This window comes from Leiobunum rupestre, chromosome 2, assembly GCF_980474605.1.
Source record: "Leiobunum rupestre chromosome 2, qqLeiRupe1.1.hap1, whole genome shotgun sequence".
Lineage (NCBI taxonomy): Eukaryota > Metazoa > Arthropoda > Arachnida > Opiliones > Sclerosomatidae > Leiobunum > Leiobunum rupestre.
Genome location: NC_143385.1, coordinates 46,039,667 through 46,328,024, shown reverse-complemented (window position 1 = coordinate 46,328,024; position 288,358 = coordinate 46,039,667). Strand labels below are relative to the sequence as shown.

The window sequence follows — 288,358 nt, the reverse complement described above, 5'->3', positions numbered from 1 at the left end:
TGTGCTAGCTAGGAGCAACAAACACAAGGAGAACGCAGCTAGCGTTTAAACACGCTAACGAAGGGTTGTGTACGAATTTCATTGGACGAGCATCACGAGCCTTTACGCTGAACGTTTTACGGGCAGGGGGAAGACAATTTCCGAATTTTCCCCTTCCGACGGCAGCAGGCGCTAAAGCATCTAGCCAATGAAAAATGTACACAAGAAAATCCACGACTTTTGACGCGTTGCGTTCTCCTTGTGTGGGGTGTTGTGTTTGTTGCTCCTAGGTGCTAGTGTGTCCTACCTTTGAGCCATCTCAAAAGAAAGAAGTTGTCGTGACACGGCCTGAGGGCATCCTTGACCGCCAGTCGCAACTGAAAAGACAATTATAATTAAAAACTATTATTATCCATGGAAGCGAGAAGACATACGCTTGAAAGTGTGTTTCTAATTTTAATAATTTTTTTTCCAAATCTTTTAAAATATTTTACAGTAGCTTTCGGGCTTGAAGCTCTTTATCAACTTTATCTTTATTGATAAAGGGCTTTGAGCTCGAAAGCTACTGTAAAATATTTTAAAAGTTTTGTAAAAAAAATTTTAAATTAGAAACAGACTTTTACTATTTAAATGTAGTAACAGTTTTGAAACCAAATTAATAATTTAATCAGCTAGACTATTGCCCAAGCCACCACTTTTGACCCAAGTCTGCTAGCGTTTATTGAGGCCGTTTTACATTTCGTTAGAATGTTAATGCCACGGGAGCTCCATACACTTACTATAAACAAAAAGGAACTTCCTCTATGCTATAACCGCTTTTATGATCAGGGGAATGCGGAAAACTCGGGGAAAACCCGGGAGATAACTTATAAACTCAACGAAGTAGGAGTTGTTTCGAGTTTTTACCTTTCCGAGGGGACTTTGTACCCTAGGAGGGGTTATACAACCATAGTGTCAGTCTGTCTGTGGGTCTGTCTAAGTCCAAAGGATTTATTGTTTGGTCTCTTTTAACTCTTTATCTTTGAAAATTACGCCTATTATCGATTTCTAAGGCTATATTTAACAATACAAGCCGAGCTATAGCAAGCGCCATTACTTTTTACCTCTCCGCATTTTCGGGGCAAAGGGTAATCATTGCGTACGCAGTTTCTTGGCTCACTGCGTTCGCAGTTTCTCGAAGGGTTGGCAAAACCACCGTGTGACGGTGAGCGTTAACGGATTGCTTTGCGGTTGGATTGGATTTGGATGGTCTTTTTTCGTCAATGCTCACCGTCGCGACAGTTTTAACTCAGTTTGATTGGATATTTCATTATTGTAATGTTGTGAATGTTGAGTTCGTGTTGTGATGGTTGTGGGTGATGAGTTTGTTGTGAATGTTGTGGGTGTGGAGTTGGTTGTGTTATGGAGGTTGTGGATGTTGGGTCTGTTGTGTTTGTATGGGCGTTTTCTCTCCAACTTCTTCTTGATGACTTTGTGACCGACCGAGTGCTGAGTGTTATGCAACCTCTCAACGTCCAATGGCAGGGTTTCCACCAGTTGTACACGGTATTCGTCTTAGTATCAAATTGCGATTTTTTGGCGCCGGCCGGGAATCGAATCCGGGTCTGCCTCGTGCAAGAGATGTACTCTAACCACTCAGCCACCAACGCTTGTTAATTTACGGTGTTTTTCTAAAAACAGCTTTGGCGAATGTCCTTTACAAAGTTATAACGTTAGGTACTATAATTTATTCGACATCATTTTAAATATTTATAAATTAAATTAATCTTATATTTAATTAAATATTTATAGATTATATTAATCTTATATTTAATTAAATATTTATAGATTATATTAATCTTATATTTAATTAAATATTTATAGATTATATTAATCTTATATTTAATTAAATATTTTAGTATTTTAAAATTTTAATGTAAAATTTGATCGTGATCAGGATTTGAACTCGGGTCGCATTGAAACAATGCGGATAGTTCACCGGCGAGCCATTGTCCTCCTTAGGGAACAATTATGATAAGGCGGGTTTTTTTACTAAATGGATTAATACGGTTTTTGGTTTTGTTTTAAATTTTTGTTAAATTCTTAACAAAATTTCGGTAAAACACAAAACGTAGTTCATTGTTACCTTTTAATATCGCTTAGAAAAAGGATAATTATTCAAAACTCCCGCGGAAACTATATCAAAGTAATAATATAGCGCCACCGTGTTTAGAACTATCAATCAAACCGGGTAAAAAATATAATCTCTTTAATTTTTCGAACTTTAGTCAAATCCCGACGGGTAAAAAAAACACAAAATAACAGCATATAAGGCCGTCAATATAGAAGATTTAGTCTTTCTTAGTTCTTGGCTGTCAGACAAACTACTTCAGGATGGGGTCCTGGTGTCGGTCAAAAGTTATGAGGTAACTTTGCGGTTTTAATTAGTTTGTTTGGTCTTCGGTCAAGAAAAGAGATAAATTGTGTTTCGCGTTTGGAACGTGAGTGAATGGACTTCAGTGTAAGAACAGTGCGTGTTTAAGACTGAAAGTGTTAAAGTAATTGTGAACTAACTCAAGTCAGCTGTAAGATAAAATTGATTGTTATTATTTTTTGAATTGGAATAACCTAATTATACCCTTGAAATTATCAATTCAACCTGTGAGGGTAATTAAGTAGATTGGAAGTAATTAGTAGCGAACAGCTCGCAGCTGTTAATTAAGACAGAGTTTATAGTTAGGTAGTTTGAATTTAGTTAAAATTACTCAGTATAATTTATGATATTTACTTAAGTGTAAGTGTGTTTTGGTTTATTTTTCAATCACGATGAACTAAGACAAATCTAGTCTTAGACACTTTAGTACCAGTTCTGTACAATTACGTAGAAGGGATATATATTGTTGGGTTATTGATGAAAGTTAAATCTAGAACGTTCCATAGACTGTTCTGAATAAAATAAACATTTATAATTTTGCATAATTCTGGTTGCCATTTTATTTTCTAATCACTCGCCCACAACATTACAGTTCTGGCAATCCCGAATCAAATAAATTTTCGATATAACGGCGACGGGAAATTATTCTCGTAAATTTATCGCGCGGCCTTATCGAATATTCTTTTAACAAAATTTTGATAAACTATCGTTTAATTAAAATCGGACGGATTCCGTTAAAATTATAAACCAAAAAGCGAACGGTCGTTATAATACCCTCTGTAGATATTTCTTTCATTAAAATTTGCTTCGTATTATATTTAACTGATAAACTTGTTCTGTAAAAAGGGTTTAATTCAATTGTGCATTGTTATGGTACGTCTAACTCACTGTTGTAACTACTTAACTTATGATATTCTGAATAAATTAAATTTGGTCGTTTCGTCTCAATTATTTTAAATGAAATAAAATTTTATACCGGGCGGGATTGAACCGGGATTAAGTTTTTAGTAAATAACTTTGAAATGCGGAAATATCTTTAAGGGTCGTCTCGAGAAATTAATACCACTAGGGACAATTCTTCCGAGGAGAGGTATATTTTGGCTTGCCAACTTGTTAATCAGTGAAATCATATAAATATATATGAATTATTATATTAACGGGTTAGTTACCACAAAAAGCGTGGATCTTAACCGCCAAAGTGTCAATTTCCAATATACTAGTTTTTTTGGAAAAACGTGCGCGTTTCAAAAATAACAAAGCGCCACTTTAATTTAATATTTAAATTTAAATGTGAAATCGCCTTATCTTAGGTAGAATTGTGTAAGCGTAAACGTATTATAAAAAAGGTATAAATAATGAAGTGTAAGAATATATTTTTTGTAAATATTATTTTAATGTAAAAATAGGATAAGTAATTTTTTAGTTCGTAAAATTTATTTTCAAATATAACGTTCAGCAAACCCTTAAATAAAATTTAAACTTTAAATATTAACAGTGAAAACTCTTTCCATCGCTACAAGAACCAACCAAGTGCTACAAGAAATTCAGTTAAGGTTAGGTTAGGTTTAAAAGTCGCCAAATCCCTTTTGAACCAAAAGAGAGATTAGGCACCGTGCAATAAAACGATGTTTCAACCGAACGAAGCGAGGTTTATTTCGAGATTAGAACGACTTTAAGTGTCATTAATTCGATTATGGAACAAAATCCCCCCGGACAAAATCCCCTTTCAAAAACCCCCCGGACAAAATCCCCCCAAAACTAAGAAAACAATAATACATGAAACCTAACCTAACCCAACCTAACCCAACCCAACCCAACCCAACCCAACCTAACCTAACCGTTGCGCGCTCCGCACGCTAGCCTTGATATAACTACCTCTATATAAAATCGTTTTCCCTATGAGAATTCGAGTATTTTGTCCTGCAACGGGGTGATTTTGTCCGGCCACGGGGTGATTTTGTCCGGCAATGGGTGGATTTTGTCCGGCAATGGGTGGATTTTGTCCGGCAACGGGTGGATTTTGTCCGGCAACGGGGGGATTTTGTCCGGGGGGATTGTGTCCGGGGGGGATTGTGTCCGGGGGGATTGTGTCCCGGGGGATTTTGTCCGGGGGGATTGTATCCCGGGGGGATTGTGTCCGGGGGGATTTTGTCTCATTACCCATTAATTCAGCTGGCCGGGTTACAATGCGCAGGAATGTGGTGACAAGTGCTTCATGCCACGCGAGCCTACAGCTCCCTACACACACTATTACTATTAACCTCGACATCATTTAAATTTCGTTCGGCAGAAATATTTAATGCGCGCTGACTGATGATTTTGTACACGGTTGCAGGCTCTCACAGACTCGCGTGTAAAACATAATCTCATGTAAGAATTCTAACATCCGGCTTTGGCAAGACACGGGTCTTGGGTTGGTCTAGCTATAGTCAAAATGTCCTTTAAATCAGTAAACGTTTACTATGTATACGGTGATTACTAATGAACAAGTCATATAAGCAGCAACTATTACCGTTAAGGGGGAAGACTACAGTGGCCATTGTCTAGTTTCGCACTATTTCAAGCTGAACTGTTTAATTTTTGTGTTTTAACTTATAAAATTAATATTGATGTGTAGAACAGCCTCTTGTTTAGTGCTTAAAATAATTTTGACAATTTTAAATTTCAAAGTAATTTAATTATTACGTTTTAATTCGGAGCCTTGGAGCTAAACAAGTTGGGCAAGCGCCCAAACTACCCTTTAGTTAGGACCTTATACCTCGTTAACTATTAATATTATAATTATCAAAATTATTTTAAGCACTAGAGGAAGGTTCAGCCTATTATATAAAAATATAATTCGATTGTGTAATAGTTAAAACTAAAACGTTCAGCTTGAACGAAAAAGAGGTTTTTACTGTAGTCTTCCCCCTTAACCTCAAGAAGGATTTATGGAAGAGGAAACCGAAGAACCTTGAGAAACCCCCAAGATAGCCAAAGGGTGAAGAACTTGCAAACTCAACGCGGAAGGAGTGGTTTCGGGTTTTCATCCAATGCCACAAGCTGGGATCAATTACGGCTTCTCTTGCCGATAATACTAACCACTTCGCCACCCCACAGTAAGTGAGACGACAGACAAATTTTGGCAATTTCAAAATCATCAAGATCCACCGGCATGTATAAATTATAAGTATTGGCGGCACCCCTGTTTTCATGGATTTGGGTACATTTGTTCGAATTTCATTCGTCCGAATGCCGGAAAACAGGATCGTATGTCCGAAAACGTATTTCCTTTGCCCCTAAAATTTATCACAACTTTTGTTGGTGATTTAGTCGTTCAATTTATGTTAACTTTACTGGCGAATTTCATTTGTTAGAATAATCGTTTGTCCGCTTTTTCGAACATTAGGAATTGGTTGTTTTTTTTTAAAATATAATTAATATAAGAAAATAGTAACATTAACGTGAACCTAACCTAACCTTACTTGAAATATCCACAACAAAGGAAAATTACTTAATTCTTGCACTAAAAAAAATCCGGACCAAAAAAACAGCAATAAGAAATACTAATTTAGCGACAGAATTCGGACAAGTGATATGATACCGATTCGGACGAATGAAACAAACAAGTTGTCAAATACGAACAATTGAAACATTTGTTATTTCGGCGGTTCGGACGAATGAAATTCGAACAATTGTTCCACCGTTCGGACGATTGAAATTCGAACAAATGTACCTACCCCTTTTCATGTTTTGGGGCCCCTAAAAGATTTTTGGGGAACTTAAAGCCAGGAAAACATGGTGTTTCATCTTCAAACCGGTAATGAACTTTAAAGAATTTTAAAGCAAGTATAGGCTCGACGTCAAGTAGCTCTTTTTTTCCACAGATGTCGCTAGTGTCGAAATCAAAACAAGGTATATCAGTACTTATTACTAGAGTGTTACTAACCCTAGCATTAAAATACTAAATAAAAATAAAAACCACTTTTGCATAGTAAAACTTTTTTAAACATTTTAACATATGAATTTTCGCGCCGATAAATACGTAAAGTGGTCAACAATTTTAATAAAAGGTTTTAAAAAGTTTTACTATGCAAAAGTGGTTTTTATTTTTATTTTTATTTAGTAGGTATATCAGTACTCCCTGGATATATAACCTACATTTTAAAAGGGTGGATATAAACGTATCCCTCGCGTTAATTGGTTCGTTTGTAAATTTGACAATTATAGTAATTTTTAACAATAACTTCAATTATAGTAATTCTTTACAATATATTTTATATGGGATATATAATTTAGTTTCATATCCACTAAGTAGAGTATAAGTTGTCTAATAATAATACTCTGCAAAGGTTCACTGACAACGTTATTGTTTCGCTATTTTGAACTTCCTTTGTCATTAATAGATGGCACCACGCTCTCCAGTAAAGTCGTTTTTTCGAAGAATCGGATAGATTCATTGCCATCTTTAATAACAAGGGCCTAATCATATTACAGGTGGCAATGATAGAGCCGACTGTTGCTATAATACATCGTGATGGCTCTTTTCCTGTATAATATATTAATCTTGAATATAAATTATATACAGGGTGTTTCAAAAGGTTATGCAAAAATTTTAAGGAGTTGTGGGGGGTTAGTTGAGAAGTATGCTGGTTTTTTACCATTCTCCTACGATGAGTTAAAAGAGCGCCAGAGAGTTTCAAAGTGTGGCCTACTAGCCCCTGGAAGTAGGCTGCAACAAGCGCAAAGCTAAGCAGCGGGGACTTTAAATACTTTTTAAGTTTACTTTTTTACGCTGGTTACCTAGATTTTTTTACCAAGTCCTTTTTTACCTATCACACGAACCCAAACCTTAATGTTCGCATTTCCCTGTTGCTTGTTTTTGGGCTTGTTGCAGCCTACTTTCAGGGGCTAGTAGGCCACACTTTGAAGCTCTCTGGCGCTCGTTTGACTCATCGTAGGAAAATAAGAATAAAACCGGCATTCTTCTCAACACACCACCTACAACCCCTTAACATTTTTGCATAACCTTTTGAAGCACCCTGTATATCAGTTTGCTCAGATTTTCGATGTATTTTAAATTTTTAAGAACCTATTTTTTATATTTATTATTCCTCCATTGAAATACATTGTGTGATTTAAATTAATGATTTAAAAAACACTTGATTTAAACTAGCGGACCCTGTATCTTAGACATGGTAGGCCCCCAATAATTTTGATAAGTTACATTTACAATCCATTGGACGAGTTTCTCACAACGTCGTCCATGAGAGAAGCTATATTCCCTTTTCAAGTAGGCATTTAAAACCAGGTTTAGTAAACCAAGTTTTTTCATATAAATTTTAAAATAAATTTTTTAATTGGATTGCTAAACCATGGTTAAAAAGAGCCTAGTACGCCTATATTAAAACGCGGGTAAAAATGGCTACCAAATTTTCAATTTAAATGAAAAACGAATAACCATCTTCTATATTTTTTTGGTTCTACGTCCTCTAAAACAAGAATCTGTGCGAAACAGGAAATTGGTCTTCATGTGAATTAAAATTTTGCATGGTTGGTCGGCATTTTTACCCACCTTTTAATATAGGCGAATACGGGTTTCATAAGCTTCGTCTTATAAAGCGCTTACGAGCCACGTCAAAACATAACGTGTAGCTACTTCAAAACCATACTATTCCTAACGACAACAATTTTAATAAATAATAGGTTTGAGGTCGAGTTAAGTACATTATCGGTTTGCCCATCTTGTGTAGTGTTATTTCAGTTTCAAAGCAAAATCCTTTATCTTATACTATTAGGATTAGCTAATCAGAGTTTCCAGTACATTTACTTTATCAGTTTTATTTATAGTAAAATGCAGAGTTGGGCAAAACTCGGAGTGAAAAGAAAGAAAGTATAGTCGAGGTCAGCTCTTTTACTCTTATTGATTTCTAAGACTATTAAAAGATGGCGGGAAATTTTAATTTAAATTTAATTATATGACTTTACTGGAGAGCATGGTGCCATCTATTAACGGCAAAGGAGGCTAACACATCATTTTTGGACCGAATACAAATTTCCCGCCTTAAATTTCAGGTTCTCGCCAAGAACAAGAGTGAAAGCAGGGACCTTTACTAATCTCACTCTTTGGGGACGAGTGCACTCGGTGAGTGACGAAAAATCAGAGTGGAAAAGAGTGAAGCCTTTAATTTCGTTCAATTCTGACCCTTGAGTGAGAGTGAATCATAAAAAATCACTAGAAATTTGGCCCCCATGTCTGATAAAATGACCTTTTTATCCCAAAACGACGTTTAAATATGATTGGTAGGATCTGCTATCACCAGGTACGGAAAAGGAGGATTTAATTAGGTCGGTCTTAAATTGTAAGACTAATAATTTTTGTAATAGGATATTTAAAGTTTAGTTTTTAGTTATTAATATATCCATTAACAATTTATTAAAATATAATAAGATATTTTCAATATGATAGTTAACAGTTACAAAAATAAAGTTATTTTAGTAATTCAACAATTTGCTATAGAGTTATATCGGCGTGACGTTTGTCGACGTCACCCATACTTTTCCTGTAGATAAAAAACTGTCCTCAAAATGGTGACCATAACTTAAAGGTACGGAGTGATAAGTACTACACTATAAGAGCAATTTATTGTATTAAGAATTTTTTTTTGATATTTACGGAATTGGGTGGGTTTTTTGTTTAATAATTTAGTGCAAGTTCCTATTTAGCCATCAAGAGAGAGAGAGAATTTGCACATTCCAGAGTCTTTCAAAAACATTTATCCAGCTACAATACTTAATTTAGATTGTACCGAACTGTTCATTGAAATCACATCTGACTGCAGGGTGCAAAGTAACACATATGCATCATACAAGTCCAACAACACAGACAAAGGATTGGATTGGTTGGATTTCGTTTGTTTACAATTTATCACCTAGAAGAGTATCAGACAAAGTTATAACAATTAAAAGTGGCATTTACGATTGGCTTTTACCCGGAGACAGTGTTATCGCTTGAAGAAAAGGGTGCTACTTTAAATATACCACCATTTCTAATAGAAAAAACACAACTTAATAAGAACGAAGAGAAGCTAACTCGAGAAATTGCAAGTGTCCGAATTCATGTAATCAGACAAGGAAATAATTAAAGTATTTTAAAATATACACCTCCCAATGTAATGAATGATAAAATCAACTAGATATGGAAAATTTGTTGCTATTGATGTCATCTCTAAGGAGAGCATTTGTTAGGAAGGTAAATATTTTTGTAAAAAGGAACTTTATTAGCAGACCTCGAGACGGACGTAATTTAAGATGAAAAAATTGCAATTCATACCGATATTTAACGATTTATAAAACATATATTCCTTATCTATTAAATTAAAAAGGAAATAATAATATGTACTGTGCCACAAACTAAGTTCCGCCGGAAAGTGTTTTCAAGGCTGGTCTAATAATTAATTTAAATTAACGGGTTCACGTTTCGCTACCTTATTTCGAAAACCAGGTAACTCGAAAAATTTGGTTTCTCTAAAAATTAATTTAAATTAACGTGTTCTCGTTTCATTACGTTATTTCCTAAAAAAATCATTTTCGATCAAATATTAAGTTAATGTACAAGATGATCAGGCTTAAAATGAAAATGTATTATTAATTTCAAATATTTAACTACTTACAAAATCTGTGATGTTATCATAGTAAATGTAATATTACTATGCCACCAAAGTTCCTTTAAAAGCATTTGATTTATCTTTATTAAAATGATTCCTATAATTTCCTATAAACTCACCTGAACGTTTCTATAATTTCCTATTTTTCCTATAAAAAATTGGAGGGTTTACTGTGGTTGCTCTTATTAAAAAAATAATAAAATTAGTAATACGTTATTTGCATATATACGCAATTTGTCTTTTACTTAATAGATATTTTTAATGGTAAACCATTTTTATTTATTAGTTAGTGATAATCTTATTTAGTTAATTTGTAATAACATTAAATAGTTAAATAGTAATATCCTTAACTATTTAGTTATTATTACTATTATTAAATAGTTAAATAGTAATATCCTTAACTATTTGGTTATTATTATTATTAAATAGTTAATTAGAAATATCCTTAACTATTTAATTAGTAATATCATAAAATAGTTAATAAGTAATATCATAAAATAGTTAATTAGTAATATCATAAAATAGTTAATTAATAATATTCTTAACTAGTTTATTAGTAATAACATTAAATAGTTAAATAGTAATATCCTTAACTATTTAGTTATTGTTATTAAATAGTTAATTAGTAATATCCTTAACTATTTAGTAATTTTTATTATTATGAAATAGTGAATTAGAAATATCATTAACTATTTAGTTTTTTTTATTATTAAATAGTTAATTAGAAATATCCTTAACTATTTATTTAGTAATATCATAAACTAGTTAATAAGTAATATCATAAAATAGTTAATTAGTAATATCATAATATAGTTAATTAATAATATTATTAACTAGTTTATTAGTAATATAGTTAACTATATAATTAGTAATATCCTTACCTAGATAATTAGTAGTATCCTTACTAGATAATTAGTAATATTCTAAATTATTAATTTTCTCAATTCATAAAATTAAAATTTACTTAATTAGTAAATTTATAATTTACTTAATTAGTAAAGTTATAATTTACTTAATTAGTAAATTTATAATTTACTTAATTAGTAAATTTATAATTTACTTAATTAGTAAATTTATAATTTACTTAATTAGTAAATTTATAATTTACTTAATTAGTAAATTTATAATTTACTTAATTAGTAAATTTACTACATTCTAAGTCTTTATCTCACTACGTGAAACGTTACGCAATAGTTATCTCTCACCTGTTCGAGTTTAGCCTTGTGTTTGGGTTTCAATTCGTCAACAACCTTTTGTTGCATTCGCAGCACCGAAGTCGCCGTTTCGGCATTCCACGTTTTGGCGTCGTCTAAAAAGTTCATGTCTTTTTCCGCTACGATATGACCAAGTAGAGGAATGCGCGAAACTGAGCTCACTCTGAAAATTAGTCCTTCTCGACAAGCGAAGAGTCGCGCACTGGAGAAACAAGACCTTCATATTTTGTTTTATCGACGCCAAGGACGTAGTAGCTTAGATAACGCGACCTGAAGACAAAAACCACGTAACATTTTAATTTTATTTTCTTGGCACTATGTTCTTGATTACGAGATAGAGTGTGATGATGAAAAAGTCGATTTTTCGACTTACGTAATTTCAAATGACTCATGTGATACACCACCGCTGTTTCATCCACTGGTATTAGAATTGATCATACAATTTGAATATCTTCAAAAACCAAAATCACGTAATTTTCAATACGTGGTTTTAAAATTAACGGTAACGAGGAGGAAACGCTTGGCAGACCTTGGGAAAGATAAAAATGTAGAAGAATATTAAAATCGAAATGAAAGCTATCATTTGGAAAGCAATTTATTTTCGAGTTTGAATACAATGTTACAGAGATTAAAATAAATGTGCATCACGGAAAAAAACTTGTATTACTCCGCCTGTGTATGTAAAATGCAAATTATTGGCGGGCACTACTTTTGGAAAAGTGTAAATGATAATTTTTTTTAAAGATTTAATTCAAGAGTAGTAGCTCCAGAAACCATGTTCGAAGGCTAACAGAAGAACGGAAAATATGAGAGTGCACTTACAATTGTTAGTGAATAAGCATCCAGACAAAGTTCCACCTACCTTTGTTTCCAAGCCAGTTAACCACACCACAGACGTCGCAACCACGAAATACTCGCTAACATCTGCAGACGTGAGAGCGTCTACTTATCTGTCCTTACTTACTCCGCACCGAGAAGGTCATAAGTGTGTAAAATTATTTATTTGTTGTCCTAAGAGTGAGGCAATAAACCACAAGTGGCTACTGCTCCGTTTTGTGGTCTTATCAGACCAGGCTTTTCAAATCGTAGAAGCCAAGAGTCTCAGAGATCTGGTGTTCACATTAAATCCCGCTATGTTTCTGAAACACTTAAAAATGTCCGATGCCTCCGTGAAAAATAATATTATGATAGAATACCATTCCGAAATTAAAACTATAACCAAAATCGTTAAGGTAAGTAGTTAAATCGTTACAGGCAACGTGTTTGATATCGTCATTTAATCTATGTAACGTCATCAAAATATATTTTAATATATTAGAAAGTCTAATATTATACGCTGAAACCAATTATAGCCATGACCTTATATCGACAAGAGTAAATTACTTAGAGTAGAGACACCCACGAACCTATTGTTCTTAATGCGCTTCCTTCCTCTAAAGAATTGACTCTGGTTTTAATATCGTAGAATGCACCTGGCCAATCGTCCTACACGCATGACTGTTGGAGGTCTGCAAATATGCTACCGATCATTGCTGTAACGGTTCACTGGGTGGATGAGCTTTGGAATGAACATGATGCCTTGTTAGGTTTATGTATTTGCCCGAAAACTATATAGGGTTAAATAATGTAATGATTTTTTGAAACTACTTAACGAACGTGAAATAAAAAAAAATTTCATAAAAAAACATTTCACTTACAAAGTGAGTAGGTACGTTATATTAATGGCTTATTTCAACTTAAAGTAATCTCGAATTTTTTCATTCTATGTCGCTTTTTCGACTTCCTATTAATTCTTCAATGATGACAAAGACTTGAAATTTTGAAAGAATGGTACGAATTTTTGTATGGTTATCATTTTATTTTTCAAACATTTTTATATCAATGTTTATAAGGAATACATAACTTATTGATTTAAGGATTTAATGACCGAGCCAAAAGATTATAATTAAAAGTTTTATAAAAGACTGATACTTCATGGAATTAAAAACATTTTATTTACAATTTGAAGCTTTCGGACCGCGGTCCTTCCTCAGCTAGTCAATAATACATTTTAAAGTTCAATTACATTTTTAACGTTACAATGTTACCCCTGGTGTCCAACGTAAATGCGATGAAAATTACATTGGTCAAACGAAAAGAGAAGCAAAAAAACGAAGGAATGAACATAAATACAGTGTCAAGAAAGGAGATCAAAAAAACGGATTAGCGGTACATGTAACCAACAAAAAAACGCATGAAATAGATTGGGACTCAACAAGGGTTTTGTGTCAAGAGGTGGGTTGGTATAAAAGATGTTTTAAAGGGGCGGTATACATTAGGGATAGATAGGGCTCGGAATCGGATATCCATTATCTTTTGTTATACATATTTTAGTTGATAATTTGTTAACAAATGTTTGGTTTTAAAAAACCAATCCGCTATCTTTAACTTAGATTAAACGAATTTCGGATAAAGACTGAATAATGTTATATTTTAGGGTTCTTATTCGTAAATATTATCTTTCGAATAAACGCTAAATCCTTTATATTATCTATAGATACGACGTTTTTACGTTTTATCAAGAGATACAATTTATAGATAAACAAATAAATCGTATAATTTATTCATTTATCCGAATTAACGCCCGTCAAAATAAAATCGTATCTAGAAGACAAGTCTATTTCCTTGTGTAGTAAAATTTTACACGTTTGAACATTGTACTTCAAAATAACGACGCAGCGATATCTATTTGAAAAGTTTTTACTTTTTAGGCGTGTTCGTGAATAGAATCCGAAGTTATATATATACAATCTCACTTGAAATACCGTTGGGAATACTGTAACCGTAAACACTTCACGAATTATAGGCCTGTAATGCTGCCTAGGGTATTAGCCTAGCTAATTTTATTATTATTATTATTATTATTATTATTATTATTATTATTATTATTATTATTATTATTATTATTATTATTATTATTGTTATTATTATTATTATTACTATTATTATTACTTAAGATTACCTGAGACCAGGTAAGCATTTATTTATTTCTTTTTTATTATTATTATTATTATTATTATTATTATTATTATTATTATTTATTATTATTATTATTATTATTTCAAATTGTTGTAAGAGCCGACCAAAACGGAGTTGACCTGTCAATGGCGTAGGCAAGATGGTCTTGAAACTGATTTGCAGACAGCTTTGACCGTACTAAATTTTTGACACATTTCACTTCCTATCCCACAAATTTAACAAATAAAAACAGCTTTGGTTTAATTAAGTTCACTTGTTACGGGTTTTTGACCAACAAAGTAGCGTATTCGTGATTTATTTTCGAAGGAATTGTTCCACGAAATCGTTCTACGTTACTTTGCATTCATTTACGGACTTAAAAGCATTTAAATCGAAAGACTTATCAGTACCCTCACCCACAAAATTTAAAATCCGTCGTGGACCCGTCATTTAAAAAAAAGCTACACCCAACTCGGGAAGATGCCAAGCTCACATGACGATTACCCAAGCAGGGCCGTAGCTAGACAGGGCCGTCGTCTCGACTGTCACTAGCGTGTTAGGGTCTAGGGACGCCAAAATTTATATAGGCGTCGCCAAATTTTGCCTCGCCCCGAGCACAATTTTTGCTAGTTGCGGCCTTATACTCAAGGGTAATATCGAATATGGTTATAGAATAAGTCATCTCTCAAACAAGTTTTGGAATATATAAAGGTCAGTAAATTTAAATACAGTACAGAAAATTAATTGACAATTAGCTCAGTGCAATGTAATGCGAATTTAAGCCGCATTCACACGAGCCCTCGGAAACGTCGCGAGCGGTCCGGGAACGTTTTGAACACGCCGTGTGAACAGTCACCGCTTTGCGCGCAAACGTTTCAGATCCCATCCGCTAAACCGCTTCGTCGAGCAGTTTGGCAACGCTTCGTGACGTCATCGTGCGGGCTTTCGCGTACCACGTGACCATCAAATCGCACTCAAAACAGAACTCGTAAACAACGCGTTTATAAAACGGTTCAAATCGCTGTGAATTTGACACGATGCTAAACGTTTTTGAGGGTACGTATGAACGCGGCTTTAGTCACTGGGTAAATTAGTTTGAGGCATACTTCTTAGTTTGACAATTGTTCGCTTCTGGTAGTTTTTTTTTGTAATTCAATTTACCCGTATCCCATGCTAGGGGCAAAACTAAGGTCAGCCATTTGAACCCAATTCGGTTGTGGTGACGTTCAACTTTGGTGATTGGATCCCAAATCGACCGGTTCGTAGGAACCTTGCCAGAAATATTAATTTTAAGTGAGATTCTAAGCTATTTTTGACCGTATATAATTATTTGGCTCCAAAATTATTAAAAAGTCAGACTCAAAATGTTTATATATTTAGATCAAGAAGAGGACTAGAATTTCCACAGCACCAAGATTTTTAAACTGCGCTCCCTAGCGGTGAAGTTAGCTTACCATAATTAGCACCGGACTTTATTTGGTACCCTTCAATAGCCTCTAAAGACGTCATTAAAAAGGGAAAAAAATACATGTATACATTCTTGGGTCTATAATTTCTTTTAGGGTCCACTAAGATAATATTTTAGAACGCAGTTTATTTCACAACAAGCGAGTGGGAAATCAATAGTTTTTCGAGCGTTTCTCAGATCATATTCCCTTTTCCCCAATGATGAGGAAACCCATGAATGTTGATTTTTTTCCATGTGTTAACGTTGCTATGGATTATTCCTGTATTTTATCCCATTCCGTGAAATTAATTTTTATTTAAAATTATATAAAGTATGTTTAAAAAGAACCTCGCATCGTAGCCAAGGATGTATCCTGACGGAGGTCTTACTTATTTTACTTAGACACGCCCTCCCCCGGCTATCAGAATTTTACAGTGGGTTTCAACCCACAAAGTCGCACCCCTCTTAAACCTGCGTTTGATCTTAGCTGAATTACAGATGTAAATTTACCATATACCGCGAGAAAAAAGAAAAAAATTCAATATTTCAGATTTATTCTTGAAAGATTTTTTTACAATAGCTCGATTATTTTGCCTCCACCATGATTTTAAACACATACAAGCTGAAATCGTCTCAGGTTTCATTGAGGCTCGCTTGTTGGAAACTAAGTTTGCACCACCAGAAAATATTCTCTCTGAAGCAACAGATGACCCTTGAATACAAAGGTAATCCTTCGCCATTTGGCTGACAACCGGATAATGGGCTTGGTTGTCCTATAACGATGCTAAATGGTTTACTATTATTCCAAAAGGGAGCACTCGCAAAAAAAAAAAAATATTACCTTCCACCATTGAAGTTTATTTGTATCGGGGGGTAGTAAATCGATCTTTTAAATATTTTATAATTTCCGCACCTTTTACTAATTTTCTGGATCTCTTAGGGTAAATGGTATGTAATTCGTCCGATTCATCGGGCTGCATTGTTATTGTTGCTTCGTCTCTATTGTCGTAATATTCATTGAATACGTTGAGCACCGTTTCTTTTATATTTTTCAATTCTGCTTTTTTACAGTGCTCTTTGAAATAATCCATCTTTAATGTGGGATCTAAAACTGTAAATACGCGTTAAGAAAATCTCATTACATTAATTGATTATTATTGAAATTGCAAATATATTTTTATATCCAAACATTTGGCTATGAATTATTCCAATTTCGAATCCAAAAACCAGGGAAAACCTTTCCTCGAATAAATTTTAAAAATTGACCAGATATGCGCATATTTGCCTAGCTCTGAAAACACACTAAATAACTCTTACCTACAGCAATCCAGTTTGCTTCCGTATCGGGCAACTCTTTATATTCTTGCAATTTCTGATGGGCTAGAACGCAAGCTTCTTTGATAGGCCCGTCGTTGCTATCAATTGCCAATTGAAGCTTTAGTAAAAGCCAATGATATATTGGCATTACTAATGAAATTGTTGGATACGATACGGAAGATATCTTCGTAGTGGCGAGATTGAAGTCCTTGAAAACCATTTCGTAACTTTTTAGTTTAGATTTACGAATAAAAAGGTGCGTAAAAATGCTCCGACTAGGCATTTATATCGAAAACTATTTTGGATAGTGCTTTGACATTTTCAAGGTATAATAATTTATTTGGAAACGTTTGAAATCCTAAAATTCAAAATTAAAATAACAATATTTCAGTTATAAAACTCGTCTTTTTAGTCAATACCGCATTTCTATGTTGGAGAGTTTAATAAGGAGACGGGTTGTTGAAATTGAAAAGTAACCGCTATTGCGTTATTCAATGTAATTTTTTAAGTACCGCCATATACGCTACAATATAAAAAAAAGAGCTGATGCTACAACGCCGATATTAAGGATTTGTTGTTTCGTCGCTCGACAAAGAGACTAAAACCGCGTTCACACGTATACCTCGAAACCGCTTTGAATCACTTTAAAAAGGTTTCTGGAAAGTGTGAACGCGTGAAAATCCAGTAATAAAGCGCACCAAAGCGCTTTGAAGTGATTTCGAGGTGTATACGTGACCGATACTTAATATTTATAAAAGGGCGTAAAATTCAAAGCGGCTCGAGGAGGGATGCGACCAACGAAAGCTACGCCACTGTTTAAAAATATTTTTTGGATCGAACACACTATTTGTACGTCTTCAAGTATTCTCTACATTTTACCTATTGTCATTTTCGGTCCAATATATATCAGTAATAAATTAAATGTTTCTAAATCATGAAATATTTTCATTTTATATCTGAAATTTAGGAATTAAATATTTCCCAACTAAATATTTATAACCTGATAACTTTAAAAAGTTGCATCTAAATACCTTTTGGATAAAAACCTTTGGTCAGAGCAATTTTGGAAAACAACCCTACCTTTAACACAGCCACCAAACCCGTTTCGCTTTCCCAAGTTGTAGTTTTGCAAATCATTTTCAGATTTCAATAGAGCTTGAAGTGGCTATAGTATAAAAAACAAATTCTATTTGTCAAGCCGTACAAGGAAACTGATTCCTTTAAGTGACTAAAAAAATTACGGTTACTGCAAAGATAAAAACGTGTACAATAAATTTGTAATTGTGTTGAGGTTACAACGTTGCCTTTCCATGTACCATCAACAAGCCTACACATTTTTGTCTTATTTACTTTCACAAATTATCGTACAAAATCGGCGGAGCGTTAGTTTTTCAGTGCGTTCACCCATTATGACTACTATTGGACCACAGAGGCGGAAACGGGACGACAAATTACTTATCCCTTTATTTGAGTAGAACGTAAGTTGTATAAATTCAATATACTCGCCTGTTTTAAACGAAGAGCTCTTTCGAGCATCATGTACGTCGAGTTCCAACGGGTCTTTACATCTAAAATCAAGCTGACGTCTCCCAACCCAAATGAATCAACCAACCGCCTAAAAGCCTCTTCTTTTACATTTGAGAAGCGTACCTTTACAATCGCTGCCCTTATCTGTAAACATTAAGATTTTAGAACTTTCATAGTTCGAGACAACTACGCTACTTAAAACCTTAAATGATGAGATAAGTATTTAAAAAAATAGGTCGTTAAAGGTGGCGAAATATACTTATTATATATTTGTGGTTTTGGTATTTCAAGATGAAGCCGATAGTTGTTATATGGATAATATTGCCACCAAAGTTAATTACTACAAGAGATTGAGTACTAAATGTGTGCTTTAAACAAAAGACTTTTACGTCAGCCTAACTCAAAGTGTCCAACAGCTTATTGAAGTACTTTACCTTAGCTACCGTGTTACCAATGTCGGAGTCAGTTTTTTGCACCTCGAAATCGTCAGGTCCATATTCGTCATCGTTATTTGGCTTCGGTTTGGATTTAAGGTGCTCTAGTATTGCCGTTACAGAAAGATGAAGCACGTGTGCAATGCAACGAATTTGATTTTGCGTTCGATATCGAAAACCTAGGTTTTCGCTTCTTTTGTTAAGGTCTTTCAAAAAAGTCTCATTATTAGAAACGTTATCCATTGTGATTGCTAACACCTGCGAATGACCAAAGCAATCGTATGACCATAAGCGAAATAATATAATAAGTATTGCTTTAATGCTTTTTTCTAACCAAACGCCTTTGCGACACTGATACTCTCTTCAAGGTGCGACTTGAACTTTGATTATACCGTCCATAGTGAATGATTTTGTTAAGCACTTTAAGCCAAATATCGTAGAGCACGTCCTGGAGTCGCGACGGACTACGGCAGTGGGGCTTAGGAAGGCTGGAACCCCGGGGCGGAAATGTCTCGTAACACCCCCATCCCATATTAATTTAAATTTTCAATTTAATATTAAACTTTTTACGTAAAGCTAATAGCACCCCCAGCTACCCTGGAATCCGGGACGGACCACCTTCTCGTCCCTCCTTACGCCGCCACTGGACTGTCTTTATTTTAGAGCACACGTGCCAAAAAAACATACATGTAAGTTCATGCCGCCGAGAAATACCCTCTTTTTTAATATTTTTATCATTTCAGCCTAATATTCCCCGTGCTTATCAAAGAAGGAAATTAAGGGGATGGAATGGATACTTTACCTTCCCCTGTACTAGCCATGATGTCACGGGGGGAATATGAAACGTGAAGAATGTTGTTTCAGTCGTACGCCTATTGTCAAATGGTACCATGGGCGTTTTAAATAATTTGCTCCAGCCTAGTTATCGGCGGCTTCAAAATTCTCAGTATCTACTCCTTCCCTTAATCTTCTTTGCTATTGTAAACATGATATTTTGGCTTAGGCGGAATGCTCGCATTTCTAGACACTAGGGGGATCTGTGCTGATAAACCATCTTGATTGCGAAATAACTATTAAAAATCATTTTCGTTGTTAATATTGTTAATTATAAAACTTAAGAGTCGCGATGTTACTTCTGGTGGTAGGCTTAACGCGGTAAATGTACAAAAGCACTAAATTGTTTAATAAAACCTAGGAATTGTCACAAAATAGTGATTTTAAAAACTTCCAAACTAAATATAAAAATGCACTTGTAAGGAAATTTATATTCAGTAGAATTAAACCAACTAAAGTTTTGGACGCGCTATTTGTTATGCATAAATGCGACCGAAACCAGTCTGGTAATAATATTTTAATTTAAAGAACCCAGTTTGAAGACATTTTAAAAATCACGGTTATTTCTTTAAATAAGGAACTATTGTAGAACTTAATTAAAAACTTCTATTCAGAGTATAAATTGATTTATGTACAAAGCCAAGGAGAGTGCTTTGTAATTTCCATTCCTCACATATCCAATGAGCCGTTACGCCTATAAATGGAAAACGATTTGGCGATGTCCAGCCGTCCAACGTAAATGATATTTGACTAGAAACGCTCTACACCAAGGAAATAAAGTAATTACCAAAAATTAAGTAGTACATTTAACTATCAACCTATATGTTTTTTTTTTGGAATCCTTGAGAATCAAGAATGACGCGCTTATATATATGATAGTATTATAGGTAACAAACATAAGTATGACACTTCCTATTCATTCAATGCTAATTTTATAATGATAGTCACGTTGTCATTGGCAAAACAATCGTCCGTGAATTGCTCTAGTCTTTGTAATATGCGAGGTAACGAAACTACAGATAAAGCCCCTTGAAAATTAAATAATTTAAAAGTAATAACACTTTGATAAATTTATATCCCGACTTAATTATTCATAGTAATGTTAACTATTATAAACATTCGCTTAATTTCAGAAGGTAGTTACTTTAGAATTTGAAAAAAAAAACTGGTTTTCGCCCGTATTGATTCAGAAACTGGAAGCTATTTTTCCCACGGATATAGTAAGAAAGGGCGTGTTTTCTTTTTCAAAACTTTCAATTACGCAATCACTTTACGACAGACTATCATAAGCCGAAATCATTTAGCGTCATACTTATAGTTATTAAGTTGCTTACGATAGTATGCGGATGTTAACTAACTGATTTCTGCTATTCGGGATACTTATCTGTACATCTACCCTTCCCATTTAAAAGTATACGGGCTTGATATGGTAAAATTTGGTTTTGTCACCCCAACAAATACGACACTTTTTGGTACATTATTTTTTTTTTAAATAATGCTTTACCTACCTTGAAAATATCAGAAACTTTTTCTCTTTCCATGGCGTGTAATTTCAGAATTTCAGTCTTTACAGTTTTAGCACTAAGCTTTAAACTTGTGGCCACTCCGGTATTAATTGGATTGATTGAAAGAACAAGATTTTGGAACAAAGGGTCTTCGGCTACGTCGAACGGCTTATCTTTAAGGATAATCCACTATATAAGTTAATTTTGGCATTATGCAGGGCAATGGGATCCGGCTAGAAAAGAATGGTACACCAGGATCAGTACCAAATTAGCACAGTGAAGTGCATTTCGAAATATGATGCCGAAATTTACAATTGAATAGTTCAAAGTTAAAGGGTAACGCAAGTTGGCGGGGGGAAACGTAGTTGAAGTCGTTTGTATTGTGAAAACGATGTACACACCGAAGGTAAGAAAAAAAGAAACAGCAACGTGCTTTTCAAGACATCCGCCCGCCAAGTTGCGTTACCCTTTAAAATAGGATTTTTGTCTAGTCCCTGAATTTTAGATTTTCATTATCACTTAAGTCAAAAGCGTGAACTAATTACTATTGACACTACAAAATCTAACTTTTCAGTTAACAATTTTGTCACTACCAATAAATTTTCTTTGTGGTGCCTACCTAACCTATTTCTACTCTTACGGTTAAGTGGCGTGGTCAGAAATTTGACAACCCGGAGGTCGAACTATGTGAAAGCTAAGTGGGTGAATATTTAGTACACTAAAAAGGTAAAACCAAGGAAATCCCACATATCTACGCCACTGGGCTTAGTCTACTTGGTCTGATGGTAAGTAAACTATTTAAGTAAATAAGCCATCTAATACATTAATAGTAAGCAAAAGGAAGGAAAGAGTGAAATCTACAAGCTAGTACTTGACGCTACTATAAGAAAATTAACAACAATTATCCCCTAACTGAATTTCAGAGTATCCCAGGTTTAGTTCGGCACAGAGATCCCGAGTTCCTAAAGCACGCTCAAGCTAAAACATACTACTACCAAAGACAATAAAACACTTTTAAGTTCGGTGGCACATCCAATTCTGTGTCAGTGTCGTAAAAAGGTTCCGTCGGAAAAATTGCATTAACATCTCAGAAAGTGTCACACTTACAATTGTAAGTTTTTAATTACTTACGGTGCTACTATACACTGCTTTACTCGTGAAATTTGCCGTATTCTTACAACGCATTCGCCGTTCTTATTATAATTTAAACTTTCCTCCCTTATATGTGGTGCAAACGATCACTTCGTCATATCCTCTTATTTCCCCAAGCTTAAGGGTATAGCATTGGAATGACGCTCAACCCCAGATAAGGACCGTAGAAAAGTTTTAACCCACTCACTTTCGGAGTTGATTTTTTGTCCATTTGCGCCAGTGTTTTTGTTTTCGCAATACCATGATTCGAATATAAAGCTTACCCTTGATAACTCAGCAGCGCCGAGATACTGAGGATGTTTCTTTTCAATATGATATTTCATGTTTCCGGTACTGATAGCCGAGTTTGATCCTTGTGAATATGACGTGCTTGTTAAATAAATTCAGATTAAAATTATTTATCAAATTAAGTGCGAGGGTATACGATTTACTTACTTATCACAGTAACGACACTGGGCCACTTTAATATTGGAGCTACCATCATCGGAGTGTCTATACGAGACAGTGTAGTGTTTCCAAACGTCACTTCGGGGAACAAAACGTTTCCCAGGTCGCGTACTGCTTTCACCGTCTGCCATGACTACTTAATTAAACTTTATTACCGGCTACCACGACTTATATATGGTCTCGGAAAAGCTACGTCAACCCACGTTAACCATTCGGATAACGAATAAAGATTAAATATGCAAACAAAACACCATATTTAACGGATTTAAAATTTATCTTTAAATAAAAAATACCATTTCGGAAACGAATAAGTTATACTATTAAGTTTTTTATCCAAAAAAATAGGTCTACTATATTTATTGGATAATTTATTTAATTAACAATTTATAGATAAACAAACTGGTTGATAACCACTCTTAATTAATGTTTTATCGATTTTTATCTATGAATAAATGGACTTTGTTTATTCGAAAATGTGTTAATCATTTGTTTGAAATATTTGTCAATAAAAGGGGTGGAAATGTAAACGTATAAAGTTATAAGTTACGCTTCAGATTTCGAATATATTTATTTGCGAATAAAGAAGGTCTATTTTATCCGAATGGATATAATATTATACAAAGTGAATAGACTTTATCCAATCAACAAAAGTTACAGGAATTCCGAGCTCTAGGGATAGAGGGGGTTTAAATTTAGATAAAGGGTCGGTAAATATTGAAGGGTGGGGAGGTTTCAAATTAAAAAAATTAAAAAAAAAATTAAATATACGTTGGACACCAAGGGTAACATTGTAACGTTAAAAATGTAATTGAACTTTAAAATGTATTATTGACTAGCTGAGGAAGGACCGCGGTCCGAAAGCTTCAAATTGTAAATAAAATGTTTTTAATTCCATGAAGTATCAGTCTTTTATAAAACTTTTAATTATTGAAAAATAACCATGGAACATAATTTTAAAATTTATAACAAAAGAATATAGTTTCAACCCCACTTCTCGATTCTTTGACGAGTGAGATTTTGGACAGCTTGAGCAACAACTCGAACTGTTCTTTATTTTGTACCTTTCGTGGCTCATTGCTACGTGCACCTTATTCTCAGATAGAACCGACTAAGCTGTACCTCATGAAAAAAATCAAGAGTGCTGATGAAGTAGGTAAACTGAAATTTTCGCAAGAGAAAATCAAATCTCTGGTCTCAGTCGTTCAATATCTGAGTACTTGTAGAATGGGTATCGATTATATTGACTGATTAACCTCATTAGGCTGCGACGAAACACCCATTACTTGTTACCTACGAAAATGTCCCTTTAATAGCACAAAGCCAACTTTCATGTCTTACCAATTCCTTTTGCACTGAATTCTGCTATAGAGCCATCCTGCTGATAGCCGAATAAATAATGGTTAAAATATAAATAAACAGCTGACAGATTTATTTCTTACTAATAATTGATATTATGAAAACGACTAAGATATATTGTTAATTTCAAGTAATCATCGAATAATTTATGGTTGATTATTTAACTAGTGAAATAAAAAATCCCGTTTTAGGGAAGGACATCCATTTCTGTGGTACCCTAAGCGCCCCAAGTTAACTCGTGACACTGACTACTTTGAAAATTACTATATGTAAAACTATCAATGTTTGCAAATTATTTTCCACTATCTTATAAAGATTCGCTTCCCCCGTGGGTTCGGTATTTAAAAATTTCTAAGATATTTTTCCCGCGTTGATAGTAGACATTTTAGGATGGCTCTTCCGAAATGAACGCGTTATCCCATCCTGGTTGTCAACTCCACGCGGCACCCAAAGGGCCACGAAGAAACAAAAGAACACTCAGTGGTACTTAATGTTTTTAGGACTTTATTTGAGCTCCCTTATGTCTTTCACTACAATGTAAATAGCCCGTATATGTTCAATCCCCTGAATGTGTACTATTTTACTCGCTTCCAAAATAAGCTTTAGACTAAGTTCGTAATTATCGTATTTTAACTTCATAATTAATATTAAATTTATCTTTTAGTACTCTCAGATTCTCGTTTTCAGTTTAATATAAGCCTAAATATACTTATTCATTAGAAAATTCTGGCCAATGTTCTAAAACCAGTTAAAAAGGGTCTGTAACACTCTTTGAAGATGATTTTTAGTTTCGGCTTGGAAGAGGTTCCCCGTAGGTCTGTGAGGTAGGGACACTCACTCAGTATGTCAGTTCTGAGTCGGGACTAATGTAATGTCACATATAGCAAAATTTACTCTAAAATTATTTTAGGGTGCACTAGTAATACTTGTTTTTTACTGTTATAATAAACGTATGCTACATTTTCTAGAGGTAAAGCTTTAAGTAAATAAATACGCTTAAATTTCATTTTATTTTACTATTGCTAGTACTTATGTAATTTTTAGGGTGATGTCTTACCAATGTGACTCTTCGTAACGAGGGGAGGACGTTGTCGAGAAGCTAAATAAATCCTTATAACCAAAACAAATACTGCGATCTCAAGGATCTAAATAAAAAGAAAACCAATTCAAACTCTAAATATTCATTATTAATGATAGTTCAAGTGAGCATAATTTTACTTCGTATATTTTTAAAACCTTTTTCTATTCCATACATCGTAAAATATTCTTGTTTTGCAGTGTCTTTATTATGGTTACTCCACGAACAACGGCTCGTGGAATGTCGTGACGACAGGTTTAGTCTGACCTCGGAAATCTGCATATACTTATAAGCGCGATCCATTTACGAATAATCAAACCAGTCTGGTAGTTCAGGCACTGTAGCACGAACTATACAACAAATCCTACTGCGTTGAGTTTGCAAATTATCTCCTCACTTGCTAAAGGGGATTTCTTTATCTCCATTCAAAGCTTGTAAATAACTTTGTCGAAATGGCGAGTGATGGCGTAAAGACGTCGGGATACAGGTCCACGTGCTCGTCGATAAGAGGCTGAAGCTCGTGGAATGTCCTGACGAAAAGGTCCGGAGACATTTGGCTGAACAAGTAATTGAGACTGACCCCGGAAATATGTCTCTCCTGGTCAGCGCGGCCCGGGTACGAATAGAAAAACTGCACCATTTCCCTCCTAGTGTCTCTCTGAATCGGGAAGTGACACAGCACTTTTCTATTTTCAAAATGAACGCATCTTTGCGCTAGATATTCAACGGCGTAGATCTCGGTGTGGTTCAGGGCACGCGGTAAGAGGCGGGCGTAGACGCTATTTACCAGACTCCGTACTGGCAGGGTACAGAATGGTTAAATTTAATGGTTTAAGACAGCTTACTAATGAAGTATTTTAGACACGTTCGTTTTCATCAAAATTAAGATTTATATAATTTAAAATATATTTATTAAAAGTTATCATATTAGACAAAGATTGGATTTCCTGTGGTAAAGCATTATACAATTTTATGCGCTATTCCGTTTATTTCGAACGTCCAAAAGACCACGTGGAAATTTTCGAACAACACGATGGTGCGCTTGTTTAAGCCGTAAAAATCGTCTTTTTTGATTTGTGGCTAACCCGGAAATAGTGCCGAATTAAGGACTAGGCATACTAGGGACAGGCCTATGTGCCCCACCAACAGAAGGCCCCAACAAACGGCAAAAAATTGTGTACCGAAAAATCAGTAGACTTTTACTGTTTCACTGGTTTTGCAGTTAAAATTTCACTCCCTGATGAAATCAATGGAAAAAGTATAGCTCCAGTAGAAACGGCTCTCTTGGGGCCCGGGCCCGCTCAAAAAAAATGGTTTGAGTCCATTCAAAGCTTGTAAATAACTTGGTCCAATTGGTGGGCGATCACGTATAAGACTTTCGGTTACAAGTCCAGGTCCTCGTCGATATAGGTAGTAGCTCGTAGAATGTCCTGACGTCAAGGTCCGTACAGATCTAGCTGATTAATCACTCAAATGAGCACAGCTCGGCTATGTTAAGGAGACATGTCGATACGTTTGGAAGTTGATCCTTTGAAGGACGATTAAGAGGCCAGCGAAGTTTCGCTTTCCAAGAATTCAGTGATTTCCATTCAAGAAGCGGTATGTGGTTTCTTGTGCTGGGGGCGTAGTTCCGGTCGGCGTTGTTTCGTCTTGGTAGGTTGTAAGTGGGGAACGTTTTAGCTGGACCTAGGGGATTTTATTAAACACGTGTTAGTAACTAGACAGGAATATCCTTAAACCGCAGGCAAGTTACAGTGTGGGTCGACTCCGTCTTGCTCGGTCGGAAGCAGTCAGGATTGTCTCCTCGTTTCGGACTGCGCCCGCTGTTTTTATACCCACTTCACGGGAAACAATCGGGAGATAAGGAACATAGTGGGGGGGGGGGGGGGGCTACGGGGAATTCCTCTGACCGGATGACTCAAATATACAAACCCTTAAGAGCAAGTTTTATCAATCAAAATATTCTAGGATTTTCCAATTCATGTTTTTGTCCCTCGGAATGTTTTTTTTTTATTTGTTGTTTGTCATTTTGCAGATGCACGCTCTCGGTGAACCTCGAGAAGTCCTATTATTACACAATTGAAATGTTCTTTAGAAGACAATTTCTGTGTGTTCGCTTTATCATTTGATTCATATTGAAAAAAACTAATATATTTAGAATTACTAATTTCATAATGGATTCGTGAAAAAATTGATAACCGTTAATAGATCGAAGGAGCCATTAATACAAGCGAAAAAATATAGTATTTTAAACCCCAAAGGTACAGAAAAAAAAAACTTCAGAAGTTTATTTTGTATTTTGGTGAAAATGTCTTTTAGCTTATTATATTGTGCTTATCAAATTTATGTACAGGGTGATTGATTTATTGTTCCTTACAGACAGGGTGATTGATTAAGCCTATGAATTAAATTTTATGGAAAACTTACCCTTTGATGGTTAAGGATAGCCCGGCAAAACCCGATATTTTAACTAACAATGTTTCACATAACCCAATGGTAATTAAAATACTTAGAATTTAATCTTTATAATTTGATACGAAAAAAATCTAAGTCTTTTTTAACATACTCTTCCGCTCAAGCTGAGTTTATAATAATCAGTAAAACATAACATGTATCGTGGTTCTGTGGTAGAACGCTCACCTGTCATGCAAGAGCGCACGGGTTCGAATCACGCTCGATACTATCGCCAAATGACAGTAAGACTTATACCCAGGGTTGGCACAATTTTCCCAAGGGTGGAAAAAAAACTAGATTTTTCGGCGGTTTTTTCCACCTATTGTTTTCCTGTTAAAAACCGTGTGGAAAATAGTACTTCCATGGTTTTTTCCACCTCTAGTGGCAAAATTCAATAAAAAATAAATAATAAAAGCAGTATATTCTTCTATTCTATTCACTCTTCTTCTGGCCTTTTTTTCATCTCTCCTATTTGCAATGACCAAATTAGTCAATAGATATATCAATGATTAATTTAGCATTAAAAACGTTTTTCCACTTTTTCCCGGTTTTTAACAGTTTTTCCCACGTGTCCCGGCAAAAACCTGTTTTTGCCGGTTTTTGCCAACCCTGCGTATACCGTAAACAATTGGTGAAAACCCTGCCGGAAACGACGAAAACACAAATCATACACGAACATGATACGAGAAACCACACGACCCAACACAATTCAAACTATTGGATATCGAAAAATGCGCATCCATCTTTCCAAAACCACGTAACCGCATAAATATATTCAGAACCGGCCAAAAATAAGAGATACGTGATTTAGGAAATAAAAGCGTTTTAGAACACGTTTTACGAAATCCCAAAAACTGCGAACGCAGTGATTATAATTGCACTTTGCCCCGAAACTGCGAACGGGTTTGCTTAAGTTGGTCAAAATCCTGAGTCTTACAAAAATAAAACAGTTCTTGATAACACCGTGATTAGAATTCTAGATTAAATCTAAAATGGCTTAATTTTGAAAAAAATTAACAATTTTAAAGTTTATGGGGCTGTTGTATTTCTACTTTCGAAATACTGAATTTGAGTACTCTTGATATATTTAAGGAACAAAATTAAAACTGTAAATATGCTTTATTTATGTACGTCCAATCGAACAAAATTTTACATAATTTTTTCCTTTTAAAATCTCTAATTCGAGTTACACAAAATATTATTGCGTTAATTGTTACTTTCAGAAGGTTTATCTTCAATCTTTTGACAGTTTATTTCTTCGACGCATTTGGTGAGGTTATCCACAGTGTCCTTTACACCTTCCTTGTTGTCACTTCCGCTGGCCGTGTTGCTGGTCGCACAATTGTTGGCGTCTTTATCTGTGCTGACCAATTTGAAATTCACTTTCGGATTGATATCTTCCGAATGTTTCCTTTTGGAAGCCCGGAGCCTTTCAACTTTCCTCACTAACGCCTTCCAGCCGTCCAACTGCGACAACTCTTTCGACACTTCCTTTTTCAAAGTGTCGAAGTCAACAAAGTTTTGGCCATCGCCGAATAACTTTCTAGCATACACGTACAACACTCCGATAGAATAGTTATCGTTGAAATGACCGTCTTTGAGGGCTATTTCCGCTTTGGAAACTAGTCCGTCGCAAATTTTTGAGCGCTGTTCCGGAGTGGCGTACAGAATGATATTGGCCACGTTGATGTTGTGGCGCCACTTGTGCAGTCGTTCAACCAGTAGAGCCACGTCACTGGGATCACGCTGGCACAAGACGTAAGAACGGTAAGTTTCCGGAACCATCACCCACAACGCGTCAATTATATCTGCCCACACCTTATAAGTCGTTGGTGGAAAAGGCTTGGAAATACGTCTGTCCAAATGGCGAGTGATGGCGTACAGGACGTCGGGGTACAGGTCCACGTCCTCATCGATAAGAGGCTGAAGCTCGTGAAAGGTCCTGACGATAATGTCCGGAGAGATCGAGCTGAACAAGTAATTGAGACCGACGCCGGAAATATGTCTCTCCTGGTCAGCGCGGCCCAGGTACGAATAGAAAAACCGCACCATTTCTCTCCTAGTGTCTATCTGAATCGGGAAGTGACTCAGCACTTTTCTATTTTCAAAATGAACGCATCTTTTCGAAAGATATTCAACGGCGTGGATTTCGGTGTGGTTCAGGGCACGCAGTAAGAGGCGAGCGTATACACTATATTCCAGATTCTCCTCCATTTCACTGCTGGAAGTGTTTTCGAGATCCTCGTGGATGATGGGAGTAATTTCTGGCGTTATTCCGTTTATTTCGAAAGTCCAAAAGACCACGTTGAAATTCTCTAACAACACGATGGTCCGCTTATCGAAACCGTAGAAGTCGACTTGTTTAATCTGTTGCCACAACCCTCGCACCCAGTCCTCCATGTAGTAATGACATGCTAGTCGGTACTTGCACACGACAGCCAATCTCGAGTCCATGATAACATTGTGAGCGGACATGATCGCATCGATTTCCGCCCGCCGAGTCCAGGCGACGTGTTCAAAGATGGAACTGGACGGAGGAATGGTTTGAGGTTGCAAGCGTAATTTATTAAGAACTGCACGGTACCAATGTTTGAACTCGGAATAGACGTAAAGGACGTAGTCTCCCAGGTATTGCTGGGTATGTTTGGGTAATTCGAGAGCCTTCACGTGATTTGTCAACCAGGTGACGTTCGCGTTCTGCCGATAGGAACACGGTGCCTGAGACACTGTGATGGAGTTGTTTCGGAGCGCCAAATATAGGATGTCAATGGAGGCTCTGGCAGTGCTCAGCTGCTCGAGTGACGCCGGTGGTAGAGAGAAATTCAAGGGAGTCTCCTGGTTCACTAAAAATATTGAACACGAAATTTTAATATATTGGTCTAAAATTGAAAATTACTAGTTATAGATACATCAATGCCCACCAACGATAGGAAAAACCTATTGGAAATTAAATATCGCAAAAAGAGTGGGTATACCTAGTCAAATCGACACAAACACTGAGTTTGGTTTTCAATAATCCAAATATTTAAGATTTTATATACTTCTGTTTCAAGTTTTCTATATGTTCGAGCAGATAAAATATGGAAAAAGTCTGTAGATCAAATATTAGTACAGGCGTTAATTGATGCTCTGTAAAAAGCGATTTAATAGGCGATATAATAAAGTAACGTGGCCTTCTTGGGAAAGGCCACCTTCCACTATGCTTCCATTAGCTTTCCCACCAAAGAGCCTATGAATGCATCCGTAGGCTTTAACTGTACTATTTCGTTATCCCATTTTAACAGGTTGAGCAAGCATATCTGACTTTATAATATCGCCTATTCTAGACTATCATTTCAGGGGGTGAAAATGGGGGATGAATTTTAACTTTTTGGAAAATGGTTTTTAATTTATGTTAAAGAATCACATTAACTACAAAATTTTATCTAAATTGCATTTGATTACTTGATTTGTGGCACATTTATGCGATATATTTGGAATCGCTCAGTGGTGCGGTTTCGGAGGGGCGCGTCATAAATATCACCCCCCTTTTCTTAAATTTCATTTAATGCCGGTGGTACAATTAAATAAAAATTAAAAAAAATAAATGCTAGAAATAATTATTTAAATATGGATTTACAGGATCAGATATAACGGGAAAATGTTGTAGACATTCCAAAGAGAAGTCTTTCTGATGAGCAGCGATCCAATCTGGAGTGCTTTTGCTTCTTTGGAAGATCCAGCAAGGCTACCGAACCAAGCAATCGAGGACATTCTTTTAAAATAAGTATTCTCACTGTACAGCCCGAAGAACAGGCTGAGACCCACGAAATGCTACGTTGGCAGTTTAATTAATCGTGAAGATTTCACGGTGTAAACCTTCCCACTACCAGTGCCGCAACACATATTAAGAGCACATTACCTGTGCTGCGTTTGGAAAGGATCGAAAGAAAATAACCCGTGTATACCAATAAAAATCAAGAGCCATAAAAAAGTTAAAACACAAATTATTTCTCCTGCGCGGCAATATTCCTGGTTTAAGAGGGTACTTTAAAAAAATTCAAGAAACGGCACTATTTTTTAAAAGCCCCGAATACTATTTTAAATAAATATTACTAGCAATTATTTTTTTAAAATACGTAAAATTGTTACCACTGGCATAGAATGAAATTTAAGAAAAGGGGGGGGGGGTGCCATTTATGACGCGTCCCTCCTAAACTACGCCACTGAGCGATTCCAAAACATCGCTAAATGCGCTACAAATTTATTAATCAAATGAAATTTAGATCCAATGTTGTTGTTAATTAGTTTATTTAAAATAAAATAAAACCATTTTCCGAAAAGTGAAACTTAAACCCCTTTTTTACCCCCTTAATCGGACCTGCCAAAGTGGTAACATATTTAGAGTTAAATCGCTTTTTACTGAGCATCAAAGTGGAATTAAAATTTCGCATATACTATATCGCGTTTTGACCAGAGTTGGACATAAGGCACTAGTCACCGCATTTGACTACTAAAACTAATCCAAATCTGGGGGCTCGCTAGTCAATTTGACTAGTGAAAATTTACCTAAATATTCCTAAATAATGGCGAATATGAAGTATCATAAATTCATCATTCATCAATCCCAATTTATTTTAAAAAAATCACATGTAACTCAAGTGATAATAAACGGGTAAAGAAAAATATTTGCGGTTATTGTTTTTTCCCCATATTTACCCCCACTAGTCAGTGACTACTAAAATAAATTAAGATTGAAGGCTCACTATTCAGGCTGACTACTAAAAACATATCCTTATGTCCAACCCTGGTTTTGAGCCACTCTGCATTTCCCCTCGCGAATGCGCGTCAGTTTATCGTTCCTAAATTGAACCTTAAGACATAACTAAGCGGCAATTAAAAATTACCCAGAAAATAATATAAATAATCATTAAGAAAAAAAGCTTACTGTATGGAAAAACAGCACACGCAGTCATAGGTTTAAGGGTTGCTAAAAATTACCTTAATAAGGATATTTCACTAAAGAGGTTCTAAACCTCAGGCCCATAGGTATAGTAAATTCTTAGATCCACGGTTAAATTAAAGGTCTTAACGGACAAACAAATAGCGTTAAAGGGAATGACTAATACACTCACTTTTACAGCTTTGTTGTTCAAGTTTTTCTCAGCTACAAACAAGAAGGCTTTCCCAAGGCGCTTTTACTCTTGTAACCTAGTTTATAACTTAGTTAGTTTACTATAACTAAAGCGCTGTTCAAATGCCACTATCAAAAGTTTCTTAATATGTTGAATCAGCGCTTAAAATATTTGTACGGATTACAATAGGAATGAGAACACAACTAACTTATCGCTTGAGTAACCCGCCTAAACTTTGGAAAATTTTCCAGTTTAAAAAACAATTGTGACTAGACGCAGTCGAAACAATCTATTGCCAATTTTGATAACAATGTGGTTTTCTCTACTCGAAATCAATTTTACCGAGGACTCATAAAAAAACATCCTCGGAGCTACATTAACTAAACGGTAGATAGCGTGGTTTAAATAGCGGTATTTTCAAAAAGAGAACTCGTGCAGTAATAACGATTTTACAATTTTGCAAGCTCATTAATGTACTAATTCATATCAATGGTTTTCTGTCCATTGGGACACCCTTAGTTACGTATGGTTTAAAAAAAAAGTTGCCATTATCGTTTTCAAGTAGAATCGAATTATATTATAAATAACTACAGTCTAAATATCAACGTTGTTGTGTTATTTTAAAATAGACTTCTAACTAAAAACTCTTCAGCAATTTGCCTAGAAGTAGTAATACAGAGAGCCAGGACATACTTGTAAAAGCTTGATAATTTAAAGCACGCGTTGATTAATATTTTATTATAGATGGGCTCGTTCAATTTCTCACGCGCCTTTTGAAAAAAAAAACTGCGAAAACGCTCTCAACTTTAGCATTACAATTAAAACTTTATTCAGTGACTCGCGCATGCGCGTAGTGGGGAAAGAAACAGAGAGCGGCATTTATTGAAACACCTATTCCCTGGTTTTTGGCGATAGGCGTCAGTGGCGTGGAAGGAAGGGTAAAGCAGCTAAACCCTGTGGTCTGTGGTCAAAGGAGTATCCAGGATTTTATTTCAGGTGGTGGGGTTCTTACTTTCGCCCCCTAAAAGAGGGTTACGATTTAGACCCCCCCCCCCTTGATATTGAAAACTAATGTTACGGGGGATTTTAAAGCCAAAACCCCCCTTAATATCACCCTTGGTTGATTTTAATAGTAGAGGTGGGAATCAATATACCAAGCATTTAGTTACCATTGCCCACCCGAAATATGAAAATCCCAATATTCGGCCGTGAATATTGAATGTTACGTCTTTTACACAGATTGTGTAATTTTTAGATTTTAGTTTTGAAATGTTGGAGCAGAGTATATATCTAATGTGTTTAGTTGCAGCGATTTTATTAACCTCGCATTCCTGTGTTGTCCAGAAAAATGTGAAAAAAGTTTGATCAAATATCGAGTATTGCAGGATACCCGCAATACCCACAGAGCTGAAGTAATGACGAACTGATGAATTCCTAAGGGAGACAACAAATGAAGTATGTGTTGTACTTCATAACCATAGAGTAATCCAGTGGAGGATACAGAAGAAACTCAAGGGGGGGGGGGCGCTAAAAGACATCTTGAGCTATGGGTGTAATAAAAAATCATCAAGTCACATGCAGAGTTAAGCGTAAAGGGGGGGTGCCCCCCATATCTATCCGCCACTGCAGTAACCCACTCACATAGACTGGAAGGCTATCAGCGAAACTTGTTAACGCGTTTCGTACGCCACGTCTTTTTTTCGACACTTAATTGCTTTAAAGGGGAACGGTCAAGCTTTAACCAGTTTGATAGTCCTATCAAAAAAATATTAAGTGGATTTTTTGAAAAATACAGAAATTTCGGGAAATTGAAAAGCGCGCGTCCGCTGAGACACCTGGTGAGAAATCGGTGAGACAGAAAAAGAAACACGAAAGCGACGCGAAAGATTTGTTTTGCACGCTCGGCGCGTTCCAGTTATACGAGACCTAAGCCTAAATTGCGCGATATTAAAAGTTAGGATAGTTCGCAGATCGCTCACTAAGGTGCTGCTGGCCCCAAATGGGTCGGAGTGTGCAATAACTGGTGGCTTTACCGGGGAGTCGGGGTCCGGCTCTTGTAACCCATAAGGGCGGTGGCGCATTGGGAGATGTTAGCTTCGATCAAATGGTCCTATCTCCACCTCCGACTTTGGTCAGGTTTGGGCTGGATACTGAGCTTCGGCTCAGGCCAAAGATAATCTAGACTACGTACCCTAGATTGGAAATGCGGCGAGATTCCTACGGGCTCCCGTCTAACCACACGATTCCCTAGTTGCGGGGGGCAATGTAATAGCGAGGGGGTAAAAAGTCTGAAAAATTCAGTTCGGTTCAGTTTTAAATCTCGTATCTGCGGTCGGTGCTGAGTGCTGGCAGTCTAAACAAAAAAAATCGGGACTCGAGGACGAGGCCCAAGGGTTCGACCAAGTTTGATTTGAAACGTAAATTTTTATTATTTTACTGATTGGATTTCAAAGGTATTTGTTTTAAGTTACATTAACCAGATATAATATTAAACTAAGGTTTATTTTATTTTACCAAGGTGTAAACTAAATATGGGAAAATCTTGCCAATTCAAGAGTTGTAAGAACTATCTCAAATCATCATTAATCATAAGTTGGGTTAAATTGAAATTGTAGCATAGTTTATTAATACGTTGGTAATAGAATGATTCATTTGTCATCATTTTTATTGGATTTGCCTTAATTTTTATCTAAGCAATGCTGTTTAAAAATAATAAAAATATAGAAAAACATTTCAAATTAAGCATTTAAAACATATTTTTACAAAAGGTAAATGACCGTAAATCAGGAGATTCAATCTCTTCATTGGGCCAAGATATTAATTTTGAAGCGTTTTTTAAAGTTTACCCCTGAAATTATATTTAAAACAAACAATTTATGACTACATCGATGATAATTAAAGTTGTAATACTAACCATTCGACTTTTTAGATTTGGGTTGTTTCTTTTGACAATAGAGTAGTATCACCTCGTAGCTTTGGCCATGGCCGCCATTTTGGGCGCGTTTTTTTCTCTATAGGAAAAAGCATGGGTGACGTTGCGTGATATAGCACTGACACTACTCTATAGCTTATTGTGCCACAATAAGCGTGATCCCTTTTTAGCCCGAGGCCCGAACGAGGACACGAGGTCCATATATCGAAGCAGACGAACCCGCTGAAACTTTTCAGACTAAACTTCCACCCCCACCTCTCCCACTAGGGAATCGCATGAGACAACGCATTTCTCGTACGTTTCTACCCCGTGCTCAGGCTAACGGAGAGGGTCCGTGCAAACTGGCCGCCTCGGCGGATTGGGTAGCCTGCTGTGGGGCGGCGGTCCTGTTTCCCGGCCTTTTGGAACAACACCGGGATCTCCGGTGCCGGCTGTGCCGGGTTACTTGGACTGCTGTGTGCTCGTCGTTCCCCTTTAGGAGCTCTCTCCAAAGGGTTTGACTCCTTACCTACGTAGGTAGGGTGTCGGCTGGATAGGTGGACGATAGCGTAGGGCACTATGATGATAGGCCTCTGTTACTAGGTACACCGGGCTATAAATTCTGACACACTGGCGCTGGCGATACACCTTAAGATGGCGTAGAAAGTTCAAACTCAAATACTTGACGTTATTTTGCGTTTCAACTTTTTGGGCCAAAAACTTTGTTTTCAAGACAAATAAGGTACGTGTAAGTATATTGAACATCTTATTGATTTTTTGATATGCAAATAAGGCGATATTTGGAAAAGCTTGGCCGTTCCTCTTTAAAATGAATAAAAATAGAATAAGAAATAAATTATACATTTTTTATTTTGCTAATTGATACCTCGACAAATGAGTGTCGCAGCGCTTGGGCCTGTATCGCAAAATTATCTCTAGAGCACTATCCTAGTTTCCTTGATTCCATGATAATAATTATCACGAAAATATATATAATATCGTCTCTAAATTGCTTACAATACATTTTTCAGTGATAACTTAAAATCTAATTTGAATATTCCATTACGGTTTTATGATAAAATGAAGACTTTAATCTTTACAAGGTCAGCGAAACATTTACCACGCTTCACTGTACATGTATAAATGGCTTCACGCAGCGGCAGAAAAGTTTAGCCAACTTCGTTTCCTCAGTGCGCGTCTCGTCACTCGTCTAGACGGCTACGCGGTCGGAGAGAGAGCTGTGTACGCAGTCCCCGATATGAATTTTTTAGACGACGCCAAAACGTGGAATGCCGAAACGGCGACTTCGGTGCTGCGAATGCAACAAAAGGTTGTTGACGAATTGAAACCCAAACACAAGGCTAAACTCGAACAGGTGAGAGATAATTATTTAAACCACGGACGCTAATCCTATATCCTCCAAGTGGCAGATTTTGGAAGCTAATAAATATAATTGGTAGAGCACACCATATTTTAAAAATTAAATGAATTCAATCATTAGTTGTATTATTTTATGGGGTAAATCATGATTAAAATATTATATCGTTTATTTGTAATTAAACTGATTAAATCATGATTGAAATTATGGGGATTCTTTAATATCTGGGACAACAAAAGTAGAACTGATGAAGACGAGGTTTTATTGTTTGATCTACACTAAGTAAAATGAGTATTGATACATTATGATATTCCGTAGGGTATACGAAGATACAATTATTATATGTAGACCAAACTAATGATTTTTTTATTATATTATTGAATGTTTATAATCTTTTTCAACGGATTTTTCTTGTGTGTTTTTTTCTTTCTAATTCTACTATCTAAGCGGGACCAGGGGTAAAAAAGGGGATATATTTCCTTGATTTTGTTAATATTTATATTATTAGAACCTTAATTATTTTGTTTTTGGCGTTTGAAGCACGTGGAGCACGTGATGCACGTGCAATGTTTTGAGCATTTTCTAATGCGGAATTAACCAAAATATCTAACTCGATACAAATCTCGACCTAACCTAAACTGCCCGAAAAGAAGTTAAAAACTAACCGAATAACAGCTAAAACCTACCTGAAAAGAAGCTAAAACCTACCCGATAGTAAGCTAATACAGGTTTAATTTAGAGTATAGTAAGCGCTATTCACTATCAGCAATACGGTTAAGAAGGCGTTCTGCAACGTAGCAGATACTACACTTTTCGTGAGAAGAGATTACGTCACTTCTTAAGCGAAGGAGAGAAGTCTTTTTCGGTCGAACAAACTTTATTAAGTATGCTCTACAACTTTCTCATTGACATTTTTCTTCATCACCTACCGGTCAAAACAATTTCAAAACCGTTAAATATTTTCTTTTTTTTAATGAAATTTAACAAGTAAGCGTTCCCAAATAATTAAATATATCCTGCAAATTTCAAAAGTCTATCTTAAATGTTTTTTTGAGAAAAACGCCTGGTGAGAGAAAATGTTGACACCCAGTATATTGGGTAATAATAAACATGTACTATAATTTCTAAAGGCTCATGTTTTACAACAAACAAAGAATGGCTTTATTTTGTACTTAGGGAGAATTACTATTTTTAGCGTTGCTCCTAAACCTCCCTCATGCTCGAAGGATAAACTCCTCCCTAAAACATCAATAAGACCGGCATCTCATTGGTTCCCTGAAACTGCCGTCTTCCGACATGATACCCCCCGCCCCCCTTCTCATGGTTAATTAGACCATGAAAATCGCGGATCGTTCCAACGTACATTATTGATTAAACATTTTAGGTAATTGAAATTGGCTGATATACTAATCTGGAAACTAAGCGTAAAAGACTTAATTTAATGCATCACCTGACAATTTCGCAAAATTGTGTTTCAATACGTCAAACGAAAATTGTTGTTTCAGTTGCGACTGGCGGTCAAGGATGTCCTCAAGCCGTATCACGACGACTTCTTTCTTTTGAGATGGCTCAAAGGTATGACCAGCAAGCAAGTTTTTTAAATATAGAAAATAATTGTAAAATTTTCATTGCTTTTCTATGTTTTACAAAATAATTGATTTATCTTTACTCTTGTTCTTAGCTCGGAAATTCGACGTTGAGCAAGCGCAAAAAATGCTCAGATCGGTAAGCAACTATTAAATTGTTAAAGCCACCAAAGAAATTAAAAAGATTAACCCTATTAACCTGAATCACATCATCTACCAATTAATAATAACGAACACTAAGGTAATTTAAAAGATAACATATTTATCATATGCATGTGTATTTGTCATCGCCTTAGAATCTGAAATGGAGAGAACAGATGCAAATGGACTGCGTTCACGAGGTTTTCAAGCCGCCAGAGGTAAGAACCAGAAGGGGACTCAAAGGCATTTCCCCCACAAGCACACACAGCAAATTACACCTTGGGGGGAAAAAATAAAGTAAAAATTTATTTTGAACAATTTTAAAAATGTAAAATTAAAATGTCAGTTGCTTTGAAAGTAATCGCGCTTTCCAAAATTATAATTTAATTCAAAGCTATATGTTTAGGTGATTTGCAAGTACTATTCTTTGGGTCTCAGTGGACAGGACCAAAGCGGCAACCTGGTGTGGATTCTGTCCGCTGGTAAAATGGACATCAGAGGATATGTCTACTCGGCGAAAATGGCGGACATTATCAAGTACATCATCTCCTCGTTCGAGTACATGCAACGAATGAGCCCTATTCAGTCCGAAAAAGTATTTTCAAGAAATAAATACTTTGACCTTCGGGGGAAGTTTCTATCTATCCGTTATCGTGGAAACATCTTTTTTACGGATTGTAAGTCGCGGACGTGCACAGTTAAAAAACCGAAAAAAGTCCAAAGGCTAGTCGATTAGCGATAGGAACCAACAAACCCTAAAAGTATTATTGCAAACCCTCCATGTGAAAAAGCCGTAAGAAAAACCCTACTGACAACCGATAACAGACACTAAAATCGCGCGTGGGTTTTCAATAAAGTTGCTTATTTAACGTGTATTACTTTGTTATAAAAACCTGATCTCAGATGGTATTAGACTAGCAGACGACGAGATAGCCTCGATAGGTTCAGGTACAACTTATAATATAACGCATCCGGTGCTCTGTCCAATCTCTGGAAGTAATTACTCATTGTCTCTAATAAGGATAATGTAGATATAGGGCAGAGTTTTCTAGCACGTCTTTTGCTAAGATTTTAAGACTGTAAACTACAATCCGTAGCCTTTGAAAAACTAGCCCCCCAAATTGGAAGATAACGTCGTAGATACTTCCCCCCACACAAGGCTTTTCTTTATAAACTTCCGCTATCTTGAATGCAATCGTATTCACTTGCCTAATAGATGGGGAAACTAGTCACCTCACAAATACTCGTAGTGGATTTTGAAGGCTTCAAAATTCAAGATTACTTGTGGAAACCGGGTAGCTATTTTAGGAATCACTGACATTATACCGCGGCTGGACATTCAGCTTATTGCAGTTGATTTCAGCACTTCAGATTAGCCTACCAATTACGAAGCAGCTGGTCCCGAATTATCCCGATATCTTCGAAAAAATATTCGTCATAAATGGTAATCTATACCGCGATTTTGGTGATTTTGATTAAAAGAAGACGGAGTAAATTTTCAGCTCCAAAAGTATTTTCAATCTTCTATGCCGTGATCAAACCATTCATGAGCGAAGAATACAAAAATGCCATGAAAATTTACGGCAAAGGTTCGTACTTTAAAATCAACAAATTAATTCCTTATTAAAATTCAGTTTATCTGAAAATTAGAATCCTGGAAAGAGGCGCTGTTAGAGGACATAGACGCGGATCAACTTCCGGTGCACTGGGGTGGCACAATGGTCGACGACGTGGACGGAAACCCCTTTTGCTCATCTAAGGTAAAATAGAACTTAATTATATGCCTCCCGCTGATTTTCCAAAATTCTTCAGACAGAAAAAGTGCGGTGCCAGTTTCTAAAGCTTTACACGGGGAGAATGTGGCTTTTATTTTAGGGAATATTCCTACGCGGTATAAGTTTAGCATCGGTATTAAAATTAAAATAAAGCTTTAAGTGATTTGTCGAAAAATTAACTCCCATTGAAAAACGCATCGAGCCTGCGAAAATACTTGTTTCGTAAGAGACATGTTAAATTCTTCTTATGTTACCCAACTATTCGCTGAATAGAGAAGAAAGACCATCTAATTGGATTGAACTGTATCTTTTCAACTTCCAGCCCAAAATATTTCCAAGAAAGCCTTGGGAAAAATTGAAGAAGTCTTAGAAAAACATGGCTTGCGGGAGATACGTCTTTACAATGACTTACGAAACAAATTATATCGCGAAAAATGTATAATAAATCAATCAGTTTGTAAATTTTTTATCGTTCTGACCACGCTATATTTTAAACTTAATTTGGTGTATCTCTTCCGGATTTTACTTACGTTCTACTTTTAGGACCTACACGGCAACTTCTTTCGCAAGAGCTAAATTATATGTTTCTGATGTAACAGATTCCTATGGCAGGTCCGATACCGAAATCTTTATACGCGGGGCTTTCTCGGAAGGTGTCTTTGGAAAATACTTCCCTGGAGAGCACCACGATCGATGCCAAGAAAAGTTTCACGGTCGAATTGCAAGTGAATACACCAGGGTCATTTTTGGACTGGACATTCGGCACCGATGACCATGATGTCGCTTTCGGGGTCACGTACCAACCCCCGAATGGAGATTCGCCAATCGAGTTGATTCCCCTCGAGAAGCGGGAATGCCGCTTCGTACCGGAAGAAGGAACGTTGCTCTGTCATCAGCCGGGACTCTGTAAGTTGCCCGCATATTTGTGTCACCTAGAATCAAGGAACGTAAAATTCGTTGCTCTGCATATAGAACCCTAGCTCGGTAGCTCGTAATTAGTTCGGATCCCCAGCTATATCGTATAATTCTAACAGTGTAAGACCCTATCTCGCAAGTTCAGGACACACACCGCATATACAATTCAAATACACTAATCAGTGACATCAAGTTTAAATACACCCACAACATTTAAGGGACGCAGCGTCGAGTTAAACATTTTGGACTAATTCTTCTCCCCTTCTCTCACGTGAATCAGACAAAGCTTCCAGTTGCCGAAAACCAGTGATTCTGTAGATCCACCACCAAAAGTGAAACGATTCTGTGACCCGTTAACACACTAATAAAGGATCTGGAAGTTTAAAACTCCGAGAATAACGCTTGAAGATAATATTTTGAAAGAAAAAAAACGGCTAAATTCAAAATCTAAATGCATTTTATATCATCGCGTACCTTTTGGACAATTACCAACAAAAACATTTATGGTTACCAATTTCGCGTATTTCATTCATTTTTTTCTATTCATTAAACAAGAAAATATTAGCCTTATTTTTCAACAGAACGAGTTAGTGACCATATAAAAGGCGCGATTCGTGTACTTTGTACATTGAGTACAACTGTGCGCTCTAAAGCAAAAGGTGTGGTCACATAAAGAACCAGAGAAACAATGTTTCCCAAAAAAACCATATTAGATAGAACATGTAACATGCAGGGCCGTGCACAGACCCCGGGACAAATTTGGTCGTCGTGGACGTTTCCCACCTTTTCTGCTTAAATCTTTATATTAAAGGTCGAAATTCTTTAGCACGCTAATGGAAAGAATATTAAATGCAAGGGCAATGAATGAGAAACAAATATTTAGACGTAAAAGGAATAAAATGGTATCGTTGCTGTTCAAATTGTAGCTTTCTTATGTAAACGATATATCAATCGATCTGAAGTGTAAAAATATCTTTAGCCCAATATTAATTTGAAAAGTCAGTGACTCAAAACTTGTTTTAAATGACCATAGAACCGTTATGATTAGAAAATAAAATGACAAATCAAACGATCGGAGATATTCAAAACAATCATTAAATCATAACGTTCTCATAAGGTTTATATTGCAACAGGCTTTTGTGAGTTGACAACTTACAGTTAGCTTGGGTAATCAAATTAAATCTGATCTGTTCGCTTTTAATAAATATGGGACTCAAATCCTGGAAACACCATGTTTAGTAAAGCTATCCGAGCTTTATCTGGACAGCTTAAAATCCTACTATCACCGCTTTTAATACGTGTCTTAAACGGTGCTGATCAACTTAACAGTTGTATTTTCCCCTACTGTAGATATTGTGACTCTGGATAACAGCTACAGTTGGCTGAGGAGCAAAAAGGTATACTACGACATCAAAGTGATTCTCCCCAACACGTATGAAGACAGCGGAGGAAGTCAATCATAATGGTCACTGCTCATCCTAGATCTACTTAATTCTAAATATCAAATTGCACTAATATAACATTATCATTAATTCTGTTACCAAGTTCTCATTAAATTATTAATAGCATAAGTCTATCATAAGTCCGCATAAGTATGATTCCGCCTTAAGGTCCCATCGAGGGGATAACCACTTCCTCAAATTCTGTACACCGATTTGGTAGTACTAAATCTATAATCGATTACGTAATCACTTTAGTACAGTCAAAGCTACGGGCTCGTACACCGATTACGGATAGTGGTCAGCCCCTCGGGTCCCATATTACCGGCAATTTTCTCGTATGGATAATTTTAAATTTTAAATTAAGATTAAAGCGCCATCTGGTCAGCGCGGAGGTCGCTTGTTTTTACCGGAAGTTGCCTTGAAAGTTTCAGCTCTCGGGGTTAATGGCGGCGGTCTCGCGAAAGCTCTTCCTTACTTTCTTGAGTAAATTTATTAAAATGTCTCCAAATTTTAATATAACTTTTGTGATTAGTAAAGGAAGGTAAAAATACTCTGTCATCTCTACCTGTGGGATACAGATAAATTACAAGAAGAAAACCAATTTGGTGGATTCTTTTGGAAACTCCCATTAAGCCTTGCCCTAAATGCGCTATCACGTTTAATAACAATAACCAAAACAGGTCTCCTGTTAAACTTAACTTTTATTGTAGCATTAAGTAAAAGCGGAAATGGAGCTGGGATTCCTCTACGTGAGATTTTAAATGACTAGGCTTAACTTATCATAGCGTTTAGAAGATAATCTAACAATAGTACTTAATATTACTTGTTTACTACTAATTTTGAATATAGTATACTTCTTTCTGTATTGTTTAGCTGCACTTCTTTGTCTGCGTTTTCATTTAAATATACTTTTAATTTACCTCAATACCACTCAGCTCCATTCTCCGTCGCCGCCGCCATTTTTATTTTTTTTCCTTAGAGTTTAGACTGTAGGGCATGCGCAATGAGTATATCGACTACGTCGCTAGCGTTTCGTGGTACCTAGATAGGCCGAGAGGGGGCAACGAGATTTCGTTACCCAAACCCTTCATTTGGGTCAATTGCTATGCAGCTAAAATTGCCTTTGTTTCATACTAAAGGGGACCTTAAGATAGACTTATGTTAATAAGAATTCTTATTTCACGTTTTAAAACTCCGAGATAATAATACATTTTACGGCGGAATTATAAAATAAAAATAATATATTTTGAAAAACCAACTTTTTATCATAAGAATCAACAGGGTATTCAAATTAACAGAGCGTGTGTAGCCGCAATTAAAAGCTATACTTTCATTATTCCTGGGAGATATTCTCGGCCTACACGGATAGAGAACCTGCGTTTGTAGCGAAGTGTTTTCCAATATACAGCGTGTTTCAAAAGGTTATGCAAAACTTTTAAGGAGTTGTAGGGGTGAGTTGAGAAGTATGCCTGTTTTTACCCCATTTTCCTACTATGAGTTAAAGAGCGCCAGAGAGCTTCAAAGTGTGGCCTACCAGCCCCTGGAAGTAGGCTGAACCAGTCCGTGAGACGGGGATGCGCCGGTTCTGATACCTTTCCTGGTAGAGACGTTGAGCAGCCAAAAAGGGTTAGTACACGACCTGGAATACCTGGAAAACCTGGAAAAGTCAGGGAATTTGAAAATGTTTCCAAAAGGTCAGGGAAAAGTCAGGGAATTTGAAAATGATTCCCAATGGTCAGGGAATAGTCAGGGAAATTTAAAATAGCCCGAAATAGTAAGGGAATTTTAAAATGACCCCAAAAATAAATCCGGAAAATAAATTTTTGAAAAATTTCTTAAAAATAAATAATTAACATTTTTCAAGATTTTACCTCAACACATAAATTTATTCTACAAAAATGGTCATGGAAATTGGCAATTTAGTCAGGGAAAACCTGGAAATGTCAGGGAATTTTATTCCGGAAATTTTGTACGAACCCTGCCAAAGCTTTGCCATCCGCTAGTCCATACACGAAATGAATATCCGCCAGTTCTTCCGAAGTGAACTCCATTGTTGCAGTTTGAAAGTGATGAGAAATCGCGGTCCATCACGACTTCAAATACTGTTTAAGTTTAGTTTTTTTCGCTGGTTACCTCGATTTGTTTACAAAGTCCTTTTTACCTATCACACGAACCCAATCCTTAATCTTTGTATTTCCCTTCTTCTTGGTTTTGCGCTTGTTGCAGCTTACTTCCAGGGGCTAGTAGGCCTCACTTTGAAGCTCTCTGGCGCTCTTTTAACTCATCGTAGGAAAATGGGGAAAAAACAGGCATACTTATCAACTTCACATCCCCCCCCCCCGCCCCCACAGCTCCTGAAAATATTTGTATAACTTTTGAAACACACTGTATAGGAGGAACGATGGAGAGTGGTGATTTCTCTTTCCAGAATTACGAGGCGAGTAAACTGAGCACTGCCCCCATCATCCTGTTAACTTTAATACATTATTTTTAAATTAAAAGCTGAGATTCAACAGTTTTTTTTTATCAGAAATTAAAGTGAGAGCGCTCCAGAGTCAAAAACCACCCGAATAAAAATTACACCATATCGGTCGTTTGACGCTGACTTTCTCCTGCTCGGACTTCACTGGAGTAGGCTTCAAACAGATTTTAAAAAGAAAGCTAAGGCAAGCGCGTGCATGTGGTCAAACCGCAACTTGACTGTGTTCTTAAAATTTTTCTTCTGGTATAATATAGAGGTTTCTCTTTGAAACAGTCCTTTACGAGGGCCAACCCCTGCCGACCAACTCGCCGAAAAGGAAAAAAACCCAAAAACAAACATAAGATGGCAAGGCTTTAATATTAGCTTCATCCCCATCTCTGTTGCCAATTTATAAATGTATAAGTTAAATGTGGCAAAGTTGGTAACAGATCGTTTTTATAATTGGTAGAAATTCAAAAACGTTAAGACTGAAACCAAATCGTTATTCAAATTAGATATTTCTTTGTGAATGACACCAGACTCTTGTTTTTATATTAGTATATTAATTTACAATGCCATAGCTCAAAGCATAACCTAGTGCCGGGAAAATAAAACTCTAAGCCTCGGCTGCACTATAAATTGCCGTGTAAGACACGATAAATTGGTTTTTCTATCAGTATATCAATTTACAATCTCATATCTCAAAGGTTAAGCAATTACTGAATATAGTTTTCGGAGCCTAATACGTCACATTTTATTTTGAGGGATCAAAACCCCCTTTCGATTAATAAAAACGGTGCGGCACTGACATGGAAAGTTAGAGTGAACGAAATCCGATAGAATGACACCCCAATTAAATCTCTATCAAGTGCCCTTTAAGATAATGTAATGTTTAGCGAAGTCGCATTCGGAGATAGCACTTCTCCTCTGTATTCACTTACACCACTACCGCCAACGACAGCATAGAAAATAACAGCCTCTTCCCCCTCTATAACTAGAGAGGATGAGGCTAAAAACAAGCAAATGCATTCAAAAGGAAAGAAGTTAGCCCTGGCGATATTATTAATTCGTTTACCCCTTGGTCTATTCTTAACAACTGGCAGCATAGACATTTCCTGTATGACGTCATACCTTTGAGAAATTGCAATTCGGGAATGATTTACACGATTTTATTAGGTTTTGTTAATTTTGCTTTAAGCTAGGTTAGGTTAGGTAAGGTTAGATTAATTTAGAGATTAGTTATGTTTGGTTAGGGTAAAATGGATTAAATACGGTTCAAAATCAAATAACCCAAAAGCCAGGTTTTTCAAATCGAGTGAGAGCATTTACTTCTTGACCAGGAATCTATACCTCTACTTGGAATGTTTATCCAGCCGTATTGCGTATGGTAAGATCACCCTGATGGCTTTGGCCCCAAATACGAGAGAAAAATCCCCTCTGCGCGCCATCCCCTCTCACGTTGTTGTTTGTTAAGTTAATATAATGACGTCAAAAAAACCGTCAGCCACATCGAGACGAAAATCGACCGCGATAAGCATTCCAAGTATAGAGGTATGGATTCCTGCTATGACGTAACTCCATACTAGTTTGCGATTCAGTACTCTGTCGGGTTAGCATACCTTCGTCACTATACTTAATAAAAGTGTGTACCTAGAACCAATTGCAATATAATATTTGTCTTTTACAATGTGTTTCTAAAATTGGTTCGAAACGTTCCTTCAAATCCCCCCTAAATCCCCTCATGGGAAGTTGGAAAAATTGTTCAAAATTTAATTAATTTGGGAAACTTTGGAGATGAAAACCTAAAAATTGTGCTATGGTCTTATATTTTGAGATAGATGAATGAAAATTGGGCAATATACTTTATATTAATAGGGGATAATATAAAACCCAAAATGTTTTACTCTACCATCTTAAATCCACCCGTAATTCTCTGTCGGTGGTAATTGGGGATGTGGTATTAAATCTCTTGCCCATTCCATGCTTCGATAATGCACCCTTAGTATTTCTGGTCTCAATGCTGCTGACGTATGTGGTAGCCAATAAATCGCCAGATGACTTCGGCCCTTATAACCTTGGCTGTATCTGAATGATAATAAAGAAATTCTGATTCTGAATTTCCCCTTGCAAACCTTTTTTTTTGAAAAAAAAACCACCATCGAAGGTCACCGAGTGTGGTTTTTGATACATTTTTCGTTGGCTTTCCAAAATGTCGTCTTGGCTTTTCCCGCGAACCAGGCAGTCACAGCTGACCCGGATACGGCGTGAAAGCCTGGCAAAGTAGACGACTTCAGTGGTCCTAATGCATTGTAATAATCTTTCAGATTTATTTCAATTTTCTTAATCACACCGGTTCAAATTAATGTTGATTGAGGACAAAGTAACGGGTATCGACGTTTAGCAAAAATTAGAACATCGGTATCTTGGGAGAATTTTGACAGTTTAGTTGCGCCTCTCCTAGAAAAATGTATAGCGTGGAGTATTAATTTAGTGTCTGCCTCTTCGTGAAAACTTTTCACATCGGAGACATCAATTTTAGTAGACTTGGCTTCTTCTGTAAACAATATATTCTTCTTCAAGTGAATCGCCGAGAAAGTTCCATACTTAGTGAAGATACGATGGCAGAACTCTCTAGCTAGGTCAGCTCAAGATTCTTGGTATTAAGTGACTGAACCTCGGCCATTACATCGATTATTTGGCTTTATCGTCACTATGGTTTAAGGAACCATCCGCTCCAAATAATGACCGTGGAACAACAGTGAACAGTCAACTCAAATTTACTGACTACCTTTTCTAATCTTAAATTTTGTCGAGATTTACATAACAGAATCAGCCGTTTTAATTTCACTCTCATGACCGTTGTTTTCCAGAGTTTTAGGTTGATATTGCGTAACGGATCCCAAAGGTTTGTAGTTCCATCTAATATACGTTCTTTTACAAATTTCTGGTATTCCCTAGAACCAATATCTGACATATCGCAGACAACTTTGCAAACGCTTTGGTGACAAGATTTATTAGATCACTCTAAACGGGTTTGTAAAAGTATCAATGGTAAATATAAGTTTGGTTACGTTCTTCAGTTTTCTGGACGATACTGACTCTTTATTTTCGTGGTGTTTCGTTGGTTTTTGACAAATACCCAAACTTGCTCCAGCCTTGGCTTTAGCCTTTTCTGAAAGTCTTGAAAGGTGTGAAGCTATTAAGAAGAATTTCGTCAGAGTTTCTGGTCTTAAGGTAATGCCAACTAGACCACCAAGAACTTTCATCTTCCTATTCTCTTGTTTGAGAGCTTCTACACCACCTAAGTTCCAAAATGGAGTTACGCTTTTGTTAGGTCTCCATTCACCCTTTTCACGCGAAGCCCAAGTCTGACTGTCGTTATCTTTTAACTCGCTCATTCCCGCCAAATGTCACGCCGACCTTGTCGAATAGTTTCGTAGATCCATGGCAAAAAAGTATTTTGTAAAAACGTCTAGTTCTGACAATCTAAGTTCCCAGTCAGCACTGTGAACTCCTCGTATTAATGCTAGCAAGGCATGTACCATATTCATATACTGTCTCATCATTTTCAATGAGAGCTTCTCCCAAAATATTTAAAAACATTTTTCAGCAATTTTCATCGATTCCAACTTTTTACTGAACTTTTTAGGCGACATCTTATATTTAATTGAATGCTTATATATGTTCTAGAAACTTCTAATATATCACTAGGGTTATATGCATTGCGCCATCTTGTAATGAGAACAATCGAAAGCGAAAAGGTCTTAAGAATGAAACTGAAGGACAACGATGCTACAGTTTTCATGCTCTTCCGAAAGAAATAGATTTAAAAAGAAAATGGATATGTGCAATTTTTAATCGTGATATAACAGATATAAGTGACGTTGAGTCCTCCGTGGAAAACAAAAATTACACAAGAGTATGCAGCAAGCATTTTAAATCTAAAGACTTCAGTGTCTCCTGTAACAATGTGAAGTGTTTGTTGCCCAGTTCAATACCATTTGTACCCGAAGAAGATAGTGAGACCCAAAACCAAAGATGTCGTAGCCTCTCCAATAAGGGCATCTCTATCTCCGATAACAAACACCGTTTTAAATAGCGCAAAACAAAATTTCACAAATGTCCTGAGCTCGTTAGCTGGTGTTTAGAATATATTAATTAAAAGATACTTATGCTATAAATGAGTTTCAAAATGTAAATCCTTCTACTCGTATAGCGAAAATCAATGGGTGATTCTGAAATATAATATCGACAAATACATGTATAAAAGAGTTAGTTTTTTGGGCGTGCGCTCTTGATATATTAGTAGATTGTTCCTCGTGCGATTTTGCGTGTGTTGATTATGAAAAAAAAAGCACGTGCTCAAATACTTCAAGCATACAACAGAAAGTAACCAAATCATGTGATCACCAATCTTATTCGGAATCACCTATTCCATGACGTCCCAATGTTATTCCATAGCGTCAAGCCCATGCTAATTTCCGTAGAGGCCAGATTTCTAATGTTAAAAATATCACTACCTATATAATAAATTTCTAAAATTTTTAAAAGAAATTCACTAATAATGAATGCAAATTATGTACGATCATAAAATCATAATACCAATTAGTATGGCAGTTCCTATTGTTTTAAAGCTAATTTTCTAACTGAACCTTTTCTCGACACATACTCTCTTCAACCTGTGACTTGGGCTCGCAACTTACCGACCTTGGTGAATACTTTCGTTAAGAATTAAAGCCTAATATAAGAGAGCAAGTCCTGAAGTCGCGAGGGACGGCTTTGCTTTGAAGCTCGCCTGCGAATCATGCGAGCCAAAGGCAGACGACGAGAACTCGCCGCGCCTATTAACAACAAGGTGAATTAGAGATTGAATTCGAAAACCTTAATCATTTATTTATCTACGTACATCGAATTACCTATATTAACCCTACGGTTACGATTGCTGACGATCCAAATATTGAAATACAAAAATATGCTATATTAAAACATTTTTTTACTTTTAAATATTCTTAACAATTTACAATACTACTAAATATCATAACTAATACTGTTATTTATTTAAATTTTACTTAAATATTATCATACCGGCAAGAATTCGTACTCGCAATCATATCAACGAACGATTTTAACATCTCGGCCATTACTGTCAACAAATTATTACTATTACTTTAACTAATACATATATCTAGGATTAACCGAGGCCTAGGTTAAACGCGAGCCAGGGCATCACAAGCATAAGTCAACGGGCTCGGGCTCACGCTGTGAGTAACATTTTATACGGCCTTAAGTAATTTGCAGCCCTCCAACAGTACAAAACCAGAAAATTAGTGTTTGATTTTGTAAACAATTTATTTAAAAATATTGAAAACCAATTGTAACTTTTATGACTTGTATTTAGCAAATAGCTCTAAATTTTTTCTTTACTTAAATTTGGCCAATTCAACGTATCATCCGACCAATATTTCGCTAATAATAAGGTTGGATTCTGGAAAGTCCATTCGCCTAAAGATAATAATAGTATTTAACTTTAAACAACCAATAATAACAGTAGTTAGATTTAAGACAACTAATACGATTAATTTTATTTAACACAACTCATAAAGTTTGTTAGTTTTCAAAACTAAGCTATTAAACCCCAACAAATTTTTTTAAGGCTTGGCCTAGCTCTAGCAAAACATGAATATAAAAAGATTCTAATATGTTTTGGAAAAAAAAATATACTTACCATACTTTATAACTTCTTTTTCCATGGTTAAGACAAATTGCTTGAGACTAATGTTTATCTAGAAAATAAATTCTAAAACTTTACTGAGCTAAGGAATTTCTCTAACGGCGAAATTAATTAAAAAGAAATGAAAACCACGTAACGTTTTTTTAAAAGTTTTTTTTAAACGTTTTACATTTGATAAAAAAGTGTATTCTGCCCTTCTCCGATCCCTGGACCTCCGACGAAAGCTCGGTTAATCCCAAAGTCAATATAAGCTATACGTTTTCGCAATTTACATCGAACAATTCGTTTGGCAAAATGGGTTGGCCAACAAGGCTTTTCTTTAGTTCTTTAGTTCTTTTATTACTCAACAAGAGGTCTAAGACCCATCACGTTAAGACAGTGGACAATACAAATTATACATATACAGAGAAAAAATATATACAGTTTGTATGTACAGGAAAACCGTACAATGTGAGGGAGATACAAGGGAAATAAAACAAAATAAAGGAGTTATATATTACATTATTACAAGTAAACGAGTTAAATATGAAACATTGCGGAAACATGGACTCATGTAAATGGCCCCAAACAAGAAGTTAATTGTGTATGTTTCGGTAAGAGATAAAATTTAAAACTAATATTCTTAGATAAATTAAAAATTTCACCAGTAACGGCTCTGTATATTTTTTACACGTTGGGTAAAACTTTCGTGACATCTATAGTCGTTTACAATTTTTAAAATAATCAGTTTTAAGATTAATTTTAACCCAATGCTAATCAAATTACCTTAAAATGCTAAGCCGCGTTCACAAAGACGTTAAAAATGGTAAATAGCTGAAGTTGAAAGCGTAAGGTAGAAGACAAATTTAGAAATCAGTGGTTCACAAACCCGCCGGGCGTCGAAAGGGGAGAGAAAACTTCTCAAGACGAGAGGGAAATCGGGAGTCAACCCGTATCTACTTCAATTTGATATTTCGACCTTCGGCTGAAAATAACGTGCCTGTTTTGGCCAATAGAAAAGCGGTTATGACGTCGTTTCGGTCATGTGATACACAAACACCGGTTTTCTCGAGAGAGAGTGGAGTCCGACGCCCGATGGAACGAAAGACTTTGTTTACCTCGTGGTTTCGGTGCGCTAGTGCGAAAGCGGAATGCTCTTCCCCTTTTACTTAAGAATTCTCCTCAACAAAACGTCTTTGTCAACGCGGCTTAACTCTTTACATTACTTTCATTGGTGTAAAATACTTTTTAATAACAGGTGGCCTCCTTTGGTATTTATTCAGCCTACCTATAACGCCGTTACCGAGTTTATCCTCTTTATCGTCTCTTAGAAAAAAAGGATACGTTATTATGAACGTAATACAACGGTACAGTAGTGAAATCGCAAATTTCCACAATGATAAAAAAATGCCCGTGCATTGACAACCTCTTTTGGATATAAGGGCCATCCATGTACGCGTTAGTGTTATAAATAAAAGTAACTATACTGGCGATAAATTGTTTTGATGAATAAAAGAAATCAGCTAATTCAATGGAGAGATATTTCCAAGGTTGCTGTCAGATAAATCGCTTATCATCTGTTCGAGAAGCAGTTCATTTTAGGGACTGATTGACTTCGCATCGTATTTTATTTAGCGGACGACCCAGAGCTATTCACATATTGATTAAAGTTAAAAATTGGGAGAACATGGATATGATCGAAGATTCCGATACCTGGAATGCCGAAACTTCGACTTCTGTGCTCGAAATGCAACAGAAACTAATGGATGGATTGAAACAAAAACATAAAGATAAAATCGAGCAGGTGAGATATGTAGTAGAATTATTATCGTACAAAAATAGGGATAGTCCTTTTATGTTAAGAGCATAGACTCGTTAGATAAATTCTTACCGTAAAAATATGTCATTATTTTTTTAATACAGTTGACAAATATATAATTTGAAAAACTAAGCTTTAATTTTTCGACGGATTTCATTTGATTAAGTATATACCGAAAACCATTTGAAGTTAAACTTTTTAGTAGTTTAAAATTAATGCTTTAATTAATTTTAATTAATTTAATTTTAATTTAAAACATATAAGTAAGTCGAAACTATATTGTTTTCATTATTTTCAACATTGTGTATAATAAATACTGTTGTTCTTTAAAATTTAAAATAGTTAATTTATGCAATCGCGTATAAGCGGATATAACTGTTATATTTAAGCAGTTAAACTGTTACTTTGAATAATTTCTGCTTGATTTTGGTTTCAGTTACGAGTTGCACTACAAGACGTCATTGGACCTCGCCACAATGATTTCTTTCTCTACAAATGGCTCAAAGGTAAATTTCATATTTTTTTACCAACGTACTTGGGTAAAAATTGCCCAAGATAGAACAGTGAAGCGAAAAGAAAATAAACAGAAAAGAGCATTAAAACGTGAATTGGAAACAGAAACGCCAGAAAAATTAGACTCGAAGAGAAAGAAGTTATCTAAATCTTTACATAAATAGTGTACAAATATTATTTTGGATAGATATCTTTATATAAAAGTTGTATTATTAAATTCAATATGGTTCCTCATTTATTTAGGCATCATTAATTGCTATGAATTTAGGAAACCTTAAAATATATTGAAATAAGTAACATTTTCCCAATGTCATACTTAGCGGTATTCTGTTACTTGTGATATTGGTGTTATTGGCAAAAAAAGAAGCTTAATGCTCCATAATTATAAGACGGGTGCCAACTAAACCTTTTTTAATTTAATGTGAAACCTTGTCTAACTTTTGCTGTTCTCGAATTTATTTGATTATCACGAAGGGGCTATTATTTATTCTCACAATAGGGAGAAAATTTAATTTAACGGAAACAGAGAAAATGATCAGAGCGGTAAGAAAACCAATATCGAAAAATTAAAGTAAAAATAAAATAAGGAAATACGTTTTATCATATAGAATCTGCAATGGAGGGAACAAATGCAAATGGACCGTATCAATGAAGTATTCCAGCCGTCAGAAGTAAATATTACACATATTGAGCAAAGGCAACGGCGCTGTAGAAATAGACATCGTTTCAGTTGCGCAAAAATTAACGTAGTTGCAATTTCATAAAAATAGGCGTAGTTCCAATTGCATAGAAATAGACCTAATTCCAATTTCATAGAAAAAGAGGTAAGTAAATTTGCAAATGATAACGAATTGAGAAAGTGAACCTTATCTTCAAATAACGTTATTTATTATCAAATCTTGGTGTGCAAATTTTATTTATATAACAACTTTTGCTGTGGAACTTAGTTTTAGGGGTGCAGAAGAAAGTGAGGGGTTTTCGTAAGATTAAACACGTCCTGTAAGTGTGAATACTGAATACTTAAAACTTTTTCATAGTAAAAATTAGGTTCGACAATATTGGTAGGTGTGAAAACGAAGTAGGTATGAATAAGATATGGACTTTTCCTACTCTATACAGATTTCTATTCACATTTGTAACTAAGTTCTACAGGAATTGTGCTAATCCCAAGTTCAATGCCTTACTTGGGTATCAACCAGTAAAGTAAAGCCTACTTCAAACAATTAAACTTTTATTAAAAACTTTAACAGGTTCTAAGAAAGTATTTACCATTCGGCCACAGTGGTCAGGACAAAGAAGGACACCCACTCTTTATTTTAACAATGGGCAGATTGGACAACAAGGGCATAGTGTATGCGGCTAAAATATCCGATATTATCAAATATTACGTATGCGTTTTCGAATACATGGAAAGGCAATTTAACATTCAATCTAAAAAGGTATGTAATGAACCCACAAAAATCAACAAAATTGAGATACAAAGATTTCATAAGAAGTTTTCGAATACATTTTTGTTGCGCAACAGCTTGGGAAAGTAATACACACGTACACGGTAATTGCTGATTTTGAAGGTTTCAAGATTCAAGACTACCTCTGGAAACCATGTAAAAAACATTTTCAGTCATAATTTATTGTCAGAACCTTGAATTTTTAATATAATTCTTTGATAGCATTTGAAATTACTACGTCCATTTTGAAACATTTTGATGCCAACTATCCTGATTGCCTTCATAAAGTTTTCTTTGTAAATGGTAAAGTTCTTCGATGAGATTTACTTTGCGTGTCATTTGCATGTTATACTTGCTAATTTGAGAACCTTAGATTTTTAGTCACACGACTGTGTTCATAAAATGCAGAGACTTTCTAGGCAATTTAGGGCATCCCACGGAGCTAATAAGAGCTTCCGTTCAAGACAGCTCTGGAACCTCAATATTTCATTTTCAAATAGACACTTTGGATTTCTTTCAGCGCCAAAGGTGTTTTCAATCTTCTGGACTATGATCAAACCATTTTTTAGCGAAGCAAATCGAAACAAAATTAAAATATACGGAAAAGGTTGTTACGAAAGCTGGTGACTTCGAAATGTGTCACAAACCAATCTTCTTTTACTTAGGATCTTGGAAAGAGACGGTGTTAGAGACCATAGACGCTGATCAACTTCCTGAGCACTGGGGTGGCACAAAAGTTGACGAAGTTGACGGAAACCCTTATTGCTCATCTAAGGTACTAATATTTTTGTTAATAAAATTGCTCCGAATTGTAAATATTTACAACTTTAGCCCGAAACATTACTTTGTGGATTTTTTTATACTTCGTATTTGAAAAATATCAGACAAAAATTAATTGAATTTCTAATTAGCAATTTTGAAAGATGAAAATATTACTTGAATTACTTTGGCATTATTAATATATTTTTTAGATTGTAATGGGAGGACCGATTCCGAAATCGTACTATTTAGGATTTTATCGACAGGAATCTCTGGAAAATCTTACAGTTGAAACGATTATTCTCGAACCGAAAAAATCATTATCTTTGACATTTGAAGTGGATATACCAAGGTCAACTATGAACTGGACCTTTGGCACTGACGAGCACGATATAGCATTTGGAGTCAACTACAAACTAAAAAACGACGATAAGGAACCGGAAACGGAAATAATTCCTCTTGAAAGACGAGAATGTCAGTTCGTTCCGGAAGAAGGAAATTTACTCTGCGATCGCGCGGGAACATGTGAGTAATACTTTAATCTTTCGATTGGTATCTCAGCCATCTTATGGTCAAAATTGGCAACCAATTTTTTTCCAGATGTGGTCGTATTCGACAATAGTTACAGTTGGTACAAAAGCAAAAAAGTGTATTACGATATCCAAATTACTCCACCTACGGAGGAACAGGATATAGAAAAATAAAATACTCAATTGGTATTAACGCTTAAAGTGGTAATGTTAGAAATTCGTGTTGCTGCGATCGTCATACGCTTTATATTTAAAGATTGTTGAACTCTATAAATCTATATATTATTAAAGGTAATGATTGGTTTTATTAACTTCAATTTCATTATAACAATTTCTCGTTATGTCCGCTCACTAAGCTTAGCTTGTTTCGGGCGGATAGGTAAGTATATATTCATATATAGTTAACATAATATATATATACATATATGTAGTTTTTTTATTATTAACACAACAAATTTAATAGTTGGGTAAATCCATGTCAAATCACCCGATTTCAAGAAAAGTCCCCACGGCACCATTTTCGATTTCGTTTAAACTTTAACCACTTATATTATAGACATTTTGAGCAGGAAAGCCAAATTTTATCTCTGAAATCGAAGTATTTTTGAAGATACGATTTTTTTAAATAACCTTGCAAGTAGTCGGGTGTTTTGACCAAAACAATTTTGTCATTTTTGAGCATTGATATCTAAAGATCGGTTAATATCACGTATTTGTAATTTTTTTAAACGATTTTACTGGTGCTAAAGATCACTACTTAATCATTACGAGGTTCGAAAATGTGTCGTTAATTTTATAAAAATCGGCGAATGTGCCATAAAAAATCGCATTACAGGTAAACAGACCAACTTCGTCGGTCTTTAAGACATCGAAAGAAATTTTTTTAAATTCATTAATCGACCTATATAGGATGAACTTTAGCCGGGAAATACAAAAAAGTAACCAGAATTACTCGCGGACTATACTTTTGGAGTTATAGGGGTTCAAATTTAACGTTTATCTCAAAATCGGGAAATCATGGTAGTGAATAGTCGCGTTTTTGGCCATGTTGGACACTGAAACACAAAGTAATGTTGATACCATCTGAAAGAACAGAATTAATTATATAACATATGAAATTTTCATCTTGTGTTTCCAAGTCGTTCAAGGTCAAACGATAAGGGCAAAACGAACCCGATTTTTAAACCTTAAAACTGAGCACTCCACGACAAATCAACCAGGCCCATACCACTCAAATCACCGAATTTGATTAAATTTTCTGGGCAGGTGAAGTTATGGGTAAAACTCACCCCTGTACAGCAAAAGTGCTGAAAAAAGTTTATTTGGAAGTAATAGGATAAAATAATTGTTTTGCGATTTTCCGAAAATCCGTTGCACCCAAAGAATAAAATAGCTATAACATCGGCAGTGGCGTAGCGAGGGTTTGTTGTGCACTGGGAAAATCTCTTGAATGGCGCCCTTTTTGTTTTAAAAATACCTAGATCAAAAGGTCGCCAAACAGTTTCTGGCGCCCCTTAATGAGTGTCGCCCGGGATGGAGGCCCACCGGCCCTCCCCTGAACTTCAGTTCTTAAAGAGATAAGAAGGGTATTAGGGTAGTATGTGTCCACCTCTGAAATAAATAACAAGTTTTCCACATCGGCGTATTCGGGTGGACAAACCCATACACCCTTAGTAGACACAGGTAGGCAAACTAATACAAAAGCTATTGAGGCCATGTGATTTCCTATCGTTTGATATATAAATTGCCATCCTAAGTTAAAGAGTGGATGCCGCCCACCCTCAGGATACGCAGGTGGGCAAATCAGTACAAAGCTGTTTAGGCCATGTGATTTCCTATCGTTTGATATATAATTTACCATCGTATCAGGGGCGAATTAACCATTGGGCAGAGTAGGCACGTGCCTAGGGCGGAATTATTCTAGTGGCGCAAAAACTCTGATAATGCCCCATGGTCCAAGTACTTGGCTTGCCCCTACTTAGTTGACCAGCCCGTTAGACAATGCCCAGGGGCGAAAAATGTTTCTGTGCCTAAAAGCAGATATTTAATATGGATTATTAACAACTGCATAAATCATATTATTTCAAGAATGTATTTATTAACTAAGAATATGGAAAGACGGAGATTCTGTCCCCATGGTCGCATACTTTGCAGCTAAGTTCGACTGCTTTGGATTTTTTGGTTTCACTCTTGCACGTAGACGATTCCAATCTTTTACTTTTATTGTACTATCGAATGAGACCAACTTTTTTCCGGTCACTCTCAATTTAAGGGGGTTGTTGGAGGGGGCGGAAATTAACGGCAAATCTGCGTGCGTGTCAAAGAGTTCTATCGAATGAGACCAACTTGTTTTTTCGGTCACTCTCCCCTTAAGGGGGTTGGTCGGAGGGGACGGAAATTAACGGCACTGCGTGCGCGTCAAAGAGTTCTATCGAATGAGACCAACTTGTTTTTTACGGTCACTCCCTTTAAAGGGGTTGGTCGTAGGGGGTGGAAATTAACGGCACTGCGCGTTCTATCGTTTGATGTAAAAAGTACCATCCTAAGTTAAAGAGTTGTCGGCGAAGAGTGCGTATTGTTATTAAAGGCGGGGGGGGGGGGTAGAAATTGTGCACCCTGTTTACCTGACAGACCTGAAACTGGCCATCGGTAAAGGTTGTGTAGCCCCACAACGTAATGTAAACTTCCCGCCACGCCCGTGTCACCCTTCGGGAAATGCACTGGGTTGGGGGGGAGGCGAAGTTTGAGGTTCACTTGACCTTAAACGCCGTAAATATACGTAAAATAACGCCGAAAAAGGAACAACAATTGCGATAACTTAACTAGCCAAACACCACGAACAAATTGCTTGGAGTGGGGATACGGTAATTTGTTTCTAACTTCCTTAAACGTTAATTCCCCAAGAAAATGTTTTAACAGATAATGTATTATGTTGAAATAAGTCGATAGAGGCCAAACATTAATTTACCTAAATTTAGCTATTTTGGGGATCCAAGTTTCAAATTTCCAAATATTTAAACCTTTTATTTTTTAAATTTTAATATGGTGTGTTAAGGATTTCATTACCTATAAAATAAGTCATCGATCACATTTTTATCTCTCTTAGAACTGAAGTTATAGCTATTAATTCTTTGGGTGCAACGGATTTTCGGAAAATCGCAAAACAATTATTTTATTATACACTCTTAAAATAAAGAATTCAATGTTTTGCCACTGTGACAGCATGCATATTCATATAGTTTTGAATGCTAAATCTTTCGTGCAATATTGAAAACTGAACGAAAATTCAAACTTTTTTGAAAATATTTTTTTTCAAATAAGCTTGCTTTTTAATTAATTTTAATAAATTTTTCCTTTACTGTAGCTAGCTAATTCATTCTAAGAAGCCTAATTTTTCATTAAATTTTACATATTTATTTTAGAAGCAAGTCCGCTATTACTTTTAAAACTGAATGCTTTCTCATTCTATTTTGGTGGATTTTCTATTCAGATTTGTCATACAATTTTGCCTGCATTTCTATCCTTTTTAGTTGTTTATATTAATCAGATTAGTTTGCCTATAAATTCATTTTAGCTAACTTTCTTTTATAAATTATTTTGCTTGGCTTCTACATTCAAATATCAAAGCAACTGTTTAATGTTTTACATTTTTATCAAAATACAACTTAAAGAAAACAACTATTAAGCTTTGAATTGAGTTTCAATTCTGATTATTTGATTTTCTGGAGAAATTTTATATACAATTTTTTTACAAAATTCCATGGTTTTCTTCAGTTACTTTGGGTACTGAATTTGGAAGGTATAATAGCCAGCGAATAATGTTGTTACGGCAGACTCAATAGAAGTAACTTGAAAAGTTACCCTTTCAATCACAACATCTAGTAAAATAATCTTCATCATAAGAGTGAATTAATGGCGTCAAATCCTCTGGACCCTATAAATGAGAAAAAAATTTAAATATGGTAAAATTGCAATAATTTTTCAATTGTCTTACCGGCAATTCAACTTTAATCCACTTATCCCAATTTTCTCCAAAGGCAAATGGCAAAAATAAAATACAGGCACGAACCTCAAATTCTATAAAACACATTATATAACTTCTCAATACACTTTTTTAAGCACTTTTGCTGTGCAGGTGTTAGTTTTACCCATAACTAAACCTGCCCAGAAAAGTTAATCAAATTCGGTGACTTGAGTGGTATGGGCCTGGTTGATTTGACGCGGAGTGCTCACTTTTAAGCTTTAAAAATCGGGTTCGTTTTGACCTTAACGTTCGACCTTGAACGACTTGGAAACACAAGATGAAAATTTCATATTTTATATAATGAGTTCTGTACTTTCAGATGGTATCAACATTATTTTGTGTTTCAGTGTCCAACATTGCCAAAAACGCGACTATTCACTGCCATGATTTCCCGATTTTGAAAAAAACGTTAAATTTGAACCCCTATAACTCCAAAAGTTAAGTTCAGCGAGTAATTCTGGTTCCATTTTTGTATTTCCCGGCTTAATTTAATCCTATAAAGGTCCCTTAATGAATTTAAAAAAATTATTTCGATGTCTTAAAGACCGACGAAGTTGGTCTGTTTACCTGTAATGCGATTTTTATGGCACTTTCGCCGATTTTTATAAAATTAACGACACTATTTTTGAACCTCGTAATGATTACTTGGTTATCTTTACCACCAGTAAAATCGTTATAAAAATTACACCTACGTGATATTAACCGGTCTTTAGATATCAATGCTCAAAAATGATAAAATTGTACTTGTCAAAACACTCGACTACTTGCAAGGTTATTTAAAAAATCGTATCTTAAAAAAAACTTCGATTTCAGAGCTAACAATTTGGGTTTCCTGCTCAAAAGCAGTGTTCAGCTATTTGGTATCTAGGTAAAAAATAAAAGATACTAGGTAAAAGATATTTGTACCTAAGGTTAAAGTGTCTAGCGTATCTGTTGATTGTTAGTGGCCAGATACTTTTATCTAGTTCAGCTATAATTATCTAAACGTGCTATACTGTTTATCTTCTCATACGTATTCGAGAGTTATATTCGCGTATCGGATATTTCCTCGAACACCGGCGGGACCCCAAAACATGTCGCTAAGTACGGGGGGGGGGGACCAAAAACCCCCGCTTAGTTCGGGATCCCAAAAACATGTCGCTAAGTAAGGGGGGAACCAAAAACCCCCGCTAAGTGCGGGATACCAATAAGTGTCGCTAACTGCGGGATCTCAAAACATGTCGCTAAGTAAGGGGGGAACCAAAAACCCCCGCTAAGTGCGGGATACCAATAAGTGTCGCTAACTGCGGGATCCCAAAACATGTCGCTAAGTACGGGGGAACCAAAAACCGCCGCTAAGTGCGGGATACCAATAAGTGTCGCTAACTGCGGGATCCCAAAACATATCGCTAAGTACGGGGGAACCAAAAACCGCCGCTAAGTGCGGGATACCAATAAGTGTCGCTAACTGCGGGATCCCAAAACATGTCGCTAAGTAAGGGGGGAACCAAAAACCCCCGCTAAGTGCGGGATACCAATAAGTGTCGCTAACTGCGGGATCCCAAAACATGTCGCTAAGTAAGGGGGGAACCAAAAACCCCCGCTAAGTGCGGGATACCAATAAGTGTCGCTAACTGCGGGATCCCAAAACATGTCGCTAAGTAAGGGGGGAACCACAAAACCCACGCTTAGTGCGCGATACCAATAAGTGTCGCTAACTGCGGGATCCCAAAACATGTCGCTAAGTAAGGGGGGAACCACAAAACCCACGCTTAGTGCGCGATACCAATAAGTGTCGCTAACTGCGGGATCCCAAAACATGTCGCTAAGTAAGGGGGGAACCAAAAACCCCCGCTAAGTGCGGGATACCAATAAGTGTCGCTAACTGCGGGATCCCAAAACATGTCGCTAAGTAAGGGGGGAACCAAAAACCCCCGCTAAGTGCGGGATACCAATAAGTGTCGCTAACTGCGGGATCCCAAAACATGTCGCTAAGTAAGGGGGGAACCACAAAACCCACGCTTAGTGCGCGATACCAATAAGTGTCGCTAACTGCGGGATCCCAAAACATGTCGCTAAGTAAGGGGGGAACCAAAAACCCCCGCTAAGTGCGGGATACCAATAAGTGTCGCTAACTGCGGGATCCCAAAACATGTCGCTAAGTAAGGGGGGAACCACAAAACCCACGCTTAGTGCGCGATACCAATAAGTGTCGCTAACTGCGGGATCCCAAAACATGTCGCTAAGTAAGGGGGGAACCAAAAACCCCCGCTAAGTGCGCGATACCAATAAGTGTCGCTAACTGCGGGATCCCAAAACATGTCGCTAAGTAAGGGGGGAACCAAAAACCCCCGCTAAGTGCGGGATACCAATAAGTGTCGCTAACTGCGGGATCCCAAAACATGTCGCTAAGTAAAGGGGAACCAAAAACCCCCGCTAAGTGCGGGATACCAATAAGTGTCGCTAACTGCGGGATCCCAAAACATGTCGCTAAGTACGGGGGAACCAAAAACCGTCGCTAAGTGCGGGATACCAATAAGTGTCGCTAACTGCGGGATCCCAAAACATGTCGCTAAGTAAGGGGGGAACCACAAAACCCACCCTTAGTGCGCGATACCAATAAGTGTCGCTAACTGCGGGATCCCAAAACATGTCGCTAAGTAAGGGGGGAACCAAAAACCCCCGCTAAGTGCGGGATAACAATAAGTGTCGCTAACTGCGGGATCCCAAAACATGTCGCTAAGTATGGGGGGAACCACAAAACCCACGCTTAGTGCGCGATACCAATAAGTGTCGCTAACTGCGGTATCCCAAAACATGTCGCTAACTAAGGGGGGAACCAAAAACCCCCGCTAAGTGCGGGATACCAATAAGTGTCGCTAACTGCGGGATCCCAAAACATGTCGCTAAGTAAGGGGGGAACCAAAAACCCCCGCTAAGTGCGGGATACCAATAAGTGTCGCTAACTGCGGGATCCCAAAACATGTCACTAAGTACGGGGGAACCAAAAAAAACCCGCTAAGTGCGGGATACCAATAAGTGTCGCTAACTGCGGGATCCCAAAACATGTCGCTAAGTACGGGAGAACCAAAAACCCCCGCTAAGTGCGGGATACCAATAAGTGTCGCTAACTGCGGGATCCCAAAACATGTCGCTAAGTAAGGGGGGAACCAAAAACCCCTGCTAAGTGCGGGATACCAATAAATGTCGCTAACTGCGGGATCCCAAAACATGTCGCTAAGTAAGGGGGGAACCAAAAACCCCCGCTAAGTGCGGGATACCAATAAGTGTCGCTAACTGCGGGATCCCAAAACATGTCGCTAAGTATGGGGGGAACCACAAAACCCACGCTTAGTGCGCGATACCAATAAGTGTCGCTAACTGCGGGATCCCAAAACATGTCGCTAAGTAAAGGGGGAACCAAAAACCCCCGCTAAGTGCGGGATACCAATAAGTGTCGCTAACTGCGGGATCCCAAAACATGTCGCTAAGTAAAGGGGGAACCAAAAACCCCCGCTAAGTGCGGGATACCAATAAGTGTCGCTAACTGCGGGATCCCAAAACATGTCGCTAAGTACGGGGGAACCAAAAACCCCCGCTAAGTGCGGGATACCAATAAGTGTCGCTAACTGCGGGATCCCAAAACATGTCGCTAAGTACGGGGGAACCAAAAACCCCCGCTAAGTGCGGGATACCAATAAGTGTCGCTAACTGCGGGATCCCAAAACATGTCGCTAAGTAAAGGGGGAACCAAAAACCCCCGCTAAGTGCGGGATACCAATAAGTGTCGCTAACTGCGGGATCCCAAAACATGTCGCTAAGTACGAGGGAACCAAAAACCCCCGCTAAGTGCGGGATACCAATAAGTGTCGCTAACTGCGGGATCCCAAAACATGTCGCTAAGTATGGGGGGAACCACAAAACCATCGCGTAGTGCGCGATACCAATAAGTGTCGCTAACTGCGGGATCCCAAAACATGTCGCTAAGTAAAGGGGGAACCACAAAACCATCGCGTAGTGCGCGATACCAATAAGTGTCGCTAACTGCGGGATCCCAAAACATGTCGCTAAGTAAAGGGGGAACCAAAAACCCCCGCTAAGTGCGGGATACCAATAAGTGTCGCTAACTGCGGGATCCCAAAACATGTCGCTAAGTACGGGGGAACCAAAAACCCCCGCTAAGTGCGGGATACCAATAAGTGTCGCTAACTGCGGGATCCCAAAACATGTCGCTAAGTAAAGGGGGAACCAAAAACCCCCGCTAAGTGCGGGATACCAATAAGTGTCGCTAACTGCGGGATCCCAAAACATGTCGCTAAGTACGAGGGAACCAAAAACCCCCGCTAAGTGCGGGATACCAATAAGTGTCGCTAACTGCGGGATCCCAAAACATGTCGCTAAGTATGGGGGGAACCACAAAACCATCGCGTAGTGCGCGATACCAATAAGTGTCGCTAACTGCGGGATCCCAAAACATGTCGCTAAGTAAAGGGGGAACCAAAAACCCCCGCTAAGTGCGGGATACCAATAAGTGTCGCTAACTGCGGGATCCCAAAACATGTCGCTAAGTACGGGGGAACCAAAAACCCCCGCTAAGTGCGGGATACCAATAAGTGTCGCTAACTGCGGGATCCCAAAACATGTCGCTAAGTACGAGGGAACCAAAAACCCCCGCTAAGTGTGGGATACCAATAAGTGTCGCTAACTGCGGGATCCCAAAACATGTCGCTAAGTATGGGGGGAACCACAAAACCCACGCTTAGTGCGCGATACCAATAAGTGTCGCTAACTGCGGGATCCCAAAACATGTCGCTAAGTACGGGAGAACCAAAAACCCCCGCTAAGTGCGCGATACCAATAAGTGTCGCTAACTGCGGGATCCCAAAACATGTCGCTAAGTAAGGGGGGAACCAAAAACCTCCGCTAAGTGCGGGATACCAATAAGTGTCGCTAACTGCGGGATCCCAAAACATGTCGCTAAGTAAGGGGGGAACCACAAAACCCACGCTTAGTGCGCGATACCAATAAGTGTCGCTAACTGCGGGATCCCAAAACATGTCGCTAAGTACGGGGGAACCAAAAACCCCCGCTAAGTGCGGGATACCAATAAGTGTCGCTAACTGCGGGATCCCAAAACATGTCGCTAAGTATGGGGGGAACCACAAAACCCACGCTTAGTGCGCGATACCAATAAGTGTCGCTAACTGCGGGATCCCAAAACATGTCGCTAAGTACGGGGGACCAAAAACCCCCGCTTAGTTCGGGATCCCAAAAACATGTCGCTAAGTAAGGGGGGAACCAAAAACCCCCGCTAAGTGCGGGATACCAATAAGTGTCGCTAACTGCGGGATCCCAAAACATGTCGCTAAGTAAGGGGGGAACCAAAAACCCCCGCTAAGTGCGGGATACCAATAAGTGTCGCTAACTGCGGGATCCCAAAACATGTCGCTAAGTAAGGGGGGAACCAAAAACCCCCGCTAAGTGCGGGATACCAATAAGTGTCGCTAACTGCGGGATCCCAAAACATGTCGCTAAGTATGGGGGGAACCACAAAACCCACGCTTAGTGCGCGATACCAATAAGTGTCGCTAACTGCGGGATCCCAAAACATGTCGCTAAGTAAAGGGGGAACCAAAAACCCCCGCTAAGTGCGGGATACCAATAAGTGTCGCTAACTGCGGGATCCCAAAACATGTCGCTAAGTACGGGGGAACCAAAAACCCCCGCTAAGTGCGGGATACCAATAAGTGTCGCTAACTGCGGGATCCCAAAACATGTCGCTAAGTACGAGGGAACCAAAAACCCCCGCTAAGTGCGGGATACCAATAAGTGTCGCTAACTGCGGGATCCCAAAAAATGTCGCTAAGTATGGGGGGAACCACAAAACCCACGCTTAGTGCGCGATACCAATAAGTGTCGCTAACTGCGGGATCCCAAAACATGTCGCTAAGTACGGGGGAACCAAAAACCCACGCTTAGTGCGCGATACCAATAAGTGTCGCTAACTGCGGGATCCCAAAACATGTCGCTAAGTAAAGGGGGAACCAAAAACCCCCGCTAAGTGCGGGATACCAATAAGTGTCGCTAACTGCGGGATCCCAAAACATGTCGCTAAGTACGGGGGAACCAAAAACCCCCGCTAAGTGCGGGATACCAATAAGTGTCGCTAACTGCGGGATCCCAAAACATGTCGCTAAGTACGAGGGAACCAAAAACCCCCGCTAAGTGCGGGATACCAATAAGTGTCGCTAACTGCGGGATCCCAAAACATGTCGCTAAGTAAGGGGGGAACCAAAAACCCCCGCTAAGTGCGCGATACCAATAAGTGTCGCTAACTGCGGGATCCCAAAACATGTCGCTAAGTAAGGGGGGAACCAAAAACCCCCGCTAAGTGCGGGATACCAATAAGTGTCGCTAACTGCGGGATCCCAAAACATGTCGCTAAGTAAAGGGGAACCAAAAACCCCCGCTAAGTGCGGGATACCAATAAGTGTCGCTAACTGCGGGATCCCAAAACATGTCGCTAAGTACGGGGGAACCAAAAACCGTCGCTAAGTGCGGGATACCAATAAGTGTCGCTAACTGCGGGATCCCAAAACATGTCGCTAAGTAAGGGGGGAACCACAAAACCCACCCTTAGTGCGCGATACCAATAAGTGTCGCTAACTGCGGGATCCCAAAACATGTCGCTAAGTAAGGGGGGAACCAAAAACCCCCGCTAAGTGCGGGATAACAATAAGTGTCGCTAACTGCGGGATCCCAAAACATGTCGCTAAGTATGGGGGGAACCACAAAACCCACGCTTAGTGCGCGATACCAATAAGTGTCGCTAACTGCGGTATCCCAAAACATGTCGCTAACTAAGGGGGGAACCAAAAACCCCCGCTAAGTGCGGGATACCAATAAGTGTCGCTAACTGCGGGATCCCAAAACATGTCGCTAAGTAAGGGGGGAACCAAAAACCCCCGCTAAGTGCGGGATACCAATAAGTGTCGCTAACTGCGGGATCCCAAAACATGTCACTAAGTACGGGGGAACCAAAAAACCCCGCTAAGTGCGGGATACCAATAAGTGTCGCTAACTGCGGGATCCCAAAACATGTCGCTAAGTACGGGAGAACCAAAAACCCCCGCTAAGTGCGGGATACCAATAAGTGTCGCTAACTGCGGGATCCCAAAACATGTCGCTAAGTAAGGGGGGAACCAAAAACCCCTGCTAAGTGCGGGATACCAATAAGTGTCGCTAACTGCGGGATCCCAAAACATGTCGCTAAGTAAGGGGGGAACCAAAAACCCCCGCTAAGTGCGGGATACCAATAAGTGTCGCTAACTGCGGGATCCCAAAACATGTCGCTAAGTATGGGGGGAACCACAAAACCCACGCTTAGTGCGCGATACCAATAAGTGTCGCTAACTGCGGGATCCCAAAACATGTCGCTAAGTAAAGGGGGAACCAAAAACCCCCGCTAAGTGCGGGATACCAATAAGTGTCGCTAACTGCGGGATCCCAAAACATGTCGCTAAGTACGGGGGAACCAAAAACCCCCGCTAAGTGCGGGATACCAATAAGTGTCGCTAACTGCGGGATCCCAAAACATGTCGCTAAGTAAAGGGGGAACCAAAAACCCCCGCTAAGTGCGGGATACCAATAAGTGTCGCTAACTGCGGGATCCCAAAACATGTCGCTAAGTACGGGGGAACCAAAAACCCCCGCTAAGTGCGGGATACCAATAAGTGTCGCTAACTGCGGGATCCCAAAACATGTCGCTAAGTACGGGGGAACCAAAAACCCCCGCTAAGTGCGGGATACCAATAAGTGTCGCTAACTGCGGGATCCCAAAACATGTCGCTAAGTAAAGGGGGAACCAAAAACCCCCGCTAAGTGCGGGATACCAATAAGTGTCGCTAACTGCGGGATCCCAAAACATGTCGCTAAGTACGAGGGAACCAAAAACCCCCGCTAAGTGCGGGATACCAATAAGTGTCGCTAACTGCGGGATCCCAAAACATGTCGCTAAGTATGGGGGGAACCACAAAACCATCGCGTAGTGCGCGATACCAATAAGTGTCGCTAACTGCGGGATCCCAAAACATGTCGCTAAGTAAAGGGGGAACCAAAAACCCCCGCTAAGTGCGGGATACCAATAAGTGTCGCTAACTGCGGGATCCCAAAACATGTCGCTAAGTACGGGGGAACCAAAAACCCCCGCTAAGTGCGGGATACCAATAAGTGTCGCTAACTGCGGGATCCCAAAACATGTCGCTAAGTACGAGGGAACCAAAAACCCCCGCTAAGTGTGGGATACCAATAAGTGTCGCTAACTGCGGGATCCCAAAACATGTCGCTAAGTATGGGGGGAACCACAAAACCCACGCTTAGTGCGCGATACCAATAAGTGTCGCTAACTGCGGGATCCCAAAACATGTCGCTAAGTACGGGAGAACCAAAAACCCCCGCTAAGTGCGCGATACCAATAAGTGTCGCTAACTGCGGGATCCCAAAACATGTCGCTAAGTATGGGGGGAACCACAAAACCCACGCTTAGTGCGCGATACCAATAAGTGTCGCTAACTGCGGGATCCCAAAACATGTCGCTAAGTACGAGGGAACCAAAAACCCCCGCTAAGTGCGGGATACCAATAAGTGTCGCTAACTGCGGGATCCCAAAACATGTCGCTAAGTATGGGGGGAACCACAAAACCATCGCGTAGTGCGCGATACCAATAAGTGTCGCTAACTGCGGGATCCCAAAACATGTCGCTAAGTAAAGGGGGAACCAAAAACCCCCGCTAAGTGCGGGATACCAATAAGTGTCGCTAACTGCGGGATCCCAAAACATGTCGCTAAGTACGGGGGAACCAAAAACCCCCGCTAAGTGCGGGATACCAATAAGTGTCGCTAACTGCGGGATCCCAAAACATGTCGCTAAGTACGAGGGAACCAAAAACCCCCGCTAAGTGTGGGATACCAATAAGTGTCGCTAACTGCGGGATCCCAAAACATGTCGCTAAGTATGGGGGGAACCACAAAACCCACGCTTAGTGCGCGATACCAATAAGTGTCGCTAACTGCGGGATCCCAAAACATGTCGCTAAGTACGGGAGAACCAAAAACCCCCGCTAAGTGCGCGATACCAATAAGTGTCGCTAACTGCGGGATCCCAAAACATGTCGCTAAGTAAGGGGGGAACCAAAAACCTCCGCTAAGTGCGGGATACCAATAAGTGTCGCTAACTGCGGGATCCCAAAACATGTCGCTAAGTAAGGGGGGAACCACAAAACCCACGCTTAGTGCGCGATACCAATAAGTGTCGCTAACTGCGGGATCCCAAAACATGTCGCTAAGTACGGGGGAACCAAAAACCCCCGCTAAGTGCGGGATACCAATAAGTGTCGCTAACTGCGGGATCCCAAAACATGTCGCTAAGTATGGGGGGAACCACAAAACCCACGCTTAGTGCGCGATACCAATAAGTGTCGCTAACTGCGGGATCCCAAAACATGTCGCTAAGTACGGGAGAACCAAAAACCCCCGCTAAGTGCGCGATACCAATAAGTGTCGCTAACTGCGGGATCCCAAAACATGTCGCTAAGTATGGGGGGAACCACAAAACCCACGCTTAGTGCGCGATACCAATAAGTGTCGCTAACTGCGGGATCCCAAAACATGTCGCTAAGTACGAGGGAACCAAAAACCCCCGCTAAGTGCGGGATACCAATAAGTGTCGCTAACTGCGGGATCCCAAAACATGTCGCTAAGTATGGGGGGAACCACAAAACCATCGCGTAGTGCGCGATACCAATAAGTGTCGCTAACTGCGGGATCCCAAAACATGTCGCTAAGTAAAGGGGGAACCAAAAACCCCCGCTAAGTGCGGGATACCAATAAGTGTCGCTAACTGCGGGATCCCAAAACATGTCGCTAAGTACGGGGGAACCAAAAACCCCCGCTAAGTGCGGGATACCAATAAGTGTCGCTAACTGCGGGATCCCAAAACATGTCGCTAAGTACGAGGGAACCAAAAACCCCCGCTAAGTGTGGGATACCAATAAGTGTCGCTAACTGCGGGATCCCAAAACATGTCGCTAAGTATGGGGGGAACCACAAAACCCACGCTTAGTGCGCGATACCAATAAGTGTCGCTAACTGCGGGATCCCAAAACATGTCGCTAAGTACGGGAGAACCAAAAACCCCCGCTAAGTGCGCGATACCAATAAGTGTCGCTAACTGCGGGATCCCAAAACATGTCGCTAAGTAAGGGGGGAACCAAAAACCTCCGCTAAGTGCGGGATACCAATAAGTGTCGCTAACTGCGGGATCCCAAAACATGTCGCTAAGTAAGGGGGGAACCACAAAACCCACGCTTAGTGCGCGATACCAATAAGTGTCGCTAACTGCGGGATCCCAAAACATGTCGCTAAGTACGGGGGAACCAAAAACCCCCGCTAAGTGCGGGATACCAATAAGTGTCGCTAACTGCGGGATCCCAAAACATGTCGCTAAGTATGGGGGGAACCACAAAACCCACGCTTAGTGCGCGATACCAATAAGTGTCGCTAACTGCGGGATCCCAAAACATGTCGCTAAGTACGGGGGACCAAAAACCCCCGCTTAGTTCGGGATCCCAAAAACATGTCGCTAAGTAAGGGGGGAACCAAAAACCCCCGCTAAGTGCGGGATACCAATAAGTGTCGCTAACTGCGGGATCCCAAAACATGTCGCTAAGTAAGGGGGGAACCAAAAACCCCCGCTAAGTGCGGGATACCAATAAGTGTCGCTAACTGCGGGATCCCAAAACATGTCGCTAAGTAAGGGGGGAACCAAAAACCCCCGCTAAGTGCGGGATACCAATAAGTGTCGCTAACTGCGGGATCCCAAAACATGTCGCTAAGTATGGGGGGAACCACAAAACCCACGCTTAGTGCGCGATACCAATAAGTGTCGCTAACTGCGGGATCCCAAAACATGTCGCTAAGTAAAGGGGGAACCAAAAACCCCCGCTAAGTGCGGGATACCAATAAGTGTCGCTAACTGCGGGATCCCAAAACATGTCGCTAAGTACGGGGGAACCAAAAACCCCCGCTAAGTGCGGGATACCAATAAGTGTCGCTAACTGCGGGATCCCAAAACATGTCGCTAAGTACGAGGGAACCAAAAACCCCCGCTAAGTGCGGGATACCAATAAGTGTCGCTAACTGCGGGATCCCAAAAAATGTCGCTAAGTATGGGGGGAACCACAAAACCCACGCTTAGTGCGCGATACCAATAAGTGTCGCTAACTGCGGGATCCCAAAACATGTCGCTAAGTACGGGGGAACCAAAAACCCACGCTTAGTGCGCGATACCAATAAGTGTCGCTAACTGCGGGATCCCAAAACATGTCGCTAAGTAAAGGGGGAACCAAAAACCCCCGCTAAGTGCGGGATACCAATAAGTGTCGCTAACTGCGGGATCCCAAAACATGTCGCTAAGTACGGGGGAACCAAAAACCCCCGCTAAGTGCGGGATACCAATAAGTGTCGCTAACTGCGGGATCCCAAAACATGTCGCTAAGTACGAGGGAACCAAAAACCCCCGCTAAGTGCGGGATACCAATAAGTGTCGCTAACTGCGGGATCCCAAAACATGTCGCTAAGTAAGGGGGGAACCAAAAACCCCCGCTAAGTGCGCGATACCAATAAGTGTCGCTAACTGCGGGATCCCAAAACATGTCGCTAAGTAAGGGGGGAACCAAAAACCCCCGCTAAGTGCGGGATACCAATAAGTGTCGCTAACTGCGGGATCCCAAAACATGTCGCTAAGTAAAGGGGAACCAAAAACCCCCGCTAAGTGCGGGATACCAATAAGTGTCGCTAACTGCGGGATCCCAAAACATGTCGCTAAGTACGGGGGAACCAAAAACCGTCGCTAAGTGCGGGATACCAATAAGTGTCGCTAACTGCGGGATCCCAAAACATGTCGCTAAGTAAGGGGGGAACCACAAAACCCACCCTTAGTGCGCGATACCAATAAGTGTCGCTAACTGCGGGATCCCAAAACATGTCGCTAAGTAAGGGGGGAACCAAAAACCCCCGCTAAGTGCGGGATAACAATAAGTGTCGCTAACTGCGGGATCCCAAAACATGTCGCTAAGTATGGGGGGAACCACAAAACCCACGCTTAGTGCGCGATACCAATAAGTGTCGCTAACTGCGGTATCCCAAAACATGTCGCTAACTAAGGGGGGAACCAAAAACCCCCGCTAAGTGCGGGATACCAATAAGTGTCGCTAACTGCGGGATCCCAAAACATGTCGCTAAGTAAGGGGGGAACCAAAAACCCCCGCTAAGTGCGGGATACCAATAAGTGTCGCTAACTGCGGGATCCCAAAACATGTCACTAAGTACGGGGGAACCAAAAAACCCCGCTAAGTGCGGGATACCAATAAGTGTCGCTAACTGCGGGATCCCAAAACATGTCGCTAAGTACGGGAGAACCAAAAACCCCCGCTAAGTGCGGGATACCAATAAGTGTCGCTAACTGCGGGATCCCAAAACATGTCGCTAAGTAAGGGGGGAACCAAAAACCCCTGCTAAGTGCGGGATACCAATAAGTGTCGCTAACTGCGGGATCCCAAAACATGTCGCTAAGTAAGGGGGGAACCAAAAACCCCCGCTAAGTGCGGGATACCAATAAGTGTCGCTAACTGCGGGATCCCAAAACATGTCGCTAAGTATGGGGGGAACCACAAAACCCACGCTTAGTGCGCGATACCAATAAGTGTCGCTAACTGCGGGATCCCAAAACATGTCGCTAAGTAAAGGGGGAACCAAAAACCCCCGCTAAGTGCGGGATACCAATAAGTGTCGCTAACTGCGGGATCCCAAAACATGTCGCTAAGTACGGGGGAACCAAAAACCCCCGCTAAGTGCGGGATACCAATAAGTGTCGCTAACTGCGGGATCCCAAAACATGTCGCTAAGTAAAGGGGGAACCAAAAACCCCCGCTAAGTGCGGGATACCAATAAGTGTCGCTAACTGCGGGATCCCAAAACATGTCGCTAAGTACGGGGGAACCAAAAACCCCCGCTAAGTGCGGGATACCAATAAGTGTCGCTAACTGCGGGATCCCAAAACATGTCGCTAAGTACGGGGGAACCAAAAACCCCCGCTAAGTGCGGGATACCAATAAGTGTCGCTAACTGCGGGATCCCAAAACATGTCGCTAAGTAAAGGGGGAACCAAAAACCCCCGCTAAGTGCGGGATACCAATAAGTGTCGCTAACTGCGGGATCCCAAAACATGTCGCTAAGTACGAGGGAACCAAAAACCCCCGCTAAGTGCGGGATACCAATAAGTGTCGCTAACTGCGGGATCCCAAAACATGTCGCTAAGTATGGGGGGAACCACAAAACCATCGCGTAGTGCGCGATACCAATAAGTGTCGCTAACTGCGGGATCCCAAAACATGTCGCTAAGTAAAGGGGGAACCAAAAACCCCCGCTAAGTGCGGGATACCAATAAGTGTCGCTAACTGCGGGATCCCAAAACATGTCGCTAAGTACGGGGGAACCAAAAACCCCCGCTAAGTGCGGGATACCAATAAGTGTCGCTAACTGCGGGATCCCAAAACATGTCGCTAAGTACGAGGGAACCAAAAACCCCCGCTAAGTGTGGGATACCAATAAGTGTCGCTAACTGCGGGATCCCAAAACATGTCGCTAAGTATGGGGGGAACCACAAAACCCACGCTTAGTGCGCGATACCAATAAGTGTCGCTAACTGCGGGATCCCAAAACATGTCGCTAAGTACGGGAGAACCAAAAACCCCCGCTAAGTGCGCGATACCAATAAGTGTCGCTAACTGCGGGATCCCAAAACATGTCGCTAAGTAAGGGGGGAACCAAAAACCTCCGCTAAGTGCGGGATACCAATAAGTGTCGCTAACTGCGGGATCCCAAAACATGTCGCTAAGTAAGGGGGGAACCACAAAACCCACGCTTAGTGCGCGATACCAATAAGTGTCGCTAACTGCGGGATCCCAAAACATGTCGCTAAGTACGGGGGAACCAAAAACCCCCGCTAAGTGCGGGATACCAATAAGTGTCGCTAACTGCGGGATCCCAAAACATGTCGCTAAGTATGGGGGGAACCACAAAACCCACGCTTAGTGCGCGATACCAATAAGTGTCGCTAACTGCGGGATCCCAAAACATGTCGCTAAGTACGGGGGACCAAAAACCCCCGCTTAGTTCGGGATCCCAAAAACATGTCGCTAAGTAAGGGGGGAACCAAAAACCCCCGCTAAGTGCGGGATACCAATAAGTGTCGCTAACTGCGGGATCCCAAAACATGTCGCTAAGTAAGGGGGGAACCAAAAACCCCCGCTAAGTGCGGGATACCAATAAGTGTCGCTAACTGCGGGATCCCAAAACATGTCGCTAAGTAAGGGGGGAACCAAAAACCCCCGCTAAGTGCGGGATACCAATAAGTGTCGCTAACTGCGGGATCCCAAAACATGTCGCTAAGTATGGGGGGAACCACAAAACCCACGCTTAGTGCGCGATACCAATAAGTGTCGCTAACTGCGGGATCCCAAAACATGTCGCTAAGTAAAGGGGGAACCAAAAACCCCCGCTAAGTGCGGGATACCAATAAGTGTCGCTAACTGCGGGATCCCAAAACATGTCGCTAAGTACGGGGGAACCAAAAACCCCCGCTAAGTGCGGGATACCAATAAGTGTCGCTAACTGCGGGATCCCAAAACATGTCGCTAAGTACGAGGGAACCAAAAACCCCCGCTAAGTGCGGGATACCAATAAGTGTCGCTAACTGCGGGATCCCAAAAAATGTCGCTAAGTATGGGGGGAACCACAAAACCCACGCTTAGTGCGCGATACCAATAAGTGTCGCTAACTGCGGGATCCCAAAACATGTCGCTAAGTAAAGGGGGAACCAAAAACCCCCGCTAAGTGCGGGATACCAATAAGTGTCGCTAACTGCGGGATCCCAAAACATGTCGCTAAGTACGGGGGAACCAAAAACCCACGCTTAGTGCGCGATACCAATAAGTGTCGCTAACTGCGGGATCCCAAAACATGTCGCTAAGTACGGGGGAACCAAAAACCCCCGCTAAGTGCGGGATACCAATAAGTGTCGCTAACTGCGGGATCCCAAAACATGTCGCTAAGTACGGGGGAACCAAAAACCCCCGCTAAGTGCGGGATACCAATAAGTGTCGCAAACTGCGGGATCCCAAAACATGTCGCTAAGTACGGGGGAACCAAAAACCCCCGCTAAGTGCGGGATACCAATAAGTGTCGCTAACTGCGGGATCCCAAAACATGTCGCTAAGTACGGGGGAACCAAAAACCCCCGCTAAGTGCGGGATACCAATAAGTGTCGCTAACTGCGGGATCCCAAAACATGTCGCTAAGTACGGGGGAACCAAAAACCCCCGCTAAGTGCGGGATACCAATAAGTGTCGCAAACTGCGGGATCCCAAAACATGTTGCTAAGTACGGGGGAACCAAAAACCCCCGCTAAGTGCGGGATACCAATAAGTGTCGCTAACTGCGGGATCCCAAAACATGTCGCTAAGTACGGGGGAACCAAAAACCCCCGCTAAGTGCGGGATACCAATAAGTGTCGCTAACTGCGGGATCCCAAAACATGTCGCTAAGTACGGGGGAACCAAAAACCCCCGCTAAGTGCGGGATACCAATAAGTGTCGCTAACTGCGGGATCCCAAAACATGTCGCTAAGTACGGGGGAACGACAAAACCCACGCTTAGTGCGCGATACCAATAAGTGTCGCTAACTGCGGGATCCCAAAACATGTCGCTAAGTACGGGGGAACCAAAAACCCCCGCTAAGTGCGGGATACCAATAAGTGTCGCAAACTGCGGGATCCCAAAACATGTCGCTAAGTACGGGGGAACCAAAAACCCCCGCTAAGTGCGGGATACCAATAAGTGTCGCTAACTGCGGGATCCCAAAACATGTCGCTAAGTATGGGGGGAACCACAAAACCCACGCTTAGTGCGCGATACCAATAAGTGTCGCTTACTGCGGGATCCCAAAACATGTCGCTAAGTACGGGGGAACCAAAAACCCCCGCTAAGTGCGGGATACCAATAAGTGTCGCTAACTGCGGGATCCCAAAACATGTCGCTAAGTACGGGGGGAACCACAAAACCCACGCTTAGTGCGCGATACCAATAAGTGTCGCTAACTGCGGGATCCCAAAACATGTCGCTAAGTACGGGGGAACCAAAAACCCCCGCTAAGTGCGGGATACCAATAAGTGTCGCTAACTGCGGGATCCCAAAACATGTCGCTAAGTATGGGGGGAACGACAAAACCCACGCTTAGTGCGCGATACCAATAAGTGTCGCTAACTGCGGGATCCCAAAACATGTCGCTAAGTACGGGGGAACCAAAAACCCCCGCTAAGTGCGGGATACCAATAAGTGTCGCTAACTGCGGGATCCCAAAACATGTCGCTAAGTATGGGGGGAACGACAAAACCCACGCTTAGTGCGCGATACCAATAAGTGTCGCTAACTGCGGGATCCCAAAACATGTCGCTAAGTACGGGGGAACCAAAAACCCCCGCTAAGTGCGGGATACCAATAAGTGTCGCAAACTGCGGGATCCCAAAACATGTCGCTAAGTACGGGGGAACCAAAAACCCCCGCTAAGTGCGGGATACCAATAAGTGTCGCTAACTGCGGGATCCCAAAACATGTCGCTAAGTATGGGGGGAACCACAAAACCCACGCTTAGTGCGCGATACCAATAAGTGTCGCTAACTGCGGGATCCCAAAACATGTCGCTAAGTACGAGGGAACCAAAAACCCCCGCTAAGTGTGGGATACCAATAAGTGTCGCTAACTGCGGGATCCCAAAACATGTCGCTAAGTATGGGGGGAACCACAAAACCCACGCTTAGTGCGCGATACCAATAAGTGTCGCTAACTGCGGGATCCCAAAACATGTCGCTAAGTACGGGAGAACCAAAAACCCCCGCTAAGTGCGCGATACCAATAAGTGTCGCTAACTGCGGGATCCCAAAACATGTCGCTAAGTAAGGGGGGAACCAAAAACCTCCGCTAAGTGCGGGATACCAATAAGTGTCGCTAACTGCGGGATCCCAAAACATGTCGCTAAGTAAGGGGGGAACCACAAAACCCACGCTTAGTGCGCGATACCAATAAGTGTCGCTAACTGCGGGATCCCAAAACATGTCGCTAAGTACGGGGGAACCAAAAACCCCCGCTAAGTGCGGGATACCAATAAGTGTCGCTAACTGCGGGATCCCAAAACATGTCGCTAAGTATGGGGGGAACCAAAAACCCCCGCTAAGTGCGGGATACCAATAAGTGTCGCAAACTGCGGGATCCCAAAACATGTCGCTAAGTACGGGGGAACCAAAAACCCCCGCTAAGTGCGGGATACCAATAAGTGTCGCTAACTGCGGGATCCCAAAACATGTCGCTAAGTATGGGGGGAACCACAAAACCCACGCTTAGTGCGCGATACCAATAAGTGTCGCTAACTGCGGGATCCCAAAACATGTCGCTAAGTACGGGGGAACCAAAAACCCCCGCTAAGTGCGGGATACCAATAAGTGTCGCTAACTGCGGGATCCCAAAACATGTCACTAAGTATGGGGGGAACGACAAAACCCACGCTTAGTGCGCGATACCAATAAGTGTCGCTAACTGCGGGATCCCAAAACATGTCGCTAAGTACGGGGGAACCAAAAACCCCCGCTAAGTGCGGGATACCACTAAGTGCCGCTGAGTGCGGTGCTCTAGGCGGCGGCTTTGTCGCCATGCCCTGGCGCCGACCTTACTTCCCCTACGTCATATCGTCAACTACTTCGTGGTCTTCCTTTATTATAGGATAGTAGCGGAAAGATGGAGAAACACTGAACTCAGCGGTAGTCACCATACTTTCCGTATTAATAGTACCGACAGATTTATACGAAATACTAATTAAATTATATTCATCACGGCAAACGACGATGTCCGTCATGTTAAGAGTAGGTGTTTCTTTTAAAGTCTGACCAGGGGCGGATTGGGCCGGTGGGCTGGTGAGCGTTATCTCACGGGGCCTCGACCAAAATTACCCTTTAGTTCGACTGGAGACTGCTTGAAAAGTGATTTTTGGGGGGCCGCAAGCCTACGAAAAAGGCGCCTGTCCGCCCCTGAGTCTGACTCTTGCGCTTCAAACGTTAATAATGCTCAGTGTTTCCTCGGGGGAAGGTTACTAGGCTGAGGGTGGTTTTTACCAGACAAACGTGTGTGTGTGATGTCCATTGGCAAGCTCTTAACGCCCGGGAGGTAGACATTCCCCCAGAGAGATGCCTGAAAGAAACCCAGATAATGCTTATTCAAACTAAATACATAATTACGTTCGTTTTTACTCTCTGTACCTGGTATATCTTTTTATCGATGTAATAAAATATAACTACCAAAACAAGAAAGATACAGATAAGGAACGTCGCAGATATAGCCCCTCAAATAAGATAGATACCAAAGGGCAATAATTTAGATACATAAGATACATTCTTTGCAAACAGATACGGGGAAAAAGGTATGTGTAAGAGATTTTTATTTATTTGTGTTCGCCTGAAAAAAGTAAGTATCTTTTACCCACAATTGTATCTTTTACCTAAAAACGTAGCTAGATCCGTATCTAGATATCGTGTATCTAGATATCGCTGAACACTGCTCAAAAGGTCTATTATATAAGTGGTTAAAGTTTAAACGAAATCGAAAATGGTACCGTGGGAGCCACCGGGTGATTTGACCCAGTTATATATTTGGTCTAATAAAGCTATTATGTCCATTTGCTTGATCTTCTTCTTTAGTTGAAATTTTAGTTTTGGCAGCGTATTTACATTTTTTGGTAGTAAGTGTAAAGTTAAATAATTTTGGACCTATATAATTAATTTGTTTTTTCCCGAGTTGTTTCTTTTTTCGTGGAATTTGTAGATTTTAATTAGATACAGAACAGGTGTTATAAATATATTTAAGTAGGTTTAAAATTGTAAAAAGGTTCGGTTTATAATATTCTAAAATTATCTGTTTTACAAATAATTCACTAACCGAGAGTACACTAAAATCGATATATGCATCTTTCGTCAGTTGATAATAATGTCGTTTTAAACAAGTCCTGACTATTTTGGTTTGAGTTCTTGTAATGTTATCTAGTAAGGTTTTGGAGCAAAATCCCCAACCCGTCAAACCATATGTTAGAAGTGATTGGACTAGTGCGTAATAAACTTTACGTAAATTTGAGACATTCAAAAAGTTGCGTAGTAAACTAAATTTATACAGTAAATATCTGAAATTCTTAAGCAGAGATTGTACCTGGTTTTTCCATTTCATACGCTGGTCAAACCAAACTCCAAATACTTAACAGTTTCAACTTTAGTTATATTTTCGCAGTTACAGTCATCAACTAAGTAATTCGTTTTGTTACAGGTATTATCATGAATTTTTAGATTAATATGGAGTGGCTGACCAGAATTTATAGCGGAAAATGTAATATAAATAGTTTTTTTGTATTTAAACTTAAGAAGTTTTATCTAACAATTGTTTAGCACTTTTTAGTCCAATGTTCGCTAAATTGTTTCGGCAATATTCATTGATTCTAAATTTTTAATGAACTTTTCGGCTTCGGAGACGACATTTTCCGGAATATTAGAGCTGCTTGCACACTGCTCTACATTCTACTTCTTCCGCTGGATATTATTCGAAAAATACTTCGATGTATTTTCCAATAGCCCGTAATTCCACCATTTCGATGTCAAGTTCACTCGGCAAAAATACCCAGTATTTAGCATTTACCGCTATTTCTAGTTGTTTTATTCGACGATAAAGTCCCAAATCTAGAGAAACTATACGCTTTGTTTCGGGGCCACCTAGAAGACGGTTGGTTTTCTCTGGAATGTCTAATACAGTCCGTTGAACAGTTCTTTCAGTAGGAGAATATCCAAGTAGTGGTAGAACAGCGATGCTTTTTGACTTTTTGGGCAGAGTACGTTGACCATCAGAAGTGTCCTCTTGTAAGTATAAGTTGTCAAAAGTGAATTATATTGTTCTTCCTGATCCAAAATTGGCTGGAACATAGATACCACCGTTTTCGTTCCTTCTAAAATGGAAATTTTATCATTGAAAATAACATGGGAATCTGACCAATTTTAAGGGTACCTGTAAAAAAATTTAAATTTTTGAAAATGCTTAAAATAGAAAATATAAATAAAAAAAGAATTTACCCAGTGCCGGATTAAGCCCTATGGCTATCATAATCTTGGGGCCCCTGTCGGCCACTCTCACCTTATTTCTAATCCTTTTTGATTTTCTATAGGGACAATTTTAATAAAAACATGAACAATTATTAAAGAAATTAATCCAATTGACCAATTAACATACTTTAATATTAAAGAAAAATATTAAACTTTAATAAACAGTATTTCTAAATTCTAGTAAATAGAAAATGCAGTAATTTTTACAAAACATCACTATTTCAGATATTAACTTTTCTTAAATTTTTTCGTAGTAAAATCTTTCAGGATATCTTTGCAGTCTACCTTTTGTAAGACGTCGTATTCAGTTGCCATAATGGCAAGTGAGTTAAGTCGTTCTTGCGTCATTGAAGATCGATGACAATTTTTCAGAAGTTTTAGCTTTGAAAAGGTTTGTTCACCAGTAGCGTTTGTGATCATGAGACACCTATAAATTCTTAACGCTGTCATAACATTTGGGAAAGTGGATTTTATCATACTTTGAGAAATGAGTTTGTATGATCATGATGCTAGTATATTTTCGTCAGCTTTGAAATCATCTAATTGAGATACAAAATACTTAAAATGAACCATTTCTTCTGCGAACTCCAACTCGATATCCTCAGGATAAGTATCTCTAAATCTTTGAGCAGCTTCTTTAACTATGGTATCTGTCTTCGTAGGGAACCCAATGAGGAACCCAAATAAAGAATAAACTTCTTTATATGATTGGATACGACGAGTAAGCTGTGTACATAACTTATCCAATATAGGTAGGTAGGTTTCAATCCTGAACTTTTCTCTTCCTCGAAGTACAACCTCCTCCACGTCACCATCCTCGTGATGTCTTTTTCTTGTGCGCGTACGCTTACTTTCATCAGTGTATTTTACATCGATCAACTCATTTACCTTCCTCTCGTATTCATCAAACATTTCTCTTCGTGATGTTAAAAAATCGACCAATGATTTCAGAAGATCAATGGCCGTTTGAAGTTCTATTGTTTACATTTGTAGGGATTTGCTGACCCCGTTTATTCGGTCTAGGATTACAGCCCAGAAGATTGCCATTAAGGCATTTTCCTTCTTTGACAGGTCATTTAACAGACATTTGGCCTCGTGAATTGTGTCTGTCTTCTCATTTTCGTCTTCAGAAATGACACGCAAAGCTTTCTGAAAGGTGGTGTATCCTTTAGATAAAGCCTTGGTTGCATCGGCCCTTGGACACCACCTTGTGTCAGTGGATCTTTCTAAAACTAGTGCAGTGCCTTGCTGACGTTCGCCATCTTTGTCCTCAAGATATTCGAGCATAACGCCCAACGGTGGGTGGATGCCGAAAAGAAGTTGAACATTGCTTGTACAAGCCCGTAGAATGAGATTGCGCCAACACAGCTTTCTACAGCACATACACCAATCAAATTAATCGAGTGAGCCGCGCACGGAATGTAGTGTGCGAGTTTATTTACCTTGGCAATATGCGCTTGAAGACCATTGTAGCACCCTGACATATTTGCTGCATTGTCGTAAGACTGCCCCCTCAAGTTTTTAATGTCTATGCCGCATTTGTGTAAGAAAGCTAAAACAGTTTCGGCAAGCGCTTTTCCAGTGTGGCTGGCTATGGGGATAAATGTGAGAAATCGTTCTACCACTTCACCATCTGACAATCCAACATATCTAAGAACAACAGTCAGTTGGTCAATGTGTGATACGTCAGGTGTCGAATCAACACTAAGAGAAAAGTACTTAGATTCTTGGATATCGTTAACAATGATTTTCAGAACCTTATTCCCCATTATTTCGATAAGTTCTTCGCAAATTGTGGATGACAAATAAGAGGGTTTTCCTCGCCCTTGATTACCATATTTGGCTAAATGAGAACTTAAAAAGGGATCGTACTCAGCTATTAACTCTAAAATACCCGAGTAGTTGCCGTTATGTTGAGAACCCAGGAGTTCTGTATCACCGCGAAATGCTAATCCACGTGATGAAAGGAATTTGATAACTGACACTACTCTTTGTAGAATTTTGATCCAGTACTCTTGTTCCTTGTTGAACTGAATTTCCAAAGAGCTGTCTATTCGACCGTGTTCGCGTCGTCTAGTTATCAATGTCTGTACACATATACGATGCATTGCACTGTCCTCGTGCATTTTCATTCGCTGCGAGGCGTTTTTCTAATCAGAAAACCCATCTGAAAATTGAGTTTGGCCTATTTGTGTTCCAACAAAGAGAACGCATGGGAAACAGTACACATTTCCTGTGAACGGAGAGTACATGAGCCATTCTCTTTTGATATTTTCACCACTCACATGTTTTCGAAATATCATGGAACGAGAAAAATTTCTTTTTTTGGTTTTCACACTGCCTGCTTGAAGCCGAAAAATCACTATCAAAGTTTTGACATTCCATAGGGTCTCTATTAGACCAAAAATTACGCACTTCATCGGTAATGTTTCGCCACAAACCAATGTCACTTTGATGCTCTGCTCGGATTGTCCCCAGTCTATCTCTATTTTGATGTGACTGAACTTCCAATACAGTTGAAGCTGCACCCACTAAGTGGATAGTATCAACAACTTTAGAAAGCTGTTCAGGAATTTGGTCTATAGTCATCACGTTGCTGGCAGTGGCAGAAGTATTCGAAGAGGCCTCGGAACGATAATTTGATCCTCTGTTGACTTACACGTAAAGCCAAGTTCAAGCAGACTGTGCGTCTTGTTTATTTCATCATTAAGCTTTTTTGATTTATCAAGCTGTTTTCTTCGTTTTCCTGCACCACTTTGGTACCTCTTTTTTTCGGGTGCTGACATTTTGGGTATATGAAGAGCTTAAAACTATTTCTAACCTGGTTTCAACTCTGAGACAAATTCAATAGTGGATACTTCATACGGTAAATTAACGTAGCAATTATAATTTTTTAACGTTAAAAATTATTGTGTTAGTATACAAAATTTTAAACCTAAACTGAAACTTTTTCTTGACTACGTGCGAGAAAATACCGTTGATAGTTCGAGAGAGTTAGGCTTCTGTACAAAGGTCTTTGTTTTTTCAACACCAATTTTTTTAATACTTAATGGCTATAATATTGATCAGTTATCGGAACTTGTCGCGGGGCCCCTAAAAGGCGCGGGGCCCATAGGCTGTAGCCTACCTAGCCTATTGGGTAATCCGGCACTGGGTTTACCCTTTAAATTGGTCAGATTCCCATATTATATTCAATAGGAAAATTTCCATTTTGTGTTGTCAAAAACATTTTTAGTTGCCATGGCAAAACGGTTGCCCATTAAATAAGTTCCCTTTAGGGTTTTTCAAGTTACATGAAGGTCTACCAAACCCCTGAGTTTGAACAAAATCGGTGTGTTACACCTCGGGTTGTCTCCTTGTAAGTGCAACAAACGAAAGAAAAAATCATCAATACGTATTTCGCAACTGTAGTGGGTTTCGATAATGTAAAGGTTGTCTAGGTTATCAACTATTAATACACAAGTTGCTTGGCTTACAGAGCTAAGGAGTCGACATAATCGATGTGCAAAATTGCAGCTTTCACAATGCTAAAGTAATTACAAATTTAGAACTAACGCATTCCTGTCACTAGGAAACTAAATATGTATTCACTAATTACCCCCGATAAAAGTAAAATTACTAATTACCTCTACTATTAATTACATCACTGATTACCTTCAATATAAGTGACATCATTTATTACCTCCGCTAGAAGTTTAAACACTAATTACTTCTTATATATGTTACATCATATGTAAGATAATTACCATAAGTTAATGATACCTCTAACAATTTAAGTAGACAAATAAGCCCTTTCAAGGTGGCATCTTTGTCCAGAAAATGTGATGTCAAAATCTTGTCTCTCCGATTCCCGCGAAAATGAAAGTTTTGAAAAATATCTCTGACCCAGCGCCGCTGTGCGGTCGAGAATGAAACTATATTGGACTGAGAGAAATAAACCAATAGCAAAAAAACGTTCTTTTGCCTCTGCGGGGGGAACGAATTTTCTAAGGGAATACCGAAATTTATCTCTTTTGGTGAATTTCAAGCTAGCCTTGCACCAAACGAGATTAAAGAAACGTCAGCTTCGGCAGTTCCAAGTTAAGGCTACTTTGATTCGCAGTATGGAGAGACATAGGACAATTTGGACAAGCATATCCGCCATAGGCAGCATAGCCATTTGTCTACTTAGAGGTATCATTAACTTATGTAATTACTCATAAGTATGCCTCTGTATAACATTTCCATTGAAAAAAATTCAATGAGACCTTGTTTCACTCGGAACATACATTAAGCGAACCCAAAAATGCAAAAATGCTTATAATCTTTGCGCTATAAAGGTTACCAAGGAAACAAAATCTAGTGATCGCAAGACACGAGCTAAACTTGACATGGGCAAAGCCAGAAACGCGCGAGGAATTCTCACTATCTTCCGTTTCCAATCAGTAAAGTTGATGACGCGTATTTCGTCACGAAATTGTAAGTGACGTAATTTACGTCATATCCCGTAAACAAGGTTTCATTAACGAAAATACTTTTATGGTATACTTATGAGTGATTATGTTACATATGGTTACATCAATAATTACCTTCAATATAAGTAGCATCACTAATTACCCCCAATAAGAGTAACATCAATAATTACTTTAAATCTAAGTGACATCACTTATTACTTCTAATATAAGTAGCATCATAAATTACCTTCAATATACGTAACAACACTAATTACCCCCAATATAAGTAAAATCACTACATAAGAATTCCGGAGCAGGTAATTCACTACTACTTGAGAATATCGCAATTTCGAAATAGCACAACTGTTAGCATATTGCGTTTAAGTGACAACAGATTGACTTAATCTAACTAGTTCTTCCAACCGATGTTACGTCTTTTCCCTGTAAGAAAAGTCTCGAGCCGTAGGAGAATGAATCAAGGGCTGGTTAAAATAATAACATTACATTTTATTTTACTTTATAAGTAGCGTTTACATAAATTGATGATGGTTAAATGACAATTAATGATCATAAATATTTAATTTTATAACCATGGTGGAAGTTCTATACTAAATTTACAAAATTATTGCACGACGGATACTTCATGGTTCAATATTTTATTAAAATTAAAGGTTTACGCTAGCTTTCGGGTCGAAACCCCTCTTCAGGCGTTCTGTTTACAATGATTCTAAAATCTAAATTCAATTTACATTTCTCTTATCAGTGTATATTTTTTAATTTTTAATTTTAATTTTTAATTTTTAAACATTTAATTTTTTAAAATTTAGTATCTTTTAAAAAAAAATTTTAAAATTTTTTTTATTTTAAAACACCCCAATTGTTTATACTAATTTTTCCTTTATCTAAATTTAATTGTCCTAGGTTTTTTATAGCTATTGCTTCTTTAAATTGTCTTTTATAATATTGTGGTTCTTTAGTTATAATTTCCACTTCGTCAAACTTTATGTCGTGTCCTTTTGTTTTCCAAACATGGTTCGCAATTCCGTTGTGTTGTTCTCCTAATTTTATACATTTTTTATGGTCTTTTATTCTTACTGCTAATTTTCGTTTCGTTTCGCCTATGTATGACTTATTACAATCACATGATATTTTGTAGACAACACCGGTTTCATTGTTTTTATCAATTTTAGGTCTATTTTTAATTAAGGTGGAAGCTAGAGTTTCCGACCTTTTGCTTTTTAAGTTAATGTTAATATTTTTTAATTGTCTATTTGTTTTTTCAGTTATGCCTTTTTTATATGGTAGACTTAAATTATTCACAATTTTTTCATTTTTACATTCTAAAATTTCACGTTTTACAATATGCGAATTAAAAATGTCATTAATCAAATTTTTAGGATAGTTACATTTTTGTAATTGGTTAGAAAATATTTCTTTATCTTTTAATGGTTCATCTGAAATGGTTTCTATCTTATGTTTTAAACTTTTTAGGATGCCTAGTTTTATATTATTTGGGTGTGCTGAGTAATAATTTAAATAATTTTCGGCGTGAGTCGGTTTTTGGAAAATAGACAAGACAAATTTATCATTTTTTCTTTTGATTTTTATGTCTAAAAAAGGAATTTCTTGATTAACTTCAATTTCGTTCGTGAATTGTATATTTTTATCAATGGAATTTGCGATGTCTGTGAATGTTACAATTTTTAAGGTATTATTTTTTAAGGTGAGAATATCATCCATAAACCTATACCAGAAATATAGTTCATTTTTAAGACTCGGGTGATCTATAATTTTGGTTTCTATTTTTTCCATATATAAATTTGCGATGAAACCAGATAGGGGGTTACCCATTGCTAGACCTTCTTTCTGTTTAAAAATTGGTTATTGAACTGAAAGAATGTATTTTTTAAGCATATCTCACTCAGCTTTATGATTGTATCGATTTTTAGATTTGTTCTATTATTTAAAGATTTGTCTAATTCTAATTCTAATTTTAAAATTTTTAACGCGTTATCAACAGGTACTTTTGTGTATAAACTAATTACATCTAAGCTACATAAATCCATATTTTCATTTACATTACATTCTTTCAGTTTTGTCACCAAATCGTAGGAATTTTTTAAATTATGGCCATTATATCCAATCAGAGGTTTTATAGTATTTACTAACATTTTTGCAGTCGCGTAAGTTACTGAGTTTCTAGATGATACTATCAGTCTCATTGGTCGATTTTCTTTGTGTAATTTAATTAAAGCATATGTATTAAACCCCATATGTATATGCTTTAATTAAATTACACAAAGAAAATCGACCAATGAGACTGATAGTATCATCTAGAAACTCAGTAACTTATGCGACTGCAAAAATGTTAGTAAATACTATAAAACCTCTGATTGGATATAATGGCCATAATTTAAAAAATTCCTACGATTTGGTGACAAAACTGAAAGAATGTAATGTAAATGAAAATATGGATTTATGTAGCTTAGATGTAATTAGTTTATACACAAAAGTAATAATAATCAGCTAGGCTAATACCTGTTGATAACGCGTTAAAAATTTTAAAATTAGAATTAGAATTAGACAAATCTTTAAATAATAGAACAAATCTAAAAATCGATACAATCATAAAGCTGAGTGAGATATGCTTAAAAAATACATTCTTTCAGTTCAATAACCAATTTTATAAACAGAAAGAAGGTCTAGCAATGGGTAACCCCCTATCTGGTTTCATCGCAAATTTATATATGGAAAAAATAGAAACCAAAATTATAGATCACCCGAGTCTTAAAAATGAACTATATTTCTGGTATAGGTTTATGGATGATATTCTCACCTTAAAAAATAATACCTTAAAAATTGTAACATTAACAGACATCGCAAATTCCATTGATAAAAATATACAATTCACGAACGAAATTGAAGTTAATCAAGAAATTCCTTTTTTAGACATAAAAATCAAAAGAAAAAATGATAAATTTGTCTTGTCTATTTTCCAAAAACCGACTCACGCCGAAAATTATTTAAATTATTACTCAGCACACCCAAATAATATAAAATTAGGCATCCTAAAAAGTTTAAAACATAAGATAGAAACCATTTCAGATGAACCATTAAAAGATAAAGAAATATTTTCTAACCAATTACAAAAATGTAATTATCCTAAAAATTTGATTAATGACATTTTTAATTCGCATATTGTAAAACGTGAAATTTTAGAACGTAAAAATGAAAAAATTGCGAATAATTTAAGTCTACCATATAAAAAAGGCATAACTGAAAAAACAAATAGACAATTAAAAAATATTAACATTAACTTAAAAAGCAAAAGGTCGGAAACTCTAGCTTCCACCTTAATTAAAAATAGACCTAAAATTGATAAAAACAATGAAACCGGTGTTGTCTACAAAATATCATGTGATTGTAATATGTCATACATAGGCGAAACGAAACGAAAATTAGCAGTAAGAATAAAAGACCATAAAAAATGTATAAAATTAGGAGAACAACACAACGGAATTGCGAACCATGTTTGGAAAACAAAAGGACACGACATAAAGTTTGACGAAGTGGAAATTATAACTAAAGAACCACAATATTATAAAAGACAATTTAAAGAAGCAATAGCTATAAAAAACCTAGGACAATTAAATTTAGATAAAGGAAAAATTAGTATAAACAATTGGGGTGTTTTAAAATAAAAAAATTTTTAAAACATTTTTTTAAAAGATACTAAATTTTAAAAAATTAAATGTTTAAAAATTAAAAATTAAAATTTAAAATAAAAAAATATACACTGATAAGAGAAATGTAAATTGAATTTAGATTTTAGAATCATTGTAAACAGAACGCCTGAAGAGGGGTTTCGACCCGAAAGCTAGCGTAAACCTTTAATTTTAATAAAATATTGAACCATGAAGTATCCGTCGTGCAATAATTTTGTAAATTTAGTATAGACAATTAATGATGATTTACATTTCAAATACTTCTATATACAAGCTTAAAAAATAATTAACCTTTAAATGGACTAATATTTACTTTTTATGTTCGTTCTTTTAAGCTGATAATGATAATTTTTCTTTTTTATTGGTGAAACAACCTTTTCTTTTAATTTCTTTATTTAGTTTACTTAAATCACAACATTATCCGCCCGATGAAAAGGCGAAATTTTCATCCATCGTTGATTTCCAGATCTTCGAATTCTTAGGAAGTGGCTGGTTTTCTTTCAGTCTCTGCATTTCTTCCGGGAATGACTGCTCTTGTACTTGACGTATCCACAGTTTTCATGCGTTGTCGACTTCGGAGGCGTTTAATGAGCCATTGGTTTTGGTTGATTCGGTTGTTGCATTATTGGCGAAGCGCAGCACCGAGGCGGTCACTAAGTGCTCGTGTCGCAGAACTGTACTTCTCCAGGTCAATGCTTGGGTGTATCTCTTCCATGCAACTGGACATCTGAATAGTACGTCTCTCTTCGTCTACTTCTTTAGAATTGTGTTGCGATTTTTCCACAGGACATGGTCAGGACGATTTATCTTGTCGCAACCATGGTGGCCCTTTCCACCAAATCTTATTTTTACACCCTCTGGACGGCAGATCGGCAGGATTCGTCTTTCCGGCACAATGACGCCGTGACAATGGTTCTGTTAAGGTGTGAATTTCGGTTAGCTACAAAGGGCTTCCATTCTTTTGACAAACGTTGAATCCATTGAATGACGATAGATGAATCGGACCAATAATGATATGTGGTGATATCTCCTTCAAATACGTCCAATGGGTAGTTCAACAATCGGGAACCAATCAAGGCGGCCATCAATTCGCGACGAGGTATCTTTAACTCTTTAATTGGGGTGACTCTGGTCTTAGACGAAAGAAAACTGACTCCAATTTTGTCAGTTGTCGTCCCGTATCTCAAGTACGTGACAGCTCCATTGGCCTGCTTGCTAGCGTTGCAAAATAAATGGATTTCTTGAGAGCGAATCTCTTCATCTGCTCCTTCGTAGTACCATTGAGGAATCGAAACGTTCTGAAAATCTGGGAGTTCAAGGCACCATTGATTTCATTACTTTTCAAGATCTGGTGTCAGCTCACTATCCCAGCCAATTCCTTGAATCCATAACTTTTGAAAAAAAGAATTTTCACTCGTATCAGGAACGGTGATAGAAATCCGATAGGTTCGAAGAATCGTTATGCTGCTTGTAAAACACTTCTTTTTCTGTTTCGTTTCGTTGTCAGAAATTCCAGTAAAGATGACACGTTGAAAGTTAGAACATCTGGTTTTGAATTCCACGAAATTAAGAGGACTTTTAGAGGTAATGGAGAATTTTCCGATGATAACGCTAGTGATTTTTTTCATGCGTGCCATGACCTTGCCAACATCGAGAAAGTTCTTTGGAATTTGAGACCCTTTTTCGTAGATTCATTCCGGCTCCAGCGAGAATGCTCTTGGATTGATGGTATAACATCTTAGCTTCTTCGACGTTCGACCTTCCTGTTACCAAATCGTCCACGTAAATACTTTTCATGAGCTCTTGGCATGTTTCTGGATATTGATCATTAAATTTTTCGAAATGAAATTTTAGTGTGGCGGCCAACAGGAAAGGACTGGAGCTCACACCAAACAGGACTCTTGTCATACGCAAGTGAATGAACTTGTCTTTTTTCGGCAATGACTTTATCCAAAGGAACCTTGTAAATTTTCGATATCATCAAGAAAGCTTTATCGATATCGGCCATCATAGCGATCTTGCTTCGTCGGAAACGTATCAATATGGCCACTAGATCTGGATTTAGGTTCGGTCCGGGCCTGAGTAGAGAATTTAGTGACAGAAATTCCCTCTCGTGAGCCGCCGCATCGTAGATAATACGAAACTTGGTGGTCTCTTTGTCTTCTCGAATAACAGGAAAGTGTATCCTGAGTCTGACGAATTTACCGTTTTTTGTGGAATCTCTTCTATGATCCCTTGCTCCAAGTTTTCTCCAAAAGTATCGTGGTTTCTGAAGTATAGTTGAGGATCACGCTGGAATTTATTTAGTAGAACTTGCATGCGTCTATGAGCCAATGCGAAGTTGCTTCCTAGTTGCTCGTTTTTATCTTGTCTCCGTGGTAATTGAACTTCGTACCGGTTATTTTGAAACTGGATAGTAGAATAATGTCTGGTGATGATTTCTTCGTCGATTCTAGAGATAGATGTTTCTTCTTTGATCCCCAAGGACTCGAGCTCCCAAAAGGCCTTAAGTTCTTTAGTTGTTTCTTCTTCAACTTCAGTTGTAGCACCCATGACAACCACGGCTTGAGCGAAGACATTTGACGTCATAGGAGCCAGTCCTTCGACTGCCCATTCAAGTCTGCTCTCCAATGCGATGAAGGATTCATTCAGTCTTCAAATTTATCCAGTGACTATGGACCAATAACAATTTGCGGCTCCCTTTGTACTGGTTGGCCCTTAATTTCTGCGGTCTGCTAATTGGATTCCTCTGTTCGCCATTATTTCTCGGATACTTTCGTCGGGCATACTGATGACGGTTCCCAGTATATTTGCACTCTCAAAGACCGTCATCTCGCAGCAGCTACTCGGATCACTCAGGTTTCGTAAGGTGACCTTGACCTGAATAGCAACGTAAAGGTAGCCTTACTCGTAAACGAAATCATCATTTCTATTGCTTATTTCTTCTAGTTCTTTTCTCGTGGTTTATTTCAGTTTCTTCTTCTTCCGTAGCCTTCTGTTTCTTTGGTCTTCCCATATTCTTTGCTACTGCAGGCCTAAATATTTGTATCTGGGTTTCAATTCAGGGACTTGGCAAAATGAAAACTACTAAATCGATTGTAAACGATGTTGCAACAAATCATTTAGAATTTCCCAGCAATTTACTTCCCTAAAGTCGTTAACTATGTTTGAGATTTCTATGTAGTTGCTTCTCCTTATGTATAACTTACAAAATACCTCTACATGTTATGGTCAAAAAAGCACACAAAGAAGGCTGTAGTGTCGCGCGCTAAAACGTCATTTCAAAATCCGTCAATTTAACCCTCCCCTTTCGCACGGGGAAACGGGAAATTGCCGTCCGACAAAAATATGTTCGCTGATAATTTCGGTTCATGTATTTCTGCTAATAAAGATAGTTAATATTGATATTATAATTTAATTTGTCTAATCAAAAATATGAATGCGGCCATTCTTTAAATCTTGGCCTCAGCAAAAGTGTCTGTATGGTTAATACTTGGTGAAAATGTTTTCGCCATTTACATCGAACAATTCGTTTTGAAAAACGCGTTGGCCAACAAAGTTTTGCGGAAACACATGGACATATATTATGTGAATGTCCCAAAACAAGAAGTAAATTGTATATTTTTCGGTGGTTTATCCGGAAATCGCGCCATGTACCTACGACGGTACTTGCATGAATACTTATCTCGTAAGTGATATAATTAAAAACTAATATTCTTGGATAAATAAAAAAATTTACCAGTAACGGCGCTGTAGATTTTTTACACGTTGGCTTAAACTTTCGTGGCATCTATAGTCATTTACAATTTTTAAAATAATCAGTTTTAAGATTAATTTTAACCCAATGCTAATCAAATTACCTTAAAATGCTAAGCCGCGTTCACAAAGACGTTAAAAATGGTAAATAGCTGAAGTTGAAAGCGTAAGGTAGAAGACAAATTTAGAAATCGGTGGTTCACAAACCCGCCGGGCGTCGAAAGGGGAGAGAAAACTTCTCAAGACGAGAGGGAAATCGGGAGTCAACCCGTATCTACTTCAATTTGATATTTCGACCTTCGGCTGAAAATAACGTGCCTGTTTTGGCCAATAGAAAAGCGGTTATGACGTCGTGTCGGTCATGTTGGGTGGCGGAGTGGTTAGCACTTTCGCTTCGCAGCAAGAGGAGCCGGGTTCGATCCCAGCTTGTGGCACTGGGTGAAAACTCGGAACAACTCCTTCTGCGTAGAGTTTGCAAGTTCTCTACCCACTGGTTTAAGGGGTTTTCCCCCGAGATCTTCGGTTTCCCCTTCCATAAAAACTTGTTGAGGTTAACGGTAATAGTTAGTGTAGGGAGCTGTTGGCTCGTACGCGTGGCATGCAGGGCTTGCCACCACCCTCCTACGCATTATAACCCGGCCACCTGAATTAAAGGCTTCAAAAGTCGCTCGATGACTTAGGCCTAAGGTGGTGCCTTGGGTATTAGCCTAGCTGATTATTATTATTATTATTATTATGTGATACACAAACACCGGTTTTCTCGAGAGAGAGAGAGTGGAGTCCGACGGCCGAGGGAACGAAAGACTTTGTTTACCTCGTGATTTCGGTGCGCTAGTGCGAAAGCGGAATGCCTTCCCCTTTTACTTTAGAATTTCCTCAACAAAACGTCTTTGTGAACGCGGCTTAACACTTTACATTACTTTCATTGGTGTAAAATACTTTTTAATAAAAGGTGGCCTCCTTTGATATTTATTCAGCCTACCTATAACGCCGTTACCGAGTTTATCCTCTTTATCGTCTCTTAGAAAAAAGGATACGTTATTATAAACGTAATACAACGGTACAGTAGTGAAATCGCAAATTTCCACAATGATAATAAAATGCGTGTGCATTGATAACCTCTTTTGGATATAAGGGCCATCCATATACGCGTTAGTGTTATAAATAAAAGTAACTACACTGGCGATACATTGTTTTGATGAATAAAAGAAATCAGCTAATTTAATGAAGAGATATTTCCAAGGTTGCTGACGAATAAATCGCTTATCATCAGTTCGAGAAGCAGTTCATTTTAGGGGCTGATTGACTTCGCATCGTATTTTATTTAGCGGACGACCCAGAGCTATTCACGTATTGATTAAAGTTAAAAATTGGGAGAACATGGATATGATCGAAGATTCCGATACCTGGAATGCCGAAACTTCGACTTCTGTGCTCGAAATGCAACAGAAACTAATGGATGGATTGAAACAAAAACATAAAGATAAAATCGAGCAGGTGAGATATGTAGTAGAATTATTATCGTACAAAAATAGGGATAGTCCTTTTATGTTAAGAGCATAGTCCCGTTAGATAAATTCTTACCGTAAAATATGTCATTATTTTTTTAATTAAGTTGACAAACATTATATAATTTGAAAAACTAAGCTTTAATTTTTTATCGGACTTCATTTGATTAAAGGAAAAGTCCAGGTTGGGTAAAACTTGGGTCTATTTGAAAGATCATGTTTAAATATACTCAAAAATATCAGTCGTAAAATTGTATCTTTTTTTAAATGACGAGAAATTAATTTTTAAACGAGCGAAATTTTCCCCTCCAAGCGAGCTGCCATTTTCTTTCGCCTTCCCTCCGCAGACCCGCAGACCGCACGGGGAGCAAGTGCGTGCAGGGAACAGAGCGTTGTTATAGCGTGAACAGCGCGGGAATAAAGTCCTAAAACGTCACCGCGAAACAAAATGGCAGATCGCTTGGCGGGTAAATTTGGCTCGTTTAAAAATTAATTTATCTTCATAAAAAAAATATAATTTTATGACTGATATTTTTGAGTTTATTTAAACATGATCTTTCAAATAAATCCAAATCTTACCCAACCTGAACTTTTCCTTTAAGTATACACCGAAAACCATTTGAAGTTAAACTTTTTAGTAATTTAAAATTAATGCGTTATAATTTTAATTTAAAACATCATATTTGTAGCGCAGAAGATGACCTAAGTAGGTCGAAACTATATTGCTTTCATTATTTTCAATATTGTGCATAATAAATACTGTTGTTCTTTAAAATTTAAAATAGTTAATTTATGCTCAAGAAATCGCGTATAAGCGGATATAATTGTTTTTGGTATATTTAAGCAGTTTAACTGTTTCCCTGAATAATTTCTGCTTGATTTTGGTTTCAGTTACGAGTTGCACTACAAGACGTCATTGGACCTCGCCACAATGATTTCTTTCTCTACAAATGGCTCAAAGGTAAATTTCATATTTTTTTACCAACGTTAACTAAATCATTTAAATTTAATGTGAAACCTTGTCTAACATTTGCTGTTCTCGAATTTATTTCATTATCACGAAGGGCCTATTATTTATTTTCACAATAGGGAGAAAATTTGATTTAACGGAAACAGAGAAAATGATCAGAGCGGTAAGAAAACCAATATCAAAAATTAAAGTAACAATAAAATAAAAAAATACGTTTTATCATATAGAATCTGCAATGGAGGGAACAAATGCAAATGGACCGTATCAATGAAGTATTCCAGCCGTCAGAAGTAAATATTACACATATTGAGCAAAGGCAACGTCGCTGTAGAAATAGACATCGTTTCAGTTGCGCAAAAATTAACGTAGTTGCAATTTCATAAAAATAGGCGTAGTTCCAATTGCATAGAAATAGACTTAATTCCAATTTCATAGAAAAAGATGTAAATAAATTTGCAAATGATAACGAATTGAGAAAGTGAACCTTATCTTCAAATAACGTTATTTATTATCAAATCTTGGTGTGCAAATTTTATTTATATAACAACTTTTGCTGTAGAACTTACAAGGAGACGACCCGAGGTGTTACACACCGATTTTGTTCAAACTCGGGGGAGTGGTAGACCTTCATGTAACTTGAAAAATCCTAAAAGGAATTTATTCAACGGACAACGGTTTTACTATGGCAACGAAAAATGTTCTGACAACATAAAATGGCAATTTTCCCATTGAAAATAACATGGGATTTGGACTGATTGCAAGGGTCCCTATCCCCCTGTGAAAGATTTAAAAAATTTAAAAGTTTTAAATACCAAAATTATTAAAAAAAAATTAAAATTAATGAAAAAAATCAAAATTGATCACATTTTGAGCAATTTGAACCAAATGGGTGAAAATGAACCGATATGGCTTAAATAGGAAAAATTTAAATTTTATGTTGTCAAAAACATTTTTAGTTGCCATGGCAAAACCGTTACCCAGTGAATAAATTCCCTTTAGGATTTTTCAAGTTACATGGAAGGTCTACCAATCCCCCGAGTTTGAACGAAATCGCTGTGTAACACCTCGGGTCGTCTCCTTCTTAGTTTTAGGGGTGCAGAAGAAAGTGTGGGGTTTTCGTAAGATTAAAAACGTCCTGTAAGTGTAAATACTGAAAACTAAAAACTTTTTAAGAGTAAAAATTTGGTTCGACAATATTGGTAGGTGTATAAACGAAGTAAGTATGAATAAGATATGGACTTTTCCTACACTATACAGATTTCTAATCGCATTTGTAACCAAGTTCTAAAAGAATTGTTGCTAATCCTAACTTGGGTAGCAACCAGTAAAGTAAACCCTACTTCAAACAATTAAACTTTTATGAAAAACTTTAACAGGTTCTAAGAAAATATTTACCATTCGGCCACAGTGGTCAGGACAAAGAAGGACACCCACTCTTTATTCTAACATTGGGCAGATTGGACAACAGGGGCATAGTGTATGCGGCTAAAATATCCGATATTATCAAATATTACGTATGCGTTTTCGAATACATGGAAAGGCAATTTAACATTCAATCTAAAAAGGTCTGCAATGAACCCACAAAAATCAACAGAATTGAGATACAAAGATTTCATAAGAAGTTGTCGAATACATTTTTCTTGCGCAACAGCTTGGGAAAGTAATACACACGTACACGTTAATTGCTGATTTTGAAGGTTTCAAGATTCAAGACTACCTCTGGAAACCATGTAAAAAACGTTTTCAGTCATAATTTATTGCCAGAACCTTGAATTTTTAATATAATTCTTTGATAGCTTTTGAAATTACTACGTCCTTTTTGAAACATTTTGATGCCAACTGTCCTGATTGCCTTCATAAAGTTTTCTTTGTAAATGGTAAAGTTCTTCGATGAGATTTACTTTGCGTGTCATTTGCATGTTATACTTGCTAATTTGAGAAGCTTAGATTTCTAGTCACACGACTGTGTTCGTAAAATGCAGAGACTTTCTAGGCAATTAAGGGCATCCCACGGAGCTAATAAGAGCTTCCGTTCAAGACAGCTCTGGAACCTCAATATTTCATTTTCTAATAAACACTTGGGATTTCTTTCAGCACCAAAGGTGTTTTCAATCTTCTGGACTATGATCAAACCATTTTTTAGCGAAGCAAATCGAAACAAAATTAAAATATACGGAAAAGGTTGTTACGAAAGCTGGTGACTTCGAAATGTGTCACAAACCAATCTTCTAATACTTAGGATCTTGGAAAGAGACGGTGTTAGAGACCATAGACGCTGATCAACTTCCTGAGCACTGGGGTGGCACAAAAGTTGACGAAGTTGACGGAAACCCTTATTGCTCATCTAAGGTACTAATATTTTTGCTTATAAAAGTGCTCGGAATTTTCAATATTTACAACTTTAGCCCGAAACATTATACTTCGTATTTGAAAAATATCAGACCAAAATTATTTGAATTTCTAATTAGCAATTTTGAAAGATGAAAATATTACTTGAATTACTTTGGCATTATTATTTTTTTTTTTAGATTGTAATGGGAGGACCGATTCCGAAATCGTACTATTTAGGATTTTATCGACAGGAATCTCTGGAAAATCTTACAGTTGAAACGATTATTCTCGAACCGAAAAAATCATTATCTTTGACATTTGAAGTGGATATACCAAGGTCAACTATGAACTGGACCTTTGGCACTGACGAGCACGATATAGCATTTGGAGTCAACTTCAAACTAAAAAACGACGATAAGGAACCGGAAACGGAAATACTACCTCTTGAAAGACGAGAATGTCAGTTCGTTCCGGAAGAAGGAAATTTACTCTGCGATCGCGCGGGAACATGTGAGTAATACTTTAAGCTTTCGATTGGTATCTCAGCCATCTTATGTTCAAAATTTACAACCAATTTTTTTCTTCAGATGTGGTCGTATTCGACAATAGTTACAGTTGGTACAAAAGCAAAAAAGTGTATTACGATATCCAAATTACTAAACCTACGGAGGAACAGGATATAGAAAAATAAAATACTCAATTTTTATTAAAGGGGTAATGTTAGAAATTAGTGTTGCTGCGATCGTCGTAAGCTTTATATTTAAAGATTGTTGAACTTCATTAATCTATATATTATTAAAGGTAATGATTGGTTTTATTAACTGTGTATTACTGTTTTGTATCATTCCACTATATGTAAGTGTAGTGTAGTCCAACCATCTGATATTTCCTCGTCACGTTCCCGCTTTATAAAATGCTTCTGTTTTTTCTCATAAATTGAAAATCCGATGGATTGATGCTGGTTTATCAACTTTAGAAAGAAAAGTACCGTTTATTTACTAATTATTGCATGTAGCGAATATTATTCGTTTACTAGTTTAATTTTAAATGTGAATTTATGTTGAATTGTTCTTGCTTTTCACCTAACGTTCGGAAAATTCGGAAATGGCAATGAATCAATTGGAGACGGAGTGTAGAATCTAGTATATTTATTACCAAGGCTTACGGTTGGAGGTTGGAATAACAAAGACATGCAGCAGGACCCGCGATGTATAAAGGTTTAATATAATGTTGTACATAACTAAATCGATATAATATAATATATATAATAATTTTAATTGAGTAATGACGATATAAATTTAAGTTATGTCGCAAACTGAGTTCAGTATGCGCCATCGAGATTTCGATAACATCGAGCTGCCTTTGAAGCGTTTCCCATGTCATCTATGCCGTTTCTCGACCGAAAAGAAAAACGATTTAAAGCGACATTTAATGAAGCACGCCGGAATAAAACCGTTTAAGTGCGAGCAATGTGAATACGGTACCACGAGACGGTCAGATTTAGCGATACATCTGAAATCGCATTCCGGGGAAAAGCCATTTCGATGCAATTTTTGTCCTTACTCAACGGCGCGCAAAAACAATTTCAGGGAACATTTAATGGTACATTCGAAAATAAAGAGGCTGAAGTGTCAATATTGCAATTACAGCACGAATCGGAAAAGGGAATTCGAGCACCACGAAAAAATTCATTTGGGAATTCGTCCTTTCAACTGCAACGAGTGCTCGTACGCCGCCGTGAAGAAAAACACTTTAAATCGACATCAGAAAACTCATTCTTCCCCAAATGATAATTTCATAGAAATTGACGAAGATGGCGTGGAAAATCTGATCGTTTCTATCGATAGCGAGTTGATCAACAGCATGGGTAGTGAATTGGTGATGGTACAGCAGGATAAATCCAAATCTTCGACGATCAAAGATAATTTATCGCAGCAAGTAGGAACTGTGAACGGGATTACGCAGCAACCGGGAACGACAAGCAGATTTCATCAACATTTTGTAAATGGAAGCGTATTCCCGCAGCAAATGGAAGCCTCTGGTATATTATCGCAGCAAGTGGGAACTATAACTGCAAGCGTGTTACCGCCGCAAATGGGAGTCGGAACAGCAAGCGTATTACCTCAGCAAATGGGACCATCGAGCATGCTGACGCAGCAAGGAGCAGCCAGATTTTTATCGCAGAAAATTGGAGCGGCAACCATATTATCGCAGCACATGGCGGCCAAATCTTCTAAAGCGGCGATATTTTCTCAGTACGTCAAAATGGAACCGCACACGACGGTGGGCAATTTACCACTCAATTTGGGAACACAGTCGCATATGGCCGGGAACCTAACACAGCGACCCACTGAAACCGATTCTATAAAGCGCTTTCAGTGTTTGGAATGCCCGTATTCTTCCCTTAAACGACACGATTTGAAACGGCACGCGTTGAAACATAGTGGCGTCAAGCCGTTTTTGTGTTCCAAATGCCCTTATAGGGCATTTAGAAAAAGCGATTTAACAGTCCACGAACGAACCCACGAAAACGATAAGACATTCCAGTGTACCATGTGTGGTCAAAGTGCAAAGTGTAAAAGGGAACAGGCGCACAATTTAAACAAAAATAACGTACACGAACACGCAAAATGTTTCTGCGCCAAAAATGGTAACCGTCCACATAAGTATTTTACGGAAGGTGATACGAAATCGAATAGTCGCACTGTAGAAATACTCGAGATACCCTGCTACCCCAAAACTACGCGTATGAAATCCGAAAATAATCATTTTAGTCATTATAGTGATGAACTTTGGAAAAAACGTTTTCTTTCAAATGGTCCCTCGTTTCCATCGACGTCTCGCGAAAATAACTTGATTTTAAATGGCAACCTCAAACACGAACTTGATACTAATTTGGGGCTACAAAGTTACGTAAACGAGACTTTGACTAGCACTACGAATAAACTATAAAAATAACATAATCTTATCGTGTAAGACGTTTCGTATCGTTTTGTTCAATTTGCAAACTCCAAATAGTTACTATCTACCCAGACTCTCAAAGTTTCCAATGTCTCTCGCTTGAAATTTAGAAAAGATAAACCAAAGTAGTTCCAAGAAACTCCGAAGTTTATTTGGTTAAGGGGTTTAAGTTTGTCACTTTGCATTAGTCGGCGGAGTTACCAAGCCTACGTAACATATTTTACGCAAGTTGTATGATCAAATGAAATAACTTTTCGTAATGCATCATTTCCACAATTAACTGTATGTCTTCAAGAATTATTTTAATTAAAATCGTGTAATTTCGTTGCCTATAAAAGAAATTGCAATACTATAAGTGTTTATTTTCAACATACAATTCACCGTTTAGAACTACAAACTTCGTTTGACTATAAGCATCTTTGAGGCATGTTGTTCAAATGTCGACCAGCAAAACGAAAATTGCCAATATTTTTAATTGAAAACTTTGATGGCGTATTGAAAATTATATTGAAATCATTCTTTTAAATAAAATTTAGTAAACAATGGCCATTGAATTAGAAATAAATACTAATTTATCTTGTAATTTTGTTGAAATGAAGGTTAACATACATTAAAAAGCGCACCGATTTGTCGGGTATAAATAATGTCACTAAAGAACTAGAACCATCTGGTAACATTGGAAAATTCTTAGTCACAGACATATTATCAAGCTGTGTAATTGGTTCTTGATTAGGATATTGCAAGACCTTTGGATTTGGGAAATCTTTTTTGGCAATGGATTTATCAATGTTCTATTTTATGGATAGACTTGCATGGGTAACCATACTTTAACAGAACAGTAATTGATTATTTTTTTCATTTTGCATGGAAAATAACAGGCCTACTGTTAATTTATTTACTAGTATTAATGCATTTATTAGACAATGATTCTTCAAATGCAATTTAAAGTAGCTTGCAATGTAGGTGGTATAACAAATATATTTTTTGTATATTCATGATTGTATTATTGAATTATTTTGAGTCAAAGGAAGCAAAGTAAAGGTACCAATATTGTTGATAACAGTTGCTAAGCCAAACAACTGCCCAGAAGCATAAAGATTGCATGGTACTATTTATTTCATTACCTGCTGAAAAATTATGTTCCCTGACCAATGCCAATAACCGCTGCCGAATTCAATTTATGACCAATACCAATAGTTCGTGCTACATTTAGTTTGTGACTTTTGCCATTGATCACTGTCTTACTCGGTTCTAGGCTTATGCCAATTGTTGCTGCCAAATTTGGTTTATGTTCATTGCTGGTATCAGGCTGAATTAGTTTATCACAAACTTCTGAACACTGATTCTTCAAATTTCTTTTCAACGCACATTTAAAATGTCGTATACTCGCAGTAAAGAGCAAAGTTTCAAAAGCATGTCTTGATTAGTTGTACGAAAATCTATGCAACGATTTTTAAAGGTTGGGTATGAAAATATAGATTTTTATGCGATTTTCGGTTAAGACACGTTGAAGGGCATTTGAATTCAGGGTTATTCCGATTTTCGTGTTCAATCGCGTGAATCGGAACCAATTAAGGTAAATAGAATATTACTTTTAGTAACACAGTAAAACGCTTTCTTAAGCTCTTCCCAAATCTCTGGACTATTGGTTTTGGATTGTGAGGGAAAAAATAATTTAATTTTTTTTGAGTTGCTTCAAGATCAGCGTGGCGTGTTGCTCGGATGAATTCTATTATTGATAAAAATTGTCTAATGTAACTGAGAACCAATACTTCAAGCGGATTGAAATAGCTTTTTGAGGTGGATATTTCTCGTAGAAGTGGACAATTTATGAGATAAATATATAATAGTCACTATACACCAGGGCCGTCATTTCTTTATTATTCAGAACTTGAGCTTCGGAAAACAATTAAAGGCCAAAAAAACGCGTCAATTATTCAATATTTTTTGCATTTTTATCGAGGTGGGGTGGCGGAGTGGTTACCCCTTTCCACAAAACCTTGTAGAGGTTAACGGTAATAGTTCGTGTAGGGAACTATTGGCTCGCGTGGCGTGAAGGGCTTGCCACTACCATCATATGCATTTGTAACCCGGCCACCTGTTTAAGGCATGATAAGTCGCTGGATGACTTGGGCGTATGGTGGTGCCTTGGGTATTAGCCTAGCTGATTATTATTAAAGCTATTACATATTTCTAGTGATTTTCAGGGTAATAGACAGAACAAAACATTTACATATACTTCCATCACTAGTTCAGCTATATCTCACACACTTAAAACTCACAGAAGTAAGTAACGAAATATGCGATATGAAAGATGAAATGATACCTCTTTTCAACTTATTTACCAATCCACTGCTATTCGAACATTTTAATTAATTGCAGGCGGATACATATCAGAGCGTTCCACAAACATATAGTTTGAATTCAATCTAAATTATAATATAACTAAGATGAAAGGATTCAAGGGTCTTCATTTATATAACGGTTAATTTAACGATTATTTCATATTCCGGTAACCGGACTGTCCGTCAGTCTGTAAAGTATTTATTATATTGACTCTGTATCCGTTGTAATTATGGCATTGAATTATAACTTTATTTCAGTTGACGTCCAAATTTTCATTTGTTGAGTAGAAAAAATTTATAAACATTTACGACATAGTATTACCTTATACCACGCAAGTGACGAAGCTTTTACGCCACTATATACTAGGCTTGTTTCGGTCGTTAATTACTTAGCGTGGCAGCACTGTCGACAATTTCGAGGAGGGAAATTAGCCTTTTCATTTAAAATAGATTCACCTAGCGGCTAACTTGAGAAGCTCACTTAACCGCTGAATTTTCGTCTACAATAGCAAAACGTCGCAGTGGAAGAAAAACCAGCAGATAATGAAATGTTGGTGTCATTGAGTTGAGAATAAGTAGAGGTACAACTAAATCTGGCTGGCGCGGGACCAATTTCGTTCAATAAGGAGAATTTATCAACTTTATCGTTCTACCGTGGCGGCATCAGTCTCTAGTGGTGAAAACTATATTGCAATTGAATTTTATCGCGAAACTGATGCGAAATTGAAATGTATGATTAATCGTAACAAACAAACATTTGAAGTTGTTTAAAAATAATTTTATCCTGTCAACACGATCCTTTTTACGGTGAGTTAGCTAATAATTATTTATTTTTAACCATATAACTTTACAAAATATAGATGGCGCTACCGCCTAATTATAAAGATGAATTTCGTACAGTTTTATCAGAACAGGTCCCGCGTAACCATGGCAACTGAAATCGTAATTGTTGTTCTAGCAGTATTATTCCCAATTCAATGGTTGGTGTTTAGGGTTTCGACCGACACCATTGGGTTATCTCAAGAAAAAGAGCAGATACAATTTTCGCGTTTCCGCTAGCTGGCTCTATGTAAACTAAAAACGCTGATTCGACGAATCTGTAGGAATTAAACGAGTAGGGTTTAGTACGAAACCACTGATTTAGCTTAGGCGGCTTTCAAGTAACAATCGGCTCTAGCATTGCCACCTGTTTTATGATAAGGCCCATGTTATTAGAGATGGCCAAGAATCTACCTGATTTTTCTAACAACGCGACTTTTATGGAGATCGTGGTCAAAGGAAGCTAAAAGTTAAAATAGCCAAATGATAACGTCGTCAGAAAGCCGTTGTAGAGTATTATAGTTTGACAACTTATACTCTTTTTAGTGGGCTTTAACCTAATTTATATATCCCATGTTAAAATATAATTTATAATTTCTGTAATTTATGTTATTGACAAATTTACAAACCATCCAATCAATGCAAAGGGTACCTATACGTACCGCCTTTTTGATTTCGACGCTAGCGACATCTATTGAAAAAAGAGCTACTTCACGTCGAGCCGCCACTTGCTTTAATTTGGTAAGAGATCTTGGGTTGCCCGTAAGATTGGTAGGAATTCCAATCTTTTATAAAAATCTTTTAAAATGGGAGTTCTTGTAGCAATTCTTTCACACTTTACTCACCAGTAATAATTTCATTATCCTTATATTTTTATTAATGAATACGTATTATTTCCCCATCAAATACTCTACCAGGACAATATCAAACATCACCCTTAATTATTATATCTACTTTAAATCAAAATTGTTTACTAATTCTAAATTGTATGAGATTTCTGAGAAAATTAAATAACGAAACTCAAGTTGAGAAATACAGAGTTTATTAGAACTCAGTACATTTTCTAAATACAATTATTATTTCCAGTAAGGACGAAAGACTAACAAAGTACTTATCTTAAAACATATAATTTTAACCGCAATAGTTATTAATGATATAATGTTTTAACCTCATTAAAAACACTGCCAAGTAGAGATTCCGTTTGACCCATGGTGCCAAATTTGGTATGGCATGCCCTGTTGGGACTGCATATGATTTGCATAGTAGGCTGCTTGGTTATTATTTACGTTATTGACAGCAGCGCAATCTGAAACAGGGCAAACAGACCTTTGTGGGTTACAAACTATGGAACTAGCATCAATTTGGGGAACCTTGGGTATACGCAAGGGCGTTGAAGGCTTTCTTGGACCCTGGTGCATGAAATCACCCCTGTCCCTTAAATCTCCTTGTGGAGGAATCATTGAATGGTTCATATGAAGATCAAGTCCATGATGGTGACCTTTAGACGTTTCTGGGACTGGATGATGTTGGTTCATGTGAAGTTCGGAGCCAGGAAGGGGACCATGAGTTCCTTGGGAAGAATCCTGGTTAATGGTGGTTTGAATATTATGCTGCACTTTCTTCGGCACTCTTCCTACGGGCTTCGGTTTTCGTGGCTGCTGCCTCTTGACTGGTTTTTTAACAGAAGGAACTTTGTCTTTAGCTTTAGGTCTTCTCTGAAGAATCATGGCACATTGAGCGCAGTTGTAAAACTTCGCTCCCTTATGCAGCGTTTTTATATGCAACTGCAAACTGCCTTTGTAGGCCGAGGCGAATTTGCAGTGATGACATTTGTGAGGTTTAAGATTCGTGTGAATAAATTTGTGTTTCGTCAAATTACTTTTTCTAGCACTTGAAAAAGAACATTGATTGCATTTATATTGGCGAATAGCTGAGTGAACAGTCTGGTGAAGTTTTACGGAGCTTTTTCGATCTGAGGTATAGTCGCAATGAATACATTTATAAGGTTTACCAGGAGGGTGGATTTTCTTGTGGTTAATAAGTTCTGCCCTGACAAATGTAGTAAAATCACATAAGTTGCATTCAAAAAGAGGGATTGAGTTGTGGATTTTAGAATGCATGTCCAAAACACTTTGGAAAGCAGTGGTAAAATCACATTGTTCGCATCTTAATGGTTTGTTTGCGGAATGAGTCAGTTCATGTGCCCATAGCTCATTCTCCTGCGTTGTTGTGTAATTACAAAATCGGCAACCCAGTAGTTTTGAAATGGAATGAAACTTGACATGGTTTTGCCATTCGTCTTCGTGCGCGGTCGAAAACAAACATTGATTACATTCATACGGTTTAGTTTTCACGTGAGTTTTTTTGTGCATTTCCATTACACTTTTATACGCAGTTCCAAAATAACATTGGTCACATTGTAACGGCTTTGGTCCAGAACTGATATTGCTTTTTAAAGTATTTGGTTGTGTCGTTTGACGGTTCTGTCGACTACGATAGGTGTTTCGAGGCATTTCTGTTAAAGCGATAAGAAATTCTGGGAAATTTCTTCGCGTCAAAACGGTATCGGTCGGTAGTCTACAATTTTAATCCACTCCTCAACATTTCGTCGCTTGTTCGACTACACTCCACATTTTGCGCTCTAATATTATATTTAAAATTTCGAAACGTCACAAAGGCCTAATGAACAATTTTTGGATATCACGGTTTGATAACGTTTAACTTATTTTACAAGGAATAAAATTAATTTGAAATTGAATTTTACACTTTCTTATTTCCATTGGTGAAAAATTTGAAGCTTCTTTTTAACAATAAACAGTTTAATACGCGATAAAAGATGCAGTTGGAAACAAGGAGGCTGGAAGGCAGTATTAGCAAATCCGCTGCGACGTTTTTACGGTCAATGGCCAACTTCGCCTTTATATTTTTTGGGCCTGGGCATAGAAATCTCAAGATACCTGAGGAATTGTACGCACTGCCACTGTTAGGCTCTATATACCACTATAATAACTACAATATTTGCAATTCGTGAAGATAAATTAACTGCATTTAACTTACCCGAAAAACAATTGAAATAAAACAAAATATAATTAAAAGCTAGAAATCGACTAATTTTGTTTAAAAAAAAACGCGAACGGACCCAAAGAGGAAAAATTTAAGAAATTAAAATTTAGCGTCCAAATATTACTTATTGATTGTTTTAATGATATTTTCTAGAAATTAAAGAATGAAACACTATCTTCATATAAAGTTAAAGTGAATTTGATATTGTTGGAATATGAGGAAGAACCAAGCTAGAATCCGTTAATTATTCAGTAGTATTTTCACTCTGAAAATGATCATACTTCAAAGTACAATTAAAATTTTTTAAAATCACCGAACGTTTGTGTAAATCATCAATTTAGAACATTCTAAAAATTACAAACAACGGAAAAAGTTTATCTATCTATATATATATATATATATATCTATAAATAAATTGTTTAACCACAAGGTGGCTTCTACTTGAGTGTTTTGATTTAATTAAGGTATTTCTCAACATAAAGGGAATATAACCTGCAAAGCAATCTTTATGGAAGACCCCCTTCAATTTTTCAAATTTACCTGTACAGTGGCGCCAAACCTTTTTAAATCCAAAGGCAAGAGCGGCCAGAGCTGCAAACGTTAGTGTTCCACACCAAAAACCTGAGGTTATATTCCCTTTAAGAGCATTTTTTTCGGAGAGCAAGTTAATTTTTGTAAAATGCATCCAGATTTTTGGGGCACAATTAAAGGGCAACATCTTTTATGGTATTCTAACTGACAAAAAAAATTCATAATTTTACCAAATTGATCTATACATTCCAGTAAATTTATTATTTCATTTATTTTTTAGTAAAAGTACATGTTACAAAAACTTTTGGTTTTTGATTTAGACATGGAAAATAACTAAGACTCCGTATGCATTTCAGAAGCAGTAGTTTCGCAAGGTTTTGGACGAATTACAATGAAACAAGTCGAAGTTTCTTCATCAGAGAGCTCTTGATTTTCCAAAACAGAAGATGGCAATTGGTCTGCATTCACAATTTCAATTCTATCGGCACTAGTCAAATGTAGGTTGGGCATGGGTAGACGCTCAACCTTGACATGACAAGGCCGAATCACCTTGTTGTACTTTTTAAATATTTTTGTGTACTCTTCAAAATTCTCCGCATTCAAGGGATGAGTGTGCATGTGCCTGAGAATCTCGCTTTTGTACATGGCCACGTAGCTGCATTTATCGCATTGATAATGTTTCAGACCCAAATGAATTCTTAAATGAACATTAAACTGAACTCTTCGATTCGTAGAAAATTTACAGTGTGGGCATTCGTAGGTAATATCGTGGGTTTTCAGGTGGCGAATAAATTCACTCTTGCATTGGGTAGTAAATCCACACTGTTCGCATTTCAACCGTACTACTTTAGGCGTCGTTTTGCCAGAAACAGGAGCTGGAGCTATCAATACAATTTCTTCATTCGCCCCATCTCCTGTCCGAATTACCAAGTGACGACTAATTTCCCATTCGGTACTAGCCACTACTTCTTCTTTAAAATGAATGGTCTCATGGGTTTTTAAAACTTCTTTTCTAGTCGTTGAGTAGTTGCATTTGGCACAACGGAACGGTTTGATCTCAAGGTGAAGTTTTTGATGACGCACCAGATCGCTTTTGCGTCTGCCACTGTACGAACAATGTGCGCATTCAAACGGTTTGTCCACCGCGTGTATAGTGGCGTGCCTTTTCAAATCGGTTCGTCTCGCCGAGGCGTAATTGCATTGCGTACAACGAAATGGTTTTTCACCGGAATGAGTTCGTAAATGTATTTTGAGATGGCTCGCCCAAAGCGTTGTAAAATTGCATATGCTGCAGACGAAATACTTCTCGTCCCTCTCAGCGTCATTAGTCACAATAGTTAGGTAATTATTTGGAAACACTGAAGAGTCGCTAATCTCGTCAATATCGTTAGGTTGACTATCGTCACTATCCATTTTCTTTGGTAAATTTCCCCAAATGGGGTTTGATTTGTCCGTCAGTCAGCTACACACAAAATCTGCGGCAGAAAGTAGCTATTTATTTCGTTATCTTTTCCTTAGGAGGGGTTATCTAAAATGATAAGTCGAAATACCTTAGGATAATAAAACAGCTGGCTACTAAGCTAACAGAAGTAAATTGCATGTGTATACACTTGGAATGGCTGAAACTCTATTGACACCATGGAGCGAAAGCGCCTGGAGAAATAGGCGGGGTTTAAACTAAGCCGAGTGTAATACGTATTTTCTAATTCAATAGCTGACCGCCGTCATTAAGAAGCCACCACGACAGAATAAAAACGGAAAATGCTCAACCTTCAAATAAACTTACCAGAAAACAGATTAAAGCCAAGGCTTTAATTTCAGCATTAAACAACGTGTATAAATCTATAATATCCAGGTTACATAAACCAATTAGAGAAAATTTAGTCTAAAATTAAATTATAGTTACACGAGCTTTACTTTACCTAGAAATGGTAAGAATTATGTTTTGTAAAAAACAATTTTTTCCTCGATAATAATCAAAACAAAAAGAATAACAAGAAAATTATACATAAGTTAATTATGTATCCTTAAATTTTAAGAAGTAAACCGATTATATAGATAGATATTATAATATTATTAGTATAACGAAATTAAGGAAAAAGGGGGTAACAACAAGAGAAATGATTAACACCGTCAGTCTGTTTTGGTACTTTTATAAAAGTTGCTCACGGTGCTCATCAAGGTACAGTGGTACAGCGACGTTTCAGCACGGCCAACTATGATTACGCGTTTAATATTGACTTCCGAACCTGAGAGTGGAAATCGACTAATTCCTAATAATATAATTCAAATTATTTAAATAAGTTAAAACTACCTTAGTTATTTGAAATTGAAATATTTCCATAATAATTTAATGGGATCTAACGAGCTATAAGAAAATAGCGCTTGAGCGAAACAGCCGTTAGAAAATCCAAAACAGCCTTTCTGTTGGCAAATTAAACAAACTTTTCCGTAAGGATTAGAAAGGCAACGAAACCATATAATATTGTAGTCTAATCTCATAAATAGTTTCTATTCGCCCGATAGTCCGCCGGACGCAGTGTTTCCACTTTGCGGCGAAAAAGGGCGTTTTCGGCGAAAACTGTCTCGGTGGGCACCATAAATTTTAAAACCGGCGAAAAGGCGAAAAAGCGGCGAAAACCATTGAAAACGGCGCAAATTGCGGCGAAAATATTTTTCGATATTTTCAGTCAAAAAAACTAAAAAATCGTCGTCTCTGTAGTCCCTCTATTCTGCCCCCTATGTCCACCCATTCAATTTTTATATATACCAATAAAAAATGTATAACATTTGAAGAAATAAAATGTATTTTTTTTTTAAAAAAAATATTGCCCAAATCTAAGATTGGAAATAAAGAGAAGTAAAATATGCAGTGACATTCACTAAAAAAATTAAGGTAAATCTAATGGGGGGAAATTGCGGCGAAAACGGCGGCGAAAATCGACTATAGAACCGGCGAAAACTGGTAAAATTTCCGCTAAAATAGGCGAAAATCTCTACCGCAGAGTGGAAACACTGGCCGGACGCAAGGTTATTAGAGAAAATACACTATGCGCCGGACGCAGATACATCTACTGTTCGATTATACTTTTGAGGATAACCTTTTTTTTCTCCTTGGTCGTGAAGAGTTAGGGCTAGACATAGCAAATTTTAGGACTGTTCGGTTGGCGCTATTTTCAAGTATAATTCCATGAGAAATTTTCAACGTGTATGTTTAACCGCTATTTTTAACGGAATATGGTACATCTTTAGACATGGGTGAAAACCCTTGATTTTGTTTGAAAACCATATAGGATGATCATTTTTTACAGCCGCTATTTTTAAATGTTCTTTTGGTAAATGATTGGTACTTTAAGACTTCTATCGACTAACTGGCAATAGATATATATGATATAAAGTAGTGTCGTGCATTCGTGATAGATTATACTTTAAAGGATATTAGAATAGGCGGTGTAAAGAGCCCGGTCCTTTGCCCCATTCGTAGTTTATTATTATGTTTTGCCCTCCTGTCGAACAAAGTAGCATATCTAATTAATTCTTGTTGATAACTACCACAAAAGCAATCTTACTATAAATTTTCGTCAGTACCCATCGTTCTTTGTTCTTAAAATCGACTGGTTTCAACCCTTTCCTGTAAATGTTACGTAGGGCGAGGATTCGCAAGCGCCGATTTTGAAGGGTAGAGCGTCATATAGTTGTGGCCACATTGCAAAATTAATAAGAATGTGGCCATAATGGAATCTGAGATTTTGAGTTGAACAACAGAAAAAAATAGATAGAAATAGCAAATAATTTTAGACTTTCAAATCATACAATTTTTAATATTTAATGTATAAGACCGAACAATTGGTTTATACAAATTCTTTTGAAAATTTCTCGGGCCCTTAACATGGTCCAGTTAAGACAGTATTATATTCCCAATATGTATTCTTCGTCTAACTTTCCATCCGCACCATGGCTGATTTCATTGGACAAAGAGCCAAAGTAATCAGTAGTATTATCAATCAATTCGGATTTAATTTGTGCAGAAGGTAAGTCGTATAGTTCGGGTGCTAAGGTTTCAGATTTAATTATGATGGGCATCCACGTAGCCATCTGTGACTGCGCTATATCGTCGATCATTTTCTCATGTTCGTTGTCTTCGGAAGTATGATTGTAGCAACGATGTTTGTCATATACTTCCTGGGATATGCTGTTAAAATTGCACTTCGCACATATTAAGTCAGGCGCGTTTAACTTCGCGAATGGAACCTCATTTTTTACGCTCAATTCATTGTCGATGTTCTCGTGCGTGGCCAATACGTGTTCATGTAGTTCACTTTTGTAATGGCAGCAAAAACTGCAATTTTGGCAGAAGTACTTGGGCTCTTTGTTGTGAGTTTTGTAGTGTCTTTTAAGGGAGCTTTCTGTCACCGTCCAATAATCGCACTGGTCGCAAGAAAATACATGCGCGCCGGACTTCTGGCATCTATGTCGGTCGTACTCTGTTTCACCTACCGTTTGAAAATTACATTTGGAACACTTAAAAACGAAATCTTCCTTGGGGATAAATTCATTTCTCTTATCGAAAGCTGATTTGTGAGATTTGGTGTGTTGTTCCAGCTTGTTGCAGTTGTCCGACGCGAAGTCGCACTGCTCGCAGCGGAACCATTTTCGAGGGTTGACAAATTTTCGCTTGTATCGCTCTGGATGTTTCATCCTAACGTGCCTACCGAGGTGTATCTCTTGCAGTCCGGCGTAGCTACAATAAAGACATTTGAAGTTCTTCCGTGGTTTTTTAAAATGCGTTTCGTGGTGGCGCTTGGTGGAGTTAATGTCTCGGCTGTAGAAATTGCATAGGTTGCAACGATAAATGGTTTCGTCGTCGCTGTTATCAACGTTGATGCCGTTCATGTAGAATCTATGATGACTATCTTCAGAGATTTGTTATCCGATCACCAGTATTGCATGGCATTACCAAAAACAAAAATATTTTAACTAGGAAGCTTTACCTAATCATTTCAGGACAACTTAAACTCTTTAATGCGAATGTTTGCTGCAAGCATCTCTGTTAAGTTTCCTCCCTCTAATCGCCCATTCTCCATTTCCCAGTGCTAATGGATGAAGGTAATAGTGGTCGAGCAGGGGTAAGAAAAGCTGTGAAACAGTGTCTAACTCTATTGTCTGTATGTCCAGGATCTCTCGCCACATGGTATTTACTTAGTTAATATTTGAAATAAATTGTTATTTAAATAGGCCTTTCTATTAAGTAATATATATATATATATATATATATATATATAACACACTAAATACTTTATACTGTTTTCTCAAATATATGACCTGTTTCAGTTTAGTCTTTAATTCAGCTACTACTAAATTTTCGTCGCTAGTTCAACTGTGTTAGCAATACTTCGAAAATACACTCAATCTAGGTTACAAAATAGGCCTACATTTTGACATCTAAAATTGATAATATGATATTATTATCTGGGTATATCATGCCTAAACAATGATACTTTTAATATCATTATAATACTTTCAAGATTCTTACCTATAATTACTCTACAATTTAGGAATATTCACGGTATTCAAAAACCTTTAGGAAATAGATTTTCACGTAAGCGATTTGAAATATTCACTGACTAAATTGGCAACGCTCTAATGCTAAACCACGGTCCCTCGCATGCTTTAACTATACTTGCGACAGTCCAGCATAGTGGTCGCGTGCACGGGGCTATTGCTAACTGGCTCTTTAATAAATATTCGTTTTACATTTTCTACAAAATAAAAGAAAATACAAATTTTTGATAATCAAAATAATTTTATTACAATATCGTTGACTACTGGAATATGTTTATTCCAAAATAAGTGATTCCAAAACGATTGGTGGTCACATGATTTGGTGAAATCGCCAGTATTCTTTGTGCGAGCCGAGGCGTAGGACCACCATAGGTTCATGAAATGCCATATATATCTTACTCTGAACAAAGGCCTGTGGGAAGATCAAGGGAGAGACAGCTAGCAGAAGACCGATATTTTCTAGATGCGCTACGTAATAGTGCCATCTATCGATGACCAAAATTAATATTTGAAAAAAAAAGGGGTAGATTAGACCTAATAAAGTTGATAGCCCTAAAGTACTACTTGGTTTCCACAGACCACATAATACAATTTTCTTTACACCTGTCAAAACGTTTGTGCGTTCCAAAGTTGAGTGACTCGTCGTTGGAAACCTAGTTTAACATTTTCATTTTATATGGAAACATACTGCCAAAACTATTAATTAAGTTGGAAAACTGTCTAATTTTATCGACATGATATAATATTTGTATTATGAGATGTAAACTTAATATTGATTTATACTGTAATAATAGGTTTTCTCTATCCAAACCACTTGATAAATGGTTACATTCTAGAAACCGTTAAAACTGGAGTAGCTCTAAAACTGATTTCATTTGTAGCGATCACTTTATAAAAAGGTGGACAAACAAGTTAGAAATGGCAAACGGTGCCTTAAAAAGACAGCAATTCTAACCGAAGTTTTTATAAAATACCAAGTAAGTTGAAAAACCAGAAGAAAATGGAGACACATTATCTTCAAATTTCTATCACGTATATTTAAGTCTAAGAATGGTGTTATTATTAGGAATATGATCTAGTCTAGGCCCTAATAGGGGAAGCGAAAAAACATGCCACTTCATTCCGTTCTAAAGAATACGAATTTCACCATTGTATTTGCACGTTTCTTACAGAAATGTTACGGTAGAAACGATAATTTAGAAAACGATGTTGAAGACACTTATCAAACAATCGCAAAACGTGTATTTTTGCATTACTATAGCAACTGGTATCGCGCGATGAATACGGAACAATAGATTTTGGTACTTCGAGGGACCAATCGGTGGAGTTAAGCTCTCAAACTAACTTCAGATGTTTCCAAGTCAGACTTCATTTCGGTTTAAGTAGTCAATTTTTTCAACTCGGATGTCCTGCCACGCAAAGCAATAATACCACTTCTGAAACATAGGTTTGATTAAATTAATTTTATATTTTAAAATTTTACAGCCGAGATCGATACGCATTTGCTTTATCAGTAGCAAATCACTTAGAAAACATGGAGTTGAAGTCATGTGCCATTTTGTATTTTGCTTTATGTGTCTGCTAGATGAATAAAATATAATAGCGTCCACTTTCGCCGCAACCTATAGTTATACGTTTGGGTAGTGAATAACCATCGTAAGAACGCACTCGGCCTTGTCACAAAGTACCGTGACTTATCTTGGCCGCTGTTGGTAAGTGAGGCCCCAAGAACAAGAAGTTTATAATTCTAGATTCATTTCTGAAATTCTTTGCCGGGGAGTTTTCGACATATGTACGAGTTGGACATATAATCTCAGAAATATTTTCAAGAGACAATGTCCAGTTAATAATTGGTGATTCCAAAGGCGAACGAGTGATGGGTGAAGAGCATGTCATTTCTAAAATATCCACACCTAATTGGAAAGAAACAATTATCCCATATAGAAAATAAACAATGAAAATCTGAAGTGGTCTATCACAGACAACAATATGCTAATGGAGACACTTAAAATGGTTACTTTAATGTCCTTCGCGATGGTAAAATAGGTGATTTATCCAAAGTAAATTATAAAAACTACGGGTTAAGTTTTAGCGATCTTTATTAGTAACCTTCCACTTTTCAGTCCGAAAACATCGTAATCTTTTATTTTTAAAAGACGCTTGTATAATTTTGTGATACATGTATAGAATTCATTGAATAATTGATTATTGCATTCCTCCCTTTGCGAGGAAAAAAAATGGTTTACGTAGCTCTTCATGGAATGAAGCCGGTTTTAAATATTTCCTCGGGCGTAGGGCAATTCTGCCATTACTAATCAGCTAGCTAGGCAAATACCCAAGGCACACCCTTTTCCATCGACTTTTCAAGCCATTAAATCAAATGGCCGGGTTACAATGCATAGGAGGTTGGTGGCTAGCCCTTCATGCCACGCGAGCCAACAGCTCCCTAAACGAACTATTACCGTTAACCTCCTCAAGTTTTTATGGAAAGGGAAACCGAAGAGCTCCGAGGAAAACCCCTTAAACCAGTGAGGAGAGAACTTTCAAACTCAACGCAGAAGAAGTCGCTCCGAGTTTTCACCCAGTGCCTCAAGCTGGGATCGAGCCCGGCTCCTCTTGCTGCGAGACGAAAGTGCTCACCACTCCACGTTGGGCTTCGGATGTGTTGTGTCCAGGAGTATAGCTTCCTCTTGTCCACGCTGGTTCTAGCTCAGGGGTACCTGTGGGAAAATGTTCTGCTGCCGGATATTTTGGTCATAAGGGTTTTGGTAGATGTCAATGGGTGAATGTTCCTTTGGACTGAAGATATTCGATTTACGGGTTTTATCAGCGAAAAGTTTATGATTTAACGTTTCCCATGGTTTTCAATTGTCACAAATTTTCCAAGGTTGAGTGACATAGTTTGGATCAAACTTGGTGCGTTGAATGAGCTTAGGTAGAACCGTATCACCAGGATTGAAATTATGAGGAACCGCACCTTCATGGTCTCTGGCATATTTGTCCAATATTAGACGTGCTATTATTTTACCTGTAATTTTGAATTCATGTCCCGGTTGAAAAAGAGGGTAGCTGATGGTTTCCCAGTTGTTGTATGTGTCGTTGCTCTGAAATTCATGAAGTAGTTTGGTAGTATGTCGTTCCAATTGGTTCTATAAATGATGGCAGTTGGGAGCAGTTTCAGTAAGGGAGCGACTTGCGAAAGCTACGATGTAATTCTTTCTATCACGGTCATGTTGAGTTAAAATGGCTCTTAGGCCTACTGGGCTGCCGTCCACTATCACGGTTGTGGTTTTCAAAAGGTCGAGAAATTTAAGATTGGTACAGTCCCGTAGTATTATCAATTTTTTCCTGATGCCTGGTTGTTCACGTCCAGTCGTTGCCCTTTTTAAGGAAATTTCGATGTGGGTCGGTTGCGGTCGAGAAATTCGGTATGAATCTGGCAAAATAATTAGCAAGATCCAGTCGACTTCGAAGTTCGCTGATATTGCGAGGTGTTAGAAGACTCGCTAAGGCTTCGATTTTTTTTAGGTCGGGTTTTATAACATCACTTCCAAATATATGACCATATAAAAACAATTCGGATTTAGAGAATTCGCATATGCCTTTATTTAGAGTAGGACCAGCTTCAGATATCCTCGTCAAAGTTTGTGATCCTTATTGTCTATTCCACCGATGAGGATTCGTCCCTCGTATTTATAATGTTATTAATGCCTTCGATAGTTTCTTCAATGGCTTTTTGGAAAATTTTCGTTGATGAGTTAGCTCCAAATTGAAGTTTTTGGTCTCATAGAGGTAGAGAAGGCCGCAATTACTCGGGATTCATCATCGAGCTTAATTTGATGGTAGCCTTTATTTAAATCTAGTCGTGAAAACACTTTCTCGATTTTAGGAGATGTATGGCGTTCTCTTAAGATTGCGTGGTTTTGGAAGACGCGTGTCAACGCAGGATCTTACTTCTGTTGTATTTTTCTTTGGTACAAGTACTATAGGGTATAACCAAGTCGCTGGTTCAATAGTATCGGATTGAAGAAGGCTTTCCATTTCCTTTTGAATGAGATCTCGCAAGTAAAATGGAAGACGTTGGTGATGACGTCGGCGGGATTGTTGTGTCAATATAGAAATTATCCTTGTAATTTTTCATTTTTCTAGCCCTTCGAATAAGTGGGCGAACTCTTAAACGATTGAATTCCAGTTAGTGTTCGGTTGGATCGATTCCGGAATTGAGAGGGCTGACAAAGTAGGAAGTGGGTTTAGTTTTCGAATGGTAGCCTCTCCAATGATGATTTTCGAAGCATGCAGAATATTGAAAATGGCTTCAGTATGTTAAGCGGTGAAAGATAATGTAGAGGTAAAAGTACCAAGTAGAGGAATAGGTTCTTTAGATGCAAAAGAGTATACCTTGATCATTGGTGCCTCCCGGTTTGGTATTGCGACCAGTTGAAGGTAAGTTGGGTAGTTTATGATGTATAATACCTTGGAGTTGAAGGTCAAAGATTTGCTTGAGTTGTGAATTTTTAGCTCTCCTCTGAGTTTCAAATTGATGTGAAGTTAAAGTATGGAGTGTGGCTTCGAAAGTCTCTTCGTCGTGAAGACAGTGTTGGATTTCTCATCGGAGTTGGAGGTGATGGTTTACGTAGGTTGCGTTTATTGTTAAATAATTGTTGAGAAGAAGTGGGAAAACGTGGCTGAGTCGAAACAAATGAGTTTTTCAAAGCGTTAATGTTTGAGTTATCACGCTTGTCCCTGATCTCCATGTTAATTGCTTGAGTGTCGACCTGCTCGTAAAATCTTACTAATGTTTGTAGTTTGTCCTGTGTGATGTTAGGGTCACGGAGTGCTTGTCGGCGTAGATGTTTTGAAAAACATTTTTGAATGATGTTTCACAGAATTTCCAAATCATCGTCGCCGAAGTCACAAGTATTGAAACACCGAAGTCATTTCTCCCACCGGGTTGCTTTGTTGTCCCGATTTTCTGAGATCGAAATTGGCCAAAAGTGTGGCTGTGGTAAAGGCATTTTAAGTTAAGCTTAGGTTGTGAAAATGCAGGAGGCCGTAGATTGGAGGTTTAAAAAAAAGTTCCATTGGCAGTTTGGGTTTGCTGATGGTCTAGTTGTTTTGGTCCAGATGAAGGGATATTTCTTTTTTTGGAGATTTTCCGGGGTAAAAGGGTGTCGAAAAGATCTCCGTTGCCAATTTAATGTCCTTCGCGATGGTAAAATAGATGATTTATCCAAAATCAATGATCAAAACTATTGGTTAAGCTTAGCGATCTTTATTAGTAACCTACCCCTTTTAAGTCCGAAAATATAAAAATCTATTTTTTTTAAAACAAGCGCCTTCCTTTTAAAGTTTTTAGTATATCCACGCGTTTTTCGATAGATGCATGTATAGAATGAATAAAATATTACAGTTACCTTGCTCAAAATGCAACTTACTTGGTGTTTCGAAAGTAAAAATCCTCTCCCAGATATTCGGGACTACGGTGGTCCATTCAGTGTTGTAACTCGAATATATCTCAACTGTGTATTCTAGCGAAGAATTAATTTCTATGAGACCCACAACCTATTGAAAAGAGCAGTTTAAACTAATTAAACAACAAAATGACCGTAATAAAACTGAACTGCTGTTTGAAAACCAAGAGATTAAGTCCACGCTAGAAAAAGAAAAAAAACACGTGTAGAAGAGTCGACTGTACACAACACTGTAATTGTTTCTTAGCGTAGGCTTAATCTTTTTATTAACATTAACTATTACAAAAAGGTCGTATTTTTGATTATTTCATTTCTAGAGGTAAAACAACAAATATATACGTTTAAATTTGAAAAAAGGTTATTAATTGTGAGGTCTATGGTGCTATTTTAATTGAGGGGGGTTGAGTATTTGTTATAATAATAATCATAATAATAATAATAATAATAATAATGTATATTGGCCCAAATAAATCCCTTTTAAAACAGGGAGGAAGCAAAATTGATTCGCATGCGCAAAATACAAAATAAAGAACGGTCATTTGAACAAATAGAATTAGAAAAACTTTTAAAATTAGGTTTTATACTCGCCCACATCTTTAAGATAGCTCAAGTATTATTATTTTATTATTATTTAGTTTGAGCCATTAACTACTTTCTTAATTTAATCTACCTCTTTACTTGACAATATATGAATCCCGATAATCAAAAAGCTACACGGTGGGTAAAAAACCCGAAAAAAACTACGTAAAATTTTTGAGCGCATTATATTTGTCCCTTCAACGTCGTACTTATATCTGTTGCCAATTTAAACATAAAACGTGTTTTAGCAGTGGATTAAACATCGAAATTATTGAGCAATACGATTTATCTGTCGAAATACCCTTGTGCAAAGTAAAAAAAACCGCTGACACGTCAACCTTCAGTCGCCAGTCAATGGCATTTGTGCCTGTTACATGTGTCAGCCAGAAGTCGAGTTAAAATCATTTTCATTGACGCTATCAAGATGTAGAGGTAATTGAAAATCATATCATCTCTGTCCATTGGTTCTTTTCAAACGGAATAGGTATAAAGAACACAATTGCGAAACGAAAAATATAAAAAGTTGACACTTCCAAATTTTGAGAGACAGAAACACACGAAACATTTACGACGGTGCTCGGAAAAATCGTTACAGAGGTCGAATACAAAGCACATCTGTTTATATGGTTGTTTCTCCGAATTTCAATATAGAAAATTGGTTTTCAAATAATTTTGCAACGTTTTGTCCAGGTCTGGCAGATAATTATATTGGTGATTAGTTATAATCTGACTTTATATTGTGAAATACGGCAATTTAAATATATACGAAATTTTGAAGCAGTAGACCAAAAGGTTTGATTATAGTTTGATAGGGATCTATCAAACGTGTTCTATTTTATTATATCAACATTTTTCTAACTGGGTTTGTTGTTTGGATTTTGTCACGGCAACGGCGAGGGGGTTTGAGGAGAGACGGTACGTAACCAACTAAACAACTACCATTTCAACAATTAGAAATGCAAGTCTAATAGTTCCATATTCAATCGATTAGTGGGGTGGCAGAGTGGTTAGCACTTTCGCCTCGCAGCAAGAGGAGCCGGGTTCGATCCCAGCTTGTGGCACTGGGTGAAAACTCGGAACAACTCCTTCTGCGTTGAGTTTGCAAGTTCTCTCCCCACTGGTTTAAGGGGTTTTCCCCCGAGTTCTTCGGTTTCCCCTTCCTTAAAAACTTGTTGAGGTTAACGGTAATAGTTAGTGTAGGGAGCTGTTGGCTCGATCGCGTGGCATGAAGGGCTTGCCACCACCCTCCTACGCATTGTAACCCGGCCACCTGAATTAAAGGCTTCAAAAGTCGCTTGACGACTTAGGCCTAAGGTGGTGCCTTGGGTATTGGCCTAGCTGATTGTTATCTTTTACAACATTTTTTACTTTAATTTTCTATAATTAATCAATCAAATTTACACCTTTATGCGATTTATTTATGTCACATACTGGAAATACATCATTCCGAGGGGTTCGACAATTGAAAATGTTTCGTTATCAGAAACAAACTTTTAGATTTAAGAGCACGATTTTATTGTTGATTTCCGTTTCTGTTCGAGATTCTAGTTTTTTTATGGTTGTTTTTTATGACGATGTACAATGTACGCTTTAATTCAAAAGGTGGTTTTTTTAATACTGTATATAAATATAAATGTTTAAGTGTAAATATTCAGTTCCGTTTTGAATCTTGTTCAGCTAACTAAATAAAGATGCAATTTTAATTATATCTCAGTCTCCGCCTTATTAAGTTATCTCCTTGTGGCTAGCCACTGACTATCAAAACATTCATGGTCCGTCGAGTTATCATCGATTAACTTCGTCAAGTTAATCTGCAAACATTTTGGTCCGTCGAGCCGGATATTTTCACAAATGGATGTCTTAGTGAGGAAGCGAGGTACCATAAAGGGAGCTGTTACAAGGATTCAAAAGTCGCTCACGCAATTTACAACATCGAAGTTTCAACTAGAAGCACGCCTCAAGAATTTGGAAGTTCAATGGAACCAGTTTCAATCAGTACAACAAGGAATTGAAGCTTTATGTAAAGATGAAGTCGAGGCCAAACGGCAGGAACCTGAACGTTTGGATTTCGAAACAATTTATTATCAACTCTATTCAGATATTAAAGATATTCTTGAAAAATTCATGCAAACTACCTCTTCTGACCAGCATTTCGCCACTCAACAAAATGTAAATGTCAAGTTACCGCCATTAGATTTGCCAGTTTTTACGGGAAATTATCAAGAATGGATGTCCTTTCGAGATCTCTTCGATGTTGCGATACACAAAAATCCATCGCTGACAAATGCACAACGACTGCAGTACTTGAAAACATCTCTGAGGGGGGAATCAGCTTCCTTGATTCGCTCATTTTCCGTAACCGATGCTAATTATGAAGAAGCTTGGGCAGTCCTGAAGAGTCGCTACGACAACAACCGCTATTAGTTATTAGTATACATCGTTACGAGCAAGCTCGATTCAGACTCTCGACGTCAATGGGAGTTGGAGCCGTCTACAGATGACCTTCCTACCTTCAAGATGTTAACTACATTTATTGAGAAGCGTTGCCGAGCTCTTGAAACCATCTCAACTGGGAAAGGAAACTTACAGCAGTCAAGATCCAATACCAGGTCTAACCTATTTCCACAAAAGCAACCCATAATCGGATATCATACAAGTAATTCGGCATCATCCAGTTGCCCATTCTGCAATGAAGCACATGTAGTATATGGCTGTCAGAAATTTATTAAAATGCCAGTCCATGAGCGTTCGTCCATGGTTCGACAAAGGTCCCTGTGCTTCAACTGCCTTAGAGAGGAGCATTCGTCAAGCGATTGTCGGTCGTCTTCATGTAAACAATGCAAGGGACGACATCACACATTGCTTCATCGTACAGCGCAAACGCCGAAAGAAGAGCCGAGTATTCAATTAGGAAATCCGACGTCAAGCAATCCTAAGAGTTCATTTAGCGCAACCTGTTCCAAAACGATCAGTGGGCATATCAATCTCAGTCATTGCAGTGACCAAGTGCTACTCTCAACAGCATTGGTCAAAGTTGCTGACGTAAGCGGATCTCATCAGCTATGCCGAGCATTGATTGACGGAGGGTCACAAGCAAGTTTTATCTCTGGGCCCTGTATGGAGCGACTTGGACTGAAGAGGAAGCATGCTTGAATTTCAGTTAGTGGATTGTCAGATTGTAGTGCTGGAACCACGACAGGTGTTGTACGTCTTCATATCGCATCCTATACCGGAAAATTTTCATTTGAAGTATCTACGTTAATTCTTCAACGATTGACGAAGATGTTACCAATGCAACCCATAAAAATGGATGACCGGAGTCATCTTAAGACGTTAGTTCTAGCAGATCCCACCTTCCATCAACCTGGTGAAATGGATATCATTTTGGGAGCAGACATCATGGCGGAGATCCTGGTTGACGGTCTAATCAAAGGCCCGGAAGGTGCACCCTTATGCCAAAATTCTAGACTGGGCTGGCTACTGTCTGGAAGAATAACGACATCATCAAAAGCAAGTACTTCCTTCGAAATTAATAGTAATCATGGATTTATTGATTTGGACAGCACACTCAAGAAATTTTGGGAATTGGAAACCATAACAACTGCGAACAGATACACCGACGAAGAGAATCAAGTAGAATCGCAAAGACACACCAGCGGAACTTAGAAGGTAGATTCGTTGTTGAGCTTCCGGTGAAGAAGGATGCACCAGCCCTTGGCAACACTAAGAATGCAGCAATGCAGAGACTACTGCAAGTCAAACGGAAACTGGAAAGTAGCCCAACCCTAAAAAAAGGTATCATGAATTTATGAACGAATATAGACAGATGGGACACATGAAGGAAATTCCAATGATGCAACTTCAAAAGCCTGACAATGATCGCTGCTATCTACCACATCATGGAGTTGAAAAAGAGTCAAGCTCCACAACGAAGCTTCGGGTTGTATTTGATGGTTCTCTGAAGTCTTCAACTGGAGTTTCTTTGAATCAACGGTTGCTTGTAGGACCAGTAATTCAGAAGGACTTGGTCTCAATTCTTCTACGGTTCCGGATCCATAAAGTTGGTTTCTCAGCTGATATAGCAAAGATGTACCGCCAAATCCTAGTCAAGCCTGTACATCACGACTTCCAGAGGATACTATGGCGGGAAAATCAAAGCAACCCGTTAAGGAGTACTATTTAACGACGGTCTCCTGCCCCATACCTGGCGACTAAGGTATTGCAGCAACTTAGCTATGATGAGAGTCACAGATTCCCACTGGCAGCACCAATTATCAGAGATGACTTTTACATGGATGACTGTATGTCCGGGGCGCCTGATGAAGATACTGCGCTCGAAATTCAACGACAACTCATCCAGTCACTGAACGCTGGAGGTTTGCAACTCAGAAAGTGGTCATCAAATAGTAGCGTCGTACTATCAGCGGTGTCGGAAGCCGATCGGGAATACCAATTGCCGTTGGAAATCAACAACGAAGGCGTAGTCAAAGCACTTGGACTTTTGTGGAACCCAGCAACAAATGAATTCTGCTTTTCAGTCATGTTGCCTTCAGCGAAAGAGCTTGTCACTAAAAGAAACCTGTTGTCAGATGTGGCTCGTATCTTCGATCCATTAGGCTGGTTAGCTCCAACAATTATTACCGCCAAGGTAATGCTTCAGCAACTTTGGCTACGCAAGCTAACGTGGGACGAACCGATCCCTGAAGACATACAACGAAGCTGGTCTAAGTACAGAGATGAACTCCCGTTGCTTCAAACAATCAAAGTTAGCCGATGGATCAATTTTACACCAGAGGCAAGTAATTACCAGCTACACTTATTTTGTGATGCTTCACAGACAGCATATGCAGCGGCCGGCTATTTCCGAGTCACCTGTGGAGATCGTACGTCCGTTCACCTGATCCTGGCAAAAACTAAGGTGGCACCAATCAAGCAGGTCTCTCTTCCGAGGTTGAAGCTTTGTAGCGCCCATTTACTTTCTGAAATCTTCGTAAAAATCAAAGAAGCCCTACCATTTGAGAACATGTCGACGTATGCATGGTCAGATTCCACGATCACCTTGAGCTGGATAGCATCGTCTTCAACACGTTGGACTACATTTGTCGCCAATAGAGTAGCGAAAATTCAAGAACAGCTACCACTGGCGACACGTGGCTAGCAACGACAACCCAGCGGATTGCGCTACGAGGGGAGTGCCGGCATCAGAATTAGCAAACCACCCACTTTGGTGGACAGGTCCGCGATGGCTTAAAGAGGACGAGTCAAATTGGCCAACTAACTTGGTAAAAGACACAACCTTGGAGGAAAGAAAAATTTGCGTACTACATGTACAAGCACCAACCGAGTTTGAACTACTCTCACGGTTCTCGTCGTGGACTAAATTGAAAAGAATCACAGCTCTCTGTATCAGATTTTACGAAAACTGCCAGGTAAAGCGAAGATGCCATGGAGATATGAAGCAAAGAAAAGTTGGACGCTTAACGCCTTCAGAGCTGCAAGGCGCTGTCGTCAAATTGGTCCGTATCACGCAGTCGATATCATTTGGTGAAGAATTGAAGAGTTTGAGCAAACAAGGGTCAGTTTCACCCAAATCCCGTTTACGCTCACTATATCCATTCCTGGACGCCCACGGTACAATAAGAGTTGGAGGTCGAATCGGTCAAGCAGATGTTCCATACAACCAGAAGTATCCCATTGTCCTAGCAAACACCAGTATAATCAGTAAGCAGATCGTACAACAAGCAAACTTCATGCGGGTGTCCTACTTCTGGTCACGACCATTCAGCAGGAGTTCTGGATATTGGGTCTTCGAAATCTGGCACGTCAAGTTGTTCATAGATGCTGCACCTGCTATCGTGAAAGGGCTCGTGCAACACCGCAAATAATGGAGAATCTACCTTCCGTTCGACTGAAACCAGCCCGTCCCTTTCTGAAATCTGGAATTGACTACGCAGGTCCAATTATGATCCGGGAATCAAGATTACGAGGTCGTCAACGCACCACCAAGGGCTATATTGCAGTCTTCATATGTATGGTGACAAAGGCTATTCACTTAGAACTGGTGAGTGATCTCACCTCGCAAGCATTCATTGCAGCTTTCAGACGCTTCACATCCAGACGAGGAAAATGCGTTGACTTGTACTCAGACTGTGGTACCAATTTTATTGGTGCAGACAAAGAGCTTAACCGATTACTAGACGAATCTCACTCACCATCACATTACGAGGTTACCCGATTTTTAGTCAACAATGGTACCACCTGGCATTTTAACCCGCCTGCGTCCCCTCACTTGGGAGGCCTCTGGGAGGCTGGCGTGAAGTCCACGAAAAGTCACCTTCGTCGTGTCATAGCCAAGGCGTTGCTAACTTTTGAAGAACTTACAACTCTATTGACGCAAGTTGAAGCTTGCCTAAATTCACGACCGTTATGTCAGTTGCCTGGGAGCCCTGATGATCTAGCGGTACTTACTCCAGGTCACTTTTTAATTGGGGAATCACTCACCGCAGTTCCAGAGCCAGACTTGTCAACGATCAACTCCAACCGCCTATCTCAGTGGCAACGACTTCAACAGCTTTCGCAACACTTCTGGAAAAGATGGTCGAGAGAATATCTTGCAAGGCTACAGCAACGCCCCAAGTGGACAAAACCACAACCCGGACTAAAAATCAACGATGTAGTACTCCTGAAGGATGAACAATTACCGCCTACCCGCTGGAGTCTTGCTAAAATTGTCGAAACGCATCCCGGTCCAGATGGAGTTGTCAGAGTGGCTACGGTAAAAATCGGCAACAAAACATACAAAAGATCCATAATGAAGTTGTGTCCTCTACCTATAGACAGCACTTAGCTTTCATTGACTAGCGAAGTCAAGGGGGGGATAATGTTCGAGATTCTAGTTTTTTTTATGGTTGTTTTTTATGACGATGTACAATGTACGCTTTAATTCAAAAGGTGGTTTTTTTAATACTGTATATAAATATAAATGTTTAAGTGTAAATATTCAGTTCCGTTTTGAATCTTGTTCAGCTAACTAAATAAAGATGCAATTTTAATTATATCTCAGTCTCCGCCTTATTAAGTTATCTCCTTGTGGCTAGCCACTGACTATCAAAACATTCATGGTCCGTCGAGTTATCATCGATTAACTTCGTCAAGTTAATCTGCAAACAGTTTCTTTTTGGCTGATTTAGAGTTTTAGACCTGATTTTCGCCTAGATTTTGGATTTTCAAACTGATCTCTAGATTTCTAAAATACATTTGCTTTACGGGATTTTTACGAATGTGCAACCCCTAGCACACACTCAATATTCGTCAAATTGTTTCATTTTGTACGGTATAAGAATGAATGAAAACATATCTCATAACTTTCGCGTTGCTCATAGAAAAATCCACCATTTACTTTTCTCGTTCACTTTAAATTTATATGGGTAGCATAAAAATTAAAATAATTGTCAAAATAAAAATAGAAGTCTTCAATTAAATCATTGTAAATTGCATTTCAATAAATTCTTTTTGAATAAATTCTTGTGTTATAAAATTTAAAAATGACTAAGATGGGTTTGCATATATTAGGCCAACGTGTAAATAATTCTATGCACCGCTTTTACTTAACCTTAGTAGAAAAAATGAGGCTTACAAAGTAAAAGCAAATTACGCAAGAGCAGCTGTGGTTTAAGACTCGAAAGGTGCATGTCACCTTTCGCTCAAGTTTCGAAAGGTGAGTCTGGGATGTCGACTCAAATCATACGTTATCAGATTAATAAATAATTGGAGACCTTATTTTGAAATTGATTCGTTACGAAACTAGTATAAATATGATAAGTCTGATCCATGATATCCAATTCAAACAAAAGCATAAACTAACGTGGTTATACGCATTTTCCAATCAAATCAATTCTAAAAGTTAAAAGGAAGTAAAAGGTAAGTCATTTTAACTACAACAATTGCTCTTTTCGAACCTAGTGTACAATATTTTCAACTGTAGACAATATCAATTTGGAAATTCAGTCATTTTCCAATTAAAGTTTAAGCTAAGGCACACATAAAAATATTTCAGTTGCGTTTTAACTAAAAAGTTCTAACATTAAAATTAAGAGGATTTACAGACTTTATACGCTGTGTGAACATTTACATCCGTCATAAATTAAAATATTAAAAACATTACAATCTCCACAGTTATTTGGCATGGACTACTCAAAGGTATTTTCCTGGATTTTGTCGGCGGTATTCGCGCTGGCCATGCTGGTTGCGGTATCACACGCGGAAGCGGGTAAGTAAATGTAAGATTTTTTTTCAATGTTGATTAAGATTTGTAATTGAAAAAAGGGGGTGTTCATTTTAAGTTAAAGAATATAGCTTAAATCTAAGACCATTTACAATCGTCTTAGCTTAAATTTAAGTTTAAATGTAACCTAATTAAATAAATTATAAAAACATTTCTTAAAAAGCATTATGTGAAAATTTTCAACACATACATTTCTATTACAGGTTCAACCGTCTTTACTATCCCTCAACCATCACTGAACGAATATAAGCTAAGAAACCACTAAAAACGCATTAAAAAACACATACACCTGAACAACGTATTTTCTTGCAATGCATGTATTATATGAATAAAATCAAGTGACTCATTACTTTTCTCAAAATAATCTGTATTGACTATAGGCTCCGAACACAGAAAATATAGTAACATCTACTCAAGAATATGGTCTGATTTTTGAGCCGATAGATTATTTATTTAAGTTTTAACCAAATATTGTAAATTCACCATGAAATAACAATAAACTTGAAACTTGTTTTGAATTAAAGGGAATATAACCTGCAAAGCAATCTTTATGGAAGACCCCTTAAATTTTTCAAATTCCATGTACAGTGGTGCCAAACATTTTAAAGGCCAAACGCCAGAGCGGCCACAGCTGCAAAAGTTGGTAATCAACACCAAATACCTAAGGTTATATTCTCTTTCAGTAGAAAGTGCAGACGAAAGCAGTAAAGGGCGTTCGCTGTACGCCACAAGTGTAACGAAACATTTAAACTACACCGACCAAAGAAAATACAAAAAAAAACGAATTTATACTTGGATAAAAGTTGGCTTTGCTAAGAATAAATGTCTAATGTGCTAGAACCAAAAACAGTGGTGAGATTAACTTGGACCAACAGTTTGAAATGCTTCTTTTTATGTATTTCCCACTCCGATTCTTCGATGGACCAGAAACTACACTGATTACAATGGTGCACCTTGACTTTGGCATGTACTGCTTCGTGCGATTTCAATTTCCATTTATGCTGCGTGGAATAAAAACACTGGTTACACGCGAATCGAGTTTGGTCAGCGTGCATTGGTTACACGTGTAAGATTTGTGACCGCTGTTTTTGAGTCGAAGCGCTGTTCGTAACGTAATCGCAAAGCCCACATTTCACAAGATTTTCCCCTGTGTGGCCAAGAATGTTCCGTTTCAAGGAAATTCGATAGAACGTCGAAAAGTCACACCATTCGCATTTTAAAGGTTTGTCGTCGAAGTGCAGTCTTCGGCTCTCCGCGAGACGTTTTTCAGGGACAGTCGCGTACTGGCAACGTTCGCACTTAAAAGGTTTGAGAAGAGCGTGGGTTTGTTTGTTTAGCTAAATTTGAGCGCGGTCAAATATTTACACTGGTCGCAATGTAATTTAGGAAGTATGTGTTTCTTACGGTGATATTTTAAGCCACGTGAGTTGAATGTGACAAAATCACAACATTGACACTTTAGCGGGACATTGTTATTATAGGTGTCAATTTGTGCTTTTACAAATTACTCTTATATGAAGAGGCGTGATCGAATTGGTCACATTAAATTTTTTCGCCGAAATGAATCGTCATGGGATACTACACGTTATTTCGGTAGTGCGAACTGTACGTACAAGGTACGCACTTGGAACGTTTTTCCGACATGCGAGTGCGATTATGGACGGCGATGTGCGATTTCTATTTCGTAGAAAATTCGCATTGTTCGCACTTATATTCCTTCGCACTGTTGTACTTTTTTTCGTGCCACGACAGTGCCCTCTTTTGTTCCGCAGTAAAATCGCACTTGAATTGTGTGACGTCAGTACTGTGCTTAGATTTATGTGTGTCGAAGGATACTTTCCGCTTCGTCTTATACCCACAATCGGTGTGAGTGGTTTCGCGTAATGTTACTGTGGTCTTGGTAGAAGTTTGGTAATCGCATATGCAAAGCACTGTATCTATGAGTTTTTCATGTAGTGTTAAGCAGACTTTCCGTTTCGACTTATAACTGCAATGTTGGCAGGCATATAAAACGTTTGTAGCAGTTGTTGGTAACAGTTGCTCATTCGATTTGGTAACGACAGCGTCCGTTGTTTTATTCATGAAAATGTTATTGCATAACATCGCAGCAAGACCTGCAATTATAATAAGACAAAAATTGAATGTATGGGATCACAAAACGGTTGGCAATTTAATTTAAAATTTAGTCCACATTGAAACAGAAATGCCATACCTTCGACAATAAAATAAAAACACATACCAAAATCTAGATAATTCGTTATTTAGTACAGTTTCATTTATTAGATCTCCAGTTCTACGTTATCTATCTGTATCAAAGAAAAAGGGTGAATTTTCGACGTGTCCGTCCGCCTCATTCTTTTTTTATACCAAAAGCAGTTAGTGTTTGGGATAGATACTGTTGTCGTTTGTAACATGCCCATTATTTCAAAAGTGTGAAGGACATAAATCTAGTACATCCTTATTTTTCCAAATTGTCCTTATTTTTACGTAACAAAATGTAAAGACAATAAGGACTATGGACCCTTACCATAAAAAGTTTAAGAACTGTTGGGAAATTAGACATCTAAATATATACATCGCGTCTTTAGAAATAGCCCGTATTCAAGTATTCGCTATATTTATTTATAAGTATATAACATGTAAAAGTTAAATTTCAATTTAATTTTCAGTTTCTGAATGGATTACTTGCAAAGAAAAATCTTACTTTGGTATTTCTTCTACTTTCTTAACTACTAATCTTAGGAAAGATTTCTTAATCTGACTGAACTTAAGCCTCGAAACTCTAAATTGTGGTGTTTCTTTCGTTTTTCAATTTCGTGGCGCAACAGGGCACGCGATGATTGAAAAAAAAAAGTGAATATGAATAAACATCAACAACTAAATAAGCATTCTGGCTGTGTTACATTTTAAGTGCGTCATTAAAAAAAATGATGTAGGATGTGGCTTTTCAGACATTTAAAGCCAAATGAATTTCATAATACCAGTATAGAATATTGGGAATCTTAATAAAAAAAGCAATATTATATAATTCAATTTAGATTTTTCCGCGATGAGCAAAACTCAAGAGACTAAAGCTTTTTCTTGTTCCGTGTGCAGTTATTCCGGCGACAGGAAATGTGACTTAACGGGTCACATGCGCATACACTTGAAAAAAAGATTCAAGTGTAAAATATGTCCGCAAAAAACAACATTTAAATGCCAAATGAAAGAACATATGCTGACTCATGAGGGAAACAAAATTTTTAAATGCAGTCTGTGTAGTTACGCCAGTGTCAGAAAAAGAGATGTAAACAGGCACTTTAAGATAAAGCACTCACTTCTAGACAACAGTAAAGTGAATGTCGAAGGTGTAGAAAGTGACCGAAAAATTAGCGCCGAGGAAGTCATGGACACACCAACTTCGAATCTGGACAATGGTACCCACGAATGTCGAAAATGTTCATATGCTACAGAGTCGAAAAAGGCCTTTGCTTCACACGTCTTAGTGCATTCCACAAAACATAATCTCTTCGATTGCAGTGAATGTGGATATAAGACGACTAACAAGTACGATTTTAAAGTGCACCTGTTCAACCACGTCGGCTTAAAACCGTATAAGTGTTCCGTGTGCAATTTCGCGTCGGCGATAAAATTCGATTTAACTCGTCACCTGAAAAGTCACGGCAACAGGAAATTCCAGTGCAGATATTGCAATACTAAAACCACTTTTCGATACCAATTGAAAGAGCACGAGTTGATTCATTTGGGAATTCGGTCTTTCAAATGCGCCTTTTGCGTGTACAGTAGTATTCGGAAAAGCGACATGAACAGGCACCTAAAGAACGTGCACGATGTAGGGAATCCTAGCGAAGTTCACATGGTTTCAGATGAGAGGTTCAAGAAGAACTTTGATAAGAATGACAAGATAAACGCTCCTTGCTACGTTTTACTCGAAAAGCTGGTTTTCGCGGATACCAAAATCAAATTGCCTTTTACCGAAATCAAGGAGAAAATCCATCATAAAGAGAACAACCCTGACGTTTTCATGCAGAGTGATGAATATTTGGCATCGCATTTGTGTGAAAGTGTCTTCCAAGAGCAAGATGATTCCGTGGAAGAATTTATTCCCTAAATACTTTAACGGAGTCTTGTTTCTTATTGATGAAAATGGCGTTTGGAATTGACCCGAGTACCGCAAAAACATTGAGATGAAGCACTTAGGAGGAATTTATTTAATAGTATAACTTTAAGCAACAAATTGTCTAACTATCTAACAATTGGTTATAAAAATGTATTATTTATCCTTGGGTACATAGTTATAAATAAAATTATATCTTGAATAATTATAATTATTCAAAAATAAACTATGTCCAAATTCCCACTTTAATTTCACAAAATATTTAAATTATACTTTGGTTACTTTGGTATTATTGAAGGTATTAGAATATGGTGTATAGCCCTAAAAAGGCGTGTGACTAAACGTAGCAACAGTTCCCACTTTTCATTGGTTCAAATCCTCTTGCCATGACAAGTAATTTTTTTCCTACGCATTGTAACCCGGCCACCTGAACTAATGGCTTTAAAAGTCGCTTGATGACTTAGACCTATTATTATTATTATTATTATTATTATTATTATTATTATTATTATTATTATGACGTAATCTTCACTCAAAAAGTATTTGGGAACCGTTACTACTTCTAATCGCTTCTGTTCTGTTGGCGCAGAAACAAATTGGTCACCTAGTTCCTATGTTATTTTTTTTTTACTTAAAGATCGCCTTATGAGCTAAAGGAAAAGTTGAGGTGCAAAATATTTAAGATTTTGTATTATTTCTGTGAACTCTTGGTCATCTAATGTTCTCAAGTTTTGGAATTTTTCAAAAAGCAAAACTTGTTTTCTCCCCAAAAATCGAAACCACAGGTGTTTTTGGTTTAAACTAGTTTTTATATTAAATACTGCTTTAAATTAATTGGAATTCGGAAAATTAAGTACTTATGGCTGCTCAACATACTAGTACTCTTTCGTACTCTCCTCAGTCAGAGTTAATTAATGGACCACATCGTCGTTTGAATAAATTCAGCCCGGATTTACCACGTTGTAGCAGATACAACCAAACATATTCTAGAAAAAGCGGGGGAAACTGGTTAAATTCACATTGCGCTTTTTTAATCAATTTGTTTGATCCAGACATTTTTAAAAAATAGGAAATAAATGTGTACACGCAATACAAATCTCTTTATATTGTAAATTTCTGATTATTACCTTCACCAAAAACAAACTGTAGCGTAATCGAGTACTGCTCAAAGGAATTATGACGCATATTTTATTAGAATGATTTTAAATACAGGAAGGGCTTTAAAAACTGATCTTAACAAAACATTAAAATGCACAAAAATGCATATGGTAAATCTTAAACATCTTTGACACTTTGAATAGACGCTTCAATAAAACAAATTGCCAATTACTATTCAAATAGTGCTTGTTGAAATAAGGGAAGCTTTTCACCTGTACGGTATGTAACAAGTGTTTCGTTTTAAGCAGGTAGCCGTTTTTTGACATTTTAGGGGTAAGCAAACACACGGCGTTCTTTTTGCAGGTGGAAAGTTTCCATTATTTCAACAAGCCCTATATAGACGGTAAGTTGCAAGTCCTGGCTGTCTTAACAGTAGCTATTATTATTCTATTATTGGTTTAGAATTTTTAGAAATTTCATGTGAGCAATGAAAACCAAATGCTTTACCGCCACATATTGTAGCGACGGAAGACGACTAAGTTTAAGCTTAGACAAAGAAACACAGGGACGTCGCACGGTAGATATTTCTCGATCGAAGCTTCGTTGCGGCTGCCTATTTCCTATTTATCTCGCGCTGTGTCGCTAGTAGCGAAGGTGAGTCAAGTTTTATTGGCTATTTGAGTCACGTGCACAGCCCTACAATCTGTCAGCACGTGTCCTGCAATAGCATGGCTCCAAAAAACAAAATTTCTGGTATGTTTTTTAATATTTGTGTCCCTAAAATATTTAAAAAAAAATAAAGTAATTTAAAAATGTGTAACTCTTAGCTGATTATTTTTTCAAGTTCTTTAAAAAACGTTATTTTTATCTCTCATGGATGGCGCCTATTGACTATCTGTATCACCTAGCCCCCCTCTCCTTACCGCAGCCGCAACAAAGCCCTGCCGAAAAATAAAGCGTTGGGTATGCTATGAGCGAGACGTCCCTGTGTTTCTTGTTCTAGGGTTTAAGATCACTACAATTACATTTTTGAATATATTTGTTCCTTATACATGTTGTTATACTAAAGTTTTAATCAATTCCACATCAATAGCCTTAAGATTAAATAATCTGCCTCTAGAACCAGTGGAGCTGGGATCCGAAACTAAACATGCAATCGAATTTAGAGGAACATGACATAAATCATCAACGAGAGGCCACGAGAGATTATTTGTAAATCTATCTCTTTTCATAAATTTTATCATAAAGACATTCTCTGCTCTAAACGTTTCGAGTAATAATGCAATGTGCCATTCATTATCGTACATCGCAGCAACATATTGTCCAACAGAAACAACTTGAAAGGAAATGAAATTTTTACAATCGGAGTCCTCATTCGCGACTCTAACCAAAGTCATCCTCGGATATACGACACATTATTAGATCGGAGTTAGATCTGTGGTGGCTTCGGGTACCAACGATTGTTGAAGCTTTTAACTGTCTAGTGACAATTTTTTTCAGGTGTTGCTTCACCTCAGTTTTACAAACGTACACAAATTTAATTCCAGTTATGTGTTCTTCAGCCCACTTGAAGAATTGAATAGGGGTTAAAATTTGATTTTCCATTGGTTTCTGAAGCGATGCTCTTGACACAGAACGTTTTGCTGTTCCTCCGATCCCGTCACACGGACTTCTTCCGTGACTCGTTGCAAAAAAATTCCAGTCCGCAGTAATTCCGAAATCCGATTCGCGGTGAAAAGGATTTAGGAGGTTTTTACAATTTTTTTTGTGATGCGGTGCCGTCACTGAAGAAGTGGATACGTTTTACGGTCGGTAGAAGTGTAATTAGGTGTTTTATGAAATTAGTGATGAAACAGTGGACTGAGCCTGCACCAAGGTCCATTTCATTGCTAACAATGCAACAGCTTATACAGATCAATTCCGCCCCAGACTTGCCACCACCCTAATACGCATTGTAACCCGGCCACCTGAATTAAAGGCTTCAAAAGTCGCTTGATGACTTAGGCCTAAGGTTGTCCCTTGGGTATTAGCCTAGCGGATTATTATTATATGTTACAAACGGATGCAAGGTTGCTTAACTGTTCTCCCAGTGGAAAACCTGGACAGCATCTTGAACAATGAAAGAGTAGTTTTCAGCAAAGTCTAGGAGAGTCACAATGTGGTTTTCTGGTAATTTTTCTTTGAGTTCTCCTAGGTAAGAAGCTTGCGATTTCACAATGAAATGATGTGGAATTGCTCTCTGTATACGTTCGGAAAAATTAGCAATGAAGTCACTCGCACTTTCTTTAACATCACTTAATTTTGTTCGCCCATCCACATATAGCCACCACTTAAATGTAATTTCATCATCTAATTCCACTCTGGAGTCTTCAAAGAGTGCGATTAGGTATTTTGAAAATAACTCATTTCCAAGACACCTTTCACATCCTCGAAGCATGCATTGTCGTTCGTCTGTGGTGTAAACTTGTTTCCATATAAGAGCTTTTTAATTAATTTTAACTGGTAGAGCGAGTGTCATCAACTTTATGTTTTGGTAAATTTCGCAGACGCACACGTTATGAATTCCATTGGACGAAGCAGTTACGCACCACTTTGGTCGTAGGTTACAAAACTTGGAAAACCCAATTTTTAAGTCCGGGTGAATTGTTTTAAACAGTAAGTAGATATCTCGTGTATGTTGGATAGTAACAGCTTTTTCTGTTTTTTAATTTTAATACCACCTTGTCGTAAAAAGATGCTGTAACTTCTACATCCAATGATAATTTATTCCCACGTTTTTGATCTATGTCTGGTAAAATTCCGAATTTATTCTTAAGTCCACGCGCTTTTTTAACTAGGTGTTTGGATACGTCAAACTCCTCCGAAACTTTAGCTATCGACCAAGAATTGATGACTAAAGTAAACAATTGGCACTTGTCTTTCATAGAGGAATATCTAACCTTTTCCTTCAAGTCGTTAACAAATGCATTTATATCACTGGAATTAGAAAAACACGGCTCTAATATTCAGAACTTTAGAAACTTTCGTTCTGATCTCCCCCAAAGTCTGCATAACCTTTCGTTTCCCGTATTGATTTCGCTGATGTGACGATAAACCATGCAATTATAGGTGGTTCCTTTAAACTTAACGTTGCGTATATACTAATCTCTACCACTCTCCCCTTATTCGGCTTTCCGTTGCTATGCAACTCGTTTTGAAATTTTTAATATTTAGGCCTAGTTTCTCTATTCGGTATTATAGTCGCAAGCCAGATTTCCCGCACGGTACTGACGATTCCCAAATAGGATGAAACCGGTCTACCGTTGGAATTTCTAGCTATTTTATTTAATTTAATTTTTCACTCGAAGACCTATTTGGTCTGAGTTTCGCGTCTTTTTGTTTGCTGGAAGACCTATCGGTACGAGCTATTAGTAAGTTTTTAAATTTCTTCAAATTTGTTTAGGGTTTAGCTTTATTATCCCTTTTCATAATGGACTAATCTACTTATTCGCTAATTTTATCAGGCAATTATATAGGTGTGTAGGTGATGTATTGAAGGCATGTAAGGACTCATTCAAGGCATCGAGTTCTAATTTTTTATTCTCTGCTGTGTTTGAAAGTGGCTGGCTTTCTCCGCTTAAACTATCGGTTACCTCGCTCAGTGATGAGTTTAATTCTGTAGGATATAAAATTTCTTGCAACAGTTTGTGCAGAGCTTCTGACCCGGTTTTATGTTTTTATCCTTGATTTGGTTGATGGTAATTGACTCTTCCGAAGATATGACCTTTCTGATAGTGGGCTCAGACATAGGTTTTTTGTGAACATCAAATGAATGTAGAAATTTACGCACCGAATTTGATATAATCGTATTTACTTGTATCTATTTACTTAAATCTATTTGGTTGTATCCAAGGTTCCTATGTGTTGTATCTATTGTAATGTAGGGCCCAAAAGGGGGTCGGAGTGTGCAATAACTGGTGGCTTTACCGGGGAGTCGGGGTCCGGCTCTTGTAACCCATAAGGGCGGTGGCGCACTGGGAGATGTTAGCTCCGTTCAAATGGTCTTATCTCCACCTCCGACTTCGGTCCGGTGTGGGCTGGTAACTGGGCTTCGGCCCAGACTAACGGAGAGGGGCCGGGCAAACTGGCCATCTCGGCGGATTGAGTTGCCTTCTGTGGGGCTGCGGGCCTCCGTATGAGGGCACGGCGCCCATCTCCCGGCCTTTTGGGGTTCCACCGAGATATCCGGTGCCAGCTGTGCCGGGTTATGCGGTTTGCTGTGTGCCCGCCGTTCCCCTTTAGGCACTCTTTCCAAAGGGCTTGGCTCTCTACCTTCCTAGGTAGGGTATTGGCCGGAGTTGCTAGAGCATCCGCTCTCAATTCCACTGCTCTGTGCGAAGTGGCGAGCTGGTCGAACCATTGCTGCACCTTCTGCTGGGTTGAGCGGCTTGCGTCAAGGGTGCGACCGTCAGTAGTAGGGTTCTACTACCCATGCTGGTTTTTTCACCTGTCCGGGCTTGTGGACGCTGGCGTAGGACATTCTGATGATAGACCTCCGGTGGTGTGGTTTCAATCTTACCGGTACACCGGGCTATAAATTCTGATACATTTAATGCCGGAGATGTGGAAGTGAAAGAAGCGAGGCATTTCAAGGGTTTTCCCGATTTCGCCATAGCGCGCAAATGTTTGGGCCCCGCTCCCCGCTTCGGAACTTTCCACAGCCCCGAGCAACGACCACCTGAAACAAGCAGGGGGTCCCTTTAGAAAAAGGAACTCTTTTAATATTTTCGGGAGGAGAGTGTTTGTGTTTTACCTTAGAATGTCTCCGCAAACGGAGAAACTTTGTAAACCCCAAATGGGTATTTTATTTGGAAATGTTTTATTGTAAATAAATGTTTAAATTTAATTCAAAGTCGTTTTCAATGTCACCTTATACACACGCCTAAGGATAAGGCCCTTTTAGTTTTTCAGTCAGCTCTCCAAGCTACCCAGAATTCCCGAACGAGATAGTGGAAGGAAATCCACATTTTGGTGCCGAAACCCGGGGAACCGTCCAACCACCGCACTTCCGTACGTGTGTTTACTGGTGAATTGGGATACGAAATTCCAAAAGTTAAAAATGTCAAACTCAGATCCGGAAACCGAATTTACGATGCTGAGAGCGATAGGAACTGTAGCGCGACGTAATACTACAGCAAATATAACAGCGTTGGAAACGCAACTGAAAACCAAGAATGCCGAAGACATACCCGAACAACTTTCCTAGCTGTTATCGAAGAGAGAGCAACTCCGGGAGCTAGACAACCGAATTGATGAACTGTTACCCGATAGTGAAGATGAAATCAAAAAGGAGTACAAGGGAAGGACCTACGACGATAAAATTCACGTAGCCGAAAGGAAAGCTGAAAGAAGACTTCGCTTATTAGGAGCCGCCAGTATTTCAACTAGCACCAAATGCAGCATCACCACGACACTAGTGCAATCAGTCGCCAGGATGGAGTCAAAACTACCGACATTGGAGCTTGACAAGTTTAAAGGGGACTTCACAAAGTGGCCAGGATTTTGGTCGAATTCAAGTCAACAATCAACGATAGACCAGGTTTACGACAGGTAAAAAAATTCAGATATTTATTGTCATATTTGCAAGGGGAACCGTTTGAAATGTTAGAAGGTTTTGAAGAATCTGATCAAAATTATGACGTGGCTATAAAATTGTTAGAAGAAAGGTACCGTCAGACTCATTTAGTAATAAATCAATTAATGACTAAAATCCGTAAACTCACAAAGGTAGAGGACTCTAAAGACATTTTTGCACTAAGAAAACTTTATAATTCAATTGAAACTAGTTTAAGAAGCTTACATGTTTTGGGGGTAGATACCGCTGCAAACAGCGTATCATTGTGTCCAGTCGTTATTGCATGTCTGCCCGATGATATTAGACTAAGATATAGCATGGATTGTAATACGAATAGGGAGTTTGATTTGGAGGAGTTGGTGCGTTTTGTGAAACGTGAAGTCGAAAGACGCGAAACTTGTGCCATTTTAAAAGGTGAAGATACCAAGCCGCGATCGTTCTCCTCTCGTGATTTCAATTCAATTCGTGTCCACCCTTACCGCCCGTTACCGCCTGCACCCTAAACACGAACGTCACCACACAGAGAGTTTACTGTATTTTATGTAAATCCGACATCCATGCGACCGTAAATTGCAGTAGCTACACCTTCGAAGATAAAAGAAAGCTTGTCAGAAGCATGGAAAGGTGGTCAATCTACACCCGTACTCAACACAGAGCATCGGCGTGTACCTCTAAATTCCGAAAATGCCAGATCTGTCAAGGTCGACATAACGCCGCGCTCTGCCAATAAAACAACGCCCATAAAGCCGAGACTAGCCCTCCCGGCGTCTCCCCGCCGGTCATTCCCGACCACAATGGAGCAAACTCCGGCGCCAGTGGGTCCAATAACATAGCTGTGCGGTCCGTCATCTCATCGGTAGTCAGCGGCCATAAAGACGTTCTATTAGGCACCGCTATGGCGATCGTGAAGAATCAAGATAATCTAAGGAGAGAAGAGAAAGTTCGATGCATATTTGATAACTGCAGTCAATCTTCTTTCATCAAGGAAGATGTCTCCAGAACACTGAACCTGCCGATAATCGGAAGGCAATTGGTAACAGTTGAAAACTTCGCTAACGAATCACCGTCAACCGTGCTGAGAAATACGGTTAGCCTAACTTTGGAAAACAAGAGAGACCCGAGGAAGAAATGAAAAATAACGGCAATTGAAGTACCCTATTTATGCAACACAGCCACACTAGTAAATTGCGTGGAAGTTGAAAACTTCGCAAAGAAAACAGGGTTTATTTTAGCTGACGAGCCGACCGCTGAGTCGCTGACACCCCGACAGCCTCCAGTATTGGACTTCTACTGGGATTAGACCATTATTACGAAATTGTAACCATGAGAGTTGAAGAAATCATCGGAGCTTTAGTAGCGATGGATACTATGTTGGGATGGGCCCTTCAGGGTCCCATCGATAGAAGAGTGAGAGCCGTTTCCGTTAACCAAACGGGAGTAATTTGCATGAAGGTGGGAATAAGAGACGGTGAATCGGAAATAAACAAAACGCTTAGGTCCTTCTGGGAACTAGAGTCCCTGGGAAAAAGCACTGGAGAAGAAATTAAGTGGAGAAGCCGTTATGGAACAAATCCGTAAAGAAACAACGTTCAAAGAAGGGCGATACCACGTGAAGCTGCCATGGATAGTCTCGAAAAACCAGCTACCGAGCAACTACCAAATAGCTGAAAAAAGAATGAAGAACTTAATCAAAACCTTCAATCGGTATCCGTTCATGTATTCGGACTACAAAGAAATTATAGAAGACCGGTTAAAGAAGGGAATAGCCGTAGAAGTAGATGAGAAGGAACCGAAAGTCGTCGAAAGCTATTACATCCCGCACCAGCCCGTCAGTAGAGAGTCTAGTAACACGACGAAACTCCGTGTGGTATTCGACGCTTCGAGGCACGTCAAAATTAAACCATCACTAAACACGTGCCTCGCGAGTGGGCCGAATCTCAATCCGAACCTACTCGAATTGCTCATCCGAATCAGAAGCTATAAAGTTGCAATAATGGCCGATATAGAGAAGGCATTTCTTCAGTTCGCATTGGAAGAGGAAGAAAGGGACTTTGTACGATTTCTTTGGGCAAGGGAAAATCAAGGTAAAATAGACGAAACCCAGTTCAGGATTTTGAAGATGGCTAGAGTAGACTTTGGCTTAAAAACCGTCACCATTCTGGCTCGCAGGTACAATTCGGCTTCACGTTTATCATCACGTTTTTATATAACTTTTGTCGATGCTTGTCCTCTTCGCAATAAGGCAAATGTCTTCGTCATCAGTTTTAGTCAAAACAACAAAATCCGTCTTCTTAGTATTCCCATTTCTGTGACAAGGTTCGTTATTAACTTTACCGATAGAACATCGCGGTGAAAAACTTTAATTCATTTCTAAACCGTTAAATTACTAGCGTAAATAAAATTTAATAAGAGCTCTACCTATTACTCTCAGTTATTTTACAACTGTCAACTTTGGGTTTGAACAGGCGAGACGCGGAAACCAAGTACAATCTATTCTAATCGCTCGGCTACGTGTTCTTTCGTGAGTCACCCGAGGCATTTAAATTGTCTACTCCCCCTTCCAACCGACGCAGACGTAAACCATTACCATAAATAACTGTAGTAAATATGATTTGAATAATTGAAATTAATTAAATTTATAATTATATAAATTAGTCCATGAAAATTTTTAAATTTTAAACCCAATTATATTCTTTGTTCAGAAAAATTAGTAGTTTTGTAAAATCTTAAAATATCGGTATTTCATCTAGAAAATGAAGAAACATTATCACTAGAAAGCCCTATTTGTAAACTTTAAAATTATATTTAAAAATGGTGTATTTCTTTTGTCGACGTCACTATATAGCGCACCAAACGCTACCCCCCAAAAAACCATTTTGTTCAATTTAAGGGTCATTAAAATCAAAACTCGAATGTCTACAAACCTTTAAGCATAACCATGAGATTCCGCACCTACATATACCCTATAAACCAAAATTTCATCTAAATATAATGATTTAATAGAAAGTTATTCAACATATTGTCAAGGGGGGCGATTTCGTTGAACGCGTAACCCAAATAACTGGGGGTTGTGGTTATATAGTCGTATTTTGAAAACTACTAATTATTTTGCGCTCAAAATTTATAAACAGTTGTTCTGAATACTGGATAAAACGAGTATAAATATTTGAGTAAAATCTCTCTACCCTTGGTGACATCACTGCATTACTATAAGAGCGTATACTTTTGTCGTTCTACATGTACATGTACATTTTGTGAAAACCAAGAATAGAAACACGCGGAGGACACATTTGCGTGACGGGGAAAGGGGTGCCTATCGATATATGCCTTACACCAAAATGCTTTCATTCATACTGTCAGGAGACTGACTATGATCGAAATTTTCTCTGTCACGAGAGTTGGAAGAAGTCATTTTTAACGAAATGATATTGCACCGAAAAGTGTGTCAGCCTTGACTTTGCAACTTCTAAACTTTTACTAAGAGGTAGTCTTTCCAAGTTTCCATCGACCACGAAGCTAACCAAATGGCAATGTACTTTCTCTTTGGTTAATGTTCTAATTTGTCTTAACTCGATTTTCTCTTCTCTTTTCACTCGCGCATAGAAATAGGTTCAATTTTTACATATAAATAAATAATTCTAGCCTTAGGCTGTTGATTTCAAATTAAATTATTGCGAAAGTATTGTTTATTCTAATTTAAAACAATTGACTCTTATGTCACTTTTGGTCGTATGGAGCTTATTTTTCGACTGGGAAAAACGATAAAAAACGGCTCAACATGGTCACCCTCCCGAAGCCGTATCGAGTAAACTTTTCGTTGTTTAACTTTTTGTTTTCATTTTTGTCCAAATGAGTGAAGTTAACGGGAAAATAATATTTTCATCTTGATTTATTTATAAGAAGTTTTTTGTTGTTAAGAAATGTTCGATATAAAGCTCATTATAAATTGGCAACGGTGTTGTTCGGAGACTTTTATTTCCTAAAGCTTCGAAGTCTTAATCATTTCATTTTCGATTTAATTTGAAAATCTATCGTAACTCATTTTTGTTTTATTATTCTACAAAGTAATAAAGTTATAATCTACATACTTTAGGCGGCTATGGCTAGCTTATAGTGATAGTGACTACCGATTTAGCCCCTCTCTAAGCTCAGTCATTTCTAAATAGTGATAACTGCATACAGATACGAGGAACCTTAATTTTTGTTGTATCTGATTTACAGTGATTTTCCACTGAAATTTAACACTCTCGGTCCATTATTTGCTTTTATGGATTCTGGTCATTTTCAAAAAATTTCTATTTGTCGGACCACTTGTAATTTCTTGACTCTCCGGTAATTTGCAGGTGCATTATATTTTTCGGGCAACTTCATGTATTTTTAATGTTTTCGCTCACATCTAGTAATTTTCTTTCACATCTGTAACTATCTTCTTGTCATTAATAATAATAATCAACTAGGCTAATACCCAAGGTACCACCCTAGGCCCAAGTGATCTAGCGACTTTTAATTCAGGTGGCCGGGTTAAATTGCGAAGAAGGGTGGTAGCAAGCCTTGCATGCCACGTGAGCCAACAGATATTTTTAGTTTTTTATTAACAATTATTATGAGGGTTAAGCCAACTCACTGGTTTAAGGGGTTTTCCTCTGAGCTCTTCAGTTTCCCTTTCCATAATAACTTGTTGAGGATTACGGTAATAGTTAGTGTAGGGAGCTGTTGGCTCGTCTGGCATGCAGGGCTTGCCACCACCCTCCTACGCTTTGTAACCCGGTCACCTGAATTAATGGCTTCGAAAGTCGCTTGATGACTTAGGCCTAAGGTGATGCCTTGGGTATTAGCCTAGCTGATAATTATTTATTATTATTATTATTATTATTATTATTTTTATTACTTTTGGTTATTATGTTACATATGATAACTATTTAATCGTTACATTTTACACTCAGTTAGTGAACGTTATTAACTGTGTTACTAATATTCTTCCTCCTTTTGAGTGCAATAAATTTCCCCAAAAAAATTGTAAATGGTCTATGTGGCGCCAATTTCAAACTATTAATAATCTAAATCTTTATCGTTTAAACCATTATTATTACAAGAATTTTATTAAAATTACGTTACGTAAAATTTATAACACAAATATTAATATAAATTATCCAAAATACACGAAATCTTTAGAATGTGTACCTATTTAGCATGATTTACACCAATCTGGCTATAATGAAGACTATAATAGTAAAGGCAAAGGATTAAGTTTTTTAGAAGGTTAATAACAATTTTCTTAATTAAGACAATGGTTTGTTTTACTTTAGAAATATCAAATTAGGCTCAAATAAAAGCGATTCAAACAAAAACATTAGAATACTGAAATATTGTGCTCCGTCGTTATGTAGTTCTCATAGAAATTAAAGAGATGAACGGACAGTGTAGCCTCGACAAGGCATTAAAATAATCTTCACGTCTCAAAGCTACGCGGTAGGCTCATTTACTTCCGGTTGCGTTCCGGTTTTCTATTGGCTGATCGAGAAAGGAAAATAATCTCATTTTCTACACTCTCATTGGCTGATTGAAATTCTTCTATCTTAATCATTGAGCCGGGAATTAGGATTTCGCGGGATGTTGATGAGAGTATTTACGTTAATTTAAATTAATTTTATTAGATTTTTATTATTATTTATAAGTAATGGTTTTCGTGAACTTTTGAATATGTGCCTCAAGAAATTTAGGTAATATCCAATATAAACAGAAAACACATTTTTAAAATCTGAAAGTTTAGGCCCTAATGTTTGACGCAAAATATTATTTACCTTTTCTAGTCTCCAGTGCATCCTATTTATACATTTAATTTGTTCCAATCGACGATAAATAATTTATGTTGATTGGAACAAATTACAAGTTGGCAAGCCAAAATATACCCCTCCTCGGAAGAATTGTCCCTAGTGGTATTAATTTCTCGAGATGACCCTTAAAGATAGATCTCCGCAATTGAGAGTAATTTACTAAAAACGTAATCCCGGTTCAATCCCGCCCGGTATAAAATTTTAATTTTAATTAAAATAATTGAGACGAAACAACCGATTATAATTTATTCAGAATATTATAAATTAAGTAGTTACAACAGTGCGTTAGAGGTACTAAAACAATGCACAATTAAATTTAACCCTTTTTACAGTACAAGTTTATCAGTTGAATATAATGAGAAGCAAATTTTAATTAAAGAAATATCTACAGAGGGTATTTGTATTTTTTTCGCTTACGAAATAGTTGCCGCATATTTAACGCTCATTTTATTTCAACACTCGCCCTTGATGAAGATACCGTAGAATAGCTATATTCGACATCTGGTAGTGGACGACTGGTAGACTTACAGTTGACGTTGTGACACATAGCGCATGAAAAAGACCAATGCCGTCCAATTTGAAATATCATATAATGTCTCTCACACCCAGGAAATCAATGACTGTATTAGGAATCGTAAATATCAAAATATCCACTCCAAATGTATTAACAAGAATCTATAACCTTACCATCAACAAAGCACATAGAGCCACTTGACGAAACGACAGTTCGTATATCAATACACGTTAAATAAACGCCTTTGCATTATTACAACTATGTTTAAGACGATAATAAAACCCGTAAATAAATAACAAAAAACTAACAAAGTCGATCACCCACAGGTTCTACCCTTTAACCCTCTTATCTCTGCTGACTGCGTTAAAACAAGATTTGACCTTTAAAATTTCATACGTAATAATGTAGACTTTAACAAGTTGGCAAGCCAAAATATACCTCTCCTCGGGAGAGTTTTTAATTTTCAATGAAGCGTAACTGTATCCGTGGTTCTGCGGTAGAACGCTCACCTGTCGTGCAAGAGGGCTCGGGTTCGTATCCCGGCCGTTTAAAAAATTATACTACACCCAATGACAAAAGAGGGCGCTTTTGGAAAAACCTTTTCTCTGATTCTAAGAAACTGGGTACGCAGTGATTACCCTTTGCCCCGAAAATGCGAACGCGTTCGCAGGCCTGACAGACATACAGACCCACCCACCCACGCACAGACAGACAGACAGACAGACAGACACGGTGGTTGTATAACCCCTCCTAGGTTACAAAGTCCCCTCGGAGAGGTAAAAAGGGCTTATTAACAATTACATAAAAATAAATGAACCTAAATAACCAATTTCACCCTTACTTGATTTCAACCAACCGCTTTACAAATCGAACTTTGATGCCTAAACCACTACTCAATAGCTAACGGTTCCAAAGTTATTATTTATACGACATAATTATCACCAAGAGACCAAGGTTTAAGAAACTCGAGCTTATACATCGCATGGACGCCATTTTATTTATTTTTATGATTAACAAAAGTCATAGTAAAAGAGGATGACGCAACAACATTAAATTTCCCGACCCTAAATAACATCATAAAGAAAAAAAATTAGAGCAAGGGAACACCATTAAGGGTAAGTGGAAAGTAATCAATACTGTATCCCGGAAACAAAATAATTCGAAACCAATACCAAAAACAATTAGCCCAAACGATATGAATGACCATTTTACGACTATCATTGAAGATAGCAACCTTGAAGACAAACCACTAAATCTCGTAAATAATCAAAATACCTGCGCTCTCTTTTTAACTAATGAAATGGAAGTCAAAGAAATTATTAACTCAATACCTACTTCGAGCGCAAAGGGTCTCGATGGCCTCCATCCTAAACCAATTACATTTATAAGCACCATAATTCTCGCCCCGATAGTGTTTATAATTAATTTATCTTTTACATCCGGTATTTTCCAAGACAGTGACAACCCCGTATACAAAAAAGGTGATTTTAGTTCACCAAATAATTACCGCCCAATCTATGTCCTATCTATTTTTGCAAAGATTCTTGACAAATGCTATTCATCAAGACATAACTCATTCTGCAACAAAAACCATCTTCTCTCTAACCATCAATTCGGCTTTCGAACCGGGCACAATACTGACAAGGAGACGACCCGAGGTGATAATCACCGATTTTGTTCAAACTCTGGTATAGTGTACCTTAAAAAACCTGCAAGGGAAAAGTTGCGCCGGGCTTTCGTTTTGCCATGGCAACCGAAAACGTTTTTGACAACATGATTTGAAATTTTTCAATTGAAAATAACATGGGAATCTGAAGGATTTTAAGGGTTTCACCGTTCGGATTTTGGACTTTATACGCGAATGATGCATTACTACTTCTCGAAAACTTTGATCTTGTTCAACTAATTAGGGCACGAAATAAAGTCCTGAGGGCAATAAATGAATGGGGCGGCGAAGTGGTTAGCGCTTTCGCATCGCAACCAGAGGAGCCGGGTTCAATCCCAGCTTGTGGCACTGGGTGCAAACTCGGAACAACTCCTTCTGCGTTGAGTTTGCAAGTTCTCTAAACAACTGATTTTAGGGGTGATCCCCCGAGCTCTTCGGTTTCCCTTTTAATAAAGGTTAACGGTAATAGTTAGTGTTGGGAGCTGTTGGTTCACGTGGCATGAAGGGCTTGCGACCACCCTCCTACGCATCGTAACCCGGCCACCTGAATTAATGGCTTCAAAAGTCGCTTGATGACTAAGGCCTAAGGTGATGCCTTGGGTATTAGCCTAGCTATTTATTATAATGGTCTAATATTAAATATTAATAAAACTGAATACATTATATTCTCAAAAGTAGGCAAATTTATATGTTACTCTATATGTGATATTAAATTAATAGGGAACTCATTTAAGAGAATTAACAGGTAAAGATATTTGGGTATTTGATTTGACAACCACTTAAACTGGAACGAAAATATCAATCAAATGTGTAAAAAATTAGCTACAGCCTCATATTATGTTTATAAATTAAAAAATGTTTCCCCCAGAAATATCTTATTTCAATTATAGTTCAGTTTATCTACTCCCATATAACTTATGGTATTGTATTTTGGGATAATACAGCAAATTATAATCTAAATCGAATCCAGGTCATGCAAAAACGTATCCTACGTAATGTTTACAATGTAGAATGGAGACATCCAACTAAAGACCTGTTAAAAATTAGCCAATTATTACGTATTAACCAAATTTATTGATATTCAAGTATATTGTTTGTATTTAAAAATATCCGAGATCAAATCTCCAACTTATTTTCGTCTAATAATATAATCTCGACGACGAGGGCTAATTATTTTTTAAAACTCCCTAAGTGTAAAACAGAAAAGAAAATATTATAAATTTTCTATACGGGAGTGAAACATTTTAATTTAATTTATCATTCAATTAAAGATATTACATCCATTCCGATTTTAAAACGTCAAATTAAAATAACAAGATGTAGATTTTGAATATTTTAAAATATAACCATAAATGACATATTTCATTCATCGTGTCCAAATATTTTACGAATTTATGATACTACTTTTTTAGATTTATAAATAGTTATTTTTTATTGCTCTTTTTGTCTTAAATAATTTTAATTTAAACTCTTGTTCTACATCCACTGCGATGGACTCGAGGGTTATAAGTCACTACTTACTTCAGTGACTTGGCCCTCGACCTCCTAATGTATAAAATTCCCAATTGACAATAAAATAAATAAACTTGAACTATCGCCACCTGGTGAAAGCTATTTATAATGAAAACCTGCAATATTTTTAGAAAATAATTTTCTTACCCTCCTTTTTAAATTTAATAGGAATTAAATGGCTTAGAAATTCAATGCAGTTTCTTTAAAAAAAATGTATCAATGTAAAACAAGCTTTTTACCTGTTCCCGCGTGGAAAAATGACTATGGTGTAAAATCGAAACGGCATCTCAACACCCAAAATGTCTACTTTTTCCCATAGCGTGAAGGCATCGAGTTTAATATTAAAAGTTTAGTTACCTATATCTAGTAGGATGTTGATTTCGGTAAAACGTTGGCGGGAATTTTCTATTTGACCAATTTGTTGTTGGAACCTGAGCTATTTTAAATTAAAAAGGGTTAATTAAGGCGAAACTCTGCGAATGGTTGGTAACGAATTTAATCACTAGATGGCAACAGCGTTTCAATCGATAGATTAATTTTTCCTTAGCTTCATGCTGTATTGACTGATACCGTACTGGCGAAAAATGCGTGAATTAATAATTTTTCACTCCCAAAAAATGTTCGGTGGTAAAGTACGTAATTTAAATAAAAAATGTGGCGTGTTTAGAGGTGTTGAAAGCGAGGGACTAACCACTCTTAGAAAATCTGTACACCGGATTACGCTTAGATTTGCACTGCCAAAGGCAGGGACTTCAAAGATTACGCGTAATCCCATTAGTACAGTCAAAGGTACGGCTCTGTACACCGATTACGCGGAGTGAGCAGCCCCTCGGTTGAAAGCCTAATTTTCGTTACAGAAACCACATTTATTAAGGGATAAAAGTATCGAAAATGATGACTACAAAATTATTTTATACCTATATATATATATATATATATATATATATATAAGGTATAAATGAAAAATCTAATTCCTCTGAAACCTGGTCTATTATCTATTTATCAAAATAAAACGAACCTTTTTAAAAGTTTTCTCACAAAGTGTTAGGTAAAATTGGACAAAATTTAGTTTTTGTTTATTTTTCATTCGCAAGTTTATAACTTACTTCAATAGCTGAAAACTATTCGTGAGTTCTGAACCGTTAAGAGAACGGCCTAGGACTGAGCTATGACGTCACGAAAAAGTTCTGGATAGTTCAGAACTTTTGTACGAATAGTTGTCATTCAAATTAGAATCGTACGATTTGACGTACGCAGCCCGATGTGCAGACGAATTTTAGAGATTTCAACCTTGAGTTCCGGCCAGTACTTGGTCTTGAGCAGGTACCATTTAGAACGGTTCCGAACGGTTCAACAAGAGGTTCTTGTCTGCGAATAGTTTGCATTTGGGTAGTTCTAGAATTTTTTTTGCCGAATAGTGCGCATGGGGACTGGTTGAACGGTTCAGAACTCACGAATAGTTTTCAGCTTATAAGTCTGACAATTAGCTTAAATCTTTAATGAGACCTTAACACAAAGCAGACGACACACTGGCATCGGGACATTACCAAAACCCGCGCCCATAGCGGCCGGAAAAAGAAACCACGGAATCAAGTAATACTAATGTGGCCAATAACAATCTATACCGATAGACTGGTGTTTATACAAAAGGCTCTTAGTACATATTTAAAGATCTGCTACTTCATGGATGTTACGTTTTTGAAACACTTAAATTAAAAGCAATATATATTATCATTAACGAGATTCGCACTCAAACATTCTGAACCCTGCCATTGCGGTTCAAACCATTTAGCCACGGTTTATATATTTACACAGGTTAGACTACTTCGGCTCAGAGATGGACGCTTATGAGCTACTCCCGCGTTTAGAGAATTTGAAAAATGCTACTTCGCGCCTACAGCGCCGGCTTGTGTAAAGTTTCTGAACTATAATCAACTATTGTTAAAATAACATTTATAATTAAAAATGGAGCCCCACCTATATTTTAAATTTAAATGTATCGTAGATAATTAATAAATTTTAAAATACATATTATCAAATTATAAATAAGGTAGCTCATTAGTGTATTCATAATTAAAATTTATAAAAAATTTATTTATATTAAATTAATTAGTACTGTTTATATACATTAGAGGGCGTACCAGTAGCGTAGTAGAAAACAGGGTTGCCTGTCAGAAGAACTTAAGATTCTCATAACGCTAGCACGTATGAAGGTACAAGTAGTCTAACCTGTGTAAATATATAAACCGTGTTATTAGTATTCTAATATCCAATTGTAGTTTACTAAGCAGTTGGCCAAGGCTTAGCCGAAACTCGAGTGCGTGCATCGAAGGTCCGCCATTTTTTTTTTTCAATGTTGAACCGAAGACGATATACGTAGACGCTAAAACAAAAAATTTATTTTGTAATTTTTAATAAAATTGAAAATTATGTAGAAAAGATCGCGTGGGACACCATATACAAGATTCCTATAAAATTGTCTTACTATCATACCGTTTTTCTCGTTAAGTTAGAAGAAACCGCCTATGGACTGTGCGAAGGATGATAAAATACGTGAAAAAGTAGATTAGTCCATAATTAAAAGGGATATTATAGCTAAATCCTAAACAAATTTGAAGAAATTAAAAAACTGACTAATAACTCGTACCAATAGGTCTTCGAGCAAACAAAAAACGCGAATCTCGGATCAAATAGATCTTCGAGTAATAAACTACATAAAAACTAAATAAAATAGCCAGAAATTCCCACGGTAGACCGGTTTCAATGTTTAGGCTTAGTTTCTCTTTTAGATATAACAGTCGCCAGCCAGATTTCCCGCACGGTACTGATGAGTTCCAAATAGAAAGAAACCGGTCTACCGTTGGAATTTATGGCTATTTTATTTAGTTTTATTGTAGTTTTATTACTCGATGATCTATTTGATCCGAGATTCGCATTTTTTGTTTGCTCGAAGACCTATTGGTACGAGTTTTTAGTAAGTTTTTTAATTTCTTCAAATTTGTTTAGGATTTAGCTAAATTATCCCTTTTCATTATGGACTAATCTACTTTTTCGCGTATTTTATCAACTTTTCCATAGCTTTACGGTGGGGGAAGGATGCGGTTTTAATGTTAAACCTTAGACCAAGAAACACATGGACGTCTCGCTCATAGCATACCCAACGCTTTATAGTCAATAGAGGTAAGAATAACGTTTTTTAAAAAACTTGAAAAAAAAAATTAGCTAAGAGTTACATATTTTTAAATTATTTTATATTTTTTTAATATTTTAGGGACACAAGTATTAAAAAACATACCAGAAATTTCGTTTTTTTGGAGCCATGCTGTTGCAGGCCACGTGCTGACAGATTGTAGGGCTGTGCACGTGACTCAAATAGCCAATAAAAATTGACTCACCTTCGCTACTAGCGTCACAGCGCGAGATAAATATTAAATAGGCAGCCCAACGAAGCTTCGACTGCGAAATATCTACCTTGCGACGTCCCTGTGTTTCTTGGTCTAAGGTTAAACGACAGTCTGTGTATGTTATTATAAATTATATACGTATATATATAAATTGATTCATATAATGTTAGAAATTCAAGCGTTCTCCTATACGACGCATCCACAAAAACCCCGGCAAACCAAGAAATTAATAGGTCATTATATGACCCGTTAACCCAATCAGGTTGGACAATTAAATTTTTATTTACAACACACGGCTTAAATCCGTTACGAATCAAACCTTTGGCGTCTAATTGTAGACAATTTTATTGTTTTGGTTCGCAATTACCCGCCTAGAACAATTACCAATTACCTTGAAACGCGACTGAGGGAAAAATACCAAAACTCTTTCCTCTTAAACTTGCCAGATTTACGACAGCTTTGGTTGACTTTGGAAAAGCTTATACCAGTTAGTTTATCAAAAACAGTTTTATCTTTCGGCGTCTAGTTGTTGAATTTGTAACGCCAGTCAAGGTCCCATAAAAAGTAATATTAATTACGACCTGAGGCTATTAGCAATTTCTTTCATGTACGGTGGTGTTTTCAATATAGCGAAAGAATGTTGTAATACGCGATTTAACGTTGAATATTTAAAAATAAATATAAGCGTACAAATTTGTGAAACGTTGTCGCAATTAGGTACTTTCGAGTCTTTGGATTAGTTTACTCTGGCACGAGATTTAACAGGTAAGATATTCAAATATTTTCTCTGCTTGTATCTATTGGGGTTCTCGTTATAGTTGCCAAGGTAGAATTGTAGTAAATGACAAAAAATAGTAAAATAATAATAACAATAACAATAATATTATTATTATTAATTGACCTATATGTAATGCCAAGAATGTATTGAAGTTACTAAGAATATTTGAGCATAGCATTAACCCCTGGTACCATCCTCACAGCTTATGGGGATAAAGTTCGTCTGCTTTTAAGGCGCATTCAAGGTTATACCATATAGCAAACTTGAATGGGAAAGCGGACGAATTTAAGCTCCAAAGGCTGCGAGGATGGGAATCAGAATCCTGTAGTCCAATATTCTTAGTAACTTCAATACATTTTTGGTAATAATAAATAGTGAATATAATTTATTGAGAATTATTAGTGAGAAAAATCTATGACTTTTTTGGTCTTTTATTCAATGCGTGTGATATTCACCAGGTAAATTTAAATGCAATAATTTAAGAAAAAACACTTTGAAGTTATTTCTTTTGTTTTGCTGACAAGTGCATTTAACTATTTTCTTTGAGAGTATACTTTTGAACCCGGTTTGTTCTTAGTTTCTTAAAGACGCGAGTTGTGTCTTAGAATTATAAACTTTAACTCCCTGGACTTGAATATTTGGATTCATGAAACTGTAACTTCACTGACTTTGTATTGTGGCTTACACTATAGCTCCCGAAGAATTTTTAAATCAACCCAACTAGCTGGATCCCAAGGAAGGACTGGCTACCCAGCTAGTAATAACTATACTTAACTAATTATTGAGTTTAGCTTTCCCTAATTCGAAATCCAGATTTTTTTTATTTTTACGGTATCAGTGCCGAGGCAACAAACCAAAAAATTGAGCTTATTCGACTGTAATTATAATTATAATTATTATGTATCGCATAAATTGATTTCAAAAATTGGTAATAATATCCTCGAATTACAAATGGTGAAAATGGTGACTGAGGTAAGGCTTACCGTATTCTGAGATTCCCAATTCAAAGTTAGGAAATTCAATTTTAAAAAGGCAATGCTTTTGTAAAGCGGGTAATGATGATTTAAGATTGCACAGTTATAAATGACACACAAAGTATACTAGACGACACTGCTCTAGGGCGAAGCTAGCCACTTAGCTATTTCCTCTGTCATTCTATTTGAAGGAAATTTAAGGAATAACCGTTTCAATTTCAATTTTATTATTGTTATAGCGAAGTCGAATATTTCAATTCGTAAGACTTAATAGTAAAAGGAAAAAACTTTAAAACGATTACCGGTACCAAGAATGTATTTATTTATACCTAGGGAGAATGTCTATGTCGAGACGGTTTTTAGCCTTTCTCTCAATCCACCCGTTGGTCCCCCCAGTACGCTCCTCCACTTAAAATAAAACGAATAGTCCCGGTATTTCATTGGCTGCTTAAAATTTACGTCACCTAACGCGATGGAAATCAAACGCCGGTGACGTTTTATCTTTCCCCCCGCGCGAAACGGGGGAAAGGCGTTCAACGTGCCCGGCGATTGTCGCAACATAATCATTCTTCCTAATAATAAATAAATACATTCTTGCCGGTACACTATAAAAAAAATTAATAAAAAGTTAAAAATCAGCGTTACATGTTTAGCGATTATATCGTCGTCGTAAGACTTACTTATCCAAAGTAAACTTTTCTAAAATGAAAATTATATTTTCTACGTATGTTTGAAATACTTGCCATAACCGGTTAGGAATTCCAAAGGGTCTCGATAGCACTGCCAAGATAGTTTGACGATTTTTAGTAGTTTCAAAGTATGGAAAGATTAGAAAATTAAAGTTAGTATCGGCTCAACCAATAAAAAACCCAACGACCAAATACACCCGGAGGTAAAGTTTCCAAATATCGAGGGTTTGACAGTCACAATTGCATTATTATTAACGTCTGTCGGCATATATCGACGTTATCATTAACAATTAGTTGTTATTATTAAGGTAGTTGTATAAAATAACCGTCACAGTTTTTTATGAGTTAAGATTTAACGCTTCCGAAATATAGGCTTAATAAGACCATTTGGGCTCTTTAAACGAATGAATTAAACAATGGCTACGGAATTGTTTACAATGGCATAATCGATCGAAGTAGTGCTCCTCAGATCCAGCTTCGACTGTGAAGCCGGAGTCGGAGCCTTGAGTGATCGTGCACGATTTTTCAGGTCAAATTACATTTAATAACTACTTAGTCGTTAAATAAAACAGCCCCTCAAAGAAATACCACCAAATTCACTGGTACGAAATATTTAAGTTTTGGTTATATACACATCTTACAGATGTCAAGGTGATATAGCATTACATTCTGAGATAGTTACTTTGCTAAAGTAAATTTGAGGGAATATATCGTAAATTGTATCTTGAGGTAGTTTAATTAGGTCATACAACTATTTGAGCTAATTTCTAATTCGTCCTTAATATATCATCTTTCAAAAGTGAATATAATATAGTAATATACTCCCATATCTAATAGCACAGCAGTTAAAGGCAGTTTAATAAAGTTCGACCGCCATTTTTCCAAGATGACGGAGAAGCGCAAGTGGGAGAGCTAGGGAGGCCTCAAACAAAATTATCAAGCAATTTGTTCTAGGTTAACAAAGATTAAATTAGCTAAATTCACTGGATTCTAAAGGCCATGGATCATCAGTTTTAAATAAATGAATTATATAATAAATAAATAAACAGAGATTGTAGTGGGGTGGCGGAGTGGTTAGCACTTTCGCATCGCAGCTAGAGAAGCCGGGTTCGATCCCAGCTTGTGCCACTGGGTGAAAACTCGGAACGTCACCTTCTGCGTTGAGTGTGCAAGTTCTCTCCCCACTGGTTAAAGAGGTTTCCCCTTTCATAAAAACTTGTTCAGGTTACCGGTATTGGTGAATGTAGAGAGCTGTTGGCTCGCGTGCCATGAAAGGCGTGCCACCACACTCCTGCGTATTGTAACCGGGTCGCCTGAAATAATGGCTTTAAAAGTTGCTTTATGACTTAGGCACAAGGTTTTTCCTTTGGTATTATTATCATAGCTGACCCCAAAACATCCCTTATTTCCAACCCTGCTTCCAGCCAATGAAATTTCACTGAATTGAAACTGTTGGCAATGTAAACTAAAATAAAGAATAGCCAAGGTGCCAGAAAACCGTTCTTAGGAATAATTATGCGATCAGGCAAGCCGATTTCTGTAGCAATTGTAGTTTCTAATGGACGGCACAAAAAAAAACATGCGTAAACAACTGGTAAATAGGTGGCGTCAATAGTCTGCCGTGGATTTAGTGGCACAATTTCGGAATAAGCGCACCCACACACCCCCGTTGGCGTGGCCGTTACACATATCTCGCCCTGATTAAGCAGGTGGGCGAGCGGACTGAATTTGTCCCAAACGTTACAATCCCGAATAAAGAAAGAGCACCCAACGATCTCATAATTTAAGAACTTAGCACTTTGAAAAATCAGCGACTTAATTTTCATAAAATATTACGTGTTTTCGGTACGTATAATTTTTAAAAGAGTTGCCATGTTCTTTTCAATGTTGAGCCTGGTGATATTTTGAATGACGATGCAGGAGATAGCTATGACCCTGCGTTACTTAAAATTGTAACCTTTTTACAGGTTATTGAAAGTTTGTAGGCCATATATTGTGTTGATATAATTAACCTAACCACAATCTAGTACTACTTCATTGCGATCACTTTATCTAGCTGATCTTAAATACTCAGTTTTTAGAATATTAAGACTAATAAGATTAACATTTATATCATGAGCTTATTTTAGGCAATTAAAAAAATTGGAATCCCAGACACAGAAATGAATTTAATAGCAGTATGTAAAACGAGCATATTCTTAAAATAAATTCAAATTAGAGGAATATGTTACAATTTCTTCAATTTCAAGCCATTTCAATTGGGCAAAGAAATCATAATTTTCATATTACATCACAATAAATCGTTTTCAGTATCAATCCACTCATCCCATGACGATAACTGTAAACATAATTACAGTTGTTATTCACAATTTTTTATAATATTCTTCCTTTAGAAATTACAATGGAGCTAAAGCCAAATATTTCAATTTAAAATATCCAAAATTAATTTCGAAAACAGGAAAGATAAATTTAAAAGACGGTAATGATGATTAAAGATTAGCCCATAATAAATTACACACGAGTGACAACTTAGAGCACTGTTCTATGGCGAAGTTAGTTTTTTCCTTCTCTGTCATTCTATTCAAAGACAATTTATGAATAAACAATTTATTTTTAAATTGCCTTATTGTTATAGCGAAGTTGAATTTATATTTCGTAAAATTTATTTACCCATAAAAGAGGTTTTATACAAAGAAAATTATATTTTCTACGTATACATTAGAGAAGCTAGCTAAACCCATGTAGTAGTTCTAAACATTCGAGTTGATAACGGTCCTAAAGCTAGTTTCCGCTCCACACAAGGAACGACATTTCCAAGACATTTAAGCACAAACAATCCTCCCCCAAGAACCAAACTTTATGTAGCGAAACATAATTTTCGTTTTTATGAATAACGCTGAGAGGGGTTGCTAATGCCTAATTTCTGGGCGCGCTAATGCCAAATATTGGCCCAGCGAAAGCGAGGGCAAGACATTAACTAAAGACTGACCAATAATTCATTCTTTCCCTAAGGAGGGAAGGCCAGCCAATGCCTTATTTCTATGCGCGCTAATGAAAAATATTTCAAAAATTATTTTATTGTGTTTTTGTCAACGGATTTTGGTCTATTTTGTTTGTGAATTTGGCAATAGGCGAAACTATAAAGTCCAGGGGTCTGAAAAGATGGTAGTCACGTGACTTGTAGGAGAATTGCAGCGACATCTATCTTAAGAAATTCGAACTATTATTCATTTTATTTTGCCAATAGCGGTTCATCTATATTTTATAATTATTATTATTATTTAAAACATCTTGTAATAGGAAGGTGTAAGATAATAAGGAATATTTTTTTCACACGGCCAACTATGAACACGAGTTACCGAATTGAAGTTGGCTGTGAAATGGTAGTCACGTGATTTTGTTTTCCCATTTTAACAAGTTGGTTAAGACCAAATTTACTTTATAGTTTCGCCTATTCCGAAAGTCAGTAGGTTAAAAAATGTATCACATCTCGTAAAGAGTCACTTTTCCTTCGTCATAATGCAGGCTATTCCGTCTTCTCCTCTTAAACTTAATTAGAACGACACAGAAGAAGACAACAAAGACGAATTGTGTATTGCGATGGGAATAATGCTACAAAATCCAGATTTACTTTCGAAATTTAGATAATTTCTAGTTTTAAGCATTCTTTCTTTTATTTTGATGCTTTAGAAAAAATAAATTGTTTTTCACGCACAAATTGGAAAATGAAAAAGACACATTTTAAAATAATCGTTATAAGTATGTAGTTTGGAAAAAGGAATTTTTAAGCACATGGCGGCTCTTGCCTGTTGCATTCGCGTATTAGTCAAAATAAGTCGAGTGAGCATCAACATCTAGCCTAAAAGGTTTGGCCAATTGGGAGCTTCTCGCGTTGTTTGGCTCTATTAACTTATTAAACACGTGGTATCTGGAAGACAATAGGTCAGAGACAACTCGTCTGGCTTTGAGTCGCCGGAAGGTGCTTCCACCTAGAAGCGCTCTTAGAACTTGGAAGCTGTTTTTTTCTTTTTTTATAGATCCGCCCCTAGCTTTAAAGGCTAAAAGGCGATTAATGTACTAAAAGGAGATTCTATAAAATACAGGAGTTCAGGTGTCTATTAAGCTATTATAGATAATAGATAGATTTTAAACATTTTAGTACGTTATTGGCACGTGGCCTTCGATTCCAAAATCTTTATCGAACCGATCTAACGCAAATTATTCACTCGCGGGAACCGATTTACAGACCTTTCGGAACTGTTCAAGCAGCTAAATTTATCTGCAATAGTTTTATAGACGTGCTTTTAAGATGGTGACGTCATAGCTCAGTCCAAATCAGTTCTTTTTTTTATTCAGTGAGTATAAGGTGTGGGATAATTCAGTCCGGTCGTCCGATTTATCAGGTGTGATATATGAGTTACGGTGTGATACTTGGGGATAGGGATGAGACACCAGTGGCGGAAGTATAACAACCACCAGTTGGGGGATTGGTGGTCGTCCTCAGACGGCCATCCACATTATCGGCCTCCCAGACGATTCGGATTACCGGACTTTTAGCCACTAATCACTACTCCCTTTATTTAGAAACACCTATTTGCATAAATTGCTTTTGGTATAAAACATTAAGGTGTTTCATTGACGTGGGAATTTGTATGTCAGTTTTAGGTAACTAATGAGATCCCGGGCCGATTTGATTGGTTCTTAAGGGGAGGAGTATACATTTAGGGTGTGAGGTGAATTTGAAGTAAAGCTGATAATTGTTTCAATATAGTCCTAATGAATCTTCTTCTCGCTTTTAAATGAATTCTTTGACAATTTCTCTATTTTACGTATTTGATAAAAGCTGGTGGGTTGTTTCTTCTTATGATTATTTGAATATTACCCCTGATATTAGGAGATGTTTTCGAATAAAGAGATTTTCAACCTGACGCCGTCCCAGGAAATTCTAGATTTGCAACAGAATGTTGTCGACAATTTGAAACCAAAGCAAAGAGACAAAGTGAAGGAGGTAAGAAAATCGATGATGGTCTTTGGCGAGTGCGACGAATATTTCGAATCAGGTTCGTGCCAGTGGCGTAGCCAGGGGGGGGGGGCAAACGTATGGTCGTACGTACAATTTTTTTTAAACTTTTTTACTTTTTTTTTTAAATGGTGTGCCCCCCCTCCCGAACCAAAATCCTAGCTACGCCACTGGTTCGTGCAGAATAGGTGGTAAAATAAATGTGGGTGGACTTGCTAACCGTCGCTGCTACTTCAAAATTAAAGGCTAATTAGGGAGACAACACCGGATTGATGGATATTTGAGCATGCGTAGAGACCGTTGCTCGCCTGTCGTCGAGAAAAAATATATCTAGGGTAGACAGGGTTGGACATAAGGATATTTTTTTTAGTAGTCAGCCAGACTAGTGAGCCTCCTATCTTAATTTATTTTAGTAGTCACTGACTAGTGGGGGTAGAAATGGGGGAATAAAATCAAGAAGGACAGCCACATTTTTCTTTACCCGTCAGAATTAAAATTGGAGTTTATCACTAGAGATAAACGAGGGGTAAGACACTCTGCGAACTCGGTGTACACTGCCGTACCTTTGACAGTGCTAAATGGAACTCGCGATCTCATGAAAATATGTACCTTTAACAGTGCTAAATGCACGAACTCAGTGTACAGATTATCTGAGACTGTCTTACCCCTCGGAGTTAAATGACTTTGACCAATCACAACTTTTTAAATAAAATGGGATTGATGAATTTATAACACGCCATATTCGCCATTATTTATGAATATTTAGGAAAGATTTTCATAAGTCAAATTGACAAGTGAGCCCCCAGATTTCGATTATTTTGGCAGTCAAATTCCGTGACTACTGCCTTATGTCCAACCCTGATGGTAGACGTCAATTAATAAACCTCATAGAGCACGTGGCGCCATCTAAGTACGCTGGCCGATATATTTCGTTAATAAAGACTTGACAAAATGCTCGTTTAACCAGAAATTTAGATGTAAATTTTAAATCTTTAAATTAATAAATAAGGTTCAGGGAAGTGTATCGAATAAAAAACGGAAATTTCAGATGGTAGAACACATTTCATATTACACGTTGAAAACTTTTGCATTTCGAGACAATAGGGATAATGGAATTCCCATTAAATGATTGCAGACAACCACAAAGTGGATTAAGGAATTTTTGTAGTTTTTAAATTTTTAATAAGTTTATTACAAGGAAATACACGTTGAAAACTTTTGCATTTCGAGACAATAGGGATAATGGAATTCCCATTAAATGATTGCAGACAACCAGAAAGTGGATTAAGGAATTTTTGTAGTTTTTAAATTTTTAATAAGTTTATTACAAGGAAAATATTAATTTTAATTACACATTTTGCAGCTTCGAAATCGTGTGGGCGATGAATTAAAACCTACTCACAACGACTTTTATTTGCTCAAATGGCTCAAAGGTAAATCATTTTTACTATAGTTAAAGAAAAGTTTAGATTTCGAAGTAGGGCTTTCAATAATTGTCGAATGTTATAATTGTTTTTATACGAAGTAGCGTTGTTCTTTTCATAGTTTTATATTCAATCCTTTTGAGACATAGGAGTTTTTTTTTACTTTTTATGTTACAATATTTCACCATGTTTTTCAGCAAGGAAATTCGACGTGACGGCAGCGGAAAATATGCTGAAAGCAGTAAGTAGGAATGTTGTTTCAAAAACGTAGGGTGGCGGAGTGGTTAGCACTTTCGCTTCGCAGCAAGAGTAGCTTAGTTCGATCACTGGGATAAAAACTTAGCATACTCTTCCTGTAAAATGTTTTTTCGTACACTATAAAACTCTTTTAATATTTCCCGAAGCGGTGCGTTATATGTTTCGGTGACTGAGCCACCGTTCTCAAACGCGTAATACAAATCGAATAACTAAAGACGTTCATCTCCGCTCGTCGAACACGATAAAAAATTTCAAGGTTTTAGAAGTGTTAGTTTTTTAACGCTACGTGGTAGACGAAAAGTTTCAATAAGCAAGTTGTAGAGCACACTCGAAAACCTTTAATGGAATTGGTATGGTGGAAATCGGACATTTCGTCACTGAAATAATTCGTCGTGAAAAACAAACAAATTTGAAACTTTTCGTCTACTACAAAAACTAACACTTCTAAAACAGTGAAAAATTTAACGATTTTTCAGAAATTAACAACAAAAAACAGCAATCTCCCCCGAGAGAGTACATACTGAAAATTTCATATTTCTAGAAAGTATAGTTTTTGAGAAAAATGCCTGGGCCGATCAAATGAAGACAAAAACCGTTTTGACTTCGGCTCACCCCCTAAGTTAAAAAATTTCGTAAAATCATTTTCAGGTTAAACTTCAAAGAATATGTAGGCCATGGCTATTTAAGAAATGTTTCTTAAAGACTAAAGAGGCTGTTATGTTTGTCGTAGAATGATGAAACAGTTACGTACAAACCATTAACTTTTAATGATGCATTGGAAGGATGAACATAGTACTATAATTAAGTGGTTTTGTGTTTCTGGGAAAAAATTAGAGATGGCGCTGAAACACGTCTCTTGCTGGTGTTGTCAGAAACATATGTTTATTTTAATTTCACGTGATTTGGTTAAACTCATTGTACTGTTCAAGTTGAGAGCAGCGCACGCGCATTTAAAAAACGTACTCGCGCTGAAATATTAGCTCGTGGAATAAAACGATACTTTAGCGCGTTACATTTGAATTTTGCTATTTTGTAAGAAAGTCGCTCACCAAGACCGTAGCGACTTCACGCGTCAGTTAGGCGAACTACTCAAAAAACTGTTTAAATTGAATATACCATTTTCAATCGTAAACTAGATTTATGTCAAACCTATGGAAAGCAGCTTTAATTTTTGAAATCGGTCCACTAGTTAAGATTTTTCCAAGCCGCCAGTTTCCAAATACAATAGTTTGTAAATCATTTAAAATTAAATATTAAAACGAAATTTGAATATAAATCTTCAGTCATTGAATAGTTAAGGTTTCTAACAAAATTATGCAAAAATCCGAGGTTTAATATCTTAATTATTGTAGAATTATGGAGTGTCGTAAGAACGTTTTATTCCTAGAGTTATTGCTGACTTTTCTTTTAATAAAAAAACGAAGAATATTCGTTAAGACTATGGTTGCCATAACTATCATACTAACTGCCATACAAAACTATTCAGCTGCTGCTTTTATACAGGGCAATAATGTTTTTTTATCTTAGCATTGCATTTTTAACCTGCGTAGAATGGTGGCGCGATCTATTACCGATCTTGAATACTACCAAAGATAATCTAGACTACGTACCCTAGATTGGAAATGTGGCGAGATTCCTACGGGCTTCAGTCTAACCACGCTATTCCCTAGTTGCGGGGGGCAATGTAATAGCGGGGGGGTAAATAGTCTGAAAAATTCAGTTCGGTCCAGTTTTAAATCTCGTATCCGAGGTCGGGGCTAGCTGCTGGCAGTCTAAACAAAAAAAAGTCGGGACTGGAGGACGAGGCCCGAGGTTTCGACCAAGTTTGATTTGAAGCGTAAATTTTCTTTATTTTACGGATTGGCATTTTATTTTACCAAGGTGTAAACTAAATATGGGAAAATCTTGCCAATTCAAGAGTTGTAAGAACTATCACAAATCATCTTTAATCATAAGTTGGGTTAAATTGAATTTGTAGCGAAGTTTATTAATAACGTTGGTGCCTTCAATTCAATCAATTGTAAATATGGACAAGTTTTTTATTGGATTTGCCTTAATTACAGATCGGAGTTTGAATAAGAAATTATCCAATTATTTATTTTTATTCATAACCGCAAATTATCCAAAAAATATACGAAAAAACCGATTATTTTTGCATGTTAAATCGTTGTTTATTCATATAAAATGTTCATAAAAAACAGTAAACCAAACTTTTTATGGTTAATCGAAATTTTGACGGTTAATTTATTCGGTGACTTTCGGTTCGCCTTAATTTTTTTCTAAGCAAAGCTGTTTAAAAAGAATAAAAATATAGAAACACATTGGAAATTAGGCATTTAAAACTTATTTTTACAAAAGGTAAATCAGGAGATTCAATCTCTTCATTGGGCAAAGGTATTAATTTTGAAGCGTTTTTTAAAGTTTACCCCTGAAATTATATTTAAAACCAACAATTTATGACTATATCGATGATATATAAAATTGTAATACTAACCATTCGGCTTTTTAGATTTGGGTTGTTTCTTTTGAATAAGCGCGATCCCTTTTTAGCCCAAGGCCCGAACGAGGTCCAGATACCGAAGCAGACGAACCCGCTGAAACTTTTCAGACTAAACTTCCACCCCATCTCTCCCACTAGGGAATCGCATGAGACAACGCATTTCGCGTACGTTTCTACCCCCTGATACTACCGAGGCCGGCTGCCATAATTAGCTTTAATAGCGAGTTGTGGCCGCGAGGCTCAAATTCCCAACTGACTAAAAGGTCGATAGTATGCCACTGGTAGCAATTCCACGTGTATGTGATGGGGATATTTATTAAAGCAAGTGGTGGTTCTATCAATAATGGAAAAATACACCGTAATCATCTATTAGAAAAATTTCAAAATAATATAAAGCTACTATAATATCATCAGTGTTCGAAATGTGTATTACTGAAAATTGCCACTAGATGGCATGTCATACAGAAAAATAATTTAAGAGGTAATAGAAATAACAAAAATGATGAATAAAAGTTATTTTAAACATCGAAATAAAATGTTTGTTGTATAATAAGTAAGGACCCAAATTAAAAATTTGCTTTGAACAGATTTTAAGTATATAAGTTGTTATCAAAATAATACAAACCCCATTATTTCATCACGCATCATTTCCAGAAAAAAAATATAACGTGAATCAATATTTATGAACACCTTGTAGCCATGTCAGGCACCTTTAAACGTAGTCCGGGGTGGGCTGGCAGCCCTGTTACAGCTAGGCTACCGTCGGCTGCTCTGCCGAGGTAGATTGTCATTCAGGGCTGCCAGTTGGGCGGTTTTCCAGCCCAATTGGGCTACTTTCGACAGTCATTCACGAGAAATTTATCGTTGGGCTATTGGGCCGACCACAAAATACACGTTACGCCGACTGTCCATTTGGCCGACTGCACATTTGTCCGACTGAGAAGTAGGACAAATGGACAGTGCATTAGACCGACTGCTCAATTTTCCGACTGCTCAATTTTCCGACTACTCATTTGGCCGACTACTCATTTGGCCGACTACTCATTTGGCCGACTACTCATTTGGCCGACTACTCATTTGGCCGACTTCTCATTTGGCCGACCTCTCATTTTGCCGACTGCTCATTTGGCATTTGGACGATACTAGGTGCGTTTGGCTAGGTACTGTGCTCTAGGTCGGGTTTTAGAAGGCCCAGATTGGTTATAAAGAACGGGGCTGGGGGGCGCCGGTCCGCCCCCCCCCCAGCGCTCGAGCGAAGTGAGTGCGCGGCGCCGTCAGGCCCCAATACTTAGAATACATTGCTCGTTCTATAAGTCAACCTAACACTAAAGACATATATAATGACAGGCTAGAGTATAAGAGTCGTTGAAATGAGCAGTCGGCCAAACGAGCAGTCGGTCAAATGAGTAGTTGGTCAAATGGGCTGCTCATTTGGCCAACCAGAATTTCGGCTAAAAGAATAGTCGGTCAAATGAGTAGTCGGCCTAATGAGTAGTCGGCCATATGGTCTGCTCATTTGGCCGACCGAAAACTCAACCAAATGAGTTGTTGGCCATATGGGCATTCGGACATATGAGCAGTCGGCCAAATGAAAAGTCGGTCAAATGAGGAGTCGGCCAAATGGACCCCACCCACTGTGGAAACTTGCCAGGAAAGTTACTGTTGGCTGTCCGTCGCGCATTGGGGGAAAGGAAAAGGGAGCTTCGGAAAGCGACTCTAGAGAAAATATTGCTGTCCGTCGGAAGCCAAAGGAGTTGAGGGAAAAGGGGAGCTTGCCCTTGGAATGACGTATGTGGCCGTGTCACGAGTTAAATCATTAGATGGTATAATATTTGACCGGGGTTTAAATATTGCGCGCCTTTTAAAAATTAACAATAAGAATGGATTATCTGCTAAAAAACCGAACTTGAAAGGCTTAAGATCCATTGCGGTATTACCACATAGGGCAAGTTTCAAAAAAGATAAGCATTAGCTGTATATTTTATCTTTACCAAATAAACAGTAATCTTTGGTAAACTAAATTATTTATCTCGCTTTTCTTTCTCTACTTGGGTATAATTAATCTAAGCCTAATTAACCACTGGATTTGTAGCTCGCTCCGCTCAAGTCTTTGTTGAAAATGAATGTTTTATAATATTTTCTATTAAATCTAAATATTCCTTAAATTTTAAACGAAAATTTTAAACTTTTGGCTTTTTCTTAAAATATTTACGTTTTTGGGCGGTAAATTGGGCTACTTCCCAAAATTATTTGGGCTGAATTTTGGGCTAGTTTGAAACTCGTTGTTTTATAGTTGGGCTAGAAATTGGGCGATTTTTTGAACAATTTGGGCGTCATACCAAAAAGATTTTCTGGCAGCCCTGTTGTCATTCTCACTTGTGAAGTCGTCCCGTATAGAAGCGATAGAAGCGTATCGCCGACATGTCTACTGGTTCGTGCCCACACCTTAAGTCTCCTGGGCCACGTTACCCTAACCTTACAATGAGTGTGGCTACAACCTTTGTATTTTTAAAGGCCTAGTTTCAGATAATTTCACCCCCCAGTGTCGAAAAAGGGTTCAAACATCTTTTTGCTTTTCCCTTCGCTATCCCCGTATTGATAGCATTGTAACTGCTGACAATTTTGACAGCGCTAACAATTCCGGACTTAATCCTTCCAGATGGAGAGGTCGGGAGAGCGAGCTGACCCGTCGCTATCAATGGTGGGGTTTTGAGGGGGAAGTAAAAAGGATGTTTGAACCCTTTTTTGGAAAAGAGGGGTGAACCTAGGCCTTTAAATTTCCCTGCACAGGTAGTTAAGCCAAATCCAGGAACCGCCAAAGTAGCAAACGTTGGTGTTCCACACCAAACACCTGAGGTTATATTCCCTTTAAAAATAGACTTTAACCGACGTTTTTAGCTGGTTTGTTGGATGTTTTATTTTACTTGCCAAATAACAATATAAAAAACGGATAATATCTGAGAAATCATGTCTTAGTTTAGGATCCAAAAAATAAACCCATTCTATCCTAACCCAAACTGCCAGAAACATTATTCTAAATTGGGAAAAATCATAACATTCATACTGTTCAGTAAAATTTTTATTGTTGTATAGAGATAATTTTAAATGAAAAAACTGCTTATTACACAATCCCTAGGGATTTGTGTGTATATGTTTCACGTACAGTGTAGCTAATGCCGATACCGGTGTGTCGATCTGTGGCGGCGCCAGCAATAGACCTAGGTAGGCAAGTACCTACCTGTGAATTTGAAAGAGGCCGGCAAAAACTATGATTAGGAGCTTCCAAAAACTAAGATTTGGGCTTCCAAAACTAAAAGTGGTGGCCTCTAAAATTTAAAATAAAGTCCACGCCATAATTACAATATTTTATGTTTAAATGGACGGTCTCCATAGAATTTTATTAAATAAAACACCTCCAATCTCGTAGGGGGGCCTTCAAACTCTGTGCCTATCCGAGACAAAATCGTGGCGCCGCCACTGTGTATTGTACATATCTGTTTAACAGTTAGGGCGATATGGGTCAACTATGTCTCGTTGAACGGTCCATTTACCGGGATAGGTAGCCCAATAATTTATTTTTAAATCTGATCCCGAGTATTTGGGCATTTGCCTAATTTACAATTTTTAATGTTTTTCCATTGCGTATTAGTTATTTTATTTAAAGTTAAGTCCGATAACGTCAAAAAATACATTTTTGGTTAGGTCAGGACCCAGAGTATCTATACCGTCGGTTAAATTAGTACATATTAAATTAATGTAAAGTTTTGGGAGTAATTTTCGGGACCCCCATTTTCGCGATTTTCTATTTTCGCTTTAAAATCTATATAACGTTCCTTAAATTAAGTTCGATTATCATCAAAGTTCTTTTTTTAAATAGATGTGGCTCCTTATAACCTAGATTTGAAATATCGTTACTTTACTTTAATTTTAAAACCCCGCAACTTTCAACATTGTAAACCAGAGTTTTTATATAGGAAGAAACAGAGTGATCTCTGGTGGTTAAAGGATTTAACGTTTTTCCAATGCGCGTTGCCACAAAAGTTATATTTCAAAGTAGGATACGGTTGGTTTGAAGTAGGGTATCGTTTTATTGAAATAACATAATAACAATAAGTGTGCCCAAGTTATCGGTTGTATTGCCTAATTTTAAAAAGAGCAATGTATAGTTTTGTTTCCAAATCACCTTTTAAGGTAAGATTTATGGTATCCTATTATCAAAAGTAACATAACCATAAGTGTACGAAAGCTGTATGGTTATGCCACAGATAAGAAAACAAAACCTGCAGGTTATGCCACGGATAAGAAAACAAACCCGCCATGGTTATGCCACGGATAAGAAAACAAAACCCGCATGTTTATGCCACGGATAAGAAAACAAAACCTGCATGGTTATGCCACGGATAAGAAAACGAAACCGGTAGGTTATGCCACAGATAAGAAAACAAAACTTGCAGGTTATGCCACATATAAGTAAACAAAACCTGCATGGTTATGCCACAGAGAAGAAAACAAAACCTGCATGGTTATGCCACGGATAAGAAAACGAAACTTGCAGGTTATGCCACAGATAAGAAAACAAACCCGCCATGGTTATGCCACGGATAAGAAAACAAAACCGGCATGTTTTACAATTACACGAGTTAGAATGCAAATTTCACAAGTTTTACATTATTTAATTGGTTCCTAATAATATCAATATATACCGTGGTGAAATGCAAAGCGATAACATTTTAGTTGAGTGTCTAAGCACTTCCTAAAATCTGTAAACCGATTACAGACATATGAAATTGGGTAAAGTATTTGGTAACGCTAAATCTATAATCAGTTATGTGAACAATTTAGTACACTCCAGAATCAACATTACAGGTTTGTTCACTAATTACTGGGAGTGGTCAGCCCTTGGTTTTAGTCACCAGAAATTGAAATTAATGGTTTGTTTTCGATCCAAGACGAAACTTTTACTCAAATCAGTGGTCTTAAATATAAATAGCTGTATCTAATTGGAAATCCTGTTTCTTAGCGACTTTGTAACTCGGTTGTCGTCAGTCTTGTAAAGAAGGTTTTTTTCTTAACTGGTCCTAAGGACCTGTGACCCCTAGCTCTTCGGAATTTGAAACTAGTCCTAAGGACCTAAGACCCATAGCGCTCCTATTATGCAGGGGCGTCGCTAGGCTGTTTTAGCCGCCTGAAAAATTTCTGAAGCGCCTCCTAAAATTCCCGAAAATCGCCTCCTAAAGTTTGCAAAAAGCACCGCCTAAAAGGCTAAAATTTCCCTAAAACCATCTCCTGTAGCAGAAAATCGAACATTCCAAAAATCGTGCCGAGCTATATTAACGAAAGTTCTCGGGTTTTTCACCTTCTTTGTCACGGCTTGTTATCTTCCCCTCCCTCAAAAGCAATGCCCTTCTCCATCGGTACGATTTCCCAGTTATATTCGCTGGATGTCGTGCCCCCCTTTTTGAAATATTAAGCCCACGTTCAAGTGTTGCCTGATCAATACCCTAGAAATCGGAATTTCTAATCGTAGGCACCGTTTTCATATAGGAGGTGTTCTATGACAGAGGCCATTCTAACGAAATATCTTGGTATTGGCCTCTCACATAGGACGTAACTGTCCTATGACAGAGGCCATTCCTACGAAATACAGGGCGCTTACTGTCCTATATTGGAGGCCATTTCAACGAAATAGTTTTTATATAGAGGCACCGTTTTCATATAGGTGTTCTACTACAGAGGACGTATATTGTCCTACGACAGAAGCCATTTTAAAAGTGGTGCTAAGGTATTAGCAGCATTTTTATCTGAAATTGAAACATTTTTTAATTCCTGTTTATTTTAGATTTTAAACATCGTTTTTATTTTTTATCAATTGTTTAAGAGGTATGGCCATCATTAAAATCGTCCTTAAAGCTGGAACTATGATCTTAGCCTAAAGGCCGAGAAGCTTCGAGTCGCTGTTGGACTATATAAATTTTCCCAAGAGACTAATTCAACGAATGCTATTTTAACTAAGAAAAACCTAATTTTTTTTGGTATTTACAGCCGAACCGGACATTAAACAAACACTAGCAGCGCAGCTGGATGGTCAACAAGGTAATGTTAAAATTTACCTGCCAGAAATAACCCTTTTTCTAGGAAAAAGGATTAATAGTGAATATTTAAGTCATAAAAATCCCCGCAAATGGGAAAACCGTTCAAATAACAAATCTGCGCAACAGGAAACTGCGCAAACGGGAAACTGCGCAAACGAGAAAAAGCGCGAAAATGGTAAATTGCGCAAATGACAAACTGCGCAAATGGGGAGCTGCGCAAATGGGGAGCTGCGCAAATAGCAATTCCGCAAATGGGAAACGCGCAATTGGGAACGTGCGCAAACGAAAACTGCGGAAGTGGGAAGTGCGCAAATGAAAACTGCGCAATTGGACCGAAACCGGTTAGAGTATAGCGTTAGTTTCGATTCTGCATTTTGTTACGCTTGAAGACATATTAGACCCAATAGTGCTAGATGCGCGGATATATTTCTATCAGTAGGATTTAGAGACTGGCAACACGCAGTGAGAAGGTTCAACGAACATGAACATACACTAATTCATAAGAAATCTAACGAAGGGTGGGCTGGATTTAAGGCTAGTCAAAAGACGGGATCAGTCGTTTCTCTCTCATTGAATGCTAACGTAAAAGAGGTTAGAAAAAACCGAGCTTATCTGAACCGAGTTATAGAAATTCTGCTACTAACTGCAAGGCAGGGAATTTCCCAAAGAGGCCACAGTGAAAGTTCAGAGTCCTTGAATAGGGGAAATGTTTTGGAAATTATGCGGACCTTTTCCAAGTTCGATCCAATTTTTGGCGAAAACCTGTTAACTCATTTTCCTGGAAATGCGTCTTACTTGTCCCCATCGTCACAAAATGACTTAATGAAAATTAGTGCTGGTATTGTAAGAGACAAAGCTATATCAGAAGTTAAAAATGCTATGTATTACTCAATTTTGTGTGACGACACTAGAGACGTTAGCAAACTGGAACAAATGAGTATTTGCGTTCGATATTTCTTAAACAATAAATTGCACAAACGGTTTTTGTGCTTTGAAGATGTCAGGGATCTTAGTGCCGCTGGCTTAAAAAAAACTTTGTGACAAAATTAAGGAATATGATTTTGGAACAGCTACTTGCGTCGGCCAGGGTTATGACGGAGCTAGTGTCATGAGCGGTAGGTGTAAGGGAGTACAAAGGCTTTTCAGAGAAGATCATTCCATGGCAATATATATATACACTGCTATGCTCATAGGCTTAATTTGGTACTAGTCGATACCTGTCGTGATATTCAAGAAGCTAAAGATTTTTTCAGTCTGCTAGGTATATTTGCACTCTTATTTTTCTACGTCAGGCATTGCACACAGGAAATTCAAAGAAATTCAGCAGACGTTGAATATCGGTAATACTGAGCTGAGGTGAAAAAAAAACCTATCCAGCGTTATTAAATTATTTGAGTCAACCTGATGACGATGCAGATGTATGCAAGGCTGCGGGACTTTACACATTTCTTGCAAAATTTTCGACCATCGTAACACTATTGGTTTTTGAAAAGCTCTTATCAGTAACGGAACTCTTGAACAACCAGCTCCAATCATCAGACTTTGATCTGTCCCAAGCTATCTCTGGCGTAAATGCCGTAATATTAACACTAGAGTAATTTAGAAATGACGACCAGTATGACGCTCTGTACGAAGAAGCCCAGAATTTTGCCAAACATTTGGAAATTCAAGTTGATTGTGAGGCAGAAACCGTTGCTGCTGTTACAGGTTGTTCAACTCAAGCTGAACCAAGACCAAAGCGTATAAGAAAAGTCACAAAAACTTTGAACACTTTCGTTATTTACGAAACAACCGGCCACAGACATTCGTCCGAAAGGAAAACTACTCTTTATTATGCTGTAATCGACAGAATGATTAACGAGCTGAAAGATAGGTTTCTTGCTGGACCAAACATGATCATTTTGAAAGGCGTGAGCTCGATGACCTCAGTACTAATGTTTCAAGATCCTGACAAATTTTTAGCAAAAGAGTCACTCGTGGGGTTTTGTTCTTTTTACGGAATTGAAATTCCAACTGCTGAAATAATAGTTGCGAAAAAGTTTTTTCAAAACACAGAAGAGAAACACCAGCCACAGATCATAAGTGAGCTTTTGAACAAATTGCCCAGAAACCTTTTCCCTCAACTGTGGAAATTGTTACAAATTGGTGTCACTATACCGGTAACGTCTGTAGTCTGCGAGAGTTCATTTTCATTACTAAAACGAATAAAAAACTATTTAAGAAATACGATGGGTCAAGTGAGACTGTCATCTCTAGCCATATTGGCAATTGAAAGAGAACATTCCCATAATTTGTGCGTTGATTGTGTTATCGACAAATTTGCAAGCCAACATGCTAGAAGAGTCAAATTGGTACACTATACAATTAGTCATACTCACTAACGAGACTTACCGTTGATATGCAGAGGTCAAACTTTGAAAAATGCAAAAAAGTTAAAGGACCAACAACTTCGTGGGAAATTTTTTGCGTTCGTCAAGAACATACACTACTAATGCTATTTTATTCTAGTCTCGATATCGTAGGCATTGCTTAAAAAGTAATATTACTGAAATTAAAATGTTATATTGGTCTATTGATTTCATGGCTTTGACTAAACTCATAAAAGGGTTTCTATTTCTATTTCAGAAATAAAATGGTTTATTTTCTTAAAGTGTTTAATTTATTTGGTTGGTTTCGGGAGAGTGAAAGGAGGAGAGGACAGAGAAGCCTTCAATGTTTCAACGCTAACTGAATTTGACCGAAGGTTTCTTGAAGAAACATTATTAACCTGTATGGGGGCCCCTTGAGCAGGCGCTTAAGCGCCCCCAAAACAGAAATCCTGGCGACGACACTGCTATTATGACCTGTGAACCCTAACGCTATTTATATTTTTACAGGTCCTATTTCACAACAAAGGACTATTAAACGATAAACGTAGTGTTATGTAGTCTTTGCTCAATGACTCAGTCGCTGGAGGTGCTGGAAGTGGAATGGAGGGACTCGCGATTCAAAGAAATTTGTTTGAAACTCTGAAATTTAAGAAATTTCACAATTAGTCCTGTAGACCCATGACCCCTAGTTTTTCAATTAATAAACTGATTCGAGCAATTAATTAACAGGATTTTGTCCTGCAGAACTGTGATATTTACACGATTGGTTGCCATACATATGGCAACTATTATTAAAAACTCTCAAAACAAGAGCTTCAAGTTTCAACCTAGAAATAGAAATGTCGTCTGCTATTTCAACATATATTTAGTCAACAGTATTTAAAGCAGATGTTGCTATTTTTCATAAGATATAAGCCTTATAAGTTGGCCACCTTTTTTGGCGTCTTTTTAACAGGTTTGTCATAAATTTTAGATGTTAAATAAATAAGATATCCAAGAAGCTAACTTCCTCAACAGTGCTGTCGGTGCCTGGTTTAGTAGAAGGAAAGTGAGGTCGACCACCAGTCCCGGGTTCGGGTTTGGGTTCGGGATCGGGTTCCGGGATTTAAGGGGTGAAATGAGCGTAAAATCGTCGAAAAGTTAATGTATTTATAATATTTCTCGCGACGGTTTGTTTTTTCGTAAATCAACATACTATGTTCAGGCCACCTTGTTCATTTATCTCCGCTTATCTCGAAGTAAGTACTATAAGTAACAGAACACTATAAATATAAAACGTCCAGCAATGTTAAAAGTTAGGTCACCAGAAAGACCCTTTCCTCTTGTTGTTTCTATTTCAGTGGAAACGAAACTTGGACTTCAAGACGCCCGCGTCTTTTACGTTTATATGGATTATTCATGACGGTTCAATTTTGATTTTATAAATGGACACGTATAGTAGGGAGCTGGATCGAGAGTGTGGGGGTTAAAAAAAATTAATCTAGGTGAAAAATTATTATAAATAAATACCGATTCAATATACGAACGAAACTTAATTATTAAGTTAATTAAACTCATTTATAAATTTTATAAATTAACTTGAAATATCGTAAAGCCAATAAAAATAATATAAATTTCCTACAATTCACCCATTTTAGAGATAAAAATGAAACGATTCCAAATACGTACAAAACTCAATTTTTATAAATAGACAATAGTTTTGAAATTAAGTTGGCTTATGGTAAAAATTAGAATAATTTAGGAAATTCTGTTAAAAATTAGTACAATTGGGGAAAATTGGTTAAAAGTTGGTATAATTTGGAGACTTGTTAATGTTAAAAATATAGAATTAATTAGGATATACTTTTAAAATTGAAGAGATAGAAAGGCAATTACGAACGAGATGATGATTTTAAAAAAAAATTGATTTTTCAATGAACTGTAAAACGCTTCTATAGATGGCAGCCTTGTCTCAAAAATTTATTTTCCTTAAAAGGTGTTATACATTCGATAAGCAGTGACGAGAATTCCCGTCAATCAGAGTAATATTTTATCAGTATATCTCAAATTTTTCTGAGTTTTCATCAACATACCAAGAAACAAGATCCCCAATGCGGAAAACTACGTAAAAACGCGCTGGTCTGTCGAAAAACGTGCTCATTCGCGGAAAAACTACGCGGAAAACGCCCTTATACGGAAATATACGCGGTAAACGCACTCGTATGCGAGAAAGTTCCCGGAAAAACCCCCACTACCCAATGCCACACGCGTCTTATATAACAGTTTATCTCTTTAAAGTATTGAATCACTCGACATAATAAAATGAAGTTTAAAAATATTTCCATTCTACGTCACTTTAACAACGAATATTCCATGACGTCAAAACACTCCATGTTTTAAATTCAAATTAACCGGGTTCAAATGCCAAGCATATTTAAGTACCACTTACACGCTAATGATATTAAAATGAAGTTTAAAAATATTTCCATTCTACGTCATTTTAACAATGAATATTCCATGACGTCAAAACACTCCATGTTTTAAATTCAAATTAACCGGGTTCAAATGCCAAGCATATTTAAGTACCACTTACACGCTAATGATATTAAAATGAAGTTTAAAAATATTTCCATTCTACGTCATTTTAACAATGAATATTCCATGACGTCAAAACACTCCATGTTTTAAATTCAAATTAACCGGGTTCAAATGCCAAGCATATTTAAGTACCACTTACACGCTAATGATATTAAAATGAAGTTTAAAAATATTTCCATTCTACGTCATTTTAACAATGAATATTCCATGACGTCAAAACACTCTTAAATTTAAATTAACCGCGTCCCCCGGGAAATCCGCGCACGCACGCCGCCCACGTCAAAACACTCTTAAATTCAAATTAACCGCGTCCCCCGGATAATCCGCGCGCGCGCCGCCTAGGTTATCAATTTTTACATCATTTCAACTTATTCCGTACGATAAAACTTGATAAGATATACGTTCAAGTGTCTTTCGAGATAAGCGGAGATAAATGAACAAATTGGCCTGAACATAGTATGTTGATATACGAAAAAACAAATCTTCGCGAGAAATATCATAACTACATTAACTTTTCGACGATTTTACCCTCATTTCACCCCTTAAATCCCGGAACCCGATCCCGAACCCAAACCCGAACCCGGGACTGATGGGTCGACCTCACTTTCCTTCTACTTGGTTTATTTTTCTTATATTTCGATTTCGAACACAGATGGGAATATATTAGCTTTCCATTAGTTTTAATTTTTCTTACTAGATGGGAGCACATTCTTATGGTGTATTTTTTCCATATTTATGTTTTTGTTGATAGAACCACCACTTGCTTTAGAAATATCCGAGGGGGTAATCACTTAAGTAATCAGGTGTAATCATGAAAATTCACTTGAAATAATCACTGGAAATCACCGAAAAATGAGCCAACTCGCTATTCAAATCTTATTATAACACTGTAGTATTCAAAATCGGTAATAGATCGCGCCACCATTCTACGCAGGTTAAAAATGTAATGCTAAGATAAAAAAACATTATTGCCCTGTTAAAAGCAGCAGCTGAAAAGTATTGTATGGCCGTATAATATGACAGTTATGGCAAAAGTGTATTATATTGTAGCATAAGTAACACATAGATGGGCAAAACTCCGGAGTTTCACTCCGGGAACGCCAAAAAACTCCGCAACTCCGGAGAGAACTTCCATAAGTTCGGAGAGCCTGATAAATACCTCCAATTTAGCAGAGTCACAAGGGATTTATTAGAGGAGTGAACGATTACTCCGGAGGGATGGAGGGAAAAACCATACCACTACGATTGGAGGGTGGAGGGACGGAGGGAAAAGTGTTGGAGCGATAGTCTTCAAACGGAGGGACGGAGGGAAAAACAATACCACTACGATTGGAGGGTGGAGGGACGGAGGGGAAAGTGTTGGAGCGATAATCTTCAGGCGGAGGGACGGAGGGAAAATGCTAGTGCGATACTCTTCAGGCGGAGGGAAAAAGACTGCCACTATGACTGGAGGGTAGAGGGGTGGAGGGAGAAGTGCTGGAGGTTTTTACGATTCCCTCCAGAACTCCGGAGTTTTATTCAGGACTCTCTACGTCTAACAAATAATGTGTTTAATGAAATAACGCCTTCCTATAATACATGACATTTTATTTTATGTAATTATGGAAATGTTATCATTTTTTAGCCAATCAAACGAATTCATAAACTTGCACAAGTAACACAAAGATCATGGTTATATAGAAATATTGTACAATTATTATTTAAAATTTTAATAAAATATTATAATGATTTGTGGTTTAGTTCAGTAATTTGATATTTGTGTGCTGTATTGGAGTTTTTTCATAACGGGCGTTTAGCTCGCCCTGTTACATATAGCAGTGGTTGGTAATTTGAAAGTTTAGACTGTAGCTATCTTTTATAGGTCTAACTCCCAATTCTGAAAACGCGTGCTTGTTCTAGACTCAATTATCTCACGTTAAGATTGGGTTATAAATGAGGTAGTGTTAAGTACTAAATGTATGGGGAATGGTGTGAAACACGCTATCACGTTCCAGAATATTCAATGAATTTGTGTGTAAATATGTCTATACGTAGGTGGGTAGGTACGGGTGTGGAGGGATGACGATAGGTGTGTTGAGAGTAACGAAAAGGTACGGTTGTTTAATTTGCATTTTTTTGCAGGTATTTGTGTAAATGTAGGTATGTATGTATGTATGTAGGAAGGTATGTATGTGCGTGTGTATGTATGTATGTTAATTGATAGGAGTATCTGCATGGTTTTAGGTAGGCGTAAGTAGAAAATTGTATGTGTTAGAACCCATTGGCTACAATAACAATTGTGAAATATCGCCTTGGGGGGGGGGGGGGGGAAGGTGATCAACATCACCCTTCGATAATCCTGGGCTCTGATTTCCGTATATCAAAAATATGGTTTATACTCGAGACATAGTTATTTTTCTTACGAAATCGAATATTAAAGTGATAATTTTTCTAAGTCCATTACACTGTTTCGGTGCAATATAAACTTTAAAATAGTCAAAAAATTAACATTATGTGAAACCGTTTCAGATTTGACAAGTTTGGTGGAAAGACTCAAATGAAACCTCAAAAATTTTGTGTAATGTTTTTTTTATCAGATTTGGTTTTTTTTCGTTAAAACAAAGTTACTTCTACAGAGCTACAAATTTCCTATCTACGTTTTCAGTGGTTTTATAATGATTTAGTTTTCTTTTTTAAACTCAAACTTCGTAGTCCGCAAATAAATAATGTCAATTGTAGCAGTCGTTAATCCGTGACGATGGAAGTTCTTCTAACTTCTCACTAATGCCAGGTTTAGGGTTTACAGAACAAATCTAAAGCCACTGTCACACCAGGCCGTAGAAGTCCGTTTAAGTCGGTTTCGTTGCCAGTTTTGACCAATGAAATTGAGAAAATCTCGCCTTGAAACCAGGATTCGAGCGATCGTGTGACCGTGGCTTACACTTATCTTTCGGCTACAATTATTTGAACACTAGATTCGCCTGTCTAAGCGCGCGATATTTGTAGCTACGCCACTGCTTGATACATGTACCTTAGAACACTCTGAGTAAAATATTACTTATATTATAAATATAATATAATATAATAATAAGGTACTATATATATGGTAATAATAATACTATACAGGGTGTCTCAATTTGATAGATCAGGCCATTTTTCTCTAAAGGTGTTTATCCTAGGTTTCTGAAATTTTAAGGGTATATTTTCTTAATTTCATATTTTTCGCGGTTTTGGAAAAATTAGTTTTTCACCGGTTAGTGTCACGCAACATGTTCCAATGGAAAGTTGTAGAGTATAAATGAAAATTTAACAATATATTTCGTTCGGTCGAAAAAGACCTATTTATCACTGGCTTGTGAGTTTAGAGGCCGTGAAAAAAACGAGTTGTAGTATGAGGCAATAGCCTTTAAGAAATTGTAGGAAACATGTGCATTTCAGTTATAGGTTTTCGAAAATAAACAAAGAACAATTCGATCCAACCCTAAGTTGAAGCTGGCAGTCCTGACCATAGAAATCTCATAGGTAACTAGAATGCTGCCGTGTAACTGGCAAATGGGCCAAACGCCGTGGCAGACGATAACCAGATCTCAGCCAATCAGAGCTCAAAGAGTGGTTCTGCCAAGAATTTAATGTAACCAGAGAGAATGACGTCACCTATCTCCCGCTATAGTAGCGGATCCAAGGAGGATTATTATCCTCCTTGGCGGAACCACTCTATGGCCTCTCATTGGCTGAAGATTCAAGGCGAACTGGCGTCAAGCTCGGCCGTAGGCGGCAGCATTCTAGTTACCTATGAGATTTCTATGGTCCTGACGCTCTCTCGAGAAGAGGCGACGTAGTAGGCAAGGATGGTGTTTTCAATGGCGATGTCCTGGAGAGCACGACCACGAAACCTCGGATTGATATTACCCCAGTTGTAGAAAAAAAAAATAAGCGTAAATTTGGGCAACAAATCTTCGTTTTAGGATCTTACTCGTAACCACGTTGAAATGGAAGACGCATTTGTTTTGTCTACTTTGTCTAACTAGGTGTTGGACGTAATCATTTTCTTTAACAATTACTTTTGGCAGATCTGAATATTCAGTACATAACTTAAAGCGTAAGTTCCCTACAATAAATGTACATGTATGTTGTGATTAGTAACGATTGTCTACGTTAATGGCTCTGCCTCCTAGTACAACTTGTTTCGGAGATGGGAGTGCATAGAGCGGAGGGATACATTTATGCTTTGGAGGGCCGACGGAGTAAATTGTTTGATACAGAGGGTGGAGGGAAAACATTTTCACAAACACCCTATCCCATTCTCTCCGGATCTTGAAGTTTATCTCCGGAATCTTGCATACCTCTGGCGGGACGTAAACCGGAAGATATTTTCACTCCGGAGTGTGGAGGGATAAAGCGTGGACGAGGCAGTTATGTTTCGGAGATTGGAGGGAATACAGCGGAGTGGGACATTTATGCCGTGGAGGGCTAACGGAGTTAATTTTTTCACTCCGGAGGGGTGAGAATGGAGTGTAGAGGGAAAAATGTGTTCCTCCACGTTCCCTCCTGTTCGCTCCGAAATTGGAGTTTCCCTCCGGAGTTTTGCCCATGTATGAAGTAACACTTCCTATTCTTCACATGCCAAAATTTAACTGACTTGTGTGAGCTATTCACAAGACAGACTGCATTACGAGCTTCGTTGTAGTTTTGCGTCTGCTTTCTCCCGCGTCACACGAAGCCTTTGACAGCGCCTCGCTAGGGGGATATTTTTCTTCTTCTGATGACGTCACTCTGTTACTAGCTCTCAGTAAAATACTCCCCAAAGTGACAAACTTATGGAACAATATTTTAGACTTATGGTTATGGCAACCATAGTCTTGACGAATATTCTTGGTTTATTCATAAAGTGTGTTAATTTTAGTCCCATGTTCATCCTTTTAATGCATGAATAAAAGTGAATGATTTGTTCGTAACTGTTTCATCCTTCACCGACAAACATAACAGCCTCCTTAAGAAACATTTCTTCGGGACCTCCTGGAATTTTGCCTTCTTCCTCACGTGGTCTGTCCGCAACTTATTTCTACCTAAGTAATGTAGTATTCTACTTAAAATACCATATTACTGGATTAATAAATTGACCAATATTTAGTGAGACCATAACATTTTTTGTTAAAAACCAGAACACTTAACTTTACGGTCTGAATACATGACCCCTGTACCGAACAAAGACCAATCAATTCTTACGTTTAAGGTCTAAAATATAATAATTGAGGAGCAATACAATTACAAAGTAAGTAATCTTTATAGACGGCCCTTAATTGATAATTTAGTTACTTCAACTAAAACTTAAGTAAGCTAAAATGGAGAATAATTGATAATTGTTTAAGTAAATTTTATCTATATGAACACCCCCTGCATTTCTCGGTAAATACCCTTACGTAAATTGTCTATTCGAAAAGTCGACTGATCAAACCGTAATTAAAATTTTATAAATTTATCAAAAGATTATCGAATTTTGACCAAGATTTTATCCTTTCCAATATTAATCACTTGTTGATTTAAAATTTTCGTTAGGGCGACCTACACTACCAACAGATATAATTGTTTTTTTATGGAAGTTGTAAGAAATGTTTATTAATTATTTAAATTTTAATATAACAAGTAGGTCCTTTTAGATTATCCCAACCTAACTACATAAATAAGCGAAGCTTTTTCACAGTCAAGAAATGTATTCAAAACTTTATTAAAATTTTCCAAAATTATTAAATAAATAATTTTCGAGAAAAACATTTATTGTACTTTTTGGTCTAAATGAACAACCCCTGAATAACGGACGATACCGGGTGATAGACATTTAAAAATCTTGCGAATTCTAGAAAAAGGCTCTTGTGTGGTTAACTCGAGGGGTTGGTTATTTTTACCAGATCCCGTACAAAATTTGGAATAATATCCACATATCCCAAATCCAAGAACTTCGCTCCCATAGACTTTGTTTGACAAAGCTGAATAAGCTAGGGCACCGAGCAGCCAAAAGTTTAAATTAATCTAATTAACTGAACTTAAAATTATTCGTATTAAGCATTAAAATTCAAGCCCCGACTTTCGGGGGTAAATAGCCCAATACGCGCGGCCAACACTTTTTACCACCGAAACGGAGAAACGTCAGATTTAGGGTGGCAAATAGCCGCCATCATTGATGAGACTTTTTACTAACGAAAGTCGCGGTTTGGTCCGTGAAGGTGGCAAATAGACTCGATCGCGCGGTGGTTGCTATATACCACCGAAATTTCCTAGCCCCGACTTTCGGTGGTAAAAAGTCTTGGCCGCGCGATCGAGACTATTTACCCCTGACTTTCGGTGGTAAATAGCGTCGGCCGCGCGGTTCCGCTATTAACCACCGAAATTCGGGGGTAAATATACAGGGCCGAATAGTTATCATCACTAGTAAATATGTCTCTGTTTAACATTTCCACAGAAAAAATTTAATTAGACCTTTCTTCACACGGAACATACAATAAGCGGACCTTAAAAGGGAAACATTCTTATAATCCTTGTGCTATTGAAAATGTTACCATGGAAACGAAATCTAGTGATCGTCCAAGCACGAGCTAAACTAAAGATTGTTTAAGTTAGAAACGAACGAGAAATTTTTAACTAACTTCCGTTTCTCATCTGTAAAGTTGATGAAGTGTTTTTCGCCACGGAATAGGAAGTGACGTAATTTATGCCATATCAAGTGAACATGGTTTTATTAAAGAAGAGGATTTTATGGTATACTTACGAGTTATTAAGTTGCATATGTTAATAATAATTGTAGTGGCATAAAAGGATTTCCAGCCAGGCCACGTGAATTGAAAGTCGCTAGATGACTTGGGGCTTAGGTGGTTAATATCTGACTATAATCATTTTACTATAGGGAGTTGTTAGCTCAATCAACATGCGGGGCTTGCAGTATAACCCGGCCACATTATTTAAAGGAATTGCGAGTCGCCTAAGGTGGTGCCTAGTTAATTATTATAGTAGATATTGCCTAAGCTGCTTTTTCAAAACCGACATCAAGACATAATTCAGGTGAACATATAATTTGTGAGCCACGCTCCTTGTTTGCCCCGTTAATCCGGTAGTGAAAACCACCCCCCTCCGCCTTTTCTCGGGTAATCCCTCCCCCGTCATGAATCTTCACCGAATCATGAAAACAGAGGCTACAGTTGCTTCTTCATATTCTCTGATTACCCGAACGAAAATATCTAAGATTATTAAATTTCGAAGTGAGAATTTGGTTCATGTGCTATCTAATAGAAATGTGGGAGCAAGACACTAATATGTTTTTTATCTTTTTAATAGAATCTCAAATGGAGGAAGGAATGGCGAGTGGATTATATTCACGAAGAATTCGAGGCACCAGAGGTACCATATATTTAACTATTTACCGTTTAAATACTCAATTTAGAAACAAAATTCCTTTGACTAATTATGTTGGATATTTATGGGCACACAAAAGTTTCGAAATTACATTTTACCTTTCCGAGTAAAATTTGTTCCCTAGGAGAGGTATTACAATCATCGTGTCTGGGCTGAAAAGGTGTTCTCACTTTCGAGGCAAAGTGAAATCACTGTGTTCGTAATTTCTTGAAATTAAGGTGAAGGTTTTTCCAAAAACCGTTCTTTTGGCATTCGGTGTAGAATGTTCTTGTTTTTGCGTATTGTGATTATCATTGACGTAAAGTGACGTATGTTGGAAAGTTTGTGACTGTTTGTAGGTTGTGTGGTGATGTTGATTAGAATGACTGTGCGTGTTTAGGCGTGTGTTGTTGTGTTTCGAGTGTACTCTCCGTCTTCTACTAATCGACCCACCGAACGCTGAGGGCTGCGTTTAAGGTCTTAGCATCCAAATGTAAGGGTTTTCACCAAATGTTCACGGTATACATCATATAAATTTGTGATAGAGTCAGGCGGGATTTGAACACTGGCCATCCTGCGTGGGAGGCGAGTGTTCTACCGCAGAACCACCGACATTTATTACGTTTCACTGAAAATTAGAAATTCAGTTTAAAGCAAAAGCGTATATTAACAGTGTTCTTTGTTTTGGTTCTTATATAAATATAACGAGTGTTTGATTTAAATTATTGCGTAGAAGAAATTCAAATGTTGTGTCTAGTCTATTTGAATAAAAACAAAACTGACGATCGGGATTTGAACATATTACACTTCAATGATATTTAGAAAAATAGCATTGTTGAAAGTACGTTTTCCTTTACTCTTTTATAAATGTGCTATCGTCAATTTATTCTTTAAATTTTTTATATTTATAAATTAAATAATATTAAAAAGTAATTAATTATTTTAATATAAAATACGGTCTTAGCCAGGAATCGAACACAGGCCATATTTTCTAAGGGCGGATTGTTTACCGTCGAGCCAATGAGGAGAGGTATAATTTGGCTTGCCAACTTGTTAGTAATAGTTTTGCATAAGTAGTAATATTCTTTAAATAAGGAAAAAGAATGTAGATATACAAAGGGAAATCGTTAAATTATCAGACATGTTTCAACAAACAAATTTAAGGAGACCCTTATGGAACTAGCTCTGAATAGGGATGATCAACTATCATAAACCGTTATTGATCGTTTTATCTTAGTGCCCGATTTAGTTGAAGCCCAGGCGATATCATCACTGCTGTTTTACAAAATTTCGATAATTAGCCAGGGGAAAAGAAAAAGGCAAATAAATTGTTTCATCAACGTATAAAATTTGTTCTTACATTGAAACTTATGACGACTGCTAGAAGATTTTAAACCAGAGGTAAATACCATAGTCAATAAGCTGCAAGAAAGATATGCAGATATAATTAAGATTACGAATTTAAACTCTGGCCATTCAATAATTTGATTTCGTGATACGCGATATGATATTCTGTATAAATTATTATACGAAATTAAAAAAATAGATAAAGAGTGCTTACAGCTGCAGCCGCAATTATTCGACAAAATATACGAACTCAAATTTGCAAAGTTGATTACTCTCCTCCAAGCACCACTATGTTTGACAACGTTAATGAATCTATACCGAAATCTTTAATTTACTTTTTAGAAGAAATTATTTTAAAAAATAAAAACGGAAAACTGGAGTCACTTTAAAAGAAATCTACCGCTATCAGTCGTCATGCTATCATGTCCGCATGGGATTCTCTGTTTATTTACATAGACAATTTGGCTTGAAACGTTTAATAGATGTTTTAGCGTGTTTAGGTCAATGTGCACCATACCGAGAAACAGTTTTATTTGAGGCTACCAGTGTACTTCAGCCTCGTCCGTTAATTTTTGTCACCAGATGAGGGGTGTTTTATACAATATGTTTGTGCCAACGCCGACCGTAATGTTGCTATGATTAACGGCTTCAATACATTTCTTTCCATGGGAACCATTCAAGTTATTACTCCACATGATAAAATTCAAGAAAGTCAAGTTGTTCCATGATTAACGGTATTGCCAACTTCGGTAGAAATGGCTGTAGCTGCACAAGTGCCAATAAAAATTTATGAAAACCACGGCTACAAGGGTTAGGAAACATTATGGTTGAATCATTAGATTGCGATAAAGACTCAAGGTCATTTCTTAGGAATTCTGATATCTTATGGATGTTTGGAATGGGGCAACGCTTTCCAAAAGTGCCAGGTTGGAGTGGGTTTATGGAGCATCTAACCAAGCAAGAGACATATTTCAAATCAAAGATAATTTATTTGCCGTTTATCAACCAACCGGAAAATAATTATAACACTATTTATACTGTGTTGCATCGCATACTAGACGAATCATAAAACATGCGTCGTGATATTTGATCATAGACTAAGAAAGGTTTCACAAGGACATTTCGCGTGTGACCCCCCCTTAGCTTTTTCCTGTATAACCGGCGGCGCGAGACCCCCCGACTTCGTTAATGGTGCGAACGGCCGCGCGCCCAGCGGATTTTTAAGAAAGTGGTGATCACGTGCATATTATTTTCAAACCCATATAGTACCTCACGTGTATCACATCTGATTTCTAAAACACGTGCTAATAAGAATAATATTTGAGTCCTTCGAATTTGGTTCGCACCAGCATTTTGATATACGTGGCGCCCTCCCGTGCTGAGACTTTACACGGTCCTAAATTCGCGCGCGAAATGTCCTTGTGAAACCTTTCTTAGTGTATGATTTGATCAACTACTCTATTCTAAAGCCTGGGAAATTCTTGCCGCTTCTGATAAAAATTGTCAGTTTTCAATGGTAATCGTGAGACTAAGAGGTTTCCATTTGCTGATGTCTTTTCTCGGATCAATAGATGCTTCAATAAATGACGCTCTCTTTTTCTTCCATGCCCTACGCACATGCGCGAGTTACGGAATAAAATAGTCACGTGTTTATGTTAGTATTATTTGTAAGGCTAAAGGTGACAGTGCGCAAGTTTTTTTTTTATTTCAGCAGGCGCGTGCGAAATTGAACGAGCCCTTCTGTATTGAAAAATTAAGCAGCGCGCGCTTTGAAATATAACCGTTTTACAAGTCGCTACCTGAGAGCAAAAGTCAAGTAAGTCGATATACGTGACTATTGAAAGAAATTCAAAATAAGAATCCTTGGGTGTTTTTAAATTTAAGTGACTAACAAAATTTTCAATATATATATATTTTCACTCTATTTTTATCAATTTTCATTATTAGATTATCATTGTTATTATGCTAGATTTCGAACTTAAAACTGGTTTTTCTCAAATAGGGGTTTTCAGACTTGCTTGACTCTTGCTCTAAGGTAGCGAAGTATGCGCTGGCTCTCTGGGCTACGTCCAGTGAACGGTCTCAACGTTGACAACTTTTTTTCACTGAACGGTTTTTGTAATTTCCGGTTTTGACGTCACGTTGGCAACGTTAGCTCAACAAACTCACCGATTGAAAGAGCCGGTTTCTTCGTTGCTAAACGGAATCGTGACTTCACAGCACACGGGAAGGCTAGCTGCGGACGGCACAGCAGACGATATTTCATAAAAATTACAACAATCCTAAAAAAGCATTCATCATGACAGGATAAAAAGTCTCAACAGAATTAACGCAAACGTAAAACGTTATCAGACCGTTAAGCTTCACTGAACGTAGCATCTGTATCACTATCTCTAGGCAAACCGCTGAACAGGTTTTATTTAAGCGTCTATTGGTTACATAATGGCTGGGAGCGACTTGAAAGCGATCATTAGCATTATTTACGCTCCAAATTCGGTGGATAAAATGTGATTAGGTCACGCGTACGCTAGATCAGTGAGAGCTCATACATTGGTACAAGTTGCCCTATCTCATATTATTTTCAACGAGATGGGTACAATATTTTGAAATGATAACAATTGTGATAGAATTTATCAGAGCGGAGAGAATGGGAAATTGGGAAGGTCATTTAAGTTCTATAAAGAAGATGTTGCCGTATTTTCACGCTGCACGACAGTTCCTTTATGCAAAATCGACACATTTGTAAGAAAATTCAATGAAAAAGGAAGCATTTAAGAAGTTCACTCTTAATTTTTTCACAATTAAACTCAACGATAAATACTTCTCAGGAACATGGATCAATTTGGTAATCGAACAGTCGCTCGAAATCGAAAGAGGGCCTTACACGTGGAAGAAGTACTTGAGTAAATGGGGTTTTGGATTACTTCTAGAAATATATCCGAAGAACTTGAGAGATTTTGGGACCTCTCATTTGAAGCTGGGGAACAACACGTTGACGCATGAACTCTCTCGCCAAAAGGGACGACACAGATGTTAATAAGCTTCCAAGTTGGTTTCAGTCTCATCAACCTTTTCCAGACAATCCAAAAATAAAGTCTATAGCAACAGGGGCAACAGGGGCCACATGTGACGGTAAAATCAACTGTCACAATGCCCATCACATTGGTATTACAGTACCATAAAATTTTGCCGCACTGATAGAATACGTTCGCTTTTAACTGTCAACAGCAAAGTAAAAGTTTACGATACGACAGTAGCAATTGATGACTTATTGTTGTTTCAAAGAATTAGTGTTATGAAACGATCTGATAAGAAGCTTCGAAACTATTTACAATATGAGTTAGCACTTTATCCTGTTTCACTTTTTGATGAAGTCGGAATGCGTAAAACCAAAGAGTCATCTTTTTTTGAGAGCTTCACTACACTGACCATCCAACCTGATTTGGAAAATGTTAAACATGTCGTTGACGGTGGATTTTTGCTGAGTCGCGTTGTTTGGCATTTAAATGAATATTTTTAATCAATTTTTTCTAAATACATCAATTATGTTCAAAAACACTTCGGTTCCAGATCTGTTATAGTTTTGGATGTTTACAATAATAGTGATAACTGCGTAAAAACTGCGGAAAAACTTTGCCGAACGACTAAGCTGTCCTCTGACGACGTTCTCTTTCGCGAGATGATGAACGCTACAGTAAACCAAGAAAAATTCCTCTCCAGCAGAAACAACAAAATCAGAATAATTTCAATGTTATCAGACAAGTTCGAAGATAACAATTTTTATGTTAAACACCGTCACGCTGAAGATGACGATGACGATATGATTATCGAAATAGCTCTGGAAGAGTCCTTAAAAAATCAAAGATCTTGACCTTTTTGTAACCGGGAAAAGGCTAAGTGGAGCGAAAGATGTATTCTTCTCGAAATTTTGACGGACATGAAAAAGGCAGAGATCATAATTTATTTTTACACGCAGTTACCGGGTGTGACACATCATCTGCTCTTTTTAATAAAGGTAAACATCAGCTTTGAAGTTATTAGAAAAACGAGATGATTTACAGCTCAAGTTTTCAAATAACCTTGAGTTTCTCATGAACTGTTTGCTTCCAATGGAATACGGTTTTTTGGCCATGTTTGGGGCTCCCATTACAGAAATTGCCAAAAACGAATATCGTTATAAATGCTTTACAAAGTCTATACATAGAAAGAAGTCGGCCAACCTAAATGTTTTACCACCTACAGAAAATGCAACAAAAGAGCACTTATTTTGAGGGAATTATCAAGTTCAGAAGTGGTTAGGTATTAATTAAATCCTACAATTTGGGGATGGTAAATAAAAATAATATAATACGCCCAAAACAACTTCGGAACATGATTTTTTGTAACTGTTTAAAAGGATGCGGACCATTATGTGGTTGTTGAAAGCTCGGACTTCACTGCTCATCAGTTTGCGGTAATTGTCATGAGCAGTCATGCCAAAATTGTGATCCAGTAGAACTAGATTAAATGGAAAAAGAAGAAAAGAGCAGTAAGGAAATAGACAATCCAGCAGGTGGAGGCCGTTTCGATCCCAGCTTGTGGCGTTCAGTTTGCCAATTATCACCGCACTGGTTGAAGGGGTTTTTACTATTTCCATGAAGATCTTGTTGGGGTTAATGGTAATAGTAAGTGACGTGAGCTATTGACTTGAATTGTAACAAAACGGGCTTGCTACCACCGTTATACTTACTTTAACACTACCACCTGAATTACTGGCGTTAATTAATATTCTTCTTAAATTATTTCCAAATAATCAAAATTTGTATTTAATAATTCTTTAAAATTTTTAATAATCAACTATATTAACTAACTTAATGACAGGTAATAGTGAAGTACATGCCGCTCGGTTTGGTCGGAGAAGATAAAGATGGCTGTCCAGTGTGGATCCTCACGTCCGGTAATTTGGACGTCCAGGGTGCTGCCTATTCAGGACAGAAATCGGACTTCCTCAAATACTATATTTACTTTCTGGAATACATGGAACGCGCCACTATTCAACAATCTGAAAAGGTAATCTTTCATGGTAATTTTATAGCAACTTAGATTCCATACGTTAATATATTGCAATTATTGAGAAATGTTTTGGAATTAGGCAATTTGTGATTTTACAATTACCAGAAATTTGTATCGAGGTACTAGTAATGCTTATCTACCATTATAGGCGTGGTAGAATGTCGCTAGACGTGGCTCTGCCTTTACGCCCTAATTTAAAAGAAATGGTCTGGGTGAAACCAAAAATCTTCATTTGAAAGATCTTGAAAATAAATAATAAATGCAAGTGGAACTTTGTTCAATCTATAACCGTAAAAGAGTTACATGTTTCTATGTTTTCTATGATAATCACCTGTAAGGCAAACTACTTGTGTTTTGAGGCGATTTAAATTACTCGGCTAGTGAGTAGGGACTTTTTGAAAAATATAAAATGTCTATATCCTTTTCGCTGGTATGGTTAGAAACAAAATTATAATTATGATTTATTTTTTAATATCTAAAGATGAAACGTTTTTAACAGCTACAGCCGAGTTGTATCTCCCTTATTATCTTCTCGTTCATTGTTTGACTAAAATAAATATAGGATAAAAACATTTATATTTGGTGGGTTGCCAAAATATTGCGCAGAACGGCTGAAGCGAAATCAATTAGGCTAGGTCGATATAAAAACTATACTGAAAAAAAGTTCCTAGTAGTAATTATGAATTCTTAAAAATACGTTTTAACCCCTGTAGCGCAAAGAGTCGATTTAGGGTCGGGCTTTGGTCGAAAATTCGCTTTTGGGTCTTGGTCCAAATCAGTGGCGTAACTAGGAACTACTAGGCCCCCCGCGAAAAACAACTCGATGCCCTTTTAAATAGCACCGATTTTAATCATAAACGTTTGGGGGCCCTTAGTTCTCACCCCCCCCCCCCGCGCCGTGGGATCTGCGGGGGCGCTATTTACGCCACTGGGACTCCAAATACCGACTTTAAAAGTCCTAAACATTTTTGAGATAATTCCGCGTAAGTACGTTTTTGGTCGCTTTTAAAGTCGGTTTGGCAACTTATTATTTTGTACCACTTGCCGACTCTAAAATTCTTAAACGTTTTTAATATAATTCAGCGTAAATATGTTTTTGGTCACTAGTCGGTATGGCGAACTAACATTTTGGACCACTTGTGGACTCAATAAGTCTTATCATTGGACCTATTTAGAGTCCAAACGTCGACCTTAAATGGTATTAGATTTGCTGACATTTATAGCTTGTGATATCTAAGCACTGAAAGATCTAAAGGTTCAAACCAAACAGTTCGTTATTGATTCTTACATGTAGATGAAGTGAATACGACACTCGCAATAAAGACGCTCGAACACGTGATAAAAGTTAAAACAGGCTTTATTACAACATACTAATTATTAAAATAAGCTAAGTTTAAATAAACTGCGTATAGCAAAGAAAATTGCAATAGTTTTAAATTGCGTGTAAAACCTGAGCTAATCGACCTATAACTTCTTTATCAAAACACATTCCAGCTAACCTCGGTCAAAGGTACAAAAAATAAACACAAAGATCGAAGTAACCTATTTACATCTAAAAAAATTATTATTTGCCAAAGATTTGACACTAGATTTTTTAGTTAAACGTTATCTGATTTAACATAGCCCGACCAACGGCCGACTTATATCCGACATTTTATTTGCCAATTAATCGCGCAAAACTGTGAAACTTTGCGATTTAATAAAACAAATTTAAGATTATTTAACTACTTTTCTGTACTCTATTTTTTCGAAAAAGATCATATATTCAATTTGAAAATGTTTGCTTTTTAAAATATCTCTCAACTCGAGTAGGTTACATTTGTATAATTAAATATGTTAGGGTGATATATTATTAATTAAGATTTCCGTGTTACTTTTTCTAAACCCCAAGAAAATATAGAACCCCAAACCCTAGATTCGAAAGCTTTCTGATTGACGGAAATAAATTCAAGAAACCAACTATATGTATATATAGCTAATTTTCGACTTTTATACCTGGTCATTTTTCAGTCAGATAAAATATCAAAAAAGAAGTCGATCGACCAGTTTACCCCTAGCACATTTTGACTCTAAGAAGTCTAATTGGCCGACTGTCAATTTGAGGGTATTTTCGACGTCGGGCCGACCCGTTTGTGCTTCAGGGGAAGTTAACATCGAATTTATTAACTTTCATCAGGGTCATTCCATGACAAATCGTCCAAAGGTATCCACCCTACCTTTTTAGATTTGGATAAAAATTTGCCTTAAGGGTTATTTTGGTCGTAAAAGCCGATTTACAAATTATTTTTAATGTGCGATAAGCGGTTTTTGAGATATTCGCTATAGAACTTTAGCAAAAAAGGCCAAAAAGGCCTCAACACCGAAAACTTGGAAATTGATATCTCCGTCAATAAAAGTCTGATTTTAATGGGATAAAGCTTATTGTAAAGCATTTTTCTTATACAAACCAGCATAAAATTTAAAAAATTCTATATTGATTTTCTTAGTCTCAAAAAACAGTTTAAATTGTATGACCTTTGACCTTTACCTGTTACCCCAATTTTAGTGAAATATAAATATTTTTTTTCGAATTCCCCGTTTATGATTTAGTCGGAAAGATCAAAATCCCAAAGTAGTATTTTTAGTTCTTTAGAAATAAATTATTTTGTACAACCCCTCGTGCAGTTTTAGAGACATGGAACTTGGTAAACATATCTTGTTAGTCCATTCTATTTAAATTAAAAACGGGGTGTAACTAAAAAAAAATTGAATAGAATTTTTCTCTTTTGCAATGTGTTCCTAAAATCGGTCTGAACAGCCCCTGAAAAATTTTCATGAATCCCACCATGGGAAAGTGGTCAAAAGTGGTCACAGGTGGTCAAGGTAGATTTTATTTGGAAAATACGGTCGGGGAAAGTTTAAAAAAGTTATTCTGACTTCATGCTTTGAGATAAAAGGCTGAAATTTGGTGAATATACTTCACAGCTATAGGGGATAATTATAGGTCAAAGCTTTTTACCGCCGCCATCTTGGATTCAATATGGCGGACGCAAGTTCGGTGTAAATCTCGGAATATCTTATCAAAAAACCTTATAACGTATGCAAATACTCTTGATATTGTCTATTATCTATTTTTCCGGTTTATCACGGGCTTGCGCGGTAATAATATTTTCCCGCCATTCGCAAAATACAATATGGCAGCCGTTTCAACCTACAAGAGAGAGAATCACAATTGTTACTTGGACGATTTATGCCGAGTTTTGGCTTATTCTATAGGAAACTACATTCTCGGAGCGTTCCCGTCAAAATAAACACTATTTAAAAAAAGAAACATGAAATTAACCTAAATAATTTATTTTAAAAATTTTAAAACTTAAATATTTTCGGTATCAGAGTTCAATATCCGGTTTCAATGAGTTTTCGCAAATAGCTAATTGGCAAGGTCCGCAGGCCGACGAACAATTAAGGCTTTGGCTTTTGCATCGACAACTCTTATCGGAGCACCTCTTGGTACATTTGCAGCGTACTAAATTTAGTAAGCAAATTATAGCTGGTGTTAAGTCCATCGTTATCGGACCACCCTCTAATATCCATCCCCGGTCACTATGGTTCAGATTTTTGACGTTTTATTTCCATACAAATACAAATAGTTAGGGGAATACTCTCGGGTTTCACAAGTGAACTCTTAGATGCAACTTTTGAAAAAAAAGGCTATGTAATGACCGTCAAAGTATCAGTTGATGTACCACCAAACATGGACTAATAGATTTGTATAGCCCCGTACCGTAAATAGATACAGAAACAGATAAACCCTGTTCCTTTAGAATAAGTCCAAACTAAATCGTCCCAGTAACAATTGTGATTCTCACTCTTGTAGGGTGAAACGGCCGCCATATTGTATTTTACGAATGGCGGGAAAATATTATTACCGTTCAAGCCCGTGATAAACCGGAAATATAGATAATATACAATATCAAGAGTATTTGCATATGTTATAAGGTTTTTTGATAAGATATTCCGAGATTTACACCGAACTTGCGTCCGCCATATTGAATCCAAGATGGCGGCGGTGAAAAGCTTTAACCTATAATTATCCCCTATAGCTGTGAAGTATATTCACCAAATTTCAGCCTTTTATCTCAAAGCATGAAGTCAGGATAACTTTTTTAATTTTCCCCGACCGTATTTTCCAAATAAAATCTACCTTGACCACCTGTGACCACTTTTGACCACTTTCCCAAGGTGGGATTCTTGAAAATTTTTCAGGGGCTGTTCAGACCGATTTTAGGAACACATTGCAAAAGAGAAAAATTCTTTTGAAATTTTTTTTAGTTACACCCCTTTTTTAATTTAAATCGACTGGACTAACAAGATATGTATACCAAGTTCCATATCTCTAAAACTGCACGAGGGGTTGTACAAAATAATTTATTTCTAAAGAACTAAAAATACTACTTTGGGATTTTGATCTTTTCGACTAAATCATAAACGGGGAATTCGAAAAACAATATTTCTATTTCACTAAAATTGGGGACACAGGTAAAGGTCAAAGGTCATACAATTTAAACTGTTTTTTGAGACTGAGAAATTCAATATAGAATTTTTTAAATTTTATGCTGGTTTGTATAAGAAAAATGCTTTACAATAAGCTTTATCCCATTACAATCGGACTTTTATTGACGGAGATATCAATTTCCAAGTTTTCGGTTTCCAGGCCTTTTTGGCCCTTTTTGGTAAAGTTCTATAGCGAATATCTCAAAAACCGCTTATCGTACATTAAAAAAAATTTGAAAATCGGATTTCTCGACCAGAATAACCCTTAAGGCAAATTGTTATCCAAATCTAAGAAGGTAGAGTGGAAAATTTCAAAAAATTTGGTCGATTTGTCGTGGAATGACTCATCAATCAATAATTTTAATAGTCTTTTTTTCGAGATAAACTTAAATTTTTTTCCTAAATTGATAAGAAAATACGACATTTTAATTTCAAGTTATCGAATTAGTAAGGGTAATTACAATCATGTTAATGATATATGTTTAATTTTGTTTATACGTTTAACAGCACAAGAAGTTGGTCACTACCCATACCCTCATATTTGATATGGAAAACTTCAAAATGCAAGATTTCATTTGGAAACCAGGTTTGTGAACACTTTGCTTAAATGTCTTAATGTCTTATAAAATGCAAAATTTTCACTTTTTTCAGTTTTCGATTTGTTCGCTTTCCAACTGAAGTTGTACGAAGCTTATTACCCGGAATTCTTGAAAACGGCTGTCGTCGTTAATTGTAGGACCAAATTCACTTTATTCGATTGGCTATCACGTTTAGAATTAATTTTGTAGTTATGATTTAAAAAAAATCTGAAAGTCAGTTCGACCCACTAAAAATGCTACAAACGAGTTTCAATAATATCTGTAGCTATCGCAGTTAGACGGAAAAGCAGACAAGGATGGTACTTTGACGTCAGATTAGACCCTTTGTGTTATTTTTAAAGTAGAAAGATGGCTGTGCGATTATTGAAATTCTCTTATCATAAGAAATAACAGCTTTAAACAAAAATTGGTTATTCATTTTACCTCAAACAGCTCCTACAGTCATTCAAGTAGTTTTTACCATGGTCAAGCCATTTTTGAGCGAAGATACCAAGAAAAAGATTGTTTTCTTTGGAAAAGGTAACTAATTAAACAAATGTGTTGTTTGATCTAATGTTGAGAATACAAAATGTGTTTCGTGTTCAATTCCAGTTGGTTGGAAAGAATCTTTGCTCGAATCGATTGATGCGGATCAACTTCCGGTACACTGGGGCGGCACGATGGTCGACGAAGTGGACGGGAATCCTTACTGCTTATCCAAGGTATAAAATAAATAAGATATCGGGGAACCTATAAAGTATCTCCACTATCGATATTTCAAGTAAAGTCATGACTTTACCGATATATCAATTATAAATCACGAAATTATCTATATTGGAACTGATATTTCAACTTAGGTCATGAATTTTCTGATATTTCAATAATTGTCACTATATTTCAATTAATATTTCGATATTATCAATACTTAAACTGATATTTCAACTAAGGTCATGACTTTACTGATAATTCAATGAACATTACGATATTATCGATATTTGAACTGATATATCAACGGTTAAATCACGATTTTAACAATATCAACCTTTCAGGTAGCTTTATGGATTTTCTTACAACAGACATTATATTACTGTTACCAAACAGATTTGATTGGTTATAAATATATTTTTTTGATAAATCAAACTATATCATAATTTTAGAAATATTTTAAAGTATTATGTAATTTAATCGTACACATATTTCTACTGATATTGCGATTTTAGTAATGCCGTACCGTATTTTAATTGATACCACGATTTGATCGATTTTATCCGCAATCAGTTATAAAAGTGATTAGCGCCAATTTAAAGTTCTAACACAGATTTTCCATTTCAGCTATACTTTATGTTGTTTTATATCGGCTTATTATGAACTGGATCTAACTTTTATCATATTAGTAAAATTAAATACCTCTTCAGGTTGTGATGGGAGGTCCCATTCCAAAATCGTATTACAAAAAGCTCAAAATGGCTCCGGAAAAAATGAAGAGCGTCACGGTGCCGAGTAAAGGTGTAATGAGAGCGGACATGGACATGAGCGAGCCGGGTTCCGTTATCAGCTGGACCTTCCAGACCGAAGATCACGACATAGCCTACGGTCTGTCCATGACCCCACACGACAACGAACGAAACAGTGACGCCAACAACTGCCGAGAGCAAGTGGTCATTCCGCTGGACAGGGCCAACTCTTATTTGGTGCCAGAGGATGGAAAATTCAAGTGCCAAGAAACGGGAATATGTAAGCACGTTTTATTTCGTAAATAACTGGATTATTTTTTTACTATTCGTATGAGAGCGTCTGAGTAGTTTCTCAAAGATCTCGAAGGCAAAAACCACCAGAAGTATACATGTATAACATATATATATAGAGCAGAATATCAATCTTCGACAGTGCTTATGTTATTATCTTGGAACCTTCACCTTCACAGGCTCCCATAGTGGCGTTGCAGGGTTTCAAGTTTGGGGCCAATTAAGAAAAAAGCGTTTACACAAAGGCATCCAAGCATCCAAACATTTTTCTAGTGAATCGAAAATTAAAGCTAAACAACGAAACATATTTTAAGAACTGAAAACACTATTTTGTATGAAATAATTTTTTAAACAGTTTAATTATATAATTAAACTGTTTAATCAGTATTGACCAAATAAATAATATTAACTTTCACATAGTTCATAAAAATCTTAATATTTTGAAATGCACTGTTTTCTGTTAAGACTACAGGAAGTGTTTTCAAAAATTTTAGGATAGTCTTTCAAAAGCGCTCCCTTAGACAGTCTAGCTACGTCATTCATGATACCGCGTTTTGTTTCATTTTCACTCCCTAATAGACGCATTTTAACCTGGCCACCTGTTTAAGGCAATAAAAGTCGCTAGATGACTTGGGCCTAGGCTAGATGATTATAATTATTATTATTATTACCTCGTAAGATATCATTAAATCTGGCATTACTGTTTTAGTCAATAGCGACCGGGCAGCTTTTTCCAATTGGGGGCCAGACTAAAAATCGTTTCAACATAGTCATTAAATAAATAAAAACATTACGCCTAGTTGTGGTAACAGAATGCACAGCACATGAAACAGCCGGAATGTAGCCAATAATATTTACCTAATCCTAACTCATAATTCGATTAATAATCACTATTAAAAAATGTATAATTATAATCGCGATTTAATGTTTATTTAATCAAAGCTACATATTTAATTTCGTCTTTGTTCAATTATTTGATGGTGGGATAATACTTATGGCAATGATCTGGCTTTGGAATTAATTGCGAGGTTAATGTATTTTTTCAAAAGATCCCTAATTCAAAACTTTTTTCACGTAGTCTTAATCGCTATATTATTTAATTCCAGAAAAGGCAAATCCTTTTATTATATATCCTACAATTATGTGTTTATAGTATATTGTACCTTTTCAGATACATTTACCTTCGACAACAGTTACAGCTGGACACGTAGCAAAAAGCTACTTTACCTCATTCAAGTTACAAGGCCAGATTCCTCCGTTACTGACGTTTCTTTAAACACTCCGGAATGATAATCAAATATTATTTAGCTTTCATATTAATAATTGAAATGTGTAAATAAATTGATTTATTTTGTTCACTTTGTAACCATTTTTAATTTATCGCTTTGAACTTGAATGTTTGGGAATGACAGGGGGGCATGAGAAATTGAGAAGCGAGAGGGTTGTTGGCAACCCTCCAAGCGTTAGGCGTAACATCCATCCACTCGTTGGGGAAAAGAAAACATCTTTATTTAAGTTTTAAGTTCTTTATTTCAGACGTCAAAAAAACGTTTCCATGGTCCGGCTAAGTCATTATATGACTTTAAACCGGCGTTTGTGTGTTTTTTTTCTTCAAAAAATATATATAAAAAAAACAATAAATAAAGAATTACAGCAACAAAGAAAAGTAACAAAATAAAAATTTAAACTCCTATACAACAATTATTTATAAAAGAAAGTTAGGTAACATTTTGAACAAATAGCTTAGCCTTTTTTTTTTAAACATTTTAGACCAGCTGAGGTGGTAGTATTCAGGGTATTAAAATATCTGGTTCCCTCACAGAAAATAGATTTTAATTTTAGGGAATTGCGCGCCGCGGGGGTATGTAAAATTTAGTTTTTTTCTGGTAAAATAAATTGAGAGTCTACTAAATTGAAATTGGTTATGTTCGTAAGTGGTTAGATATTTAAAAATGAATAATAACGAGTTGTAGATATATGTGTGCTTTACATTTAAGATATTAAGTGATCTAAAAATTGGTGCAGTATGGGCAAGATATGGTTTAGCGTCAATAATCCTTAATAATTTCTGCCTACAAAGTTTTATTGCCCATTAAACACTAAGCTTACGCTCTGTTATTTAAAATTATTGTATCGTAGAAATGAGGTCATATCATATTCAAAAATTTCTTATGTATAAACCGCTTGGTCTTTTTATCCTATTTCGAATACGAAAAATTCAGATTGTAAATTATTTTGAATAGCTGTTTGATTATTTAAATCTTTGCCAGGATGATGCCTCAATATTTAATTTATCAGTATTATCATCTTTGCAGTTTTACATTCATGAGGATAAACTGTCTGAATTAAGTATAATAATTTAATATTAAGTATTTCCGAATGCAACTTTAAAGGTATAGTATATGAAGTTAGCTACATAATAGTTAAAATATACAACAGATTGGGTCCGCTTGACTTTAGGGGTCTCAAACATGAAAGCTTGCGAATTTCAAATGACTAATTTTTAGTAAAAATATTATTTTGTTATAATTAACCATGGTAAATAATTTTAACTTGTTTGATGAGACGCTATTTATCTTGGTGTCTAATCCATTATTGTGATTAATGTTAAAAATTATATATAATAAAATTACCTGGTAAGTGTATATCTCTACCTCGCAATAATTATAATTTCAGTGCAATACAGATCAATCGGGCTACGATAAGGTACATGTACAGTATGTTCTGTATAGGCTACACTCCGATACAGTATTCCCTGTCAAGGGTTACATTCTGATAGTGTACTTCCTTGGTGACGGTATGCTCCGCTCTCATACCTTTTGAAATAGGTCATAATGAGATGGCACCCGTCTCATTTTAACCTTTTGAAATTGGTCACAATGAGAAGGCACCCGTCTCATTTTAACCTTTTGAAACAGCTCACATTGAGATGGCACCCGTCTTATAATTAAGGACATTAATCTTCGGTTTTTTTTGCCAATAACACCAATATCATAAGTAACAGAATACCCCTAAGTATGACATTGGGATAATGTTACTTATGCCAATATATTTTAAGGTTTCCTAAATTCATAGCAATTAATGATGCCTAAATAAAAGAGGAACCATATTGAATTTAATAATACAACTTTTATGTAGAGATATCTATCCAAAATAATATTTGTACACTATTTATGTAAAAATTTAGATAACTTTGTGGCTACTGAAAGGACCTAGTACCTTTCAGAGGTTAATGGAATGCGTTCTGCGTGGTTTGCAGTGGGAAAAATGCCTGATTTATTTGGACGATGTCATAGTTTTCTCAACTACCTTCGCCGAACATTTAGAACGACTAGAAATGGTCTTCGCCCCTTTTTAAAGCGAATGGCGTTAAATTAAAACCCAGTAAATGCTCTTTTTGTCGAAATGAGGTGGAATATTTGGGACAGTTGGTATCTGGTCTGGGAATTAAAGCTAATCCGGCAAACACATCGAAGGTCTTAAATTGGCCACAACCACGTTCTACGAAGGATATACAATCATTCCTCGGACTCGCGTCGTACTATCGTAAATTCGTTCGGAATTTCGCGTTTATTGCGGCGCCGCTTTTCACGTTGCTCAAACCGAATATGGAATTCAATTGGTCGGTAGACTGTCAGGAAGCGTTTGAAAAGCTGAAACATCTATTAGTGACACCACCAGTTTTAACTTATCCTGATTTCAAAGAAGAATTTCGTGTTGAGGCCGATGCGTCGGGTTATGGTATTGGTGGAATTTCATCACAGATACAGCGAGGAAAAGAAAAGAGTTATTGCTTATACGAAAGTCGATCCTGGAACAAAAGCGAAAGAAATTACTCGACGGTTGAGAGGGAGATGTTGGCTGTGATGTATGCTATTGAAATGTTTCGCCAGTACTTGTTCGGACGTCCATTTGTCATAATAAGTGATCATAATCCATTGGTTTGGCTTCGAAATATGAAGGAACTAGGAGGCAAGTTTGCAAGATGGATACTGAAACTTGAAGAGTACGAACATGAAGTACGATATCGAAGCGAAAAAAAAACACGCTAACGTCGACGCCTTGTCGCGCGATACCGGAAAGCTCACCAAATGTTATGGTTTGCCTCTGATCAACAACGCTACGTTTTACTGTCTACCTAAGATAACTACGGAACAACTTAAACACTTTTAATCGGAAGATAAAAACATCGAGAAAATGAAAAGAATATTGTTAACAGGAATCAGACCAAAACCCGGTGATTTAAAGGGAGATAACAACCGACAATTTTCTTATTTTTTGAAAAACTCAAGTAGTCTTTATGTCGAAAATGAATTACTGTGGAGAAAGACACCTAATTATACGGTTTCTCAAATTGTTGTACCTGCGAGGTTAATTCCGGAACTAATTCACGAGTTCCATGACGCTCCTTATTCCGGTCATCGTGGAAACATGAAGACTTTAAAGGCTATTCAATATCGTTTTTGGTGGCCGCTAATGGCTGAAGATATCACTACATGGTGCAAGGAATGCGTTTCATGCGCTCAAACTAAACCACCGCATCATTACCAGGTTGCACCAATATTACACATGACTGTGGGACAACCATTTGAAAAAATATCGGTAGACGTAATTGGTTCACTTAGAGAAACCAAGAAAGGCAACGTCTACGTTCTTACAATTACTGATTATTTTACTAAATGGCCGGAAGCTTACGCGTTGCCGAATCAGAATACCGAAACTTTAATATCAGCGCTACATCTCTATGTCGCTTCTTGGGGTATACCATTAATGATGATCACCGATCAAGGTCGAAACTTTGAGTCTTAAAAGTTTTTTGTGAAAATTTGGGAATCAAAAGAAACCGAACTTCACCTTATCACCCTCAATCCGATGACCTATGTGAGAGGCAGAATCGTACGTTGGAAGAAAAATTAACCATGTACACTTCTAAGGAACAGAACGACTATCGTAAAGTTCTATTGTATCAACTCTTTTACAGACCTTTGAAAAAGGATTACGTTTGAATTACCGGTTTTCTGTTTTTCTATTAGAGTATGATGAATTGGCACGATTTGTTTTGCTAACAGATTCTTGTGATGTTATACTAGTGTTGAAATCCCTAGGTTTTCAAATTTCTGGAAGTACTCTTCGGATTCTACAACGTTTGCATAACGATGGCACACATGTTTTCAGTTATTATCCGGTGCTTGCACCTAACGTCGTAAGCATACCGCGTAGAAATGACGTAATACATCACGTGGAAAAATGATTCTGCGATAAAAAAACATTCACGTGGCATATATAGGCGTGATAAAGTTATTTGGTGGCTACTATCACTGTTGATAAACATAATGAAAGTGTTCATATTTCAACTTATTTTGTTTGAATCAAAAATTATTTAAGAAATTTACGATTAAAATTTAAGGCTACTCCTCGGTTATAAGACGACAAACGAGTTAAATTCATGAAACTAGCATTTAAATAGCCACGTCATATGCCTCGTTGTAAAAATACGGCAGTTATTCACCAAGCTCTGAAAATCTCAGCCTATCGGACCTTATTCTCAAGATCATGGGAGCTACAGTACCAAATTTGTTATGAATCAAGCCAACTTCTTCTTAATCTCATTCAACAATTGCAGATATTGGGTAAAAAAGGCTTGGGATTTTAGTGATTTAAATATAAATTTTAAAACCTTGATTGTTGTAAAAGTCAGAAAGGGAATTCGCTTAAAATTCAAATTATTATTATACTTTATGGAGATGAGTCTTAACACTCAAAGAATAAGTCAAATGTTTAGTATTTTCTATCCTTACAGAAGACTAAACCAACTTGGAGCTGTTCGAGACTTCGACAACAGCGGAAGCGTCAGTACCAGGTTCGAAGAAATTGTACTAACCTATACTTTGCTGCGTACCCTCGAGCAAGTATTAAAGGTGCAAGCGACGATTTTAGATTATCAAGGAACTACGTTTGGAGAATCTTCACAATCACCATTTTCATCCGTATCCAGCTACTCTCCACCTAGCTCTGCAGGAAGAAGATATGATTTCTGCAACTGGCTTATTAACATGTTTGATGATTACACAAATTTCATAACTCATCTGCCGGTGACCGACGAGTGCTCCTTTGGGAGAAATGGACCTCTCAACCGTAATTTCACCCACACGTGGAGTGATGAAAATCCTCACTGGGGTTTCCCTTACGATCATCAACAACAATTTTGACTGAATGTTTGGGCGGGTTTGGTCCGAGAAAGAGTTATTGGCCCATTGTTCCTTCGCAATCGTCTTAATGGACAACATTTCTTGGCACTCTTGCAGAACGAAGTAGTAGACGCGTTAGAGACATTCTTACGGAAACTTACAAAAAACTATGGTTACAATTAAAAATTGGGCTGATTTAGTTTTCTAACGAAAGGATCTTACTCTTCGAACATAAGGATAAATTATTACCTACAACAACGCCCTCGGAAAATTCACATGGTCCTTGAGCCTTTTCAGCTTTTCAGTTTATATAGAGTAACGTAGTGGCCATCGCGAGAACATCCCTTATCTGCTGGATATTCGTCGGCTTACAAAGCGAGTGCTAAGCAAACAAAAACCTGCAGATAAACGAGCTTATCTCGTTGGCCTGCAAGTTTCTCTACGATAACTGTAAAAAGAACCTAGATGGAAGTGAAGTTTCATATTTCCGGTCAATTCGGGCAACCTTGGTGGCGCTGCAATCGTTGTAAACCACATCATTTCAAATTGATAAAGTTTTTATTGAAAAGCGGAAAGGTGCGCGTACATAAATTTAAAATAAATTTAAATAAATATTGAAATATGACTCTAGTAAAGAATTGTTTTAGGGCCGAGGTTCACTGGCTCCAATGGTCTCCTTCATAAACGTAACAGTCGAGGGATTGCTGGAGGGTGAACCAGGAGTTACGGACACCATTACTGGTGAATTGACACTGCTGGAGTCACCTTCATTTATAAATCCGTCATCTTTCGTTTCAGTCTTGTCAGCATTCTCTCCAATTTTGCCTTCTTTCACTTTATCTTCAATTTTGGCTCCCGATTCCGTCACAGTTTCTTTAAATTTTGTTACTGTTACAGTCGTTTTAGTGTTAATACCGCGTTTAGGTATTTTGGATTGAACTTTAGTTTTCTTGGCACCTTTGATTAAAGGGCTGTTTTCTGGCTCCGCAATAGCCGCACCACCACCACTGTCAGCACCACCACTATCGGCACCACCACCATCAGTACCTCCATTAGTACCACCACCATTCGCATCACCAGTATTAGTACCATTACCACTAGCACCACCACCGTTCGCGCTGTAATACTGATAGGTATCGTCTATGGCTTGCTGTATTATAGCTATCAACTGTTCCAGTAATTGCTGGTTACTGAGTGCTCCTCCTCCAAAGGATCCCGTAAAGTCGTTAATGCCGTCGATTGGGAAGGTTGGAATTTGATCGGTGCTGACTGGAACGTAATAGTAGATGGGTTGCATTTGGAGACTCATCGAAGCCAAACTTGGGTAGCCTCCGTAACCACCGTAACCGCCGTATCCACCGTATCCACCGTATCGCCCGTAGCCGCAACGTCGGTAGCCGTAAACGTAAGATTTAGACACATTGCCTTCCATACCAATCGATATCATTTCTTTGATGGCCCACAATAAAGCATTATTGCCAAACGCTTTGGAAATCTTCACTGTAAAAAGGTAAATTCTTTGCCAAGCTTGGGTGTGCATGTCGACAACGTTTTGACGTTTAAACCTGTGCACTGACGTGGTTGCGTTCATTGTCGGGTAAAATAGAGTTGACGGCTCTCCCGTATTGTTGTCAGTTTGAGCTAAATAACATATAAAATTCTCGCTGTATTTCGTAAACTTTTATTTATGTATGCAAAGTCAATGTTCTACCCGAAATCTTCCCTAAATGTACAGTATTACTCAAAAATTGTCTAATACGGATTGTTTTACGACGAATAAGTTCCAAATAAATAGTGTAACTTCGGATATGGGTAAAACGAAACATTATGTGCGAAATCTGTCCAAAATAATATAATAATATGCTAAATCTGCCCAAAATAATTTAATAATATGCTAAATCTGTCCAAAGTAATTTAATAATATGCTAAAACTGTCCAAAGTAATATAAAATATGCTAAATCTGTCCAAAATAATATAATAATATACTAAATCAGCTAGGCTACTACCCTAGGCACCACTCTAGGCCTAAGTCATCAAGCGACTTTTAAAGCCATTAAATCTGTCCAAAGTTATGTAAAATATGCAAAATCTATTCAAAATAATATGATAATATTACAAATCTATCTAAATGAACCATAATGATCTAAATCTGTCTAAAATGAACCATAATTAGCTAAATCTTTCTAAAATGAACCATAATTAGCTTAATATGTCTAAAATATACCATAAATGCTAAATCTGTCCTAGGTGCACAATTATACACTAAATTGGTACAAAATAGAAAGCATAACTAAATATCTAACCAGAATAATTAGTAATTTATATATTAACGCATATCTCACCGACAGGAACAGTTTTCTGCAAATCTGTCCATGATATCTACACTATTTTTCATTTTATCATAATTGAGTGTTTTACGAAATTGGTAATAATGGACGATTTCTGATGAAGTTTTCACCAACTTATATAGTACTATTAAATAAAACAAATCCTGAAAATGATTTGTACTTACTTGGTTTGCAAATACATAACATTATACTTGAGATCAGTACGAAGAAGAGAATTAATCCAGTACTAAGCCTAAGACGCATAATTTTTAAGCAGCTCTTTTCAAACGGACAATCGAGATAATCGTTTACTCCAAAATATTAGCTTTGAAATATTGGATTCGGTAGGAGCGCACTAACATTCTAAATATCATTAACCATTTAACTGGGAAAGTCGAAAACGGGATGGTTATATTTTGTATTTATAGTATACGAAAGAGGCCCTTCGAACTTTGTGTATTTAAGGCGGCTGTTTCATTAAAATTTCAGTAGGCGCTCTTGAAGTTATGAATATTCAACAATTATCGAAAAAATTATTGAATATTTAAATGACAGTGGAACAATGATAGAAATTGTCATTGAATTAAACAACTATAAAATTATTTAAAAATGTAAATCACGCAATTGTTTTTACAGGAATAGAATCCGCGTCTTTTTTGGATTTCCTATCGAAAGAAACTGATCACACAATAGCTTCCAATCCTACAATAAATAACCATCTATTGTTATATTGTACAAATCCACTGAACTAATACCCTAGTCGTCAAGGATTTGTGTTACGATGCTAAGGATGGCGGTGGCAAGCCTTACTAGCTAAGCTAGTCAATAGCTTCCACGTTAACTTTAATCGTTGAAGATTTAGATAAAATAAGCAATCATAGGTAGTTAAAGATATGGTTCCAAATTTTTAGCCAGCTTCACAGATCAGACCAGCTACTCTGGCTACGAAGCAAAAGTGCCGAGTACTTTATCTCCACAGGCAAGTTTTAATGAAAAGTTCCGCTTCCCGTGGAAAACGGATGTCCTATGTTTCGTATATTTGAGTTAAGTACTTGATTATACATTTACTAATTCTAATCACAATTTTCTATTCATTTATCCACCATAGACGAATAAAAAAACATTCAAATATTGTAACCATCGAAAACTGGGTCTAGAGGAAATCTTAGAGGGAAGGGACACCGTGATTGGTTTGCTTTAGATCCAAGTGCACGCATGTGCATTTAAGATTTTTATGTTTAAATAAATAAACGTGGCTGCCCTTCAAAACATATTCACGATCGGATCTTAGTCATTTGATATCTTATATTTGTTTGTAAACTTCAATGGATTATCGATCATTATTTTTAATAATCTGAAATTAGTGTTGTTAATTTTCCGGAAAAATAAAATGCGGAAAAATTTCCGCAAATCGGAAAAATAAAAATTGAAACATAAATTACTTTTTAAGGGTTTTTAATGTTTTTAACTTTTTATCGATATTAAATGTCTAAATAACAGTAAACATACTACAAAACATTAATAGTGTTACATTGTTAATCAGTTTAAACTAGAGGTTTAGTTTTACTTTTATAATCGAAAAATTAGGCGAACATGCCGCTTTATTTAAATTTGCAAACAATAAAATAGACTTATCATGGAATGAAAACCTTTTTATTTTTTTACGGAGAAATACGGAAAATTTACCGGGAAAAAGGCCTCGGTCATTTTCCGGAATATTTTCCGAGCGGGAAATTTTCTGCGGAAAATTTTCCAATTTACAACACTATCTGAAATAGAAAAGAAAACCATCATGTATCAAAATAAAACAGTTAAAAGATAATAACAGCTTTATTTTTGTTTGCTAGGGCTATAAGTCACATGCTGACTTGGCCCTCTTATTGCAAAAATTTGTAAGAAATTGAAAATAAAAATTATTTGATTTAAAAAAAACAAAAAACCGTTGGACGTCTAATTTGAAACTAAGCCAAAATTAACGTTTAAAAGAGCTCTAAGCCTTTGGATTTGTTATTGCAGACGCTGCGGTGATCAACTTTCAAAAAACGAATTTTAACGGAAAAATATATTGAAAATAATTATTTGTTTTATGCCCCTTTTTTAAACAAAACCTTCCTTTGGGAAGGTGGTGCCTTGGGTATTGATGTTGGTCCATTTGATCGAAAAATATGTGATCGAAAGTCCATCATTATACGTTGCAATTGATCGAAATTCCATTTGATCGAATCCCATTTGTCATTTATTTCATAAGATCGAACCTTCAAATGATCGAATACTATTTGATCGAATTCAAAAGTATTTATAGTACCAGTTGGTATGTTTTTATTTTACCGAATGTCAATATGAAGTGCAGAAGGAATAATGATGGAATAATAAATTGCTTAAGTGCAGAAGGAATAACGATGGAATAATTCTTTGCTTTAACTGTATTAAGCCACAAAGATGAAGATATTTTTACTTTAGACACTATATGATGAAATTTTTTATGACATCGACGATAACGGCCCGTTGTTTTTGATATATATAAATAGGGTCAGGTTAGGTTAGGTTAGGTTAGGTTGATGTACGCGGGCCGTAGGCGCGTATGCACCGTTGTATACGAGGGGTCTGACCACGTTCACGGCCCTTCTATTGCTAAAAATTAGGTACAGAGTTTGTTTTTTTAATAGGTCTTTCTATTAATTATGTCCGAGAGAATATTTTGTTTTCTACGTCACTGCGCTCAGGTTTTTTTCTGTATATTATTTTTCTTTAGTACAGTTTAAAGAAATAATTATTATTCATACAGTCTACTGTATCTCATTCTGACTAGATGTTGCCTTTTCAATTTACTCCCAAAAACTAGTAGTTTTACCCTACAGTAGCTTTCGATCAAATTTCGTTCGATCAAATGCCATTCGATCAAATGCAACGCGATCAAATGGAAATTCGATCAAATGGGACCCGTTCGATCATTTGGGAATCGATCAAATAGACTCTAACCTGGGTATTATTATTTTATTAGCTTTTTTTTTAACCGTCTATTCTCCTGGTGATTAAAATATTTAAGGTAAAAATAAATTTAGTCTACTGAATCTAGCCTATTTCATTGGGAAACTGGGCATTTGCATTTCCTATAGATGTTTTAAATTTTATAAACGTATTAAAATTAAGGCGTTTTCGTTTCACTACCTTAATTCCAAAACTTTATTTTCGATATAATTCCTCTTGGGTGTATTAAGTTAATGTACAAAATGATTGGAAATTTGTTCAAAATTTTTATTTTATTATTTAAAATATCATTAATAAATAAGGGGGATTGTGTGACATCTTGTTTTATTCCAATTTTTAAATAGGATCACCTCTGGCTCTATTTATTTATTCTCATAAATATCTGCGAGACGCAATCCAGTTCTTCACCTTCCCCGAAGGTCCGCTACCTGTCCTTCTTATTCTTTAAGAATACACACGTGGTTTTGTTCATATTTAGGAAACCCTTTAGGGAAAATCTTATGTTTCGTTTCTCTAACCGTATGTCATCTCGTATTCGTTCAATGCTATAGAAAATTTATCAAATGTCTATAGAATCCACCAACATTTTAAACTAAAATAAGTCAAGTTCGTTTCCATAGAACTATCTTTAGACTATTGGATATAGAATTCTAAAAAGATGGTTAATTTTTAAGATTTATTTTGAACAGACTGTTTTTAGATAAGCTAAGTGTGCGTCAATTTTACAAGAAATCTGTTTTTCTGTCAGATTGGGTAAGTATTTTTGCCGTTTGGAAATCAGGGGCTTGACGTATTTGTAAGGTAGTATGTCAGGCCTCTTTTTATTTGTTTTTGGGAACCTTTAGAAATATTTTGATCACTTTTTTATTTTCTATAGCTGGAAAAATGTTTTGTTTCTTCTATAAACTTATAAAGTTACCCCCCCCCCCAAATCACTAATCCTTAATTTTCTGAGCCCCCTTTCTTAGGATTTGTGGGCCCGTTTCCAGCTATTCCTCGATAGCTATTCCTCGAACTTTTGCCCCCTTAAACAAATTGTGTTTCAAAGCAATTTCACTAGTGGTAAAAAAAACTAAAAATATAAATTCACTGTTTAACAATATCAAATATCTGACATATAGCTTCAGAAAAATAATTCGGGCATATAGCTTCAGAAAAGTAAAATAATTGTACAACAATATCAAATATCTAGAATAGAGCTTCAGAAAAGTAAATTAACTGTATAAAAATATAAAATATCTGGAATAAAGCCTCAGAAAAGTAAATTAATAGTAAATAAATATCAATTATATGAAATATAGCTTCAGAAAAGTAAGTTTATTGTATAAAAATATTATATATCTGGCACATAGCTTCAGAACAGTAAACTTATTGCATGACAATATAAAATATATGGCATATAGCTTCAGAAAAGTAAATTTATTGTATAACAATATCAAATATCTAGAATAGAGCTTCAGAAAAGTAAATTAACTGTATAAAAATATAAAATATCTGGAATAAAGCCTCAGAAAAGTAAATTAATAGTAAATAAATATCAATTATATGAAATATAGCTTCAGAAAAGTAAGTTTATTGTATAAAAATATTATATATCTGGCACATAGCTTCAGAACAGTAAACTTATTGCATGACAATATAAAATATATGGCATATAGCTTCAGAAAAGTAAATTTATTGTATAACAATATCAAATATCTGAATTATAAAAAAAATTAATTTTTGATTTTTAATTTTTGAAGTAGTAAATTGATAAAATATAAAATTCAATGCAAGAGACATGATACTTCATGACTAATTTTTGGTAGTCAATTAAATAACTATTACTTTTAAGGTCGATTAAACTAATTATTAATCTTGAACCTCATATTTTAGGTTTTTGAAGTAATTTCGAAGTCAAAATTCTACGTGAAACTTCTTGGAGACAAATGTGAACTAAACTTTTGGTTCTTTTAGTGCGTGTTGAAGACCGGATTTGGTACCTTTTAAAAGAACGAGAATTAAAAAAAGGATGACGAAGAACTAGCTCATCGTCGGTCATTTGTGATTTTTTGAGGTTAGTTAAATGTAAACAAAAAAAGGTAATACCTCGGAGGACATCAAAGTGTTCATTTGTTCGACAGAGCCACGGAACTTGACGAGCTTCGCAAATTTCATATATAGTCCAAGAAATATAAACTCAAGATGGATACCCAACAAAGGAATATATTTGTAGCGTCGTGTATCTGCTTTCTTGCAGGTAAGCAATTATTAATTTGTTAAAACTGCGCAAGAAACATTTAAATAAATAAAAAAATATTTATTGAAAATATAAATTTATTCTTCAATAATCCTCGTAATCTAATTATGGTCGATTGAAAGTTTTATTGGTCAGGCGAAACCAAGGTTTAGCCTTGACGACAGTGTTGTAGAAACAGTTCTTAGTAAAGAGGTTAAGCATTCGACGTTAGTAATGCCTTGAATTCCACTGTGCACTGCAGACGCGCTACGAAACAACTAGCATTCGCAATCATTTTCGCAAAAATTTCTTTAAAATTTATAGAAACTTGTGTAATTTTAGGTTTATAAAAGCATTATGAAAAATAATCGAATGTTCTTTATAATCTATAAAAATTTAAGAAATTTTTGTTTTATCAAATATAATGTCAGCCCTTAAAATGTTTCTTCAGTAATTATATAGAAATCTTGTCCTATTTTTTTGAAAAAAATCAACGTTTATGTATAATATATGGAATGATTACCAATTTTGATTAAGTAAACTACCATAGCAGCCATTAAAAATGTTCTATAGACGTTCTATAGAAGTGTATAGAAAAATAATCCAGAATTTTACTTCTATAAATTTCGAACTATATTTTTTATGAATATATATCGAGCTTTTAGAAAATATTAAACAATTTTTTATAGTTTCCTATAAAAACAGATTACTTTATATAATCTAAAAAAAAACCTTGTAGTAAAAATATACAAACATTTTGACGAAGAGAGCTTTGTTTAAACTTTCTATTATTTTTTTGTTCACTTGGTACATTTAGTGTATTTCCAAAATTTTATTTACTTGCTAATGGCTTATAATCGTGATATACAGAGATTCAAAAGACATTGGTTTTTCAGGGATTTTCATCACTGTTGAATCAGCTTCTATACCACATTCCAACGAAACAGCCACTCATGACGTCACTAAAGGTAACATTACTTTAATTTATGGGGGAACCACTAATTGACCCTTATTTAAATAAAATCTGTTATTAACTTGATAATAAAAATGCCTTATTTATACTTCGCGAGAATGACTTTGTTGAGATGATTTTTAGATTTCGAAAAGCAAGCTCCTTCCCCCCTAAAAATTTAAAACCGACCGGCATATAAATATAAATAAATACAATTAAACCTAAAATAAAAAAAATTAATTGTAATTGAACAACTTCATCGTACTTTGGCGACTAACGTCGTTATGAGGACCTGCAGAAAAATATTTATTTAGAAGTTATTTAATTTATCGTCCAATCCAGGATGAGTCCACCGCATCAAGGCTCAAAATTTTTATTGCGCTATTGATAAAACATATTTAAGCGAAGAACTGCTAATATCAAATCAGCGTTTCCAGTTCGTGAAAATCAAATTATCGTACCAAGGCAATAAAATTATCAAGTTCAGAACGACATTATCATGCACCTAAAAATTGGTTGTAAATGGTACGAGCTATTAGTAAGTTTTTAAATTTCTTCAAATTTTTTAGGGTTTAGCTTTATTATCCCTTTTCATTATGGGCTTATCTACTTATTCGCCAATTTTATCATCCTTTACAATGCAGTCCATAGGTGGTTCCATTTAACTTAACATTACGTATTTACTAATCTCCACCACTCTCCCCCTATTCGGCTTTCCGTTGCTATGCAACTCGTTTTGAAATTTTTAATATTTAGGCTTAGTTTCTCTAATCGGTGCTATAGTCGCAAGCCAGATTTCCCGCACGGTACTGACGAGTCCCAAATAGGACGAAACCGGTCTACCGTTGGATTTTCTGGCTATTTCATTTTATTTAATTTAATTCAATTATTCACTCGACGATCTATTTGGTCCGAGTTTCGCGTTTTTGTTTGCTCGAAGACCTATCGGTACGAGCTATTAGTAAGTTTTTAAATACTTCAAATTTGTTTAGGGTTTAGCTTTATTATCCCTTTTCATTATGGACTTATCTACTTATTTGCCAATTTTATCATCCATTAAAATGTTGGTCGAGTTGTCAAAATTACAATTTTTTAATAAAGTTCAGCCTGTTGAAAAAATCAGGACTAAAACATTAATAGTTTTAGTTAAAAACGCTTTCAGTGCCAATTCGTAAAATATTATACATAATCTCAAGCTTAGGCTTATTTATAGGGCCAGATTTACAAATTTTTTGCCCTAGGCAATAATGAAAATGGCGCTCTTCAAATTTATATGAAAAACACACAGAAGGAAATTTTCTACCCCAGGCCCAGAAATTTGCGGCCCTTAGAATTGTGCCACCTTAGGCGCTTGCGTAGCGTGCCTAATGGTAAATCCAGTACTGCTGATTTATCAAAATTATTCTTAGCCCAAAAACTATCTTGAAATTATCGCCTTGTACGATAATTGTACGATAATTATCGTACGTCTGGCAACGTTGGCCCGGTAAGAAAATCCATATATGACGATCTTCGCCTCATACAATTTTTTCCTAACAAACGTTTTTGCTTATAAACAAAACCATTCGTTTTTTAATAGTGTGATTTAAGTAAAGCGTGAAATTTATCCTGCTTTTTACGGTGTAGAAATTGAAGAAGAGCCTTGCTGGTATGGAAAGATCGCGTACCGCCACGGAAGTCCAGTCAACAGTTCGGATTTCTGCCAACCATGCATCTGCTTCCGAGGCAATATCATGTGCAACGTCATCAAATGTCCGGGAAAGCCTTCTTCGGACTGCGTCGTCGCGGAACTCTACAACGGCTGTTGCCCAATCTACGAATGCCGTGAGTGGCTCATTCTTAACAACAGGATTGAGAATTGTAACTCCTTCTAGTGTTAATTGTTTGTCCCAAAGACAGGACAGTATTGGCCCGCTAACATCTGCTTCATTAGAGTTTTGTTATTCATTACAGAATGTTTTATAGCTTTTAACTTTTACAAAGAATTATCTTTATTAGGGGTTTTCCACATATCTTCGGTTTCTCCTTTCGATAAAAACTTGAGGTCTGCTCGTGTGGCATAAAGGGCTTGTCTCCACCCTCCTACCCCTGCCACTGGTATTTGCTTTTACAAGTCACAAGTTGGTGGTGCCTAGGTATTAGCTTAGCTGATTATTATTTTTATTATTATTTCTATTGTTAACCATTTCGCCCCATATACGAGCAAATTAATGAAATTTTTATTGATTTTCTTCACTACTATTTTAAAATATTTTTACCAAAACAGCTATTACTTTTTTGTTCTATTCTGAAGTTTGAAATGAACTATGTTATTGCAGCTAAAATAAAACCACAAGAAACTACCTTTAAAATTAAAGAGAATGGCACAAATTCAAACAAAGACGAAATAAATGAAGTCAAAGGTAGATAAAAAATGTTTCATTAAAATAATTTAATTTTAAATTTCGATGTTATTTTTTGTTACCCAGCGTGCGAGGCTGCTGGAGGGACCTATGAGGTGGACGAAGTTATTCCCTCTCATTCCGGTCGATGTTTGCAGTGCCGTTGCGTGATTAGCGGAATCGTACGCTGTTTTCCATTACCTTGCACCGAAGAAGAAATACAACCCTTGTACTACCACAGCACCCTCTTCTTTTAGGAACAATGGCTATGTTGCGACTATCGTGGGCATCATGTTCACTTCAATCGCGGCGGATGTAGTTAGTCTAAGGGAACCAATGAGATGCCGGGCTGATTGTTTTTTTAGGGTTAAGGAGGTAACTGTTAGATCACGAAGTAATTGTTAATAACCCCTTAAAATCATCTCAACATGGTCATTCTTCAGTTGAAATAATACACTTTTAAAAAACCTTGAAATATTTCGAGAAGTTCAAGTTATAATTTTTTCAGAACAATCTATATAACTTCTGTAGACATATTAAGTCGAAGCCTTTCTTTTGAAAAGGTAATTGGACAATCCAAAGAGATAAAAAATTTACAGACCAATATTTAAAATTATATACAGCTCTAAAAGCACAGTATTTCATTAGAAAATTGGATTTTTTTATTTAGTGGTAGTGTGTGTTAAATGACGGTTTTTGATGTTTGACTTTAATAACATTTTATTTATTTATTACATATATATTTTGTACGTGTTTGCTTGTAGTTTTAGTCGTAAAATAAATGATTAATTATCGTATAAAATTAAAAGTTTAAAGGTGTTTTACTCCTTACAAATTAAATAATAGCACTGCCAAAAACGAGGACGAAACAACGTTGGTCTAGAAATTTAAATAAACCATTGGTCTAGAAATGTAAATCCACTGTTGGTCAAGAAATTTAAATCCACCGTTGGTCTACAAGTGTAAATCAACGCTTGTACTAGAAGTGTAAGTCAACGCTTGGGCTAGAAATTTATATCAACCGTTGACCTGGAAAATTATTTCAACCGTTGGGCTGGAAATTGAGAACAATCGCTGGTCTGGAGATTTAAAGCAACCGTTGATATAGAAATCGAGAACCATCGTTAGTCTGGAGATTTAAAGCCACCGTTGATCTGGAAATTGAGAACCATCGTTAGTCTGGAGATTGAAAGCCACCGTTGATCTGAAAATCGAGAACCATCGTTAGTCTGGAGATTTAAAGCCACCGTTGATCTGGAAATTGAGAACCATCGTTAGTCTGGAGATTTAAAGCCACCGTTGATCTGGAAATCGAGAACCATCGTTAGTTTGGAGATTTAAAGCCACCGTTGATCTGGAAATTGAGAACCATCGTTAGTCTGGAGATTTAAAGCAACCGTTCTCCAAAACGTTTGAAATTATAGTGACACGAGTTTCGCAAAACGAAACAAGTAGTGGAGTTGTGGAAAATATGGGATACATTACGTAAAATTTAATTTAGAATTTATAGTTAACTTCATCTCTCTTATAGCTAATTATTCATTTTCGCCACTTGCAGTGCCCGGGTGTATCGTAAGTTGACTACAGCTTACGTGTTAATTTCAAATATATCAAAATGTTCGGCGCTGGTGGATACTTTTGGACAATTAACATATCATGGAAGATTATGTATGGTTGACTTTAAAATCATTAGAGATTTCTAGGCATTTTCAGATCATTGGACATTTTGGATCATTTATGAATTTCACGGGAGGTTTTTAGGCATTTTTTAATATCGTGGTAGATTTTCTTATAGATTTTACATATGTATAAATATTTTACAATAGGAAATCCTTAAAATTCTTGCAAACAAACTAATCTGATGGAAATTAGGAGGATATATCACCGTTTAAATGGTGAATGAATCCAGGGTTAAAAAAACCATCAGTGTGGTTGTCCTTTTAAGCACTAAGAAACGACCAATAGATAGAAACGTTATCTGATTTGTATAATCGTGATTTCTACCACTGATACAACAATGTCAAGGACTGTAAAGTTTCGTTCTGCGTAGTGCGTACGACCAATGGAGCCCCATAGTTCGCAGTCACGACAGAATCGCATAAACTACTTTTACCCGCTCTTGAAAAAGATTGTTCGAAGAACGCAGGACGGCGTATGATTACACAAGCTGTTTTTCGTTTCTTCGTTATTGAACTAAAAGTCATTACTATATTTGAATTACGTAAAAAATCATCAAGAAGAGAGCAAACCTGACTGCAAATGTTATATCAAAAAGGCTGCATTCAAATTCGAAAATTATGTTAATTTCGTGATCGCGCTGTCGTCTAGATCGGATCTGCGAATGACTTCTCGAAAGTGTATTCCGATGAACTCGCGTCGATGGAAATGTTTTTACAGTTTGCTTTTGCTTTTCGTATTCAGCTACCATCCAACGCAAGGTAAGTTTTAAATTATTTTAGAATTTCCTTTTATGACGAAGTTTTGGCTTCTCCTTTATATGGCATTGGTACAATGACCTTTGTCTTCTTTAATTATAATTCCACTACGACCATTTAATTTTTGTATTTAAAGTCGTTAAAGTAAGTTTCTTCTAATAAAGTTCTGATAATTTTTGAATAATTGATTATAGAGTATTAATATCGTATTCTATTTAATTAAGTCTTAAACCAAGTATTAGAAAAATTTACAATGTTTAGCTTAAAAGTATTAAGCCAAACTCTTAGCTGTCGAGCTGGTAGAGGCTAGAGCTGGTAACACTTTTCGGTCATCTGCGGGTCACTGATATTTTACTATTATCTGCACAAAACTAGACCTGAATCCAGGGCCGGCTCAAGTAATTTTTTTCACCTGGGCAAGGGGGATTTTTGGCGCCCCTGTTATTTTGAAACTAAATTAAACTACCCCCCACCCCGTAAAAAAACATTACCATGTCCTTGTTATAAATTTACGGTTTTCATAACAATAAATAATCCCTTTTATCACTTTCTAAATACTTTGTGTAAACATATTTATAGCACAGTCAAGTTGTATTGGAACCCGGAAAAAAATGGGTACAAGCAACTATCAACGGTTTTGGGTTCTAAATGGTCTCCTTATCATTTAAAAAAATTATACCACTTTATGTGAAGGGGAACATGTCTAAAAATGGCTGCCATTTTGTCTATTTTTAGTTTTTTGACGTTCTTGCGTGAACGATACCACATAGGCCTATAGTTCCTTTGGCAAAGTTGTTCAGACCATAATTGTCTATCGTGTCATATCTCATTTGTTAACATAGCATGAGCGCAACCTGGTGGGCATAGATTGAACATGTGTAACATAACCGAAATCTACAACTTTTTAGTTTTTTTTTGACGTCCTTGCGTGAACGATACTATATTGGCCAATACCTCCTATAGAAAAGTTATCAAGAAACACATTTGCTATCTTTTGATATATTATTTGTTAAAATAGCGTAAGCGCCTCCTGGTGGGAAAGGTCCCTATCAACCATTCACAGCTTTTCAATCGTATTATTTGTACTAACACAACTACAGAAGATTTAAAGGAATGTTTCAAATACGTACTGGCTTCATTCCCTCCCTAAATTTTGTTGATGGGTACTTGAGAAAAACCACCAAGTCTAATCTTTTAAAGGAACTAGATAAACTTGAAACTCCAACTAATTCGGTCATACACAATATTAATAACATCTATGTGATTAATGGAGGGCATTTACTATACAAAGTTGTTTGGCACCGACCTTCAACTTACTCCAATATTGTAGAACAGTACATTCACTACTTAAAATATCACCACGGATCAAATAATTCGAATATTACAGTAGTATTTGACGGCTATGATTTAGAACACAGAAGTACGAAGTCGAAAGAACACCTAAAGAGGGCCAAAAATATTCCAGATATAGTTATTAAACCAGAACTGTTTTGCTCAGTACCTCAAAGTGATTTTCTCTCAAACTTGAACAACAAAAGGGCACTCGTAAAATAACTCACTACGGAATTGGTGAAGGCTAAAATTAATGTCACTCACGCTCCCTCTAACGCAGATACTGTAGTAATAACAACTTCGTTGGGACTGAAACGAAGAAATAACCACGTATTTATTGTTGCTGACGACACGGATATAATGGTTTTGCTAATATATTATTGTAAAAAAAAAAGGATTTTTTATGATAAGACCTGGAAAAAATTCCAAACCTGACAAAATTACAGATATCCACAGTTTGAAGACGAAACTAAAAGATAGAGCTGAAATTCTGCCTTTTATCCATGCCTTTTCGGGTTGCGATACTACGTCTTCATTTTATAAAAAAGGAAAGAATAAAGTCCTTAAACTTTTCGTGTATAATCCAAGTTTAATTCAAAATGCCAAATTCTTCAACATAAGAAACTCAGATCGTCAAGAGCTTATGAAAGCTGGAGAGGAAATTATTTTAAAACTTTACGGTGCAAATGCTAGAACTAAAACTCTTCACGAACATAGATTTCTTACGTACAACAACTTCGCTTCGAAGCATCTTTTGAATTAGCCTCGCTTCCTCCCACGACGCAAGCTGCAAAAAATCATATCGAAAGGGTATACTACCAAACCCAAGAATGGCTAGGGGAAAGTTTGGAACCCGAATTTTGGGGTTGGAAAATAAATAATAACGTTTTGGAACCTATTCGTTCCGAAGTAGCTCCAGCTCCGGAAAGGATTTTACATCTTATATTTTGTGGATGTAAAGTTAGTAACTGTAAAGCTTGTTCTTGTCGAAAATATGGCATAAACTGTTCGGCCATGTGCGGTGAATGCAACGGAATCGCCTGTCTCAACTCTTATAAAGAAAATGATTAACCGAATGAAGACGTGTCCGATTGTGAAGAATTATAAGAAACGAAAATATATTTTATATTTATGTTAAAAAATAGTTACTTAAACTTATATAAAATTTTACAACTGCGCATAATACTAAAATGCATAAATAAAATAATGTTATTATGAATAAAAAGTATTAATCATTTATGCTACTAAATCCCAGACGAAAATGGACCTTACCTCCATATTTGCCCACCAGGAGGCGCTTACGCTATTTTAACAAATAATATATCAAACGATAGCAAATGTGTTTCTGGACAACTTTGCTATAGGAGGTATTGGCTAATATAGTATCGTTCACGCAAGAATGTCAAAAAAAACTAAAAAAAGGGTAGATTACGGTTGTTACACAATGTTCAGTCTATGCCCACCAGGTGGCGCTCATGCTATGGTAACAAATGAGATATGACACGATAGACAATTATTGTCTGCACAACTTTGCCAAAGGAACTATAGGCCTATGTAGTATCGTTCACGCAAGAACGTCAAAAAACTAAAAATAGACAAAATGGCAGCCATTTTTAGACATGTTCCCCTTCGCATAAAGTGGTATAATTTTTTTTAAATGATAAGGAGACCATTTAGAACCCAAAACTGTTGAGAGTTGCTTTTACCCATTTTTATCCGGGTTCCAATACAACTTGACTGTGCTATAAATATGTTTACACAAAGTATTTAGAAAGTGATAAAAGGGATTATTTATTGTTATGAAAACCGTAAATTTATAACAAGGACACGGTAATGTTTTTTTACGGGGGGGGGGGGGTAGTTTAATTTAGTTTCAAAATAACAGGGGCGCCAAAAATCCATCTTGCCCGGGTGAAAAAAATTACTTGAGCCGTCCCCCCTCGTCCAATAAGTCGTATTCCGCCCGGGTCAACGCCTTACTTGAAAAGCTGTCCCAGTGTGTCTCTGATATCCTAGTAGTTGGCGATTTCTACTTTAAATCCATAGACTGGGATCTGTTACAAACCCCTTTAACTCTCGATTCGAAGTTCTTGTGCACTGTGCTCTCGTGCAACTACACGCAGCACGTTCTTAGTGCTACCAGAACTACGTTTTCCTGTGAAAGCATTCTCGACTTAGCGCTCTCGTCTCCCGCAGGGGTAGTTGGCGACGGTATACACAGGCCAGGTCTCGGCGACGTGATACACAGCCCAGGTCTCGGGGACCACGACTTATTTCAATTCACTCTGCCGGCTCTCCCCTCACCACCTAGACTGCCCCCCCCCCGCACCTGATTAGCGATACTGAAGCTATCTCCGCTTGCCTCTCCGGTGGCGGACATGATTGCTTGCTCGCTCTCCACGGCCACACTCCCCCAGGACTGGAAGCGCACCAATATAACGCCGATTCCTAAAGGTTGCTGAGCACGTTGTCACCTCCTCCGTCACAACCCACTTGGAGCTCCATAATGCTATTACTCCAGCCCAGCACGGCTTCCGCTGCGGGTACAGTACCGAAAGCCAGCTCCTCTCCAGCGTGGACGCTTGGTGAACCGGTCTGGAGACCGCCCCCCAAGTGGATGTGGTCTTCCTAGACTTCAGAAAGCCATTTGACACGATGCCTCATAACCCTTTTTTTTTCGAAACTAGATAGCTACGGTTTACGCGACCCCACTCTACGGTGGCTAGCCTCCTACCTGGGGGGGCATGAGTTCCGTGTAGTCCTTCCTGGTGCCGGGTCAGATTGGTATCCCGTCACTTCAGTCTACCACAGAGCCCAGTACTTTGCCCTCTTCTCTTCACAATTTGTGTCAATGACGTAGGCTCTGGTGTATTCTCTCGTTTGTCCATTTACGCCAACGACGTCGCCCTGTCTCGAGCAATTTGCTGCCCTGGCGATCACGTCACCCTGCAGCTGGACCTCGACCAAATCATGCTCTGGAGCTGCCACTGGAAGCTGAAACTAAACTCCAAAAAATGAAAAGTGCTAAGCCTTCACCGCCCAGGGTTTAAACCCACCTCCTTCGGGTACCAAGTTGAAGGCACGGCCATCGATCACGTTCAAGAGTTCAAGTATCTCAGTGTTACTTTAACTGCCACGCTCTCCTGGGATGTCCACGTTTTTATGACGGTCTATAGGGCCCACCGAGCTCTCGGCTTCCTTAGCCGAACCCTCCACGGCTATTCCTTTCCCACGAAAGCGTCAGCCGTGTGGTCCCCTCACACCACGGCGAAAACCCACAAACTCGAAATGGTTCAACGAAAGGCCGTCCGTTTTGCCACATCGGTCGGGTACTCGTGGGACATCAGTATCTCACAAGTACTTAAGAATCTTAACTGGCGCACTCTCGCGTCGCGTCGCCGCATCAAACGTCTTGTGGCGATAAACTCCATCATCCATAAAGCGAATGTGGCGATAAACTCCATCATCCATAAAGCGAATGTGGCCATAAACTCCATCATCCATTAAGCGAATGTGGCGATAAACTCCATCATCCATAAAGCGAATGTGGCGCTTTCACCAATCGCGCATACAATATCATCGTGGATGCGAGCCCCCCGTGGTTTGAAAACCGGCCAATCCTATGTTATTCCCTATCTTTGGAACTAGCCATCGAAAATGGTTTAAATGCATTTTAGTAGATTGAATGCCGGTTCATAAGAGCCTAAAAAACAAAAAGAATTCTTGAAGATGGCCTGCTAGTTTATTTATCATAAAGCTGGATAAACGACAACGAAATAGCAAGCAAGTACATTAAAGTACTGTATTCCTTTCGGCTTCCTTCTATTGTTGTAGTATCGCCCAATCACTTTTTCTTCTTCATATTATATACTCTGGTTTATAACGAAAATACCAGGAAAATGCCTTATCCGTCAAAGTAAATAGTAGAGAAAAAACGTTCGTCGATGATGTTGGACATTTTCGTTGGGAAAGCGATTTGTATTTCTAATTAGCTAAGGATTTTTCAAATTATGCTATGCTTACATTAAATTTTTAATAAACAAATCCAATTCTTGGTAAACCAAAAGGCGCGCAACTAAATTTCGGCGCCCCTCTCAAACTGGCGCCCCGGGCAGTTTCCCGGGTTGCCCGGCCCTTCAGCCACCCCTGCCTGAATCTCATTACACAATCCAGTGTGTTCCAAACTGGGGTTCCAGAAGTACCACTGGATTCATTTGAAAAGATATTTTAAGTGGTAAAAGCCTGTTAACAGAATCTTCATGTTTAGTCTAACCACGTAGCGTAAACATTAACCTAAATAGACGATTTACGTTGCAGCGGATTTTGGAAGCTCATGTATAGAATTGGGGAAGCAGACGATAATTAACAGGGTAACGGGATTAAAAAAAAACGTTTGGGCACCACTAAATTAATAAACTAAAAAACCAAGGAAACATTAGAAGCACTGGAGCTATCTATAATAAATTTGTTTTTGTGGTGTATAAGTCAAATAAATTAAATTAAACCTTTCTAATGTATATTTTTACTTTAATAACTTTATTTGAGAAATAGAAATAAAATATATAGTTAAATAGATTGATAGAATCTGTTCTTTTTAAAATTTGGTTGAATGGGTCATATCTGCCATCTGTGGGCCACTAATAGTATTACTTTTAAGAACAGTACAAATTATTTTATTATACATAATTTAACATATTTAAAAAAGTGTATTAATATTTAATATTGTTCTATAATTAAAATTTAATGAAATAATACATAAACATATTAAATATTTTATACATTTAGAATGCAATGAATATATAAATTTTGATTTTTATTGTAAATGTTATTTATATTAACCATTTCATCGTGAACAATTTTTAATTTATTATAAATGTAACTATTATTAATATCTTCTAAACTTGAATAAACTATATTCCAAATCAATGTCACCTAAATTACAAATGTGGTCCTCATTTATGAATAATACACATCCGCAGTGATTAGATGGCGCTATTTGTCGGTCGTGGCGCAATTTTTAAACAAAAGTACGCTCATGAATTCAAAAGGTCTAAGATTTTACGAACTAATGTACTAAGTAAAAATCAGTGCGTTAGTTTACATAGAAAAATGATGCTCTTTCTTTTAAATATTTACTATCCCCACGATTAATAGTACTAAACCCACATAACAATACCAAGCAGTAACTCCCAACACAATTGCTATTCCCACCATTAAAACCAACACAATTACTTTATTATAAAAACCACAACAACTAACCCATTATTACCACCCCACGATTGCTACTACCAAACTAACTACTCCAACAATTACCCGAGGGGTAAGACACTCTGCGAACTCGGTGTACACTGTCGTACCTTTGACAGTACTAAATGGAACTCACGAACTCTTGAAAATATGAACCTTTAACAGTGCTAAATGCACGAACTCGGTGTACAGATTATCTGAGACTGTCTTACCCCTCGCAATTACCATCTCCTTTATTGCTATCCCTTATAGTACTACCCCTAATTATTTTCCCAATAAGTACTAGCCCCACAATAACTAGCCGTAAAATGTCCAAACATTTTATCCTTTTTTAAATGTAGGTGAAACATCAACGGAGTTCGTATCCAAATGCAGTTTGCAAGAAGGACATCCATCAAACAGGACCAAACGGCAGATAAGTTTGTCGAAGGACCCTCACGTCAACGCATGGCGGAAAATATATTTCTTTTCGGTTCGACTGTCCAAGGCTATGGGCAACAACGGTCTGGTGTGGAACATGAACGAGATGGCCAGACAGGGCATGGGCCAAGTTAAGAGAGCGTACACTTACGGCTATTACCGATCCAGAGGAAGGGGGTGCGGGTGCGGTTGCGGAGGAGGAGGTGGTGGCGGTGGTGGTTACGGGGGCTACCCGATGACTTACGCCATGCAACCCATTTACTACTACATGCCAACTGCCGCAACCGGACAGCAACAAGTTATACCAGTAGACGGTATAAACGGTTTCACGGGTGACTTCGGAAATGCTCTAAGTAACCAGGATTTGTTAAACTCGTTGATTGAGATTATCAATGAGGCCTTAGGTCAGACCTACACCTATTATTACCAAAACGACGGTGGAGACAACGGAGGTGCAGACAGTGGAGGTGGAGACAATGGAGGTTTAGATAATGGAGGTGGAGACTACCCTGATAACGGCGATCAACCGGCTGACGCTGGTGGAGAACCGGAACCTTCGTAATAATTTATGATTTTGCAATAGTAATGAAAAGGGGCTTTCAGATAATTTGTTCAGAAAGTATCACAAAATTTGGACTAAATTGAAATGGACACTGTCGAAAATGTATATCCTCGTTTAGAGTTTGTATGGTTTGCATTATTTTCTGCTATAAGTCTGAAGATTGGTTTTCACTTAGGTTAAAAACGCTCTGATACCAAAATGTATTAAATGTATCAGGTTTTCCAAAAAAATATGTAGTATTTAGATTTAGGGAGAATGACAATTTTGACACGATTTTTTGATTAGCTTCTATTCTGCCTCATTTTCAAATAGTAAACTCGATCCCCTAAATAAAATAAAAACTAGCCCAGTATTTCATTGGTTCCCTGAAACTGACGTCATCCGACGCACGCTGATGACGTATTTCCTTCCCTCAACTCCTCCAAGGGAATTCAGGTAAAAAGGTACAATAATTTTTAATAGCAGTAAAAATGTGCAAAGATAAAAATGTAAAAACAAAAGTAAAAATGTACATTCATCCTACGAGGAACTTTTTGACGTAATTCTGGACAAGTGTGATGCTAATCCATTTTCGATAACGGTCGATTTCGAAAAGGCTGTTCATCAGGCAATTAACAACGTGTTTGGAGAAGGAAAGATCCGGGGCTGTTTTTAACGTTTAGCGCAATGTACTTGGCGGAAGATTCAATCTCTTGACTTAAGCACCAAAATCATCACTTGCGGTCAATTGGACGCACTAGCGCTTCTACCTGAAGATGACGAAGTAATGCAGTAGCTTAAGAGCATCGTAGAACCTGGTGCTGAGAGTCTTGTGGAATACTTTGACAATACTTAGGTTTCTGAACAGCTACGAAAAAGCAACACGTCTAAATATCTAAATAATAATTTTAATTTTTATAACATATATTTGAATGAAACGATTTTATTTTTTATTTGTACCTTTTAACCTCTACGGTGTACATTATTACCGTGTACATTTTTACCTGGTAAATAATGTACATGTACATTTTTACAGTCCAAACTAACCATTCTAAAATCGGCCATTTGTGTCTTTAAAGGTAAAAGGTAATACTTCTTTTGTGTGGATTAATTCTACTTCAAGTAAACCGCTGTAAATTAGTATTTATCCTCCAGCGCTTAAGATAAATTAACTGTGTCACTTTAAATTATTAGATTTAAAATAATTAAGACACACCATCCTGAGATCAAAAATAGCCTCTATTCATGACGTATTATCTCTTTACCTTTGATTTTATCTGCCGGTACTAGAAAACGCTTTAGCACAGTGACCTTCCAATTTAAGAACCTCACAAATTACCTATTGTTTATTCAACCACGAGAGGCAAAGTCAATATATAGTTTAAAAAAAGGGCTTGTTTAAGCATTCTGAAAAATAAGTATGTATTGTAGTAATTGATAAAAATGTATTCAGAATACAAACCAAAATTACAAACATAAATGTTTTGGGCTTAATGTGTTTATAATTTATTCAAATAATAAGGTTTCATAGAAAAGATAAAATTTACAATAAATTTAAAATTATTCTCACCACTCTGAATGCAAACTACTTCGGCAAATTGACAATTTCTATTTCAATTATTCTATTTATTTGGATTTAAAGCTATAATGCTTAACATGTACGTAAATTGTTAAATATTTTTAAGGCTCGTGTGATCAAATTTGATATTTTAAAAATCACCATTACCAGGTTGAGATCCATAATTTCAAGGTCAGCATTTACATTCCAAAAAATGGAATATTGGGCACCCATTATTTAGTAATTTCTGCATGAAGTTATTATCCTCAATTTTATGAAATCTCTCAAAGGCTTAAATAACTTTTAAAATTTCTGTCCTATGTAAGTTCTAACCACGGCAAAAATAAATGAACTAAAAATATTACAAAAGCAGGCTATATGTAAATTAAATAATTGTAAATTTTCTGTATAAAGTTTGTTATTAAATTATTCCTTACAGTTTAAGTTACGCTTTGTATAATATTTTCATTATTCAAAAACATGCTACCACTAAACTAGGTAAAACAAATTGTAACTAGTGAAATTTGCTAAAAATTACATATTAAAAAATTTCGCCTTTTTTCAAGATTGGACGGATTTCAAATGTCAACTAGTAGGTGTAACCGTAAAGTAACCATTCAGAAAGAAAAAGCGACCTGCAGTTTCCGTACCAGGAATCTATTGATTACTTAAGAACAAAGACTTTTTAAAGAACAGGGGATGCTGAGGGGGTCGCACTTTTTTCTCAGAACAGAATTGTTTTTAAGAATAGTGTTAAATAAATCAATTTTATACGAAAGAGTGGGTGAACTAGAATTTTGAATTTGAATTTCAAAATAAAATTGGTAAGCCTTAAGTTTTTCGATTGTATATTCGACGCGTATAGTTCGAATCTGCGCGCTGCGGCCGGATTTTAAACATTAGAAATCCTAAGAGATACTTAGGGTTGATCACTCCTAGTAATCGGTGTAAAAACCTCCTAACATATGTTATTATTAATTTGTGAATTACGTCTGCTATTTACGTAAAGATATTTTTACCATCTATAACCATTATTTTGCTTTTCAGGAAAGTCTTTTGTACGATAAGATATGAATTACCCCATACTATTGTAATGTGCACCTGTTGCCCATGAGTGGAGACTGGAGAGCTCTACTATATTAGAACACCCCCAAATTATTTTACATAATTCAAATCAAATATTTAATCTTCTAATCTACTTATTCGCGAATTTTATCATCCAAATAAAATATTTAGCTTTGCCTGTTCAAAAATTAAATCATGATTTGACTGAAGCTTAGGACCCGTATATTTGCCAAACGTTAGGGATCCGAGACGAGGTTAGGGCAAGGAGAAAGGGGCCATAATGAAGCTTTATCCTAAGGGCCAAGGTTGTGGTAATCCGCCACTGCCGTCGAGTCTTGGAAACCAATTGCACCAGTTGTTTGAATAATGTAAAAGTTTTTAAATTTTTCGTAGCCTGACAACTATTATTATTTGTTACACATGATTAGATATCTAAAGTTTTTGAAATATGAGATATATAATAAATAGCAGTTGATTTATTACAATTTAAGGTATTGTTAGCTCATTCCACTATAAAAATCGGCGGTATTGTGTTTATAAAACGTTTGTTCTGAGTATGTAACGAGGTTAATACAATTTAGGTTCCATTTTAAGACAATAATTTGGAAATTGCTATCCTCTCTCAAGTGGTTCTGCTTAATTGATCAGTATAATTGCCTTTACTTTATCACATGAAACATAATCACTCATAAATATGCCAAAAGGGCATTTTCTTTAACGAAACATTGTTCTCGGGATATGACGATTATAGAAACGAAACGGAAATTTATTTAGTTTATTTTGAAAACGCTGGCACGGAAATTTATGGATTAGCTTGTGCCACGAGATTTCCAATTTACGGTCTACTTATTTTGAAGTTTTGAATAGTTGTATACTTAAGGTCTTATTCGGGCCTATGCTATTCTTGCCATTTTGACTTTATCTTGAAGTTAGTTTTGCGGTAAATCAATTCAATTTCGATTTTTTGATTACCCAACAAGACCTCTTTCTTTAGATACAGTGGCTTAGCCAGGATTTCGGTTCGGGGGTAAACTTTACCGTTGTGCCCCTTTTACACGACACTGTTGTAAATTCGATCATATTAATTAATTGCTGAAAGTAATTATGAAATTGTTAGTTGACGAAATAAAAATAATATTTATAATAAAATGATTTTATTGTACTGATAAAGAGTGACATGCAATATTGTCTATACAAAATATTCGAAGCGAAAGTTTTTATCATACATACCATAAAAAATTACTGAGTCATAATAACTTCAAAACAACAAAATTCGTTCCATATTTTAAGAAAAATGTATTTTTACTTCCCGTAAAAAATTTAAAAATTGTATTAACATTTAAATTTAATTATAACTATTACTAAAGTTGTTTTCTTTATAACAACTTGAACAATTACTTTTAATTATTTACCGTACAACTTTATTCTTAATAAAACCTCATTCGTTAGCTTAGGATAAAACCAAAGACTATATAACTGCTGAAATAGACGTTAGCCGTTGTTTTTTGCGTCGCTATGTTTAGTCATTCGTCAGAGTTATAGAGACCCAACATTTAGTTAACGCTTTCAATGTGTAGCTACTCTGCTTTCATATACCATACAAATGTTGTAAGACTTTTCAGAAGGCACTAGCTTACAGGTACGAGATCTAAATTATCTAATTTATTGGTCTATCTAAGAGTTACCTTTTTCATAGTCTTTGGTTGAGTTTAACTTGGTTTTTATGAAATTCTTTAAATTGATATTCAAACCAATATTTTATTCGAAATTTCATCAAATTCTTCTCTTGAATTACTAAACTTCTAAAAGTTTATTAATGATATTGAACTAAATTTAATCGCATTAAAGATAATAAAACACTTTCTAAACAACACTCATTCTGAATAACAACAAATACTATTTTATTGCATTGTAATTAAATTCCTATTTTAAAAATAAAATCAGGAATGTACACAATCTAATTTACAAAAGTCGATTTTTAAGTACTCATTTTTTCGAAGATACATTTTAGTTTTTATAACTTCGATGTCTCTACACAATGAAAAAAAAATGCCCGTAACAGATTTGGAACTTTTGTGACTTTATGCTGTATGTATTTAATAAACGTTATTGATTCGCTGAAATTTCAAATGATCATTGCCAATAAACACTTTAAAACCCTGCGTGTGGGTTTAAAGATAATCTGAGGTATATTTTGTTGGATTTAGTAAACCCGTTTGCAAAATAATGGGGGAAGATGTCGAGGGGCCAACCACTTCCCAAATATCCATCGACCGATTAAGGGCATTTTAAACCAACTACAGCCTTTGGTAATGCCAATTCAGTTACTTAATCCCTTGAGTACAGTTAAAGCAACAGGCTTGTACTACGGGAAGTGATCAGCCTCTCAATAGATCTATATATACTGTTCCGCATTGCGCTCAATATTTAAATAACGAAACCGAAAGATACTGTACCGTGAAGTAAACCAACTGTGTTGAATGCATTCGGAAATTCTAGTGCAATTTTAACTCGTGGAAGGGACCAGGCAGTTTTATAAATTCAATACTCAAAGTTATGGCAAGTTTGGGAACCCCACTAACTAATCATACTACAATACAATGGAAATAAAAAATATTTATTTCGTTCGTCTATTTTGGGATGTTAATTTATTGATTGCGTCTAATAAACTGCCGATAAACCCAACAGTGGAACAAGCTATCTGCAATTAAAATGTCTACAGCCTGAAATTGGTTAAGGTGTCGTTCCTAACCACTTGAATCAGGCGGAAAGGGAAATACATGGTTTAACATAGTGATGCGATTTACAAATATTGGAAAATATGAACTACAATGAAATAAACTTAACATCGTGGCCTAAAACCAAATAAGCAGACATTTCATGTTGCTAGTTTCTGGAATTTTCCAATGATTCTGTGATTCATTATTGTTACGCGATCTTCAGAGAAAATTCAGTATATAGCGAACTGTTTAATTTCTTTCTTATAAATTCTAAGGGCTTTCGGTTAAAAAAACTAAACTTCGTTAACGAAAGTGTAAGTCTTGTTTTAACTGAAGTTGTTGCAATCCGAAGGAACTAGAAACCAAATTACAACTCTTTCTTTAGAGGTTTATCATTCGATTTTATATTAACCAAGAACCCCTAAACTGAAAAAAATAATTCATTAACATTAATTTTTCAAAACAAAACCTGTTTTAAAAACTTCTCTTTGAAAAAAAAAACATTTACCAGAATGATTCGCTCATACATTATCTGTTACAATAAAAGATTCTTGCAATGACATATGAATTAAATTAAATTAAATTGAGTGTGTTAATTTTCAGAATTGATAGGGAAGCGAAGTGAGCTATTGGGTGTTTACGGATTCATTTTAAAATTTTTGGCACTGCATTTTCATTTGGGATTATAACAAATATTTTAATATATATTTTAGGGAAATAACGTAACAATGCTAGCTATGAATTTATGGCAGTTTTTTGTTTATGGCTCAATCTATTTTAAAAAGGTTTTTCGCGTAATTGACTTTTAAATCAGCGCATTTTTAATATAAATTTATTTCATTCATTGCTTCAATCGCGTTGTTTAAGTACACAACGCCAAATTGAATGTAAAAATAGCCGTTACATATAAAAGCTATAAATGCTTAAAAAGTAAAACAAAGCTAAAAATTTCATAAATTGAATGTATATTATATGGCTACAAAATTTGCCTACAGTATCAAGACTACTTATCGAACGTGATAAGTCAAAACCAAACATTGTAACGTCTGTTAAAAACGTCACTAAAAATAATTATGCAGCCATGTTCGAAGCTTGACTTAATGAAACTCAATCGTTTTTCATATCAGAGACATTTGACGGTCATCTTGTGTATCACGCATTGCGAAAATGGGAATAACATTCCCTTTAATTCCAATCATTTTTTCGCAACAAAATTCAACTGGAACTTTTTCTAAAATGTCTCTGCCATAAACCTATTTACAAAATTAGTCTGATTGGGAGTTATCATTGACTACGAGGAATGATTAAGCAAGAATATGATCCTAGATAAGGTGTTGCGGATCAATATGGACTGCCGTTCTCCACCTTATTAATTCGCCAGAGCCCAGACAGTTTCTTTTCCGTGAGCAGACGAGAAAGAAACATTATTTGCACGCGAAGAGTATCTTTTATCAACTCACGACGTTGCAACTTATAGGAAAGGGCAGCTATTCTATTTAACTATTCCTAGTAATCAGTGTGACTTCCTCATCTTACGTGCTAGTTCTCCGCGCTACAAAATCAACGTAAAAATATCTTTTCTTGAAAATAAATGGCAAAATTATAGATTCAAAAATTCATCGTTAACGAAATTCGGTCGAATTCATTTATACAACAATTTGCGGATAAAAATAAAAATAAATTTGAAAAATTCATTTCTGTAGCAAAAAGGAAACAAAGTTAACATTCGCTTTCATTCACACGTTTTAAAAACATTCTATTTCGGTTCTTAAAATATATCCTCAATTTCATTGACACACCACAAGTACAAATGTTTCGCTCTTAAGTCCATTCAAATTCATTCGATTAAAAATTAATTTCTACAATTCAGATTTTCATTTATTGCTTAGCACCTTCGACAGTATTATAAAATTAACAGAAAATCTGCTCACCAAGTTTCGAAATTATATAATATAAATTTAAAGTCACCGATACTGAGCAAGTAATTTAGAATAAACACAATTCACTGATACTGAGCAAGTAATTTAGAATAAGCACAATTCACTAATACTAAGCAAGGAATTTAGAATTCACACAATTCACTTACACTGAGCAAGGAATTTAGAATTAACACAATTTAATGACACTGAGCAAGGAATTAAGAATTAACGCAATTCACTGATACTCAGCAAATAATTTAGAATTAACACTATTCACAGTTACGGAACAAGGAATTTAGAATTAACACAAGTCACTGACACACAACTAAGAATTTAGAATTAGTGTAAGTCGCTGATTGTAACAAAGGGATTTGGAATTCATATCACTCACTGACATTGAGCACTGAGTTTTGATATTTTAGTTATTTCATTAACATATTTACTTCACTTCAAACGTGTCAACAATCTGCCTTAAAGTTAGCTTGGTTTTGTTTTTATAAATAACCAGAGATTAAGAGCAAACTAATTAATTTATATTGAATTGAAATTACTTATTTCAAGAAATTGAAAGATTTTACCAAACTTCAACAAACGATTTGGAAATGCAAATCTTTTAAACTGTGTAAAATACTACAATATTTTGAATAGATATGCGAATTTGGTATAATTTGGCTCAGATCGAGTGACTTTTTTTCAGTTTCTTTGCACGCTGTGTTCGCCTTTAGTCGGAAGAATAAACACTTTAAAAAAATAATTTTATCTAGTGTCTTTCGTGTCATACGGGCAAATTTTGAAATTCATCATGTCCGTTTTATATTACAGGCGCTTTTGAGGTTTTTAAGTCCAACATAACGCATCTTCTAATTTTTCATTTATACAATTTTCTTCCAGTTTTTTTAAATAAAATTATTCGACGGGGCAATTTCGACGAACTTGTAGAGACGACTTAACGGTTTTTTTTTCCAAAAAAGCGTTTCACAATGTTTTCGTGTAAAAAAGATATATACCTGTATTTTGAAAAGATCCTAACACATTTAAAATAAAAAAGTCGTGGAACTTGTAAAAAGGAAAATTCGAACCCAAATTTACAAATCTAATAAAAAAAAACTGCAATATGACTAGTTATATCAAGTGAAATACACGTGGGAAAACCAATTAAAAAATCCGATATATATTTCACTACGGAACCTCTTGGCTTTTTTCCTTATTATAGACGCACACTTGGACTTGGTTCAGAACCCGGTGCTTCTTTTTCCTTTGACCTTCTGTTTTTTTTATGTGTGTATTAAATTATCACATTCAATCTATACGGTATTGGTACACGTAATGCGTAACGCGTTCCAAAATGTTTTTTAGTTTTACTTTTTTCTCATTTATCGACGACAATTTAACGTAAGCTTTCTCGTGGATTTGATTCAGAGTCAGAATAAGACGCTGACGTGGCGCTACTCGATTCGTCGCCTATTTGCCACGTCACCTGGGTGCTGGATCAGAATTGTACTTCTTGGACGTCCGTGGGCGTTTCCGCTAGCGAGGTCCTAGAGTCAGTGCTGTTTTGGGATTCCAATTTGTTTTTCGAGTTGACGTCCGAAGTTCCGACGCCACCATCAGGCTGACTCGCTGTTCTTCGGTCCTGGAGCATTTGTTCTATTTGCTCCAAACATTCCGTTAGACAGTCCTGTAAAGAAAAATTAAATACCATTTTTAACAAAATGTGTCTAATTTTAAGAAATGTAATACTCGGAAATTTATCATCTTTTCCAGTTTCATGGAAAGTATTATTAATATTTTTGTTATTTACGTCTGTGAGGTTTGGGACATTACAGCGCACTCGCCCATCTGATTAACCAGGGATGAGTTGTGTGTAAAGGTCACGCGTACGGGGGAATACAGTTGGATAGGGATGGGCACCCGTGGCGGAAGTGGTGCAACCACCCGTTGAGGGATTGGTAGTTCGGCCCTCCACATTCCCTGCCTCCGAGATCCTACGCCACTAGTCCCGGCTATTGTTGTTAAACTGGGTATTGGATTTAGTGTAGTACCTGGTTGGTACGATCGAGGTCGCATTGGGAAGCTCATTCCACTAACAGGAGACGACCCGAGGTGTTACACACCGATTTTTTTCAAACTCGGGGGATTGGTAGACCTTTATGTAACTTGAAAAATCCTAAAGGGAATTTATTCAATGGGCAACGGTTTTGCCATGGCAACGAAAAATGTTTTTGACAACATAAAATGGAAATTTTCCCATTAAAAATAACATGGGATTTAGACCGATCACATTTTGATCAATTTGAACCAAATGGGTGAAAATGAACCGATATGGCTTAAATAGGAAAAATTTCCATTTTATGTTGTCAAAAACATTTTTCGTTGAAAAGGCAAAACCGTTGCCCATTGAATAAATTCCCTTTAGGATTTTTCAAGTTACATGAAGGTCTACCAATCCCCCGAGTTGGAACAAAATCGGTGTTTAACACCTCGGGTCGTCTCCTTGTAAGTGTATTCGATTTGATTGGTTACAAAACGGGGACTAAATTACTAGCGTATATTGGCGTCGCTGTTCAAGGCCTAGCCACTCGAATTTAAAACTTTCACCATCTTATGACTCAGTTTTAGCGTCAAATTTTGATGGTAAAGTACAATACAAATCTTTTAATTCAACAAAAATAATTTATAGAATGAAAAGATAAACACCTAAATTATGTTTATCAACAGAGATTGTAGTATATATCTTGTCAGGTGATAAAATTTAAATAATACGCCGTGATTTGCATTAACAACTGGGTTAATCGAACAAATTAAACTACTTGGATTAGTTATTTAGAAAACATTTTATTTAATTCAATTAAATTTAATTCTCATTGGCAAATTTTGATTCGGGAGAACCATCAAACATTTAACTTTCATTTCTCTTAACGTTACGGAAACACGTATTGAAATTTACAGGAAAACAACATCCACCCAAGAATTTGCACCGATACGATAATCTTTTTCGGGTCTGCTATCTATCTTGAAAACTTCCAAACATTTCGTTGAAAACTATGTCAGTTATCAGTACTTTAGCCAGTTTTGTCTTGTTTTGAAAGTTAGAACAGAGAAGCGGGCATACACAACCGCGGAACTGCCGATACTTTCTGCTTTCTCCGAATTCACGTGATTTGGCGAGGATGTGAGAACGCCCTGTGACTCGATTGGAATTTGAGATGAAAGTGGCAGACACGGTCACTTCATTATTGGTTCTGACATTACAAAGCGCGCCGCAGATTGATTGAAAAATAGGATTTCAGGGAGCGAACGTTAAGAAACATCAGCCACATCACTAAGCTTTTGGGTGTCCTAACAACCATATTCAATGATCGTAAAAGAAATCTTGATTCAATAATTTTGTTCAATGTACTTCCATTTAAAACAAATTTAAGCATTCTAATAGTTATCATTCCAATTAATCATAATGAAATTATTTTTATAATGAATTATCAATTTTTATGAATTCATCATTTTAATAAAACAAACAATTTAAAAAAAATTAAATAAATTAATCTCGATTTAATCTTTTGGGACTTTAGACAATGGCCTGGCAGTCATAGAAACTTTGTTTAAATATATTAAATATATATGCTTTGAGATACGCGATATTCGACTAAACCGAAACTACTATGATATAAAATTCCATTGGCTCGCGGTCTTCTCAGACTCACTCAGCCCTTCTTTCTTCTTTGAATGAAAAAAAATCCATTAAACGAAACTAATACGGTTTGAAATACGATCTTACATTAAAATAGTACTTACAATTCAATAATTTGATATCATTTCATGCAAAAGAACTCAAATTATGACAAATAATACTCGAACATTAGCAACATGATTCAAATTCGGAAACAGAAAATTTGAACATTTGAATCACGATTTGAATGCAGAAAAATAAAATTAGAACATTTAAATCACGATTCGAATTCAGAAAAAGAATATTAGAACATTTGAATCACGATTCAAATTCGGAAAAAAAATAGAACATTTGAACAACGATTTGCATTATGATCAAGGAAATTCGAACATTTGGAAACGATTCGAATTAGTAGAACGGAAATTCGAACATTTGGAACACAATTCGAATTAGTATAAAGGAAATTAGAACATTTTGGAACACGAATAAAATTAGTATAAACGAAATTCTAACATTTGGAACATGATTCGATTTAGTAGAAATGAAATTCGAACATTTGGAACACGATTCAAATTAGTATAAAGGATATCTTAGATTTGCAACTCAATTCGAACAAAAACGATTGTAAATCGAAAAATGCTACAACCCCGATATAAAAAAGAAGAATATTTGATATTTCGAGAATGTACCGCTGGATGGCGCCTCTTTTCTACTAACCACCAAAAGTCTGAAAAGTAGATATGGGAAGTGAGCCTAAGCACTTGTCCCCTATATTTGCTCTCTCTTTTCGCTTGGGGCTTCAGAACGGGCGGGCAGGGAGAGAAGCGCGCAGTTGTTGCGAGAACCTGCCCTCTAACGGAGGTCTCGAGGGTGTACTGTTTTAGCCACACACCCTTCCTCCGTCTTTGTACAGTAAAAACGGGAAAAGGAGCTTGAGAATTTGCCCTTGAGCTTCGAGAAACAGGATGGAAAAAAACACGACCTCACGCGGAGACTCGCGGAGATTTTTATTTTGCCCACAAGAAAGAGAGAAGTGCCATCAGCCCAGCCATCCCGCGCGCACATACGCGCTACAAAATCTTCTCGTCTATTCTATAGCACATAGAACATGGCGTACAAAGCTTTTATGTTACAGTCATCCTTCAAAGTTTTAATGGGTTCGACTAACAAAAAAACCCTAACTAAACCAGGATTTAAACTTGGCCTTTATTAAAGCTTTAAAATAATATTTTTTTTTACTTAAAACCTTTTCAATGTTACTCTGTTTTGTCAAATTTGCATGTTTTGAAGCGCTTATACGTACGCGGAGTTTATAATTCGAGGCGAGAAATTGTTTAAAGAAGGAATAAGCCTTGGTTGGAGAGACTCAAAGGACGACTTTTCAACAACCAAATAAGCCTAATAAAATTTTCCGCGTTGGTAAAATTTGGTTAATCTATGTCATCTTCAGTTATGTCGAGAAGTGATTCTAAGTCAAAACCTTAGTACATATGATTAACTATTTCACCATCAATTCTTATTACTACGATTACGATGATTACTTACATTTATCCCAATTTCTTAAATATTTAAAATTATTTAACTGTTTCCATATAAAAATGAAACCTTATGAGTATTTTTGATTATGTTTGGATTCCCTGTGATTTTGATTTCTCTTGAATGCCGGTTTATGATTTCCCATTTATTATGCAAATGATTACTGTTGATATCCAATTTCCACAGGTGTAATACTTCGATAGCCATTTGATTACTATTGAACAGTTTACGATTATAAATGGTTACTGGTTAATACTACTGATCTATTTCCTCCCGAACTTTTCATCTAAAACAAAAATAATTTCGTAATTCTGAGGCTCGAGTATTTACTTCTTTTCAAACTGAGTAACTAACAATTGTAAGTCTCACAACCAGTCTTTAATTAAAGAAAGTAAAGTTTTCGTCACTTTCTTAAAAAGGAAACTCAAAAGCAACACGTGCATTTACACCTGAAATATCAGTAGATCTTTGAATGGTTAGGTGATTTCAGCATTCAGCTTTTTTGTGGTACCTACCTTACTATTTAAACTTGCGAGATCGGTGTATTTGGAGAAACCTTCTTTATTGATCAACGTTAAAGCATTCAAATAATCTATGCCGCTGGTGATCATACAAAAGCAACACCTGCGAGTTACTTCTTCACTGCACTACCGAACCCCTTCGAAAATGCTACCAACAGGGCCGTGCTTAGAGGTCTCGCGGCCCCGGGCTAAATGCATGGGCGAAACTGAAAAATTGTGAGTGTAGCGGCCCTCCGGTATATACATCCCTATGGTAACATTTTAGCGGCCCTGGGCGACCGCCCGGCTCGCCACCTCCTAAGCACGGCCCTGGCTACCAACAAAACTCTTGTAGTTCTACATGCAGGTGGCAATTCATTTTAAAGGGCACAAAAGCAGTATGGGGATAGCCACGTCGAAGAATCTGCTCAAACTGCACCTTGGCAGTGGCTCCCGTTCATCGCCAAGGTTACTAGTTTCATTTCTATTTTAAAAGTCAAAGTAGCTGAATATCAAAGAGAGAGAAATTAACACTATTTTTGTTGAGTTTTCATGTGTATCTAGAGATCAGCGTTTGAATAAGAAATTATCCAATTATTTATATTTATTCATTACCGATTATTATCCAAAAAATGTTAAATCGTTGTTTATTCGTATAAAATGTTCATAAATAAACAGTTAACCAACATTTTTATGATTAATCGAAATTTTGCCGGTTAATTTATTTGTTCTATGTGTATCCATCTGTTTATGGATTCAATAAGGAAATCGCAGTAGGAATTTCATTTTGCTAAGAATTAATTTATTAATTTACATACTTGGCGCTATAGAACGATATTTTTGTCAAAAGTATTTCAATTGCGTTATTTCATTTTTAATTTAAAATCTTAACAATTGAGTTTATGAAATGTTATAAGTATGTAAATTTTAACCAGAAGCATAAAATATATTTCTTACACGTAACGTCGTTAAACATTGAGGAGTGAAATACCGCTTGTATTACACGTTTTAAAACTATATCATTAGTTAATAGTGTACATTGTGTAATTTTTAATACACTCGATAAATTTGTAGCCGTGATGCGCCGTAGCAGGAAACTATATAGGTATACACTTGGAATGTCTAAGGAAGATTTTTACGGCCGTAATGAAGCTCTTAGAAACGGACGTGTCTTAAAGCGGGAACTCTCGCGCCTCGCTACCCTAATTCGACGAAAACTCGTCATTAAGCCTAGTCATGGTTATTATATTATTAGCTTACCTGATTATCTCTTTTATAACCATACAAATACCTAAAAATTAGGTATCACTACACTTCTTCGCGAAGAACATTTTAATTACTTCCAAATATTAAGTACGATAAACAAATTAGGTTTTTAAATCCATTGTTTTATAAGCCTATTTTGCGCGGTAAGATGGCCTATTTGTTACCATGATGACGCATTCTTTTCGCGTCAAACCTCGAGCCAATGAATTTGAAATGTCGTGTTACGCCTTTCTCTTGACGTAGTTAAGCCCCGCCTTTTCCTCGACGCGCTTTCGTATCACCGTCCTAGTGGAACCTAGACATTCCAAGTGTATACCTCTATAGTTTCCTGGCTGAACTCATTCGCGATTAAGCGAGAAATACACACTCATTAAAAACTGCCTTTAACCTTTAAAGGTTCATTTAAAATTTTTAATGGCGTAGATTAAATAAATGCATATACACAATTTTACCACTTGAGGCCCATAGATTTGTTGTCTTTTTCCTGGAGTTCTGCACCACGTTTTTACAACGATATTTTTAGCACCACCCTGGCGTGGTCCTAATAGAGACCCCAAAGATAAATATCGTCCTTTGGTAAACGGACACTTCTCAAAATACACTTTTGGTTAAACGTGTAATATTGAAAAGCGGAAACAGATCAGAATGGATGGAAGTGGTCCTGATGGCTGGTCCGGTGTCGTCGAGGAGAGCCATGAGTGGGAGGGCGCGGGTTCGAAGAGATATTTACGCCGCGCGAGAATCTTTCAGTGGCTCCGGGAAATTCAATACATCTCTCTGCTCAACATGAAAAGGAGCGAAGCCGACTCGCGAACGGAAAGACGTTTTCCGAGAATCGTCTTAAACAAGTGGGCCCGGCAGTCCAAATAGTAGTCTCACACTAGCAAATATTTGACATTCTACAATTGATAACAAACATAAACAGGCATATATATATATATATATATATATATATATATATATATATATATATATATATGGAAGATACCGGCTTCGATGCACCGACAAGGAATGAAAAAGGCGTGCCGACATCTTATGACGGCGCCCACAGAAATGATCTCGTAAATCCCGTATATATATGTATGGAGCTAAAAATCTCCGAAATGTGTTGTTTTAACCAGCCCAACGTTATTTTCCCCCAACAGCGTCCCCAAAGTAGCCCAGTTTGAGCGGGAAACCGGCCATCAGGCAACTCTGCCCGCACCCGTTCTCTCCTATTCTGGCAATGTACTCTCCACTCTCCCCTCGCTGCCTATCTCTCTCTCTTTATGCCGTTACAAGTCAACGGCGGCGGCGGCGGAAACTGTGCCGGTCATAGGAGTCTTACTCTTGCCTATACTAGGCTTGTGTAAGACTAAAAAGGGAAACGTTGCGCTCTCTCAGAATGTGAGGATCAAGTTGATGTCCCGCGGATAGACAGAAGCCCGGGCTTGTCGTATAAAGAGAGACCAACGTCGCTGGGCTGGGAGGCTCATCAATTTAACACGGACAATTTATTACTAAAAATACCGAGCGTGTGACGTTTATTGCCTTCTGAATGCTCACAAATAATGGCGAGTCCCATATACGGACTTCTAAAAGAAATTCTTTCATTTTGCATATTCTCGGACTGAAATGGTTGATCAATTTTGTCAATACATCTGACCTAACTGTTTTGTTTGGAATTCATTTGTAATTAGATTTGGTTTTATTTAAACTGGATGTGTCTGGGATAAAGTTTGATCCAAATTTCGTTACTCCAACCGTAAATAACATATTCCATAAATATCACAAAATTATCGAAATAGCTCCACTTAATATGGATTTCGTCATTGCAATTCAAAGATTTTAAGCGCTTGCGGTCGCTTTTGTACAAGCCATAATGAAATTTAAAACAATTGCCAAATTATAACTTAATAAATGATGAATTGTTTAGTAAAATCATTAACTTCTTATTTTTAGAGTTAATGGATCCATGCGTATGAAGCTGATTCAACTGATTGATAATAATAAATCTATAATCAGCTACCTAATCACTTTGGCTAAAACCAAAGCTACAAGCTTGATATTTGATGTAATATAGAACTTAGCTATTTCTGTGTGAAGTTTATCGTCAATCTAAATTTTCCAAGAATTAATTTATGGGCTCACTTCAAAATGTTTGGATCAATAGAAAAAAAAATCCACAGACTTCGTAGCTGCCGAATTTGCTAGTCTATCATCTAATTTGTTACTGGGAAAGAGGTTTTAAAGGTAACAAACACATGGACACTTACGGGTCATACATAAAAGATAGTTAAATGGTCGCGTTTTTAAATTTTAAAACGCTCAAAGACTGAAAGGTTCGTAAAACCGATGCATATTTGTAGAACGGCATGTTGTTTATCAGCAAGTTGTTGAATCTTTATCGTTTTATGATAACAATCAATATGACTTACCACTTCAATCCCCGTAATTTGATGGAGTTGTTGTAATAGTTCCGATGCGCTCCACTGCCTGCTAAGTCCCAGAACAGCTGCACCCAGGCTAGCAGCGGCCACCATCGACGGAGGATACATAGAAAACTTGAAATCTGAAATTCAAATAAAATCAGTTGTAAATCATATATACATTCGGAATAGATTAAATAATCAATTGATTGTTATTATATCAGAAGAACAATGATTTTAAAGCGTCTAAAGTGCATTAAAGCTAGGAGCAACAAACACAAGGAGAACGCAACCCGTCAAAAGTCGTGGATTTTATTGTGTAGGTTTTTTATTGGCTAGACGCTTTAGCGCCTGCTGCCGTCGGAAAAGGAAAATTCGGAAATTGTCTTCCCCCCCGCCCGTAAAACGTTCATCATAAAGGCTCGTGACGCTCGTCCAATGAAATTCGTACACAACCCTTCGTTAACGTGTTTAAAGGCTAGCTGCGTTCTCCTTGTGTTTGTTGCTCCTAGATTAAAGGAAGGGGAACGGTCAAGCTTTAACCAGTTAGATAGCCCTATAGCCCGTTAAAAACTAAAATTTATGGCGAAGACCGCATAGTAAAATATTAAGTGGTTAATTTTTAATAAAATAGAGAAATTTCGGGAAATTGAAAAGCGCGCGTCCACCGCGACACCTGGTGAGAAATCGGTGAGACAGATAAACAACATAAAAGCGCGCGCTGCACGTTCCATTTATACGAGACCTAAGCCTAAATTGCGCGAATTTAAAAGTTAGGATAGTTCGCAAATCGCTCACTAAGGTGCTGCTGGCGCTGGCGATACACCTTAAGATGGCGGCGAAAATTCAAACCCGAATACTGGGCGTTATTTTGCGTTTCAACTTTTTAGGCCAAAAACTATTTTTTCAAGACAAAATAAGTCGGTTACTTACGTATAAGGTAAATAAAGAAAAATTAAAAACCACTTTGTTTACGTTTAGACCTGATGATGCCTCTGTATAGAGAGCGAAACTAGTCGTCGATTTTAATTTGTTTTTAATTAAAATTTGTATTACGTAAACAAAGTGGTTTTTAATTTTTCTTTATTCAAAATAAGGTACGTGTAAGTATATTGAACGTCTTGTTGATCTTTTGATATGCAAATAAGGCGATATTTGGAAAAGCTTGGCCGTTCCCCTTTAAGAATAATGTATTACCCCGACTGAATCATTTGATTGTTATTAAATTATCTGACGGTAAAATTGCAAAGTTCATTTTTAATATATTACTATTGCTTCTGAATCATTTGATTGTTATTAATATTAGTCTAAAGTATTATTATTTTTAAAATACATTTAGAATGTATTATTATTCTCACTGAATCATTTGATTTTTATATGAAAAATATATCAGTATATATATAAAGGAGCTTAGGAATATAATAATTAGAATGACTACAATATTTGATTGTTAGTAATATCAAACGAAACAAAAAACGATTCTAAAGTACCTCTTACAATATTTGAGGGTCAAACCAATTAAAAACAAAAAGTGGGTCTATTACATAGACTAAAAATTATCGAAATGAGACATTTCGGCCCAAATGAGATAATTGACTGTAACCGTACGTTTCATTTTTTCAGCTCATTTATTGTTAAAAGTCCAGCTGAAGTTAATACAATTTTCAATTCGATACAGTCGATGACGACTCCCGAATTGTCCTGACTAAAAAGAATGAAAAGAAAGATTGGCTTCTTTCGCGGTCTCACTTGCGCAGACATTAAGACTGGTTCACACTAGCGGTCATTTTGCGTTTTCTCGTATCCCACTTTAGTACCCGCGATTCTGTCGGAAAGATAGAAAATGGATAAAGTGAAACCGCTAATGCGAATCAGGCTGTACAGAGTTTAAGAGCAAACTCGTACTTCTAGTCTAAGCGGAACACTCAATATCAATACCTGTGTTAGGCTTAACAAATGAATTGTAGAAAGCGTGGTAATTTCGACGTACGTTGAGAACTATTTTGTCGTTCCTAAACATGTCTTACTCTTAATCCCGTCATAAATATATTTTTTTCCACATGAAAAAATTCGCGAGGGCTTGAGAAATGATCATTTTCCACCTTTTTTAACCCACGAAAACTAAAAACCCGCTGGGTCACATTCTTGGTTTGCTTTTTCACTCCCTCTTTAACTCTCTCCTTTCGGAGTGGTGTAAAACGCCGCCATTCTGTTTCGGACAAAGCGTTAAAGTGAGAAAAACTGAATACACCGTTCGATAAGAATCCGATACGAGCGTCAGCATCAGGTAGCCCGAAAATACGTCAGCGTCTATTCAGTCTGAAAGGAAGTATGCAAACTAAATCTAAAAACTGTCTGCTACCACGGGCTAAGTCTAATTTTAACTTGACTAGCGCCAATCTGCCCTAGCTTCTGTTACACGTAGTGACATAAATTTGAAATTCATTCATTTACTATTAAATAAATTTAATTATTAATGCGTTTTATAATTTTGATAATTACTAATGCGTTTTATAATTTTGATAATTATTAATGCGTTTTATAATTTTGATAATTATTAATGCGTTTTATAATTTTGATAATTATTAATGCGTTTTATAATTTTGATAATTATTAATGCGTTTTATAATTTTGATAATTATTAATGCGTTTTATAATTTTGATAATTATTAATGCGTTTTATAATTTTGATAATTATTAATGCGTTTTATAATTTTGATAATTATTAGGGCGTTTTATAATTTTTATAATTTTTGTTTGATATTCTATACTTTTAATTTATTTTATTGGAGATATCAAATACTGACCAACACTACCAATACCAATAACATTTTCAGTCCAGCATAAAATGTACGTTAAAATATATATTACAAATATTAAGTCGACATTTTTCAATTAGGAAAATTGGTGAACGCGAAACGATAACTTTGATACGCGAACTAAACCTCCAGATATAACAGTACTAGTGTAATTAGCGGAGAAATGTTCCGGGAATCGATTCTAGGTGGCCTTAATCTTGGAATTTTTACAATTGCACATATAGCCACAGGGTATACTAACAGGTTTGTCGCGATATTCTCAATTCCTTTGATGAAGAGCCTGCTGCCGCTTTTATCACCGTGAAACAGAGATTCGAAGATACGCAATTTGTGTAAACATTACGCAAACAGCGCTGCTCAACTTCGAATATTGGACCTGTCAAACCTCTTTTTTTACAAAGGAATAACTCAGACCAAATATCAGATGATTATCTACCACGCTACAAAACCTTTAAATAAACAGACTGTTAAAACCGCAAGCACTTTTCGTATCATGTTCTTTTAATGTCATTGAGTTACTACGCGAAATCGATTTCCAAAAATGTTTATAAAGTCATCAAGCTTATTTTAATAACGTTTTGAAGAGGTTAAATATAAAAAATAAACACAACCTTGACATTCTGTATTGTATAAATCGTTAAAAGATTTTAGTAACAAAGACCAACATTTTTGGTAAACAAAGAGAGAAGATCGGAATTTTGATTATCTTCAATTATCTCCCTAATTATAATGATTATAATTGTTGGTCTTCATAGACGAATCTTCGAATATTGCTCTAGTTGCTTTCCTTAAATACTCCTCTTTCTAATTATTATACTCTTTAATATTAGTCTTGATAATTTATCCCATCATATATTGGTCTTTATAGTTTTACCCATCAAATATTGGTCTTTATAGTTCTACCTATATCATATATTGGTATTTATAGTTTTCCCCATCTTATATTGGTCTTTATAGGTTTCCCCATCATATATTGGTCTTTATAGTTTTCCCCATCTTTTATTGGTCTTTATAGTTTTCCCCATCATATATTGGTATTTATAGTTTTCCCCATCTTTTATTGGTCTTTATAGTTTTCCCCATCATATATTGGTCTTTATAGTTTTCCCCATCATATATTGGTCTTTATAGTTTTCCCCATCATATATTGGTCTTTACAGTTCTCCCCATCATATATTAGTCTTTATAGTTATCCCTTTCATATATTGCTCGTTATAGTTTTCCCCATCATATATTGGTCTTTATAGTTCTCCCCATCATATATTAGTCTTTATAGTTATCCCTTTCATATATTGCTCGTTATAGTTTTCCCCATCATATATTGGTCTTTATAGTTTTAGCTCTTAGGTTTTTGAAATTATTTGCCAGAAATGTTGGTCTTTATAGTTTCCTCCAAATATAGTTTTGTTCATTTAGCACTTCTTGACGACCTTCATATTAAAGATTGATCATCTATAAGAGTCCTTGATTTTTTTAAATGTTGGAATGATATAACGCGTTTAAATGTAGGTCTATGCAGCCAAGTACTTGGGATATCCCATAATATACGACTGACAATGTAATCAAAGGTTTTTGTCATTGCGAGGTATTTGAATCCAACCATATCTAAAATCTCACGATGCGAACCAAGTGCAACGGATAGTGTCGTCACCGAAAGAGAGGGGAAAGGAGAGCGTTCGAAGAAGGCTCTTTGCAGTCTCCGGGATCGACATAGGCGACTCTGGAATGTTCCTTCGCGAAAGACACCTTTTCTCGCAATGTAATTGAGCCGGTCCGACCGAGGTTGTAGACTTATGAAAAGGGGCATCGTGGAAAAAATGAATGGTAACTTCAATCACAGCGGCCATTTTCCCATGGCCCACGCCATTTAGAGGAACCCATAGACTCTTTCGGCATCTCCTTTACGCGTTGGATGGCAACAGGTACCAAATTTCCCCCTCATTGTTGGCCATCAACGAACAAGTAGCTGAAGGGGCCTGCCTCGGGGAGCGGAGCAGAACCGGCCATTGAAGCGAGTATAATAAGCGATGGAATGTGGATTTGCTGCAAAAAAGGGGGACTTACAATAAAGCGGACCAGAAGAATAAATATTTTTCCCAGATAGGGCTTAGCCGCGATCGAGTTATAAAAAAAATGTACGTGGTCCTCCGCGAGTGGTTTGACCTTTTTCACGGACCGTTTATCCGTGGCTGTATGTTTGAGTGCGTCGAATCGGATTCGGCTATCAATACATGATTAAAATATTATACACGAATGGGTGGGTTTAATCTCCTGTCACACACTCGCGCGAGATTTGTCGGTTGGAGGAAAAATAGAGAACGCCCCTTTCTCGGGATTTTCCTATTGGTTGATGCCGAGTCATCTGCCAGGTATCGTCCAATCTAGTCAAAGTGTAACGATTACTTTTAAAAATTATTTCATATCTTTGTAATGTACATTTGTTAGAATGAAAGGTAATGTTTAGTATGTTCTCAATTATTTTTTTTAACTTTGATACATTTGAAAAATAACTATTTACGACAGCGCTGAGCAATTAGTTTCTATAATGGAGCGACTTAAGAATCGTATTCTCCCGTAAATCCTTGCTGACAACTTCAACCTTTTCAACTGACAAAACATAACGCATTCTATCGAAGTATTAAAAAACACTTTCGAGATATAGTGGAACTCGCGACTGGTGAAATGTAATTTTAGATTGTATTAAGCCATTGGTGGTAATATATAATTAAAAAAAATTATATTAAGTAGAGCTTACATAACCTATCATTGTAAAACATACGGATAACTTCTAATAAATTTAAATTTAAATTGATTATACAAATGTAATTGTACATTTTTGTCCTAAATAATTTTAAATTTATTTATCAAAGCGGACTAAAAATGGCCTGTGGACTCGTTTTTGTCCATTACTAATAATCAACGAGGGTTAGCGCGAATCTTCAAATACGTATTAGATTTCAAAAGTACTTGTTTCGTCTTGCCAATCTTGTTCCTTCAAAGTCTACAGCGAGCAAGAGAGAGAGAGAGAGAGAGAGAGAGAGAGAGAGAGAGAGAGAGAGAGAGAGAGAGAGAGAGAGAGAGAGAGAGAGAGAGAAGCGAAACTGGATGGCCATGGGAACTCTGCCGCCCACGAAGCGGCCTTAGAATTTCGTGGTCCTTTTTTTGTATTTAAATACCCAGGAGATTTCGAGCGGGGCTCCAACGGGCCAATGTCGCTCTCTTCTCGGTGCTGGTGGACAAGTGAAGATGTCTCAATGCCGAGCGGGGCCTCCTCGCTCTCCTCTCCAAATGGGAAGATAATCTACGCTCGTAACTGCCTAATAATGACTGACGAATGGGGAATGGCTCGTAGCGGAAAACATTGACGCAAACTCGGTATCATCCTCGCAAACTGCGCACTCGGAAGAAGCGCAAATGAGATATTTGGCGGGACGGAGAGAAACAGTACGTCTGTTTGAATTACTTCGTGCGCATCGTCTTTGAGAGCGACCACAAAAATTCTATTAACGTTTACGATCTGAAATAATAATCATCTAGGCAAATACCCAAGGCACCACCTTAGGCATAAGTCATCGAGCCATTTTTATAGCCATTAGTAGTAATTTGTCGCAGCTTTCTGATATTGCACCTAAATGAAACGAGTAGGATCAGAAGTACCTAGCTGAGGCTGTAAAAGATAAACACGCGCCTATTTTGGCTGGAAGTAGTTTTCAATGGTCGAAATTATCCAGCCATTCTTATATACAAATAATCGAAATAAAATCATACTAGATAGTTTTTATCGTCGAAACATAATCGTTTATTGACCGATCTACTAGTAGATTTAAATTTGCTTTGGGCTTAGGTATAATGATGAACCATACTATTTCAAAAACTTAAATATATTTTTAGTTTTTTGTTTTGTCCAAAATAGATAATTTTATTACATAATGTTTTGAATAATAATCTTTTCTGTTGCTTGGCTAAGATCAAAGTGTAGTATCCGGTGCTTTTTATGGGATTAGTTAACTTTTTAATCAGTTTGAAATATCTTAACATACAGATTAATCAATTCTAAATTATAAATTCAAACAAAGAGCAATTAATTCGCTTAGAACGTTCTTTATATTTAATCCATAAATTATTTGGTTTATTAACTCTTTATAAACATTTACGACAATAATGAAGATGGAAGTACGTCACTTCTGTATTTATTGTGGCGTCATCTACCGCAGTTTTTCAAAAGCAAATATTATTTACGATTTGTAAAAAAAACTCTAGAAAAGCATTTATCCTTTACAAAAGAAGATGGTGCGTTAGTCGTTGCGTTGGCCCAGACTTTACTAATGAAGTGGAATATTAATCGGAATATGCGCTTGTCAAAATCCCAGACGAGGAAAGAAGCAAAAGGGTCAAACGTCGAAAGATTTATGACTACGAAAACTCCACTTCAATCGGGTGAAACGTTTCTAAATAAAAGCCAAAGAAGTAAGGAGAAGAAAACATGAAAGCAAGCTGTTTATAATCCCGGGTAATGATATAAATTACGGCTGCGAAAAGCTGGAGTAGACGTTCTGGATTGCAGGCATTTTTCCGAAGAGAAACAATGTTGCTAACTGGAGATAAAAAATAAGAACAATTTCGGGGTGGGGTGGGATGCGCTGGATGGTCTTTCCTCGAACTCTTTGAGACCCTCCCCTGCGTCACTCGATTTCGTTACGAACCGAGAAAAGAAAAATCGAGTCGGTAAACCTATAAAGGGAACCGTGTTTGGGCTGGTAACGACGTCAATTCCCTCATCCATGCAAGATGCCGATGAAGAGGAATCCGCGATAAGCTGGAAATTTGACGGTTCTGCACGGAGACTAACCGGTTTGCTCGACGCTACTTGGCGAAGTACTTGCAAATTCCAACGCAATTTTTTTGCCATCTTTAATTTTAAAATCATTATAAGTATGTATTGAAATCTACTCACTACGAACAATATATTCGCGAATGCTGTTGGCCAACAGTAATCGCAAACTGATTGACCCCGTGTGAATGGAAAAAATAGTTAGGTACACAAACACTTTTATTGACAAAGGTTTGAAGAAAGTCCAGGTTTTTGAACAAGGGCTAGATTCAATTATTATAAGGGGAACAGAATCGAATATCAATTAGGTAGGTTATCTGTCAAATTTTAATTCTTTGGATTTACTATGGGAGGAGCTACCTAAATTCTGTTACATTTTTTAAAGTTATTCTGTTCCCATCATGTTAAATACTGATTGTGATTGATTATTCATTGAACGAAACTAAATTAAAATATTTTCTTCGCCTCATGTTTTTAAGGTAAATTTAATAATTTTTTGGTATTAGCAGTATTGTTAAGGAATTAGCTCCCGGTTTGAATTACAAAATATCGAAAAGCTTTCGTGGAACGTGTTTTGTAAAACTCGAATCGAAATCTTTGCCGGGCAGTGAATGAAGTGTGTGCTTGTGCCAATAGAGCATTATCGGTCAAATGTTCAAATTCACCGACACTAAGTAACGTCTTTTTATCTTACTTTATTCTGATAGTCGTAAAAGAGTGAAGTCTCTTGTAGAGTCCGCTCATTTAAATAAAGACAGAATGGGTGTTAAAAAAATATTTTATGGTATTGATAAATTTTACGATAGGGGGTCTGGTTTCATTTTTTTTAAATAAAACTGTTACATTCAACTCCGTGTTAAAATATGCATGGATTTATTTTGTCTGAGAAATGAGAGTAGATTGATACTGAAATAACAGAGATTTTATACTCATGAATTTAAAATTGTTTATCTTCAGGCGAATGAACGTTACTTTAAAACACAACTTAAACAAATACAAATATTAAAACATCATTTGTTTAAATACATTTTTATATATCCTTGAATATTTTATGAGGTACCATAAATATTTTTTTTTCTGAATAAATTTGGATCATAAAAAGTGCGTACGTATACTTAAAAAGTCAAAGAATGTGGCCTTATAATTAAATTAGCCGCAGTTGAGGATCCGGGAAGCGTAAATATATAAATCAAAACTTGTTTTTTCGCCGATAATAAACTACAAACAACATCTTTCCTTGTTGACAACGCGTAGCTTCGAACTGGCACACCAACTAATTATATCTTTGATGAGACTTTTCGGGTTTAATAACAATCAAAAACCATAACTGAATAGCGACGGGAGGTTTGGTTGGAGAGAGAATAATTATGTGGCTCCAATTTACCATCATTGGGTGGGTCCAAATATTGCCTGCCTTGGGGGGGGGGGGGGGAATGTACCCCTTGTTTTTTATCTCTCCCGCGTTTATCGGGGGAAAGGGGGTCTTCTTTAGCGCCGCGGTGTAGTCCGCGCTCTTTTCTTTATCGTTTATAAAATTATCGCGCGTCGCGATCTGGCTCGACCTTTCGCAGTCAGCGGAAAATGAAAATTGAGAAAAACGTTTCGAGCTCAAACGTGAGGAAGGATCTGAGGAGTCGATGTCAGCTTCTTTTGGCATTGAGTTTTCAATGGTTTTAACTTGGGTTTTTGTAACCCGATTGAACGGATCTGACGATAGCGATAAATTTGGTAATCGTTACCTTATAATTACAAAAATGATGTGGAATCAACGTTGATCTGCGATTGAAGAAGTTGAATTTTAAATTTTCCTTCATTTTTTAAATTTAATAATAGTTTTAGTTTTTAAAGAAATGTTTCAAACGCCTATAGAAAGTTTTTCTATAGAAATAAAACACCTTGAGAATTTTAGTTTTTTAGCAGCTATAGAAAAATTACACAAATATTTTATAAATTCTATAGAATTTTGGGTAGTTTTTTTATAGGTTTTATAAATCAATAGAAAATATTTAAAATGACGTTATTTATTAAAATAGAAAGGTAAAATAAGCTACGTTAGCTTTAATAAGAGACCAATTTAAGTTACTTACAACCTACTAAATATAATTTAAAAATTTAATAAAAATAAACTATTCTCGTTATTTTGGTGGGTTAGTAGAGAAAATTTAAAACTAATAGTAATATCCATTAATATACTAAAAATAATGATGGAGTATCGAAACGTATTACAACTTTGAGAACTAAATGGAATTTTGCTTCATAAGTATAGTATTTTAAGGGCTACAGAATCATGTAGCCCTTAATTTAGGTAGCTCCTCTTTATCCGTAACTCTTGGTAGCAGATTCGACCAATCTTAATTAAGTACATGAATTTTGAAATTTAAATTTAATTTAAGAAATCAGGGACCAATCATAAATTGGCATTTTTTCAGCCCTTTTTCCGAAGAACACTCCCGAATGAAAGTTGCACGATTCTGTGACGCTTTAAAGGGAAGATAGAAGCTCTTAAAGGGAGTATGAACTTTCATATTTACGGTGGATCAATGAATTTTACATTTTAGCCACTAGGTTTAACAGAAGCTAGAAGTGATTGCTATAGCGGACAAAAGTTTTCGATCTAATTCTGACTCTCTTTAAGGATTCCTTTTCTCGAAGGAACTGGAGGCCACTGCCAAAAGAGGCAGTCAGCGGATGTGCAAGATAGACAAGGTGGGAAGCTCACTGTAGGGTTGGGCTCCAGTTTCATCATTGCAAATCATCTCCGCTAAGAATCTCTCACGCGGGAAGGTTACGCGCCTAATCATCCAATATTCGGCTGCGGGTTCCCTCTGTCCCTCTAAACTGGTAACGGAAGAGCCTGCATTGGCGGAGTTGCCTGGATGATCAATTACGGGGAATTACTTTAATGTTACGCCGCTAGAGGGAGCAACGTATAATGGCGCGTCAATGCGTTGTTAACAATGAAAGGCGTTGCTCCCCTAAAAAGAAATAATTACATATTTTTTCATCTTTCGTTTATGACGGAGCCCTCTTATCAGTGATGCAGGCTTGTTTCGGGTTTAGCCCTATTACTAGAACGAAAGGGCTGAACGTGAAGTCTAGTTATGGACCTGATTTTTACGTAATCGGAGCGAGAGATAATAAACCACTATTTTGCTCAGATCAGTCATCATCAGTGGATTTCATTACACGATGTATATCACACTTATCATGGATTAAATAAGATATTTAGTTTCGTCTTTTGATAATTTCAATTGTTATATTTGCAATAAAAATGTTTGAGTGGTCTGAGATCTAGAAATGTGTCTGAGCTTTTTAAATGTGTATGAGCTATAGAAGTGTGTCTGATTTCTAGAAATAAGTCTGAGCTTTTTAAATGTGTATGAGCTATAGAAGTGTGTCTGACTTCTAGAAATGTGTCTGAGCTTTTTAAATGTGTATGAGTTATAGAAGTGTGTCTGAGTTCTAAAAATGTGTCTGAGCTTTTCAAATGTGTATGAGTTATAGAAGTGTGTCGGAGTTCTGGAAATGTGTCGGAGCTATAGAATTGTGTCTGAGTTCTTGAAATGTGTCTGAGCTATAGAAGTGAGTCTGAGTTTTTGAAATGTGTCCGAGCTCTTAAAAAGTGTATGTGCTATAGAAGTGTGTCTGAGTTTTTGAAATGTGTCCGAGCTCTTAAAAAGTGTATGTGCTATAGAATTGTGTCTGAATTCTAGAAATGCCTTGGAGCTTAACAAAGTTGTTTTATCTTAACGTATGTACTCTAGTAATGTGTCTGGGCTAAAAAGTTTGTCTGTACTCAACAAATGTGTTAAACGTACGTATCAAAGCTTTAAAAGTTAATCTCAGCGCTTCAAATGCGAATGAGCTCTAAATACGTGTCTGACATTTACAAATATGTCTGAGCTTTGAAAGGAATACATTTTTTCGAGATAAAAATGACATAGGATCATTTGGTCAGTTAAAATTGGTATCTTCCCATTGCGCCGAATCCCATTCGACCGAATTCCCATTAGACCGAATTCCGCCAATGTTTTTGATGAAATTAGCCCAATGGCGGGTTTTGTATTTTTCTAATCGACCGACGCAATATTCACAATTGAGCGACCGCAAAAAAAAATAGTTTTTCTTTCTACTCCTTTTGATTTTTTAGGGAAGCGTTTTAATATATTTTTTAAGTCGGTTAGGTTAGGTTAGGTTAGGTTAGGTGAGGTTATGTTAGGTTAAGTTATGTTAGGTTAGGTTAGGAGTAAAAACGCGAACAAGTAAAGAGACCAAGAAGTGTGGGAGAAAACTAAGCTTTATTGGTGAAAAATATGCGGTACTTCGGCCGATAGGCCTTCAAGGCGAAAAACATTATTAAGGTTAGGTTAGGTTAGGTAACACTGCATGTTGTTCTGACAGATGCTGAAACCGATAAAACCGAATCCTAAACCCGGAGAAGTGCGGGTTTTTCGGTCGAATGGGATTTAGTTCGGTCGAATGGGATTCAGCACAATGGAACAGATTCGTTAAAATTTACCCGCTTGTGAACAATATTTTAATCTAAAAAATTGTCGAAGAAGTAATGTAATTTGAATTCCGTCGACGTCATTACTGTTAATTTAATGACGATGCTATTTTAATGATGCTATTTTTTAATGATTGTCTAATTCGACAATAGCCATTATAATCATTCCGACTATTTAACAACGGAAAACTACATAAGGAAAGGAAATAATGGGCTAAGTCAATATTGACTTTTAAAGTCTACCTGCACTGTCTCCTAGTTTCTCGGTGCATCTCCTTATAGCACCTTCTATAGAAATTAATTCTTTTTTTAAAAGTGCACGTGACTTAATTTATAGCATCACTGAGGTCACAAATGCTAGTTAATTTGGCGGGCTCGAATGTAAATAAGATTTAATTCGTGTCGATAATGTACTCATTTAGACTACAGCAGCGCCAACCGTGAAATAATTATTCCCTGGTAGAAATGTTTCTTTCATACAGATGGGGTAAAGATAGTTTCATCCACTGGTATTTAAAACCATGATATGGTAATCAGAGCCCTCTATTTCTTAATGTTTAGCATGTTTTAATCGAAAAACGCGACATAACTTGTCCTGGAAATTTGGCTTTTTAATTGCTAGGGTGTAGCCAAGCGTTGCCATACGTAATCATGTTCTAGCCAATTTGGCGGTTTGAGTAAAATATATTTTGTTTGGCTTCTTCTACGTCAAAAATTCAATATTTCGTGTTTTCGGTCAATTGAAAGCGGAGGTTTTTCTGCTAAAATTCACATTTTCTATTTGGAATAACTTATAAAATAATTAATATTTTAATATGAAATTTTGACAGTGTTGACAGCTATACATAATCTAATAAAATATTAAATTTTAATTTTTGGGTGCAGGTAGACTTTAAGCCGCAACGCAGTTATACAAAAATTAAATTAAAGTGTTAAACATGAATCCTATAATATAAACATCTTAAGTAACTCTTAACAAAGTAGTAATAGCTTCCAAACTTAACTCAAAGTATGTTATATCTGGGTACAGTATTAATCACCGCGCTGTTAATCTTTGTATTTGCGGCCTGTGGTTGTTGTACCGGATAACGAGATCGGGCAATAAATCATCCAGAAGTGCCAGCAAAATTCAAGAGCGCCCATACACGTAACGGTCTTCTTAATTTCGTCCGTTCCCAGATGGCGGTACCGTACAATAATAACAGAGTTTGAGCTCACTCATAATCGGCAAACTACGCCTTTCGCGGTAGCCAGAGCTTTCTCTAATTGAAATCAGGAACCGCGAGCTTCCGCGGCTCAGTTAGCGCTATCTCCCGCCGGAGGGCGCCATGTGCATTCTATCGCTTCGTAGGCGCGCAATTGTCACTCTAGATATCGTCTCCTATAGCAACAACGAAGCTTAGCCTCTCATTCCTCGCCTAGCATAGATACATTGACCTCGTTTTTCTCGCGCGCGCTTGATGAGCCCAAATAAAAAAAAGGCACAAGCACAGCCGCCCGTCGGTGACGTCATATCCCGACTCTTCCACCCCCCCCCCCCACACTCCCGCCCCCTCTCATCTTGGCGCTGCAGAAGTCACTGCTTTTATGTCATAAACACTCGCGCCGAATATCAAGGTTGCAATTTAGACTAATTATGAGCGTTCGCACTTGGATCTTTAATTCAATGTCACCAGAATTATTTCAGTCGTTTTAGCGAAGGGCTGATAAGACAAGGTCCCCTCACATACCACCGTTGTTTGTCATCCAACAATTTAATATCAATTATTACGTTGAAGATAGAATTGTGTCATTTGGTAATTTCAATTTCAAATGTCAATAGATTTTGTTAAAAAAAACGTTACGAATTGAACGTTATAAAGTTTATAAAAATAAGTATCCTTTTGTAATTAGGTTAAATATTTAATTGCCTTAAGATTAAAGTTTCATTTTTTATAAAGTTTTTTTTAAATAAATATAATTAACCCTAGGTTTGGTACTAGCCCTAGTTATTGCTTTTGTTGCAATTATTAAAACCTTGGCACTTTTACATAAAATAATTACCTTTCTTGGTGGGGTTTATTATTTTAATCAAAAAAATATCATAAAATCTCGTTGTGGTTTAATTAGCCTTTTTCCCTTTTTGTATGATCTATTTAAAGAATCTAATAAATGGAAATTGAATTGAATTGAATTGAATTGAATCTTTCTTATCTACCCTTTCAAATTTTCTGAGAAACATTCTATAGAATCCAAAAGAATAAAATTTCAAAAAAGCTATGAAAATTTGGGTAATTTTTCTATAGAACCATAGAAAAACCTTGTAAATACTGCTGTATTTACAAGGTTTTACGTCCTACAGACATAGAAGGTTTATAGAAAGTATTTAAAAAGGTAACGTAATTAGAAACTTAAAAATTTAAACTCAAGAAAAAAGCTACGGAAAAACCAAAAGTAAATAACAACGTGCTTCAGAGTAAAAATGGTTTTCTTGACGTAGGGTCACGTGGAACTGATACGGCCGTATATTGGGTTATCACTCCCAAATCTCTATGTAGTTTTTATATGACCATAGCCGAAAGAGTTGTGGCCTTTCAACAAGCATTACCCTAAACAACGCCCTCTGGTTTTTGATAAAGGAAATAATGAGATGGTTGTATTTTTACGGGGGCAGACCGCGAAAAGTAGCAGAGGCCGGTGGGTGAGACAGAGTGTACGGGGAGTATAGATCTAAACGAAACTTGAATGAAATTAGCCGCAGAGGGGACGAACAGGATATTTCGTCTGGCGTTAGCGACAGATCAGGGTGTGGGAAATTAGACTATGTCAGACACTGTAGCGGAGAGAGAGAGGGACGTGTCCCTGAACTCTAGCGCCGCGTGCAAGAGCCTCTCCCTTGTGTCTGCCTAGAAGCCGCCATCAGCTTCATATGATACGCCGCTGGAAGATGACCGATTTTTTCATTTCTTTTTTCTCTCTCTCTTTTTTTTTAATTATTTTTTGTACGATGGTACTTCTATGTGGCTTTTTTAGATACGTTCACACAGGGTGACTTAGAAAAAACATTTACATTTTATGTAGTGGAATTTTTCCATTTTTCCTTTTAAAACTTTTTCCTTTAAAATTTCAAATGGGGCACATAATGTTTTAGTTTAAATTGAATATAACCTCAGGTATTTCGTGTGGAACACTAACGTTTTCAGCTCTGGCCGCTCTTGCCTTTGGATTTTAAAATGTTTGGCGCCACTGTACAAGGATAAATGAAAAATTTAAGGGGTCTTCCATAAAGATTGCTTTGCAGGTTATATTCCCTTTAATTCTAAATGTAGTTTAGAGGTGGACTATTAAGAATTTTCTTAATAAATTTAAAATTTTGTCCGGAATATTTATGTTTAATGCTTAATGTGATTTAGAGGTTTCCTATTGAAATGTTAATCTGGCTTCGTATTTTCCTATTGATTCATAAATCTGACTTAGAATTTTACTATTGAATTCTTAATCTGGCTTAGAATTTTACTATTGAATTCTTAATCTGGCTTAGAATTTTACTATTGAATTCTTAATCTGACTTAGAATTTTACTATTGAGTTCTTTATCTGGCTTAGAATATTTCCGATTAGTTCTAAATGTGATTTAATGGTTTCCTGTTTAATTCTTAATATGATTTAATGGTTTCCTGTTTAATTCTTAATATGATTTAATGGTTTCCTGTTTAATTCTAAATGTGATTTAATGGTTTCTGATTAATTCTTAATGTGATTTAATGATTTCTTAATTAATTCTAAATGTGATTTAATGGTTTCTGATTAATTCTTAATGTGATTTAATGATTTCTTAATTAATTCTAAATGTGATTAAATTTTTTCTGATTAATTCTTAATGTGATTTAATGATTTTCTGGTTAATTCTTAATGTGAGTTAATGGTTTCCAGATTAATTCTAAATAAATTAATTTTAATGGTTTCCTGTTTAGTTCTAAATGTGATTTATAGGTTTCCTGTTTAGTTCTAAATGTGATTTATTGGTTTCCAATTTAATTCTTAAATTTATTTCCCGAATTATTGGTAAAATATATTATTACCTCAGAATTTCCCTGTTCTGTTAAAGGTTTGTAGTTGGTTATTGTTTATGGTGGGTTATTGCTTAATCGAAATTTAAAATAAATTTAAAAAAAATCCATAAGGTTTTCTTATTCTTAGGCACCAAAATGTTTTAATGTAAATTAAGATTTGACCATCGAGAAAATGAACGTACTTTCTAATCAGAAATTTCTTAAACTGGGATTCAGATTAGCGTTGCCCTTTACCATTTTGATTGCGTAGTGTGAAGCGATACCGAGAATAATTTTTTTGGCCAAGACATTCAACGTGGGATGATTATTTATGACTCAAGAAAGGAGCGACATTAATATTACCGATACGCCGGCTGAAACTAGCTATCTCCACCGTACAACATCCGCGACCCAATAGAACGATTCAAAAATTGTCTACAGGGAAACAAACATTTAGAGAGTTTCGATTTTAAAGCTTTTATTTAAACTAGATGGAGTTATTTTTTTAAATGATTAACGAGATAAGAATAAGTAAGTCGAGATGCGTGACTATTGAAAGAAATTCAAAATAAGAATCCTTGAGTGTTTTTAAATTAAGGTGATTCACGTCATCAGTACAAAATTTTCAATATATATTTTCACTCTATTTTGATCAATTTTCATTATTAGATTATCATTGTTATTATGCTAGATTTCTAACTTAAAACTGGTTTTTCTCAAATAGGGGTTTTCAGACTTGCTTGACTCTTGCTCTAAGGTAGCGATGTATGACTTAAGTAATTGCCATAAAAGAAAACAAAATAATAGCGTTTTTTAGAATGTAAACGCCATCTAGCAAGACTTTTGGTATTTAAAAATAGACTTCTATTGGTGTTACTCCGGTTGAACACTCGTAGACGGTGAACCAGAGAAAAGCTATTTCAAGTGAAGAAACATTTCTAATGACGCTTTCCGAAGAAAAGTGCTCACTATTTCTCGGATTTAAACGAAATTAATTTCTTTGATCTTTAATCTTCGCTTTGGCACCACCCACATTTAATTAATTTGGTAAACAGTACATACTTAGATCTTCACATTTAAAAATGCATATAAAGTGAACATTGGTTTATAAGCCTCGAGTCTTAAAACCATATAACCTTTTCCAGAACTCATAAAAACCCTAAATCGAAGATTTAAATATTTATGTAATTAAAAGCACAGTTTTAAAAATTAAATTGCAACGTTTCTTATTGGGTCGAATATTTTGGGAAGATGGATTTCAAAATATTTAAATAATGAAATAAATATTTAAAAGGCCATTTAAAGGATAGCTTTTTACTTAAATGGTAATTTAGAAGCAACAGCAGATTTTACGTCAACTTTCAATAAATATTCATGATCACATTGAAGATAATTATACACTTAATAAATATAAACTTGTCGAATTTAATTACGTTACATTTTGAAATGATTCACAATTATAACTGTCTAAATAAATTTCAACATCTGATTAAGCTTACGACGTAATTAGTTTGAAAGATATATTCTTTAAAAAAACGGTATAAATAATAAACCACTATCAAAATATTATAAAAAATACCATCCATCCAGCCAGCCAAGAACAATCAAAACGTAATAGTCTCTAATGCAGTAAAAGCTACCGTTTTTGGAGGAGCTATACCATAATCATTAGATCATTACAATAAAGATAAAAAGCAATTAGCGAAAATAAGATTTTATCTGTTCAATCTGTGGGACACCAAATTGACAATTCCTCGCTTGAGCGAGTTGAATGAAAACTGTATTTTCGCGAGCAACATTATTGTTGTCGGATCTAGGTGTCTTGCTAAGAGCTCGGAACAACGCCTGAAGCTACAAGTGTTAAAAAAAGTTCGAAAGAAATAGTGAGGCTAGAATTTTTGGCATATTTCAGTCACGCTTAGTAGCGCGTAAAATTGGTCGCTTTCGTGGTTGCCCGGCTCTGGTTGACCTTTGTCTTTAAGGTATTTGCCGTGATAATAGAGAATTTAAGTGCCCCACGTTTCGAACGGGAACGTCTAGAATTCCTATCTCTTGGCAGATTTTTGACAATTTAACTTCGGGGTCTTAGCTGCACTGATGAATCTTCCACAGCGCGTTGTTTTACTTCTTTTTTTTTGCGGATTATTCGAGCGGATTATCTTTTAAAGGCCTAGGTTTTCTTCTGCCTGTCACCCTTTAAATTAACTTAGTGGAGTACAAATACCCTGGTGGTAGGCCAACCGCTGAACATGTTGGCCTAATTTAGAGGGTGACAGGCAGAAGAAAACTTAGGCCTTTAAGAATATTAACGCCGTTATTTCGTCACTGGTCCGCCAGAAGGAGGTGGTAAATTCCCCCCCTGAATTACCGGTTATATAATTAATGAGAGAGAGAGAGATATATATATATATATATATATATATGGTGTTAGGATAATTTGGTGTAACCCATTATAGAAAGGAATTTTTTTGGTTAATATTAAATGGGCATTTTCGAAGAGAAATGAGGTTTACTGTAAGACTCACATTTGGTTATAAAATCAAGATTTCTGATTGGTATACAGTTTTGTTCGAAATTCTTCGAATATTTTAACATTAATTAAGACTTAATACCATCCGAGAAAGCATTTCATTGCCTGAAAAACGTCGGGGTGATCGAAGTAGCGATGTATTTTAAAATCTTTGATTTCGCAATTTTTTCGTTGATTTTAAGATTCTGAAAAATGATTTCCAAATTCTGAAAAATGATTTCCAGATTCTGAAAAATGATTTCCAGATTCTGAAAACAATTTTGAAATTCTAGACTTGATTTCGAGATTTCGAAATTGATTTCGATACTGTGCAATTTATTTCAAGATTCAGAAATGGTTTTTGATATTCTGAAATGGCTTTCGAAATTTGTAAGTAAATTTCAAGATTTTAAATTTATTTTCGAAATTCTAAAATGGATTTCTACAAACATCAATCATAAGTAAGTAATACTATTCTGACCGAATTAGATACTGGGTATTATTCGTTGTAGGTCGTCCTATGAGCTAATATAGAAATATGACCAAAATATTATAACTAATTGAACAGATTCAACCAAATCCTAGTTAGTATCATAAATAATTAGTACATTATTTAATACGTTTAGATTGCGTTGAAGATAAATTTGAACACGCTTTATTTTCCAATAGCTCTTTCTATAGTTCATAGACGAGTTAGAAACACAGCCCACTATTCTTACGAAAACCAGAGCCCAAGTCAGCCGGCGCAAATTTGTAACTCTAGACCGAATTCTACTTAACTGAGAAGATGTTTGTATTTCCCGCCGTCGTTTTTAAACAAAGGATTGTACTAATAATTGCCCAGAGAAATATCTTGCCAATTTCGTCATTCAAGGTCTCCCCTGCGGTGTAAAAATAAAGTTGCAGATTTTAAGATTAAATTTGTTTCATAAATCATGAGGTATCCTTGGGAGAGAAAAAATCTTGCAAATTTTTTTCGTGAAAATGTGTGGCTGTCTGTCCCTGCATTAAATTTCTTACGAGAAATGTTTTATAGACTTTATAATACTTAATATACATGTAACTTTTACGGGGTCTATGAATAATTGCAGATTTTTTCGGTGTAAAATTAAAGAGCTAATTAAGGGAGGAACAACCACTTTTTTATAATTAATTAATGGTTTAGAATGGCCTCTCTCAGATCCCAGATATTTGCATTTTTCTAAAAAAATAAAATAGAATTTACGAAGCCAAATTACCGATGCTTAATTTTTCCAACTGGAAATAATTCTGTAGCGAAATTTATGGAGTCAAAAAAATATATAAATGTAATAGCTGTTATCAGCTTCTAACGAAGAATATGAAGGTGGCAAGTTAGAGTTCGGTTTTGCTTTGTTCCAACGGATCTTGGAAATTTGGTTTTATTTTATTTTTTAATATCAATGTAGTTTTAAGAATTCTAAACACTCTTTTACAATGAATGTATGAAATTTTCACTAGTGTCCGATCCTTTAACCAATCAGAGTGCACCTCTGATTAAAAAAGTCATTTAAAACTACATGACCATCGTTTAGTATGTGTGACTCCTCCCATATAAGAAGCGCCATCTCGTCATTCAAAGCGTACTTATGATTTACATGGTTTGAGATAGAAATATGTGGGCCAAAGCAATATAAAAAATCTACATTATATTTAAAAATTCGTTGATACCAGAAGTATATAATAATAAAATAAAATAATAATAATAATAATAATGTATCTCTTGTCACAGAAAAATTAGTCTCGGCCATTAAAATAGAACATGATGTACTCGAGGCATAATTCATTCGGAGCGAATTTTCGCCAAAATTATCTACATGACTAAAAATATTAAATGTATATTAAATGTTAAAATTTGACACCGCAAGGTAATTACTTATATTATTAAAACCATATTTTCGCGATGTAAAAGTTGAGTAAAGTAAGTATATATTGAATTAAGTCCAGCACTATTTTGTTCTTCAGAAGGTACGTGCTTCACGAATATATCATAATGAGATGAATAATACACTCGTTGGCTATATATTATAAACTTCTGGTGAAACGGCATTGGTTCGAACCAAAAAACGTGTATATGGCGAAATCGGACACTCGGGCAAACAGCCAAAAGACTCGAGATATATTGGTATTTGGATTACACGTCTGGGCGAAAGAAAATGATCAAAGAGAGACCGGCAAAACGGGTTGCAACATTCTAATAGCTCAGCGGCCAAACTCGAGAGATGGAATAAGTGCCTTCCCCTATCGGATGAAAGGGTTACCTCGTCTGGAAGAGAAGTGAGCAGACAGATTTACGAGCTAGACGCGGAATTCGTCCGTCTACCCAAGATGTCCGTCCAGAGCTCCAAGTATTCCAATTCGCGTCTGCTCCGAGTCTATTTTTACGTGCGCCCTGCATTGAAATGAAATCCACAAGAAACCGCATCTTCTCTCTTTCGAAAGTATTTGCTTGTTTTTAACACGCAATCACAGTTGCCGATTTGGATGTATTGGTTTCACGTACTGTGTAGTCGCCGCCGCTGCCGCCGCCGTACTACGCATAAATCTTCATCCATTAGGGTTAAAATGCTAAATAATACATTAAAAGCTTTTAAATAACATAACCTCGATAACAGATATTTTTTATGATTTATACGATTTCGCTTATAGAACTACGTCCATTTCTTAAATTAATATCGATTTTATTTTGAAAAGTCCTTTGCCAATTTTGACGTAAGATTAAAGTTGTATTTATAAAATTTAATTTCAAATAACGTTTAAATTTCAATATTTGAACCCTCGCGTTTTGCCTTGGCTCCAAAAAGCCCTATTTTATCGCCAAATGGAAAACGGTAATAATGTAATAAAAATGTCTATTTTTCAGTTCGTGTTTCTTATTACGTTAGTGTACAGGATATTTGATAAGTTATTCAAAATTTTACTTTATTATGAAAGAAAAACTAAACACGTCAGGTGGGTTTTCTCTACTCAAATGTCCATGACATCTTGTTTCTGTTGGAAGTAAACGAAATGCATCTTTTAATAAATAGAAACTCGTATGTTCGTTTAATACGCAATTTCGTTCGAGCTTTATAATCTAAATTGTGATAAGAAAGATGCCAATGAAATAAATAGAAATTTTAATACAGGTCATAGGGATTAAATAGTTAAACTCGGAGGTACGATTCTCAATTTCCGGAATATTTTTTGAAGTGACTCTTTGACCAGTATGTAAAAAAATCAAACTAGCGAGATTTTTAAAATAAAAGTTAATGGAAACATAAGGTTTATGATAAAAGTAGTTATCGCAAAGTGGACAAATAAAACGTTTACAAATTCTAGATAAATTTCAAAATAACCGTTCACCATTGACACCGAAGCATTCTGATGTTTGTTAGAGTTTTGGTATCACGATCGAATAAGGACAGTTAATTTAAAAACATTCTGGTTGCGGAATGTGCATCACCATAAATTAACAAAAAACATTTCTAGACCCACATTCAATCTTTTATTGTTACAATGAAACAGCCGCTTTGCAATCTCTGGCAACACTCTTGTGATATAAAAAACCAAGAGAAAAAAAATAGAGAAATAAACTTAATAGAAAAGTTCTCAATGAAATTCGAAATATTTCACAGCGAACAGTAAAAAACATGTGGAAAAAAAGCAAAAAAGCAGATAAAAACAAGTGGCTTCTCGGAATAAACTCGGCGAATACCCGCTCCTTCTCCCGTATCCGCTAAAACTATTAAAGCAGTCTAGAATGCACCGACTATCGAGGGAAAAAACAACAAGATGGATAGGTGCATTTTCTCAGGAGAGCGGAGAGAAAAATCCTTTTCATCTTTGAATCATTGCCGACAAGTACCAGTACGGCCATACCGGTTCGACATTTCGCGCTGAGCTGACGTCGACTCAAGCTGAACGCGTCTCTCGCGAAAAGCCAGGCTTTCACTAACGTTCCTAATTAAAGATAGTTAAGTTGCGCGTTCTTGTTGGGGAATTATAAAACATGACTGAAACAACCTTGCCGATGGCCACAACGATTTTTTGTTCACTTTTTCTATCCGTACAACGGCGAAGAATTTCGCTGGGTTCCGTGTGTGGTACGAATCCGACTTTAATTTGCGGAGCGCTGGAGGTGCTTTCGGGAGGGAGGGTCGGCATTGGGCAGTAAAGGTCGGCCCGACAGAAAGAACGCCAGCGACGGGGGGCGGGAATGGGGGGAAGCGTAGGAATTCCATAAACTTAACATCTTTCCCAGCCTGTCTGCCGAGGGTTTAACCGAAAAATCCCCTGGACCCACGAACAAGATGCGCATGGCCACGACGCTTTGTGCCCCGACACGCTCGGACGCTCTTCTTCCGCGACCCAAAGCGTCCCAAATTGCGTGTTCTCTTCTGATTTACCAACGGCGTTCGAGACGAATGGTCGCTCCCAATCAGTTTAGAAGAGCTTTATTTCCAAGATGGAATCTGAATTCCTAATACAGATACGCTCCGACCCCGAACATTAAGATGTTAAAATGAAGCTAAAGTTTTTATGAAACTGTTTGCTAGCTTAAAAGTATAAATAGAAATTAAAGCTTAATAATAATAATAATAATCAGCTAGGCACCACCTTAGGCCTAAGTCATCAAGCGACTTTTGAAGCCTTTAATTTAGGTGGCCGGGTTACCATGCGTTAAAGTATGAGTGTATATAATAAAAATGAAATTTGCAAAACCTTTTCAAGCCTAAATAAATTAAAAATGAAGGTCGTTTAAAATGGCTTTCAAATCTACAATATTTGGAAGTTGAAGCTGATTATGATTTGAAAGCATTTGCAAAAACGTTTGTAGAATCTAAAAATAAACAGCCGAGTTTGAGAGATATTTGAGAAATTTGGGCAATAAAATATACGGGAATCTGGCTTCAGACATTTGAAAAGAAATAAATGAAGCGGGAATTTAACAATGGTCCGAGAAATAATCAATAGATCTGATGTATTTTAGGCAATTATATATCTGATTTGAAATTTGCAATTTTTATGGCATATTAAAACCACATAAATCTTGGAAAGCAGTAGACGGTAACCCACGAGACCGTCAAACGAATGAGTTACTTTCGAAACGGTGAATTAGTGGCTAAAGGCAAAATAGGAATCGGCCGCTAAGGTGTTAAGGAATTCCACGCCAGGGCGCAGAGAGCGAGTCAGGCTGCAGCAGCCGATACAAACGAGGCGTTAACAGGAAAATATTCGACGTACAATTACGAAATACTAAAAACAGCAATTATCCAAGAATTTCGACTTTCAGGGAACTTAAATTAGACTTATTATAAATTAACGGGAATACGATAAGAAGAACACTTCATCGTCGGATAACTAACGATGCCATTTTTACTGTCGTTAATTAGACTGACGCAAATGAAACCTGAAGACTTTCAGACGTATATTTTATGCTAATGAAGCTAACGGATTTTTGATTTCGTGTAATTGAGGCGAGATGCCGGCACTTTCTAAGCAACCGGAGACCACCACCAAGAATTAGATAATTTAGAATTTGAAATTTTTATTTTTGTGAGGCGTTCTTTAATTTGAAAAAGAATGAGATAATTTAGAATTAAAAAAAATATATTTCCCGCTCTTTAATTTGAATTTTTTTTAGGACTGCTAATTTTAAGGCGTGTTCATTTTAATGATATAGAAAGCTTAATTCAATTGAATGATTTTTTAATTTGATTTTTATATGAAATTTGTTGTCATAGACTTATTTTTAAATTGGATGACGAAAATGTTACGGAAGAGTGGTATTTGATTGTACAGACGACACTCTAAACGAAAATGATGATATAAAGGAATGTATTAAATCTAATTTTAATACCAGCAATATTTCGAGTACTAATACGAATAATCTTAATCGTCCACATTTCATGAATCAGCACGTGTTTCAAGAATGAAAAATTGATCTTTCACCACCAATTCAAGCGGTACAGATCTAGTTCATAGTGTATCGGATCACTGAGCACGATTTATAAGCACACAAAGTGTTTTAAAAATCTGAACCAGTAAAGAAACCACCTCAGAAATATATACAGTGCAAATTAAACCGGGAGGTCTCGATTTAACAATAGGAAATGATTTACCTCTGATTCGATACAGTTTAGTCCGTAACTAAGCTGGCGTATAAACGCCGTGCAGCCATTGAGCCAGAGTAGAGCACTTATTTGGAAAGTATTCTTCACAACCCCTTTTTTGGGAAATTTTCAACGGTCTGATTTAATGTGGTATTAACGCTTCGTTCACAGCGATGATATAACGTTATTGGGGACAATGGAATTATGTCATTTTTCCCGCCAAATTTATTCTAATTTGGTGCCTCCCAAAGCTTGTAAAAAAAGCTCGCAGGTAGGTCGCGATACCTATTTTTGGGAGAAAAACTTTTGGATGGGATGCAGAGCGCTCTTGACGTCACAAGCTGAGGAAGGCCACGTGGCTCTGTCAGCAACTAAGAGTAAGGTGGAGAAGTGACAACTCAACATTTGTGACGTAAAAAGAGACTTCTTTGTCGAAATATGCCCAACGACTGAGACTCACCTTGTTGAAAAACTACAATCGCGTTACCATGAAAATGACCAAGTAAAATAGATTCTAAAGGTGTAGTCTAGCTCACGCACCCGCATTAAACTATATCGCCACCACAAAAAGGTCTCGCGCATGCCTCTCGAAAAGTGAAACTACTGACGTGACATGCCCTTAAAAAAAGCACAAGAAGATGGATTGTTGGCGTTCATCTTAACGCCCTCTTTTGGTGCTTTTAAACGAAAACCCACATTCATGTATTCAAAGTAGCTTGGGATGTTTTGATTTGTTTTTAAAAATATCATAACCTCTTTTTGGCCTATTAAGAATGGATCCATCAAAATTCATCAATGTCTTTAAAAAACTTAATTTAAATAACGATTTATTTCAATTTGATTAAAATTAGATAAAATAAATTTTCATCTACATAATTTTTATTCATTTTCAATATCTTATTGAAACATAATTTAAATCTCACACAAACTAATTTAAAAATTATCATAGGGACGAAAGTTAAAATGTTAATAAAGAAGTTTCTATTTAAATAATTTTCTTATTACTCGAAACGAACTTTATTCAAACATACGTATAATTCTTGATATTTTGCCAATATAATGGTTTTAATTCGGTAAATTAAACGATATAATTATAGAGTATAAAGTCTTTATTAAATAAAAATAATTTTACCACATCTCAACTCTTTAAGTACGTTTAATTGTAGTTGGAAGCATATTTATAAAATCTATTGTTCTAACAAAAAAGCCTCAAAGCGTTTCGCTTTGAGCTATATTCTGCGTTTTCTGAGGATAAAATATATCATGGATGATTTAACTAACGTACGTGCTTCATTCACTGGGAATCATTAAGTAGGTAACCTTCGTCACTCCAAATGTGAAATGATCTTTCAAAAGCTTTCCTGTCTCGTGTGAACGAAATAATACTTCTTATCTCGCGTATTCAGTTTTATAACCCTTCAATTTCATTTTCCAAATTAATCAAACCAGCAACGGCGCTGTGTCTATGAAACACCGGAAAAAATAAGGTATTATAGAACTTTCTCGGATGGGGCTCCGAATATAGTGTCTCACGTCCTTGGTAGTGAAATCATAACGGTACTCGTCCGTGAGAATGATGGAAAAGGAAAGTAATTATATCACTAAAGAAGATGGAGACCACCTCGGGCGACCGGGTGGATGTCGCACACTGTGGGTCGAAGGTCAAACGTTCCTTCTCTCGGGAGAAGTTTTGTATTACGGTTTATTTTAAGGGTCTCACCATTTAGCGAGAATCAATTTCGAATAAAATAGAGCCAAGGGGCTGATTACTCGGATTAAACGCTTCCGTTAGTGATAACGTAATCGTAAAGAAATCTTCGGTAATCTCAAAGTACTCATAGTAATTTGTGCGTAATCTTGATGTACTCATTCTAACCTTCGCGTAACTTCGACGTGCTCATTGTAATGTTCGCGTAAACGTTCTGCTGGTATTCTTGTCGTACTCCCTTCTTACATTATTGGTTTAGAGGCAAAATCTTCAGTAATCATCCTCAGAGCCAATCAAATAGACCAAGGTAATACAAAATTTGTTTTTATGTTATAACGCTATATTCGGCATAATTATATTCTCGTAGGATATGCAAAATAAATTTTGCACAATTTGGCAATGATTACATGACCTAGTCATTTGAAACACCAATCATCATAGGTCTTGTAATTTTAAGAATATATCAATTTTAGATTTAATTTATAATAAAATATTTAAAAGAAGGAACTCATGGAATTTAATAAAACTTTTTATTACTAATAAAAAGTTTTATTAAATTCCATGAGTTCCTTCTTTTAAATATTTTATTATAAATTCATCTACCATGGTATTAATAGGTTTAAAAGTTTTAGATTTAATGATATTTTAAGAGAACATCACTTTTATATTCTATGATGTTTTTAGATTACATCGATTTAATATATATGGGATAATTTTACTCCATGATAATTTTGGAATATAGAAATTTCACGAGAATTTTATGTTAATCATTCTACGAGCAAAATATCTGAAGGGAGTGAAGTTGGCTGTACTCACCGGCTGCGCAGAGTGAAATAAATATCTGTGCGTGCCTCTTGACTGCGTTTTTGCACGATTCGTCTAGTTGTGACATGCGTCTGAAAATGTGCTCCAGGAAGTCGTTCGGTGTAATTGCACAAAGGTCCCACTTCAGACGACTCAAGACTAGGATTTCCCACCCCTGCACAAAAAAATCTCATGTTAAAAGAAAATCTTTATGGTCTGTTTTCTAAATCAAATTTTCTGCCAGTACTTTAACAGTTAATTTAATTTGTCTACTATGAATATATATTGAAAACATAACAATAACTGTTCATCGAGTATTCACAATTTATTGTTGCTGTTGTACAATATAGACACTAAACGTATAGGTTCGATTGTTATAAATTAATTGTTGCTTATGTACATTAAAAACAGTGATTACAGAGGCTTGAGTGTAAACATCTGGTTGTTGTTAACGTACAGTAATGACAGTAAACCTTTAGGCTCAAGTATAGGTTCATGATTGTTTTTGGTGTACATTGAAGGCACTTAAGGTATCAGTTGGGGTTAGGACAACTTATAGAGGCTAGTGTACATATAAGACAGTAATTTATTGCTGTTGGTGTTCATTGAAGACACTAAAGGTATATGTTCGAATACAAATGGCTTATTGGTGCTGGTGTTCATTGAAGACCGTTAAAACATAGTTTGAGTATAAACAACATGTTTTGTTGATGTACATTAAGGCATTAATCACAATTTAACAATTGCACCATTGTTACTAGTGTACATTAAAGGCATAGGTTCCAGTATAGATGCATATATTATTTTCAATAAAAAATCCAATGAATGGAAAACAGCGGCATAGTCGACATGAGCGGGAAAAATATATTTTATGTCTGTCATTTATGGCGGTCATATTTCAGTTCAATATACAGCATTCTATTTAGAACAAGATTTTCAAGGATATTGTTAGAATCGTTCCATCAAACAGCCCAGTTAAAATCCGACTGGAGGGAGAATATTTCGTACCACGGTACTAAGAAAAAGACAAGTGACATATTTTTACGTACGTTGATTTAAGCACCTTGAAATGACATTTTCCCCGTCCAATATTCGGGGTTTGTAGTAAAAAAATGGACATCACGAAATATTTGAAATCCGAATAAATATCGTTTTTGCATCTAAATTTGTGCCGCGAAACCGGTTTTAACTTTTGCGCAAAAATAGAAGGGGAAAATAATTCACCTACTTTCAAAAAAACATTAAAAAAAGGTTGGGAGACTTTTCTAAGAAGCTTCGAAGTATTTGGTAGACAGTGTGCTTACGTAAGTAGCTGGTAATGGTAGGGGAAAAAGGAAAGTATTGAATAGCGACTAAAAATCCAGTTTATTTTGCAAGCGTTCGCGGCCAGGCGCAATATTTCATTCGTACTTGTTACCGGAGATGATCAGACGTGAGGAGAGCCGACTTTCTTTCCAGTTTGGTTGTCAATTTAGGACCCGTCTGTCAAAGGCTTAAAGGGTAGTCTTTTGTAGGGTAATCTTATAAAAATACGTAATGTTTATAGATCCAAAACGTCGTATCTCGAAAATAGGAGAAAAACTAGGTTTTTTTTTAATCAAGGTTCAATTTCCCTGAATTTCCAGGTTTTCCAATAGAAATTTCAATGATTTTTCCAAATGCAAGGGTACCTAATGTTTTAAGATAACCTATGATCTTATGGTGTCGCATTTGACCTTTAAACTAAATTGATTCCATATTATTATATATAATTTCAATAATCTAATTTTATTTTTTTCTTAACCCTCATAAATTTCCTGAATTTCCCTGATTTTAAATAAAAATGGAAATTTTCCTGATATTTCACTGACCTTTCTGGTTTTCCAGGTCAGTATGAACCCGGTTTATTCATCATTTTGTTCGAATAAACCACGGCTTTTTGTGGTATAATTACTATAAGTATAGAACTATACTCATCTATAGAGAAACTATCATGAAAGATGGGTTTAAAGGGAATATAACCAAGAATATTTTGGTCGTTTCCGACATTTTCGGTGCTGCTGCTATGTAGTGTTTTACGTAGGTAGTCCCTAAATTGAAGTTATTTTTCCATAAAGAACGCGTTGCAGCTTAAGTTCTTTATAAAGATTTATCTACACCATCTCATCCTTCTGCAACTGTTAGAAGTCGTTCAGCATTTTCCATTTTTAGAATCTAATTTCCTTGAACGTCTATCAAATTTATTTTCTTTAAGGTAATAATTAAATAAGGTTGTAGTAATTGAGTGACCAACTAATCTATGCAGCAATAAAACATCATTTTGATACTGACTTCGTCTGTATAATGTAGTATTATTATTTAATCGTTTTGCAATATATGTAAAGCAGTGTAAATATCGAATGAGTATAAGATATTTGCGAAAGAAAGCCTAGAAATCTGTAATAAATAATCTTGGTAAAAGCAATGAAGCAATAAAGAGATAGTTACAGTGGCGTAGCAAGGGAGGGGTTCATTTTTACATGAGCTATCCCTGGAAATCGGTAGAGGGGAGAGTTACAGAAATCTGGTGTAAATTGAGAGGGGCGGCAAACTTTGGGACGGCTCTGGATGGCAAAAGGTAAGTAAATCAATGGAATTTTTCGTTTATAACTTACTCTGAGGTAGCCCCTAAGCGCCCAGTTGACCTTGATTTTTGAAGTTAAAAAGGGCTATTTCTTCATATACGACAGTTTCGCGTTAAATTTACCAACGATAAAACGAGCTTGAATCATAAAATATCTTTCTTTGGAACCTGCGAGCACGCGCGATAGCACGCGCCGGCACGATAAAAGGGGGAATGTTTTTTTTCATATTCTAACGTCGTATACCAGCACGACACTTATGAATGACCCGGGGCCTATTTCTGACACGAGATATGAGAAAACGGTGGCTCCCTCTATCGGTGTTTAATAAAAAATGTACCAACTCGGTCTTGGGCGCTCACCTCCACCTCGCCCTGTCTTCCCTTTGACCGAAAATGGTGCGTGTTTGGGGCCCCAAAAATATTTCGCATACCTAAGCCTTTGTTCGTCACCCGCTCTGCCATTGAAATAAGAGCACCCTCAAAAGAACGTATAGGTTTTAGATTATCGCGTCTTGAACCGAGTTTCTTCGAATACGCGGTAGATTCCAGGGTTCAGTCGCATTGTACCGTTTTCGTGGGCACTTTCGTTGAAAAGAACTGATAAAAGCGACGAGCGGTAGAAGTTTCGTCTGCTCTAGAGATCAGATTGAGACTAAAAGCGATGAAATACGAGAGTCTTCTAGACCTTTGGAAGCGGTGTTAGGTAAGGTGGGCTTAAAGTATTGGTCGGGATCGCTTTGTGAACGGGCTGTCGTCAACTCAGCCTGTCAGCTAGGAAGTTGACGTTCGCATTTCGTCTGGATACGTTTGTCGCGCAATTATCGATTTGAGCTGGATCCAATAGAACTTGATAGACTCCACCTGATAATTTTATCACGACCAAAATTATGATCATTTTAAAATAACGCCATAGATGGTAAGAATATTCACATTAAATTAGCCTTTAATTTTGTATATTTAATTCCATTATCTTCGGCTGCTTTTTTGGCGAGAAAGACATATAAATAATCAGATTCATTAGTCTTAGGTAATAACGTTAAATAACTAAAGACTAATTACTCAAATCACTTTAAAAAAATCAGTTAAAGGAGAATTGCAAAGAAAAACTGTTATGAATTAACAAAAATTACAAAAAACTGAAACAAATTATGTTAATTACTTAAAAACTAAAAGAGTAGTAGAAATTACTAAAATCTGTGATGATCTAATTACTAAAATCCCCGTGGGCAAATTAATGTAAATCATGGAAACATCGTTAAAAATATCTATTCAAAAATTAAATCTACAAAATATTTGTGACTACCTTTGTATGAAACTCAGGTAGATTTAAATAACATCTTCATATGTCAATAACAGAAACTGTAAGTCGTGACGACAAAGGTTAGCGCGACAATATCTAACTTTTCTATTTGCTAAGACGAGATGGCTGTCGAGTCTAGTGGGAACGTACGCGGAGACGGGAAAGATTTCCCTCCAAAATTGAGACCTTTCCCGCCAAAACCTTCGCGAGCGGTCGTATAGCTACCCACGACTTTTGAAAGACGAAATTTCATTCGCAAAAAAACTCGCGTATATTTTTATTTTGCCCACCATCGCTGGTACATTCATTTTGAAAAAAGAAACGTCGATATTTGAATACTATGTATTTCTAAAGAGTGGTGGAATGCGGCGTTGTATATCCTCGGAGCGTCTCGAGGGGCTAATAGGTGCGACGGCGCAGACCCACGCTTTAATCGTGTGTGAATAGGGATAAATATTATCCCAGACGGCAGTTAGCGCATTCCTGCGGGCGGCAAAGCACCGGAAACTGGCTTCATTCGAGTCGACGCTACGACGTTTTTTGGATTAATAAAAGTCTCGGGATAAACCCAGATGTAGCGCTCCAGTTACCAGCACCGAAACTTCTCGGGACCAATGTGAAGAAGTCGTGACAAACTCCCTCGGAGGACGTTCATTAAGTGCATCGCGAGTAAATGGAAAAGATGGCGATAATTACAAAACAATCAAGTAGAACGGCACTCGCGATTTGAAAATTATCATCTTGGATTGTGTTTAAAGAAAGAAATTCTTGAATGGAGATTGCGTTTACGAGGTTAATTGCGAGTTGTATGTTCTGGCAACCAATGTGGGTCACTGCATTCCAAAACCACCACAACATTACTGGATTAAGGATTTCGCGGTCATAGAGACTTTAGCACAGGTTGAGTTCAGTTTGAAATAATCAACTTGAAAAGAAGAAATAACTAACCAATCGTGTTGATTGAAAATATCCGGAGTATAGACGATTCGCGATTTACTTACTCGAGTAATCGTTTATCGACGATTTACTTACACAAGTAATCCATTATCAACGTATTACTTACACAATTAATCGATTATTAACGATTTACTTAGATTAATAATCGATTATTGACGATTAACTTACTCGAGTAATGGATTATTGACGATTTATTTACCCAAATAATCGATTATCGTTTATTTACTTACTGGAGTAATGGATTATCGACTATTTACTTACTTGAGTCATGGATTATCGACGACTTACTCGAGTAATCGATTAATGACGTTTCACTTACTCAAGTTATTGATTAACGACGACTTACTTAATCAAATAATCGATTTATGACGATTTACTAACTTTAATAATCGATTATCGTCGATTCACTTACTCGAGTAATCGATTATCGTCGATTCACTTACACGAGTAATCGATTATTTGACGTTACTTATTCGAATAAACGATTATTTGACGTAACTTAAAACTTAGAAACTGAAATAATCATGAGGTATTCAAAACTAATCAAATTATACGCAATGGTAACCTTTTGTTTTTGTTTGGTTTTTCTTAGAACAAACTCATGGTGTCGGCCAAAGGCCTTAGACACCAAAGGTAATCTTTTATTATGATTGAGCATGAGTAGTCTTCATCATACCTCGGTATTCAAGATAAATCAAAATCAAAGTGAATTAAAACCAATTTTATACCTGTAACCAAATCAATAAAAATTACCTCAACATCTCAGTATTTATTGTGACACCATCTACGGCAGTTTTTCGAAACGAGAGAAAAGGCAATTTCACCCTTGCCAGTTCTATTCTCTTATAGTATATGGCGCTTGTCAGACCTCATTGCTTAAGTGGTTTATTTATGTGAAGCGACTAAAATTTAAAAGTTTTGTGGCGACAGTGTAGTCTTAGCTACTCTGGTAGCTCTCGAGTTTAAGGGGCTTAACACTAACAGCAAACTTGTAACCAAATATCTCATTTCAAAATACTGATTTCCGATTAACAGAAAATAAAGAGCCATTGAAGAATGTATTCATATATAAATAATCAATGTCTCATAATAAGCCTTTTCACTTATTTACGTGAGATGCAACCTTGACTTTATTGAATTCTGTAACCCCATTTTGGAAGGCGTTACGTGATACTACGTAACAACATTACGTTTCATAAGTCGCAATTGTGGGCCAGAACTGGCGATATCACGCTGCGTCCGCTAATTAGCTATTCCAGTTGGATATAAAGCGGCTATTAAGGCTAAGTAGGCGGAAATGATTCCTTCGCGAGGTTGCAAAGTGGCACATAATTAAAACTGCTTAGATTTAATTTATGAAAAAATTAAACAACTTTTTTCTTTGGTATTCGGGTTTCATGAAAATGAAGCAATGTTAAAATCACCCATTTTCTGCTTTGAACATTAACATCACATTGGAACACTAAAACATAACGAAGAAATACTTTTACAATGAGATTATTTTACATATTTAAAAGACTTTCACGTGTTTAAATATATTTATTTGCTTATTTCTGTTTTTTTTTAAACATTTCAAACATTTTTCCAGTTATCTATTTTTATTTATAAATGCGAGGCAAAAAGGGTCATAAAAGACATTTCTAGCTTCTTAATTTAGTCTTGAAAAAGACATTTCTAGCTTCTTAATTTAGTCTTGAAAAAGACATTTCTAGCTTCTTAATTTAGTCTTGAAAAAGACATTTCTAGCTTCTTAATTTAGTCTTGAAAAAGACATTTCTAGCTTCTTAATTTAGTCTTGAAAAAGACATTTCTAGCTTCTTAATTTAGTCTTGAAAAAGACATTTCTAGCTTCTTAATTTAGTCTTGAAAAAGACATTTCTAGCTTCTTAATTTAGTCTTGAAAAAGACATTTCTAGCTTCTTAATTTAGTCTTGAAAAGGACATTTCTAGCTTCTTAATTTAGTCTTGAAAAGGACATTTCTAGCTTCTTAATTTAGACTTGAAAAAGGTCTGATTTTCAAAAATTTCCAGATTAACTAACAAGGAGACTACCCGAGGTGTTACACACCGATTTTGCTCAAACTCGGGGGATTGGTAGACCTTCATGTAACTTGAAAAATCCTTAAGGGATTTTATTCAATGGGCAACGGGTTTGCCATGGCAACGAAAAATGTTTTTTACAACATAAAATGGAAATTTTCCCATTGAAAATAACATGGGATTTTGACCGATTCCAAGGGTCCCCCCTGTGAAACATTTTACAAAATTGAAAAAAAAATTAAAATACCAAATTTATAAAAAAAAAATTATAAAAATTGACGAAAAAAATCAAAATTGGTCACATTTTGATCAATTTTTTAATTTTTTTTCACAGGGAAATCGGTCAAAATCCCATGTTATTTTATGTTGTCAAAACATTTTTCGTTGCCATGGCAAACCCGTTGCCCATTGAATAAAATCCCTTTAGGATCTTTCAGGTTACATGAATCCCCCAAGTTTGAACAAAATCGGTGTGTAACACCTCGGGTAGTCTCCTTGTAAGTTAAAATACCCCATCAAATATTTGAATCTATCAGATACTGTGGTTTATTAACTTCTGCTAGCATCAAATAAATAAATCAAACGGATTTATCAGAAAGAAAACTTTTTCTACAACATGGTACAATGATGGGAATCGTACGTTTTTGAAACATATTAATATGTTATTAATAATAAGATAAACCTTGATAGTGTAAAAAAATTTAATTTTTAAGAAATCGAAAGAATTATATTTAAAGACAGCGTACCACGACAAACGTAAAGTGAAGTCATTGGCTCTCAATTACACGCGTTCCTGACAGTCATAAATTGCTAAACATCTTGTTAAAATCGTTCTTTGGATTTCATACTCACAATGCGCGTGCACGCTATTCAAAGTGTTGGCAACTTGACAACAAAGGCGGCTAATAGGCTTTTCGAGGGTCATTGTCTTACGTAAATTGCAGACTGCGGCGGCATCAGCCAGAATTATGATTAGGTACGTTAAGCAAACCCCCACAGAAACTGCAGCGAGCCTTTGACAATACTACAACTTTATCTCTACGAAACGTCTTCTTAGCGAGGTGGAAGCTAACACTTTGACGTTCATAACCATCAGTTTGCTTAAACTCCCGTATTATTTTTTACGCCGTCTGAAAGTTCAACTTTGTCGCCTGTACTTTTATTTTCGGTTTTGCGAAAAGCACGTTTCGTATTTGAAAGGCGATATCTTCAACTATCAGTGTCTCAATTTTATCTCGCTCTCGTACTCTGCCACAACCAATTAATGGATGAAAATTGTCTGACGCCGCGGAGAAACTCAGAATGGACCAAAATTTTAACTTTTAAGAATGCGCAATTGGAATATAGAGAACCAAATTCCTTCTGATAACTATTGAAATAAAACGACCCGTTGCCATCATGATCGAATATTCTACAGGCACGAGATGGGGGAAGGAAAAATGTCACAGGCGTGTGCTTCAATCGCGTAGGAACTCAAAGACTAAATTTGGTTTGTGTAAAGATATGTGGCTATTGACGGTTGAAATACACGAAATATCATACACTGTTGGACTTTAACTTAAACTAGCATGAACTACTTATATATTTTGTGACTTGCTACGGAAAACCGTTTGTTAAAATTGTGTTTTGAGGAAATGTTTTATGAAGAACATCTACTTTTGCGTGATCAAAACATATCTAACACGATGATTATCTTTGATACCTTATTTATATCATCCGATTTATTTTTAATGAATTCCGTGTATTCTCCTGATTACTCCTGATTCTACTTTAAACATCGATTATCACTTTATATGACTCAGTGAACGCTAACTTAAATTCAGACTAACATCTTCAAATTATCGCAACTTTGTTTCGTATTAATTATCCGTCAAATCAGATAACCACGTATCTTAAGAAATTGGACATTAAATTAAAATTCATATTATATAAAATTCGGTCCGTTCTTTGACAAAAATTGAATCGGAAAAAAAACTTTGCAAAATACGACTTCGTGGAATTGTAGGTCACGCGTTGGCCATATTTCATTTTGATTAAAATATTGTAAGTCTCACGGATTCGAATATCATTCTAGCGAAATTACTCCCCGAAAGGTCTTCCATTATCTAAGTTTCGTTTTAAAACCACGGAAATTAATGCGAGTAGCGCGTGAATATGTAAAATGCAGACAAGCAGTTTAGAAATATTAGGAAGAAAAATGCTGAAGATATCGGATGGCAGCGTCACTGTATCGTCAGCGAGTCTCTCTCAGGGCGCCATCGATCTGGCCGCCGTCTCTTTGCCTTTATACTCGATTGTGCTCGCTGGCACCGCGCTGCTAGTAACAGCACTTTCAGACATCGTCTCGGATTCCACTTTCCCAACACCGGCAGATTTCCCAAAACAAATCGCCTTGTTTTCGCGTCTCGCTATTAAAGGAAGTATTAAAGGTGCTAATTGTGGGAACAGAAATTTCATTTCAAATCCTCAATCATATCTTCATTCCACTTTCAGAATTGACTCAGTTTTAACGGGTTCAAATTCCCAAAATGTTCAAAGTTTTCTCTGGAAAGTTTTAGGGTTTTTTAAACTTATAAAGGCGAAATTTGTAAATTTTTACCTTTTTTGTAAACTTTTCTATTTGCAACAAATTAAATTTCCTGACTTTTTCCTGACTTTTAGACCCATTTCCCAATTCCCAGACTTTTCCAGTACAGTCAAAGCCAGAAGCTAGTGAACCGCCCTTTTGCTTACTTTACATATAGTATACACTTGGATTATGATCAGTAACGCAATCAGTATTATGCATTCTTTATAAAGCAATTTTGGGCTTGAGAAAAGTCACGCTGCAGTTGATTTCCACTGTAGAATAACGGACCTCAGCAAAATTTGTGGTAAAGTGGGATACCTTACTAAACAAATCTACCTTTAGATTTAAGTAAATTAATTTTAAATTGACTTTGAAGGTTTTATACCCTTTAACTATCCACTACAGGTTAAATTAAACGATAAATTAGTTACTTTTAGTTTTTTTTTCATGTTTATCGATTTAAGACTTAAAGGGCTAACATTTCTGGTTATCAGAATGGGAAGCAGATTTTGGGTTGAAATAGCTAGTTTTTCGAGATTTCTATCTGTAATAAGTAAGCAATGGATAAGCGATTAATTTCTCCAAAATATCTGTTGAAAACATAACTAGAATTTTTAGGGTCATTGAATTTTAAGGGATTTTCTTTCAGCTTAACCCAATTTTTTGTACCATGATTTATTTTGTTTTTATTACGATTTCTACTGATTTTATTATGATTTCTACTAATTTTATTATGATTTCTACTGATTCTATTATGATTTCTACTGATTTTATTATGATTTCTACTGATTTTATTATGATTTCTACTGATTTTATTATGATTTCTACTGATTTTATTATGATTTCTACTGATATTATTAGGATTCCTACTGATTTTAGCATTCTTTTTTCTGATTATACTACGGTTTCTACTGATTTTAAAATTATATCTCATAATTTTTACCATGATGTATACTGATTATAACATGACCATGATTTCTTTTAATTTTTACCATGATGTATTCTGATTATAACATGATCTCTTTTAACTTTTATAATGATTTACACTGACTGTACTATGATTTCTATATTTTATGATTCTAACTAATAACTACAGGATTAGGACGATTATCATAATTTCTGATTCCACAATTTCTAACTTAATTCCTAATTGCTATACTTATAAAGCTACGTCTTGTGAACTAAGAATAGCATTTTCATATTGCTACTTTATATTAAATTATTTTCTCAGAAGCATCTTTCAAAGTGCCACAGAATCTTTTGGGTAATAATGCTAAATTATCAATCGTTAGAAGAGGACAGTGGCGTAGCCAGGAATTCGTCAAGGGGGGGATTGAAGTATGTGAATGTTAACAGGGGGTCGAGAAGGGTTGGAAATGTAGTACAGTCAAAGGTAGGCACCCAGAACCCCCCCTGGTCTACGCCACTGGGAGAGGAGGAACTACCCGACTTTCTCGTTGAATTTGTTTAACGGATTTTGCGGCCTTTTAAGAATTGAATGGTATCAATTGAAAATTAAACGTAAATGAAAGAAATCTCAAATAAATAATTTGGAAACAAACGCTTCTCGGAACACGTGCATTAAAAAGAGAATGGGGACAGGAATTAGGACACGACCACGAAATCTTAATATCAAAGAAATAAAGAAAGAAACCCAGTCTGCAGAGGCTAAGATGTGGCCTACTTTTACTCTCCCAAAACATTGAGTCGGTGGGTCCGCATCCACCCTCTTCGGAACGTTCGAGAGATACTCTAGAATATACCATATACTTGTATGATTCACTTTGCACGATTGTGATCTACACGTTCTACGTTAAGCTAGGCGCCCACTGGCTCTCCGTTTCGTATCCGTCCTGCCTTCCACAAGGCATTGTCTCCGTTACGAAGCAAAGGCTTGTGGAAGGTAGTACGTAGACGTTACGAAGAGCAGTGAGCGCTTGGCCTAAGAGTGTATAAATGTTATGGGCGCTTTTTGGGTCGCGTTTTACGAGTAACGCGAATTCACGTTATAAGACGTACAAAATAAATTAAAAACCTTCGGAAATCATCTGACTGTAACTTACGTTCTGCGTTAATTTGCGTGAAATTCTAATAAGCAAGCCGTGGTTTTGCCATACCGTTTGGTTCAGCAAAGGGGCCTCAAACAGCTAGTACGCCCCCTTGCGCTCTTCTCGAGAACACCACTGTAAGCAAGCTTCTATCACTACCTACGTTATTAATGAAGGCCCGTGCAAGCTCAAAAATATATATTTCCTGGTCCTTAGAAATTCTCCGCAAATTCCCGCTCGGTGCGCATTTACGTCCAATATACTGCTCGGGCCTTGTCTAAAGCATAGGCCATGGTGATTAAATAACGTAGGCTACGGCCGGTAGTGGCTGCAACGCAGCTTCGGAGAACCACGTTTAAAGAATAAAACTAATTTTTAAGTTTTTTTTTATAAATTCTAAATATTTATATTACATTATTTTAAAATCGAAATATTAGTTAAGTAGTGCTTCTATACAAGCACTGCCATCTACCGTTTTAAAAGTAACTATTAGCTAGCTGACGTCATAAGTCAATGAGCTCATTCGGAGGTATGAGATCATAGTACAGTTCTGGTATGTTTTTTTCTACCTAACTGCGGATGCGTTGAACAATATTGAAAAAAATTATTACTATATTTGCATGTCAAATTTATCAGATTTGGATCGTTTTATTTAGCTGATTATCTTAATTGATGATGATGAGTTGTTCCTTAATTAAATAAATTAGTTAATTGTCACACGTATACTTTTGGTTGTACTTAAAAACATAAAAAATACTCTGCATTAACCATTTAACCATTTAAGAGATTTTTATATTTTTCATTCATAGTTTTCATTCATAAAAACACAGTCGTTTTTGTGAATGCAAATTCCAAACGGGGCTTATTTTGCTTCTTTATCTTCGAAATACAACTCTGGAAAAGCCCCTGACAACACAGCTATTTTTACATCCTCCATTCTTCATGTACGTTATTTATCCACTCCAGACACTTGCACTAGTTAGAGATTAGACTCGAAAATAAAAGCGGGGGGGGGCGGATAAATAGCGTGAGGGGGTCCCTAATCACGTGACAGGAGACCAATGGGGGCACCGACTTGATAACTGACTTCCTGTCAATAGACGAACGGCGCAGTTTGGCAAAGTCTGCTAATTCTATCAAATCTAAGAATGGAGTATTTCTACTACACCGAACCTTATTTGTATCTTCTCGTTTTATCTGGATTTAACGATAGCCAGAATTTACCGTCAAAGAGATTCTCTCTAATCAGGCTCTTGAAAAGACTCGTTGTAAGAAATAAATACTATCCCCAACCTGAGCACATTATCACCTTAGAAAGTTGACAAATGTATTCATATTGTTGGGGTGGTACCGTAATAATAAACATTTCCGATATAAATATTATCAACTGGCCTACACAGAAATTGAAAGTACAGACCGTTGCGCCTTTAAAAATGCAACCATTGATATATACTGCCCTAAACATAAGTAACATACGTAACGGATATTTTAAAAGTCGGAAATTGTTTCAGTAAAAGAAATTTGAAAACAAGTCTATTTTCCACTCCTCCTCAACATAAGCAACTTCCGTAACCTTTTTGAAAATTTCGTTTTTGCTTAAATTTGATATTTCAAAAGATAAATTTTAAAATAATGTTCAGTGTTAAAATATTTTAAATATTAAAAACACTAGTAAAAATTATTACTACTTCATGTATATGAGTATATTGACTTAGCTATATAACAAATATTGTAACCAAACTTAGATCAACTATATACACTTGAAACTTGAAACTCGGCTGACCAAAGGACTACGGTTCAAAAGCTCCCTGTTAAATTTAAAGTACTTTTTACTAGTGTTTTAAAATTTATATTTGTCAATTCGTTCTCCCTTTAAGGCTCTTGCTAATTCAAATTAACACATTTAAATTTTTCCTTTATTCATGAAAACTTGCTTCAAATCAAAATTATCCGAAAATAAATGAAATAAAATTCTAACATACCATGATTTCTTCTGTGGTGACAGATTCGTCTGTGTAGAGTCTTAACTTCTCAGACCTGATAGATGGGGTCTGACGAAGCTTGGAGGAAAGTAGCAGACAGACGCAGCCAAGCAGCTGCAATTGGCTCTTGGGGATGCGCACGATCGACAGGAATCTGTCCAGGTAGTTCATGGCCAAAGGGAACACTTCCTCTTGGCATTTTTCCTCTTCGCACACCTGACAATGACAAATACCTTGTCATCAATTTATATACTTCAAATATGAATTTAATCTCTCTAATCTTATTTTTATTTTTCTATTGTGAAGCTCCAATATCAACAATTACTTCATTAAGTCCTATTATTAGCAACTAAAAGATGAAAAGAGGAGAGAGCTAATGAACGAAAAATATGAACTGTAGCATCAAAAAAAGTAATGTCTGTAATTTAATTTTAAAGTTTAATTTAACTTTAATAAGAATAATCACAATCGGTCCTAATGCTAGTGCCAACTATACAAAGCTCTTATGCAAGTAGCTATAAAATAATAAAAGTATATTGAGTACTACTTAATAAATATTAAGTACTACTTAATTAATACTACTAGATACATACATGGAAAAAACACTAATTAAAATTTAAATAATAACTTAATATCTTATTACATTGCATTATATATTATATGATATTGCGCGATATGATATGATAAACAATAAATATATGGTACATCAAGTTCCATTTAGATCCTTTAAATTTCTAATATAAACTTAATTTAGTACAAAAAATTGGTAATACCTATAACACAGCGTGAGAACGAACCTCCGGTATTTACATAATTTCCTTTTTGTTTTCATTTCAAAGTATACGTTAAACAAAAAACAATAGCGTAGAATGTTAAATAAAAAGGATGGAAGTTTAAAGTGCGAGTCCACTGTTTGTCGATTGGATTCGCCCAAACTTGCTAGGAATGCTTCAAATAAATATTTCATACATCAAACTGAAAATATATTTTTATCAAAGCCGTACTTCCGTCAACAACAATAGCTTAAAGGGACTATAGCCCTAGCATCGAAGGTTGAGATTCCTTCAGTACTTGACCGTGGAGCTACAGTCTACACTGTAGTAGGATATTCATATTTTCCATCCTGTTGGGACGTTTAATTTCAGGCCATAAAAGCTACCAACAGGATTTTCAACTACGTTTTAGACTGTAGTGCCACGAGTGAGTATTAACGGAAGCTTGACTTTAACCTGCTATTGTAATACTCCCATTTAAATAAACAAGGTTAATAAAGTAGTGTTATAAGCCTATTATTACGTTCTAGAAGTTTCAGTTAGTGGAAATAAATATTCATAGCTATGGGCGGAGTGACGTCACACCCAGAAAGAAAAGCGCCTCTTGCGAAAGAAATAGGCAACGTAACAGCAAATGATCACGATAAAGTCTTTTGCCTCCTTGCACGAGTCTATGGCCTAAGTCGGTCATTAGAATTGTGTGGTCGTTCTATAAATGGCCACATTTGAGTGAAACATTTAACTTGTGGAAGATTGTGAAATGGCACACTTATGTACATCATAATGTTAAACTTATGATAGTGTAAGGGCTCAGACCCTGATCCCTAAAAAATCTGATATAATCTAATAGATTTTTTAATTTGTGTATTGCAAAGCGGGTTTACCTTCAGGGGCAGGATAATTAATCAATACTAGCTAGTTTCGTTTGAAAATTCTGCTTCAAATATTTCAAGATTATTTATTTCTTCACTCGGTAGCAGAAGTATATATGTAACACGAGAAGTATTCATCCAACGGTTCAACAAAGATAAGTTAAACATCAGTCTAAAGTTAAAATTACATTCAAATTATTAAAAATGTGGGTAAAGACGAAATCACGTATTAATAAAAAAAGCAATTTAATTTTTTTTTGTTAATGCGTGGTAAATTAGGGTACACGAAGAGAGTAACAGAGTAGCTGTTTGGTTAATATTAACAAATGTAATTTAGTTAAGTTTTCGGTGATTATAAAGAATGAAACAATGGGGTTTTCCCTAGTAATAAATTTTGTAGCGCAACCAAATATTTTTCCTATGGTAAGATGGACACTTATTTATAAGATATAAATAACATAAGTCTCAGGTTATTCTTGAACTCCTCAACCGCCTACTTAATATAAAATATACTCGTACGAAATATGTCCCTGCTATCTTTGGTAGAAGTCCAGAAATATTGACACAGGGGCGAGAGATGACTGTTCTCGCGCGTGGATTGAGAGCCTTCAAAAAAAGTCGATAAAACTGCAGACATTTCGAGTCGCTGCCGTTACAGTTACGCGAAAAAATAACAAGCAGCCCACAATAATGCACGTCGCTGTCATATCAGCAAGGACAAATGGGTACAATGTTCCTTTTTTGCGGCCATTTACTGGTGGGCCATATTAAATTATCATTATTTTATATCAAATACAGTTTGTCCGCTTAAATGTTTTCTTTATAATCATTATAAAAAGTACAATAACAGGACATATAATTAGTGCTCAGATTTCGATTAATTTGTATCCATGAATAAAATAAGCTCGGCGATATTTAAATATTATTTATTTAAATAACCAATAGTTGAATAAAAATTGAAAAATGTTTAAATTATTTAAGTAAAACAAACAGTTATTTAAATAAATGCCACTTTTATTAAAATAAATGCTTGGTTGCGTAAAAAACATAATTAAATAAGTTAAAATGATATTCTTTTTACCAACGTTTTTTAAATAAAGCGAAAAATTTGTGGATAATAATATCAGCTAGGCTAATACCCAAGGCACCACCTTAGGCCTAAGTCATCAAGCGACTTTTGAAGCCTTTAATTCAGGTGGCTGGGTAACAATGCGTAGGAGGGTGGTGGCAAGCCCTGCATGCCACACGATCGAGCCAACAGCTCCCTACACTAACTATTACCGTTAACCTCAACAAGTTTTTGTGGAAGGGGAAACCGAAGAGCTCGGGGGAAAACCCCTTAAACCAGTGAGGAGAGAACTTGTAAACTCAACGCAGAAGGAGTTGTTCCGAGTTTTCACCCAGTGCCACAAGCTGGGATCGAACCCGGCTCCTCTTGCTGCGAGGTGAAAGTGCTAACCACTCCGCCACCCCACCTTATTATGAGTAAACAATTCCGAGCACTAAATATAATATGATATATTATAATAATATCATATAATACCATATAATATCATATAATATCATAAAAATCATATTTAATATAACACAATAAAAATAAGATATAAATATTTTTTCTATAAATATGAAAAGGTACCACTATAAAAATTAACTTTAAAATAAAAACTTCTATATTTTCGAAAATTCTATAAAGTTTCCATAAACTGTTTCTGCTATTTAAAACCATAGCTTTTACGTCCAAATAAAATGTGTTTATTTAAGAAACATTAGAAAGCCGCCGAATTTCTAATTGTAATAACTTTCAAACTGAAGTGAAAATGTCTTTACAGCGTAGGAAGTGGAATGTCGAAATGGAGAAAAGCTCCAGCCTGAAACTGTCGTTAGAAAGAAAAGTCAATTGCCGATAAGATACAGAGCACTTTTTTGCGCATTTTGTCATTATCGGTTCAGTGCCAGGGTTCGAAACGAACTCTACAACGGCAGACGGACGCGCATTTTCACGATTATAAAAGTGCTTCCTCCAACAAAAGGGGAATGACTATAACCACTATTAAACTTCTCAATACTGATCCAGCGAAGATGGTTGGTGAGAACTAACTAAGTTAGTGCATTCCACGAAAATTACGATAAGCTAGAGATAAATTATTATTTCATAATTCGTTTAACAAAACAGAAATACAGAGAACCAGGAAACATAAGAACAGTATCAAATTTACAAATAAAAATTCACCAAGTTAGATATTTCGCGGTAAGCGAGACGAGTTTTAGCTTTGTTTCTAATCTCTCTCATTCTCGAAAAGTAAGCTCCTTCCACCTTCAACTGACGTCTTACGACGCGATAGAAGCGAGTCGTCGTGGCCTTTTTAAATTAATATCACAATCTAGTAATATTAACGCTGATTATTTTGTCTGACAATAAGAATAACACTAAATTTCTGGTAGCTCAATCCCCTCTAGTTAGTCAAATTTGTATTTTGGTCCACCCTCAGAATTCAAACAATTCTGCCTTCTATACTTCAAAGAGTACAAACTAGCAGAACATAAAATCGTGTTGAAAATTTTACCTTATTTTAACTTTTGCCACCAGTTTTAGCAAGGACTTTGCGTGATTGGCGTTAATTACGTTAAAAACAAATCGTAGCTAGTATTAGCATATGATTTTTTCGATTTAGTTATCTTTAACCAAACAACATAAAGCAATGGTTCCCATTTATTTAAAAAACGTTTTTCGGGGCTTGTTTTGGAGGGCCTTAAAAGGCGGTGTAGAAAGCGGAGCCATTGATTTCAACCTTGAAATGCTTTTGCCACAAAAAGGAATAATAAGACGCAGCCAGTTTTTCTGGCGATTTGCAATTGACCCTTCTGCGAAACCCGCTAGTGTTGCGGGCCAGGACTGAGGGGGGTCTTCCACTCGCGATCGACGGAGCCAGGAGGGGAACGGGGGGGCTACCACCAAATTTCGGAATTCGTACCACATTACTGCCAAAATGAGTTGCGAAAGGCCCACAGTAGCCACTGTTAACTGTTAGTTACGCCTAACACCAGAAGGAAATAGAATCCTGCTTACGAAGGAAGTATACGACTAGACCATTTTGATGAAACATGTTCGTTAATAATAATAATAATCAGCTAGGCTAATACCCAAGGCACCACCTTAGGCCTAAGTCATCAAGCGCATTACAAATAAAAATCTGGTTTATGTGTGCGTCTTATGATGTAAAATGTTAAAATTATCTACTCATTTTTATATCAAATCCTAATTTCTTGATGTTTCTAAAGAATTTTTCTATAAATACTTCGGGAAAATAAAAATGTAGGTCCTGAGTTTCAATCGCGACCGGAGATGGTAGTTATAGGGAACCAATGATATCCCAAGTTGATTAGAAACTTTAGATGGAAAGAGCTTTATTTTCGAGTGTGAAGGGAATTATATGCTGGATAATAATAATCAGCTAGGCTAATACCCAAGGCATCACATTAAGTCCAAGTCACCTAGCTACCTCTTATGCCTTAAACAGGTGGCCGGGCTACAATGCGTAGGAGGGTGGTGGCAAGCACTTCATGTCACGCGAGGCAACAGCTTCCTAACCTCTACAAGTTTAAATTGAAATGGAAAACCGAAGAACTATTTTTGTTTCTAAAAAATCAATGTTAACTTGCGATACTTCTAGGTTAGAAAATATATAATATACCTCTGCTACGCAGATTGGGAAAGACATAAATTGTAACAGAGGACTACTTTATGCTTATTGATACATAAATTATAATATAAAATAGATTTTACATATTAATTCAGAGACGTTTAAATCTCTATAGAAATTGGCGCTAAGCAATTTCAAATTAACAAAAATCTAAAGCAAATGTATCATGTGATTATTCTTCAAACATTTTTTCATATTAGAATTTTAACTAATTATTCAGGTGAATTTATTTCTTTCGATTTTATTTATTTACATTTATTAGATTGTAATTTTAAAAACAGTTTTAATGGCACAAAAATTAAAGTGAAGAAAATATAATATCATTAACTTAGGAATAAAGCGAAATTTAAACTGAAAATTTTGAAGTACAAATTTCTAGGAAGAAATTATCAAGTAATTAAATATTTGAGAAACTCCACAATTAAATGCTGTTGTATCTGGTTACTGGAAAACTCAATCTCAATACTTCGTTTGACTGCACGTAATTAGAGAAGGAAATGAGTTCATTGAAATCATTTTTTACGAATAATGCCTACAATATAAACTTAATAGACATTCCATTCTGTTTAGGATATGACTAACTCCACTACTAATTGGCAGGTACCCAAGCTAGACTTCCCCTATCAATGATTCAGTCTCGATTTACCATAAGCGCCAAGATACAGCGGAGGTTTACTCAATTTAATCTTTCATAGGGAAAAACTATAACTTTGAAAATGGGGACTTGAAGAAAATTTATTCTTTCAATTGCGTTGAAATTTGTGTAGCTTAGAAATCCTGACGAATATATGTTAAGCTGACGATTTTTCAGAAAAACCACTGTAGTTTGTGAATTTGCCGTCAATGTTTAAGTAGTTCTTGAAAAAAGATAACAGGTGACTTTTTTCAAGTTTAAAAAAATTGTAATTAGGGATAATATTTCGAATGATATTAGGTTGATTAAAGTTTCAAAGAATCGTTTTGCATTCTCCTAGCGGGACATTAGAGATCAAATTAAACAATGACCCAAAATTATAGCTCAAATTTGCAATCACAAGGTACGATACGGCTAAAAATTCAATTTTTTTTGTTATTTTAAATCTCTGAAAATAATCTATAATCTAACCTTTTATTTCATATAACCAAATACCACGATTAAGGGAGAACGAACAAAACTGAAAAAGCGTCTGCTATCACGCGCTACCACTTGATTCTCATACGCCTGCTGGCAGAAATACGAAATTGCTAAATTCAAGTTCATATTGCTTTAGTTTATAAAATCGTTAGTAAATGACAACAAGTAATGCAGATTGGGACCAAAAAATCGTTTCAAACGGTTCTAAAATGTATTTTATAAAACAATAAAAATGTTAAAAAGGGGTCCAGATTGGAACCAAAAATTGCTTCTAAATTTCCGTTTATAAAATCCTAAATACATGTACAGAAGTTCTTCAGTATCTAAAATTTAGTTTATTTAATCATAAGTAAATCTTTAGAAAAATTAAAGAAACGACCACTATTGCAAAGCGAAATATTTTTAAATCTCACAATGCAACAGTGGTCGTTTCTTTAATTTTCTATATTTTAATGCAAACAGTTAATTTTACCATTTTAATCATAGGACTTAAATCGATTTAAGTCCATAAACTCACAAGTAAATGTGGTTCAGTTTGGGACGAAAAAGTTAGTTTATTTAAACATAAGTAAATGATAATTAGTAAATGACAATTTGCGGTGTAGTTTGGGACCATAAATCGATTCGCACGATTCTACAGTTTAGTGTATAAAATTTGTGGGTGAAGACGTTTACCTCGAGCATCCACATGGCGACGACCTTCCTCATGTAAGGCTTGATTTCGGTTTGCAAACATTTAAAATAGGAAGACGAAATCGTGTACTTTTCTTCGCTGACGAGTAAATTTTGCAAAACACGGTCGTCGTCCAACAGAGCTCGGTCGGCGTAGGACTGAAGCAACTTGCGCTCCTCCAGGCAGTACAACTCCATCGTGACAGCCTCCGAACACCTTTCAGCGACAATCTCAGCTAGACATGTCACTACTTTCTTCTCACTTTTGAGAGCCTAACTCCAAACAAAACTTTCCGTACGAAATTCTCGGAATTTTCGCGTGACAGTCGCAAATAGTTCGCAAGTGTCTCGCGTATGATATCAATAATTGATCAGTGGCATCGCGGGATCTAAAACTCTTTTTTACAGTTAGAAATCAAGAGTGGAAATGCGACTGAACAAAAGGATAGAGCAGGATCGACGGAGAGCTCCAGGCGTTACCGATTTCTGCCACTCTCCACATAGAACTAAACCCGCGCTAGGATTTCTTGGCGAGCGAGAGAGAGAGAGAGATGGGGGCAAACCGAGTACAGCTGATGGCAGCCCCCTCAAGCAGGGATGCTCCCTTCGCTGCAACGAAATTATACTTACTGCTGTGGCGCGTATATTTCGGAATAAAGGGCACGTGCCTTAAGTGTTCGTTGCGCGTCAGTAACACGACATTACGTAACTTTGTTGTCGAAGCTATTTGAAATTTTAAAATTTACAAAGCGAGTATTTCATGAATTTTAAAAACGGTTGACCATAATGATTTTCAAATTTTCCAAGCTATTTGGTTTTTCAAAGACAATTTAAATTTAATTTTTTTGGTTATTGCAAAGATTAACAGCGATGGTTGCATTTGATTTTATTTAAAATATGTAAATAAACTACTTAAGTAAAATTAGAAAACGTTATTACATAAAATACGAATAAAACCAAGTACAACTTTTCAAATTAAATTTAATACAAATATACGAATTTTTAATTTAAATAACAAGTACTTTTTTAAATAATTAATACTTTTATTTACTATATGTAGAACAATCATTTTAAAAACCAAATACATTTGTTTCAAATAGTAAATACAATTATCTAAAATAGTAAATACCATTATTTCAAATAGTTAAAACCATTATTCATCATAGTTAATACCATCACTCTGACTTACTGTCTTGCCTAAATTTTTATGTACCAAATTATAAAACCCGACATATGTACACGTTTACCGGTAAATCTTCTGATTCACCACTTCGACGTATGCAAAACACATTTAATTCCTATTGTAACCAAATTGATTTATTTTCCTGTAAATATACCGCTATTATGCAATTAACTTAAACATGTTCGACTGTCAAGTTGTCTATATGTTTCTTATTTGTTGTACGTTGTAGTGTTCTACCTTGTTGGTCATTTTGTACTGATGTAGTTCACTGTAAATAAATTAATTTCATTTCATTATTTAAAATAGTTAAAACCATTATTAAAAATAGTTAAAACAATTATTTAAAATAATTAAAACCATTATTTAAATTAGTTAATACCATTATTTAAAATAGTTAATACCATTATTTAAAATAGTTAATACCATTATTTAAAATAGTTAATACCATTATTTAAATTAGTTAATAGAGTAGTATCAGTGCTACATCACGCAACGTCACCCATGCTTTTTCCTATAGAGAAAAAAACGCGCCTAAAATGGCGGCCATGACCAAAGCTACGAGATGATACTACTCTATACCATTATTTAAATTAATTAATACCATTATTTAAATTAATTAATACCATTATTTAAATTAATTAATACCATTATTTAAATTAATTAATACCATTATTTAAATTAATTAATACCATTATTTAAATTAATTAATACCATTATTTAAATTAATTAATACCATTATTTAAATTAATTAATACCATTATTTAAATTAATTAATACCATTATTTAAATTAATTAATACCATTATTTAAATTAATTAATACCATTATTTAAATTAATTAATACCATTATTTAAATTAATTAATACCATTATTTAAATTAATTAATACCATTATTTAAATTAATTAATACCATTATTTAAATTAATTAATACCATTATTTAAATTAATTAATACCATTATTTAAATTAATTAATACCATTATTTAAATTAATTAATACCATTATTTAAATTAATTAATACCATTATTTAAATTAATTAATACCATTATTTAAATTAATTAATACCATTATTTAAATTAATTAATACCATTATTTAAATTAATTAATACCATTATTTAAATTAATTAATACCATTATTTAAATTAATTAATACCATTATTTAAATTAATTAATACCATTATTTAAATTAATTAATACCATTATTTAAATTAATTAATACCATTATTTAAATTAATTAATACCATTATTTAAATTAATTAATACCATTATTTAAATTAATTAATACCATTATTTAAATTAATTAATACCATTATTTAAATTAATTAATACCATTATTTAAATTAATTAATACCATTATTTAAATTAATTAATACCATTATTTAAATTAATTAATACCATTATTTAAAATAGTTAATTTCAATTACAAAATACAATTATTCAAAATACTAAGAATAAATATTTTAAATACTAAGAGTAATTATTTCAAATACTAAGAATAATTATTTCAAATACTAAGCCTAATTATTTAAAATACTAAGTACAATAATTTAAAATATT

General features: G+C 36.5%; 15 protein-coding genes and 1 long non-coding RNA gene across 20 annotated transcripts in view; 10 read left to right on the top strand and 6 right to left on the bottom strand.

Moving 5' to 3' along the window:
* The window catches only part of LOC149957632 (SEC14-like protein 2), a 19,817-nt gene extending 8,372 nt beyond the window's left edge, over positions 1-11,445 (bottom strand). For both annotated transcript variants that reach the window (XM_090164864.1, XM_090164865.1), the window contains exons 1-2: positions 11,244-11,445; positions 287-356 (exon numbers count right to left, since the gene is read on the bottom strand). In XM_090164864.1, coding sequence (XP_090020990.1) covers positions 287-356; positions 11,244-11,360 — 187 coding nt within the window. In that variant the 5' untranslated portion in view covers positions 11,361-11,445. The remainder of the gene's footprint in view (positions 1-286; positions 357-11,243) is intronic.
* A 17,455-nt stretch (positions 11,446-28,900) lies between these two features.
* Positions 28,901-32,985, bottom strand: LOC149957631 (uncharacterized). Its single transcript, XM_090165656.1, has 2 exons — positions 32,915-32,985; positions 28,901-30,643 (listed from the first exon to the last, which is right to left on the bottom strand). Coding segments are annotated over exons 1-2 (1,638 nt in total). The 5' UTR covers positions 32,916-32,985; the 3' UTR covers positions 28,901-29,006.
* Positions 32,986-37,028: 4,043 nt separating this feature from the next.
* On the top strand, positions 37,029-44,316 carry LOC149957630 (SEC14-like protein 2). The gene is made up of 11 exons (XM_090165654.1): positions 37,029-37,200; positions 38,709-38,778; positions 38,885-38,928; positions 39,086-39,148; positions 39,337-39,525; positions 40,147-40,225; positions 40,294-40,374; positions 40,433-40,519; positions 40,581-40,690; positions 41,305-41,611; positions 42,971-44,316. Exons 1-11 carry the CDS (start codon positions 37,084-37,086, stop codon positions 43,081-43,083), a joined length of 1,260 nt encoding a protein of 419 aa, XP_090021780.1. The 5' UTR covers positions 37,029-37,083; the 3' UTR covers positions 43,084-44,316.
* Positions 44,317-52,845: 8,529 nt separating this feature from the next.
* LOC149957629 (SEC14-like protein 2) lies at positions 52,846-56,587 on the top strand. Its single transcript, XM_090165655.1, has 11 exons — positions 52,846-53,037; positions 53,489-53,558; positions 54,065-54,108; positions 54,174-54,236; positions 54,816-55,004; positions 55,091-55,169; positions 55,236-55,316; positions 55,534-55,620; positions 55,679-55,788; positions 55,985-56,297; positions 56,373-56,587. Exons 1-11 carry the CDS (start codon positions 52,921-52,923, stop codon positions 56,474-56,476), a joined length of 1,257 nt encoding a protein of 418 aa, XP_090021781.1. The 5' UTR covers positions 52,846-52,920; the 3' UTR covers positions 56,477-56,587.
* A 3,530-nt stretch (positions 56,588-60,117) lies between these two features.
* On the bottom strand, positions 60,118-60,456 carry LOC149957628 (uncharacterized). The gene is made up of 2 exons (XR_016478251.1): positions 60,297-60,456; positions 60,118-60,236 (listed from the first exon to the last, which is right to left on the bottom strand). It is a non-coding gene; the product is annotated as an uncharacterized LOC149957628 (long non-coding RNA).
* Positions 60,457-89,611: 29,155 nt separating this feature from the next.
* Positions 89,612-91,352, bottom strand: LOC149957627 (uncharacterized). The gene is made up of 4 exons (XM_090167113.1): positions 90,969-91,352; positions 90,394-90,707; positions 90,127-90,308; positions 89,612-90,069 (listed from the first exon to the last, which is right to left on the bottom strand). Exons 1-4 carry the CDS (start codon positions 91,350-91,352, stop codon positions 89,612-89,614), a joined length of 1,338 nt encoding a protein of 445 aa, XP_090023239.1.
* A 2,290-nt stretch (positions 91,353-93,642) lies between these two features.
* Positions 93,643-98,097, top strand: LOC149957626 (SEC14-like protein 2). Of its 2 annotated transcripts, XM_090165652.1 has the most exons (11): positions 93,643-94,016; positions 94,919-94,988; positions 95,117-95,160; positions 95,225-95,287; positions 96,374-96,562; positions 96,649-96,727; positions 96,794-96,874; positions 97,092-97,178; positions 97,237-97,346; positions 97,526-97,838; positions 97,916-98,097. In XM_090165652.1, exons 1-11 carry the CDS (start codon positions 93,900-93,902, stop codon positions 98,017-98,019), a joined length of 1,257 nt encoding a protein of 418 aa, XP_090021778.1. In that variant the 5' UTR covers positions 93,643-93,899; the 3' UTR covers positions 98,020-98,097. The 2 variants fall into 2 exon arrangements, with proteins under 2 accessions (XP_090021778.1, XP_090021779.1); XM_090165653.1 differs by lacking the exon at positions 96,794-96,874 and having other exon boundaries at positions 93,653-94,016.
* Positions 98,098-98,372: 275 nt separating this feature from the next.
* LOC149957625 (uncharacterized) lies at positions 98,373-100,615 on the top strand. Its single transcript, XM_090165651.1, has 2 exons — positions 98,373-98,545; positions 98,632-100,615. Exons 1-2 carry the CDS (start codon positions 98,536-98,538, stop codon positions 100,278-100,280), a joined length of 1,659 nt encoding a protein of 552 aa, XP_090021777.1. The 5' UTR covers positions 98,373-98,535; the 3' UTR covers positions 100,281-100,615.
* A 10,244-nt stretch (positions 100,616-110,859) lies between these two features.
* On the bottom strand, positions 110,860-112,725 carry LOC149957624 (uncharacterized). Of its 3 annotated transcripts, none has more exons than XM_090164861.1 (2): positions 112,581-112,725; positions 110,860-111,960 (listed from the first exon to the last, which is right to left on the bottom strand). In XM_090164861.1, the coding sequence occupies exon 2, from the start codon at positions 111,938-111,940 to the stop codon at positions 110,957-110,959; it is 984 nt and encodes a 327-aa protein (XP_090020987.1). In that variant the 5' UTR covers positions 111,941-111,960; positions 112,581-112,725; the 3' UTR covers positions 110,860-110,956. The 3 variants fall into 3 exon arrangements, with proteins under 3 accessions (XP_090020987.1, XP_090020988.1, XP_090020986.1); XM_090164862.1 differs by having other exon boundaries at positions 110,860-111,947; positions 112,581-112,703; XM_090164860.1 differs by lacking the exon at positions 112,581-112,725 and adding an exon at positions 112,039-112,292 and having other exon boundaries at positions 110,860-111,947.
* Positions 112,726-120,510: 7,785 nt separating this feature from the next.
* On the top strand, positions 120,511-121,083 carry LOC149957623 (uncharacterized). The gene has a single exon (XM_090167112.1). The coding sequence runs from the start codon at positions 120,511-120,513 to the stop codon at positions 121,081-121,083; it is 573 nt and encodes a 190-aa protein (XP_090023238.1).
* A 1,402-nt stretch (positions 121,084-122,485) lies between these two features.
* On the top strand, positions 122,486-123,817 carry LOC149957622 (uncharacterized). Its single transcript, XM_090167111.1, has 2 exons — positions 122,486-122,773; positions 122,876-123,817. Exons 1-2 carry the CDS (start codon positions 122,486-122,488, stop codon positions 123,815-123,817), a joined length of 1,230 nt encoding a protein of 409 aa, XP_090023237.1.
* Positions 123,818-124,543: 726 nt separating this feature from the next.
* Positions 124,544-125,506, top strand: LOC149957621 (uncharacterized). The gene has a single exon (XM_090167110.1). It carries the CDS (start codon positions 124,544-124,546, stop codon positions 125,504-125,506), a length of 963 nt encoding a protein of 320 aa, XP_090023236.1.
* A 3,854-nt stretch (positions 125,507-129,360) lies between these two features.
* On the top strand, positions 129,361-131,228 carry LOC149957620 (zinc finger Y-chromosomal protein-like). Its single transcript, XM_090164859.1, has 2 exons — positions 129,361-129,651; positions 130,040-131,228. The coding sequence occupies exons 1-2, from the start codon at positions 129,620-129,622 to the stop codon at positions 131,052-131,054; spliced, it is 1,047 nt and encodes a 348-aa protein (XP_090020985.1). The 5' UTR covers positions 129,361-129,619; the 3' UTR covers positions 131,055-131,228.
* A 7,867-nt stretch (positions 131,229-139,095) lies between these two features.
* Positions 139,096-195,356, top strand: LOC149957619 (SEC14-like protein 2). Its single transcript, XM_090167109.1, has 13 exons — positions 139,096-139,224; positions 139,286-139,825; positions 158,038-158,151; positions 159,527-159,596; positions 159,785-159,828; positions 180,689-180,751; positions 186,953-187,141; positions 192,185-192,263; positions 192,329-192,409; positions 192,709-192,795; positions 192,868-192,977; positions 193,671-193,989; positions 195,172-195,356. The coding sequence occupies exons 1-13, from the start codon at positions 139,096-139,098 to the stop codon at positions 195,288-195,290; spliced, it is 1,944 nt and encodes a 647-aa protein (XP_090023235.1). The 3' UTR covers positions 195,291-195,356.
* A 17,860-nt stretch (positions 195,357-213,216) lies between these two features.
* Positions 213,217-221,129, top strand: LOC149957618 (uncharacterized). Its single transcript, XM_090164858.1, has 2 exons — positions 213,217-213,493; positions 220,411-221,129. The coding sequence occupies exons 1-2, from the start codon at positions 213,397-213,399 to the stop codon at positions 221,049-221,051; spliced, it is 738 nt and encodes a 245-aa protein (XP_090020984.1). The 5' UTR covers positions 213,217-213,396; the 3' UTR covers positions 221,052-221,129.
* A 7,785-nt stretch (positions 221,130-228,914) lies between these two features.
* On the bottom strand, positions 228,915-286,112 carry LOC149957617 (G1/S-specific cyclin-D2-like). The gene is made up of 5 exons (XM_090164857.1): positions 285,624-286,112; positions 278,489-278,704; positions 265,003-265,165; positions 237,679-237,812; positions 228,915-229,970 (listed from the first exon to the last, which is right to left on the bottom strand). Exons 1-5 carry the CDS (start codon positions 285,816-285,818, stop codon positions 229,782-229,784), a joined length of 897 nt encoding a protein of 298 aa, XP_090020983.1. The 5' UTR covers positions 285,819-286,112; the 3' UTR covers positions 228,915-229,781.
* Between the last annotated feature and the right edge of the window lie 2,246 nt (positions 286,113-288,358).

Coding starts and splice junctions, on each gene's coding strand:
- LOC149957630 (XM_090165654.1), top strand. CDS start 37,084: ATGAATTTTTTAGACGACGCCAAAACGTGGAATGCCGAAACGGCGACT. Junction 38,929..39,085: donor CGCAAAAAATGCTCAGATCG/GTAAGCAACTAT, acceptor TCATCGCCTTAG/AATCTGAAATGGAGAGAACA. Junction 40,691..41,304: donor ACCCCTTTTGCTCATCTAAG/GTAAAATAGAAC, acceptor CTGATGTAACAG/ATTCCTATGGCAGGTCCGAT.
- LOC149957627 (XM_090167113.1), bottom strand. CDS start 91,352: ATGACGTCAAATGTCTTCGCTCAAGCCGTGGTTGTCATGGGTGCTACA. Junction 90,708..90,968: donor AAGAGATTCCACAAAAAACG/GTAAATTCGTCA, acceptor CTTTGGATAAAG/TCATTGCCGAAAAAAGACAA. Junction 90,070..90,126: donor TCAAGGAATTGGCTGGGATA/GTGAGCTGACAC, acceptor TTGAACTCCCAG/ATTTTCAGAACGTTTCGATT.
- LOC149957629 (XM_090165655.1), top strand. CDS start 52,921: ATGGATATGATCGAAGATTCCGATACCTGGAATGCCGAAACTTCGACT. Junction 55,170..55,235: donor AGACTACCTCTGGAAACCAT/GTAAAAAACATT, acceptor ATTCTTTGATAG/CATTTGAAATTACTACGTCC. Junction 55,789..55,984: donor ACCCTTATTGCTCATCTAAG/GTACTAATATTT, acceptor TATATTTTTTAG/ATTGTAATGGGAGGACCGAT.
- LOC149957618 (XM_090164858.1), top strand. CDS start 213,397: ATGACTTCTCGAAAGTGTATTCCGATGAACTCGCGTCGATGGAAATGT. Junction 213,494..220,410: donor CAGCTACCATCCAACGCAAG/GTAAGTTTTAAA, acceptor TTTTAAATGTAG/GTGAAACATCAACGGAGTTC.
- LOC149957626 (XM_090165652.1), top strand. CDS start 93,900: ATGGATATGATCGAAGATTCCGATACCTGGAATGCCGAAACTTCGACT. Junction 95,161..95,224: donor CAGAGAAAATGATCAGAGCG/GTAAGAAAACCA, acceptor TTTATCATATAG/AATCTGCAATGGAGGGAACA. Junction 97,347..97,525: donor ACCCTTATTGCTCATCTAAG/GTACTAATATTT, acceptor TTTTTTTTTTAG/ATTGTAATGGGAGGACCGAT.
- LOC149957622 (XM_090167111.1), top strand. CDS start 122,486: ATGGGACACATGAAGGAAATTCCAATGATGCAACTTCAAAAGCCTGAC. Junction 122,774..122,875: donor GCCAAATCCTAGTCAAGCCT/GTACATCACGAC, acceptor CTGGCGACTAAG/GTATTGCAGCAACTTAGCTA.
- LOC149957621 (XM_090167110.1), top strand. CDS start 124,544: ATGGAGAATCTACCTTCCGTTCGACTGAAACCAGCCCGTCCCTTTCTG.
- LOC149957617 (XM_090164857.1), bottom strand. CDS start 285,818: ATGGAGTTGTACTGCCTGGAGGAGCGCAAGTTGCTTCAGTCCTACGCC. Junction 278,705..285,623: donor TCGCCATGTGGATGCTCGAG/GTAAACGTCTTC, acceptor TGTCATTGTCAG/GTGTGCGAAGAGGAAAAATG. Junction 237,813..265,002: donor TATTTCACTCTGCGCAGCCG/GTGAGTACAGCC, acceptor TTTGAATTTCAG/ATTTCAAGTTTTCTATGTAT.
- LOC149957620 (XM_090164859.1), top strand. CDS start 129,620: ATGGATTACTTGCAAAGAAAAATCTTACTTTG. Junction 129,652..130,039: donor CAAAGAAAAATCTTACTTTG/GTATTTCTTCTA, acceptor TTCCGTGTGCAG/TTATTCCGGCGACAGGAAAT.
- LOC149957623 (XM_090167112.1), top strand. CDS start 120,511: ATGGATGTCTTAGTGAGGAAGCGAGGTACCATAAAGGGAGCTGTTACA.
- LOC149957619 (XM_090167109.1), top strand. CDS start 139,096: ATGAGAGTTGAAGAAATCATCGGAGCTTTAGTAGCGATGGATACTATG. Junction 139,225..139,285: donor CGGGAGTAATTTGCATGAAG/GTGGGAATAAGA, acceptor TCTGGGAACTAG/AGTCCCTGGGAAAAAGCACT. Junction 187,142..192,184: donor CTATTCAACAATCTGAAAAG/GTAATCTTTCAT, acceptor TACGTTTAACAG/CACAAGAAGTTGGTCACTAC.